The sequence below is a fragment of the Mustela putorius genome, unplaced genomic scaffold (genome assembly GCF_011764305.1).
Source record: "Mustela putorius furo isolate JIRA1106 unplaced genomic scaffold, ASM1176430v1.1 tig00003972_pilon_pilon_pilon, whole genome shotgun sequence".
NCBI lineage: Eukaryota > Metazoa > Chordata > Mammalia > Carnivora > Mustelidae > Mustela > Mustela putorius.
In genome coordinates, this window is record NW_025422115.1 from 18,657,715 (window position 1) to 18,870,514 (window position 212,800).

The following is a 212,800-nucleotide window of genomic DNA, read 5'->3' on the forward strand; positions in this document are numbered from 1 at the left end:
TGCATATAATGGAAAATTATTCAGCCTTAAAAAGTAAGGAAATTCTGACACATGGTATGCCATGGATGAATCTCAAGGACATGATGCTAAGTGAACTAAGCCAGTCCCAAAAAGACAAGTACTGTATGATTCCATTTACAGAAGGTCCCCAGAGCAGTCAAATTCCTAGCGACAGAGAGGAGAAGTGTGGTTGCCAGGACCTGGAGGAGGAGGGGATGGGGTGGGGGTTGCTGTTAAGTGGATATGGAGTTTGTTTCATGAGATGGGAAGAGTTCTGGAGATGGGTTACACAACAGTCTGAATGTACGGAACGCTACTGAACTGTGCCCTTAGAAATGGCTAAGATGGTAAATTCTATTGTGTCTATATTTTATCACAATTAAACATTTTTTAGAGTAACAATAAGGAGCGGGCCTAGCTGGCATGTGCCTTCGCCTTTTGCTCTTCTTTTTCTTTGTGCCAGAAGTGCAGATACACAACAGGTTGTACAGCAGTCATCCTGCAGCTCTGGGGACAAAAGCTAAGGGTCGCTGAGGAGAAAGTCAGAAGCAGTCTGGTTCCAAAGGCATCATGCAGCTGCCTCCAGGACCCAGGATTGCTTCCAGCCCTTGGCCTCACCCCCAGAGCTGCCATTGCTCATTCAGGATTGATGAGAGATTGAACAGTGACCCTTGAGAGTCTCATCCTCCCCAGGCTCGCTGTAATATCAGACGCGATAGCATCAGACCATCATTCCAGCAAAGGGAGGCCATGTGCTGACCCTCCTATTACTTTTCCTGGAACAGAATCTCTGAGATGCCGATAAAATTCAAAGACATCTTTCTTTAGCCTCCTTAACATACAAAAGGACAAGTATTTTCCTCATCTATTTGAATACCCTTAAATCAAGCAAACTGAATTCCTTAACCTAGCTTTAAGGTGAGTGCGGGGGTGTGAGGTTGGGCTCCTTAGAGCAGCTAAGCAGCCCATCTTTCAGAAAGCAGCTCCAAGACGTTGGCAGGCCTCACCTAAGAACAATACCCAGAACTCTTCACTTCCCTAAGAAAGAAAAATCAAGTATTGGCTGTGCTGGGGGCCAAAGGCCCCTTTGCGTCATTTTTTCCAAGTTCCCTGTGACACCAGAATCTTGACCTTGGCCTCCCCTTACACAGGCTGCACTTTACCTCCAAACTTGTTTGCACTTTCAGGTCTGAAACTATAGTTTCAGTCCTGGATATTTTCGCAAAGGCCACCACCCCACCCAGCCCCACCCACTCAATTAGAGTGCAGAAGGCTGCCATTTGGGGCCGGCCAGCCAGCCCAGACTGTCTAAGGCAACCAAGTTTCCCTGAAATAACCGGATCCAGTGTAGGGTTGAATATAGAGCATAGTGACCAGGGCATGTTCCTGCTTTCTGCTTTCTTATTCCTGACACTTGAGTGTTAGACTTCAGGTGTCTAGATCCAAATACTTCCAGCTGGAAGCTTCTGGCAGGCAAAAGAGCAGGAGCAGCCTGGAAAAAAGAGCAGAACTGATCCGACAAGAACATCTTAACACCCCCACCCCATCCAACACATACACTGAAAAATAACAAAACATCTTCTAACAAGAAGACAAGCCTTCTAACAAGGCTTGTATGGCCAGCTGTCCCCATCTGGCCCACTGTCCCCTCTTCTTCCCTGGCCACCCTCTCCAGCGTCTGTCGTCCCCTGTCCCGGGTGGTAGCTTGCACCCTCCTCCTGCTGCTCTCCTCTTCCTTCTCCAGCCCACGCTTCCAGCGCTCGGGATACCAGGAAGCCATCTTGGAATCTGTCCTTCTGCTGGAGGGGCAGGGTGGTTCTCCAAACCGGAGGGCCTGGATGGAGTTAAGAAAGAAAACAACAAAAGTAAAAGAGCACTGTGGTGCCAGGAGACGTTTTTCCTTCATACTGGGAGTTGGTTTGGGTTTTCTGGGCTTTTTTTTTTTTTTTTTTTTTTTCTGATGACTTCTAGTCACGTGCTAATAACCCAGTTACCAGCACTTGCACAACCCCGAGAATGAGGGCCTCCTTCAGTATTGCATCACAGAGGCCTCATTTATGTCCCCTTGCCCTGGTCCTGCTCCTAGGTTTGGCCTATGACAGGCTCAGAGAAAAGAGCACAGAACAGAACAAGTTAAGGGTTCCAGAGAGAGGGATAAGACCAAGAGCCCCAGGCTTGGAGAACAAAGGGGCCAGGAGAAGCCAGCAGAGGAGACCTTCCTAGGGAAGACAGTGGATAAACCATTTGAAATCCAGAAATCCTAGTCTCAATCCAGGTGCTAAATCTCAAATCCTAGTATTGCTTTTTGAGTTACGGGGACACGTGATGGTCATGTGGTTTTAGCTGGGCTTGAGGTACGTGCTTGGACATCTTCAGGACATCCGACCATGGTTCCAGCCCTGGCGCTGGCACAAGGGAAAGCTAAGCTGTCCCAGTAGTGAGAATGGTTTATTATTCACCTGCCAGTTTTTTTTTTTTTTGTTTTGTTTTTTTCTTGAGAGAGCAAGAGAGAAAGCATGCAAGCAGGAGGTGGGGGGCAGAGGGAATGGGAGAGAGAGAGTCTTATTTTTTTTTTTTAAGATTCTATTTATTTATTTGAGAACAAATGAGCATATGAGTGGAGGGAGGGGCAGAGGGACAAGCGGATTCCTGGCTCAGTGGGAACCCTGATGCCAGGCTGCACCCCAGGACCTGAGATCACAACCTGAGCAGAAGGCAGACGCTTAACCAACTGACTGACCCACCCAGGCGCCCCAAGGGAGAGAGGATCTTAAGCAGGCTCCAGGCCCTGTGTAGAGCCTAAAACACACCTCGATCTCATGACACTGAGATCATGACCTGAGCCGAAACCAAGATTCAGACACTTAACCAACTCAAGCACCCCGGCCAAATCCTCATTTCCGAGGCGGGATGACTGAAGGCCAATCCCAGGCCCTTTCTCTTGCTGGCTTCCCTCAGCCCACTCTGCCTCTCATGTGGAGACATGCGGGGTGTGATGGAAGTTGTCCCTCCCGGACCATGCCTTGTGTGTGGATCGGTGACCCCTCAGGTCACTGACCCTGGAGAGAAACCCAGTCTGAGGTAGGCAGGCTATACGAGCTCCAGCGTCCGGTCAGCCCTCTGATCGTTTCCCTCCCACCCTGCTTCTGTCACCAGAAGTGGGCTCTCTCCCCACTGGCTCCATCCCCAAGGACACGCACTCTGTCCGACGTGAGGATTATTTCTTATTGGCATAACTGTTTTTTCACTTTTGTGGTTAGCAGTTGCTAATGAATACAATCTTGCAATTGTTTTCTTAAAACAGGATTTTCAGCACAATAACATATTTGGCATCTCTTCTTCTTTCCTCGTTTCCCATGATGAGATCATCGCAAATACAACTTCTAAAGAAATCTCTACAACCAGGCTTTCCGAGGAAACCCGACACCCCCACAGACAAACCCGTGATGGGCCTTGGGTTTCCAACCAGGGCCTTGAGCAGCGTCAGACTTTATCCACTCAGGGAGGCATGGCCACCTCTGAGGAATGATCCCAGCCACCCCTGGGGTGTTTCCACTCACCCTAGAAATCCCCTGTTCCATTCTGTTGGAGTCGGTATTGCTGTCAAAATGTCCTCCCACTTCATCAATCTTCACACCCTCCACACGTCTGTAAATATTCACACAGCTCAGTTCCCTCCCCTCAGGGACAGGGAGTCGACCAGATGTTGGCCTCTCAAACTGGACAAATCGGCTTACTTCCCGTCTCTTTCAAGAAACACGGGCCAACTTCAACTGTGGTTGGTTTTGACATGTGCTGCCCAGTGTTCTCTGCTAGTCCCAAGTAATTTCAAGAGTTCCTCAGGGCAGACCCCCAGCTTGATCTCCTCAGGTTCCTCAGCCAGGTTCCCCTCCCCCACCCCTATACCTCCTAATATTGTAGCTGGCAGAAATTTTGAACTCTGGAGTGAATGCCTCAACCCAGACCAGAGGGAGTGAGGTGTAGACGGGACAGTGGGCTGGAAACTAGGACATCAGGGCTCTCCCCCCAGCCCTGCCAAGGATGGCGCATGGGAGGAGGAGAATGGTTTAGCTGTTCTGGAAAAGGAGCTGCCTCCTTTACTTCTGAAAGAGTCCTGCCCTATGTCTCCAAGGACCTACTGAGTCAGCGACTGTTTCTTCCAGAGAGCACCTGAAGGATTTTCCCCTGGGGCCCTGAAGGAGGCAGGACTAATGAAGCAGGCTAGCACAGGCTAAGTTGGGAAGGAACTAACAGATTGCCTCCAACCTCCCGACCCTTTTGCAAGTTGTCCCTACTGTGGTTGACAGATGCACTTGCTACCCTGAGCCCCCTCCTGGTGATGTGTCAAAATGCAGCTGGAGAGGGCCTCGGTCCTCACTCCAACCTGGCTCTCCAAGGGTGATGCCCTTTAATGCCAGTCTCAGGGTTGGAGGAGGAAGTGGGAGGGCAGGGAAGGAGAAAGCACTGTGGGCTGGGGCTGTGGAGGTTTAGGAAGGGTGCCCAGAGGAGATGAGCTTCTAGATGACCTCGAAGAATGGGAAAAATTTTATAAGTGAATAGCATCAGAGTCCTGCCTGGGTCTGGCACTTGTCTAAGACATTCCAGGAGTTGGGAAGACTCTGATCTGATTATCCCGGTGGAGCCCCTCGTGGGTCTGAGACCAGAAAGGGGTCAGGTGGTGGTGGCAGAAGAGCAGAGCTGTAAGGGGAGAAAGAGCAAGTGGCCCACGTGCTCTGCCTGCCCCTGATGCTGTGGGTGAGATGGGGTGCTCCTATGGAGGCCGCCCCCCTCTTGCATACTCTCCTCTCCTTGAGGACATCACCAGTCACTTTCTTTCTCTTGCGTCATGAATCCTTTCACTCTCTCCTGATACCTTCTGCTTCTTTCTTGAAACACTTTCAACTTCTAGAACGTTCCCCTCTTTTTCTTTTCTTCTCCCTTCACTGGTTGCTCCTTCTAATCTCCCCGGCTGGTCCTTCTCTTGTGGCCAACCCCTTCATATTGGGGAACAACAGGACTGAGTATTCAGAACTCTTTTCTTCTGGCTCAGTGCCCACTCCCTTGGTCATCTCATCCTCCAATGGCTTTAAATATTATCTGTGTGTTGACAACTCTCAAATTTAAATCTCCAGCTTGGAATGTGTCCCTGAATTCTGTATATCTGACTACCTACTCAGCATCTCCACTTGTCTCCAATCGAACTTATAACTTCCACCCCCCATTATGGAAATAAAACCAGAAAAAAAAAAAACCCTTTTCTCCTACAGCCTTTTCATCTCAGGTAATGACAACTCTATTCTTCAATTGCTGGGGCCAAAAACCTGGCAGTCATCCTTGACTTTCCTCTTTCTTGCAAACCCTACATTGGCAATCCTACTATAACTACTTTCAAAATATATTCAGAACCAGATGACCTCGTCCCACCTCCACGGGTCCAAGCCATCTTTGTCACATTCCCGTATTTCAATAGCATCCTAGTCTGTCTCTTTGCTTCCTTTTCCGTCTATAGTTTATTGTCTACACAACAGCTAGAGTGATCCTTTTACATATAAGCAAACTTTCAGATTTCTTTCCAAACTTTCAAACTTTCCAGATTTCTCCAAGGTAAAAATGAGTCCTTAAATTGGCTTACAAAGCCCTGTATGACCTGGACCCTTGCTATTTCTATGATCTCATCTGCCACTCTTCTCCTTCCTTCCTCTTCGTGCTCCCTTCCTTGTTCTTTGAGTACACCAGGCCCATTTACTTCAGGACCTCTGCATGTGCTATTCCCCTTGACTAGGACACTCTTCCTCAAGGTGTCCATACAGCTCATTCTCTTACTTTTTTTAGGTCTCTGTTCAGATGTTACCTTATTGTGGAAGGCTTCCCTGACCAACCTATATAAAGTGATACTCACCTAGTGTCCATCCCCAGTCATCTCCAATTCCTTCATTCTGCTTCATTCCCCGCCCCCCCTTAGAATTTATTAACCTTCTGATTATATTACTTGCTTATGTGTTTATTTTCTGTATCCCTCCATAGAATATAATTTCCATAAGAGTCAAGGCTTTGTTTTTGTTCAGGATGTATTCCACCTAGAATTCTGCCTGGCACATTGTAGGTGTTCAACTTGCTCGTTGAATAAGTTGTTCCATCCAGGTAAATGGAAGGACCAGTAGTTCAAGAACACAAGGATGAAAAAAGGTTGCAATGCTTTCTTCAAGATATGAGAGACCTTGGGGCGCCTGGGTGGCTCACTGGGTTAAAGCCTCTGCCCTCCGCTCAGGTCATGATCTCAGGGTCCTGGGATCGAGCTCCACGTCGGGCTCTCTGCTCAGTGGGGAGCCTGTTTCCCCCTCTCTCTGCCTGCCTCTCTGCCTACTTATGATCTCTCTCTTTCTGTCAAATAAATAAATAAATAAAATCTTAAAAAAAAAAAAAGATATGAGAGACCTGAACTTATGTGCTTATGGGAAGGTACCAAGAGAGGAAGAAGACAAATTGCATGGGAGAGAAGGGGTATGATATATTCTACATAAAGATCTCTAAGAAAGCAGAAAGGGACAGGATTCAAAGCCTGGGCAGCCACTCCTTCCTTGGGCTGAAAGGAAGGACCCTGGAAGAATAAGGATGAGAGATGGGAAATCCATGATGGCACTCAGCTTTCTCCCATGGAACCTTTGCTGAGTGCTTGAGGGGCACAGGAAGGTGGGGGCAGATGAGGAGGATGCAGAATAACAGTGAGATTTCCCCCACAGACTCACAGTGCTTAGGAGACAAAAGTCCTGCTAGAGGAAGGGGGGTTTTGTCATATATATAGCTCTCTTAGTGATTTGCAAAATGTTGGTGCTGTGTTGATTGAGAGGCTAAGGAGCTCATTTCAAGCCTCTGAAAGGCATAAATGAATTTCCCAGGGTGTCTCATGGCCAAGGAGGTAGGGACTAGCAAAACTACAACCCCACCCCAATGCAGTTCATTTTCTAATCATATTGTTATGATGGATCCCTTATCTTATTGCCCAATAAAGAAAGATATTTTCCCCTACCTGGGGAAAATATCATCATCTTCAGTCTCAGTTCATGTATATACAGTCTCTGGCTTACAATAAATAATTATAAGGCATGTGAAAGGGCATGAAAATGTGATCACACATTCTCAGGAGAAAAAAATCAATATTAAAAGAAGACCCACAGATGCCCCAGATTTTGTGGTTAGCAGATAAGACATTGTATCTTATTTTGCAGACAAGACACTTCAATAACTATTACAAATATGTCAAAGAGAAAAATGTGAAGTATGACAAAATTGTTAAAGAGAAAACTTCAACAGAGAATCGTAACCTATAAAAATATCAAACAAACCTTCTGGAACTACAAAATGCAGTATCTGTAATTAAAAACTCACTGGATGGGTTTAAGAGCAACAAACAGCATTAGTGAATTCAAATATCAATATAAATGATCCAAACTGAAGGCCACAGAGAAAAAAGAATGGACAGAGCACAAGAGACATGTTAGGACACAATCAAAGCTTAAATGTATGTGCAACTGGAGTCTCAGAGGAGAGGAGAGAGAGAATAAAACAGAAGTAAAATTGGAAAAGAAAAACCAAAAACTTTCCAAAACTGATCAGAGATATCAATGTAAAGATTCAAGATGTTTGTTGAAACCCAAGCAAAATAAATACAAAGGAAGCTCCATCTAGGTACTTAATAGTCAAATAGCTGAAAACCAAAGCTAAGTAGCAAACCTTAAAAGTAACCAGAGAATGAAAACACATTACTTTCAAAGCAGCAACAGTAAGATTTGATGATTTTGTACCCAAACTATAAAACCAAAAGGAAATGGAACAACTTTAAGGTGCTGAAGAAAACCTGCAAACATACAATTCTATCTCCAACAAAAATATCCTTCAAAATATGAAAGCAAAACAATGACATTTTCAGACCAAAAAAGAAGAAAAAAAAAAAAGAAAGAAAGAAAACCCCCAAACTGTAGCCAACATGATGTGCTGTTGGTGGAAAGATGGTCAAATCGATGGAATCAGACACAGAGTCCAGAAATAGACTCACAGATATACAGTCAGATGACTTTTGATAAAAAGGTCAAAATAACTCATCAGGGAAAGAAAAATGTCCCCTAGAATGGTGCTAGAAAAACTGGGTATCCATATGGGAACTAAAAGACCTCAACCCCTACATTATTCTGTATGCAAAAACCTAGATTTGAGATGGATCATAAACAGGAACATAAGGGCTACAATAATAAAGCTACTGAAAGCTGTAGGAGAATATCTTTGTGACTACTGAAAAAGCAAAGATTTCCTATGAGGCTCCAGAAAGTATAAACCATAAAAGAAAAGATTGATAAATGGGACCTTATCAAAATGTAGAACTTCTGTTCATCAGAAAACACCATTGAGAAAACAAATAGGCAAGCTACAGATTGAGAGTAAATATTTACAACACACATATCTGATGAAGGGCTTGTATCCACAACATATAAAGAACTCTTGCGACTCAATGATAAAAATACAAACAACACAGTTATTTTCAATGGGCAAAAACCAGACATTTCACAAAGGAAGGTATACCAAGGACCACTAGCTTTATGACAAAAGTGTTTGAAATCATTAGTCATTGGAGAAATGCTAATTAAAACAACAATTAAGTGCCAGTCCAGTAAAAGGATAGCAAGGAAATACATCCCTGATATAACGGCTAAAATGAAAAATATTTACAACACTGTATGTTTTATTTTTTTAAAGATTTTTAATTTCTTTATTTAACAAAGAGAGAGATCACAAGTAGGCAGAGAGGCAGCAGAGAGAGAGGGGGAAGCAGGCTCCCTGCTGAGCAGAGAGCCCAATGTGGGGCTTGATCCCAGGACCCTGAGATCATGACCTGAGCCGAAGGCAGAGGCTTAACCCACTGAGCCATCCAGGCATCCCTACAACACTTTATAATATGAAGTGTTGTAGAAGATATAGAGGAACTAGAACTCTCATAGAGTTCTGGTATAAAGAAGAAAGCATACGATTAAACTGCCACCGTGGGAACCTGGTGGTTTCTTAAAAGTTAAACATACATATATTTTATGACCAAACAATTCCATTCCTAGATGAATAAAAACATATGTCCACAAAAATCCTTGTATGGGGCACCTGGATGGCTGTCACCTAGCCTAATTTAATCTATCCTAACTGATACAAGAAAGGGGTCCCAACATAACAGTATAATCTAAAATATATGGCAATGGCTTAGGAGCTGGTCACCAGGGAGCAAGGAAACTCTGAGCAGATGTTGGAGGGATAGCATTTTCTGTTATGTAGTGGAAAATATTGAATAAAACTGTCATCTGCAATAACCCGGAAGGCATGTCTTATACCTAATAAACTTTTAACCCTAGAGGAAAGGAAGATAATAGTGAGCATGAATTTCTTATTTGAAATAAATTTCTTATTTGAAGGTAGCATTAAGTAATTGGCATATTTCCAAGCAGGAATGGAAAGGGATTGAGAGGGACCAGAAAACAGAGGTCTTGCACAGTTGGAAGTGACAGCTGTTTCTCAACCCTCACAAGTAAAAGGAAAAATGAGGAGGGCTTGGAAGGACAATGCTCCTTAAAATCTCAGACTTTTTTTTTTTTAAAGATTTTATTTATTTCTTTGGCAGAGACAGATCACAAGTAGGCAGAGAGGCAGGCAGAGAGAGGGGAAGAAGCAGGTTCCCTGCCGAGCAGAGAGCCTGATGCGATGCAGGGCAAGATCCCAGGACCCTGAGATCATGACCTGAGGCTTTAACCCACTGAGCCACCCAGGTGCCCCAAATCTCAGACTTTTGACAAGGATCAATTCAAGTTTATGTCTGTTTCATCCATTGATGAAAACCTTTGCATGGTTAAAGATGGCTCAAGCGAGGGTTCAACTAAAGGTGAAGTATCAGTAATCCCTTTTAATTCGACAAAATGGCCCTAAGAGACTAAGTGTGCAGCTCTTCCACAACAGCCGGATAAACCTGACACCTTACCTGCAATTTGCAAAAAAGAAAGGGTGGGGAAGAGGGTTAGCAAGAAATCTAGGAAATCCAAGAAATACACCTGGAAAATAGCAGATGAGTCCTATCAAACAACTGTGTTGTTTGTATTTTTATCATTGAGAACTTAGGAGAATGAAATAAAAAGTAGGCTACTGAGGTTTTAGAAAGTATCCACATGGCCAAAGAAATTGTGAGCCTAAAGTTCATGACCCTGTGAGCCTTAAAATGACTCTAGAGCCCCCAGCCATCAATGCGCAGGAAATGTGCTGTTGTTTATGGCCAAAGAGGATGACGGAAAGCAAAGAATCTTCCAGAAGGTACAGCCAAGGGTTATGGAGAGCAAAGGACAGGCAGCTACTTCCAGAGCAGGCAGTCAGTGCAGAAGCAAGGAACTATACATTCTTGGGACAGGGAGTGTGGGTGACAGGATGGAATGTGAAAGGAACCAGAATATGTCACCCCAAAATATGCCACTTTAGCATAAGGATTATTTTGAGCTGAAGGCAATTGAGAAAAAGCAAATACAAGAAAATCGACCTATCTTCTCCTATTTGCCTAAAAGCAGGACATAAATTCTCAAAGGTGTCCCTCCCTCCCTCTCTGTCAGGGAAAGTGAAAGTTAATCACCAAAGGTAACTTTAGACCCTATCAGCTTGGAGTCACTATAAGAATCTGCATGCAAATTTTACTATTAAACTAACCACTAGTTGCCCATATATATATTTTTTAAAGATTTAATTTATTTATTTGACAGACAGAGATCACAAGTAGGCAGAGCAGCAGGCAGAAAGAGAGAGAGAGGAGGAAGCAGGCTCCCTGCCAAGCAGAGAGCCCGATGCAGGGCTCCATCTCAGGACGCTGGGATCATGACACAAGCTGAAGGCAGAGGCTTCAACCTACTGAGCCACCCAGGCGCCCCAAGTTACCCATATATTTAACATTAACTATTAAACTAACCATTAGTTTCCCACATATTTACCTTCCCATATTTGCCACCCTTGGAAGCCTAAAAATGTTTTTTTTTTTCTTTGTCCTGTCATTTCTCTAAAAATGCATTGTGCTTTGTTGAAGATGCTGTTTAAACCTGCATTCTAACCCATCTCTTTGCATCACTCTTCCCTAAGATTCTCCCATGCATATAGGAAATATACATATTAATAACCTTTTGTTTATTTTGCTCTTGTGAATCTGTCTTTTGTTATGGGGTCCCTCAAAGGGTAGAAAGAAAAAAATTTTCCTTCCCTTCAAATGTTTAGACAACTACCTTATGTAGGGAGGGAGTGTAGTTTTTATGAATGGAAAAAAACCAAATTGGCTGGTTTTTGACCAGAAGGACAGATAATGGTTGTCATTAGTGATGTTCATTAAATATTTTCCATTCTCCTCTTTCTGGACACATAGTAGGATTGTACTGTACCATACCCTCTGAACGTTAACTATGGCCAGGGAACTAGCTATGGCAATGAAATGTGAGTGGAAATAATATGTGTCATTTCAGGATGGAAGCTCTGGAGCCAATACACGGTTCACCATGTGTCCCAAGAAATAAACATGTCTTCTTTTAAGGCAGTAAGAGTTTTTGGTTGGTTGGTAGAGCAGCTGCATCTCATATACCCTGGCTAATAGAATAGGCCAATTGAAAGGTCAATAATAGCCTTTCAGTAGGCCAATAGAAAACCCCAAAGGTGGGTTTCTGCAAAACCCACTATTTGCAGAAGGGGAGATCCGAGGTGTTCATGTGTAAATACGAAGAGATCCTCGAGAAATACACATTCAAGCAGCAATGAAATACTACGTCGTGGGCAAACGAGCAAGCAGAGAAATAGCAAGTGCTGAAATGCACGGGCAGATAGAAATCCCTGTCAAGTGTTTGTGGGGGTGGAGAGTTGGAGGTAACCGAGGTTTCCGACACAAGAGAATAAATAAATAAATGTAGTGCAGGACTAGAAAGGAACAGCAGCTGCATCCTAAAGCATTAGCTGGATATTTATAGACTATTAGAGATACATATTTGAAACACAACACCGAAGAAGACAAATCTTTTAGTACCATTCATATCCATTAAAAATGCAAACATATGTGATGCAAAAATACATTCATCCTATAATGAAGGAGTCGAGTTGGTTTATGATGTAATAAGTAATAGTAATAACTAGTAATAGTAATATTAATAAGTAATAGAAATAAGTAATAGTAATAACAACAATGATGTTAATGATGATGGAGCAGTGCTGATTACTATAAACTGAGGACTAACATGATCTAGTATGCCAGAGATCCACAAAGGCAAAGATCAATTAGTGAACGTGGGTGATGGCGTGCAGTTGATGGAGACAGCACAGCAGAGAAACTCACATCCTAAATGAACGAAAGCAGAAATCTGAAACATAGGCTAGAGATGAATTTTCTCAAAGAGCTTCAAATAGTCAGCAAGGGCAAGGAGCACAAGTGGACCGTGGAGTAACTAATTAAAGGTCTGCCCTGAAACAACGGAGCCCCCCTTTCTATAGAGAGCAGCTGGCTGCAGTGTTTGGCCCCAGGATAGAGCCATGATTTCCACTCTCTAATCAAATTGGAGAACCTGCCTGAGGGGAACTCCTAGTCAGTTCTTGAGACCAGAGAATCAAATTAGGCCCAAGATAATTCTGTACGTTCATAATATAAATGGAGGAAAAGAAGAAAAGAATAAGGGAATGCAGCCCACCCATGGTTCAAATGAAATGCTCGCCTCTAGAGTAAAGCCTTCCCTTTGTTTTAACAACTGTGGTAGCTTATCTGACTGTTCCCAGCCCAGAGCCTTCCATGAATCCTGCAGTTAAGGAGTGATCCCCGCTGTGGACATGACCTTCAGTTGTTAAGATAATAAATATGAGCTATATGTCAACCTCCTCTTACGTTCAGAAAATATAAATAGACAATTAAGAATCATTAGATATTAGGAAAGTCAATAGCACAGAAGAGAGGAACCAAGATGAACAAATAGGACATTTGACCCTGGAGGAAACAAAGCTAATTGAGGAGACAGAGAACCTAAAACAAAATTTTTAAGTGAATTAGTGTCCTTATGGTTAATCAAAAGCAAACTGCATCTCTAAGAATATATTCCCATGAAAAGGTAGCAGTAGAAGAACAAAAGAAATATTGACATTTATAAAGCTAACTGTCAAATAAGATTTAAAATTAAGTATTAGGGTCATTAATGTAACTGGGCATGACTGAAGACCAATGAATGATGAAGTCGAGGACATCTCTCAAAGACCATAAAAGACCATAAAAATAGAGATGCAGAATGTTAGAGAAAAAATACGAGATGTGGAAAGTAGATCTAGCACAATGTTGTCTAATAAAACTTTTCATGATGAGAAAAATGTTCATTCTCTGCTGTCCAATATTGTAGCCACTAGCCACAGGTGACTATTGACAAGTCAAAATGCCCCCGAAGAATCGAATTTTAAATTGTATTTAATTTTAATCAACTAAAGTTTAAATTTCAATAGTCACCTGTGGCTAATGGCTACCACATGGGACAGCACAAATCGAGAAGATCCACTGTATGCCTCTTAGGAATTCAGGAGAGACAGAATAATAAATCAGATCAATAAACAATGGAAAAACTCTTATAACTGAACCAAAAACCAAAACCCACTTCAAAAATGGGCAAAAGACTTGAATAGAACTTTCTGCAAAGAAGATAAATAAATGACTAATAAGCCCAGGAAAAGATACTAAAAATCACTAGCCATTAGGGAAATGCAAATCAAAACACAATGATGAAAGATCCTAGAGGACCCGCACCCAAGGATGCACTCACAGACCACTGGATGCAATAAGCAAGAGGATTTTATTCGGGCATGCTCGGACTCCCAGGGACACTTGACCATGAAATCCGTGAGGGATGGGTCAGTGTCTGAGAGCCCCGATCTGTTTTGGGAGTCCCTTAATATAGAATTTTACAGTCCATTACATCAGAGCCCTCACTTTTCTAGCCAGTAATTTCAAAGCATTACAGTAAGGCCTACACATAGGTAGCCAATCCTTTAAAACCAACCATACATTCTGGCCAGTCACCGTTCAGGTAGTGTACAGTAGAGGGTACGTGTTGAATTGCACGTTTCTAACCTTTATCTGTATACGTGCTGAACCGCACGTCTCCAGCTAGCGTACGTGCTGAACCGTACATCTCCGGCCTTGGTACGGGAGGCAACCCTTATCAATTTTACTTAGTAGTAGGGGAAATTCTTAACAGGGGAAGGGTATAACTTTATTTGATTACACAGCGAACGAGGGTTTAAGCAATTTTTCATTTCTTAGCAAAGCATTAGAAGCATTATTATACAGAAGCCAGACACAGCCGGGTTAAACACAGATTTTTGCTATTCGTTATCCTGTTATGCTGCTTGCTGACTCCCTTATCTATGGTCAGCTGGCCACAGTTTCTTAGTTAGCATAAGCTGGTTATAAAAAGAATGTTAAAACTTATAGGCTATACTATAGTTCTGACCTGGGGTCCTTCAATGAGATACTACCTCACACCCATTAGGATGGCTACAGTTAAAAACAAACGAAGACATCCAGAAAATAACTAGTGTTGGTGAGGGTGTGGAGAAATTGGAACTGTGCATTCCTGATAGGAATGCAAATGGTACACCTGGTGTAGAAATGGTCTGTCAGTTTCTCGAAAAACCAAACATAAAATTACCAGAGGGTTCAGGAATTCTACTTCTGGGCACATACCCCCAAAAATTGAAAGCAAGGACTGAAATCAATACTTGTACACTATTCCTCATAGTAACAGTATTGACAAGAGCCAAAAGATAGAAATAACCCAAATGCCCATCAACAGAGGAATGGATAAACAAAATGTGGTATATACATACAGTGGAGTATTATTCAGCATTAGAAAAGAATGAAGTTCGGATGCAATGTGTATGAACCTTGAAAACATTATGCTAAATAAAATAAGCCAGACGCAAAAGGACAAATATTGAATGGTCCCACTTACATGCCGGTCCCAGAATAGGCAAATTCATAGAGGCAGAAAGTATTTTAGAGGTTACCAAGGGCTTGGGGTTAGGAAAGAATGAAAAGTTAATGTTCAATGGGCACTGTGAAAATTGGTAACTGGACACTTCACTAAAATGGAATCGGGAGGCTGGCAGTGGGAGCTCTTACGCTCTACCATTCATCATCAATTGCAAATCTAAGGAGGAGATGGACCTTGTGTCTCCATACTACTTTACTATCATGGCAGGAGGGAAAAAGACTACCCTCCTCCCCTCAGCAACAGCCTAGCCAATGAGAAGCCACAATGGTTCCCAACCCTAGTTTATTTTAGTGGGCTTTTTGTTTATGACACCTTTCCCAACTTCCCACTTTCCTCTATAAAAGAGTGTTCCTCTCCTCTGTTCTCTGGACTTGCCTATGGTTTTTGCTGTCGCTTGCTTGTCCCAGATTGCAATTCTCTGCTATTCCTGAATAAACCCATTTTTGCTGGTAAAAACGAACTGGCAGTTTTATTTTTAAGGTTAACAGTACACAGTTTATGTTCAGGATGATGAAGAATTCCAGAAATAGATGGTGGTGATGGTTGCACAACATTGCGAATGTTCTTAAATGCCACTGAATTGCAAACTTAAAAATGGTTAAAATGGCAAATTTTACATTATGTATATTTTACCACAATAGAAATGTTTTAATGGAAAAACCACACAGAAGAGTAAGAATGGGGTTAAAATGAACGACAAAGGTTGGAGGGCACAGAAGGAGGCGGAGCTCAGAGCCCTTGGGCCCTGCAGAGCCAGGTGCAGGTGGCCCTGGGGAAGCATCGCTCCCCGTGACAATGGCAGCCTCTCCTTCCAGGACAACCCCCACAACCTCAAGGAGCTCCTGAAGGGGCTGTGGCACTTCCAGGCCAACAGGGTCTGGTACAACGTGTTCCAAGAGGCGGCGGCCATCTTGCTAGATGCACAGGACAAGTGAGTGCTATAGGAAGTTTCTACTGACAGGCCAGTGTGCCTTTGGCTCCAACTGCAGATTTTCCCATATGTCAGAGACAGACCTGCAGGAGCTGAGTATCCAGGTGGAGGAGAGGCAAACCGGGGAGTGGCCACCAGATGTCCCCAAGTTCCCTGAGAGCCGTCTAGAAGACCAGTTGGAAAAGAGAGCCAAAGGTTTTGAGTCAGTCACAATAAAGAAAAGGGATCATGGCTGGGGATGCCAAGGCCTCCTCCTGCTGCACCCTATGGGGCCTCTGAAAACCATCAGATTGGCCTGGCCTGACTGAGGCCCCAAAGCCTCCCTACCATGTGCAGCCCTGGTCCAAGCTCTGCTTGAGGAAGCTCCACCCTCTCTCCCTCATAGGACATCTGGAAAAGATGGATGAGAAAACTTTCTTCTAGATGATTATAAAAGAAGCCTATGGAGGTGCCTGGGCGGCTCAGTCCCTTAAGCATAGGACTCTTGGTTTCATCTCAGGCTATGATCTTGGATTGTGAGATCAAGCCCCATGTAGGGCTCTGCACTGAGCCTGGAGCCTGCTTAGGATTCTCTCTCTCCCTCTTCCCCTGCCCCTCTCAAGCTCATATTTCCTTGTGTTCTCTCTCTCTCAAAAAAAAAAAAAAAGAAGAAGAAGAAGAAGAAAAAAGAAAAGATGATTATTGTAAGGGTAATAAAAATTAGTAGATATAATTTCTCATGAATAGAATTATTTTTGGGGGGCACCTGGGTGGCTCAGTGGGTTAAAGCCTCTGCCTTCGGCTCAGGTCGTGATCCCAGGGTCCTGGGATCAAGCCCCACATCAGGCTCTCTGCTCAGCAGGGAGCCTGTTTCCCTTCCTTTCTCTCTGCCTGCCTCTCTGCCTACCTGTGATCTCTGTCTGTCAAATAAATAAATAAAATCTTTTTAAAAAATTATTTTTTTAAAGATTTTATTTATTTAAATAAGAGGGAGAGAGAGAGAAAACACAAGCAGGGGGAGGGACATGGGGAGAGGGAGAAGCAGACTCCCTTACTGAGCAGGGAGCCTGCTTCCCTCTCTCTCTACCTGCCTAACTCACAGGGGCCCTGGTTCCCTCTCTCTCTGCCTGCCTCTCTGCCTACTTGTGATCTCTGTCTGTCAAATAAATAAATAAAATCTTTAAAAAAAAGTTGTGTATAGTGGTTGTAAAAAAGAATCCAACAATAAAGACACACATAAAATAAAAATTACGTCTCCCTATTTCTCCCCCTCTCCTTCTGAGTTAATAAATGTTATCAACTTATGTATATTATTTCATATTTTTCTTGTATTGGTACAGAAATAAATGGAATCTGTACTTAAATCATAGTCCCAGGTCACGGTGAGGTAAAAATCCTTGGACCAATGTTTGGACGAATTTAAACTATCCCAAAGTGTGGAAACACCTGGAATGTGAGCCAACCACTTTTTAAAGTTACTGTAGGCCTGAACCCAAAACCAAAGAAAGGTCCCATAGAGAAAAGAAGAACAACTATCAGAACAATTTCATTTAGGAAGACAAATGGAAAATCAAAATAAAATTCTAGCAAAGATGGTGGATTAAGCACACATATTTGTCTTCTCTCCCTCCTAAAATACCATTGAAATGATAGTAAAAGTAAAATAACCTAATACAGCAAAGAGAACAAGAGTGGGCCATCACCAAGCAGGAGCCTTTCTAAGATTTCTGGATAACAGTAAGTAGAGGGAAGCTATTGATAGATGGGACAGAGAATGAGTCCACTGTTCAGAGTAAGTTAAGAAAGGCCTGGAGCTGAGGAGGGAGTTGGTACACTCAGCAGAGCCCAAGAGTTGGCAGGGGAGGACAGACGGATACAAGAAAAGTTAGAAGTTAAGCTTCCCAAGAGGCCAGACTTGGACCACGCCCCCTGCTATCAACCCTCCTGCAGAACTCACCAGATAGGGCTAACTACAGAGAACAAAGGTTGCTACATGGGTAACAAGCTCAGAATAAGGTCTTCTCCTTTTGAGGTGTCTCTTCCGTTCCCTCTCTCCAGTTTTAAAGTTGGCTCCAAGGCTCATCTTGGAAACTCTGATCAGCTTTTCCCTTCAGAAAGACACTGAATGGGGAAACAGATCTAGACTCATACACCACACAGGAAACTCATACCAGCTACACAGAAATACCAACATGGTTTTTTCTCTCTTAAATATAGAAAAGCGAATATAGATTACCACACATACAAATAGAAGAAAAAGATCAGGATAAAAAAAAAATCTGTCTTAAGAGAAATAAGGAATTCAGAGAACAGAAAACCTTTAAAAGCTACCTATTCAAAGAGATTTTTAAAAGATAATATATCCATGAAATGCAGATTGTTATGATAAAGGAACAATCACAGAATAAGAAATTGCTCTTAGAATTTTAAATATAATGGCTGAAGTCAGGAATGTAATAGAAGAATTGGCAGATAAAGAAAATATGTTAGAGCACTGAGGAAAAGCAAAAGGTATGGAAAATATGAGAGGAAAAGGTAAGAGAAAGAGAAGCGATTCAGAAAGTCAAACATTCAGAAATAGAGGAAGAACCATGAAGGGTCAGAATTTATCCCAAGGGGTGAAAAGACAGTAGTTTTCTGGTTAACAGATCCCAGCAAGTATTAAACATAATAAATGGAAAAGACTCGCTCCTGAATATACCTTTATGGATTTCAGAACACTAAAAATAAGTGCAGTTTCTAAAACTTTCAAAAAAAAACTTTTATGAAAGTATAATTAGCATAAATGTTATATCCATTTCAAGTGCACATTATAATGATTCAATAATTCTCCATATTACTCAGTGCTCACTACGGTAAGTGTAGTCACCATCTGTCACCAAACAATATTATTACCATCTTATTGACTATATTCCCTATGCTGTGCTTTTCATCTCTGTAAGTTATTTATTTTGTAGCTGGAAGTTTATGCCTCTTAATACCCTTTTTCTACTCAACCCATCCCCTCACTCACCTCTTCTCTGGCACCAACCATTTGTTCTCTGTATTTAGGAATCTGTTTTTTTTTTTTTTAATTTGTCCCTTCTTTTCTTTGTTCATTTATTCTGTTTCTTAATTCCGCATATGAATGAAACCATATGGTATTTGTCTTTCTCTGACTTCTTTCCTTTTTAAAAAAATTTTTATTTAAATTCAGTTTAATTAACTTGTAATGTATTGTTAGTTTCAGAGGTTAGTTTCAGAGATTCATCGGTGGCATATATAACACCCAGTACTGGTTACATCACATGCCCTCCTGAATTCCCATCACCCAGTTACTCCACCCTCCTATCCATCTCCCCTCCAACAACCCTCATTTGTTTCCTATAGTTAAAACTCTTTTACTGTTTGTCTTCCTCTCTGTTTTCACCTTATTTTATTTTTCCTTCCCTTCCCATGTGTTCATCTGTTTTGTTTCTTAAATTCCACATATGACTGAAATCATATGGTGTCTGTCTTTCTCTGACTTATATCGCTTACCATAATACCCTCTAGTTCCATCCACATTGTTGCAGATGGTAAGACTTTGTCTTTTTTGATGGCTGGGTACTATTCCTCTGTGTGTGTGTGTGTGTGTGTGTGTGTGTGTCTAATCTTCTTTACCCATTCATCTGCTGATGGACATCTGGGCTCTTTCCATAATTTGGCTATAGTGAACATTGCTGCTATAAACATTGGTGTGCACGTGCCCCTTCGAATCTCTATGTTTGTATCTTTGGGGTAAATACCTAGCTGTGCATAGGTAGCTATATTTTTAATTTTTTGAGGAACCTCCATACTGTTTTCCAGAGTGGTTGCACCAGTTTGCATTCCCACCAACAGTGTAAGAGGGTGCCCCTTTCTCCACTTCCTCGCCAACATCTGTTGTTTCCCGAGTTGTTTTAGCTGTTCTGACCAGTGTGAGATGGTATCTCATTGATTTGTATTTCCCTGATGCGGAGTGTTGTTGAGCATTTTTTCATGTGTCTGTTGGCCATTTGTATGTCTTTTTTGGAGAAATGTCTGTTCACGTCTTCTGACCATTTCTTGACTAGATTTTTTTGATTTTTGGATGTTGAGTTTGATAAATTCTTTATAGACTTCAATACTAGCCCTTTATCTGATAAGACTTTTGCAAATATCTTCTCCCATTCTGTCAGTTGCCTTTTAGTTTTGTTGACTGTTCCTTTTGCTGTGCAAAAGTTTTTTGTCCTGATGAAGTCCCAATAGTTCATTTTTGCTTTTGTTGCCCTTGCCTTTGAAGACATGTCTAGCAAGAAGTTGCTGCAGCTGAGGTCAATGAGGTTGCTGCCTGTGTTCTCTTCTAGGATTTTGCACTCCACTGCTTATAATGTTTCGCAGTAGCATCCTTAAGTAAACTCCCTCCCTTCTACTGTATCCTCTTATATATTGCCCTGATTCACATCTCCACATCTCCTATCTTCCAAAAAGTGGTTGCTTTTCTATTTGTAGAATTGCAACATTTCTTTCCTCAGATCTCTGATTGATTTTGCAGGTGTTCAGAATGATTTGATAACTCTCTAGCTGAATTCCAGGGACCAGATGGACTTAGGATCCCCTACTCTCCTGCCAACTTAACTCACCCCCTCTCTTTTGTTTAAAGTTTTTACTTATAAGTAATCTCTACACCCAACATGGGGCTTGATCTCATGACCCTGAGATCATGACCTGAGCTGAAGGCAGAGGCTTTAACCCACTGAGCCACCCAGGCGCCCCAAATAAGGACTTTTTAGATATGCAAAGACTAAGAACATTAGCCTCCTATATACTTTTTATAAGGTAGAATCTTGAGGATATAATGAAGCAAAATGTAGGGGAAAACCATGGAAGAGGAAAATGTTATATTCTCAATGTATTCTCTAAAAATAACACTTAATGGCAGCTTAAATAATTTTTTTTTCACATAACAAAAAGTTTTGTGGAGGCATTTAATGGCTGGTTTAACAGCTCAGTGGTGTCATGAAGGTTCTAGGCACCTTCTTTTTCTGTTCTACCCACTCTAGCATTTGATTTTCATCCTCCCTGTCACAAGATGGCTGCAGTAACTCCAAACATTTTATCTCCATTTCCAGGGAGAAGAAGGAAGGAGCAAGTGTGAAAACTAAATCTATTCCCATTAAAAAGATTTTCCTGAGGACCCAATCATAAATCTTAATCTATATTTCATTAGCTAGTATTAAATGGATCATATGGCCCCCATAGCTTGCTGAAAAAGAACCTGAAGAGAAAGGCATGTTTCAGGCTAGCTTAGAAAACCATTTTTAGGGCATAGTGCTATTCTTATCCTGAAAGGGGGGAAAAAGGGAAGTTTCTCTTAGTAATAAAAAAAAAGAAGAAGAAGAAGAGGGGTGCATGGGTGGCTCAGTGGGTTAAGCCTCAGCCTTTGGCTCAGGTCATGATCCCAGGGTCCCGGGATCAAGCCCCACATCAGGCTCTTTGCTCAGCAGGGAGCCTGCTTCCCCCTCTCTGCCTCTCTGCCTACTTGTGATCTCTGTCTGTCAAATAAATAAATAAATAAATAAAATTAAAAAAAAAAAAAGAAAAAGAAAAGAAAAAATATTGGGCAGGTAGCCAGCAGTGTTTACCACATAAAAAACCACGTTGACTCTACAAAACAACAAGTGACTTAGGCTGTAAGGAAACAGAAATTCCAGATGTAGTGATTCCAGAAAATAGTTGATTCATTAACTCTATGATATCAGCTGGAGGCTGGGTTCTTTTCATATGTCTGCTCTGCCATTTCTTAGTGTTGGCTTTAGCCTCAAGCTGACAGCAAGATGGCGGCCACAATTTCAGATATAAAATCTACATATGACATGTCCAGAGGAAGAAAAAGGATGTGTTTCCTGTATTTTTTTCCCCAAAAAAGGAATAAGAAACTTTTCCCAGAAGCCCTTTGCTAATTTATCCTCATGTCTCATTAACCAGATAGAGTTAAATTTCTGAGTCAATAACTAGCAAAGTGCATGGGGTCATCATTATTGACCCAGGCTAATCATGAGTCAGTGTGAATTGAGAAATCAACCAGTGTTCACTACAATACTTTCTGTTGTGGTTGCAAAGGGAAAGAGGTCTCACTAAGACCCTGTTGTGACAGATCTACAAGCCAGTCATTTTGTATTAGAATAACATACCAGAATGATCCAACAAGAATATCTTTTAGATGAAGGGTAGAATAGATTCCAAATGAAAAATTGTAGGAAAGGAGCTGGAAGGGCTTGGTGATATGGTCATATTAGTTTTTTCAACAAAAAGAGAAAAGTAATTAGAAATTCTAGGGAAGAATATGTATAAGAAAATCATGGTCCAAACAGGAAGCAAAAGAGAAGCCATTAGACCTCGTCTCCTTCAAGTATCACAGATTCATATCGGGAATCTTGTAAAGAAGGAAATATAAGTTGATAACACAGCAAAGAACTGTAATCATTGAAAGAAGTGAAACAAACATGTGAGTCCTAAAAGTGAACCAACTTGCTGTCCTGGGGCAGTTCTCTGGCTTCTGTGCAAGGAGGAGGAACTCAAACAGAATCAATCTAGCTAAGCTGAGGAGGCAGAGATTGGAATTTGGAGAGACAGAGGTGGCTAGAATTTGTGGGACACCATCCTGGAAGGGAAGTATTTACACACACAGAAAGCTCTGGAGATCTGCAGAAGGATCCTTGAGATTAATCTTTGGCTGAATGCTGATCTGCATGTTTGGAGTGAAACTCTAGGAGGCTGCGGAAGGAACCATTGGAAATCAAAAATTCCTGGAGCTCACACACAGCCAGGACAGGCCTATTTTCCCAAAACAGCCAGGGTGAAGAGACTTTGTAATATATGAGGCATCCTCAGAAGGGAGCCCCTCAACACAGGGCCTAACAAAACCAAGAGAAATGGCTTCTTTGATGCCATAAAAACATGAAAAAATAAGCTTCAAAATTATCAAACTGATCGATAATAACTTAACTGGATGCCAGAACAGAGCCCAACACTCTTTAAACAAGTACAACAATATGCAACGTAAGGGGCATCTGGGTGACTCAGTTGTTAAACGTCTGAGATCTAATGTCTAAAAGATCCCATTGTTCTGGGATGAAGCCCTGTGTCAGTCTCCCTCTCCCACTCTCTCTGCTTGTGTTTCCTCTCTGGCTCTCTCTCTCTCTGTGTCAAATAAATAAATAAGTAAATAAATCTATCTTTTAAAAAGATGCAACAATAAAATAAAATAATGCAACATGAAATAAGGTAAATCTTACCATACAGAGCATGCATAAAATAAGCATGCAAATAAGCAAGGAAACTATGACACATAACTAAGAGAAAAATTGATCAATAGAAAACAAACACAGAAGCAACAAAGATATTGGAATTCAAAATGGAAAGGAAAATATAAAAATGAGGAGAGAGATGAAAGATATAAAAAGGCCCAAATGACACTTTAAGAGATAAAAAACACAACGATCTGATGTGAAATTTGTACAGGATTGGATTAAGAGTAGATTAAACCCTGCAGTAAAAAAGAGACCAGTGAATTGCAAAGACATAGCAACCCAAAGCTATCCAAATTGAAGCACACAGAGAGGGAGAAAAAGACCAAAAAGAATGAACAGAATCTTGCGATCCTATGAGACACTCCTAAGTGATCTAAAATAGGTGTATTTTGAAAAATAAAATAGGTGCAATTTGAGTTGCAGAGAGGAAGAGAACAGAAACATATTAAAAGAAATAATGGTTAAAAGTTTTCCAATTTGATGAAAGCTATGAATCTACAGATCCAAGAAGCTCTGTGAATGCCAAGTAAATGAAACAGAAAGCAATATACATCAACACACACTATTTTTTTTAAAAAAGATTTTATTTATTCACTTGAAAGAGAGAGAGAGAGACAGAGACCCAGAGAGCACCAGCAGGGGGAGAGGCAGAGGGAGAAGCAGAGGGAGAAACAGACTCCTTGCTGAGCTGGGAGCCAGACACGGACCTGGAGATCATGACCTGAGCCGAGGGCAGACGCTCAGCCATCTGAACCACCCAGGCACTGCCATCAAGACATATTATAATCAAATTGCTGGAAACCCAATGATAAAGAGAAAAATTTAATAGCAGCCAGGAAAAAAAAAAAAAGACACATGTGTTCAAAGGAAGAAAGGTAAGCACTACAGTAGACCTCTTATCAGACAATCTGCAAACCTGAACATATGCAGAGGCATCTTTGAAGAACTGGAAAAAAAAAATCTGTCAACTTGGAATCCTATGTTTGACAGAAATACCTGCAAAAGAGTAAGTGAAATAAAAACTTTGTCAGACAAAAGCTTAGAAAATCCATCATTAGCAAACCAGCACTATAACCTATGTTAAAGAAGCTTTTCAGGCAGAAAGAAAATGAAACCAGAAGGAAATTTGGATTTATAAATAAAAATAAAGAAGTTCTAGGAATGGTAAATATGGGAGTATAAATGTAATAAATACTTTTTTATTTTTAAATCTGTTTAAATTGTTATGGATTTCTGAAACATATTTTAAAATTTATATTATGATTTCTTCTTGTGTTATTTAGGAGTATAATGTTCAACTTGAAATTATTCGGAGGATTTTCCAGTTATCTTTCTCTCACTGATTTCTAGTCTATTTCTTGGTGGTCAGAGGATATACCTTGGATGATTTCAATGCCTCTGTTTGTTGAGACTTGTTTTATACACCAGAACATAGGTTATCTTAGTGAATATTCCATGTGCCCTTGGAGAGAATGCACATTTTGCCATCATTAGGTGTAGTGTTCTATGAATGCCATTTGGCTCAGTTGACAGATAGTGTTGTATGAGTCTTCTACATCCTTATAGATTTTTCTATTTGTTCTATTAATCGCTGAAAGAAAAGTGTTAAAATTTCTAACTATACTTGTGGACTGGCATACACACACACACACACACACACACACACAAGATACTTTATCTTTCGGTTTTATCAGATTTTGTTTTATCTGTTAGGAAGCTCTGTTTTCATATCCATACCATTTCAGATTGTTATGTGCTCTTGGTGTATGTGACTTGGTGAATTATCATTACGCAATGAATCCATTATTCCCAGATAACATGTCTCCTTTTGAAATCTACTTTGTCTGATATTAATATAACTATCCCAGTTTTCCTCTAATTCATGTTTGCATGGGATACTTTTTTTGATCCTTTTACTTTAAATCTTTGTGTGTCTTTATATTTGAAGTGGCCTGCTTATGGACAGCACAGATAGGTCTATGTTTTTATTTTATCCAATCTGATAATCTATGCCTTTTTGTTGGAATGCTTAAACAATTTGCATTTAATACAATGATTTGTTTGGGTACATTTTATTCTATCATATTATTGCTAGTTATCTATTTGACCCAATTTTTTTCTTTGCTAATTTTCTCTCTTTCCTGCCTCCTTTTGGATTAATTGGATGTTTTAATATTCTATTTCATTTTCACCATTGCTTATTAATTCTTTTTTTTTTAAGATTTTATTTATTTATTTGAGAGAAAGAGAGAAAGTGAGAGAGAGCAAGAGCACAAGTCAGTTGGGAGAGACAGAGGGAAAAGCAGACTCCCTATTGAACAGGGAGCCTGTTGTGGAACTCGATCCCAGGACACTGGGACATGACCTGAGCCAAAGACAGAGTCTGTCCAACCCTATCTCTTTTAGTTTTCAGTAGTTGCCCTACTAAATCTTTAACTGATAGTAGTTTACCTCCAAACAACATTATATCACTTTATGAACAAAGGGTAAGAAACTTGAAATGGTATACTCTCCTTTCTCCATTCTTGCCCTTTATATTTTGTTGTCATACATTTTACTTCTACATAATAAACCCCATAATACATTATTATCACTTTTGATTTAAAAAGTCAATTATCTTTTAAAATGTTTAAAAGTGTGGGGTTCCGGGACGCCTGGGTGGCTCAGTTGGTTAAGCAGCTGCCTTCGGCTCAGGTCATGATCCCAGAGTCCTGGGATCGAGTCCCACATCGGACTCCTTGCTCAGCAGGGAGCCTGCTTCTCCCTCTGCCTCTGCCTGCCATTCTGTCTGCCTGTGCTCGCTCTCTCCCCCTCTCTTTCTCTGATAAATAAATAAAATCTTTAAAAAAAAAAAAAAGTGTGGGGTTCCTGGGCTGTTGGTTGAAGTGTCCAACTCTTGATTTCCACTCCAACTCTTTTTTTTTTTTTTTAAAGATTTATTTATTTATTTATTTATTTGACAGAGAGAGATCACAAGTAGGCAGAGAGGCAGGCAGAGAGAGAGAGGAAGGGAAGAAGGGAAGCAGGCTCCCTGCTGAGCAGAGAGCCCGACACGGGACTCGATCCCAGGACCCTGAGATCATGACCTGAGCCGAAGGCAGCGGCTTAACCCACTCAGCCACCCAGGTGCCCCTCCACTCCAACTCTTGATCTCAGAGTCCTGAGACCAAGGCTCCTCACCTCACCATTCCGGGCTCTGGGCTCTGTGTAGAGTGCATGCACTCTCTCTCTCTCTCAAATAATTACATAAAATGTTCTAAATCTTCAAAAATGAACAAAAGTCTCTAATATTTACCTACATGTTTACTATTTCCAAAGGACCTTATCTAATTTTTTTCTATCTTATTTTAAGGCTTAGAATAAATTTGAAGTAGTTGAGGTGGTGTCAGAGACTGGACGTACATCTCAATGAAACAGAATAAAATCCAGAGATAGTCCACATGTGTATGGACAACTGATTTGTAACAAATGTTACAACAAATGACACTAAATTTTCAACAAATGACACTAAAATTTTTTTATCTTTACCTTATACTATATGAAAAAATTAACCCTGAATGAATCATAGACATAAATATGAGAGCTCAAACTTAAGGCTTCTGGAATAAAATATGGGAGAAAAATCTTTGTGCATAGGTAATGATTTCTTAGCGAGGGCCCACAAATATAAATATTAAAAAGAAAAAGTTGATAAATGTATTTGGTCAAAATTAAAACTTTTGATTTTCAAAAGATACTAGTATGAAAAGGAAAAAGCAGGGCATAGAATGAAAGAAAATACTTGCAAAACATATCTGATATTTATATTCAGAATATAGAAAAAACCCTTACAACTTACAACCCTTACAATCCTACAACTCTTTGGAGGACAAAAAACGCAGTCAAAAATGGGCAAAAGATGTTAAGAGACATTGCACCGAAGAAGACGTATGGGTTGTCAATAGGTTCATAAAATGGTGTACAACATCATTAATCATTAGGGAAATGCAAATTAAAATCACAATGATGTGCCACATACCTATTAGGATGACTGAAATTTTAAGAAGTGACCTTGCCAAGGGTTAGTGTGGAAGAACTAGAGGTCTCAAACACTGTCAGGAATGTAGTGGCATAACCAACTTTGGAAAAGAGTTTGGCGGTTTCTTAAAAGTTAATCATATATCTTCCATATGATCCACTCATTCCACACCTAGCTATTTACCCAGGAGAAATGAAAGCATATGTCCGTACTAAGTCGTATACGAGAATGTTCATGCAGCTTTATTTGTGACAGGCATGACCTGGAAACAACCCCAAAATCCATCAACAGGTGAATGGATAAACAGTTGTGATATATCCATCTGATGAAATACTACTCACAATAAAACGGAATGAACTATTGACACACACTGCATGAATGAATCAGAAAGAAGCTGTCAAAAATAATACATATTGTAGGATTCCATTTATATAAAACTCTAGAAGATACAAGCTTATAGTGAGTGACAGGGAGCAGATCAGTGGCTGCCAGGGGGTTAGGTGGGGAGAGGTAGGAGGAGGGACTATAAAGGAGCTCATGAAACTGCTGGGGGTGATGAATGGTGATGGTTTCACAGGTGTATAAATATGTCAAAACGTATCAAACCGTACCCTTTAAATATATGTAGTTCATTGTCTATTAATTATACCTCAGTGAAGCTGTTTATGATAATTATTGACCCTCTTCCTTTGTGTTATTAATGATGACAGACATCAGAGAATAGAACACTATGTAATGCCCCTCCTACAGGAGCACATAGCAGAGAGGGAACTTTGCTGCCTTTTTTTTTTTTTTTTTAAATCATCTTCATCCTCTCTCTGCAGACTGGCTTCTTGCAAATGGCAGAACTCCTGGCCATTGACACCTTGATTTTCATGTTTTTGAGCAGAGAGAGATCGGCTCTCTTAAATTGTAATCCAGAAATTTTCTAGGGCTTCTGGAGAGCCTGGCTGGAGCCTTGCCACCTCCCTTGAATCAAACAGGGGTCAAGGGTCTTGCAAGAATGGAATGGTCCCATTAGGCTCACGTGAATCAGAGCATTTCTCAGGAAAAAGGGACCATACCAAGAAGACACTGCTCTTACAGCTATAAGTAGTCATTAACATGGAAACAATACAAGTGAGTTTCTGAGCTGTGGGAAGATCAGTGACCTGGAGAACATCTTGAGCATTCTGGAACTAGCCACAGAATTATCCCTCTCTAAAACACCTTATGGGCTAATTGGACCGATTTTTTTGTGTGGGGGGGTACCGATAATTCTTTTAAGATTTTTTTTTTTTTTAATTTATAGGAGAGAGAGAGAGTGAGTGCACAAGCCAGAAGTGGGGAGAAAGGCAGAGGAAGAAGCAGACTCTCCATTGAGCAGGGAGCCCAACATGGGGCTCGATCCCAGGACTCTGGGATCATGAGTTAAACTGAAGGCAGACACTTAACCAACTGAGCCACCCAGACACCCCTTGAACTGATAATTATTTTTCCATGGACCTTTAGGGACAGAAGTTATCACACCGGACTTCCTTCATGGCTCTGTCCACTGCTGGAGGAAATACACTGCTATGTCCTGTGCAGGGACAGGTCTCAAAGTATGGTTTGCAAACCAAGAGTATCAGGATTACCTGGGAGCTTGTCAGAAATGCAAAGTCTCAGGCTCCACCCCGACCTACTGAATCAGAATTTCTAGAGGTAAATGTCAGAGAAAGAGAAAACAGCTCTTTTGAGTCTCATCTTGCAGTATACACCCTGCTCACACCAAGTCTGGACATTTAGATAAGGAAACAAAGTTAGGATCTCCACCACAAGTTCCTGCTTTGCTATTCCAGGGTACCTTTTACAATAACCCTTCAGAGTTGAGCCTGCAAAAAGTTAGCGACCTCCACCTTAGCCACCTGGTAAATAAAAGTATTTGCAGCCCTGCTCTCTTTTCTCCTGCATGCTCCTGACCTGGGAGAGAGGACGACCTTTGCCCACGCTCATCGCATACCTCCTCACTCCCATTGATGGGATCTGTAAGTAATAAATCTTGTATCTTTACTTTCTTTGTGTGAGTGTGTTGAAGTAGTGCCTTTGATCAAAATGACTCCTGGAGTTTTCACTTGCCCAAAGTGGGATCCCGGATGCTCAGGGAACTACTTTCCAGTCCTATGCAGGTGGCCTGTCCTCCTTCATTCAGCAGGTCATAATCTGCAGATTCTTAATTTAACACACCAGTTACAGGTCCACAGGAATACATTGGGGGCCAGAAATCTATTTTTTTTTTAATAGCCTTCTTTGTCATTCTGCTGCATACCCAGTTTTTAAGATTGCATTTGAGCACCTGTTCTCAATTTTGCTGCACATTGCAATCCCCTTGGAAGTCTTAAAAATATACAGATGCTTAGGTCCTTCCTCTAGAGAGTCTGGTTTAATTGTTGTGGTCTAGGCACTGGGATTTTTCTAAAGTTCCCAGGTGACCTAATGTTCATCCAAGTTTGAGAAGCAGTGCATTACAACACATTAGAGTGCATTACTTGGCCGCATATACGGGACCCCACCCTGCGCCAATCAAGTTCAAATCTCTGGGGCTGGGACCTGAAGATGAGTGCGTATATTTTGGTGTTGGTGCTGTTTCAGACTCCCCAGATGCTTCTAATATGTGGTCAGGATAGAGAACTACTTCATTATTTTAACACTCCTTACCTCCTCTTACTGGCTTTTCCCCATGGGCTCAGGAGTGAGTTTTCTGGTAGGCGAGAAAGATATCAGCAAGCTTGGGACCCGCCACTTACAGAGAGCAAGCCTTTGTCTATATCTCCATGGTGCTTACGTTTTCCAGCGGCAGTGGGGGAAATTAATGATCTTCTTGCACTTTGGGCATCCCTGACTAGATAGTCTGCCAAATTTAGGGGCAAAGCACTAGCAGCTGTATTTGGCTCGCAGATTAATCCATGTTCTCCAGCATCACTTTGGAGGTCAAAATATCCCCGTTATAAAGGTGATGTTGGAGAACATGGATAAGTCGGCTAGCCAAATATGGTTGCTAACATTGTGCCCCTAAATTTGGCAGACTTATCCAGTCGCATCATTGATGCCTATGTCTGTCTTTCAGTTGTTTCCAAATTTGAGCAGGGATTCAAAGAGGGCTGTGGATCAGTCCCTAAAACCCCAATTCTAACTCCAGGGAGAAGCCAACTTGGCTGTTGAGTTGCCCTGCCCCTTCCCTCCACTGGTCATCAGGGTAGATACTGCACCCAAAGTACTTCCGGAAGAAATGGTGAGCGCCCCAAACTCCTGACCAGGAGATGAGCTGATCTTCTAGTGACCCCAGCAGATCTTGCCCAAAGACTTTGCTTCATCATCAGAAAAGACCCATGCTGTTGGGAGAGGATCATTTTAGGAGGTTGAAATTGTCTTCCTCCAGTTAGTGACTCGGTGACCCTCAACACCCCTTTGAGTCCAAAGGACTTGGGTTCAAATTCTATTTGGCTTTATTACTCACCAGCTGGGGGCGTTGAGCAAGTTACTCTCCTTTTTGAGCCCCAGTTATCTTATTTATGTAATAGAGTTTTTTTTCTTTAAAGATTTTATTTATTCATTTGAGAGAGAAAGAGAGAGACAGAGCATAAGCAGAGGGAGAGGCAGAGGGAGAAGCAGAATCCCCACTGAGCTGGGAGCCCAATGTGGGGCTCGATCCCAGGACCAGAGATCATGACCTGAGCTGAAGGCAGATGCTTAACCATCTAAGCCACCCAGGCGACCCCTATGCAATAGAGTTTTGATAACCAAGTGAACTATGGGATAATGAATGTGAAAATATTTTGTAATCTGTGAAAAGCTGTGAAATACAAGATAGAGGTATTTTTTTCTAAGATTTTATTTATTTGATAGTGAGAGAGGGGAGGGAAGCGGCTGGCCGAGGGAGAGGGAGAAGCAGCCCCGCTGAGTAGGGAGCCTGACATGGGGCTCAATCCCAGGACTCCAGGATCATGACCTGAGCTGAAGACAGCCCCATAACCAACGGAGCCACCCAGGCACCCCTAGATAGAGGTAGTTATAATGAGTTAATATTCTAGATGGGAGATATATGACATTATATATATGACATGATATATGACAGAGATATATGGCATGATATATGACATTAACCCATCATGCAAGACTAGACAACAGTTTTCGATGGTACAGATACATTGTAGGTGTCTGGAGGAAGAAATATTGAGGGCTGGTCATCCAGCCTCTAGAATCACTAGACTCTGCTTATGTCAAGAGAGGACTGGACCCACCACACTGATCACTGGCCTCTATGCTTCATTCACTTTCCCCTTAGGGACAGGGTATGAGGGCTTAGGGGAGGGCTCTTGCCTGTTTATGTTCTAACCCAAGGAAAGAATGGCCCTTCCCTTAATTCCCTGCAGCACAGTTGAACCTGGAGGGGACAGCTAAGCAAGATGTTGTTAATAGAAGGAAATTGTGATAGAGAGTAGCACCTGGTTAGGCATATACAGAGCACAGCTTCGGGGCACCTGGGTGGTTCAGATGGTTGAGTGTCTGCCTTAGACTCAGGTCATGATCTCCAGGTCCTGGGATTGAGCCTCCCATCAGGCTCCCAGCTCAGCGGGGAGTCTGCTTCTCCCTTCTCCCCCTGCCTCTCCCCTCTGTGTGTGTTCTTTCTCTCTAATGAATAAATAAAATAAATAAATAAATAAATACAATCTTTTAAAAAGAGAGAGAGAGAGCACAGCTTCACTATTCACTCTGCTTCAATACATGGTCCCTATTGAGAGATTCGCTTTACTTCCAAATAAAGAGGTTCTGGACTAGGCTTCTATTAAAGGAACCAACCTACAGCTTTACTCATAGGTGACCAAAATCTTAAATCCTTCACATGGTCCTTGAGGCATTGCTGATCCGACCCCAATCCCCCTCTTTCAACTTCAGCCTCCTTTTACATATCTTCTCCCTTGTTCCCTGAGTTCCAGGCACACAGGTCCTCTCTGTAGCCCTTGACAAGCTCTCTCCCACTTCAGACACTTCACACTTTGAAGTGCTACCCTTGGAACAGAATTCTTACGCCTATATCTGCCCCATCTTTGCTTGGCTAACTCTCTCTCTCTCTTTTTAAATTTTATTTTATTTTATTTTTATTTTTTATAAACATATAATATATTTTTATCCCCAGGGGTACAGGTCTGTGAATCGCCAGGTTTACACACTTCACAGCACTCACCAAAGCACATACCCTCCCCAATGTCCATAACCCCATTTCTCTTTTTTTTAAGACTTTATTTATTTATTTGACAGACAGAGATCACAAGTAGGCAGAGGGTCAGGCAGGGGTGGGGGAGCAGGCTTCCTGCTGAGCAGAGAGCCTGTTGCAGGGCTCAATCCCAGGACCCTGTGATCATGATCCGAGCCAAAGGCAGAGGCCTAACCCACTGAGCCACCCAGGAGCCCCATGGTCTCACTACTTTTGCTCAGTATTATGCATCAGAGATTCTTTCATATTATTGCATGTATCAGTAGTTCATTCCTTTTTTTTTAAATTGCTGAATAGAATGTACTATATGACAATACCACAGTTTGCTCATCCGTTCACCTCTTGATGAATATTTGGGTTGTTTCCCATTATGTGTATTATGGATAAAGCTGCTAGGAACATTCTTATTCAAATTGTTTCATGGACATATATTTTCATTTCTCTTGGGCACTGGTAATACAAGAGTAGAATTATTGGTCACAGATTAGATGTATATGTAACTTTTAAGAAACTGCCAAATAGTTTCCCAAAGTAGTTCTACCATTTAAAAATATTAAAGTATGGTTCTGCCATTTTTGTATGCATTCCAGCAGTGTATGGGGAGTTCTCCTTGCTCCACATACCCACCAACATTTAGTATTGTCAGGTGTTTTTGTTTTAAAGATTTTTAAACATTTACTTATTTGAGAGAGAGAGGAGGAGATAATGAAAATGGGGGGTGGGGGAAAGGGGAGAGGGAGGAAATCTCAAGCAGACTCTGGGCTGAACTCAATGCCAGAACCCCAAGACTGTGACCCGAGCCAAACTAAGAGTTGGACAGATGCTCAACCTACTGAGCCACCCACCATATTGCTGGTTTTTTTATTTTTATTTTTTATTTTTTTTAAAGATTTTATTTATTTATTTGACAGAGAGAGAGATCACAAGCAGGCAGAGAGGCAGGCAGAGAGAGAGAGAGAAGGAAGCAGGCTCCCGGCTGAGCAGAGAGCCCGACGCGGGGCTCGATCCCAGGACCCTGCGATCATGACCTGAGCCGAAGGCAGCGGCTTAACCCACTGAGCCACCCAGGCGCCCCTGTTGGTTTTTTTAAATGATTAAATGTGTGCATGAAAAGTAGTATCTCATATGGTTTTAATTTTCACATTAAGGAGGGATGATGTGAAGTTGACGTCTGAAGGATGAGAAGCAGATGAGGTGAAGAGGATGGGTGATACCATGCTGGGCAAAGGGCAAGGAATGTGAAAAATGACCCCAAGGTGGGAAGGAGCAGAGCAATCACAAAGAACTGAAAAGGGAGCTTGGGTTAGGGTGAGGCTAGCAAGGTAAGGGGTGGGAAGTGCTGAGCCATTCATCTTCAAGGGGCCATGAGGGTCTGGGAAGTGCACCTATCAGCAATGACCAGACTGAACGCAACGAAGGAAAAAAACAAAACAAGACCCAGCAATGTCCTGGACTGCATTAAGCCCCAGGGAGTTCATATTTACCCCGGGAAGTAGGGATGGAAGCTCATAATGAGCAAAATGGAGTTTCTTGTCATCTTAGCAGAAAGGTGCTCAGAATCGGAACACCTGGATGGTTCTGTAGGTTAAGTGGCTGACTCTTGATTTCAGCTCAGGTCATGATCTCAAGTTCTGGAATAGATCCCCATGGCAGGGGAGATGGGAGGACAAACATGAGGTCTCTTGTCCTCCTTCTTCTGCTTCTCCCCCACTCTCTTTCTCTAGCTCTGTTAAATACATAAATAAATAAAATTTTTTTTTTAAAAAAGAGATAGGTGCTCACAATGGATTAAATTTGATTTAGAGAAATGAAAGAAATGTGCATTTCCTGCATGGGACCAGTTGATTGTAAATTCATCTGTGCCACATAAGGAAGAGTAGGACTGCTCGGTGGTAACAAGGACCCATTTAAAGTTTGAGACCAAGAATTTAAAATGAAGTCATTCAGCCTGTTGGTGTGATTTTTCTCTGACAATATTCAGCTGCTTGGGTGCAGGCATGAAACCTCATCTCAGACTGTAGTGCTTAGCCAGTTTGCTGTTTTTTTCCAGCAAAGTATGTTAGAGGTTGAGGTGGGTAAGGAAATGATTATAATGGTGAATCATGGAATTCAATCATGGAATGGTGAATCATGGACTAGACAAGGAGGGAAACGAAGAATGGACAAGGAATTGGTGGGATTAATGCATTAGAGGTCTTAGTGAGGTTGAAGACTTAGTAAATAGGGTCCTAGCACACAGAATTGAAAGGATTGGAGATGGTAAATGGAGATAGTGAGTTATTATACTTTCATATTTCAAATATGGGGCCCTTTTTGGGGTGATTAAAGTGTTGAGGCTGTGAATGTGGAAGGGTAGCTAAGTGAAGAGAGTTGTTGGAGGTGAAAAGATCAAAGGACTGAGAAGCCCATTTATTGAACAGATCATCAAAGTGGATGTTGAACTCACCCATGGTGTTCAAGCATGGTGCTAGTGGAAGGGACATGGAAAGATTATGTGGGGGGTCAGAAGATGACAGCCATGAGGGTGGTCAGGGTAATAAATCTGAATAGAAAGAACTTCAAATTAGCAGAGATATTTGCAGGAGGTGAGTGGGGGGAACCATTAGGAAGGTCAAAGTCAACTGTAATATCACTATTACATTTTATTGACATCCTTCCTATGTCTAATGAATAATATCAAATAAAACCACCAAAAACCTTTCAACTGGGAATGGTTTATTATAGATCTTGCCACCAGGAAGCGCTGTCAATAGTGGAAAGCGGATCTCTAAGCAGTCCCTGGAGGCCAAGAAGTGTGTTTCAGCCTGAGCACTGAGGACCTCTAGGGCTCTTGTGAGATATTGCAAGGAGCTCGGCCATCCTTCCACACACCTAACACTTGTAGGGAGATTCTAAGCGTCTGTAAATCTAAAAAGAGGAAGAAGAAGAAGAACAACAACAACAACAATAACAATAACAACAAGACACAAACTCCTAAATTCCTTTAAAGAGGTCACTCAGCTGTTGAAAGGTTTTAGTTATCATATATTTTTTTCAACAAAAGAGGACTAAAAGTACAGCTACTATTGTGTAGAGTTTTATATTTTCTCCAGGGTAAAAGAAGTTCTTATAACTGAAGGTTTTGAGAGTTGATGGTAACACAATACTTAAATTTTCTTTTTCCCAAGGGCACCTGTGTGGCTCAGTTGGTTAGGTGTCTGCCTTCAGTTCGTCATGATCCCAGGGTCCTAGAGTCGAGCCTCCTGTCATCTCCCTGCTTAGCAAGGGAGTCGGCTTCTCCTCTCCCTCTGCCCCTCCCCCTGCTTGTGCTTGCTCGCTTGTGTGTGCACTCTCTCTCTCTCTCTCCACCTCTCATATAAATAAATAAAATCTTAAGAAAACTTTTGTTGTAAGTAGCATGACATAGTGGGAAGAACATAGGGCTGGAGTTAGAATTGTAGCAGCAGCAGCAGCAGCAATAAGATTTATTATCATTATAATCAACATTTGAGTATTCACATGCACCAGAAACTGATGGGAACATTGTGCATAAATGGATCATTTATTCCTCCTATAATTTTATGAGGTAGATACTACCATTAGCCCCATTTGACAGATACATAGGGAGAGATTTGGTCACTTACCCAATGTCACACAGCTAATAGGGGTCGTGGGGGTTATGGGATAGACTTAAATTTCATTTTCCCCCTAAGCAGAATACTTAGGAGACAATGCCTCTGAATCTCAGTAGTTTAACTCAACAGACATTATCTGCTTTACACTGGTTGGTAGGAGGCTTGGGCTTTTTGGGCTGAGGGACCCAGGCTGACCTATTTCATTTTGATACATGCTTTCACATCACCATTGAGGATCTTCTCCCAAGAAGAGCATCCTCTAATGTCTGCAACAGTAATGAAATGCTTTTGCTTGAAAATGGTGTGTGTCATCTTCTATTTCACCAGTCAAAGCAAGTCATATGCCACTCCCAACTTCGAGGGGGGACAAGGAAATGCACTCCTGCCATGAGCCCAGAAGGTGTCAAACCAGACTGTTTGGTACTAATGATTACCAGAAACACTCAGGCCCTGGGCAGGTCACGCCTTTCTTGGCCTCAGTTTCTCTACCCACAAAATGAGCATAATCGTTTTGCAAGGATCCCTTGTTTTGAGGCTCCCTAATTAAATGGGGATGTTGATTAGGGTTATAGTTGCATCTCACCAAATTTCCACTAGCTGAAAACCCGCCTCACCACAGGCAGCCCTGCAGCCCTGCATATACAGCTGTCTGCAGAATGGCCTATTTATTCTAGGACACCTGCCAATCCCTTGGTCACACACACACCTAAAGTCTCAGAAGATATTGGTTTCCGTTCCATCCGCAACATGCCACAGCTGTAGTCCCAGTGTTTGCTTGAAAGCTCAGTCTGGAACCACCAGCTGTCCAGTTCATGCTGAAACCTTGAGACTACTTTGACTTGAGCCTGTGAAGGTCTTGGTGAGTGTTCCTTCCTTCTGGTTCCCCAAGCTCTATCTTTGAATTGACTCAGATCACCAGGACTGTTTACTTGTCTTCTCACAATTTCACTCCACAGACACTCCCCAGGATGTCTGGTCTGACTCAGAGATGAGCTAAGCTACGGAAACTCCTTTGATGGCCAAGGATCGACGGTGCTGATAGAAGTTCAAAAAGATACCCTTAAAAAGTGCATTTCTCAATTCCATACAAACAGTAGCGACCACATAGCAGAACTCTTCTCTGACTCCTTTCCTATGGGTCGTTTTGCTATGCCGTCATTCGTCCTCTTCCTTGTTCCTCTGACAGATTAGGTTGTGAACTTTATGAAAATGGGGACAGTCTTTACATCTGGGTTTCACAGCAGATGTGAAAACTTGGTACCTAGCAGGTACTCAATAAATGTTCACTGCATAATAATGCTTCCGAAGATTCTTCATGTAAGTTAGCACATGATGACTTTCTTGTAGCATTTAGTGTCTATGGATGCGCAATTAGGCTAGCTGAACTTCAGGCCGTGAGATTCTGTGAAATTAAAATAAGGTCAGAATGGGGGAGGAGGAGGAGAAGCGCGCGGAAAAGGAGGACATCTCAAGGGGCGGGAGCAAATGCAGAAAGCACAGGGTAATATCGAACACGTGGAGGACGTCACTATGCCTGGAGGATTAAAACAGGTGGAAGTAGAAGGTTGGAGCGGGATGCCTGTAGGGTCTGAGGTCAAAGTCCAGAAGGAAGACCGACAAGGACTTTGGAGACAATGAGAGCAGCCTAGAGCTCCAACAAATGAAAAGCAGGATGAGAGAAGGAAACATATTGTGTCCCCAAAGCTTCCTCTTGTTTATGGGCGCTCCCGTCTCACAGAGGGTAAGCAAAAAGCACAGCCTACGGTTCCACCAGGGCCAAAGGAGTGGAGGAGCCCCGCCCCGCCCCGTCACGTGGCCAGAAGTGCCCTTGGCACGTGATCCATCTAGCTCTAGGCCAATCAGCCTCTGCAGGGGCGGGACACCGGTCTGATGGGCGGGAGCATCAGTCGAGGCCGCTTCTTCTCGCGAGCTTTGCCGCCGTCTCTCCTTAACCGCCCACGGCCCCGGAGCGTAGATCTCGCGAGGCTTGGGCGCTGCGGCGGTAGGAGGAGGACGGAGAAGGACGGAGCCTAGCTGTTGCTGCCTCCCTCGCTCACTCCCTCGCGCACTCGCCCGCCCCCTCCCTCCCTCCCCTCCCTTCCCCGGCCCCGGCCCCGGCCCCGGCCCCGGCTCTGGCCCCGGCCCATTCGCTGTTCGGTCTTCCGCAGGGAGGATGTCGGGCTCGTCGCTTCCCAGCGCCTTGGCCCTCTCGCTGTTGCTGGTCTCTGGCTCCCTCCTCCCAGGGCCAGGCGCCGCTCAGAACGGTAAGCGGGGTGCCGGGGGCGGGCCGGGCGGGGGCCGAGGGACGCCGGCGACCGGAGGAGGCCGTCCCGGGCCCGCGGAGGTGCCGGAGCAAGGGGAAGAGGGCCGGTCGAGAGTATGAAGGGCTGCGCACCCGAGGGGAGATGCGGGTCGGGAGTTCGAAGAGGCGCGGGTGTGAGAACCGAGGCGCCGGTCCGAGAGGTGGGGGCGTCCGTTAGGAGCCTGTGGTGTTGCGGACTTAGAGGCTTCACATCGTGGGGCTCGTCGCTGCGAGCCGGGGAGGGGACACTGAGAAGCCGACGTGAGGAGCTGGAGTAGCGGGGGCGGATGAGGAGGGGGCGCAGCATTTAAAGAAGGCGGTAGAATCCAGGTATTTATGTTTAAGGCGACGGGAGTGGTGTCACTAAGGCTCCCCAAGAGGACGGGGGTCCCGGGCACTGGGACCCATCTAGGATTCTACGGGGGCCCCGTGAGACAGCTGACATCCCTAAAAAAAAAAAAAAAGAAAAAAAAAAAAGAAAAGGAGACACTGGGGGGAGGGGAGTCCTGAAGAAGACTGAGCAGAGTACTAGAGCCCCGAGGAGGGGTAAAGGCTCGCGGAACCTTAGATATGGAGGTGGAGGGAAGGTAGGTGGAAAGCTAAGGTAGTGGGTTGACTGCAGTAAGGGATCTGAAAAGAGAAACAGCTGTGGCTCTCAACGAGATGGGGGAAGAGGGCTGGGTTTGCTAAGGAGGGTGGAGTGTTGGGCATTCTAGGGTAGTGGTTGGGAGAGCAAAAAGGAGTTTCTAAATAAGGAGAGGAAAAACGAGCAGAGGATGGGGAGAAAGGGTTGAAACTGAGGTAGGGGGAATATTTATTAGAGCAATAAGTGTGTCTGGGTACAGAGATGGGGGTGGGGGAAAGACAAAATAAGGAAAGGGAGTAAAATACAGGAAGCCGGGGGTGTAATGTTGGTTTGCAGTGTGGAGAATATGTTAGGGTCGGGAGGAGCTGAGTTGTGGCGAGTGTTGTATGATACTGTTTAGGGCTTTGGGAAGGCAGAGACACATAACTGGAACTGCAGGGGTGGGACTGAATCTGAAGACAGGGAGATGGAGGCAGTGGGGTTTAAAGATCTAAAAGTTTCAGAGCAGAACAGACATTATTTCTGAGGAACGTGAAAGTAGTTCCTGAGATGTGTACCGTCTGTAGTGGAAACAATTAGGTTTTGAACGGAAGCTCTTTAAGAGAAGATGGAGAAATAGAGAAAATCATGGTGATGGGGGATCAAGACAAAAAAGATTCTGACTGGTGATGCCGTGTTACAACTCAGCTGCTGAATTGATCTTTCAGAGGTGAAAAATACTGAGAACTAGTTTCTGCTTTTGTGGAAACAGCTTTTAAGAGGTTTAAACATATTTTGTAGGAAAGAATTTAACAGAAGTCCCTGCTAGAGAGTGAACTAGAAATTATTATTGCTGATTCTTCAGTGTCTCGTTATACTAGAACAATTTATAATTACTCTTGTTGGAATAGTTGGAATTTAATGCTTTCATTTAAAAAAAAATCACTGATAAGAGTCTTTGAAGTTAAGCCTTCTGTGGAGAGTCTGGGCTTAAAATGCTGAGGATTACAGTGAAAATATATCAATAAAGGATTGAAAATCACCATAAGTTAAATATAGGTTTTTGCTATACCAGATTGCACTAATCAAATCTTGTGTATGCTTCATGGCCTTGAATGATCACTGCAGGGGTCAGGAAGGAAATATATTTCTGTCGCATTGAATATGTGAAGTCGGTTGGGTATTTTTCAGTTTCTTCCAAAGCATGAGGCCACTGTGGAAGGCTGGGTAGAGTTAGTTTGATTTGTCTCATCAGTTTTTAGTCTGTATTAACAATATGATTTAAAGGAGCCTAATACTAATTTCAGCTTTTCGATTTGTGGAAATAGCATGGTTTCTTTTGGCATGATAGGTGAGAGATTTTTTATCTTAACATGTTTAATCTCTGTGCTGTGGCTTAGCTTCTTTCAATGATTTATAATACGGGGAAATTGTAGTTTCTTAGCAACTAAAGCAATGTTTTTGGATAGGCCTACCAAAGACTCAACTGGCTATTCTCAGTGATATGTGTTCTAAATACGGCATAGTGCAGCTTTTCCTTGAAATGAGCTTGAATTCAGTCATCTGACCTGACTGGTGAAGTGCAGCTGAGCCCTGTAGTTGACCCAAATGAATGTAAATTTTATTTAAGGAAGAAATGGCTGTTTTTTGGTGTGTTTGAGTCCATATAGGTAAGACTGCCATTTTATAGCTTTCTATAACATGTTTTATGATACGATTCATGCTTTCAATTGATAATAGCCCTACAAGAGTCTGACTTCTTGTCATGGAGTTTGTATTTTCTTATAGTGCATCAGAAATGGATACCATTATTTGTACGATATCAAAATGTTAGATTTATTTACTTAAAATGGTGACTTAGGGGAAAAAAAACCCAAACCTAAGTGTTTTTGGATTAGGTATGTGGTAGTTTAGACTGATAATACATGTTTTTCAAAAGGTCTCTCATTTTCCTAAAATGAGGAGTTTGGACTGATGACCCTCAAGGCCTCTTGCTTCTCAGCTGTGACCCAAGAGACTCAAGGCTTTCATTCAGATAGACTTTCTCATCCAAATTTTAGACTTGTAGGACCACAGTTCAAAGTAAAATCCTTAGTTAAGGTGTTGGTTTTTGTATAGATCAAGAAAGATGTAACTCATTTTAGAGGAAGAAATTTGTCTTAAAAAGTAACGTTTCTGATATGACATTCAAAATCTTTAGACTTTAAAATTGAATGAGTGTAAACCAAGCGATATTATATGGTGATCAAGAGCAGCCTCTGGATCCCGATAGACCTGGGTTTGAGTCGCAGCTCTTCTAGCTAAGTTATTTTATATTAAGTGTGTAATACTGCCAAGCCTCGGTTTAATCATCTGTAAAAGGAAGTTTATAATAATGCCAGTCTCCTAGGGATGATGGGACGATTAAATGATATAATGGTATAATGCACTGAGATTTCTGCTTGGCATATATAGTGAGTTTCAGTAGGGAGTGAATTTTTACTATATGTAACACTTGTTACTATATGTAACATATGTTACTATATGTTACTATATGTGCCATATGCTACATTATGTAGCATAACAGTAATTATATGTACTAAATGTTTGCTCACTATAGTGTTTGCTGTTACTGTTGTTATCCCTTAAAAGGTAACATTATTAATTACTTGTTTTTATCATTTGTATGTTGAGCGCTTAATTGTTAATGCTGCTCACTATCTTGAATAAAATTAAGTAGGCCATTTTGAAGGCCCTGAACAGAGATTTGTGCTTTTGCTTATGTAACTTTAAATGACCAGCTGCACTGTGTCTGCAGTTGCAAATTCAGATGAGGAAGTTCATATTTTCATTGTTCGGGAGATTTCATGGTCTTTTTTTTTTTTTTTTTTTTTTTTCAGTGAACTAAGTATCTTTCATATGGTTTAGGTATCATCCTTTCATAGAATCCCATTTTTGTGAAGAAGAGAAGCAGAGTGTAGTGCCTGGCACACAGTGGGAGTGCTGGAGATGTTAACTAATGAATGAATGTGGAGTGGAGAGTAAAAATGCAATACATTCATACTGAAAATATAAAATTGGGTAATTAACAGGGCTCAGTGGGAGAAAATAAGGAGTCTAATGAACTTTATTATTAATGAGTGAAATTTTAAGAGACAGTTTTGCTAGGTGATACTAGATAGTTGTGAACATTGTCTTTTGTAATAATGCCAGTATTAGCAATAGATGATTCACAAATCTTTTTCTTTTCTGTCGAGTGCTGTTTGCTTTAGTTGTTTGGCAGTTTTCTCTCCCTGAATATGTTTTTAGGCATGTATTTGCTGTTGATTGTTCATCTCTTCGGGTGAACTGAAATGAGTGACAGAAGACAGATGTTACCTACAGCATCTGTGGTGCAAATGACATGCTAGATGTCAAGCAAGAGATCTTAACGTAATTAATCCCAATAAGATTTTAAATGACCAGAAGAAATAGTTTGCCTTGGAATAAAGCATTTCCTCAGGAGATTATAAGCCTCTAGTCTCTCAGGGAATTGACAAGTATCACTACTGATAGGATGGAGCACCTAGGCATGAAAAATTGGTCCTGGGTCTCAGGTGGAAAGGTCATGGTTCTAAGTCAGGATCCTTCCTGAGCTCTTAGTCTCTGTTTTTCAAGGTTACTGGTTTCAAATTAGAGATGCAGATGGGGTTTTTGTGTTGTCAGACTTAATAAAGCTGACCTATTAATACACCAAGGTTTAAAACAATGAAAGGAAATAAAAGCCCTTAGATATAAATGTGCTCCACAGTCCAAACATTTGCCAGAAATTAAGAGTGAAGATCAATGCAGGTCTGACTTTAAGTTAGTTATATAAATCCTTATGAGGAAATTAGACTATTTTGTCTTGAAAGAATCCCTTTCTTTTTCTCAATACAGTTTTGATGTGAAATATTTTCTCTGGAGGATATCTGTAGACATAAGTAAAAGGCAAAATGTTACTGTATTGTCTTTATTATTTTTTTAAACAAAAGTGATTTTTAAACTGGGTTTGCAGAGATGAGCTGATATGACCAGATAAGTGTTCGAACGATTTGGACATGTTTTCATTTACTTAGTTTGAGGTACTTTTTCAAAATAAGATGAATGTAAAATCTTTACATTTTGTAAAATCCATACTTTGTTTGATCCATGTAAAAGTTTTTGATTACAAGACAGTTTGGGAAGGTAACAAGTAGCTAGCATCTGTACAAATGAAGTGTAGGAAAACAGTGTTGGCTATTTTGCAGGAGATGTTCAATAAAAGTTTCTGTAAAATTATGCACATAAGTTTTGGAAAAAGTGAATTCTGTGAAGAATTTTCTGCATCTGTTCCTTTTTTGTTTACAGTGAGCACAATCTGGACAGGATCAGAGGTAGAGAATGAAGTTACAAGAGAAAGGGAAAGATGAGAAAGGCTTCAGTAGTACAAGGAGAAAAGTGGGATGTAAGACTGAGGAATAAGTCTTCATTTGAGGACCATCTGGAAAAATAGAATCTGTCAGAAAATAGAGCTGGGACCTCTAAAGTAAATTCACACATCAATGTTAAAAAAAAAAATGGTATTAAATCACCTGTGAACAATTGACTTGCCTTTAAGTGTGTCTCTTTAAACAATACATCATTTTATATGAATTTTTTTAAATGCCATTGATGACATGGAGTTTAATTTTAAGCACCTTAGATAATCCATTTTTAAACTTCTTTGTGACGTTTTTGTAGATTTTTTTTTTCAGAATTCCTAATTTTAGTTAGTAAGGATTAGCTTTGGGGAAGTAGCTCCAGTAAAAATTAGCTGATTTATGAACTGTTAGATTTTATAGGGGTGTGTGTGTGTACATATATAAAATATAGACTTCTCACTGAGTTTAAAGTGAAATATTTCAGTGATCTTATGTAAAAACATTATTTCTATATAGAATGTTATCTGTTTTTCAAAAATTTATTCAATTTAGGAGAGGGAGTAAAGATTTGCACCTAATTCCAGTTACTGTGTTATCTAAAACTGAGAGTAGGCCTTTTTGTTTGTTTTTATGTAAATACAAAGATACACATTTATTAAACCTAATTAATGAGGTTATTTTGACCCGATTGCTCAGAACTTTTAATTGGTCTGTGTAGAAATGGGGTTAAAAGAATATCATAAGTATCAACATTTATTTGCATATAGTAAGTTAGTGGGAAATGTGTTCAGGGTTCCTCACCCACCTGCTGGTTTTCTGTTTCTTGTTTTTGTTGTTTCAGGTTTAAAAAACCCAGTCCTATCTCTTCATTAAAACAGATTGTGGTCAGCTTTGATGGAAACATCTTGTGTTAAGTTCCTTGTACTAAAACTAGTGAATGGTATTCTTTTGCATTTCTGAAAACAGTTATGGGATGTTTTAAGACTGGCTTGTCTTCCAAATAATCCTAATTACTATAAGTTTGTGGTGTATTTTATGGTATTTTCCAGAAATATGTCAGTTTTGATAGGTTTTGTTTCCCTTTGCTTTATCTTTGTTTTTATCATTACAACCAAGAATTGCTTCAAATTGACTAGACAGTGAAATATAAATGAGATTATGTGAAATCATTTTGAAAGTGTCAGGGTTCTATATATTATGTAAGTTTATATTATCAGAAAACATTAAGTTACAGATTGTACCAATAGTTTTAATTCTATCCAGGTGTATACTCACATTCTAAAAGTGATTAAATGTAAAATACTGTACAAAACAAAGTGTCATGTCCTTTTCTGATAGAATACTAACAAGGCAAAATAAAATGTTCCATATGCAGTATGATACAGTAAAAAAGTAAGTGTGCCTGGGTATATAAATTGTTATGCCACTGATTCTTCTTTTCTTCCTGATACAGTATTTGAAAAACCACTTTGATGTCTAAATTCCCTTCCAGTTCTAAAATTACACAATTGACCTTATAGTTTAAGGTAGTTCTAATGCATAAAGGGCCTAGGGAGAGAATGTTTTATGTTTTAATAAGTGTTTAGAAACTTACTTTTTGGAAATAAGAAAAACTGATTTTTGAGCTATGCACTGTTTTTTAATCCAACTGCCTGTAAGCCTACTTCAGACAACATTTGTAATTTCTGTTTCAAGGAAGGCAGAATGTTGTGTTACAGAGCTCTTATATTAAACTCACTGGGAAAATTGCCAGTGTGAATTAAACATTTTAAGAAATGAAAAGCACTGCCAGGTAGGTAGATATTTTGTGTTCTTTCTATTGGTTGAAAAGTAGTTGACTATTGTAGAGGCAATGAAGAGACAATGAGGCACACTTAAATAATTGTATTATCCATTGAGGAGGTTTTCTCTTTATGGCTTTGTTTCTCCTGTCTCTTATGTATTTTTTTAGATCTCTAAACCTTTCCATTATAGTTGAACAAGGCAATCTAAGTATTACCAGAATTAAATCTGAGGAAGTTCCTGGGTTTTTTGTCCTTAGAAATAGTGTGTTTAAGTCTCAGTTTATAAGTTTATTTCTTATACGTCTTTGTATTTATTTGTTAAGTAGATCCATTTCCTTGTTTTCTTTTTTTACATTTTTGTTAGAATTTCAAACATATAAAAAGTAGACTCAATAATGTAATAAACTCCCATATACTCATCATCTAGTTTGAAGAGTTATAAATACATCCTTGCTGCTTATTAATTTAAAAATAACATGAAAAGTAAACATTACAAACTAAAATTTTTTAGATACTGAAATGCATTTAGTAGGGATTAGCTCATTAATAAAATGGTAATAATTTCATTCACAATTATGTTGAAATGATTCTAAAAATATAAAAGCTGTTTAGAAAAAGACTTTCACACTTTTGTTTGTGATCCAGAAGTACAGATTTTGTGACAAAGTATATGCATAAGTATGTAACATTTTGTACAATATCTGCATTCTCATGCATATGAAGAAAACTATTGTGACCTACCTCGATTTCATAATTCATTAATGGATAGTGAGACTCAACAGCATTTTCTCATATGGAGTAGTTTTGGGTTGTTATTTTATTTTTTTATGTGCTGTGGTTGTCTAGAATAATATGATTATAAACACAATAAGGATTTTCATGAGGCATTTGCCTCATGAATAATGATGACTTTTTTTCCCTATCTGAACTTGGGACATAGGGGAAGCTATAGTACTTTGAATATTATAATCAAAGCATAAGTTTTCTAGTATGTTTAATCCTTTTATTTACTTTTTTTTTTTTTTTTTGGAGATTTATTTTAGAGAGATAGAGTGCATGGTGGAGCAGGGTGGAGAGAAAGATGGGGAGAGAGAATAGAATCTCAAGCAGACTCCCTGATGAAGCCAGGGCCCAACGCAGGGCTTGGGTCTCAGGACTCTGAGATTATGACCTGAGCCACTCAGGTGCCCCTTTAGTTGTCCTTTTAAATGAGAACTTCTGTTGCTTATTATAGCCTGTGCCTTTGAGTTATGGTTTGAGTACAGGACTGGGAGCACTGCCTGTTTATTCAGAACTGAATGCTTCCTTTCATGCCATTGTCTGAGGAACTTTGCTGGTGAATACAGAATGACTTGAGTACTGGCCACAGGGAAGGAGGGAAAAATAAAACAGAAGCATCACTGAAGCATCATTAGGCTTTCATGTTTAAGATGCTAGAGTAGCAGGTTTACTCATTTTTAGACACTGTGTGGAGTTTTGGACATTGTGGAACAACTGGAAAAATAACATAGCTGCTCCAGCATTGAAATTATATTAGTTAGTACTGAATATCAAATCATTCACCAAAGAAGATGAAATAAATGGCCTTAATGCAAACCAGGAAACTGCTACCTAGAGAAGAGCAACTATAACGAGGTTTCAAATAACTTCCAGGGAACTGTCACTGAATTACCCCTAGACAAATAACCTAGTGATCTGGTACTGCTAACAGTGTTACTGTTTTCTTACTAGGCTAAAACTCCAAATAATTATGAACACTTTTCAACCACATTTAAGATAACATGCAGATAATTCTACATTCATGGTAGCGTAAGCCTTAGGAGAAAAGCCTGAAGGAGCTAAATTTAGGAAAAGGGAGCACTAGGGGGATATGATTATCTATTAATACCTTCAAACTAGCAGTGTAAATGAAGTAAGGGAATTAGGCAGTCTCCAAAGATGGATGGGCTGTATCATAGAGCAGTGGCCTAGAGCACGAGGAGGAAAAGTATAGATTTAGTATTAAGAAAATGATATTAATGAAACTAGCAGAGGAATAGTTATTTGCACTCTCTCATTGTCAGAGCTGTTTATAAGTAGGGCAAGAGGTTGAGAGGAGAGAGGGGCCTCATAAAACAAAAGGGAGGCTCTGTTATATCTAGTACTTAAGAGCTCAGTAATAGAAAAAAAAACTTTTATGGAAATGAATATGAAGTGAAGTGGGACTTCCTGAAGTTTCTAAAGGGTCAGAAATTAGTTTCCAACACCAAAGTTCTATGATTATGAATTTAAAAAAAAAATGGCAGATGAACTTTGGAATCCATTAAAGTAGCTTTTAGTATCTGCTTGTAATGCTGAGAATAGGATTCTGCTTATTATAGTCTTTATGAACAACTTTTTTTAGTTACAAAAAACCTACATTACGAATCTTTTCAGATTTGGGTTTTACACATAGAAATATTAAACTCCTTAAGAGTTCATATTGCGTGGAACCTAGTAAAAGTTTAAACTTTGGCTCTTAGGAAACAGGCATTGTTTTTTATATGGTAAATGTCAGCTCTTAAAGAAAGCCTTATCAACTACCAGACTAACTCTTTAAGAGTTCATTAGTCAAAATTCTTCTGTGATAGAAGCCTAGCTTGTTCTTTGAGTGGGAGCTGATGCTGTAATACTTTGGGAAAGGTAAGAGCTCACTTTATTCAGTTCAGAGTATAGGGTTGCCAGATAAAATGTTGGATGCTCAGTTATATTTGCACTTCAGATAAACAACAAAGTTTTTTTTTTTTTTGCTGAATCTGGCAACATTAATGTCTTTTTTTTTTTTTTCTATTTTTCTATTTTGGTTTTCCATTTAGAACTTAAGTGACAAAGAATCTTGTAATTTGGTGAGTTTTGTGTGTTAAAAGAAATCTTTTAAAAGTAGATTTAATATGACCAAAATTGTCATATTTGCATATTGTCATATTGCAAATTTTGTATGAGAAAATATAGTTTAGGGTAGTTTTTAAATTTTGGTTACATCATGTTTCTATATATCTTTTCTTCAATTCTGTTATATTTGACAGAATAGGTTTTTTATTCTTTAAAAATTGAAGCTATTTTCGGGAAGGATGTCTGCACAAGCTCTTAGGTGGTTATTTTATCAACTCCACTCTTTTCTACTTTCCTGAAATATTTTAAAATTTAGGTCACTATTGCCTGAGCATATATGATAAAGATAATTCTGTGTTCCTTCATTCAAGGATTGTTATTTTTCAGATTTTTACTCTGGGGCTTGGAATATATTTGCATTCTTAGCATGGAAGAAGAGAAATGTATGAATGAAGATGTGACTGGCCACACACCCTCACTTGCTGAATTATAACCCCCTGATTTAGAGAGTCAGAAAGTAGATGTTAGCTCTGTAGTTGAGGGATGTGATTTCTTTACAGGTAAGTTTTAATACTAAGAAAAATCATGGTTCCATGAGCTTTAGTTTTAAGGTCTTTGACCAGAGTTGTGTCACTTTGTATTAGTAATTCAGTGTAAGAGATTTTACCTTCTGTCCTTGTGGTGTGGGCCAGGGTGAGACAGCTAAAAGAATAACAAGAATTGAACAATGTGCAGGTTTCAGGGTGGGGACACCTGGGTAGCACAGTTAGTTAAGCATCTGACTCTTGGTTTTCAGCTCAGGTCATGATCTTGGGGTCTGGGATCTAGCCCCCATTGAGCTCCATGCTTAGCAGCGAGTTGCTTGAGATTCTATTCTCCTTCTTCCTCTGCCCCTCCTGCTTGTGATATCTCTCTTTCTCTCAGATAAAGAAATTTTTTAAAAAGTAGGTTCCAGGATGAATGATATTAAGTAGCATAAAGCGTGATCATGCATATTTATTTGAAATATATTTAAGGCAGTTTTAAGAGGTGTTCAAAATAATTCATGGTTTTTATGAAACTAGAAAATTAGTGTAGTTTAAATTTGATGTCTAAACTCAGTTGGAGACCATATTACAGATAAACTGATACTCTTTTCCCACTGTGAATGTAAAATATAAATAAAAACTGTGTTAAAGATGTTATTTTGTGGGGCAGTGTAGTTGAATAGAGAAAGCACTGGATTTGGGAGTAGTCTTGAATTCCTATTTCCATTTTAGTTGCTATACTTTCCATTTTTAAGATTAGGTTAGTACTTAATCCATAGGGTTCTCATTAAATTAAATGATAATGTGTGGGAAAGTGCTTTATAAACCATATTGTAAAGTGGCATGTATGCATAGCTTTGAGTTATAGGGTTTTGTACTTTATAAAGTATTTACGCTTACTGCAGCTCTGGTGATTCATAGGAAATTGAAGAGGAAAATGAAATGCTAATGAGAAGAACAATTATTTCAAGGTTGTTTTTTCTGACAAATGATGAGTGTATCTTAGAATGTGCATTTTTGTTTTATTTATTTTATTTTATTCTTTTTAGAGGGCGGGGCAGAGAGAGAGGGAGAGAGAGAATCTGAAGCAGGGCTCCACACCCAGAATGGAGCCTGATGTGGGATTTATCTCACAACCCTGAGATCATGATCTGAGCTGACGCTTAACTGACTGAGCCACCCAGGTGCCATTATGATGAAGATGATGATGATAATGATGATGTGTTTCACTGAATTATCCTCCCTCTCCTGGGGGAGGCTGATACTGAATTTCTGTAATCTTTGAAATGTGCTTCCCAGTCCTGCTGTCATTTCAGGTTAAATCTGGTTGTAGGGACATCCTGTTACCTCCCTATCCCCATTCCCTCCTTGCCCTAGATAGATGACAAAAAGTAAAGTCAAGAGTATTTTGTGTCCTCTTTCTTAACACATTTTTGTAACTCTCCTGGATGAGATTCCTAGATGTTTTATCCTCCCTACACATTAAGAAAAAAAAAAAATGTAATGCCCTAAATGTAATATAAAGGAGAACATAACTAATAATAAAATAGTTTGGTCCAGATGTTCAGGCATGGCTGCACAGGAAGGCAATGAGGCAGTCTACTGTTTATATCCATATGTAGAAAAACCAAGAATATGACAGTTACAAAGGCAGACTGATGTAGTCTTGCTGTAAAGGTGACTCAGATACCACAGGTGGCACTGCTGTTGACAGTGTCATTTTCTGAGAAGTTGAGCAACTTTTGGTAAAGTTCCAAATGAAACCAAATCCAGTCTGTTCTCACTCTAGATGGTAATTACATTCCTGGAAAATTGAGTGATGATACAAATCATGTAAGAATGCTTTATGTGTTATATTTAAAAAAGAGTTAGGTTCTAGGCCCAGAACAAGTTTTTCATATTGAATGCCATTTGAAAGTTGTGTAGGAAGAGGGACAATTCTTTGTTGTTTAAGATGTTTCCTGTTTTGTGGGATGTTGAGAATCCCTGGACCTGGCTCACTAGAGGCCTGTTTTGCATGCTCTTTACCAAAAGAGACTATATTATGAATTTTGAAAGACATTTGGAGTCCTGATTTTTGGCAATTCTCTTTCTCTCTTTTTTAAGATGTACTTCTTTGAGAGAGAGAGCGTGCAGGAGCAGGGAGAGAGGCAGAGGGAGAAAAAAAGGGAGAAGCAGACTCTCTACCTAGCAGGGAGCCCAATGTGGGACTTGATCCTAGGCCCTTGGGATCATGATTTCCCATGTGCCCCTTGGCAGTTCTCTTAATCCCTGTTTCCTTATCTGTGAATTAGGTGAATACACACCTCATAGAGTAGTGTTAGAATGGGATTGCAAATGTAAATCACCTAGCGTTGTACCAGACACACCTGTTTCTTTCACTATTACCCTTTCAGTTATCTTGGTTTACTTTTTAATCTGAAAGGAAGCTGTGTGTTTCTATCGTGAAATGATTATGAAATTTGAAATCCAATATGGGAGATATTGGTCCCTTTCTATTTTTAATAGAAGCAAGGACGTAATTAAAATGAATTTTTTTGGTTAACGCACAATCCATCAATCATTTAAGGTCTTTGGAGTGTGATGCTAACACTAAACATGCTAATTCCAAATGATCAACCTCCTTAGTCTTTCAGGTTGTTTTTCAACTTTAGCATAGCGAGGATATTTTTAGCAATGCTGTCTATCTATCTATTTATTTATTTATTTGCAAGAGTGCATGGGATGGGGAGGAGCAGAAGGAGAGGGAAAAAGAAACCCAAGCACACACCTTACTGAGCACAGACCCCAATTTCGGTCCTGATTCCACAACTCTGAAATCATGACTATGTGAAAACCAAGAGTTGGATACTTAACTGACTTTGCCACCCCGATGCCCTGCAGTGCTATTTATTTTTGAAGTAACGGTAGAGTGGGTAATATTGGTAGTACTACAGTACTTTATTGCACCTTCAAAATTAGATTATGCCATAGTAGTGACATATTTTTAGAGTTGTTGCTTGAGCTAGAAATTTAGCAACATGATTGTTACCAGTAAACTCACGTGTGTGCTTTTCTTCCAGTTCAGTGAAGGTTTTAAAAGTTCCACGTTTTCTTGGTTCTTATAAAATGCTTTAAAGGCATATATGTCTTGCTGTACATCTTGTCTTCATACGTTAGCAGCAGAAAATTCTTTTCTTTTTAACTTTAGGCATTAAGACAGGGACCTAAATGATTAAGGCAATACAAGAAAGCATGTGCTTTATTCCTTTATTCCTGTCCTCAGAATTCTGTTGTTTGTCTCTTTTCCTCCACAGTATGATTTTGAGTCCTTTTTAACAGCTTTATGGTTTAATTGTGTAGTACCGTGTATATATGGTATATATTTAATTTTTTTAAGTCCTTCTCCCCCCCCCTATTTTTTTGGTCTTAAATTTTTTTTTTAAAGATTTTATTTATTTATTTATTTATTTGACAGAGAGAGAGATCACAAGTAGGCAGAGAGGCAGGCAGAGAGGAAGAGAGGAGGAAACAGGCTCCCCGCTGAGCAGAGAGCCCGGTGCAGGACTCGATCCCAGGACCCTGAGATCATGACCTGAGCCGAAGGCAGCGGCTCAACCCACTGAGCCACCCAGGCGCCCTCTTTTTTTTTGGTCTTAATTTTGGTCTTATCTGTACCTACTTGGCCTGTCCTTTCAGGTATCTTCCATTGTTTCTAGATAAACTTTTGATACTTCTAAATTGTTTGTCCTGTTTTACTTGGACCTTTTTGAGGCAGAGGGGTAGCAAATTCTATTTTGCCTGTCATATGCAAAGTTTAGTTGACTCATGTTTTTGAGCTGGAGTGTTTGCATATTGTGTCTTCTGGGTGTTTTTGCTCTTCCTAAAAGCTGTTTAATGATTTTTATTGTATGATGGAGGTTTTCCTAACATGTTCTTAAAATGTTTTAAGGTCATAATGTCCGTATTTTTCAGAAACAGCACAGATAGTCTTTGAGGTCTAGTCACAAAGAAAATTAATTCCTTATATAACTGAGGACATCAAGGCAGAAAGAATTCTAGGCAGGTGGCTAGTAATGAATATTGATTATGAACTATAAGGTACTTGCTGTGGACTGGTAAATTTTAGTGCTTCCCTGCAAAGCTACCACTTACTGTGGAGTGTATATGGAACATTCTGAAATGTCTGCCTATGGAGCATATAATTTGCTACCCAGGGGCAGGTAGACATTAAAATTCAATTATGGGGTGGGGGTGGTGCTAGCGGTAATCAGATTTTTCAGCTGTAGGATGAAAGGGTAAATTTTGATGTGTATTAAAGAAAAAAAATAACACTAGAGTATACAGAGTAATAGTTTTTACTTTAGGAACAACATTAAACTATAGTGAAAATTGCTGAGAAATTACCATTAGAAGTATGAGATGGCTAGCACGTGTATCTCAGTAACAGGTATGTGTGTTTTAGTAGCTTTAAAGTCAGAATGGGAAAGAATTTGAGTGGAATGTGTTTAAGACACATGTAGTGTCTTAGTGTCACCTTACCGTTATGAAACACTATCATTTCTGATGTAGCAAAGACGATGTTAGGGTTCGAAGCTGACAGGCAAGAAAGAATTCTTTTTTTTTTTTTTTAATTATTTTTTGAAGATTTTATTTATTTATTTGACAGACGAAGATCACAAGTAGTCAGAGAAGCAGGCAGAGAGAGAGGAAGGGAAGCAGGCCCCCCCCCCCCCCCGCTGAGCAGAGAACCCCATGGGGGGCTTGATCCCAGGACCCTGGGATAATAACCTGAGCCGAAGGCAGAGGCTTTAACCCACTGAGCCACCCAGGCTCCCTAAGAAAGAATTCTTGAGACGTCTTTGGTGCAAAAAGGTGATTTTATTAAAGCACGGGGACAGGACCCATGGGCAGAAAGACCTTCACCGAGGTCATGAGGAATAGTCCATTATACACTTTCAAGTTGTGGGGGGGTGGTGGTTAGAGATAGCATAGGTCTCTAAGGAATTTTGGAAGCAAGGTTTCCAGGACCTTGAGACAGCTAGCTGTTTTTGGGAAAAGGTAATTTATTACCGTCCAGTAAAACCTTAATCATGAGACCCTTCAGATATATATCGGTGGGCCACATGCTTGGGGGATGATTGCCAAAACCTGTCTTGGGGGGTTTAGAGATAAAGGACGTTTCCAAAGGAATTTTTATACAATGAAGTAGACTTAGAGGATCCTGGTGGGCGTGGGGGTTGGGCTAGGATTGCCTTTTGCCTTTAGCAAAGTATTAACTTTGAGGCAGTTGAGTCTCTAGAGGGCTGTCACTCTGTCTGTTTCAAGGACTTGTCAATGGGCTATAGATAGTAAGGAAATTGGTCATTTTTCTTCTGCCTTTGCTTTCCACTTCACTTTTGTCACTGAAACAGCTCAAGAATTGCATCAAGTCTTAAATTCTCAAAATACACCATTGGAAAAACTTTGGCAGGCCCAGTAGTACCAGGTGAGCCTGAAGTAACCAGATACATAAACTTGTCAGCCATATAATGAAGCCATAAAATGAAGTTTTCATCAGGTTGAATTTTCAAAGGATAGATATAACTTTATATAGGAGGGAATATTAGCAGACAGGATAAATCTTCCTGCCTGGGATAGTTTGTTAACCATTTTGACATGGAATTATTTAAGTTTTTGGAAAAAGGGGAAGTTACTGGATTAAAAAAATTATGAAAGGACTTGCTTACATGGTAGTTTCGAATAATACCTGGGTGTAAAAGGTAAAATGTTAAAGTTCCTCCTTTTATGCCATGATTCCCACTCCCCAGAAACAAGCACCGTTAGTAGTATGTTGTATACCCTTTCAAAGCTTGTTTTATGTAGACATAATTTATAAACTGTAAAGCTCTAGTAGTATTAATTATGATGTAATTTATCTTGGTATTTATAGCTTTCCTTTTTTGAATATGGCAATTGGAGTGACAGATATTCTCATTTATTCAAGTATATATGGAGTCTTTAGAATACATATGTTGTTACTCAGTGTCACTGAAGGGAATTATTCTGATAATGACTGAATTCTTTATATTGAACCTGGTCCGCTTAGAGAGCCTTTCTCATTCCAAACAGGGAAAAAACCTTTGTTAAATGAAAAGGAATGATATATTACTCTATTTTTATCCTGAGACATATTTTTGTCAGAAACCTTGAATGTTCATACATGTAATATTGTAGCCATGTGGATAATTCCTGGGACAACTCTGCTAATTTTTAATGGAAGCATTCTGGATTTAATTTTGCTGTCCTTTTCAAGAGAAGCAGCAATATTTTGCTGGTGTTTGGGAGACTAGGTAAGTAAATAACCTGATCTTCCACCTCATTATGGAGGTGGGGGTACTAGGTAATCATGGACTTAGGAGGTACTGAAGACCTGAAACAAGATGATCAGAGTACAAATAAGTAATTGTGAAAGGAGGAAAAAAAACCAGATTTGGATTGTCAGCTGGATTTTGGGATTTCCTGAGCAATCAAATAGAGAGCAGATTTTATTGGATAGAATTTTAGTGAACAGGATTCAGAATATTTGGATTGTAGTAGGGGCACTGCAACTGAAGTAGAACCTCTTTGGACCATGGTATATGTTAAGTGTCAGTCTGGGGCAAGAATTAGATTTTTCGACTCTTAGCAGCTGAAAAAATTTTTTCTTTTTATTTAAAAATAAATTTGTTAATGAGATAAAAGTAGAGATGTTTAGGAGGGGAGGGAATCTCCTCTAATTATTTCAAAAACTCCTTAGGGTTGGAGGAGTACAATTTTAAAATTGATTGATATGGGTGACCTGTTTTGTGGACCCACTACTGAAACAAAAAAAAATTTTTTTTTTTTTTCCACAAAGTATCTTACCTTTGGTTCACGATCTTCTTGCTTAGTCTTGATAGTTGCCTGGGAGCAGTCCTGTGGATACTTTACAGTCAGTGATTACTAATAGATTTGTCCATAGTTGACAGAAGACCAGAAGAAATGATCTCTTTAAGGTAGAATCTATAAAATAGGGCAAAGATAATCATCCTATCACTTGGTAAAATAATTTTTATTGCAATATTTGTCAGACTCTTCATGAGAAAGACCTGCTTGTCACTTGCCTTGAGTTTTGAAATCTGAGAATATGCACAAGAATAGGAGTGCAGAGGTATGCTGTTAAGTCCCTGCCTGGTAAAGGACTGAAAGTGCTGTTAGTTTTCATCCTTCTGTGGGAGGAAGATCTTCAGGATGTGTGGTTTTAGCAACCACCTTGGGGATCCGCCAGTAGGAACTAGAAATCTACTAAGTTCCAGTTTACTAGTTAGGAACACCAACTTAAAACAATAGGCTACAGTTAGTAATGCCGAATACTTTTTAAATTTATAGACCCATATAGAATTTCCATATAGTTAACTTTGATAATTGGAGATGGTTGTAAATTGATAAAGGCCTGAACTGGGAACATTGACAAGGGAGAAGTAGAATACACTGTGTGGTAGTCATTCTAAGGTAAAATGTTTTTGGATTATGTAATGTATATAGAAAAATATATGTAGAAAAATAGTGTAGTGTTTTGAACTCTGGAATCTTAACTGCCAAGGTATGCATCCTGCTTCTGCATATCTGTAGAATGGCAACAAGGACCTTAAGCAGTAGACTGTATTTTAATGAAGTGAGTTAGATTATATAATATACTTTGCACCATGCTTGACACATATAAATGATCAGTAAAGGTTAGGTGCTGTTATAATGAATATGTTTTCAGAGACATTTATCTGTTAGTAATCTTCTCGGATTTTTTTTTATTTTTATTTTTTTAAAGAATAGTTAGAAAATGTCCTACTTTCTGCCCTTCCCACACAAAGGATTTTCTTAAAGGTTATCTTTTCAAAGAAGAAATTTCTAGTCTGTTTGTTTTTGATTCAGGGAGGTTTACAGGGAAATCTGAATTTCCTTCTCTTTTGGAATGGATGAAGGGCGGCCTCATTACCTAATTTGGAAAAGAATGGGAAAGTTGCATTCCCATTGTAAAGTAAAATCTTAAATCAAAATGTTTTTTATTTTTTCAAATAAAAAAATCTATTTAAATTCAATTTTTATTCCTTGTTTGTTAGTATTAATGAATACACTGGCAAGAAAACAGACTGACATTAGGGATTTGATTTTTTTAAATAAAAGTAGCTTCTAGGGCATCTACGGTAAATTCAAATATACCATAGTCTAGTTTTCTAGAATTTTTGATTCTGTCGATATTCAGAAAGATAACACTGGTATTCTGAAAAACCACTCATCTAAGAGATATGGTCTCTTTTGTTATGCTGTTCATTATCAGACTAATTACTAGCACATTTTAAGTTGTTAATAGGTTGAAATTAATGACAGGATTTGATCCTTAATCCTCAGTTAATGAGAATTTTATTTCTTAACATTCTTTTAACAAATATTATTGACTATTATATGTGCAGCAAGGCATTATGGGAATACAAAATTAGAGGCCTGTTCTGGTTTCCAAACAGGTCACAATCTAGGGGTGCCTGGGTGGCTCAGTTGGTAAAGCATCTGCCTTCGGCTCAGGTCGTGATCCCACGGTCCTGGGATTGAGCCCCTCATCAGGCTCCCTGCGCAGCAGAGAGTCTGCCCCTCCCCCTGCTTGAGTTCCCTTTTTTGCTGCCTCTCTCCCTGTCAAATAAAATCTTTAAAAAAAATCGCAATCTATTAAAATATACTGTATATCACAAGCACAGTACTGCCTTATGCATCTTCATGGATTCATAGAATACTGCATTTCAGTTTATTATATGTAAATTTATGGAATATTAGCTGTTATATCACAAAAGGCCATAGAAATCCTCTATTCCAGTTATGATTGTACACACAAGGAAACTGAGGTTTCAGATTAAACCTATATATTATTAAATGGAAAAATTTCTGTACATTATTATACTTTCCTTAAAAATTACAATTTAAATTGGTATGTCTAGTGGTTTATTACCATGAAGTTTGGTATTCATTTCTGAAACACCATCAGAAAGTACCTGATAATACATTTTAGAGAATTAATTCTAGCCTATATAATCTTGGCCTGTTTTGTACCAGAGTTGATAATTTTACTAGATATGATAATACTTTCAGACTACCAAGTAGGGAATTACCTTTTGCAAATATTAGGGTTCACTGATCTTTGTATACTGTCATTTGAAACCAAGGCAGTAGGGCTTGAATATGGATGCATACTTTATAGTAAGGCAAGAGATTCTGGTTAGTGGGAAATTTATCTTAGCCAAGGGTAGTATAGATACCAAATACTATTGAATATAGGAGAGTAGGTTTGAGGACTTACCAGTTTTGATAGAAGAGAAAAAAAACCTAGAAATTTGGAGGTGCTTTGTAGGACTGGACATACTTGATTCTGAGACGGTGTTTTAAAGTGTTTGGAAAATTATTGCTCAAGGTTCTTGGGAAAAGTTTGTGAATCACAAATATACTGTATATAATGGATTGAAAGTGAATTGACCTGGAGTTTTATTGTGGGATAGCTCCATTATAAGTGCTTGATTTTACACTGTGCAACTTCAAGGTTCCCCATTAGTGGTGCCTATTGTCCTCTTATGATTATTCACAGCATCCCTTTCACTCTTAAAAGTGTTCTGGTTTACTTGATGATTTTTTCTTTTCTTTCTTTCTTTCTTTTTTTTTTTTTTTTTGAGTAGACTCCACACCCAGCATTGAGTCCAACGCAGGGCTTGAACTCAACGACCCTGAGATCAAGACCTGAGCTGAGATCAAGAGTCAGATGCTCTACTGACTAAGCCACCGGTCACCCCCAAAGTGTCCTGATTTACATAATAAATTATAAGTGTTACCCATAAGTGTAGTATCTGCCTTTGGGTACTTAATATGATGAAGGGGTATATGAAATGTCTTCCTATGTTGGATAATGTGTTTTTCCTTCAGCTGAGAGATTTATGTTTAGTGGAGTTATGAGGGCATTGGTAAAAAGAGTCTCGTGGGAAGTGTGGGTGATCTCAAGGTTTAAGATGATTTGTAGGCTAGAAAAGAGCTCTATGTTTTCTGTTCCTGCATCATAAACACAAGATGGGTGGATATGACTTTGCTTGTCTGGGTTAACCTAAATTCTCATTGCTGAAGGAGTTTTGCATTAATGTGTCATTAAAAAAAATATCTGCAGTCGGGCATGTGGGTGGCTCAGTAAGTTGAACATCCAACTCTTGGTTTCGACTCAGGTCATGATCTCATCATGGGTTGTGGGATTGATCCCCGCATCAGGCTCCACACTCAGTGGGGAGTCTGCTTGAAGAGTGTCTTTGCTTCTTCCCCTATTTGAGCGTGTGTGTGTGTGTGTGTGTGTTCACGTGTGCTTGCTCTCTCTCTCAAATCTTTAAAAAAAAATATGTCTGCAGTCAGGTACTAAATGCAAAGAGCAAGTAAATCTTAGTACATGATTGTTAAGTATTTTTCAGTTGGTATATTTAATTATTTTTAATGGACTTCTTTTTTTTTAATTTTTTATTTTTTATAAACATATATTTTTATCCCCAGGGGTACAGGTCTGTGAATCGCCAGGTTTACACACTTCACAGCACTCACCAAAGCACATACCCTCCCCAATGTCCATAACCCCACCCCCCTTCTCCCAACCCCCCTCCCCCCAGCAACCCTCAGTTTGTTTTGTGAGATTAAGAGTCACTTATGGTTTGTCTCCCTCCCAATCCCATCTTGTTTCATTGATTCTTCTCCTACCCACTTAAGCCCCCATGTTGCATCACCACTTCCTCATATCAGGGAGATCATATGATAGTTGTCTTTCTCTGCTTTGACTTATTTCACTAAGCATGATACACTCTAGTTCCATCCATGTTGTCGCAAATGGCAAGATTTCATTTCTTTTGATGGCTGCATAGTATTCCATTGTGTATATATACCACATCTTCTTGATCCATTCATCTGTTGATGGACATCTAGGTTCTTTCCATAGTTTGGCTATTGTGAACATTGCTGCTATAAACATTCGGGTGCACGTGCCCCTTCGGATCACTACGTTTGTATCTTTAGGGTAAATACCCAGTAGTGCAATTGCTGGGTCATAGGGCAGTTCTATTTTCAACATTTTGAGGAACCTCCATGCTGTTTTCCAGAGTGGTTGCACCAGCTTGCATTCCCACGAACAGTGTAGTAGGGTTCCCCTTTCTCCTCATCCTCACCAGCATCTGTCATTTCCTTACTTGTTGACTTTAGCCATTCTGACTGGTGTGAGGTGATATCGCATTGTGGTTTTGATTTGTATTTCCCTGATACCGAGTGATATGGAGCACTTTTTCATGTGTCTGTTGGCCATCTAGATGTCTTCTTTGCAGAAATGTCTGTTCATGTCCTCTGCCTAATGGACTTCTTTTTTAGGGCAGTTTGGGTTCATAGCATAGCTAAGAAAAAGTACTGAGAATTAACTGTATATCCCCTGTCCCACCCACACATACAGTCTTCTCTAGAACACCATTCCTATTGGAGTGGTACATTTGTTACAATTAGTGAACTCACAGTGATACCACATTATCACCCAAAGTCTATAGTTTGCATTAGAGTTCCTTCTCAGTGTTGTACATTCTAAGAGTCTGGGCACATGTAAATGATCTGTATCCACCATTATAGTGTCATAGAGAATAGTTTCACAGCCTTAAAAATCCTGTGTTCCACCTATTCATTCTTTCTTTCCCTTCCCCTTAGCTCCTGTCAGCTACTTTATACTATCTCCATAGCTTAGCCTTTGCTAGAATGTCATGTAGTTGGATCACATAATATGTAAGCTTTTCAGATTGGCTTTTTTATTTAGTAATATACATTTAAGTTTCCTCTGTGTCTTTTTATGGCTTGATTGCTTATTTCTTTTTAACACTGAATAATATTTCATTGTCTGGAGTGTATTTAATTTTAAGAAAGTATTCTTGATAGTCTCTTTCTGAATAGGCTTAGTAAGTTCCACAGGTAGGATCTTCATTCTTCTAACAGCAGATTGAATGTATGTTAAATTCCCATTTAATGGAGGTGAAATTGTGTGTTGCTTTCAGAATCATTTGCCCTCTGGCTCCCCCTTTACCATTTAAACATAATATATTGCCTCTTTTGGAGATGCAACTGAAATTCCAGGAATGAACAGTAACTATGTAAATTGTTGAGAATTTGGAGAGAAATACAGATCTCCATGAAGTATGTAATACCAAATATTCCTTAGATCCTGTTGTTTAATCCCACCATATAAACAATTATGCCATCATTATGACTTAAGTAGTGGGGAAGCTTGCAACTCCAGTACATGGTCAATATGGTTAATAGGTAGAGTCAAATTTATCTCCTTTCATAACTCATTTTAAAAATTCAGAATAAGGCTCATAGTTTTATTGAACATCCTCAGTTTTTAAATTGAGAGACTGTTGAAGCCTAGATGGAGGAAGGAAATTCCCCATTCCATGCATTTGTCAAAGTGGAGACTCTTTTAGTCATTTGCTTATGTATTACTGTCCTTATTTTCCAAATTCATATCTGGTTAATCTTTATAGAAAGATTGAAGAGATCCGTAAGGTGAGAAAAAGAACATAAAGTTTGCAGTATGTCATGGAAACAGGAGCTGCATTCCTGTTGATTTTCTACCCCCCCCCCCACATTTACTTGTTCTGTGGTGTACTGGTTTTGTTTGTTTCTAGTACTTTGCTGCAGAATTGGAGGGTGAGAGTTGGTTCAGTCTTGGGCATTAGGCTGAGATTCCATACGTTTTTCCTTTTCAAAAATTGAGAAAATTTGGTTGGGATTAAGTATAAGCTTCTTCGCAAGAAAAAAATGTTTCCCAAAATAATCTTTGGAACCAAATGGGTGCTGTTTTTATGAAAGGTTAAGGATTTGTTGTAAAGATGAATAGTATTAGGCACTGTACTCAAAGTCTGATGCTGCTTTGGGAGCTTCTAGTATGGATTCTGGGCCTTGTATCTCAGTCATTAACAGCAAGAACATGAGAAGACCCTTCTTTTAAATCTTCTAAAGCAGAATAATAAATTATTTACCTGACCTTATTGGAAGTGTTGTCCAGATAAAGGAAGGGAATTAATTCCTGTTTTGGTGTATTTTGTCCTACCAAAAGTGCATTGCATTCAGTGGTGAATCATTTGGAAAAAAGTGTAATTATGTAGAAAGTTCCATTCTCAGTTCCTTTTTCATCCTCCCTGAGTGATCTCATCTCCTCCCTTGGCTTCAACTTCCATCTAAGCTGATAATTCCCAAGTGCATATTTCCAGCCTCCACCTCTCTCCTGAATAACAGATCCATATTTTTAACTACCTCTGAACATATTACCAGCATAGCTTATCCTGTATGTGCCTTCAAAGCCAACTCTCAGTTCACCTTCCTTTATTCCACTTACAGTATCCCTCTTCATCTGTGGTCAACAATTTAAGTTGATTAATTCCCCTAAACATTTCTCAAATCCATCACCTTTTCATCATTTCTGCATCTACAATTACTTATTTCAGACTCATTTTTAATTTGGACTATCAGAGGAGTTTTTTAGCTCCTTTCTTCTGATCTGTCCTTCGTACTGCCACCAGTCAGATCGGTCACACTGCTTGTTCTATAGAAAGAAGCCCAGGCTGCTTAGCCTGCAGGATGCTTGTCATTCTCCTTAAATTGTGAGGTCTTGAGTTTATAAAGTGTCTTCTTTTTCTGAGTAACATGAGTACTTAGAAGGTGTTTGGTATATAAAAACACTAAAAAAATGTGGATTTTTTTTTCCAGCTGTATCTAGAATCATTCTGCCATTTCTCAACCCTGTGCTCATAACTGTTTACTCTGGCCTAGAGCAAGACCGTCTCCTCTCTCCCCACCATTGACAAGGCTAAACTTAGAATTCATGCATAAGTTTTTTATGCATCTATCAGCTACAGCAAAATTAGCTATTTCTTACATGTTCCTGTTGTCTTTTGTATACATCTGTTGTGGAAGTAGCCATTGTCACTCATATTGTATTTTGATTATTTTTCTGTGTCGTCTTCAAGGTTGAGCTCTCTTTTGGAACAAAGTTTATTTTAATTATCCCTGTGTACAGTTTTTAGTAAATAGGCCCTCAAAAAATGGTAAATTGAATTAAAAGCATGCTTACAACTTATAGATTGAGAACTAGAACAAAGACCAGATAAAAGCCATTATTACGAAGTCATAGTTTATGTGCTGCTGAAGGGAGCATAAATCCTAGTGAGTGATACAGTTTTTTAGAAACCATTTTTGTCACATTTGCTCTTTTGATTATGAATCTGACTCAACTTGTAGAGAGTATTACTTGGTTTCAGAAACATCTGTGTGGCCCATATTTCCCTTCTATTTGAAAAAGCCAAAAAATTGATCAGTTTCACACTGACATTGTCAAAGTGTTGTCTGTGATCCAGCAATACCAGTATCATCTGAGAACTTGTTAGAAATGCACATTCCCAGGCCCTGCTTCAGACCTATTGAATCAGAATCTTGGGATGGGGCCTAGCAGTCTGTGTTTTAACAGATGATTCTGATGCATAATAAGATTTAAGAATAGCTGCTCTAGGATTCTGCCATCTAAGAAAAGTTTTGCTTTTGACATATAATAACAAAGTTTCTAGTGTGGTTTCCACTATAAGCTATTTATGCTTTGGAAATAATTCCTCAGAAGAGAAGACTGGGACTATATTACCTAACATTCTGGGATGTGATTCAAAGATTGAATATCCCTATGTGCAGACTATTTGACTCTGGTTTCTGGGAATGGCTGTTTAAAACGGGGCGGGTTTCCTACCTCTTTCAGTTAAAATCTCTTCTAGATTTTATTCAGACTGTCAGCTTGCACTGGTTATGTTAATGGTCATTCTTATGGGGGATATATGATGATGAAGGAATGAGATGAGGTCAACCCTCTTGGGTCCCCTCCCTCTTTGGGAGCTTTGTAGTGTAGCTCAATGAACCTTGCTTTGCTGCCCACCACCAAAAGAGAGAGAGAGAGAGATATGAATTGTATCATCTTCTAAAGAATGAGCTGAAATATGTTATGTTTAATGTTTAAATCCTGATTGGATTATTGTCAAGGACAGAAAGTGAGTTTGTTATCAAAAGTTATACTGAATCTAGGGGTGCCTAGATTCACGTGGCTCAGTCATTGAGTGTCTCTGACTCTTGGTTTCAGCTCAGGTCATGATCTTAGGGCCCTGAGATCCAGCCCTATGTTGGACCCTGTGTTGGACTATGTACTTGATGGGGAGTCTCCTTGAGATTCTGTCTCACCTTCCTCCTGCTTGTGTGCTTGTTCTCTCTCTCTCTCTAGAATAAATTTTTTTTAAATGTTATATTGAATCTATAGGCAAATGAATTTCAAAGAAAAAGTAATTAGTGAAGGTCAGCTTTTCATTAGTAATTATCCATGGCTGTGAGATTGGTTTCTTTAATTGGAGTATTCAGCCTTTCTAGCATATTGATTTCATTTTGCCTTTTGTTGTTGTCATTGTTTTTGAAGATTTTATTTATTTATTTGACAGAAAGAGACACAGTGAGAGAGGGAACACAAGCACGGGGAGTGGAGAAGGGAGAAGCTGGCTTCCTGCCCAGCAGGAAGCAGCATGCAGGGCCTGATCCCAGGACTCTGGGATCATGACCTGAGCCAAAGGCAGACGCTTAACAACTGAGCACCCAGGTGCCCCTATTTTGCTTTTAATAAATCCTAACTGGAGGGTCAACTGCGGCATGCTCTGTAACTGTTTCCCTCCCAACACACACAAAAAAGTTGGTTTTGGCCTCACAATTCCATTTGGGTGTAGTTCTAGACTGGCCCATAGCTATTTTTGACCGTCTACTGGAATAGCAGAATTTGTTTTAAATTTTATTTATTTATTTGACAGAGATAACAAATAGGCAGAGAAGAGGAAGCAGGCTCCCTGCTGAGCAGAGAGCCCAATTTGGAGCTCCATCCCAGGATCCTGGGATCATGACCTGAGCTGAAGGCAGAAGCTTTAACCCACTAAGCCACCCAGGCGCCCCAGAATAGCAGAGTTTTTATGAGCATTAAATGTATAAGGGTTTTACTCTTTGAAACCAGACCTTTTATTAAGAACACCATTTGAGATATAGCTGATTTTGTATGCGTTTGTCTATTTCCTTTGGATGAGACATCCTTGGTTTTTAATGGCTAGCAAAATTTGCACTTTTCCTTTGTGTACTAGCAGCTTGAGTACTATTTGTGGAGTTATGTAGATTTCCTAAAGCTTCCTAAAAAACTAGCTTGATAGCTGTTTGTGGCTATTTCGTTTTTTCCCCTTGGACACATCTTAGTTTTTAAATCTAAGGTTCTAGTCATTTTGATATCACAGTCAGAATGAGACCTGATCAGTTATATTCAGCCTCACATTCTTTGTTCAAGATTAAATTAAAATGCCTCTTACCTTCTTGGAGTGAGGAGGAAGGAAATGTTGTTCGTCTCAAGGAGTGTCTTTAATAATGAAGCTATTTGATGTCTGTAAAAGACTTAAGTGGCCAGGATTTTCTAATAAATAACATGTAAGCAGAGACTTCAATCTGTTAGAACCCTTTTGAGGACATTCAGGGTCCTAGGCTGGTGTTACTGAGCCCCCTGGAGCATGTTACATATACATGAAATATAAGAGGGGACCAGAATTCTAAATTTTATTAATTGCTGGCAACTCTACCTGATTTAAGGTCACTTTCTATTTGAAACATTCTTAAATTCTTTGAGGCAGTGGTTTTCAGTGCTTTTATTCCTTTGGAAAATTGAAAAATGAAGAAAAAGTGCAGTAGACAACCCCTCCCCCCATGGGTGAGTCTTAGAACACCCAGAGCTGATTTAAGTCATCCTTTGTTACAGACTAGAACGCGTGCACAAAATGACCACCTATATTATTACATTTATAGCCGTATAAGTTGCAAAGTAATTTTCTTTACCATTGTTTATGTGAATTTCACCATGACCTTATGAAGGAGTTAGGGATTATTATCCCCAGTTTTCAGATGAGATTGAGTTGAAGTTGAAGAATTCAGCCTAGATGTAAACTGTGCCTCATTTCCCTGAAAGCTGGTCAGCTCTCAGCTTACTAGAAAGATCCTTATTTGTTGACTCATTCAGTAGCAATACAATTGAGACACAGATGTCTAACTTGGAGGCCTGGGACACCCCTGTATTGTATGCAAAATTTTGTTTGTATTTTCTGGGATGAGAGAAGCCCATGGTTTCTTTTTATCATACTTCTTTCTTTCTTTCTTTCTTTCTTTTTTTTTTTTTGGTCACTGACTTTTAGACCCATGGATCTAGGTAGATGATTATTTAGCCTGTCAATGGTAATTGATAACAGGACTGAATGGAAATCCTTGTTGAAGATTAGTCACATCTGATGTATCCCTTCTCTGTCCTAAAATAACATTTGCATAGAGCTTTATAGTTTGCAGAGCTTTCCCACATAAACCATGTGACCAACAACTATCCCATAAAGAAGATAGCATCTTTCCTGTTTGAAGAAACTGCTCAGTGTTAAAAGAATTTAAGGTGTGGAGGTACTGACTCAAAATCTAACACTGTTAGGAAATTAAGCTTAATCTGGCATGGTCCAAAATCCTGTAACTACCATTTTATCTTACATTTTGTGAATTTGTAGTTTGGCCTGGCCAGTGTTCAGTATCTTCCCATATTTCATTGGTAAATAACTTGATTTGTAATCTGTGGGGTTATTCTTTTTTTTTTTTTTTTTTTTTTTTAAGGAGAATCTTATACTGCCTCTTTTGTATTCTCATTACTCTTGGGCTTTCTACAGTGTTCATAATTATCTGATTCGATGGTTTATAACTCTAGTAACATTTCAAATTCCTTGAGTCCACACTGCTACTATCATTCTCCCCATTCTAGTTTCCCTTCTTTTTCATTGTGTTCTACAGTCTACTTCCATTCTGGTTCTAAATTTATTTTAGAGGTTAATTTTTTGTTGTTTCTTGAAGTTGGATTCTAATTTAGAACTCATTTTGATGTAACATTTCTGCTTCCCAGCCTGTTGTGGGGCAGTGCTGAAGGCTTCTGCATGTGGCCTGTTCAGCATTACTTCTATGGAGACATGTAATGATAGGTAACATTATTGAGTGCTTACTATGTGCCAGGCACACTGTTCTAAGCTGTATTATTTCATTTAATCCTTGCAATAACACTCTGAGGTTGCTACTACTATTAGCCTTTTTCTACAGATTAGGAGAAGCTCAGAGAGGTTAGGTCACTTGCCTGAGGTCACATAGTGATTGCACCTCCAGACAATCTGATTTTAGAGTTTGCTGCTTTTAATCACTAAACTACATAGTCTCCTTCAAACTGGATTGTCCTGTTTCTCCAAAACAGAAGGCGGGCTAAAATGCTGAACAGATATCTTTAGCCATTTGAATGGTACACTTTCTAAATAGAGGGTGGGCCCTGGCATAGAAACTAGTGATGGGGACAGTCCTAAACCTTTGTCATGTCTGCCTGATTGAGGTAACTGTGGAAGGAATGGGTTTAATTTGGGTTTGTAATTGCTGCCATTTCTTCCTACAGATCAGACTAATCTGTGAGTGAGATCAGACCCAGATACTTCCTGCTGCAGAAAATGAGGTTATCCCATTTTCATCCACTCCCAGGGCCTCAGGCCTGCCTTACCCTTGATGGTTACACACAGAATAAGTGCATATGGATTTATGACCTAGCTTTGTTGTTAAGGAATAACGATAATAATTCTTAAGTTAACAGTAAGGATAGGCAAGATGTGGGGCGACTGGGTGGCTCCATCAGTTAAGCATCGGCCTTCAGCTCAGGTCATGATCCCAGGGGTCTGGGATTGAATCCTGAGTTGGGCTCCCTGCTCAGCAGAGAATCTGCTTCTCCTTTTCTCTTTCCCTCTGTCTCTCCCCAGCTCGTGCTCACTCTCTGTCAAATAAATAAACAAAAATCTTTTTAAAAAAAGGAAAGAAAAAAGGGTAGGCAAGATGTGTACATACAACTTGTATATACAGCCTTATAGCAGTTCATAGTTGTTTAAACAGATTTGAAATACTATGCCGATAACCACAGTTAGAGATCAGCTTGTCTTGCTCAGTCTTTCTTCTTTTTGATGTGTATGATATGAGAGTGTGTTTGAGGGTAAGATGGGGGAGAGAAATGCTCTTTTCTCCTTGGCTGTCATTTTCTCTTTATTATGTGGCATAAAGGAGTCAGCAGCATGAGCCACTCACAGGGAATTAGTAGTAAACAAGGGCTTGAAGGGAACAACTGTTTATTTTTTTCATTTTTTTTTTTTTAAAGATTTTATTTATTTATTTGACAGAGATCACAAGTAGACGGAGAGAGAGGCAGGCAGGCAGAGAGAGAGAGGGAAGGGAACAACTGTTTAAAAAAAATAAATAAAAGTTGACAAAAGCAGGTTAGATTTAAAAGCCTGGCCTTGGCAGTAGTCAGCTGAGAGAGAGAGAGGGAGAGAAGTTAGTCTTATTACCTGTTCAGAGATTGCCCTGGAGGTAAGTGAGAATTTTAGCTGTAAAAATCAGTGGTGGTCTCAGGTCCTATGTGGGACTAGGTTAGCTTTTTTGCTTCCTTAGGGCATACGTAAAAGCAGTTTTCTTGGGATTGGGCTCAACTTGCTCTTCTGTGTTCCCTTTTTCTTCTCACCCGCTGCTACATATCTACACATCCAGTTTTTCTGCCAGAGAGCTCCTCCTTTTCTCCGGCTGCTAGCCCCAGCTGTCATCTTCGCTTCCCATCCCCCATCCCCAGTTATGCAATTTTACATTACTGCTTTCCTGGTTTTACTGTCTTCATTTTTTTATACTGTGCTTGCTGTCCTCCTCCAACCCCAGCTTCTAGTCTCTCCCTTCCCCCAAACCTGTGACCACCTCTCAGCTTCCTTTATCAGTGTTGAACTGAATAAGCTTTGTTAGTCCTTCCTCAAACTTGTTTGAGATCTGAGCCCCATTATATGTTACAGTGGGAAGAGATGATGGTGGGTAAGGGGTTTTTCAGAAATTTTGGCTTTTTCCAAAATACTGGATGGGCTTTGACTTGGAGATCAAACGGATGGTTCTGCTGCCCTCCTAACTTCAGGCAGTTGTGTCCTTTAATGTTGAGCGCACATACTAGATTGAAAGCCCTTGGTGGTGAAAGGCAGGGCAGAGTGAGTCAGGCTCTGAGCTGTCTGCCTCTTCCTGCTGCTGCTGCTGCAAGCTGGTTCTTCTCTTCTCCTGAATTGGAGCTAATTTGGGATGGATAATGAGGTAGATGGTTGCTAATAACTTTCCTTTGCTAATTGTGATTTCATGATACTGTGTAGAGGTTTTTGTTTTTTTCTTTTCCCTGCTGCTAGGAGGGGAAATAGATCTGTTTTCATGGATTTTTGATGGATGTTCAGCTATCAAGGAATCCTGTGCTTGGTTTCGTTAGAGGCAGGACAGCTTAATGGAAAGAACAGCAGACTAAGTGCTGAAGACCTGCATTCTGGTCTCATCTCTGCTCAGGATTAGCTACCTAAGCAGTCATGAAATTCTCCCTGCACCTGCCATATAGACCTTGTGAAACTATGTGAATGAAATGGCGATATGATGCATGTGGAAGCACTTTGTAAACTTTCAGTTCTTATAAAAACTTTAGGTACTTCCCTTTATTAATTTTCCCACTGACCACAGTATCAGAGAAATGCATCTAATGTCTTTAAACTCTTCCCTTCTATGCAGCCAGCCTTCTCAAGAGCAGGTGATGAAATCATCCGAACTAGGGGGCGGTCTTGCTTCTGAACCATCTTTTCTTTTTTTTTCTCACTTTCCCCCTCTGTACCCCACTCCCACACTTGCTTGGGGAACTCTGATCCTGTGCTTCTCTGTCTCCATTCTTTACTAGAATTATAATTTTAAGCAGTTAGTGATCACACTGTGCTGTACGTTCCAATGGACAGGTCCTTGCTTTTTGTAGTCTGCAATTATTGTAATTATGTAAATTATGTAAAATTAATTATTAATTACATTTAAGTGGTGACAAAAAATATCTTTAACTTTTAAATAACTACAAAAACCTTTTTCTATTTTAGTAAGGGATATTGACCACACTTGTGGGAAGTATTAGGAGACCATGCTTTGGCTTTGGACACTCTGGATTTCAGGCCAGAGTCTTTCACTGTTAGCTTGTGACTGTGGGCAAATTACTTAACTTTTTAGGGCCTTAGTTTCCATCTTTAAGGGTGTTATGTTGGCACCTATCTTATAGGACTGTTGTGAGGATTAAATGAGGTAATATAAAGTGCTTATCACATTGTCTAACACATAACTTGTACTTAGAAAATGTTACCTGTTGGTGCACATGGCTAATAATAAATAATAACAGCTTTCAAAGAGTACATGGATAGACATCTGTTGTTAGTGTTTTAAGGGATTTTAAATCTTGTTTTCATATAAGTTTGTTTAAATATACATCATATAGTTTACTAATTCAGAAAGTATTTTTTTTACTTAGTCCCATTTTCCTATATGCAGGTAGAAAATTAAACTCAATCAGATTAGCATTCCTTCCTCCTTAGTAGTGAGTCTTGCCCAGGGGTGGCAGTGTCAGGTTGGGTGACTTGCTTGGTTCTGTGCAGTGGGAATTGTGGTCAGGCTGTTTCTCAGCTACCTTTGAATTGTGTAGTGTTGGGATTAGAGATTATACTGGAATTGGATGGGTTTTTGGGGTTCTGGACATACTTGCAGGCATTCCTTTTATATTAGCATAATCAGTAGATTGATGAAGAGGCTTAAATGTCACCCTGCGTTTCAGAAGGGGGAAAAGTACAAGCCCACCAACAGATTTCTAGAGCATGATCAAGTAGATGGTCTCTGACTCACTGTGGTTCAACTTAAAACTTTTCAACTTTTTGATGGTGCAAAAGTGATACCTATTCAATATACACCATATTTTGAATTTTGATCTTTTCCCAGGCTAGCAGTCTGCAGTCCCTGCCTCCCTCATGGTGGTGGACAGCAGCGGTGAACTGCAGCTCCCAGTCAGCCATGTTGTCACGAGGGTAAACAATTGATACACTTAAAACCATTCTGGACTCATACAGCTATTCTGTTTTTCATTCTCCATGCAGCATTCAATAAATTATGAGATATTCAACACTTACAAAGTGTAGATGTTTTGTTACATGATTTGCCCAACTGTAGGCCTGTGTTGTGTAAGTGTTCTGAGCACAGTTAAGGTAGTATAGACTAAGCTGTGATCTTCTGTAGGTTAGGTGTATTAAATGCATTTTTGACTTTAGAAAATTTCAACATACAGTGGCTTTATCAGGATGTAACCCCATAAGTCAAGGACAGTCTGTGCATAATCACTGTGTTTGAGAAGACATAAACTCCCCCAGCTCACAGAAAATGTGAGAATAAGAGCACTTGTAATTTACACTTAATGGTTGAGAGTGTGATTAAAACAGAGTACTACTCTTTACTGCTTCCTAGGGATTTATTGATAACCAGTTTTCCATGATGATTAAGCCAGTGGTAAAATGAATGACCAGCTTCCTTTACCTGTCCTTCTGTGTTAGTTGGCTTTGACTTTAATGAGTGGGTGGGTGGCAGTTTGTGAAATTAAGACATGGTTCCTTTAGTACCACTTTACTTGGTATTGAGATCGCCTTTTCATTGCTGGGGATTGGTGTCTCCTTTCTAAAATTCTGGAACTTCCCCTGCATCTGAGAGTGACATCTTGTTGCCTTCTTGGGGTCTCTGATAGATGGTTCCTTACAAGGAACTGACCCGATCTGAAGAAGTAGTTTAGAATAGCATTTTCAAGGCAAAACTTTAATCTAAGGTTGTTAATTATAATATTCCTATCCTCCCCAGATACTCAGTGTTTTATGAGTTGAAAGATTAGTATGAATTTGGAGGTTTTGGCGTCTACTTAAGTAAGTATAGTACCTCTCTTAGAGTTCATAGGTCTGTGGGATGGAATTTATTTCCAAAGGCAATTACTTCTGTGGATATAAACAGAAAATTTTCCACTGAGTAACCTCCATTTTCAGCCAGCTCCTTTACATCCTTGGCTTCTGGACTGTAGGAAAACTGTTCCATTTAATTTATACATTTCCTTTGGAATATTTTTAATCTGATGTTGATAGATTCTGGCCCCACTCTGCTCACTACAGAGAGGCCAGCTAGGTCCCCAGGGAAACTGACCAGCCCCTCTTACCTTGTACCTTGGGATACTGCCTGAATTGGTAGAGATGCTGATGAACCTTAGGTGGAATAAATGGGTGAGAGAGAGTATGCTTGCACTGTGATTTAGTTTATTATGGACCCTACTCCCAAGTTCTTCAATTAAGTCTGGATTTTCTACTCTCTTTTCTGCCATTGCCACTTTGTCTTATGGGAGTGTATGCTAAAGGTTACATAAACTTTAATTCCTGAATAATGCCTGGCAATGTTGTTGAGGCCTAGCCTTCACCACAGAATTTAATTCATCATTACATATTTCTTATTCTTTATGAGCTGGCCTCTGGGAGCTAGGCAAGTAAACTATGTAGACAGAGCCTGTCAAGTACCATGGTTATTTTTAAGACTGACTTTTCAAGAGAGTTCTCCAGTTGTATGAACTTCAGGAATTGTGGAAGACATAGTCCCTCTATTGGCAATTAGGTGGATTGCTGTTACTGTTGGTTCCACTGCTGAGCTGACATCCTTAGTAATTCGCACTCTGAAGTACAGACTGTCTTGTTTTCCTGGGCCTGAAGGTCTGCGTTCAGGTAGAGGTTACCTAGTCACAGCTAGCTGGGCCCTTTGTTTGCCAGAGACCCAGGGAAGAATAGGATGTGGGGGGAAGGCCATCCTGAACTCAGCATGGAGTCCTGCACAAGAGAGAAATATGCTACCTTTTCAGTTGAAATTTGGACTTTGATTCCCAGGAGAAGGTGTCATTAGGTCAGTTGGTATTTCTTGTTGAGGCCCACTAAAGACATTCCATCTCTAACAAAGTGTTCCCCCATCCAAAAGAGAGATCCTGACTTGGCATATTGAACTACTGCTGCTTGTGATTATCTTTCATCACTTGCCTGAATTTGGAAAGGTAATGGTTTGTGCTCTAAGGAAAAAGACTCTTCCCTGAGACCTGAGGCTTTCTCATTCCTACCAAATGGGCCCATTGCTAAAACGCTTTCCAGTGGGCTTGCTTCTGCCTGGCTAGCACCTGGGCCGCCCCAGCTTGTAATTAGCCTGCCTTTGCTTCATAAGCTTCCCAGGGTGGTTCTTCTTCTAAAAGCTTGTATGAAATGCTATTTACTGTCTCTTTATAGTTTAAAAATGAATCCTTTTTGTTCTTTGCAACTCATTTGCTTTTTTCTTTTCTTTTCTTTAAATTACTATTAACACCTGTTGATTCTTTTTTTTTTTCTGATTGGCCTGTCACTGCATTCCTGCTCCCCCTCCCTCTAGCTGGGTTTGTCAAGTCGCCCATGTCAGAAACTAAGCTCACTGGGGACGCCTTTGAGCTGTACTGTGACGTGGTCGGGAGCCCCACGCCAGAGATCCAGTGGTGGTACGCAGAAGTCAACCGGGCAGAGTCTTTCAGACAGCTGTGGGACGGTGCTCGGAAGCGCCGTGTCACCGTAAACACCGCCTACGGGTCAAACGGCGTAAGTGTGCTGAGAATAACCCGGCTCACCTTGGAGGACTCTGGGACTTACGAGTGCAGGGCCAGCAACGACCCCAAGAGGAATGACTTGAGGCAAAACCCCTCCATAACATGGATTCGAGCCCAGGCCACCATAAGCGTCCTTCAGAGTGAGTCCAGCACCCTACAGTAGTAGTACTGTAGTCATTAGAGGTGGCCCGATGACCCTTCCCTTCTGCTTCCCTTCCCTCTTCCCCAGTATGATCGCTCACCCCACCCCTTGTCTTCGTTTTTTCAAACCCATGACCCTTCTGGTTGTAGTGTATGAAAACATCTGTGGCAACATTTTTTTTTTTTTTCCCCTTTGCCATTCTCTCTACCTCCCTCATCCCCCATCCCTTCTCTGTGTCTTTCTCCTCAGGAACAAAGAACTTGGGGAAATCCGTGCCTGTCCAAAATCATCTGCAATGGGAAGAGGTGGGGAGGGAGAACTGGGGGGCTCCAGAACCACTTAAACTCACAAAACCAGGCAGTTAAACCAGGGTAGTGTTGAATTGTTTCTTTCCCTCCCCTTTAATTTTGTAGTAGGTTTCCTGCTATCCTTTTGCTGATTTGTTCTCTGGTGCCTTTTTATTTTTGTTTCTCTCCCCAATCTAACTACTTTTTATTTTTTCTGTTCATCTGTTTGAAGCTCTCTGAGTAGCTGCCTTCACCTCTATGGTTTTAAGTTTGTGTCTGCCCAGCTTCTTCCCTCACTGTGACTTGGTGTCATCCTGTTCTGTGATGGGAATGTCGCCATGGGTGCGGTGTGGTGGTGTGTTTTGGTTGTTGGGTGGCATGTAAGCTTGGATATTTCCATAGTTCCAGCTCTTTTTCTTTTCTAAAACAGTGGCATGTGCTTCTCTGATAACAGCCCTCCACTACAGCAGTACACTCCTTACTGGTCCTGCCCATCCAGTCTCCTGCTCTCTTAAAAGCAGCAGCCTGATATTTTTTCCATATGTCTTGCTGGTAGGCACCAGGTGACACTAAACTGCAAAGTATTTTTTTTTAAACCCCATCTTGCTTGTTTCAAAGTCAGATTTGCATCTGCTTCCTGTTCACAGATAGTTTGACTCTGATGACTGACTGTTGGCATGGTGCTCCTATCCCAGAGATTGGCAACCCCAGAACTAGTTTGGAAGCCATTCACACTGGCCTTCTCTTGTGTTTTGAAAAAAGGAGAAATTAAATTGCAACTAAGTGAGGAGGGGGAGCTAAGTGGCTGGCTCAGAGTTCTTCTCTTCCTCTGTTATAGCAGGTACAAGTAAGACATTAGACACAGGAGCTCTTGTGGCCACCTCTCTTTTGGAAAAGTGTCTTGCTACTTGTACAGTGGGAAGAAGAGAGGGGGAGAAATCTCCAGTGAGCTAGTGCTCCTGGCTGGGAAGAGTTAGTTCTAGCCCCACATCTGACCTGATTATAACTGAGGGAGCATACTTTACTTAATGGAAAGATCCTTTGGGTTTCGCCTTCTCTTCAAGAACTCAGACTTAAAGCCAGTACTGGCTTAAGGAGCTGATTGATTTAGAAGGAGTAAGTAAAAATAGTAAAAACACATTTATGAGGAATTTAGTAATAACACAGGAAATAATAGGACATGGGCCCTGAATCTATATACTTTATGGAAGCCAGCAGGTTAGTTGTTTGTTTTATATAGTATCTTAGAAGATGCTTATGAAGAGGAGAGAGGAGAGGCTGCTGCAGCTGGCACTGTTCAATCAGAGAACCTGCTTCTGGAAAGGGGAAAAGAAAACCTGTCTATGTGAAAATGGGGAATATTAACCCAGCAATTTTCCTTTTATTTAACAGTTTTTCCCTTGCACGCTTCCTTCTCCTGCCCCCCTGCTCCTTTCCTTATAAAAGCAGAAATACCCAAATGGCCACAAAGATCTACAGAAGTTTGTAGGCATGGACTGGGCTGGGCATATGGTACTTGTACTTCCAGGAGCTTGACTCAAATAGACTCAGAGTTCAACGGTCATGCCTTGGGGCCAGAAGAAGAGGAGTCTTTGGGGGTACTTACCTACCAATCCTGAGAATACATAACATTTCCCCAGTTTACTTGGAAATAAACTTCCTAACTTAGAAGTGTCTAAGGTGGTTAAACCAAACCCTGGCCAGTTCACTCTCATCCCAGACTTCCCCGTCAATTAGTTAACCCTCATTAACTTTTAGAGAGTCAAGCTGCTGCTGCTACCTCTAAAAAAACACCCTGAATTCACTCTAATTGGATTGTTTTGTGGTTTTAACATCCCAGGGACAGACATCTGCCTCCAGGAGGAGGTTGAAGTCTTCTAAGGATAACATTTAAAAAATTTTGAGACAGACCAGGGTGGGGGGGTGGGGGGCCCACAAGTGGGGAGGCAGGTTGGAGAGAGAGGGAGAAGCAGACTCCCTGCTGAGCAGGGAGCCCAAGGTGGGGCTCGATCCCAGGACCCTGAGATCATGACCTGAGCTGAAGGCAGACACTAATCGACTGAGCCATCCAGGCGCCCCTAACGATGACTTCTTGACAGTACTTCCCCCAAAGCTCCTTGAGTAAGGTAAGGCAGGCAGAGAAATATGCCCAGTTTTTAGGGAATCTCCCTAGCCATAGTATGTTGTTTTATACACGAGTGATGGTGAGGGTAAGGGTCTCCCACCCACTGCTTCTAAATAGGAGTCAGTGGCAGGTAAATGTTTTTGGGCTTCTCCTAAATGTACTTCTCTCCTGGACTTTCATGTGCAATGCTAAGCCACAGGAAGAAAAGCGTCACCTTCATCCTGGTGCTGAATGCAGATGTGGCACCCTGGCCAAGGAGCTTGGTTTAGTACTGGTTTCCATATGCCGCAGTTATCAGAGGGAGGCTACCCTACTCCACAGCCCTCCTATGATGCAGAATCCTGTGTAAACCTATTTAAATTATCCACTTGCTCCCAGCTGACTCTCTCCTGGATCTTTAACACATAATGGGAAAAATGCTTTCCTTTGCCTTCCAAGAATTCTTGGCAGAAAGTCTGCAGGTTGCTCTCATCACCTTCTTGATCTCCCTGAGCTGCAGTGGGCATTTGCATCATCAAAGGTAAGAGTAGCACTTACTTTGGCCTCCTTGTGTTGAAACATCTAGAAGCTCTTGGCCTCATCCTCCGAGTTTTACCCTTTCTCAGTGCAGTCTGAGAAGAACCAGAAGGAGAATCCCGTATGGGTCAGAAAAGAAAATTGGATAATAAAAATTTAGTAAAAACCTATAAGTATGTTTGGGTTTTAATGTTGCCTTTATATTTTTAATTTCTGTGGAGTACTGGTTCTCTCTTTTGTTTTTGCTTGGTTTTGATTTTTCTTGGAATTGTGGTGCTTTCTGCTGATGGTGTGTGTGCGCCTTCCATTGCAGGGTTCGCAGCCGTTCCACTCGACTTAAGGCCCAGGGATTTGGCTTCTGTCCAGTGTGTTTTGGAAACCTTGGGACACCACTGCTCTAACGTGTTTACATGCATCTGCTTCTGTCTTAGTGGCTGCTATGCCTCCATTATCTGTACATAGAGACCCTGTTTGATGTTACCAGTAAGGACCAGTGCTGAATGGAAGATAACCACTATCCCTTTGCCAGAGTTGGAAAATAGTGAGAACCCATTTAATTAACAGACTTGAGGATTTGCTTTATTTGTCAGTTTCCTTTGATATGAGCTCTATAGTCAGAAATGTTGCATTGATTAGGAGGTCCTTGGGCATTCTATTTTTCAAGTGTCCCATGACTTCACCATTCTGTCCACCTCCCTGCACAGGAACAAAGCTTAGCTCCAGTGGAGGGAGAGACCTCTGTCCTCAAGAGTTGAGTCAGAACTATATTGTATGGTGTCAGATTGCTGCTACAGAGTTGCCAGGTACAGGGAGATGGGAAGTTAGTTAAGAATTTCTGAAAAACAATTGGAAAAAGAGTAAGAGAGGAAATACCTCGAATTGTGGTTGGGAAAAGTTTAGACTTGACCCGAAAATGTCCGACCAAAAGTAGAATAGCAGCTAAGCTTGGGAAAAGGTTAGAGAGAAGTAACAATAACAAAAAGACGACAAACATCTTAACTTTAATATAATGGTGGAATTCAAAGGGTTTAAGGATGAACCTTCCAGGAATGATAGTGTGTTTTTGCTCAATGTGTTCTAATATTTGATTCAAGTAGGTTTTAGAATAATGACCCCAGGTTATCAGCCCAGGAGATGAAGTATATAACTTGCCATAGGGCGGAAAGTGTGTTTGGGGTGGGTTGGGGTTTGGAAGTGGGGGAGGAAACAGAGATAGAGAATTCAGTCAGATGTGTGTTCTAGGCCCCGCATTGCTACTAATAATAATTATGGCCTTGCACAAGTCATTTTCCATTTCTGGCTCTTAAAGAGTGGGGATTCAGTGAACTCTAAGGGCATTTTAGTTCTAAAATGCTAGGAAGCCATGATACCAACACATATCGCATTCTAGTTACATTATCTGCACAGTGGAATGTGTTTTACTTAGCAATTCTGAAAAAGTTTTATTTTGGGAATAAATATGGGCTGGAGAGAAGAAATATGATGGTTCCTTAAGAATTTTCCCTTGGCAAAAATTTGGAAAAATGCAACAGACTTCTGGCAGGAAATTTGCTGTTAGGATTGACACTGTCTTTTTCTGCATAATTAATGACCATGGCTGGTTTGCCATAGGTTTATAAGAATTTAATGTGGGAAAAGCCATACATGTATTATCTAATTATAGCTTTTACTGTTCCAAGGCCTAGTAACTCCATAGGGAGTTTATTAGTTACATAAATGATACTGCCTTTGTCTTCAGAACTGCAAGGTGGAGCCTGGTTTTCTAATTGAAGCTGAATTGGTTGGCGGTTCTTAAATCATAAAACGGTGGTGTTAAAAGTGTAAGTGGATTATTCCCAGTACAAGTATCCATAATACTCCCATTCTTTTCACGTCTAGGCCAACTGGTCTTCAGGCTGTTGTCTGCGCTAGTGGTCATTTGCTTATAATCATTGTTTTTCCTTTTTTGACTTCCTCCAAAGTGGTAAAGTGAAACTCCTCATGTGGTCCTGTCTGCCCTCCCTCTTCTTCTAGTCTCCCCATCCTACCCCATCTGATTCTCAGGTCAGGGCTACAGAGAATGGAAGGCTATGGCGCCCTATCACTGTGCACTCTTATTACAGAGCCAAGGATTGTCACCAGTGAAGAGGTCATTCTTCGAGACAGCCCTGTTCTCCCTGTCACCCTGCAGTGTAACCTCACCTCCAACTCTCACACCCTTACATACAGCTACTGGACAAAAAATGGGGTTGAACTGACTGCCACTCGCAAGAATGCCAGCAACATGGAATACAGGTGAGAGGGACTAGCAGCTCCTCAGAAGATGGGAGGGAGCACTGCTGAACTTACTATGGACATGCATAATGCACAGTTATGTTATGTGGGAGACATGTAAGAGTCTAACCCAGTATATCTGGGGTGAGACCCAGGGATCTATTAAAGATTTCCAGAGGATTCTGATGAATAGCTAGGTTTGAGAGTCATAGATGTTCCCCTCACTGTGATAATAGAGAAACAGCGTAGGGAGCGCTTTGCCTCAGAGGAAGGTGCTAGTCAGTAGGAAAGTCACAATTAGAATGCAGATCTCTTGACTTAATCCTGTGGTTTGAGGAATTAGATTGAAATCTACTTTAGGACTCTTAAAGCAAGAGCACCCTAAGTGATTTTTCCACTGAGTAGATTTCCTAGTGAGTTACCTTTTAGGAGTAGTTAAATAGGACCAGAACCTGATCAAGACCAGTAGATACAGGGCTCTTTAATGATCTGGAATAAGGTAATTCCAGTAACCAGGAAATATCATTTGATGAAAGGGATATATTTGCTGGCTGAAGCTACCCTGGCACGCAAAGATTTGGTGCTTTTTTGGAATAGCTAGAGCACATGGCACCTCACCTTTCAGAATAGTTTATGGTTGAAAACTAATCTGGAAAAGGATCAGCTAATCCTGTTTGTCAGCTTGATGCAGTGCAAAGAAAGAGTGCAGTGGAGTGAAACCAGGAAAACCTGCGTGCCCAGGAGTAGCGAGGACATTCTGCAGTATTTTGCAAGATTGAGATCTTTTCATACTTCTTATTTTATTGACTCACATTAAGGATCCTCCTCCTTTTTTCAAGTAAAGAAACTGAAACTCAAGGAGTAATGACTCTTCACTGTTTTCAAGGCCAAGTATTACAGCTAGTAAATTTCAGAAGCAAGGCTAGGTTTGGGCTCTTCTGACTTTTATAGAACCTAGGTCTCCCCCCCGCCATTTTAACATACCATTTTTAGTGGCAAGTTAATCTGTCTCTACTGTAGTTTCTTCTGATATTAAGTTGGAAATACAGCCTCAGCTATATTCTCATAGTTCAGAAAAGGTTAATCACATAGAACTATTGGGTGGAATGAAAGGCATATATTCTTGATCAGTTTGTTAGTTTTACAAGTTTGTATTTTTATAATAACTCTTTGAAGGTACCAGACATCCAGTTGTGTTTCTCCTAGGTCTTGTACTATGTCACCTATAGGGCTCTGAACTGTCACTTTATAAATTTGAGCTTGACTTTATAAAATAACAGCCTCTGCCTCCTCTTCTTCCTTCTTTCTTCCTTTTTTCTGGTCAGCTTATTTGCAGCTCTTCAGGGTGTTCTGCGTTATCAGAGTTTTTCAGTGTTCTCCCACATTTTGTGAAGTAACAGCTATGAGTCCCCTTGAACCACCTATTAAGTCAGCTATGGAGCTGGTCTTAGACCCTGCACCTGCTCACTTGAGGGGATGTTTTCCATTTGCTTCAGTTGCTTCCCAATAGCTAGTTGAAGGGAATGTTATGTAGGCGATTTTGAGCCCTAGGCATGGGCTCAAGCTTGGGAGTCATCTTTCTAAGTCTTTTCAAGACTGAAGTTAGTCTGAGCCCTAAGGGTACAGCTGCCTTTCCTCCTTGAAACTCTGGAACATTTGTTAAAAGCAGCTGACTTGTCTGTTTTCCCTATTGGGAGCATATTGATTTAAGAAGAGCTACTTGTATCAAATTTAGAAGACTCTTGGCTGTTCCTCTTAGAATATTATGCTGCAGTGGGTATGCTGAGACAGTCCTAGGGAGAGGCTGTGTCTCTCCTCCTCCATATTCTGTTAACCCCGTTTCTTTTTTGGGATGAACAGTAAGATGGATACTTATATTAGGCTAGTCAGTGGTCAAGGTTAGGGGTTTATCTCAGACGTTAACTAGTGCGGTAGAGATTTGACCATCACAAGTGTCATGTTTCAACCACTGAGTCAAGAGAGGAGAAGCTATATAATGGCTATCCTCTGATGTCGATTTCTCTCTCTTTGGTAATTACGCACTAGCCTGTCTGCATATGTTTTGGGGTGTGTGTCCAGGCTATAGTGTACTGAGCTGGTGTGAAGCTGGTTGTTAGGGGCAAGAAAGCTTGTTTAGGATCACCCTGTGGAATTCAGAGGAGTGCTGTTCTAGCCGTACACACTTCCTACAGTCCTTCTTGTCACTATGATGTACTTGATCAGGATCTCTGCATAGCTGTTTACTCTCTGTTTATATTCATTCAGTCATTTACTCCTTTATTCCTTCCCTCTGCTGTATTCCGGGTCAGATCATATGCAGCGTATAGAATTGTACACCGAATAAACAGTGCCTGTCCACATAGCCCTTGGTCTTTTGGGAAACGGGACATTCATCAAGCAATCACATAAATATATAATATATATTACATATTTATATAATATATATTTATAAAATATAAAAATATGTAATATATTATATATTTATGATACATATATAATAAGTATATAATCACATATGATGAATGCTTATGAAGAATCTGAGTGTATAATGAGCATGTCAGGGAGAGGGATGTCACTTAGATTGAGGATAGGAGGAAGTGATGTGAGCCAAGACTGATGCAGAAAGACTTAGGTTAGGGTAATGGGAAGAGCATTCTCTAAAGGAATATCTCACGTCGAGGTTTTGAGGGAGGAACAAGTGGGGCACGTTGAAAAAGTGGAAGGAGCCCAGCATGGCTAAAAAGTGGCTGAGATGATGGTAGGGAGCAGATTTGTGCCGGTCCTTAGAGTTCTAGCTGTGCTTAAAAGTCTTTTCTTTTCTTTCTTTCTTTCTTTCTTTTTTTAAAGATTTTATTATTTGTCAGAGAGAGTGAGCATGCACACAAATGCGGGGAGCGGCAGGCAGAGGGGGAAGCAGACTCCTCACTGAGCAAGGAGCCCGATGCCCAGCTGCATCCCAGGATCCTGGGATCGTGACCTGAGCCAAAGGCAGACACCCCACCAACTGAGCCATCAAGGCATCCCTGTACTTAAAAGTCTTAAAAGTTTAGTTGCATCTTTGTGGCTGGTGCTCTGTCAGAGATTTTTTTTTCTCCCTAATGTCCCCTGGGTCCTGTTAGTGAGTAGACTTATTGAAAGGCATACTACTGAAATACAGTGTGGGAAGAACAAGCCCACAACAGGGTCTTTAGGGAAGCACAGAAGATTTGCTTTTTTTCCTGCTCTTACTTATTTGACTAGAACCACCAGGTGAGCAAGAAGTTTTTATTGATGGCTCCATCCTCTGTATCTAAATAGAGTCTGTTTTGTACAGCCCTCTTATTTTGATTGCTTGTTTAAGGTTAGAGAGCATATATCATTCTATATTTGTATTCCAGGCACCCAGGAAGGAGTGAAGCATTAATGTTTTGTAATACATGGAGGGAGGTTTTGCTTTTAGTTAGGAGGAGGAGAGTTGCATTCAGGGACACAGTTTGGAGAGCAGGGGCCCTGGTTGCCCTTTTGATTCTTTTGTTGTGTATTTTGTTGTATATTTGTTCCCAGCTTCCTCACTTGATTTTTTTTTTCTCATCTCTGCAGGATCAATAAGCCGAGAGCTGAGGATTCAGGCGAATACCACTGTGTATATCACTTTGTCAGTGCTCCTAAAGCAAATGCCACCATTGAAGTGAAAGGTACAACCCAACAGAGGCTGCAGTGTGAGCCTCTCGCTCTCTTTCTGAGACACTACTTGGTCTGGACTTCCAGTCTTCAAGCTGTTCTTGTTCCCATTATGGGAGGCAGTATAACATTATGATAGGACCACAAGCTCAGAGCTCAGGCGCCCAGGTTTAACTCCAAGACCTATCATCTCTTAGCTATGTATATGACTGGCAAGTTATTAACTTCTGTGTGCTCCTGTGTCCTCGTTTGTAAAACCTACCTCATGGGGATTGTAAGGAGGAATGAATAAGCTGATACGGTAGTTTGAGGCATAGGAGATTGCTGTTTCTGTGTGGTAAAAATGAATGTTGGCAGCTTCGTTATGGTTCAATCTATGTAAATCCCTTAGAACGAAGTACCTTACAAATATTATTACATAGGTCTCTCCAACAGGCCAGGAGGATTTGGAAAAATAAGATGTGCATGGTGAACATAAACTATTTGTGGGTAATTCATTGGAATTTTAATAGGAACTGGGTGCGTGGCAACTTCAACAGCTGTGTCTTGAACATGTAGCTGAAAGTTCGAGAAAGGAAAGGAACTCTAAGAGAAGGGACAAGTGAATTTTACAAGATTGGAGCTACCCTAACATTGTGAATCCAGCTTTCCTATGTTATTTCAAAGAAGCAGCTGAGACCCAGAAGAGTGCAGCCATGAGCTCTGGGTCACAGAGTGGTTTGTGGCAGAGCTAGGGTTAGAACCCAGGTCTTGACTCTCAGTCCCCTGTTTTTCCATTTTATGAAATGTCCAGGGGGAAGGTGGGGCTACTGTTTGAGGTTAGACTAAAGAGATGAGGGGTTGTTTGTTTGTTTTTCCAGTCTTCTTCATTTTGCTTAGGAAAGAGACAGACTTGTTCTTTAAATCCATAGGTGATCTTTAGTAGCTGAAAGGACAAATTTAGGAAATGGAAGATCCCATAATAGCAGATACTCAGATCTTTCTTTAAACAATTAGAAGACTAGAGGTTCAGATTAAAGAAAGGCTGAGACAGATTCTAAGTTTCAGTTATATGTTGTTATTAAATGAAAGCATTGTCTTGCTGACACAGCCCTGACTTATAAGTGGACATAAGGGTAGCCAGTGTCTCTTCTAGCTGCCAGATTGAATTCAAAATGCCTGAAGGGGTTGAGTCACAGTGGCATGGTTACAGTCCACACAGGACAGAGAACCTGGGATTTGATTCCTTCAGGGCTTTTCTTGGAGAGGTCTGGGTTTATCTCTGTTTCTGAAGGATGACGCATTTGTTCAGCATGGGGAGGGAGGCATGAGAAGGCCTTTTCTCTAAGTCAGCTGAGTGTCTTTCCTTGGCTGGGTGAGCAGGACTACCTGGAGAGATGTTTTACTCTCCCAGGAGAGACTGGAGGCCCTGTAGTCTTCCAGGCTGAGCCTTTGGCACAGGATGTAACAGGATGGGTGAGGAGGGAGAGTGGTGTGTGTAGTTAGCTGTCCTCCGCAAGTCTGAAACATAATTCCAAGCAACTGGAAGTCCTGGCTTCACTGTGATCCTGCTGACTTGGCTCTCCTGATTTCTAGCAGCGCTTTCAGGAGTGGAGATGGAGGTTTCCCAGTGGTTGGCTGCTCATGAGCTGTGCTTTTGTGACCCCCCCCCCCCCCCCCCCCCCCGCAAGACATCTTTTCCTCACATTCCCTTTAGCAGATAGGAGGTAGTGGTCTGGAGCGGCAGAGAATAGGAGGCTGCAGGCAGGAGCATTTTCAGAGGAGGTTAAAACTTCCATGACAGCTTGTCGCTGTGACTGTGTGTGTTGTGCACTGCTGCCTTTTGCTGCCCAGGAGCTCTGTGAGGAAGATTGGGCAGGTGGTGAATTCTGCTTTTAAAAGAGTAGACCTTAAGGGAATTCTCTTTCATAGAATTCTGAAGCATATTCTGTGATTAGCTTGGACTGATGGGTTAGTCTCTCAAGAAAATTTACAGTGAATTCCAGTCTCTCTCTTCCCTAACACCTGGATAGAAAACAGTTGAACATTTAATGTCTTTTAGGGGATAATTAGTTTAGTCTGATAAAGACTGAACATTTGACTTTTTTTTGTTTAACTTCAAAAAAGATTTGCCATGGCGGGGGAGAAAAGAAAAAAAAATGATTTGCCATAAGCCCAGGATCATATTCTAAGCTAGGTGGTTGGGGTTGCAAACTGCCTTCCACAGAGAGAGAGAGGGGCTGATTCCCAGAAATTCATATAATTCCCAGAAATTCTATGAATTTCATATAAATTCTGGTTTTGTTTTCTCAGAGTCCAATATGGCAAGGTAAAAGACCGTTATCTTTGTATAGTTACAAAGATTTGAAAAATATGCTGAGTACTTGAGAGAGATTCAAGAAACATTAAGTGACCTCTGCTGAAAGGAGTCTCTGAGAATCTTCCTTTGTGGTTCAAGTATAAATTGGCATTTCAGGGCTGGCTCACTTATAGCACACAGATAGATCGCCTTAGCACCAATTCTGCAGGCTACAGCCCTTTTCTCCCCTCTTTGGCTTGTACTGCATGCATTCTGCTCCTCCTCACCGAGGTGTTGCTGGGACTTAGCACTGTGGGGAGCAAAGGGCCTAGACTAGATCAGAACTGGGCACTGGAAGAGCAGATCATCATATCTTGCACTGCTTACCGTGTGCAAGGGAAAAGAAGACTGAAGGAGTCAGAGGGACACGTGGCCAGGAGCAGGCCTGAGGTGGCAGTGTTTTTCCACTCTAGCCTGTAGAGCCCCTGTCAAGAAAGGAATTTTGAGGATGGCAATGTCCACATGTAGTAGGGAAGGCCTTGCATCTGAAGTAGGGTTTTTTTCTTGTACTTTTTTTAAAGGCCAAAAATGTGGCACAGTGTAAACAGGAAGATACTATTACTGTGTAAGGATTACATTTCTTAAGTATTTGCCAGGTGACCTGAGCAGATGCTGGGGGTGAAAGATGGAGCACGGCTGGCCAGGGGAGAGGAAATCTCCATGACTAGATCTTAGTGGGATCTTGGCCGCAAAGCCCAGCCTGTCTTGGGATCCACTTAGGTAACTGTGGGGAAGCATCTCTTTCCCCAGCATTTTGACTCTTCAGAGGTTATGTCTTCTAGACACTCCATAGCTTGCTATAGAGCATTCGTGAATGGATAGGTACTGAATTTTCTGTTTCTGTAATTCTTCAACCTTTCTAACTCTTACTGTCATTCCTCTTTCCCTTTCTTCCTTTTCTGAAACTAGAAAACAAAATGTGCTCATAACAAAGCACATTAAAAATGTCTGTAATTTACAAAAAAAAGAAAACCCCTCTCCTGACTTCCAAACCCTATCCTCATCACTCCGTTATTTTGATTAGTCCAAGAAATAAGGAATTTGAATTTTGTTCTGTTTTTAGAAAAGGATTCTGGTGGTCACCAAATCCTCTGTAACAAACATGCTATCGCCTCTTGGGAAAGGTACATCCCAGACCCAGGAAGGTCTGCATTGAGGGTCTAACTCATTTTTTTTTTTTTAAGATTTTATTTATTTATTTGACAGAGAGAAATTACAAGTACACTGAGAGGCAGGCAGAGAGAGAAGGAAGCAGGCTCCCTGCTGAGCAGAGAGCCCGATGCGGGACTGGATCCCAGGACCCTGAGATCATGACCTGAGCCGAAGGCAGCGCTTAACCCACTGAGCCGCCCAGGCGCCCCGAGGGTCTAACTCATTTTATTAAGCTCACCATTATCTCTCTCTGCTCACTGGGCATATCAAGTGACTTTCAGTCTTGTGGGGGCTACCAGAGATGAGACCGATCTTGTTTTTCCCTCCATATTTCTCAGCTTTCTTTGTATTTTAATTTTATGGCTAAATGTTAGGATTTTTAAATGTTATAGCCTTATCCTGAATCCTTGTTTCCTACTCTGTAATATGGCCTTACAGTCGATACATTAAAAGTTCAGACTGGCTGAGATGGAGTGATGACAGTATCATTAAGAGTAATAATACACATCTCTTCATTTGTCTGGCACTTTCAGCAAACAGAGCATTTCCATGGTTATTTATTTGATAGGTAGCTACTTTGATTGGCAAGGATGCTTAGAGGTTCTGACATCCTTTAGGTCAGAACTTCTGTCAAAGCTGAATTGCCCATACTTGAGAAGTCTTTGAAAGCAAAATAATACCTTGAAGTTGCTAGAACATTGTGAGCATCAACCTCAGCCCAAATAACCATACCTGTTCGTTCTTTTCCTCTCTTCAGGGTGCTACCCTGACCTTCCTTAATAAGAATGGCTAACATTGCACACTAACTGTGCCAGGCTCCGTGCTAGGTGCATTACAATTCTGTCCTCCCTTAGAGTCTTCACAGCTCTTGGGTGGAAATGCCATTATTATTTCCACTTTTCAGGGGAGAACATGGAGGATCCAGGGAATCAGATGACTGGCCCAGTGTGACAGGTAACCCATGGAACAAGGGTTCTCATCCAGGCACTCCTGTGCCAGAACCTGTGCTCCTAGGCCCTAAGCCATGTTGCTGTGTTCATCATATAATAGCTAGAATGTCTTGGACTGAGAGTCAGAAGTGGGTTCTAATCCTGCCTTGCCATTAAACTTTCAGTGGCCCTAACCATTCACTGTCGTTCTCTCCTTTCCTCGGGCCTCAGCTTCCACAAGTGTGTGATGAAGCAGGGTGAGATAGATGCTCTTAAGAGTTCCTGTAAGGCTCTAGTAGGCTCTAGTTCCCTTAAATGGAAGGGGGAGAACCCAAAGGTGAGGCTGGGTTATTGAAGAAAAGGATCTCTAAGCTTCTTTTCTTCATGGTAGTTGGCTGTGTCAGCTTCTCAGCTTTGGGAGTGTCCCCTCAGTGCTCCACATACCTCCACTCACTCATCTCCCTGTCTTAAGGGACAGTACCTCCTTCTACTGCCTGGATCTCGAACTGGTGCCAGGAAAGATACGAGAACAATGGTTCTCAAACTTGACTGAATGTGTGGGCACTGTGGCTGGATATCAGGCTTACGAAGAGCACTCTGGGTGATAAGAGTGGCCCAGGCTAGAATCACTGTCTTCAAGGAGACTTCAGATGCCACCCACTCAGTGCTCTCACACACAGAAGGGGAAGAGTCTCATCTGCAGAAGGCAGCACAAGTCCCGGGCTGCTCTAGTCGTCAGATGAGTGATGCATCTACCGTGTGTGGAGGCGGCTTATTGAGCCACAAAGCCAACATCCCTTTTGTTTCCATTGTGACCAGTCTCATATTGCTTCTTGGGCTAGCTCTTGGCTTAATAGTAAATCTTAACTCTCTCTCTCTCTGCCTTCAGCCAAGCCTTTAAGTTTGCTTACAGCAAAGACGAAAAATGAGTTGTGAGGTTATGAATTTGCCTTGAAAAGTATGAAACCCCACCCTATGACTCCATTCTTAGCTCTGTTGTGTTTAACTTTATTTAATGTCAGATTCAGCTGAACATGACTCCATTGCCCAAGTGGACACTTTCTGCAGCCGCCAGTGTGACAGAGAAGCTGGATGCTTTGCTCTTAAGTGTAGGCTGGACAGGCAACAGAGGGTGCTGAGAAACATGTGTTCGTCCTCAGCTATGGGCCCAGATAATGAAATTGGGTCAGATGTTTTTGGGTAACTAAGATTCTTTTCGAACCCCTGTGTTGCCATTCATCAGGATACTGGAAGGATATCCATTAACTGATGTCTAACAAGGCCAGAGAGCAAGTTAATTCCTGAGTAGATCTCTGATCTCTTTTAAAGGTCCCTCTGTTGCCATTCATCAGGATACTGGAAGGATATCCATTAACTGATGTCTAACAAGGCCAGAGAGCAAGTTAATTCCTGAGTAGATCTCTGATCTCTTTTAAAGGTCCCTCTGTTACTCTCTGCCTCTCTGAGAGGGTAGGGGAAGTAAGGAGTATTTGGCTCTGTCAGATGCCACAGACCTACCTACCTTTAGACCAGCTGACCCTGGTTAAGTAGTTCCTTATTAATTGGCAAGCCCATAGAAGGTGAGACACCTTAATCAATATAAATAGGCCATTAATCAAAATTTGTGAGTATCTGACCCGATTAAACCTTATTAGAGTTACAAACAAAAGTCCTGTTTATATCAGTAGGGAGAGAACACGTTAATCAGCATCTCTTTGACTTCTTAGAACTTCTAATGCCAGAGTCTGAGTCTAGCCTTTCCTTTCCCTGATTAATAACTAAATTTAAATGTTTTTGACCCTGAGCTCCAATCATGTGCTAGATTGGTACAGAGATGTAAGTTAATCCTCATAAGACCTCTGTGAATTATGTGAGTATTACTCCTGTTTTACAAAAGTGAGTAGTGAAACTCAAAGGATTTTAAATGACCCACCTTAGGTTACTCAGTTGGTGAGTCATAGTCTCAATGGAGCCTAAATTTCTTTGACTTAAAGTCCAAAGCTCCTTTTATTTATGTTATGGTATACAGAGTAAAGTCCGAGGGCTAAATCAGTCCACCTCAGGTCTAGAGTGTTCTGTTACATCTACAAGCAAAGATAACCTTTAGGCAGTTTTCTATGCAGTTGTAATGCATATTGCATATTTTTATTTTTTATGGACTCCATTCTAGTTTGGTTTATTTTCTCTTCTATGTGATAAAGTACAAAAAAGCATGACCTCTGGAATCAGTCCTGAATTTGGTCTCTAGCTTTACCATTTATTGGCAATGTATTTTTAGAAGTTCAATAACTTCCAAACTTGAGTTTTCCAGTCTATGTAAATGGGGTAATGTCTTCTTCATTGGGTGGTTAAATTAGCACCAAACTTAGAGACTTAAAAGCAAAACAAAATAAACCCCCCCTTATTACCTTGTAGGTTCTGTGGGTCAGGAATTAGGGAGCTGGTTAGTGGGGTGGCTCAGGGTCTCTCAGGCTGCATGCAGTCTTCTGAAAGCTTCATGGAGGCTGGAGGATCTGTTTGCTAGGTGGCTGCCTCACATGGCTGCTGTTGACAGAAGGCCTTAGTTCCTCACTACGTGGGCCTTTTCCATAGGCTGTTTCAGTGTCCTCCAGGTATGACAGCTAACCTTCCCCAGAACATGTGATCCGAAAGAGAGCAAGGAGAAAGACACATGGTCATTTGTGAACTATCCCAAGTCACATACCTTTACTTCTGCTTTATTTCATTCATTCATTCATTCATTGGATTACTGTCACTAGGCCACACTCGGGGAGGGAGTAGTTATGCTTCACTTCTTGAAGGGAAAAATATCAAAGACTTTGGTGACTATTTAAAAACCACCATGAGGGCACCTGGGTGGCTCAGTGGGTTAAGCCGCTGCCTTCGGCTCAGGTCATGATCTCAGGGTCCTGGGATGGAGTCCCGCATCGGGCTCTTTGCTCAGCAGGGAGCCTGCTTCCCTCTACCTCTCTCTCTGCCTGCCTCGCTGTCTACTTGTGATCTCTCTCTGTCAAATAAATAAGTAAAATCTTAAAAAAAAATAAAAAATAAAAAATAAAAACCACCTTGAGAGGACTCTGAGCCCTAAGGAACCCCCCTTGCTCTCTTCCCAGTGCTTACATGTGCTCTGAGAGTCTAGTGATCTTTCTTGCTGTGGATCCACTGTCCTCAGCTTTTCTTTCTCCACCTCCCCCACTTTTCTTTCTTTTTTTTCCCCCACTATTTGTGTATGGTTGACTCACAGTATTACATTAGTTTCAGGTATATAGCTCTGTCATTTGGTAAGTTTATGCATTATGCGATGTTCACACAGATGTGGCTGCCATCCGAAGTGCAGGCTTTCTGATTGAGCAGCTACCATAAAGGATAGAGAGAAGTGAAAAAGATTTTTCTTTGACTCAAAGGCTAAGGTAATAGTTGTTATAATCCTTCCCTTAGGGATAGAGTGATGTGGCTTGGGTTAATTTTCTCTCTGCCCACAACACTAGTGACACTTCCACCATCCCAAGGGTGACTAATCAGAGCGTCACTTGGTATTCTTTGCTAAGCTGAGGAGAAAGCAGTAACAGATCTAACCACTGAAGTCTCTTGCCTATAGGTTTACACTATGTAAGTATGGCCAACAAAGTGTGATGAGGGTGGCTAAGTTCCTAGATAGTCTTTGTGTATAGTAGGCTTTAAGGCCGTGTTCACATGGGTAAATAGACGCCTCTGTAGAATACCAGAATCAGTGAAAAGGGGAAGTGGTGGTTCCCTAAACACCACGGTAGGAGTGAAGATCATCCCCATCCTTCTCAGGTCTTGGCCTTCTGGTCTGCCTCCTTTCAGAATAGCTACTTCTTAGAGGCCGTGGCATCATAAGCCAACTCACCTTTTAGCCTTCTAGGTGGTTCTGATGTGCAATATTGGGATGAGTCCCCAAGGTAAAAGCTGATGGTATTAGTTAGATAACTGGGCCAGAGTGGGTATTCTCTGTGGGGCAGAGGAGAATGAAAATGGAAAAATCTGCCACACATACGCTGATTTCTAAAGTTTCCATCTCCATCCTAGACTACTGTCCTGAGCTTCAGACTGGACATCTCAGCTGTCTACTTGACAACTTCACTCAGATATTAAAAAAGTATCTTAAGCTTAACACGTCCTAAACTTTGAACTCCTGGTTTTTACTACCACCATTGCTCTATCCCTAAACAAAACAAAATAAAAACAACCCAACAACAACAACAAAACACAGCTTGAGTCTTCTATAGTTTTCCTTATCGTAGTAACTGGCAACTCCCTTTTAAAATTATTCGAGCCAGAAACTTTGGAGTCATCCTGGCTCTTTTCTCTTGCATCCCACATCCATCCAGTCCATTGATAAACACATGAACTCAGCCTAAAAAATATATCAGAATCTCCCCAACTTTTACTGCTACTACTGTCATCCAAATCACCTTCTCCCTTGCCTGGATTACTCTTAACAGCTTCCTAAATGGTCTTGCTTCCACTGATGTCGCTCAACACAGTTGTCTACATAGGAACCAGAGGGAGCCTGTTAAACAGGCAGATCTTTCCATACCCCTGCTTGGTATTTACCAGTGGCTTCCTAGGTGACTCAGAGTAAATGTCAAAGTCACTGCAGTGGCCTGCAAAGTCCTCTTTGATCTGGGCTCCATTCACTCTGATGTCCTCTTCTACCATTGGCTTTGCTTACTGAGCTCCAACCAAACTCCTCCATGCTGTTCCTTGTCCATAACAAGTGCATCTCTGCCTTAAGGCTTTTTTGTCTTTTATTTGGAGTGTTCTTCCCATGGATATAGAAGTGCTCTACTCCCTTATTTTCTTCATGACTGTGCTAAAATTCACCTCAACAGAAAGGCCTTCCCCCCACCACTCTGATGGATTTGGCACATGGTAGGTGCTCAGCCAATGTTGATCAAACACATGAAACAGCTAGAAGCAAAATGGTAGCTCCTCTGTTTGTTGTGTCTTCTCCAATGGTGTTTTTGTTAGTGTATCGTCGTGGAGCTTGCTTCTTGTAGTACTTAAGATGGTCTTTACTATTTATTGACTGAAGAAAGCTCTGAGGAGGGGTGAGCAGGTGGAACAGTAGGTCTGAGCAGTGATCAAGTGGCTTTGGGGGAAATCTGGTATGGTGGCAACAAGATTGACCCCGCTGGTCCACTCCCTTCTGCAGTGAGGAAGTTTGCTTGGGGGGAGAAACGATGTTTCCTTTTATAACATCGTTTTTAGAAAAGACCTCACACTGACTAGTACCGAGCCGGCCTCAGTTGGGCAGGCAGTGGCTATAGAGACATCTTGGGACCTTGTTCATTCCCTTTCTGTCCAGGTGCCTCTAGAAGTGGGCTGGGAAGCACAGTCTGAGATCCTTTTTTTTGGATCCTTTTTTTTTTTTTAAAGATTTATTTATTTATTTGACAGAGAGAGATTACAAGTAGGCAGAGAGGCAGGCAGAGAGAGAGAGGAGGAAGCAGGCTTCCTGCTGAGCAGAGAGCCCGACGCGGGACTCAATCCCAGGACCCTGAGATCATGACCTGAGCCGAAGGCAGCGGCTTAACCCACTAAGCCACCCAGGCGCCCTGGATCCTTTTTTTAAGCCAAGAAAAACCAAGCTATTTAGAAGGGGAACATGGGACGAGCCCATAACATAATATAATGGTACAGGCTTTTATAGTCTCAGGGTGAATGTTTTAAATCTTACTTATCCAAGGACACTGGATGTAGATGGGGGCTAGAATTACCTCCATTTGATAGTGGATGTAGAACTGAAGCACAGAATAATTAAAGAACAAGCAAAACTGGAATTTGGACCAGGCTTATTGATTCTCTTTCCTATCTTGGCCAACAAAGTGATATCTGGCCTACTTTGAGTTTTATTGCTTTCACATTACTGTAACTGATGAGGAGGAGGTATGGTGGAAAATTTAGTTAAGATCAAAGGAGACTAATTTCAAAGAATTAGCCCCCATCTCTGACTTCTTAGATCCTTGAAACTTATTTAATTTTTTAAAAGATATTATTTATTTATTTGACAGCGATCACAAGTAGGCAGAGAGGCAGGCAGAGAGAGAGAGGAAAAAGCAGGCTCCCTGCAGAGCAGAGAGTCCAATGCGGGGCTTGATCCCAGGACCCTGGGATCATGACCTGAGAGCTGAAGGCAGAGACTTTAACCCACTGAGCCACCCAGGTGCCCCGAAACTTACCTGATTTTTAAACCACAAGTTCTATTTCTTTGTAAGTGATCCCTTAAAACAGAGAATACTAGCAATGTCTAATGTATCTAGAAATTCCAAGTTTGGGTTTATTGAGATTACTGCAAATCAAGTGTACAGGTCAGATTCTGAAACTGTTGAAGTCTCTTGGGACATTGGTTGAATTTCATGTTTATTCCTTTCTTACCCTTTGTGAAGACCAGTTTGCTGGATTCCTTCTTTCCTAGGAGAACCTTGCCCATTGATGTTCATCAGATTGCTTCTCTGGGCATTCATTGTTTTCACGTATCTTGCAGTAGGACTTGATTTTAAGTGTTTGATCTTAGGGTTCTCTCATTTCCTTAAAGGAGTGTATGACATTTGATGTAATCTGTAATTGTTAATAGTGCACACATTTTAAGAAAAAAAAACCATAACCAGAAGAGGAGATAATAGTCCCTGTGTGCATTTTTTTTAAAGGATGTTTCATTTAGGGTAGTTGAGCCTGTGTCCACTCTTCTAGGAGGTTAGAGAACCACCTGCATTGTTAGCAGAACTTCATGTATAGTAATCCTGGTATCTGCGTGATTGCTTCAGTGGGTGAGAGGTAGGGGATGGATTGGTTCCATTGCTTTGTTCTGACCTGAAATGCCTGTTATCAAAGATGACTATGAGGACAGGCCTAGAGACTGGCTGTATTAGAAGCAGAACTCCGAGTCCATAGGTAAGGCCTTTGTATCCTGTAGGCTCCTGTGGTAACTGCTGAACACTCTCTCACAGCTGCTCCTGACATCACTGGCCATAAACGGAGTGAGAATAAGAATGAAGGGCAAGATGCCATGATGTATTGCAAGTCAGTTGGCTACCCGCATCCCGACTGGATATGGCGCAAGAAGAAGAATGGTATGCCAATGGTGAGTAGGAGGCAGCCTTGATTCTCTCTGCCTGGGTTTCTGTGCTAGAGTTTCTCCTGGGAGATCCAGACATGTGGAGTAGTTGCTGTAACCTGCCATACTGCCATGGCTTAGGTCACCCGTTCTAGTCACAGACGGTTACATTTTGAATTTGAAGGTCACTGACAGTCTCTGTCCAGCATGGAATCCCTACAAGATTCGTTAAAGGTGGCTGTCTACGAAGGGATTTGACTGGTTTGCCTTTAAGATGGGAAATTGAAATAGTTAACCCCAACTGTTGCTTTTTTTCTTTTTTTTTTTTTTAAAGATTTTGTTAATTTTGTTTATTTGACAAGGAGACAGCAAGAGAGGGAACACAAGCAGGGTGAGTGGAAGAGGGAGAAGCAGGCTTCCCACTGAGCAGAGAGCAGGGACTCCAACATGGGGCTCAATTCCAGGACCCGGGGATCGTGACCTGGGCCAAAGGCAAACACTTAACAACTGAGCCACCCAGGCACTCAAGATAACCCCAATCTTAAACTTTTATTATTTTTCTAGTCCATTTGTCCAAAAGAAAACACTGCTCTTGAAGTAGTCTCAGTACACCTTTCTGGTTTTGGGGGAAGACATGGCAGCCAGGGCAATTACTAGTGTATTCCAGAACACAGGGAGTATTGATTAGGGATTGAAGCAACATGGTGAGGTACAAGGGCAGCATTGGACATTGGAAATATGACCGTATCTGCTCTCAAAAAGATCAAAGAAAACATCTTTTTTCCAGTCTGTGGGGATGATTCTTGGTAGTGCTGCGGAGGGAGTCCAAGTTTTAGACTCTTACTCACTCTCTGATTCATGATGTTTGGCCAGTCTCTCTTTCTGTCAGAGAGGGTGTCATCCATTCCTCCTATCCCCAGGCCTTGCATGCCCAGCACTGTACTTCTCAGTCATCCTCTTTGATTGTCAATAGTCAGAATCAGAAGGGACCAAGGAGATAATCTAGTCTGCTTCTTCAGAAAGATTACATATTAACCAAAGTGAATTAGTTACAGAACCAAGGAAGGGTCAAGTCCAGTTTTTTATTTCAAGTCCATGGTTCTTCCCACTCCATGACCTCTCAATAATGATATGTCAAATGGTGAAAAGGACTCTAACATTAACTACAATGGCTAGATTTCAGAAACCCATTAATAAGGGGGATGATGAGGAAGGGAGAGGTTGAGTATTTTTAGAGCAGGCCCTGAAAAGTCAATAAAATACTTAGTTGTGATGGCAAACAAATGCCCATTTCTCTCTCCTGGTCTCTGAGTAGAAGAGCCCTTGATTCTTCAATGGCCCTTTCCTTTTCCCTTTCCCTTCCTTTCCTGGTACCTGGGTGGCTTAGTTGTTAAGCGTCTGCCTTTGGCTCAGGTTATGTTCTTGGGGTCCTTGTGTTCTCTCTCTCGCTGTCTCTCTTTTTGTCAAATAAATAAAGTCTTAAAAAAAAAAAAAAAGATTTTATTTGACAGAGCCAGAGAGCACAAGCAGGGGGAGTAGCAGAGGGAGAAGAAGCAGGCTCCCCACTGGGCAGGGAGCCCCATGCAAGCCCCAGGACTGAAGCCACCCAGGCTCCCCATCAGTGGATATTTTGATATTGATCTCCTATTCTCATGCTCATGAACTCTTAATTACCTGTTATATTGTGAAAAACCTTTAAAGTCAAGTAGTATTTCCTCTTGCTTTTAAGCTGTGAATCAATTGGGAAACAAAAGTTTAATGAAAGAAGGATAGGGAAAAGAAAAGAAATTTCTAGGTTGATGCCTTTGAAAACCAGTTTGCTGAACAGCCTAAACTTGGTTAAGGGTGAAGATAAAATGCTTTCAGTTTTTTTCTAGACATTAATTTTACAGATCCCTTTTCTAGGCAGATCCCATAGGTTTCTTAGACCTCTTTTTTGTTAAAGAGTGGAGTCCAGTCCAATCCCAAATTCCCAGTTTTACCTCCTGTCCCCTCTCCCTAGCCTGAGGGGAGTAGAGGATTGTCCTCACTCTGTCTTCTGGGTTTTTCTTTCTTCTGTATGAGGCAGGAAGGGAAACAAATCCCACTCATCTGACTTTTGCTATAGTCAAGAGTCTACTGTTGGTTTTTGCTGCTTCTGGGGCCTCTGTGTGGCAGGTATCCAGATCCTGGATCTTGTAAGAATTTGTGTAAGTTCTTTACGGGACCAGTTCTTAGATATGAGAGATCTCCTCTTACTGAACCTTTCTGTTTCTTATTTAGCTCCAGCCACAGATGCTGGGGTCTGCTCACCCAGAAGGCAAACCTCTTAGGTACAGGAAACTTGAACTTCATGACTCTTCAAATGGTGGGAGTATAGGTTCTTCTGCCTTCTCATCTCCAAATAGCCTTTATCCAAGGTTGAGAGGTATATAGCTTACCAGCCAGTCTCCTGCCTAAATGGATAACCACTGGAAAAAGATACTTTCTTCTTGCCACCCCCAATCTTTGAGTGATTTTCTTGGTGCCTGTTCCACTTAGCTGCAGGGTAGAAGGCTGTGTGCAATGCCAGGTCTCAACCTGTCTTCTCTTTTGTAGACTGGCAAGGGGTAATCTGGTAATGACTTGAGCATAAGAGAGCTTGATGGGGCTCCCTTTTAATAAACCCTGGAAGGACTGTCTGCCCCTGATTTGTATGAACTTTATTTTTTTTAAAAAGAATTCTGAGGTACTTTTTTTTAAAGTAAGCCATAATCTATGACAATAAACATAAAAATTATAGTAGTAGTAAATGCAAAGTTTTAAATATCCTCACTGAAAGGCAGAGATCTAAGAAACAATGTAACAATATATTGCTTAAAGATGATCTGCATACAAAAAAATAGTTCAGAAGTGTTGAAACAAAAATGAATAAAGATATATATGGTGAAGTTATATAAATAGAACAATGGAAATATTAACATTATAGAAAGGTTCAAATAGAAAACATGAAACCAGAAGAGTTCCTTTTTATCATGATAAGAGGTATAATCCACATTAAAGACAAAGCTGTCATGGTCTATTATGCTACATAGTAGTTTCAAAATGAATGAAGCAAAAACTGGAAAAATAAGGAAATATAGCCAGATGCACAGTTATATGGTGGCAGACTTACATATATTATTTTTAGCCTTTGACAGATGAGATGGAGGGAAAATCAACAACAATGTGGAAGATTTGAACATATAACACAGTGTTAATACTGAAACCTAAATATCAATCACTGTTAGTTATAAATATATGTGAACACTTCCTCAGTACAAGTTAGATTAAAGGTGTTTGAAAAGTTGTCCTTCAAAAAAATGTATGTATATATTTAAAAATTTTACTGAAGTATAGTTGACATATAACGTATTCGTTTCCGGTGGATAGCACAGTGATTGGACAGTTCTGCGCATAGTGCAGTGCTTACCATGATCAAGTGTAGTCCCATCTGTTACTCTACAACGTTATTACAATATTATCGACCCTGTTCCCTATGCTGTACTTCCATCCACGGGTATGGGGTACTTTTGATGCTTCTCCCTAGTCATCAATTCTGTAGCAGTAGGACAAGTCCCACTCAGTATCTTCTTATGCATTGATTGAAAAGGTTAAAGTTTCTTGCATATCATGGTATTAAAAAAAAAAACCCGTGTTGAAGGTTTGTGGATCAAAGAAGACATCACTTCTGATCATAAGTGGAAAACATGGACTGAGTGAACCAGGAGAGTAGGGGGTTAGAGAAGTTGGCAGCGTTCCAAGTCCTCAACGTGAAGCTTCATAACTTACTCTGAAGGCTGTGTTTGCCATTTTAACCTTACCCACACTAAGTTGTGTGTGCCACTCTGTGCAGATAGACCTCAGTCCAGGGCTATCTTCCCCTTTCTTTACTATTTCTGATTATGCTTTAGTTGCTGCCGCCTGCTGACACAAGTCCATTTTTGCCCTGCCGTCACCCCAGTGCTGTAAGCCTGTCCCAGCTCCACCTAGACCCCTGCTTGTGGACTCTTGGCTCTGCCTTCTCACATGGACCCGGAGCGCTCCTATCTGCTCCATCCCCTCTCCTCCCCCCCACCATCTAGTGCAAAAGCTGGCTCTTCTCCCAAGCTTTATCCGACTCTTTCTGGCACTGGCCACTCACACTGTCTCCCCCCAGTACTCAGCACATGCTGTGTGTTGGGGCTTCTTGCCACGTTCCTGTAACCATCCTTTTGGAGGTCTGGTTCCCTCTAAAGGCCAGCCTCCTTGTTCGCTTGTGTCTCGCCTTCCCCTTGGTAGGTTGTGAGACATATAACATACATTAGTAAACAGCTGTTGATTGACTGAATAAACTTTCCTTTAACCGTCTAATTCTTAAAGGAAAGGGAAGTTAATGAACTTCTCCATTCTGACTAGGAGCAAGTTCTTAGCATGGTTTCTAGAGGAAGTTTAAGGAGACTTCAGAACTCACCAAGTGTGAAGTAGATGTGCAGATTCTGAAGTCCTCAGACAGGCCTGAAGTTAGCATATTTGTCTGACCATAGAGGGCACACCCCTCTTTCTTCATCTTCTTCCTGTTACAGTTTCTTATCTATATTTAAAGTAGCATTTTCTAGATTGAGTTGGTCTTTTCTGAGCTTACAGGGTAGGACTTCTTCCATTCACTTCAGAGAAGTTGGAGAAGTCTAGAGGACCGTTGGGCAGGGGAGACCTTAACCTGGCTCTGCCAGAAGCTTGCTGATCTGTTACTGATATTGAAAGGAAGCAAGTAATGAGCTGCTCATGAGTTACCTGGACAAAGAGGGTCCGAGACACTGCTCCCTCATCCTAGCCAGGAGTCCTACTAAGAAGGGAGAACTTTGCTGCCTTGTCTTGGACACGAATTCACCTCCACTGACCTCTGTGTGTTCTTACTTTCTCTGCCTCTGAGCAGGACATTGTCAATACCTCCGGCCGCTTCTTCATTATCAACAAGGAGAATTACACTGAGCTGAGCATCGTGGGTCTCCAGATCACAGAAGACCCTGGCGAGTATGAATGTAATGCTACCAACTCCATCGGTTCCGCCTCCGTTGTCACCATCCTCAGGGTACGGAGCCACCTGGCCCCTCTCTGGCCTTTTTTGGGAATTCTGGCTGAAATCATCATCCTTGTGGTGATCATTGTTGTGTATGAGAAGAGGAAGAGGCCAGATGAAGTTCCTGACGGTAAGAGCATCCTTACAAAATAGCTGTAATGTTGGGATTGGATCCTTGAGATGGTTTCCAAGCACCCAAAAAGGACTATAAGGATGTTGGGGTTCAGTCCCAAAAGGAGAGAAGGAGAATTCCCATACTGGTTCCTCACACCCTGCTCTTAAGATTAGCCACCTTCGAGCTATAATTAGCTCCATCCCTGCATTTGGCTGTTCTCCAAGCCCCAGTCCCATCTGCCCTTCAGGCCCCATGTGGGGAACAGGCAGCTGTCAGTCTCTTTGTTCAGCTCTGTCCTCCTCCAATACAGATCATCAGGCAGACTGAGCTTGAGGGGAATCCAGGTCAAGCCTAGAAGCCACCCAAGATCGCAGGCCACCTGGCCTTTCAGGCAGATTTAAGGTATCTCATTGGTTGTCATGTGGTTGCCTGGTATAGCCCTGCAGGTGCCGCCCCAGCCCAATCAGACTGATCTTGAGAATAAGATCAGCCTTTGGCTCCCTTGCTAGATTCCTTTGGCAGGTTTCAAGGTTCTTGGTGAGGCAGCCACCAAGCATTTGGCTTTTCTGTCTCACAGACAAGGATGGTGTAGTCTGATGTATCCATCGCCCCTGGTTTTAAGACTGAGCTACTAAGCAGTAACACCTGGAGCCCAGGCCCTGAGGTGACACCCTTAGGCTGGCTTAGGCCAGAGGTAGGACTGGATAGTGGCATCAGGACAACAGTGAATTAGTAAGCATTGGAAAGAACAAGGAACTTAGATTTTTGGACATGCTTACAGTGAGGAAAGTCCTAGGGGATCTTTAGGGTTTTTTCCTTTTGTTTTGTTTTTTTTCGGTCGTGGATATTCCATTTCTAACCCCACGATTATAGTCAGGGGGCAGCTGCTGCTGGAGATGTGTATCAGTAGTACTTTTGGCTTCCTGACTAGCTCCCACCCTTCTGCCCTGTAACATCACCGTCAAAGTCATTGGCCAGCCAGCGATTACCACCACTTGCCTGTCACTGACTAGACAAGAAGGGTGTGGGTCTAAGTTCAGTGGAGGCTGGACTCAGGTGACGGTGAGGATGCCAGCTCTGCTGCGACAGTCCTGGGCCTGTGCTCATGCACCGCAGTTCTGTGCTCACCCCGCAGAGTCGTCTGTGTCCCTGTGGCTGCTGCTCCCTCAGAAGGTATGCAGCCCTGAAGGTAGGCCTGGGGGCTTTGGATTCTCTGGAAGGCCACGTTTGAGAGGCCTTCCCCTTCTTTTCCTTCTCAGCACCTCCAAAATCTCTCTGGTTGCCCTAAGCAGAAGAGAGTATTACAGTGAGGCTGCCGGAAAGGCTCATTGTTGAACCTAACTACGCCTGTGGGAGGCGGGAAGCCCCTGGACCTGTGGGAATAAATGAGCCAGTTCCTGCAGGGGGAACGCGCCCCAGGATTTTTACATTCCTTCTCCTAAGTCCACAGAACTGCTGTTCTATGATGTGAGCTGCCTTCTTGGGATTTTCACACATGCATACTATCTTTCCTATAATTTTGTCTCTTTCCTGCCACAAATTAGGATTCCAAGGCAGAGTACTTATATTTAGGCCTGAGAGTCAAGGGACGCTGTATTTCCAGCGTTGGCTCCCTAGGAGCACTTACGCCTCGGTTCTGCAAAGGCTTTTCATCCCCTCAGAATGCTCTTTGCCTTGCAGAATATCACCTTGCTCAGCCTTCTGTTCAGAAAGGTAGAGAAGCAAAGAGGTAGGAGAAGGCAAAGATGGGCTTCAGATCCTGATTTTTTAAGACAAGGCTGGCTGCCACTCTCTTGGCAGAGTGACACATTGGCTTAGCACATCCCCATCTGAGTCTTCCTGTTAGGAAGCCACTTTATTACCAGGTTTATTACCAGGCTGCCCCCCACCCCACCCCGCATGTGTGGAAGACATTTGGGTTAGATTTGAGAAATGGTTAGTATTGGTTTTGACAAGCACAGACAACTACATGGGGAGCAGCTATTGTAAAAACCACCACCACCACCTAGAGCTCCATGGCTCTTGAGTGCAAGTGGTGGCCAGTTGGGTGGAGGAGCCGTGTGTGGTCAGCAGATCTGAGTGGCTTCCGAAGGGAAGGTCCCTCTTTTAAGTGAAATTATTATAGATAGTGGATGAATCCTACATGAAAGACATGGGTAAGTGCAAATTAAAATCTTGCTCTGGTCTCTTAGAGGAACTATAATGTAAGCAGCATTTACTTTTCTCTTGTTGAAATTGGGGTGACAGACCTGGGGTGCTGGGATTATCGCAGTGTTTGCCTCCTCTCCACTCCCTTCCCGACAGCCAGCGCGGTCCAGGCTCCATTCTCCACATCCCTGCCTTGCTCCAGCATTTCCGCACCAGAGTTTTCTCCTTTGTCTGCTGCCTCCTCTCCAACTCCTCCCTGCTCCTATGCCCCTTCATTTCTTGTCCCCCTGGAATTAATCATTAAAGAAAAAAAAAAGTCGATTGTTCTTCAGTGAGTTTTCCTTGTGCTGTAGCTTTTTTCCAGCTAGTTTCCCCTCAACTCCTGCGCAGTCCCATGTACGGGCCGCCCCCTTATATGCTTTCTCCCCACACAGCCCTCCCTAAGCCTACACGTAGACAGATGCATGCACCCCTGTGTGGAATGAAGGAAGCGGGACTGCCTATCTGATACAAACTGGAGTTGTAGAGGTGATGAGTTTGTGTCAGATAACCGTCTGTGGAGCTGTTGACTTATTTATGACATAGTGAAAATGGATTTTTTTTTTAATATGCCTGACATGCTTTCTCTGCCAAAATAGGTACTTTACTATCAGAGTAGATGTATGATTTCTGAGTCACTGAACTTTTTTTGGTATGAGACAATTTCATGTAAAACTCACAATATTCCTATTTGGGCAGTCTGAGCTCTTAAGACACTCAGCCTCTTACCAGAAAAGCACTAAGGGAACAATTTAAACAATTTAAAACTGTACACATGCACAAATTCGAACTTAGAGAGTTTCGTCTGAGTATATTTCCCCAGAAAAGTAAATACTGTTTCAGATTTCTCACATAGGAAATGCTTAGAGTTAAGGTTTAGTGGTTTTCAGCAGAAGAAAACCAAAAGATCTCTGTCTTTGTCTCGAGTAGACTCTGTCTACTAGAGTCTACCCAGGACACTTTATTTTTAAAGATTTTATCTATTTGTCAGAGAGTGTGTACAAGCAGGGGGAGCGGCAGGCAGAGAGAGAAGCAAAACTCCCCACTGGCAGGAGCCCAATGCAGGGACTTGATCCCAGGACCCTGGGTTCATGACCTGAGCCAAAGGCAGGTGCTTACCTGACTGAGCCACCCAGGCGCCTCTACTCAGGGCATTTTACAAGCAAAATGCACGCTAAGTCCCTTTAAGCCCCTGCTGTGGTGTGTTTGAGGATCGATGCCCAATAGGTTGTCTTACAGGTAGATTATCTGCATATCGCCTTTTACCTTCAGTGTTTTCAGTTAACAGATGAATCATGGGGTCAAATCAGAGTTTTCGTTTTTTCACTTTACTCACTTCTTGACTACATTCTCTGAAAATGTTAAATAGTAATTATCTAAAAAGAGTAGGTCGAGCCGGCATCCTCTTAGCCTTCTATCCGTCCTACAGCTCACATGCTTGGAGCACACCTTCCGTGTCGGTTCTCTGCTGACGGAACCCAGGGAGGGATTAGTGTGCGCGCGAATATGCTTCAAGTCTGTCTTCCCCAGTCACCTGGGGAGATGTGGTGCGAGCCTGCCTCATTGTTGGGGCCTTCAGTTCTACTGGACATTTAGTGACCTCGAATGAAAACAAGAAGAGCTGATTTAAGAGAAGTGGCAGCATCAGAGAGTTTTCTGTTTTCACATTCAGGGGACAATTTTTATTAGCAGTTCAAAGGGACTCCTCCTTAAGTTACTGGTGGAGAAGATAGTTGGGGGCTTAGGGGGACCATTTTTAGTGGCTATGATACATTCAAAATCTTTTAGACACTTTACAAATAAGAGCTTTTCTTATGTTTGAAAAATCTGTTAGTTGGGAACATCTGAAGCTTTTCAGCTGGCTGGGAATGCTGGAAAAGAAATGTGATTTTTTAAAATCGTCTCCTATCTAGGGGTCATCTGAGTCAGTAACAAGTTACCTTGTGGAGAGAATACAGTAGGACTAAATATGAAAGGCAACTGGATGTGACCGTTAATCTCTCTGGTTTAATGCTGCTCAATGGAGATGAGGCAAGATTTAAGCAGGTTTAGGAACTAGAAAAATCCATCCTCAGTGAGAGGAAGGCAGTGAAAAAGCTTTGACTAGATATCAACTCTTGGTCACTTTGACTGAAAAGCCATCTTTTTCGAGGTGGTGCCCTATCAGGTAACGCGTTGTGTACTGGGCATCGCAGAGCACCTTCCAGACGGTGAGGCGATGGGATCTGGCGGAGTGAGCGCCATAGCACAACTAGTTGGGAAGATGGCAGTTCCACCAGGAACTTCACTCTCCTCAGACGGATTCCAGAAGCATCTTGTTCCCTTTCTCCCCAGTCCTCTTCCTCCCATCTAGCCAGTGGCTGTGAGTAATCCCAGGCGAAGAGGAGAGCCAGTTTAAGCCGCTATCTTTTGGCCTGAGGGTTTGGGGGTATGTTGATATTTGTCGGTTACTATGACTTCTTTTTTTTCCCCCCTCAATTGCATCAAACCCTTAAAACATGGTGGTAAGTGAGCGATATGCATGCTTTTGGAGTTTGTTTAATCTCCGCTTCAGTCTATACGATGCACAGTTCATAATGTTAACACTTTACTTCAAGTTTACTTCATTCACTTTCACAACTAATTTGGATTTCAGTTTGCTGTTTAATCCTCATTTACTTTTTGATTTTCGTACCTTTTCTTCTGTAGTTCTGTGCTTTCCTCTCTCCTGACTTCCCTGTTAGGGTCAGGTTGTTTTTTTTTGTTTTGTTTTGTTTTGTTTTTTGTTTTGTTTTGTTTTGTTTTGTCTGACCCGTGAAGGGAGAGTTGTGCTGCAGACAGTGATTCAGTCCAGGACAGTAAGAGACATGAGACTGTTTTCTGGGTTCCTTGTAAATGTGCATTGGGGGGAGAGACGATGCGAGATCCAGACACTAGTGTGAGCAGCACCTGCTCCCACCTGCAGGCATGGCAGCTGCACCAGAGCCGCTGTTGCTAAAACCTCTACATGCAGCCCTTTGCACGGTACCAGCTTGTTGGGCTGGAAGATGACGTCACTGGGCAGACAGCAGGGCCTCCCCCTCTGCCACCAAAGGAAAGCAAAGCTTGCGTGTAAAGTGCCTGGGTCAGTGTGGACAGTGTCATGCTTTGAGGAGATTAGCTTGGCTATCGCGAGTCTCCCTTCCCTGCTTTTTCTTTTCATGCCGGGTGTAGATTGGTGATATTCTAGTCAGTTATCTTGCTCTAGAATTTTCTGTTTTCCGGTGCACAGCTAAAGCACTGAAACTATTCTAAGTTTGCTCCTGGGTCTTTTCCTTTAAGTTCCTGAAGTGCTTAGTTCCTGGCATGTAGCTGAGCTGGCTTGGCCTGGATGCTGAGCGCGTAGGGCATTGTGGTGCCAGTGGACGTAGGCTGGGCTTGTGTCTCAGTCTTGGTTTGTCCCGTATATCTCCACTGCGTACACGGCACACAGCTGTCTTGGGTGTCCTTGAGTCTTAGTTTGTTCTCTGTACCTGGTCGAGAGTATACTGTTGCTTGTAGTAGAGCCTTGTGGACACTGGTGTGTCGCTAGCCTGTTGTTCTGGCTGACAAGTCACTGGTTTGTGGTTAGTTTGTTTTCGTTTTTGTTTTTGTTTTTCAATCTTTTTTTGCTCCAGTCACTGTGTGTGCTGGCAGTGGCTTTGCCTCTCCGTTGCCTCAAAGGAACAGGTGGAGCAATGTCTCCCTGTGACAGACATTACTCCTGACGTGTGCTCCTGCAGATGCCTACACGGAGACTGTGACCTCCATAACTGCTTCATGTGCACCAAGCCCCCTTGTGGAATCCTGCTGAGAGTTTTTCTGGAAGCCTTCAGTGAAATCAAACTGTTCTGAATCATTTAGTCTACCTGACTTACATAAAACAGAAAGAAACTGAGAGCACTTACTGTTCCCTCCCGTTTGTGGGCCTCTTTAAAACAAACATTCCATGTATGTACATCTCTGCCTAAAGGGGACCAAGTTGCCCTCAGTCCACAAACAGGAAAGAAAAACTTAAAAATCACAATCGTGAAATACCAATTTAAGAAGGCTTCTAAACTCAGAGAATCTAAGCTTTTTGGTTAAAAAAAAAAAAAAAAAAAGAAAAAGAAAAATCTCATGGCTCATCTGGATTTCGGTTCTGGTTTTGACCAGGGCTCAAGAGTTGAGCCTGTCTTTCTGTCTGAAGTCTTTTCTAGAGGGATGTCACCACTATTCAGCTCTCCCTGGTGTGTCATGGAACATCTGGTACCCATACACTTGTTGCGGGCATAGCCCAGCCGGGCTAACCCAGTATTAGGTTGAACTATTGTGGCTTCCTCTTCCTCAGTCTTTTCTCCAGATGAAAGACTCTCCTAAAGATTACAGAAGAGCAAGAGCAGTGTCCTTTGGGGAAGTGAGGATGTGTGGCTAATGTATAGAACATACACATCCATCTACCTTGCAGGATTGAGCCAAAACTGTGCACGCATTCACCCCAAGAAAACAAACAGCAGGATTTTACAACTGAAATGTTGGTTTGTCTTCTCATCTATTTAAGAGTGAACCACTGGAACTTGGGGACAAGATGAGTATAATAATATTGCAGCCTATCTGTCCGCTACAGTTGCAGTTTTTCATGACAAGCATTCAAAGTGTTAACTAAAACCATTGAAACAACATACCTGTCATTAAAAACTTGAATCTAGAAGTAATAACTCCATGAGTGTTTTTGCACCTCCAGATGGAATGGCCTTGAATAAATGCTATGAATAGCCATGTTTGCCACTTGCCATTTGCTGTTCTGTTAGTTCTTATGTAGAGTCTCACGATTTTCTCCTTTCTTCTCCTGTCTCTCAATGGATTATTAAAAATCTGAATACCTCACAGATGATGAACCAGCTGGACCAATGTAAGTAATTTATTGGACATTGATTCAGTAGTTTATTTTATATTTGCAGTGTAATCCAATGGAGTAGCAAAGGTTGTGAACAACCAGTGAGTGGAAGTGAGTGTTGTAGTGTAGACCTCGCTAGCCGCACAGTTGGGGCTGACCGACCATTTTATTCCCAGGACAGGCAGAATAATTTTGTTTTTTTCTAACAATATAAAGTGGAATGCCATGCAGGAATAAAGGTTTGCGCATCCTGTATGCTCAAATTGAGAATGCGGGGGGGCAATCACCAGTATGTATCAGAGACTTCCAGTCTTGTTCATCTCAAGTGGAACTATAGCACAGGTAAGCTGCCAGGCTCCCTCAACAGTTGCGTGTGTCCGAGGGAGACGATACTGCGGGCTCTGAATCTGTCCGAGATAAGCAGAACCTCCTAGAGTTGCAGACTAAGGAGTGACAGGCAAACTGCCCAAATTGGTTAAGTGCCAGAGAGCACAGCACTGCCCATATGTGATCATCTTTTATTTGAGGAGAGACTGTGGTGTTCAGTAGAGAAGAAACTACAGTTTTTACCTTTATAGTAATTATAGTCCATAAATCAGAGGGAAAGGTACCTGAAAATTGTATTGTGGGAGTCAAAAGGATTACTCGAAGATCTGTAGGCACTTTATGGAGTGTTCTTATGCATTAGTGTGCAGTAAAATTTCTTCTTACACCAGGGATGGTAGTAAGTGAAAGAATCCCTGTATTTCCATGTGTTATAATTTCAAGAGTTGCTACTTTGAGTTTAACTTTTGTAATGCAATTTTTCCTCCAAAGGAAAACCAACTCTACCAACAATCACAAAGATAAAAACTTGCGCCAGAGAAACACAAATTAAATACTGCTTATAATGTAAGTATGGCCTTCTTTAGAAGTTTTAAAAATTATATTCCAATGAGTATGCCTCTGTTGACCTTGCTACAGATTCTTCAGTAGTTGGCATCACGTTGTGGGATCTTGGTAGTTCATTTCCGAGCAGCCAATACTGATGGAACAAGTTCTTTCTCTGTCCTTCGTCCAGTGCAGCCACTGGAAAGGAACATTTTCAGCTGTGTTGTTCCACACATCTCTATAAGTGCCATTTCAGAGTATATGTGGTGTTTTAAAAAGACAGTGCACCACTATTTAACCATATCTTTAAAAAGAGGTAAAACTTGTCCCCTTGTGTGGATTATTCCCAGAGGCCAGTTAATTCCACTTTGCTTGTGAGGGCCAGGCAGGAACAGTGGCCGGCACAGCTGGGCTGCAGTGCCTTCCACGTAGGCACATGGAGATCAGAATTTCACACCCCATCCCTGAGCATGTGTCTGAACCAAAGCTTTGTTTGAAGTGGCACTTGGTGTAGTCTTCAGTGATGGTGCATATTCCCTTTTAATTTCCACATACTGTCTCTTTACAGATCTTTAGGTTCCTGAAACTGGTGGCAACATGACCTGCTAAATTTTCTGCTTGGACCTCTTTGGTTCTCTCCCCTTTCAAGTGAGCAACACCACAACGACTGTCTAAAGCATGCCTTATTTAGCCTTTCCTGTAAGGGTGAACTAGTCAGGTTCATTTTAAACAATGCTTCAGTGTAGAAGGTGTAAACTATTTTGGGCTTGATGTGCTGTGAATGTTGCTTTTTCCCCCCTTTGTTAAAATATTTAAGTAGAAGTGAAAAGGTCCTCAGGATCGGATCGTGCATGCGCCATTTTTTACTTAATGCAGCTGTTAAATTGGCAAAGCTCTAAATTGCACTGCTGCCATCTAGTGAAAACATTTTTGTAAAGTACAGCAAAACCTACAGATATATACAGTATATAAATATATATATATATATATTTATATTTTTGGGGGTGGGAGAAATCCAAAATAAAATAAATGCTTGTTTCATTTTTTAGCTGCTGATATTCATTCCTTATTGTATGTTGTCAGATGAGGAAATTGTGCAGTTCTGGTACATAAAGATGAGTAATATAAACTGAAATCTGTAGTTCTAAGGGCTTAACCTGTGACTTTGGTAAGAAGCTGGAACGCTCCACTGATTGGATAAATTGAATTGCAGTATATATGTATGATTGCTTTTTAAGTGATTCTTTTTTGTTAAACCATGTAAATTCTTAAATCCTTTTGCACTGATGTGTTGAACCTTATTGTACATTCAATTAAGGCAAACTTTTATAATTTACCTTTTGTTTTCAATGACCTTGAAATGTTCTCGCATGGTATTCTATGCAACTCGTTCTCCTCCGGGGTTGACACTGTATTTTTCACATTGCTTTAACGGTTGAGTGTAGATTTTCTCGCCCGGCAGGGTTCTCATGCGGTGTGTAACCATAGATGCATGTACTTGTGTTTTGTGTTGAAGTGCAATGATGTATAAAAAAGTGGATTCACCTGTTTTTAAAAATAAAACATTGATAAAAGGTGTTCGGAATAATATTCTTTTTTTTTTAATATTTTATTTATTTATTTGACAGAGAGAGAGATCACAAGCAGGCAGAGAGGCAGGCAGAGAGAGAGAGAGGAGGAAGCAGGCTCCCTGCTGAGCAGAGAGCCTGATGCGGGACTCGATCCCAGGACCCTGAGATCATGACCTGAGCCGAAGGCAGAGGCTTTAACCCACTGAGCCACCCAGGTGCCCCCGGAATAATATTCTTTATTCTTGTATCTAATCTTAGGAGGAAGCACTTTTTCAGTGCTTTCAGCTTCCTTTGTTGGAGTGTTAATTTCTCAACCCTGTCAGCTTTTTGAGTTCCTTTTCCACCTCTTCCACAAACGCGGGAAAATTCTGATCCATGAGGCACAAGCGTAGAAAGGGGCCTAACTCTTCTGCGTCCCACGCAGATTGTTCGCAGACCGGGAGCCGCTCCCCTGACACCAGGAGAGACTGTGGGGATTTCAGAAGAGTAGTTTATTAGAGAGTATAGCCAAAAGCAACAGCCTGAATAGAACACAGAAAAACTTTGCTTTAAGGAAGTATTAGGGAAACATACACCAAAAATTAGTGTTTTCTAGTTTTATAGGGTTCCTTTATATGATGTTTCTAAATATACATAGGAAGTGATATCGACTTGTATCCCTATTTCAAATGTATTAATGAAATGATTTACAAAGTTAAGATCCTGTTTCAGTCCACAAAATGTGCTGACATTTTGTGGACTGATAAAGTTGTCAGTGAATGAAATGCATGAGCTTTGTTCAGCTTTCCCAGACCTCATAGATGAATGGGTGTGAGCAGTTCACCGTGTGGGAAGTGGGTTTTGAATGTAATTAAAGTCACAAACTGACCATCCAAAGGACATAATTAACTCTCATGTCTCTTTCCAGTCTTACTCGTGAAGTTGGACAGGGAGAGGAACATGAAACTGTCACCACAATCAAGAAACAGGACCTTTCCATACCACTCCCCGGCCCAGAAAATGTCTTCGTACCACCTCCACTCTCGTAGTCAACCATTTAACCCCTGGCAAACCACTCATCTCTTTTCCATACCTTGTAGCTTTGCCTTTTCCAAAATGTCACAGATGAGGTCCTACAGTGTCAAGCAAGTTTGTCACTTGATGGATTACCATCTGTGTGTCTTTGGTAACTTGCAGTGTTTTAAAACCAGGTGAGTAAGTTGCCACTATTTTGATATGAGAGTTCAAATTAAAGTCTACTGGACCTGGCAGTCTGGATGGTGCGGTGACATTGGAGTCCATAGCATCACGCGAGACTGTGGGCTCTAGCTCTGTGGTGTTCCCTCTGCGCTTGCTGCTTTGACTCCTAACACTCCTAGGTGAGTGGTTTTATCACTACTAACTCAGTCATAGAACTATGAAGACTTATTTATCCCTTTCTATGGATGGCATGGTTTGGTGTATGTGGATACAACTGATGTCTCCCTAGACACGATCTGTAATAGACATTTACTTTTCTAAATTCAAACTAACTTCTCAGACTCTGCTTCAGGAGAGAACGTGAAAGTAACACGGAGCCCTGCTCTCCAGTGAGAGCCACTGTTAAGAGGTTAGTGTATCTCCTTCCAACTTTTGTTTGTATTCAGGACAAGAAAATCAACCATGCTGCTTTGTAGCCTTTTAAAAAGACTTACTGTACTGCTAATATTGTTCCATGGCAAGAGACAGGGATATGTGTCACTTTTATCGGCTGCATTTTTATCCCATTTATGGTTATGCCACACTTAAAACCACTTAGTGTCCTATTAGTCAACATTTATGTTGTTTCTGATCTTCTATCTGTGCTCAACACTGTGAAGGGCATCCTTATATGCATGTTTATGTAGTTGAAATGGAATTACAGGTAACAAGACAGAACATAAAATTTGATCTATATGGCTACAACGATTTCTAAAAGTGTTACCCACTTAGACCTTCATGGAATGACTTGTCTAGAAGTTTAGAGCAAACGAATAACCTGTCTGAGCGACCAGCCTGGTGCTCTCTCTTTGTACCTGCTTCCATAATATGTAAATATGCAAATACTTACATATGTATAGTTACTATGTAAATAAATTGGGCTAAGATACACCTTTTATAGCAACTGACATTTCCTGAAGAAGGGTATCACACCTGCCGTTTCCATGGTTTTTTTGGTGTGGCTCTCCTGTCCTCAGCCTCTCATTCAGTTACCCTCTAGCCACAATGCAAATAGGAGGCTATATACTGGGGCACTATGTAGCCTGATCTGCCGCTGGACAGAGGCATTTAGGTTTGTGTTTGGTTTTGATTTTGGTTCTGTGATAGTTGCTTGAGTTATTAAAAGGAATAGACATGAATTCTTAGTCTTCTTTCCTCTTAAGTTTTTTAGTTCTATGACTGTCCAGGTTAGTTCTATGACTGAGTTAGTAGTGATAAGCCAGACGGAGAAAACACCAGTGTTTTCTGTTTCATACCACTGTTAGCACAGTTCAATAAATACATTTAAAAAGAAAGACGGGCGCCTGGGTGGCTCAGTCAGGAAATGTCCGACTCTTGGTTTTGGCTCAGGTCATGATGTCAGGGTCCTGGGATCCAGCCTGACACTGCTCTGCGCTTAGCGTGGAGTCTGCTTGAGATTCATTCTCTCCCTCTTCCCATCCCCTACCTCATACGTGCTCTAAAATAAATTAAAAAAAAAATTATCCTTGCATACTGATGATTTCCATGCAGAATTGTATGAAAGTCAGAAGCTGTTAGCCTGACCGTGTGCTGTCCAGCACAGCAGGGAAACACAGTGGGGAGATAGGTCTCCAGGAGCTTCCAGCTGAGTAGGCATCAAGTGACCCCGAATTTGAATGAACAGATTTTGTGGAATTCTTTGGTAATAGCAAACTGCAAGGGGAGGGAGGAATGTCTGAAAGCTAGTCTGTGCGAACAAGGTTGAATCCTCCTGGGTTTCCACACATCCTTAGCTGAGATCGCAGCACCGGAAGTTTGTCCCTACAGAAACCACCATCTGATTCCAAATTCATATTGATATTTGTCTTAGACTAGTCTCAAATTTCATGTCCAAAATTAAGTGGAAGCACTTCCCTCTACTCTTCCTTTTGGGGAGGTGGTAATTAAATCTGTTATCTCCCACACTGAACCGCTAAGGCCACAGGCACAGCCCACCCTGCCGGCCTTTCCCCAGAGACCGCTCTTCCATCGGCCCAAGAGCCCCCGCTCAGCACCAGCTTCCACACTGGCATCTTAGCTTACTCTTCCACAAGGGGTAACCGCTGGGAAGCAGATTCCTCAGGATCACTGTTTTCATGACCAAGGGAAACAACAGGAAAATAGGCTCTACCTGAGCTAACCGACTCACTGAGATCCTTCCTCCGGAAACACTCGTGCTGGCCGGTCCACATGGCTGCGGCTTCTCTGGCTTCTGGGGTGGCTGCAAGGACATGGCTGCAGTTAGGGGACGAGCTGAATGTAATCACAAATGCCACTGGCCATCACAGGAGTGGCAGCATGTCTGCTTGTGTAAAAATAGTGTCAGTAAAGGGCGTAAAGTCATGACGCATGGAGTCTGCCTGGTTCAAGCTAGGCGAGGGAGTACAGAGTACAGTTTCAGTCTGAGGCTCCCTGCCTTGTGCCTGGTATGTGTTCCTCAGTGTCTGCTACTAGGCTTTTAGGACTTCCCACTGTCCAGCACCACCGTGCGCTCCAGGCTTTGGAGGCCTAGCTCATGCCCACAAGCTCGTCCCATAGGGCAGGCGACCTGCCCAGCTTCTGGTAATGATTTGTTCCTTTCTGAGAGTTATGACTCAAGCAATACATCATCACAGCAGAAGAGCAAACCGGGCAGGGAGGGGGGGCAGCGCGTGTGGGGAGGGGACACCGTGTAATTTCAAGATAACCATATGCTTTTAATAAGACTTAAAATCTTTTTAGATATTCTAAGAGAATGCGTTCTTCTGAGTAAAATAACAAGGTATCTTCATTCAACAATGTCTGTCCTACTAGACACTGGGGTGAGAAAGGGAAAGGGCCACAGAGAACAGGGCAGAGGTCCAGCCCTCAAGAACCTACAGCCCAGTGAGAACCCAACAAGTGAAACAGTGATTACAATGCAACCCAAGCGGTGTTGGAATGGAAGCAGGTCTAAGATTTCAGGCTCTTGGTGGGGGGTGAGCTAAAGGGAGGCTCTATGCTAGGTAGGAAGTAGGAGATGCTCCAGAATCTGTGCATTTCACAAGAATCTACAATGTGAGGAGACTGTTCGGGTAGAATACGGGATGTGTTCCAGGCAAATAAAATCCACACAGGGTAGGAGACGGCCCGAGGCCCGAAAGGCTTGGAAGGCTGCTTCTACTTAAAAGCCCTGTTTCCAATGCCCTGCCCCCTCCTTCCTAGTCATACACCTGCAGGTCCACCTAGGCTCAGGCCACCTGTGGCTATTGCACACAGGCGTGCCCACCTGAGGTGTGAGCTGGTGGTGCCTCTGTCATGCTATATCAGTATGTTCTGGCCGCCAGAAGTCGGGGGTGCCAGATTTTGTCTCCTCCTATGTGGTAGCTGACCATCACTGGTCAGTATGTATTCAGAAAAAAAGTACAGCTGGAAGCATCAAAATGGAAGGTAGGGTGACAGGACGTAAGGAACAAAGAGAAAACTAGTCAAGAATACTAAAAATGACAAAAAGGTTAAGGGACTCAAATGAATCAGAAGTCCATAGGTAAAGCCCCTTTCTCTATTCAGTTTTCTCATGTGTGAAAATAAAAGACTCTCATGCCTGGCATGGCACGCCTGGCTGTGGTATGTGATGCTTTCCTAGGATATGTACCAGCTCAGCTCACATCATGTTCCTCAGACAGCTGGGACAGACATCAACCAAATGTGGTGTCGCATAAACACTGAACAGTAGCCAAGTGTGAGGGTAGCACCTGAGGCAAGTAGGGTGGCTCGGGTTTAGACTGTCCTCCACTCAAGTGTGTAGACTTAGAAGATTCTGCGCACACAGTAACTTGCTGTTTGCTTCTTCCAGACTTGTTTTTTTTTTTGTTGTTTTTTTTTTTTTTTTTTAAAGATTTTATTTATTTATCAGAGAGAGATAGGGGGAGAGAGCAAGCACAGGCAGACAGAATGGCAGGCAGAGGCAGAGGGAGAAGCAGGCTCCCTGCTGAGCAAGGAGCCCGATGTGGGACTCGATCCCAGGACGCTGGGATCATGACCTGAGCCGAAGGCAGCTGCTTAACCAACTGAGCCACCCAGGCGTCCCTCCAGACTTGTTTTGACAAAGGAGAGTTCACCAGCAACTACCATGCTCTTTCCTGTGCCCCTCTCTTCGGGGTGGGCTGGGTTGGCTTAGAAACTCTCAGGTTGAGAAACAGTTAAGCCACAGTTAGCAAAATTACAAGGCTGAGGTAAAGTAAAAACAAAATTCTCTGGGAAATGGACTCAGGAGCTTGAAGTAGAAAGACATGTAATTAATCTCTATCTGCAAAGAAGATAACTATTTCAGACCCCCCCAAATATATATATATGTATATGCATGTGCATATATATATATGTGTATATACACATACACATATACATACATATACATGTGTGTATGTAGTTCTTAGGAAGATGACACACCTGAATACAAGAGAGCAGCATGATGACTAGAACTTGGCCACAGCTTGCAACTCTTTAAGATGGATTCTGAGAACGGGAACATGGTACCACATTTGCACAGCAGCAGCTATGGGCAAACGGAATGTTTTGCCATAAGGAAGACTAGAATGTTCTAGACAGTGCTTCACGATATCTACACTGTGGCAAATTAACCCAGTGGTTTTATCTTGTCTTCTGCTCTGCAGCTTCAGACACTGCATTTTATTATGGCCCCTTTGGAGTTGTGATCCTGGCTAACTAACTGGCACCTGAACTTGTCCATCTGCAAGGGAACGATCTGGGTGGGTAACAGTACTGACAGTGAAGGTCATGAGTAACATTGTTTAGATGTTTGCCAGGTGTTCTACTACATCTGTGTGTGTATATATACATATACATACATAAACACAGACCATTTCCATCTTGCCGTGTTACAGATGAGGTTCAGGGACTCCTACGAGATCACACAGCCACTAATAGGGTCAAGATTCCAGTTCCATTTTGATGCCACAGCCTGTGGTCTTTGCACAACATCACATATAACACCAAACTACAGTTTGGAAAAGTACCTGAAGACAGAATCAAGAAAAGAGATGAAAAATTTCTAGCCACTTTGCGGATACTTCTACCTAGATACTTGGGACTAGCCTTCAAAATCGGAGCGGTAGAGCCTCCATCTGCATCTGTAGTTCACAACCCTCTGCCTGTGTTTGCTATTCCATGCTATAGCCTCAGTTTATCTTCTTCTATTCAGATAATTGTGTAGCCTGATTAATTTCTAGCCTGATGCATCTTCGTTGCCCTTTATAAGGCATTCTAGACTACCCAAATTCTAGGAGCCTATCTGCTTCCTGTCCCATCCCATGCCCTGGGTACCATAATCTGAACTGCATAATGGATCAATGAAATTTACAAAAGAAGATGTTCTATTTAGGGGGCAAAGGATCATGAGCAATAAAGTACTAAATAATAGACCACTCCATCCCATTTAGAGGGAAAGGATTCTTAATACAGTGGGAGCTGATGTGGCAAAATGCCTGAAACTAGATCCAGGGTTTGTAAGAAATGGAGCTTTAGCATGAAGACATCTTCTCAAAGAAGGTCAGACAGAAACAAACGAAGGGAAAGAATTCTAATACAAAATCTTACTTGGCAAACTAAGCACATTCAAGAGGAAGTCAGCACTTGTTCAAAGAAAAAGACCTTACGAAAAATAATGTAAATTTATGTTCACCTTACATAAATTCTGAACCAGAAACTTGGTGGCAAAACAGCAACCACAGGGGCGCCTGGGTGGCTCAGTGAGTTAAGCCACTGCCTTCAGCTCAGGTCATGATCTCAGGGTCCTGGGATGGAGTCCCACATCGGGCTCTCTGCTCAGCGGGGAGCCTGCTTCCCTCTCTCTCTCTCTGCCTGCCTCTCTGCCTACTTGTGATCTATCTCTGTCAAATGAATAAATAAAATCTTTAAAAAAAAAAAAAAAAACAGCAACAACAAACCATCTCAGTCCAGTGGTTTAAGGGCTCCTACAGGATGAAGGAAAGAAAGTCAGGTTTGGAAAATAATTTCTCAAAGCAGAAAATTAAAAACTCAGCTTGAAACTGGAATTTCATCTCAAGAGCACAGGTAGATGCTTATGCTAACAACATTTGGGATCAGGCCAATGAAATGCTAGAAAATGTCTTTTTTCCAGGCGAAATTCTGAAACAGTGATCCTCCAACTTACGATTCCAAGACCCCTTTACACACAGATAAATTATTGAGGCCTTCAGACAGCCTCTGTTTTGGTTATATATTTCTGATCTGTTAAAAATGGAAATAATAATTAAAAATACTGAGTCATTTTAAAAAATAAACCCATTATATGTTCTTAGAAATGTCTTTATGAAAAAAAAAAAACTATTTCCTAAAACAAAAATGTCATGATTTTGCAAATCTCTGGAATGTCTTGCTTAATGGAAGACAGCTGGACTCTCCTATCTCATTCAATCTGTTGCTCTGGAGAGGTACATGAGGAAACTCTGGCTTCACACAGCTATTTAGGTGGAAAAGGCAGAAGTATCCTAAAACACCCTTTTCAGATAATGGTGGATATTCTTTGATAGAACATTAAAACTCAACAAAAGATAGGTTCTTAAAAGTCCGTTGTAACAGAGAGTCTGAAATCATAGCAATGAACTTGTTACACTTTCTGTTATTAAAACCACGGGACTATTGTGTACACGTTGACCAGATCTCTATCCATGCATGATTTTGGAGCATCGTGGCTTGGTCGCTTGGAAAATACTGGTTCACCGGACTATACAGGTCTTCCAAAATGTTGAAACTTTTTGTCATATAATTATAGCTAAAAAAAAGAAACACACCCATGTTCACAAGTAGCACTATCAGAGAAGTTGGCTGGGTCGGGAACTGTGACAGTCCAGCAGCAGATACAAGTTTTTCCAAGATTCCAGTCTTCGCTTGAGAAGCTTATTTCATCACTGTCGATAAATACTATTAGTCTTTTTCCTATAATGACAGACTCACTTCATTTGAGAAAATGCCCACCAAATACCAGGTTCACTTGGGTGGTGAACCTGGGCTGTGGCAGTCTGTCCGCTGTTTCCAGCGCTAACAGCGCTCCAGAGGCGCTCTGGAAGTGGGGCTGGTTCAGGGCGCAGAGGGGCAGCTCAGGACTGTGCTGACTCCCTGCACGGTCTGATGTCACTGCCTTGATCTGTGCTAAGGTGACAGTAGCTTTGCTCCATTCTTTTGTCAGGTAATGCAGATACAACAATGAAAAGGGCAAATGATGTCATATTATTATAAAAACAAGGATGACTTTATAGGCCCCTGAAAAGGGTCTCAGGGAAGAGTCCAGGGACCATACGTTGAGGACCACGTCTACAGTGACACCTAGAACACAGCCGGGACTCCTGGCTGCTCTAATTTCTAGGATGTGAGGTAGCTACAGTGACGATCAACCTTCAATTTAAGTAAGTCACTTAACCTTAGGTACCTTTTAACCTACAAACCAGACAGACTCAACAAATTCCACTGTGATTTTGCCCCCACTCCTCAAAAGAATACCTTGTCAGGTTTCTCCCAAAGCCAACACACTTGCCTACTTACCCCCTGCTGCAGGGGCACATGCTGCACACAGTCCCCTCGGCTTTCACCCGCCGTCAGTGGGCCGGGACTCGGTGGGAGCTCCTGGCCCACTGGGTCGGGCACCTGCACCGGCACGTACTGGGCCAGCTTCTGCACACAGCTGCAGCAGTGTTCCAGCGCCTGCTCCTTGGACCCTCCACTAAACTGCACCCGGAACATCCGGCTCTTGTTCTGTGGGACAAATCCAAAGTTAGCCTTAGTCACCCTTGTCATACACTTCCTTACTGTGCCGTCTTCTAGGGAGTGCTGCCCTTTGCTTGCAGGGGACAGGTGTGGACAAAGGATTAATTACTCTAGATTGTTCTTGTGGGTAGAGAAAAGCCAGTAATTTCCTTTCTTCCCCCTTTGGGGAGCCACTCCTACTAAATTCATCTCCTTCAGGGAACGGACACCAGCAGGAATGGAAACGCCCATATCATGAAGACCAGGAAAGTCACAACTGACTGCAGTAAAAGATCAGTGTTTTGTCTTACTTTGGAATAAAGATTTCATAGCTTCTTATTTCTTAGGTGGAAAATCAGTGATGGCTCAACAAAATTTTTCTAAACCTAAGTATATAAAAGAGCAAACCAGGGAGATGGCACATTCAACCAGTGAAGCTGACCAACAAGACAGGGGAACAGGAGACAGGCAGATGCGAAGAGTGAGTGCATTGCACAGTTGTAATCTGCAGGGCTCTAGATCCAGAATGAAGCTAGACTACACACAGATCCCGTGTTGCCTCTCATCGGCTGTATGAGTTCTTCCATTCCTTGGCAGATCAGCTAATGTGGGAGAGATGCAGTTAATGTTGTAAAAGTTTGACAACTACATCAAACTTATTTGATTGTAAGTTTAAAAATAGAACTGTATTGTAATAGTAACAACAAAAATAAACCCATTATTTTAGTAGAAGTAGCTTCCTGTTTTGGTAGTCTAGTATTCTGCCTAGTTTAGAGGGGCTGATACGTACCAGACAGGGGTATGTATGGTGTGCCTTTGTTCAGGTCCTTCTTTAAAGTTATCCAGATGCTAACTTAGCAGAGTGACAGTACTTTCTATTTATTAAATACATGAATCACTGCTAATGGGAGAATGTTTCCAACCACAGCTAACAAAATCCTTTTGAGTTCCTACAGGCAAAAATCCCTTGGTTTGTCTGTTCCCAATTGGTATAATTTAAATTTTTTAGATAAAGCCATTAGGCAAAACCACATGATTACATTACAGAAAAGTCTGGGCATGTCTAAGTGATGAGGAGGTATTGTGTTTAGAAGAATGGATACTGCTCGGGATGCCTGGGTGGCTCAGTTGGTTAAGCAGCTGCCTTCGGTTCAGGTCATGATCCTGGCGACGTGGGATTGAATCCCACATCGTGCTCCTTGCTCGGCAGGGAGCCTGCTTCGCCCTCTGCCTCTGCCTGCCACTCTGTCTGCCTGTGCTTGCTCTCTCTCTCTCTGATTAATAAATAAATAAAATCTTAAAAAAAAAAAAAAAAAGAATGGACACTGCTTCCACTTGACTGCCACTGTTGGGTTCTCTTCATTTTGTAATTCATTTAATCTTTTTCCTAAGTGTAAAATAATCCATTATCACTACCCTTACAACAATGAAAAAATACGAAAAGGGAATACTCTAATATATACTTATCTTAGAACATATACACGCACTTATCCATCGTGGGTTATGTATTACAGGGATATGTTGGACTATACTACTGTATAATAATAAAGAACATAAATCTAGAAGTTTAGGGGCACCTGGGTGGCTCAGTGGGTTAAGCCTCTGCCTTCAGCTCAGGTCATGATCCCAGGGTCCTGGGATCGAGCCCCACATCAGGCTCTCTGCTGAGCAGGGAGCCTGCACCCCCCACCCCCGCCTGCCTCTCTTCCTGCTTGTGATTTCTAATAAATAAATAAAATCTTAAAAAAAAAAAAAAGTTCATTGTTCTTAATAACTGAAGAGTAGTCCTTTATTTATCTGGCCCCCTAATGACAAACATTTAAGTTATTTACAGCCTTTTGTCCTATTATAAACAACAGAGCTGTGGTAGGCATTCTTCTACAAATTCGCCTGGTCAAAAGGTCTTGGTATTTTGGTACCATGCCTAACTGCTCCAAACAAGATACTATCAGTTTATGCCCACTGTGCCCTCCACACTGGAGATTCTTACTCTTTTAAACTTTTTTTACTCTACTAGGTTAAGACAGACTTTTTATTGTAGAATTTCATTTCTTTGATTACAAATAAGGTCGAATACTTCTACTTATTAGTCCCCTGTATTTTTCTTTTCTGGATTGCATATTCATTTCCTTAGATATTTTTCTCTCGGATGAATAATCCCCAAATTGTCAAGAGAAAATAAAAGCTGATTTTCCCTGAGGAAGGAGAAAGACCTGATAAGAGACCTATACATTCCATTTTCGGTAATTCTAGGAGTCTTTTTTGTGAAATTGAGCTGCTTTCCTGTTTACTATTAATAAGCCGTTTCTAGCTTACCCTAAACTCTATATGAAGACCTCTGTATTAGCTATTCCCATTCCGACTCTGTAATTATCAAATCTTTGACAAGCAATCACATTAAAAATTGTACCTCGGGGCTGGACAAAAGGCTATGTACAGAAACAGACAATTATTAAGTGCATCAGCAGGGCAACGATCTCATACCAATTATGTAGGTTTAGAGCTATCTGTATGTGAGTGTGCATAAGGAGGAGTCTGGACAGTTAGGGTTTCTTTAGAATGCAGTTCCAAGAATGATGGGGTAAGCTGTATGGGTGACAGCCTAACTGAAGCCTTGCTCCAAGTTTGTTTCTGTAAAATTCTCAGAGAGAATTTGAGCTTATCATCTGAAGCCAGAAATATCACCTCAGTGCATGCAGACCCAAGATAAAACTGAGGTGCATCAGGAAAAAATGTGACAATGAGCTACATCGCCATCCTATGTCCTCAATGCCATGGGGTGCCACGAAGGAAAAGCTGCCACCAGGTTAACAAAAAGGACTCCTGGGTTGAAAATCTTGATAAGACTTATTCTTATGCCATAATTAAAAGTGAGAAAGGGCTCCTTGTGGTGAAATGAAAAGTTTTCAAGTATATGCCAACAGCCATGAGCTGGCCTAAATATACAGTCTATCATCTAAGAAGATTAGCGCAAAATGACTATGTTTTAAGTGATGGTTTACATGTTGGGTTGTTCTCCCCTACTTCAGAACGCTTAATTTCAAGTTATTACAATAAGCAGAAAACTCCCTTCACACAGACGCCTTAAGGAAACAAAAGTAAAGGCTAAGGGCTTGTCTCTGGACACTGATCATGTACTCACAAGAAAATCAGGCTCTACCTTCTGGGAGGCATTGTGCTCAGTAAATTCTGACTCACAGGTATGAAGAGCATCTGCGTTTGGCGATTGTCATACAAGCTCTCTGGCTGATGTCATACAGTACCAGCACACATGTAAGACGTGGGTCTGGTTAGCGCTACATGGGAGGAGAGCCAAGGAGACACAAGGCCTCATCAACCTGCTGGGTTTTCCTGCTGGTTTTAGATTCCTTGCCCAGACCTGTTTGTATAAAGTTTCTCATCACCACTAGGACCCCCAACCAAAGCAGTTTTCCCCACCACTGGTAGAGAATTCCTCTGCCATAGAAAAGGAAGGAGAGGGGAGTACACAAGAAAGGACTGAATGAGTGAAGGGGCTTCAACACGTTCTTTGATTTTTTACTTTGCAACCAAGATGCAATACTCCAAAATCATGAAAACAGGATTCAGTGAGTTCCTGGGGGTAAAGAGGAGAGTGGTTTGTTCATTCCTTTAAACCAAACTCCCTGCAGATAGGTAACTAAATGTTGACTGCTAGCCGATTAACCTGGAGCATTTATATCAGAATTACTGGAAAAAAAAAAAAAAAAGAAGAAGAAGAAGCAGCCCAATTTGCAAATAAGCAGAACTTAATCTGCTTATTTCATCCAGAGAGAAAAGAAATACAATCTTTTATTTACCCACAGGATTTAAGCTATATTTAATTGCTGTTAACAGAATGAAAACTTTATTTTCAAAACACTTCTTCCATTTGCTAACTTAATGGTGTTTGTTACACAACACTTGGTTAACTAAAAGTTATCCAAGGCAAGAAACACCAGAGATACCCTTTTCTAGATAAGGCCAAAAAAAGAATCTGTTGGTTCAGTATTATTATACCAAGCCAACAGATCACAAAAAGGGGGTCAGGCGGGGGGGGGGGGGGAGACATGATCTTGAAAAGGTATCAAAAATATTTTGATAAATCAATTTAATATGTAATCCTGATAAAAGTATTAGTAAATAAAATTTAACTGAAAGACTATCTCCCTTACATGGTAAAGAATATCTGATCAACAGCTAGAAATGTTCTTAACGTCTAAACACAACTGTCCATTCAAGTCAACAAGAGGTCAAGGATGATGGTATAACCACAGAATTTGTGTTCTGAAAGGTCTAGGTAATTCAGTAAGATGAGAAAAGTATAAGTATATATATAAGTGTAAACTATTGGGAAAAATAAAATTGTCATTGTAGATTATAAATCACTTTCCTAGAAATTAAAAAATTAACAAATCAGAGTTAATAAAAGTTTGGTTGAAAGCCAAATTTCAACTAATTCAGAAAAAGTCTAATAATAAGCAGCTAGAAATCTCTTTGGGATAAAGAATACCATTCACAGTAACAGTGGGCAAAAGGATCTTAACCTTAAATATTTCTAAAATCTACATCTATATGACTTATATACATATATATAAATCACATAAATATATATATGTGTGTATATACATATATATATATAGGGAGGTGATTCACAGAACAAATACAGATGGCTAACAAATACACAAAAAGGTTCATTCCCATTAGTTACTGAAGAAATGCAAATTAAAGGAAGATGTTCCTTTCTGCCAATCAGACTGGAAGCTAGCTTTAAAATTTAAATTATATCCACCTATTGGAAAGAATTTGGATAAATGAGCATTCTTAAATTCACTAGTGCTGTAGAAATGGGGTGACTTATAGAGAGGGCACTTTGACAAAATAAATACACATCCTTCCAGGACTCCTATCTCAAGAACCCTGTAAATAAATCCTTATGAAAATCAAAACATTTTTATAATAGTTGAAAACTTGGGAATTAGGTGAATCATGTTGAATGCAAACAATAAAATGCTATGTAGCCCTGAAGAATCACATTTTCAAAGACTAAACCCAAAGGTATAAATTATCTGTGCGACAGACACTGTTCACTGCCATGAGCAGACATATATGAGAGACTGAGAAAGCTAAATGCTCATTTTGCTAATGTCAGCAAATTGAGACAGGCCACATTACACTGTTCTGGTCCATGAGACTTAAGAAGACCTATTCTTTTGTGGGAAGTGGAAAGAAGCTGTACAGGAAAGTTTTGCTTTCCTTATGAAAGGGACAGAAGAAGAAGAAGCTGGTTTTCTTGAATAGAAATTCGGTCGAGCTACAGCAGCCATTCTGTAAATGCGAGGGAGAGGCCAGGGGAATTGCAAAGATGTTGACCTTGGAACTGTGAAATTGCTGAGCCGATGCTAGCAACTGCCTGTTTCTGGATTTGTCATCTAGTAAAAAAAAAATAAAATAAACCCTTCATTTTGGGGGCCATTATGCCTGGATTTTCTGTCACATGCATTTGAATGCTATCCTAACTGAAAGAATATATCATGTAAGAACTTCAAAATGTTAGTAATAATTATTTTGGAATGGTCAAGTTGCTTGGTTTTTATGTTGTTCTTCATAGTTCAAATTTTTAACAGTAATATATATCAGGAAAAAACTTAAAAACTTGGTGTAACTTTTTTTTTTTTTAAGATTTTATTTATTTATTTGACAGAGAGAGATCACAAGTAGGCAGAGAGGCAGGCAGAGAGAGAGAGAGGAGGAAGCAGGCTCCCTGCTGAGCAGAGAGTCCGATGCGGGACTTGATCCCAGGACCTTGAGATCATGACCCGAGCCGAAGGCAGCGACTTAACCCACTGAGCCACCCAGGCGCCATTGGTGTAACTTTTAAAAGACATATATAGTTGACTGCAGAATGAGAGGTGAGGGGTGCTGACCCCTGCACAGTTGAAAGCCCAAGTAAGACTTAATGACTCCCCCAAAACTTAGCTACTTGTAGCCTACTGTTGACAGGAAGCCTTATTGGTAACACGAACAGTCGATCAACCCACTTTGTATGTTACATCTATTATATACTGTATTCTTTTTTTTTTTTTTTAAGATTTAGTTTATTTATTTGACAGAGAGATCACAAATAGGCAGAGAGGCAGGCAGAGAGAGGAGGAAGCAGGCTCCCTACCGAGCAGAGAGCCTGATGGTGGGGCTCAATCCCAGGCCCCTGGCATCATGACCTGAGCCGAAGGCAGAGGCTTTAACCCACTGAGCCACCCAGGCGCACCTATATACTGTATTCTTAAAATGAAGTAAACTAGAGAAAAGAGAATGTTAAGAAAATCAGTAGGAAGAGCAAATACATTTACAGTGTTGTACAGTATTTATTGGAAAAAAAAAATTCTGTGTATCTGCAGACCTGCGAGTTCCCTTTGGCAGTCTGGTGAAACCAGTGGACCACTTCTCAAAACATTTACAATCACATAAAATATATTAGATTATAAAGGAAACCAATTATCCTGAAGTAGGCTACTATAATATTAAAACACTAATTTGTGAACTAACAGTATATATGCTCATTAACATAGGCAATAAAAAGATCTAACAGCAGGCCTAATTACCACCATAATTCTGCGGCAGTGCTGAGCACGGCTGACATTGAAGCTCCCAGAAACAACCACGATGTGGTGAAATTAGCTGATTTCTATTGATGCAAAGATCTAATACGACTGTGTCTGATGCCAACATTCATAATGGAAGGAAATTATAAATTCCAATTAGAGGTCAGTGAAAATGCATGGTCTCCTGAATTCTTGAGGTACCCTTTGGAGGGTCTGTGGATCCCAGGCTAAGCCTTTTCCCTTAGATGCTCTGTTAGGTGCTCTTCCAATTCTCAGTCTATGAGCCCATGAAAAATTAGGATCTTTCACCTAAATTCCAATATTACCTACTTGGTGAATGTTAACAGATTGGTTTTTTTTATAGTTATTTCTGAAAGAAAATAATCCAGGTGATTAGACTGTATGTGTCTTTGATGAGAATCATTCTTGATGTTTAATGCAGTCAGAAAGCAAATAAAAGGGATTTTTTTTACTATTAAAGAGGGAAAACGAAAAGACATTCTCAGTAAAGCATTCGAAAATAGTGAGACAAACAATGACATGTCCCGCGTCCCCCCAGCGTGTGCCTGGGGAATGGGGCACGGCTGGGCCGCCGCTGTGTCAGATGGGCACTGACAGATCAGTCAAAGCCCTGGGTCCTCAGCAACATCCTCTGACTGACGGGCTGCTGCCTTTCTGCAGCCCGGGGTTCACATTCTGCTCAGAGGGCAAGTCTTTCAACATACGTGATCTTCCCAGTTCCATTTCACCTGCAAAGAGAAGCTCCCACACTCACCCTCCCTGTGCACACTTAGATGAGAAGGGTATGATCGTTCGCTTAAAACAGTTGGCCACGGGGCCTCTTGCCTTTATTGTTGTTCCAAATAACAGACAATCCATGCGTCTCACAATCTTCAACCAGTTCTTGCTACCAACGAGTGAAAACCCTTCCTGAAACAAAACAATTAAGCACAATTAGCTATAGAAGCAAAAAGGGACAGGAAGAACAGCTCTGGAGCAGCTGCCTCCTATTAGAAAGTTGTACATTCATTCCAAAAGTAAGCACAATATAGAAACGGCTCAATTTCACCCACTGCCAAGGATGACCCTTCCAGTAAGTCCCTGAGCCCAGTGCTCTGCCTGCCTGACCCACAGTGAGAGTCTCAGCTTTCACGGCTTCACCTTTTCATATTGAAAATCAATGAAATACTAAAGGAAATGTCCACAGTCATAGCTGTTGTAAAATACATCTCTGGATTTGCCAAAATACAAGCTTATGTTCCTGAAAGCTAAGGGTTTCCAATATACTATTAGCTTGTCTGACAGATCTCAAACTACACAGTGAGAGTTCTCTTCGTGAGAATCTTATTTTGAGATTCCTATGAATGGAAAAATTGAAGCAACTTGTTTTTGGATGCTGAATGTCTCGTTCTTCACTTCAGTCTGGGGAAAAAAAAAAAAAGGGAGAGAGGGCAGTAGAGGGCACACTAGCCTCAAAAGAGAGACAGCAGTTAGAGCCTAATGGTAGAAAGATGAACTGTCTGCAGCTTATTAATAATCAAGTAAACAGAATTGGCTGTTGAACCACTGTGTACACTCATAAGCTCCAATTATGTTGTCAGTGGATTTCCTGGTTTAGGAAGCCCGTGAAGTGAGAATGTGTTCAGTACTCAGTAAAACTGATCCTGGGAACCAAACCAAACTAAAGAGATGGAAAGGCTGCATGTACGGGAATCCTGCTTGCCTCCTGCCCACCTCCCTTGTCTCCCTTATACTGTTCATGCGCTGCAGCCAGGGGAGGCTGCTGAAGGGATCTGAGGAGGAATTGGAAAAAAAACTCCAATAATTAGAAAACAGAAGAAAATGTCATCCCTTATAAATACAAACCCTCCTGGCCTCTCTCTTCCTAAGTCTGTATACAGAGAAACCACAACTTCCAAAGAAATTTAGAGCCTGGGAAAACTGGATGTTAATTCCTCCGCATTTTCATTTAAAAAAGAAAAAGAGTCACTTCTAAAATGTTCATTGTAAGAGTTTTGTCATTAATACTGTTTTTTTTTTTAAATGAAAAAAGAAGTTAGGCAAACCATCTGTGATTTCTTCTTAAAACTCTCAGAATTGGCAAAAAAGAAATGCATTCACTATTAGATCTTCCAAACGTGTGTAGCGTAAAATGTCAGTATGCAAGGACCCTGGCACTTCACACACATTACTGGCAGAAGCACACTGCTACAACTCTTTTTTTTTTTTTTAACTTTTCAGACTATTTACTGTTTTATTTTTACCTTTAACCTTAAGGCAAAGACTAATGGGATATTTCAGTTTTCATATAATGCCAGGTAAGGTTTTTCCCATTTTTTAAATTTCAAAATACATTTAAGTTATTTAAAAATAATTTTCAAAATGACAGAATGGGCTGGAAAGAAGAAAATAAGGATTACAGCATGGAAAATATGGCCACCAAGACATGAAAGTCCCCAAGAAGATGACCAGATAAGAGCAACTGATCTTCACATACATCAAAAGATACAAAGTCCTGATGTTGATGTTTAAGCCATTTTAGTGGTAAACCTGTCTTCACAACAAAGCTATTTAAAAGGGTACAACTCTTTTTTTTAAGTCGGCTCCCTGCTGGGCATGAACTCACACCCAGTGCAGGGCTTGAACCCACAATCCTGAGATCAAGACCTGAGTAGAGTCAGATGCTTAACCAATTGAGCCACCCAGGTGTCCCCAAACTGGTGCAATTCCTATAAAGGGTAATTTGTCAGGATCAACATTACAAGTTTAATACTCTTTAACCCGGCAACTCCCATCCTGGGAATTCATTTCACAGATCCACCTGCGCGTGTGTGAAGTGATGCAAGGCCAGGCTATGGATTTCCGCATTTTTAACAGTAAAAGACTAGAAACAAGTCAAGTATACATCAACAGTGGACTGGTTAAATAAAATATGGTACTCTTTACAGCAGTATCCAACTGTAAGAAATAATAAATGCTCTATATCAGTGCTATTTAGTAGAAATATAATTTGAGCCACATATAATTTTTAATTAATAGCCATATTTTAAAAATAAAAGTTGGTAAAATTTAAATATTTTGTTTAACTTCTATGTCAGAAATGTTATTTCTACATGTAACTGTTATTTCAAATTTAACACTGTAAAACATTAAGGTAGTATCAAAATAGAGAATGTAAACTAAGTCTGTGACCCCCATGTTATTGTACGCCAATACCGCATCTCAATTTGGAAACTATTTTTGATGGTTAAAGTGGAATGTCATTCCACCAAAATAACATTTAATGGGAACATAAGTTACACTGCTTCCATTTTAAATTTCAACTTTAAACTAAATTTAAACTTCTGGCTTTCATCCCCCAGCCACATTTTGAGCGCCCAGTAGCCCTGCACGGCCAGCCTGTTGCTACCTTCTCAGGGCAGTTCTGTGTTGATCTCCATAGTATACTGTTCAGCCAAAAGCAAGCTACACAGCAATGCCCATAAGATGCCACCTTCTGTATAAGAAAGGGAGGACACATGCAATGTATATTCTTATTATTTGCTTGCATTTACGTTAAAGAGAAACTGGAATGATTAGTACACATGAGACTAATAAAAATAGCTATCTGTAGGGAGTGGGAGGAACAGTGCAAATGAGGGCAGGGGTTAGAGGAAGATCTTTTATTTTGTCTTTATGTTGCTTTGAGTTCTGAACCACATAAGCCTATCCCGCATATATATGGGAATCTCTGTGAAAACAAGATACCCATTCCACCATGGCAAAAACTCAAGGGAGAGGTGGAAGTGGGACCTAAAGAGATGGTAAGTCCATGGGAACTCTGTACTATCTTTACAACCCTTCCGCAAATCAAAAACTATTCTAGAATAAACAGCTGATTAAAAAAGAAAAGAAATGAATGGCTTTTGGCCCTGGTCAGATCTCACGTCTTCCTGTCTCTGGTCCAGTTAGAGCTCTCTAGGACATCTCCACTGGACAGCGCAACAGATCTCACCATGTGAGCATGCCCGGCTGCATCCAGACAACTGTTCTCCAAACGCTGTCACTCCTGCGTGGTGCTGCCTTGGTGAATGGTGTCACACATCCTCCCCTGACACCCAGCCTATCACCAGGCATCATGCTCACCTCCTCCTTTCCTCACTCCTCCCTCAACACCATGAAATCTTCAAGTCTCAGAGATACCATCCCCAAAGAGCTTCTCCACCTGACCATTCCCCCCATGTTCACGGCCACTGCTCCATTAGACCCCCGCCAGTTGTCCCCAGAATCCCCGCACTATCCTTAGAACTAGTGCCCCTTCCTCCAGGCCTAATTTCTCCATCCATCTGTGCTACCACCAGAGCAGCCTTTATAAAACAAAAATCGGATGAAGTCACTCCCTTTCGATGCCACCATCTCATCTCTCCCTCACCCCTTGCAAGAAACACCTGCAGGATAGAGTTCAAATTCCTTGCTGCATATAAATATCTAACATTTGGCTTCTCTGCTTTTTATGCCTGATTATTTCCTTCGACGCTCATATAAACGCTGTATCAGAGCCATGTGAAACTCCCTGCAGTTCTGCAAATGTGCCATGCTCCGCACACCTGCATTTTCTTCTGCAGCTCATTCCTGAAATGGCTTCCTTTTTCACTGATTTTTGAAAACCCAGTTTATCCCAAACATCCCCCACAAGACAAAGTTGGCTGACCTCTCAGAATCTATGCTCTCACAGGATCTTGTACTTACCTCCTAACTGACTATATTTCACAGAGTGAGGAAGAACCCCTGGGCAGGCAAGGCAGGTTCTTGAATGTGTCTTATTACTCACCCAGCAACTAGCACAATGTTTAGCAAATGCTACTGGCTCTGCTCCAGCGGCCATTCCATTTAGGACTCTGTGCAGTGGCCACCTGGAGAAAGGTGTGGTCTCCTTCTTGGCAACATTTTTTTTTTTAAGATTTTATTTATTTGACAGAAAGCAAGAGAGTACAAGCAGGGGGAGCAGCAGAGGGAGAAGGAGGCTCCCTGCTCAGCAGGGAGCCCAGTGAAGGAACTCGAGGCAGGCTCCATCCCAGGCCCCTGCGATCACGACCCCAGCCAAAGGCAAATGCTTCACCAACTGAACCCCCCAGGCACACTTGACAGCATCTTATTTGAGACATGTTAGGGCTCTCTTCATCAATTTGTCCAAACCATTTTGCCTTCAAACTCTGTGTATCTTTTCTCTCTGTTTGCCTAATTAACCTCTGATCACTGTTCATTTCATCCCTTAGGTGATTTCATCACTTAGGTGAGCCTATTAGACCTCCCCACCAGCATCCTTCACAGTCGTCGTGCATCCGCAAGGCTTGTTTGCTTTAAGTCTGTTTTCCCCTTGACTGGAAGCCCCATGCAGGCAGGGGCTCTGATCATTTTGCTCCCTACTGAACATATACCACCTATTACAGCGTTTGACCCTAGCAGCTGCTTCAATAAGTCGTCAGTGAATGCAAGAATGAAGCTCTTTATTAAAATTAACAGAGTATTTCAAGGCGGTACTTCTTGGGAACAATGAGGCCCATGCATTTATTACCTGTCCAACGATACAGAACATCTAACTTTTATTTGACTTATTTCAATCTTGTTGAAGATTCAAGAAGAGCTTTTTCATCCTAATACTTTGGGATTTAGTAAAGAAGTCTCTGTACCTAACCACTTGCCATTAATATATTCCGAGATTTTAATAATTCATCGCCCAGTCTCTGAAAATCCACCTCTTTGAATCTCCTCTAAGGCTTATCCATCTGGCAAATTCAGTTTAGCTCAGCTGATGGCTCCTCTCAGCAGCCTCTCCTGACTTGCTCAGAGAGACAAGCAGCCCTGTTCTGTGCACCTACATCAACTGTACCAGCTGCTACTGAAGACTCACTCACCATCCCTGGGCTCCTACTATGGATGAGCACTGTGCTACGGGTTAAAAAAAGACACAGAAGCCACCCAAGGGCAGGAAGAATTTAGTAGAGACACCCAAGGGCTCTCCCCCTCAGGACACTGTTCCCTCACCTGGTCAAAGTCATTGCTGCTGCTGAGAGTCTGCCATATCTCTTCAAAGTGATGGGATGGAAAATGGCTGGGAATTAACAGTACAAGGTAGAAAGAGAAAGAGAGTGGAATACTCTGGAAAATACCAAATTTACCATCAACGAAAAGGACAGGAGCCAAAAAGTTATGTCTGAGAGAGAGGCATGTGGAAGCTAAGGAGAATGAGACTTTCAAGTAGTAAACAGTTGAGGGTCTTAGGTAATGGACAGGGATGGAGTGAAAATAAGACCTATAAGATGCCCAGAATTCAGCAGGTGGGAGGTGCTACATGCTACTATGTCTGTGTACACGTCTGTCATTCTAACTCACTCTCCCTTCTAGATCCCACTTCACTGCAAACTCCATGAGAGCAAGAACTGTGGTGTACCCATCTTTGTATTTTGCATGTCTCTTGAATAAGAAAAGGAGTGCCATGGCTAAAGACAAGGGCAACAACAGCAAAAAGGAACTTCTGGGACTTCATCAAGAGAAAGCGCTTTTGCACAGCAAAGGAAATAGTCAACAAAACCAAGAGGCAATTCACAGAATGGGACAAGATATATATCCAAGATCTATATAGAACTCATCCAACTCAACACACAAAAAACAAATAATCCAGTCAAGAAATGGGCAGATGACTTGGACAGACACTTCTCCAAAGAAGACATATGAATAGCTAAAAGACACATGAAAAAATGTTCAACATCACTAGCCATTAGGGAAAATCAAATCAAGACCACACTGATATACCACTTTACACCAGTAAGAATGGCCAAAATTAACAAGACAGGAAACCATAAGTATTTGCAAAGATGAGGAGAAAGGGGACCCCTCTTACACTGTTGGTGGGAATGCAAGCTGGTACAGTCACTCTGGAAAACAGTATGGAGGTTCCTCAAGACATTAAAAACAGAGCTACCCTAGACCCAGCACTATTAAGTATTCACTGCAAAGATATAGATGTGAAAAGAAGGGGCAAGGGCACCCCATATTCAGAGCAGCAATGTCTATAACAGACAAACTGTGGAAGGAGCTAAGATGCCCTTCAACAGATGAATGGATAAAGATGTGGTTCATATATACACGGAATATTACTCAGCCATCAGAAAGGATGAATACCCACCATTTGCCTCGACCTGGATGGAACTGGAGGTGATTATGCTAAGTGAAATAAGTCAAGCAGAGAAAGACAATTATCATATGGTTTCACTCATATGTGGAACATAAGGCGTAGTGCAGAAGACCACAGGGGAAGGGAGGGAAAACTGCATGGGAAGAAATCAGAGAGGGAGAAAAATCACGAGACACTCTGGACTCTGGGAAACAAACTGAGGGTTACAGAAGGAAGGGGGATAAGGGAAGGGGGTAACTGGGTGATGGGTATTCAGGAGGGCACATGTTGTGGGAAGTGCTGGATGTTATAAGCAACTAATGAATCACTGAACACTACATCAAAACTAATGATGTATTATATGCTGGTTAACTGAAATAGAGTGCCAATTTCTGACCACCCCCACCCCCTGCCATGTCCTCTGATCACCCTGTGGCCCATCCCTTCCTGCTGTCCAGCTCCAGTCTCCCTGAGGTGCAGTGGCACAAATGCCATACACACAAACACACAGCCACAGGCTTTGGTTTTCAAGTAATATAAATTACAAAGTTCATTTCTAGATTTTAGTTATCCACATTCTCCATGTCCTTTGTTATTATAAATAATTAACAGTTACCAGAAAGAAAGCCATCAAAAGAAGGAGGAAAGGGACCTAAATAAATGGATGCAGAGATTAGAGGTAGACAATTTGGTATCTAAGAGTGGTGGGGGGAAAAATGTCTTATGCCCTTCTCCAAACCAAGCCATTTCCCTTGCTGCTGATTTGATCACTGAACTAGTTTCTTTAGTGCTTCGGACACCTCTCAGGTGTGAGCAGGCAAGCTAGGAGGCCATCACAGAGGTTGTTGGCATTTAGCTAGGTAAATTAGCTTTCAAACCATGCCAGATATGATCATAAGAGAAGAAAACACAGCATTTTGCTTTTATGGAAATAACAATTAAAAAATGCTCACACCTGCTACAAACACCCTGATTCAGAGAAAAACAGCAGAGGAGAATATGGTTACAAAAATAACTCAGTGACTTACCTTTACACAACCTTCCCAGTCCCCAAGCCCAGACCATTCAAAGGGCTTCCTGATGAACGTGAGGTATTCAGGTGCCAGTAATTTATTTAAAAAACTAGATCCTATCTTAAGTTTCAGCGTTGTGTGTGTGTGTTTTTAAAGATCTTATTTATTTGACAGGGAGAGAGATCACAAGTAGGCAGAGAGTCAGGAAGAGAGGGGGAAGCAGGCTCCCTGCTGAGCAGAGAGCCTGATGCGGGCCCAGGACCCTGAGATCATGACCTGAGCTGAAGGCAGAGGCTTAACCCACTGAGCCACCCAGGCGCCCCAGCATTGTGTTTTTGACTCACTTTCCCTGGAGCTCAGAGTTCATGAGGTTCAAATTATACTGAAAATAAGGAAAAAATATCCATGATAAAAGGGTTGCTACAGACTATGAAGATAACAATGTGCACAGAAAAGAAAGCAAGCAAAAGAACTGGAATTTTTAAAAATTAACTTTTTAATAATCATAATCAATTGTTATTTATTAAGCTAATAAAAGGGAACAAAAAGATAAAAAAACATAGCTGGTTTGAGGTGCCTGGGTGATTCAGTTGGTTAAGCATATGACTTCAGCTCAGGTCATGATCTCAGGGTCCTGGGACTGAACCTCGAGTCAAGCCCCGGGGCAAGCCACCCCCTCATTTGGGCTCCTCGCTCAGTGGCTTGTCTGCTTTTCTCTCTCCCTCAGCCATTCCCCCCGCTTGTGCTCTTGCTCTCTCTCTTTCATATAAATAATTAACAATCTTTTTTTTTTAAAGCGCTGGTTTGAGGATTACATTTTTTAAAAAAAACTTTTTTTTTTAAAAGAGTTTATATATTAATTTGACACAGAGAGAAAGAGCTCAAGCAGGCAGAGGGGCAGACAGAGGGAGAGAGAGAGAGGCAGGCTCTCAGCTGAGCAAGGAGCCCGACGTGGGGCTTGATCACAGGACCCTGAAATCATAATCTGAGCTGAAGGCAGAGGCTTAACTGACTGAGCCACCCAGGTGCCCCAAGGATTACATTTTAAAAATTATTTTTAAATTCAAATATAATTAACACAACAGTGTTACATTAGTTTCAGGTATGCAATAAGATTCAGCATTTCTAGACATTACTCAGTGCTCATCAAGATAAAGCGTACTCAATCCCCTTAACCTATTTCACCCATCTTCCACTCACCTCTGCTCTGGTGACCTTCAGTTTCTGCTCCATACTTAAGAGTATTTTTGTCTTTTCTTTGTTTTGTTTCTTAGTTTCCACATATGAATGAAAGCATATGGTATTTGTCTTTCTCTGACTTACTTATTTCACTTAGCATTATACCCTGCAGGTCCATCCATGTTGCAAATGGCAATATCTCATTCTTTTTTATGGCTGAATAATATTCCATTGTATATATACACCCATCTTCTTTCTCCACTCATTATTCAACCGGCATTTGGGCTTTCGTAATTTGACTACTGTAAATCATGTTGCAATAAGCATAACATGCATTTATCTTTTCAAATTACTGTTTTCATTTCTTTCAGTAAATACCCAGTAGAGGACTTAGTGGGTTTTATATTAATTCTATTTTTAATTTTTGATAAATTTCCATACTGTTTTCCACAATGGCTGCACTAGTTTGCATTCCCACCAACAGTGCACAAGGGCTCCTTTTTCTCCACATCCTCACCAACATTCGCTGTTTCTTGTGTTTTTTATTTTAGCCATTCTGTTAAGTGTAAGGTGATATCTCATTGTGGTTTTCATTTGCCTTTCCCTCATGATGAATGATGTTGGGCATCTTTTCATGTGCCCTTTGGCCATCTGTATGTCTTCTTTGGAGAAATGTTTGTTCATGTCTTCTACCCATTTTTAATTGGCTTATTTGGTTTTTTTGGTGTTGAGTTATATAAGTGCCCTCAATATTTTGCATACTAACCCCTTATCATGTTATCATTGCAAATATCTTCTCCCATTCTGTAGGTTGTCTTTTAGTTTTGTTGGTTGTTTCCTTCACTATGCAGAAGCTTTTTATTTTGATGTAGTCCCAATAGTTTAATTTTGTTCTGTTTATGGCCAAAGGAGACATATGCAGAAAAACACTGTTATGGCCAATGTCCGAGAAATTACTGCCTTTGTTATCTTTTAGGATTTTTATGGTTTCAGGTCTCACATTCAGGCCTTTAATCCATTTCAAGTTTATTGCATGTATTGGTTCAGTTTCATACTTTTGCACATAGCTCTCCAGTTTTCCTAACACCATTTGTTAGACAGATGGTCTTTTTCCCAACGCATATTCTTGCCTTTGTCCTAGATTAACTGACCATAAAAGCATGAGTTTATTTCTGGGCTCTCTATTCTATTCCTTTGATCTATATGTCTATTTCTGTGCCAGTATCACACTGTTTTGATTACTATAGCTTTTGTAGTGTATCTTGAAATCTGAAATTGTGATACCTCCAGCTTTGTTCTTTTTCAAGACTGCTTTGGCCCTCTGGGGCCTTTTGTGGTTCCATACAAATCAGGATCATTTGTTCTAGCTCTGTGAAAAATGCTGTTGGTATTTTGATAGGGATTACATTAAAGGTGTATATTGTTTGCAGTAGTATAGACATTTTAACAATATTTTTTTTTCCCAATCCAAGCACATGAAATATCTTCCCATTTGTCTGTGTCATCTTCATCGATGTTCTATAGTTTTCAGAGTACAGGTCTCTCACCTCGTTGGTTAATTTTATTCCTAGGGAGTTTTTTATTTTTGGTGCGATTGTAAATGAAGTTGTTTTCTTAATTTTTTTTTCTTTCTCCTTTCTGCTGATTCATTATTAGTGTATAGAAATGATGAATTTCTGTATATTGATTTTTGTATCCTGCAACCTCACTGAGTTCACTCATAAGTTCTAGTAGTTTTTTGGTGGAGTCCTTAGGGTTATCCATAGTGTCAAGTCATCTGTAAATAGTGATAGTTTTACTTCATACTTAGCACTGTGGATGCTTTTTATTCCTTCTTCTTCTCTGATTATTGTGGCCAGGACTTCCAGTACTGTGTTGAATAAAAATGGTGAGAGTGGACATCCCTGACTTGTTCCTGACCTTGTGGGAACAGCTGCTTTTCACCACTGAGTATGATGTTAGCTGTGGGTTTTTCATAGATGGCCTTTATATGTTGAGGTATGTTCCCTCTAAAAGTACTTTGTTGAGAACTTTTGCCATAATGGATGTTGTACTTTGTCAAATGCCTTTATCTTGTCTTTAGAAATGATCATATGGTTTTTCTCCTTTCTCTTGCTGATATTTCCCTTGCATTCTAGGAATAAATCCCACTTTCACTTTCAATCTGGAGTTATCTTTAAAGATTTCAGCCTTAAGGCTGAAATAAGTCTTTTTTTTTTTTAAGATTTTATTTATTTATTTGACACAGAGAGAGAGAGACCACAAGTAGGCAGAGAGGCAGGCAGAGAGAGAGGAGGAAGCAGGTTCCTGCTGAGCAGAGCGCCTGATCCCAGGACCCTGAGATCATGACCTGAGCTGAAGGCAGAGGCTTAACCCACTGAGCCACCCAGGCACCCTGAAATAAGGTTTTTACAGATAGCGTATAGATAGGCCGTGCTTTTTCATTTGTTCTGTTACCCTATATCTTTTGATTGAAGCATTGAATTCATTTACATTCAAAGTAATTATTGATAGGTATATATTTATTGTAATTCTGTTACTTGTTTTGTATTTGTTTTTGTAATTTTTCTGTTCCTTTCTTCTTTTGCTCTCTTCTCTCACAGGTCATTGCTTTTCTTTAGTGATATATTTATATTCCTTTCTCTGTATTTTTTGCCTATTACCAGCTTTTGATTTTTGGTTACCGTTAGATTTAGACATAACATCTTATGCATACAGCAGACTATATTAAATTGGTGGTTAAGTTTGAACCCATTCTAAAAGCACTAAATTTTCATTCCTCTCCCTCCAACCCCAACATTGTAAGTATATGGTGTCACACTTTATGTCTTTTTATTTTGTGAATTCCCTAACTTTTATTGACATACTTAATTTTACTGCTTTTGTGCATCCTAATTTTCTTACTCCTGCTTATGGTCTTTCCTTTCCACGCAAAGAATCCCTGTACCATATTTTATAAGGCTAATTTAGTGGTGATGAAGTCCTCTAACTTTTATTCATCTGGGAAACTCCTGATATCTCCTATTCTAAATGACAGCATTACTGGATAGAGATTCTTGGTTGCATGTTTGTTTTTGTTTTTTTTTTCTTTCAGCACTTTGAATCAATCATACCACTCCCTTCCCACCTGCAAATTTGCTGCTAAAAAATCAGCTGGTAGCTTTATGGAGTTAGCCCCTATATGTAACTATCTTCTTTTCTCTTGCTGCTTTTAAAATTCTCTATCACTGGGCGCCTGGGTGGCTCAGTGGGTCAAAGCCTCTGCCTTTGGCTCAGGCCATGATCCCGGGGTCCTGGGATCAAGTCCCGCATCAAGCTCTCTGCTCAGCGGGGAGCCTGCTTCCCACCCCCCCTCGTCTGCCTCTCTGCCTACTTGTGATCTCTGTCAAATAAATAAAAAAATAAAAATCTTAAAAAATAATACCTCTTTAAAAAAATAGATAAAATTCTCTATCACTACTTGTTGCCATTTTAATTATTGTATGTCTTAGTGCAGACCTCCCTCCATTGATTTTGTGCTTTCTATGTCTCTTGGATCTGGAATTCTGTTTCCTTCTCCAGATTTGAGATGTTTTCAGCTACTATTTCTTCAAATAAATTTTCTGCCCCATTTTCTCTCTCTTCTCCTTATGGGATCCCTATAATGTAAATGTTCTTATGCTTGATGGTGTCACTGAGTTCTCTTAATCTCTTCTTTTTTTTTTAAAAGATTTTCTTTATTTATTTGACAGGCAGAGATCACAAGTAGGCAGAGAGGCAGGCAGAGAGAGAGGGGAAGCAGGCTCCCTGCTGAGCAGAGAGCCCAATGCAGGGCTCGATCCCAGGACCCTGAGATCATGACCTGAGCCGAAGGCAGCAGCTTAACCCACTGAGCCACCCAGGTACCCAATCTCTTCTTATTTTTAAATTATTTTACTTATTATATATAAATGTACACTATATAAAAATAACAATTATATTATTTTTTCTTTCTCTTGTTCAACTTCACTGCTTTCCATTACTCTATCCTGACCCATTCTGTTTCCCCTATTTATTTCCATCTGTGTAGTTTTAATTTCAGTTATTGAGTTCTTCATCTCTGATTGGTTCTTTTTTATGTTTTCTATCTCTTTGTTGTGAATCTCACTGAGGTCCTCCACTCTTTTCTCAAAGTCCAGTGAGTATGGCCATTAAATTCTCTATCAGGCATACTACTTATCTCCATTTTGTTTAGCTCTCTTGCTGTGATTTTGTCCTATTCTTTCATTTGGGACATATTCCTTTGTCTCCTCAATTTGCATAATTCTGTTTCTACGTGTTAGGAAAGTCAACTATGTTTTCTGCTCTTGAAAGTAGTGGCCCTGGGGACCTGGCTGCCTCAGTCAGTGTAGTGTGCATCCCTTAATCTTGGGGTTATGAGTTTGAGCCCCATGCTGGGTGTGGATATTACTTAAAAATAAAAAAAAAAAAGAAAGAAAGAAAAAAGTAGTGGACTTAGGAAGAAGAGATCCTATAGTGCCCTGCAGTGCCATGTTCCCTGTTTACCAGAACCTGACACTTCAGGGATTTCTCCTACGTGTACTGCATATGCCCTACTGTAATGGCTGAGCTGCCACTTTTGACTTCAGTCCAATCATCTGCAATGGCCCTCTTTGCCTGTGTTGTTAGTGCACCAGTCTGGAGATGTCTTGGGCTTGAGTTAGGTCAAACATTTTTCAGAGCTGTGGTTACTCCAAACTGCAGGGCGCTCTCCGTATGTTGTCCCCTAGAAGCTTTCATTGTGGGCAGAGCCTGTAGTCAGACTGCATGTCTGCCCCCAGCACATTGCTTGAGCCAGAGTTAAATGGGTGTGTGTGGTTATCTCCCTCTCTCCCCAAGGCAGGATTCACTTTGGAGAGGTGTTAGCCCCTGTCAGGGCTGCTTGCACACTGCCCTGTTTGTGGTACCACTCTGGATGGACTTCTGCCTAGGACGGGTTGGAGGAGGCAGGCCTGCAAAAGAGCAAGGTAGCAAACTACATGGACAGTGTTCATGCTGCACTGGTTTCCCACATACATCCAGGTATCTAGACTGAGGTACACAGAGAGAAATAGCACCACCAGCTCTTTTGTTCTTAGAGAAGTCTCCTAAAGATCCTGTCCCTCCAGCACAGTTCTGAGATAAGTAAATAAATCTCTCTTCCCTACACCCCAGGTGTTTTTCAAACTGCTGCTTCTATGCTATATCTCAGCAGAGCTGTTTGTTGTGCTTTCCTTTTAATGGTGGTGATTTGGTTTCTTTTTGCCCTTGGGTTCTCCAAGAGCCAATCCCGCTGATTTTTAAAGTTCCAGGTGTTAAGCCCCACCTATAGTCAGAACTCACAAAGTTAAGCCCCTCTGGATTTCAAAGCCAAATGTTATGGGAATTCATCTTCCCAGTTAAGGTCCTTATGCCTAGGGTGCCTGATCTGGGGTCCTCCTCTCCTCTCTCTGTGCCAGCGGCATTCCTTCCTCCTACAGACAGTCTTACAGGTCAGTTTTGTTTCCAACTGCATCTCCACCCTTCCTACCCTTTTCAATGTGGCCTCTTTCTCTACATTTAGTTGTGGAGAGTCTATTCTACCAATCTTTGGGTTACTTTCTGGATTATTTACATGATATGGGTGTTATGTAAGTACAGTCATGGAATGAGGTAAGCTTAGGATCCTCCTACTCTGCCCTACACATCCTACTCCTGGAAATCCCTCTATCTTCAATTGTTTGAGGAACCTCATACTCTTTTTCATAGTGACTGCACCGATTCATATTCCATTATGATTAGCATTTTTATCTTAGATTTTGGGGATATTTCCCCTACATTCAGAAATACACAATATTGTGCCTGCAGAATAAATAATGGTCTTATTTGGAAGGAACTACTCCACATTTAGCATGAAGATAAACAAACCACATGAAGATAAACAAACAACTCAAACATGCCCATTCTATAATTTACTTTAGAGTTATATTTTTCCTGATTTATAAGAGATATAAACAGTTTCCTTTCATGCTGAAACACAGGCTGTTTGGAAGGCATATGTTAAAAATTAATGAATAATGTCAATAAAATAGGGATTACTATAGCTTGAAATCCTTAATGTCTACAAATCGGATATGCTATGAGAGTCACAATTTGTTCCAAACAAATTTATGAAAGAGCTATTACGTACCAGGTTATGTGCCAGGTCCTATGATTATTAGTATTAGGGACCAAAGTCAAATAATACATGGTCTTAGCCCTCAGGGGCTCACAGTTGAGGGGAAATCAAACAATCATTTAGCAGTAACAACCAATGTAGTAAATCCCATGTTTCTGCACAAGCACAGAAAAGAGGCATAAGATTACAAGGCTCAGAGGACATGGCCCTTGAATCAATTTTTAAAAAACTGAACACTGCATCAAAAGTTATGATATACCATATGTTGGCTAGCTAAACATAATAAAAATAAATAATTTTTAAAATAAATACTTTTATTTTTAAATCGCTGATTTAAGTCTATAAATGTAGATTTTCAGACATTCACAAAAGAGGAAGAAACAGTAAAATAGTATGATGAATCATATGTACCCATCTTCCAGTTACAATTTTCATAACATGGCCATCTTATTATTTTTTATACCCACACCCAATAACCACCACTCCTCAGATTATTGAGACAACTCTGGACATTGTAAATATTTCAGAATGTATCTCTAAAAGCTAAGGACTCTTCTGAAAACATAACCACAAAACCATTATCATGCCTTTTAAAATGAAAATTCTTTAATACCAAATATCTTTGTCAATGTTCACATTTCTCTATTTTTTTACATTTTTCATTTTTTAAAATATGTTATTTTTAAGTAATCTCTATACCCAACATGGGGCTGAAACTCACAATTCCGAGATAAAGAGTTGCATGCTCTGCCAACTGAGCCATCCAGGTGCTCCCCATTTTTTTTGAACAGGGATTCCAATAAGATTCATATTTACTGTGATAACTGCTATGTTTAAGTCACTTTCAAACTATTGGTTCTTCCTTTCATCTCTTTTCCCTTACATTTTTTTGTTGAGGAAACTAGGTCATTAGTCTTTTAGGTCAGGGATCAGCAGATTTTTTTCTGTGAAGGGCCACTGAGTAAATATTTTAGGCTTTGCAGATTTTATAGTCTCTGTTACAACTATTCTAGTCTGCTACTGTAGCATGAAAGCAGCCGCAGACAACATATAAAGAACATAGCTGTTTTCCAACAAAACTTCAATTGTGGACACTTAAATTTGTTTACTTATTTTTTATTTTTAAAAAAGATTTTAATTTATTTATTTGTTAGAGACAGAGAAAAAGAGCACAAACAGAGAGCAGCAAGCAGAAGCAGCAGCAGCCTCCCTGCTGAGCAAGGAGCCTGTTGGGAGACTCCTGGGATCATGACCAGAGCTGAAAGCAAAGGTTTATTAACTGACTGAGGCACACAGATGTCCCTGAAATTTGAATTTTATGTAATTTTCACATTTCATGATTTTTTTCAACCATTTAAAAATGTAAAACCTGCTCATACTTTGTAAGCCATGGAAAAACAGGCAATGGGCCAAATCTGTCCCATGGGCCAGTTTGCCAATCCCTATTCTAGAGTAATCCTCACTAAATTTTGTTATTATATCCCCATGGTGTCTTTTATTATGTACTCTCATAATTGGTAGAATGATAGATTAATATGCTTGATCAGATTCATGTTGTCACACTTTGTGAGGCTACTTCCTAAATGGGAGTATGTGATTTTATATGAGTATCTTTTCCAAAGTGAAGTTAGCAGCCACTGACCATCACTGCCCAGACCCATTAATAGCTGCAAAGCGATGTGTTAGTGTTTCATTCATTCTTTATTCATTTATGAGCTGAAACCCACAGAGAAACTTTGCCTCATCAACTACTTTGTTACTCTAGATTAAAAACAGAAAAGGAAGGATAAATGCTTGCTTCTTTTATTTGCCAGCTTTCAAAATAATGACTGTTTCCTTCATTTAATCCAATAGTAACAATGAGAGGGTTTTTTAAAGTATTCTTTGAAACTTAAAAATTTAAATATATTTTCTATTGAAATTAATTGTAGTTCTTAATTCCCAAACTATCTCTCTTTGGCTAGTGAGAACCTTTTCAAGTTGATTCCTGAATCCTGACATACACTTAGTTCTCAAGGTATCATAAGCTAGGCTGCCTCCCTGTTTCCTCCTCCCTAGATGATGATGTCACACAGACCATCTCTAAGTGATTTAGCCTCCCCAACTCATATCTGGAGGGTCACAGAAACATCTAGTCACCTAGATTTGTTGTAGCTGTTAACCATGGGTCTTTGGCTTTGGAGTCCTATTCGATCTAATTTTATGGGGTGATTTGAGGAGATTCAAAGGCTAAGATGCCATTTCTGACCAAGAAGGTATAAGAGGATCAAGACTTATACTCCTGTCATAAACAACTAGAAAACTGGACAAACTATTAGCAATAGCTATTTTTAGACAATGGGAAGCAGATAGTATAAGTACTGTGATACCTAGGTAAAAGGGTAACAATGAACTGAACCCTAAATAAATGGCAGGACATACATGTTCATAGATTGTATTATGATATTGTTAAGATTCAATTCAAACCTGATCTGTAGATATAATGAAATCCCAATTAAAATTTTGCAGAAATTTTTAGAAATGAGCAAGCTGATTCTACAATTCATATAGAAATGCAAAGGATCTAGCTTAGCTAAAATAAGCTTGTAAACAGATACAGTTTGAAGATTTGTATCACCAGTTTCAATAAAAGTGCCACAATAACTCAATGAAGAACATACTGGGACAACAAAATTATCTATTTGGGGGAAAAAAAAATAAACCCTGACCCTTACCCTCATTCAACACACAAAAATTAATTGAAAATAAATCAGAAGGGGCACCTGGGTGGTTCAGTGGGTTAAGCCTCTGCTTTCGGCCAGGCCATGATCCCAGGATCCTGGGATCGAGCCCCACATCAGGCTCTCCGCTCAGCAGGGAGCCTGCTTCCCTCTCTCTGCCTACTTGTGATATCTATCAAATAAATAAATAAAATCTTGTATAAAAAAAAAAGAAAGAAAATAAAACAGAAGCCTAAATAGACTAGCTGAAACTACAAAACTTCCAAAATAAAACACAGTAGAGAATCTTTTGCAAGCTTGGGGTAAGCAAAGATTTCTTAGAAAGGACACAGAAAGTATAAATCATAGAAGAATCAACAGTTCATAAATCAGACTTTTGAAAATTTTAAATCTTTAGCTCTTTGAAGACAATGTTAAGAATGTGAAAAAGGAAGACCCATACTGGGAGAAAATATTCACAACACACGCATCTGACAAAAGAGTTAAATCCAGAATATATATACATTATATATATATATATATATTTACATATAAACATATATGGCAGCTTTCACATATAAATCTATATATATACATATAACAACCTCTTACAGACAACTCAATAAGCAAAAGATTTGAACACATAGATTTGAACAGACACTTAGCAAAGGAAGATATAGTAATGACCAACAAATACATTAAAAGATACTCGACATCATTATCAGAGAAATGTAAATTAAAATCACAAGATACCAGTACATACCCATTAGTTTGGCTAAAGTTAAAAAGGCTGGCAAATACCGAGTGTTGCCAAGGATACGGAGCAACTGTAATACTCATGCCCTGCTGGTCAATGTAAATAGTACAACTCTGCTGGCAATAGTTTGGCAGTGTCTTATCAAGTTTTTGTATACCACTTAGCACACTACCTGGCAATTTCACTATCAGGAATTTACCCAAGGGAAATGAAAATACATCTCTACAAAAACCCATACACTAATGTTCATAACAGCCTTAATCACAATAACCTCAAACTACAAATAACTCCCACGTCCATGAACATGTAATTGGATGAACAATTCGTGGAATTTTCATGCACTGGAATACAACTCAGAAACAAGAGAGAATGAGCTACAGGTGCAAGCAATAACATGGGTGAATCTCAAAAGCATACTGAGTGAAAAAACTAATCATGTAAGACTTCATACTGTATGATTCCGATTATATGAAAATCTGGAAAATACAAATGTAATCTATACTAACAGAAAGCAGATAGCTGGAGCTATCTAGGGGGGGATATTTATAGGGAAGCAGCATCATTTTGAGAGTAATAAATAGAGTTTACATATTGACTGTAGTGGGGTAAGTTATCCAAATGCCTTTTACTGTATATGAGGGGTGGGGAGACTGTGCTGCCAAAACCTTCCGAGAATCCTAGACAGACTTCTAAGGAACAAGTTTAAATTATTGGGGAAAGAACCAGGTGGTACAACACATATGAAGGCAGAGAAGCAAGAAATAACAGGACATGATCCAGGAAGTGCAAACTATTCCATATATGGTGGAAGAAAGTTGTGCATATATGGCAGTGCAAGAGAAGAGACTGGAGAGGGAGATTCTTTGAAAAGGTCCTCTTCTGATAAGCTAAAACGTCTGTATCTATCAAAACAGTCATATAATTTTTCAATATTCTGTCAACATGGTGAAATATGCTGATTTTTAAATATTAAGCTACCTTTCCATACTTGAAATAAATCTAATTTATTGTAACATACTGCCTTTTTATGCATATAATTTGCTAATATTGTGTTAAGGACTTTTGTATCCATAAATATGATCATTAAGAGAGACTAGCCTGCAATTTCTTTTCTTGCAAATTATTCTATAACTCCTTTCTTGTAAGAAGAGGTAGGGACTATAACCCTCTTTCTCTGTTGTCTGGAGAAGTTTATTCAAGATTGGTGTTTTTCTTCCTTAAACATCTGCAAGAATTCACCAGATAAGTTCTAAAACTTGAGGTTTTCTTTGTGGGAAGGTTTTAAATAATGGAATCCATTTCCTTAATAGACAATGTATTATGTAAATTTTCTATTCCTTCTTCTGTTAGCTTTGGTAAGTTGTATTTTCTCAAGGAATTTGTGCATTTTATCCAAACAATCAAATGGCATGAAATAAAGATGTTTAAAAATATCCTTGGGTGCCTGGGTGGCTCAGTGGGTTAAGCCTCTGCCTTTGGCTCAGGTCATGATCTCAGGGTCCTGGGATCAGGCCCCGCATCGGGCTCTTTGCTTGGCGGGGAGCCTGCTTCCCCCTTCTCTCTCTGCCTGCCTCTCTGTCTACTTGTGATGTCTCTCTGTCAAATAAATAAATAAAATCTAAAAATAAAATAAAATATCCTCTTTTATCTCTTTAATGTCTGTAGGCTCTACAGTAACATCCCTCTTTTCATTCATAATATTATGTTTGCTCTATTTTAAAAAATCTGAATATAGTCGACATAAAATGTTACATTAATTTTAGGTGTTCAACATAGTGATTCAACATCTCTCTGTTATGCTTTCCTCAGTACAAGTATAGCTACTATCTGTCACCATACAACACTACTACAATATCATTCACTACATTCCTTATGCTGTGCCTTTTATTCCTGTGTCTTATTTATTCCATAACTAGTAACCTGTATCTCAAACTCCCCTCCACCCATTTTACCCATCCCCCCCACCACCTCCCCTCTGGCAACAATCAGTTTACACTCTTTATTTATAGGTCTAATTCTAATTTTTGTTTGTTTATTCATTTATTCTACATTTTTAAATTCCACATATAAGTGAAATCATGGTATTTGTCTTTCTCTCTCTGAACTATTTCACTTAGCATAATAAGCTCTAGGTCAATATGTGTTGTTGCAAAGGCAGCTTTTCATCCTTTTTTTTTTTTTTAAAGATTTTATTCATTTATTTGACAGAGAGAAATCACAAGTAGATGGAGAGGCAGGCAGAGAGAGAGAGGGAAGCAGGCTCTCTGCTGAGCAGAGAGCCTGATGCGGGACTCGATCCCAGGACTCTGATATCATGACCTGAGCCGAAGGCAGTGGCTTAACCCACTGAGCCACCCAGGCGCCCCAGCTTTTCATCCTTTTTTATGGCTGAGTAATAAAAGGTGACAAACAAATGGAAAGATATCCCATGCTCATGGATTGGAAGAATAATGTTAAAATGTTCATAATATTCAAAGCAATCTATAGATTCAATGCAATCCCTATAAAAAACTAATAGCATTTTTCATAAAACTATAAAAAATAATACTTATATTTGTATGAAACCACAGAAGACTGAATGGCCAAATAAATCTTGAGAATGAAGAACACAGCTGGTGGTATCACAATCTCAGATTTCAAGATATACTACAAAGCTATAATAAATCAAAACAGTGTGGTACTGGCACAAAAATAGATATATAGATCAATGGAACAGAACAGAGAGCCCCCAAATAAACTCATGCTTATATGGTCAATGAATCCAATAAAAAGTAGGGAAGAATAAAAATGGGGAAAAGACAGTCTCTTCAATAAATGCTGTTGGAAAAACTGGACATCCACATACAAAAGAATTCAACTAGAGGTTTTGGTCAAGGATGAGAACATAAGGAAACCCCTAAACTCACCTCCTCCACAGACACACCAAATCTATACCTATTTATAGAGCAATTAATTCCTCCTAAGGAACTGAGAGCTGACTGAACAGCTTCTGAGATAGATCACAAGGAAAAGAGCAAGAGAGATGGAGAAGTGGTAACAAAGGGGAACATACATCCCCCCCCCCCGCCTGCCTCCTCCAGTGCTAAAAAACTACAGTGGGAATGGACAGTATTGAGGAGCCATAAGCAGATATGTTTGCCCTGGGGCAGAGAAAAAGAGCCACAGTTTAAAAGAACAAATAGATATAAAAGATCCAGCCCCAGGACTCTGCCAAACAGCAGAAGAGCTGCTGGAACACTCTCTGAGTCAGAGGGGCTGGTGAGCACTATGGTTTATGCTCCCTCGTCCACCCTGAGAGCATGGACAAGAGCAAGGTCCAGGCCTAATACCTCAGTGAGACCCAGGCTCCTAGCCCACACCAGCCCCAGCTGTTCCACAAAGGTGGCCCCACTGTAGCACACACCAGGACACACCCCTGGTCAGCACTCACTACATTTCCAGCTGATGTGCCAAGGCAACACAGGCACACACTCCAAAACACACCAGTCCACACCATGCCAGCTCCAGACAGCTTGCTAAAGCATCCTTGGAGCAAAGCACTCTGTGACCTCCTGGTTCACACCTAGTTTTGCTACATCCACCCTGGAAGGGTGCCCTAAGAACATTCAGCCTGTGCCTGCATTGGTTTTGGCTACTCCACCCGGGCAGCCCCTGTGCGGAGGGCTCTGGGACCCCTGGCCTGCTTCCCCATCAGGGCACGCCCTGCACTCCAGGATACCTCAACTTGTACCCACTTCACCTACAGCTGTCCTGTGAAGATACTCCTTGTGTGGAACACCCTGGGATCCTCTGAACCATCCTGCCCTGTCTCTAGCTGTCTTTTCAAGAAACCCTCTTATGTGGAGAACCCCAGGACACTCTAGCTTATCTACTTCAGCTTCAGCTGTGCTGCCAGGGTGACCTCTGCTCAAAGAACCCTAAGACCACCCCAGCCCACACCCACTTCACTTCTGGCCATCTCACCAGGGTGGCCCAACATGGAGAGCCTTAGAAGCCCAGCCCACACCAGACACAGTCCTAGCCAACCAGCCAGAGTTACCAGGCACACACAGTCTACCTGGGGGTTGACCATACAGAAGACTGTTTCTTCAAGTTTAGAAGAAATAGCTGTTTTACCTCCTTCAGAGAGAAACAAACACAGAAAGCTAAACAAAATGGGGAGACAGAGGAATATGCCCCATGTGAAAGAATGAGACAAAACCACAGAAAAATAAATGAAAGAGAGTGAATATGCCTGATTAAGAGTTTAATGATCATAAAGATGCTCATAACACTGGAGAGAAGAGTGGAAGAACTTGGTGAGAACTTCAACAAAGAGAAAATATTTAAAAGAACCAATCAGTTGTAGAACACAAAAACAGAAATGAAAAATATACTAGAGGGAATCAACAGATTAAAGGATACCGAAGAATGGATCAGCAATCCAGAAGGGCAACAGAAAGAATCTAAGCTAAACAGAAAAAACAAACAAACAAACAAAAAGATAATTTTTTAAAATGAGGATAGGCTAAGGGATCTCTTGTATAACATCAAGTGAATAAACATTTGCATTATAGGGGTCCCAGAAGGAGAAGAAAGAGAGAAAAGGGGGCAAAAAACTTATTTGAAGAAATGATAGTGAAAATGTCCCTAACTAAAGGAAGAAATCAGATCTAGGTTCAGGACACACAGAGAGTTCCAAGCAAGATGAACTCAAGGAGGTCCCCACCATGACACATAAAAATCAAGAGTGTTAAAGTTTAAAGATAGAGAATTTTAAGCAAGAAACAAAAAATTAAGTAGAAGGGAAACACTATAATGTTATCACTTGATTTTTCAACAGAAATATACCAGGCCAGAAGGTAGCTGGTGTATTTATTTTTTTTTTAATTTTTGAAAATTACCATATAATGTATTATTTGTTTTAGGAGTACAGACCTGTGATTTATCAGTCTTATATAACACCCAGTGCAACCCTCTCCATCCTCCCCATGTCCATACCCTCCCCAATGTCCACCACCAAGTTACCCTATCCTCCCAACCCCTCCCCTCCAGCAACCCTCAGTTTGTTTCCTAAGATTAAGAATATCTTATGGTTTATCTCCCTCCCTGGTTTCATCTTGTTTCATTTTTTCCTCTCTTCTCCTATGATCCTTTACCTTGTTTCTTAAATTCTACATTTCAGTGAGCTGATATAATTGTCTTTATCTGACTGACTTATATTGCTTAGCATAGTATTTAAAGAGCTGAAAGGAAAAAACCCTACAACCAAGAATAGTCTACTTGGTGAGGTTATCATTCAGAATGAAAGGAGAGATATAGAGTTTCCCAGACAAGAGTAAGAGGAATTTGTTACTATTAAACTGGCCTTACCAGAAATGCTAAAGGGACTTTACTTAAATGGAAAAGAAAAGGCCATAATTAGAAGTAAGAAAATTATGAATTAAAAGATGCAAATATAACAACACAAATATAAAATGTGAAGGAGAGAGTAAAGAAGTTCTTTCAGAAAATCTTCAAACTTAAATGACTGTCAACTTAATATAAATTGCTATATACTTAGGATCCTATACTTGAAACTCATGGTAACCACAAACCCAAACCTAATAGATACACAAAAGAATAAAAAGCTAAGCAGAACACTACAGAAAGCCATCAATTACAAGGCAAGAGAGCAACAGAAGAAAGGAACAGAGAAGAACTACAAAAGCAACCAGAAAACAATAAAATAGCAATAAGTACATACTTAGCAGTAAGTACTTTTTTCTTCTAAGATTTTATTTATTTGAGAGAGAGAAAGCAAGAAAGATCAGAGGAAGAGGATGAAGCAGACTCCCTGTTGACTGAACGGAGAGCCCAGGGCTAGATCCCAGGACCTTGAGATCATGACCTGAGCTGAAGGTAGCCCCTTACCTGACTAAGCCACCCAGGCACCCCCACTAGCAGTAATTACTTTAAATGTAAATGGTCTAAATACTCTAATCAAAAGGGTAACTAAACGGCTTAAAACAAAACAAAACAAAACAAGACATCTACATGCTGCACCTAAGAGACTCACTTCAGACCTAAAGACACAGAAGAGGGGCTCCAGGCTGGCTCAGTTTGTAGAGAATGCAACTTTAAAAAAACTTTTTAAAAAATATTTTTATTTATTTATTTGACACAGAGAGAGAGAGAAACAAACACGCACATAAGCAAGGGGAGAGGGAGGCAAGGAGAGGGATCCCTGCTGAGCAAGGAGCCCAATGTGGGGCTCAATCCGAGGACCCCAAGATCATGACCTGAGCTGAAGGCATTTAACTGAATGAGCCACCTACACGTCCCAAGAATGCAAATCTTGATCTCAGGGTTGTAAGTTCAAGTCTCATGTTGGGCATGGAGCCAAAAATTTTAAAATAAATAAATAAAGACATAAACTCCAAGTGAAAGGATGGAAAAAAGATACACCATCCAAACAATAGAAGCAAAACAAAACCCAAAACACTACTGGCCAACATCCTTAATGAACAGAGATGCAAAAATCCTTAACAAAATATTAGCAAACTACACTAAAAGGATTATTCACCACAATCAAGTGGGAATTATTCTGGGGATGCAAGGATGGTTCAGTCAGTCAAGATGACACACCACATCAAAATAAAAAATATTATGATCATCTCAACAGATGCGGAAAAACCATTTCACAAAATTCAACAACCATTCATGACAAAAACTCTCAGTAACGTGGTTTAATGGGGACACACCTCAACATGACAAAGGCTGTATATGACAAACCCATGGCTAATATAACATTCAATGGTGAAAACTGAAAATTTTTCCTCTAAGATTAGAAATAAGACAAGGAGGCCCACTCTTGCCACTTTTATTTAACACAGTGCTGGAAGTCCTAGCCACATCAATCAGACAAGAAAAAAAAAAGTCATCCAAATTGGTCAGAAAGAAGTAAACTGCTACTATTTACAGATAGTATGATACTGTATGTAGAAAACCCTAAAGACTCTACCAAAAAACTACTGGAAGTAATAAATGAATTCAGTAAAATTAGTACAAAGAAATAAGTTGCACTTCTATACACTAAAAATGAAGTAGTAGAAAGAGAAATTAAGAAAACAATCCCCTCTATAGTTGTACCAAAGCCAATAAAATACCTAGCAATAAACTTAACCAAGGAGGTGAAAGACCTATATGCTGAAAACTATAGAACACCAATTAAAAAAATTAAAGATGATACAAACAAATAGAATGATATCTCATGTTCATGGACTGGAAAAAAAATATTGTTAAAATGTTTATGCTACCTAGAGCAATCTACACATTCAATGCAATCCGTATCAAAATATCACAGCATTTTTCACAGAACTAGAGCAAATAACCATAAAATTTGTATGTAATGACAAAAAACCTTCAAGAGGCAAAGCAATCTTCAGAAAGTAGAACAAAAGCTGGAGGTAATACAATCCCAGATTTCAAGATATACTACAAAGCTGTGGTAATCTAAACAGTATGAAATGGGCACAAAAACAGACACACAGATAAATGGAATGGGAAAGCCCAAAAATAAACTCACGTTTTTATAGTCAATTAATCTATGATCAAAGGAGGCAAGAATATGCAATGGGAAAGGAGAGTCTCTTCAATAAATGGTGCTGGAAAAACTGGACAGCAACATGAACAAGAATGAAGCTGGACTACTTTCTTATGCCATATACAAAAATAAATTCAGGGACGCTCAGTGGGTTAAGCCACTGCCTTCGGCTTGGGTCATGATCCCAGAGTCCTGGGATCGAGTCCCACATGGGCTCCTTGCTCGGCAGGAGCCTGCTTCTTTCTCTGCCTCTGCCAGCCTCTCTGCCTGCTTGTGTGCTCTCTCTCTCTCCCTCTCTCTGACAAATAAATAAATATTTTTTTTAAAAAGTCATTAAAAAAATAATAAATTCAAAATGGATTAAAGACCTAAAAGTGAGACCAGAATCCACAAAACTCCTAAAATAAAACATAGGTAGTAATATTCTGGACAATAGACTTAGAAATATTTTTCTGACTGTATCTCTGCAAGCAAGGGAAACACATGCAAAAATAAATAATTGAGACTACATCAAACTAAAATGCTTTTGTCATAAAAAAAAATTAAATGGCAACATACCAAATGAAGGAAGATACTTGCAAATGGTATATCCAATAAGGGACTAATATCCAAAATATATAAAGAACTTATATAACTCAACACCAAAAATACAAATAACCCAATTAAAAAATGGCAGAGGAACTGAGTAGACATTTTTCTAAAGAAGATGGCCAATGGACACATGAGAAGATGTTCAACATCATTCGCTATTAGGAATGCAAATCAAAACCACAATGAGATATCACCTCACATCTGTTAGAATGGCTAGAACACAAAATACAAGAAATAACAAGTGTTGGTAAGGATATGGAGAAAAAGGAACCCTTGTACATGGTTGGTGGGATTGTAAACTGATGTAGCAACTGTGGATAACAGTAGGGAGGTTTCTTAAAAAATTAAACATAGACATGCCATATGATCCAGTAATTTTTCTACTGGTTATTTACCTAAAGAATATAAAAATACTAATTCAAAAAGATATAATCACTTCAATGTTTAGTGCAGTATTATTTACAATAGCCAAGATGGGGAAGTAACCTAAGTATCCATCAATAGATGAATAGAGAAAGATGTGGTACATACATATGATGGACTATTACTCAGCCATAAAAAAGAATAAGATCTTGCCATTTGTGACAACATGGATAGACCTAGAGGGTATTATGTCAAGTGAAATTAGTCAATACAGAAAAATGCATACTGTATGATTTTGCTTATATGGGGACTCTAAACCAAGAAAACACAGAAACAACCCTATAGGTACAGAGAAGAAATTGGCTGCCACAGGAGAGGAGTTTTGGGGGGTATAAACAAAATAGGTAAAGAGGATTAAGAGGTACAAACTTCCAGTTATAAAATAAATAAGTCATAGGGATGGTAAGTACAACACAGGAAACATAGTCAATATCACTGTAATCACTTTGTATGGTGACAGATGGTAACTGCACTAACTGTGGTGAGTATTTCATAATGTTGAATCACTATGTTGTATATCTGATATTAACATAAGATTGTGTGCCAACTTTAATTTTAAAAAGTGATATTCAATGGAGTACGTGTTTGTTGAGTGAATGAATGAAAAAATGTCCACTGGCATAAAAAAGTGTGGGTTTGTTTCTCATCAACAAATATAATGATGAATTACAAATTTCTAAAAACTAGATTAAAAGTACTCTTTTTTAAAAAATTTCATTTATTCATGAGAGAGAGAGAGAGCGCATGCCAGTGAGTGTACGTGCACAAGCAGGGAGGAGAGGCAGAGGGAAAAGCAGGCTCCCTGATAAGCAGGGAGCCTGGTGGGGGGACTTGATTCCAGGACCCTGGGATCATGACCTGAGCCAGAGGCAGATGCTTAACCGACTGAGCCACCCAGGTGCCCCTAAAAGTACTTTTTAAAGAGTTAGGTACTGGGACACCTGGGTGGCTCAGTTGGTTGGGCAGCTGCCTTCGGCTCAGGTCATGATCCCAGTGTCCTGGGATCGAGTCCCACATCGGGCTCCTTGCTCAGCAGGGAGCCTGCTTCTCCCTCTGCCTCTGCCTGCCATTCTGTCTGCCTGTGCTCACTCCCTCTCTCTCTCTCTGATAAATAAATAAAATCTTAAAAAAAAAAAAAGAGTTAGGTACTGATAACACAAAACACAGGTGGATTATTTGAAAGGAGACTGGGGAAAAGAACATTAATGGATCCTACAAATCTATTAATGCCACTGCCAGTAACACAGATTTCAAAGGCATATCCAGGCAGAATGAAGCAGGAGTGGTGGTAATGGTGGTGCTAGGGACAGTTTTTGTAAATTCAACCCCTAAAATCCCTTTGCCTTTGGTTCAGGTGCATCAGTCTTTATTACAAAATGTAATACAAGTTACTCCTTAAGGAACATTTATAATTTGTTCATTAGTCAATGTGTCTTTTAAGAATTTTTGAAATTATAATAAAAATATTAACATAAATTTACCATCTTAACAATTTCTAAATGTACAGTTCAGTGGTTTGAATACATTCACGTTGTTGTGCAGCAGATCTCCCAGAACTTTAACATCTTGCAAAACTGAAACTCTGCAGGCATTAAACAACAATTCCTCATTCCCTGCATCCCCACCCAGCCCCTGGCAACCACCATTCTCCTTTCTGTCTCTTATCATTTTGACTGTTCTACATACCTTGTAACTGGAATCATGCAGTATTGATCTTTTTCTGACTGGCTTATCTTGTTTAACATAATATCCTCAAGGTTCATCCATGCTGTCATTTACATGAGAATTTCTTCCTTTATAGGGATGGATAATATTCTATTGTATGTGTATACCATATTTTATTTATCCATCCATCAGTGATACATTAGTTCTTCCACCTTTTGCCCATTGGGAATAATAGTGCTATGAACATGACGTATAAATATCTCTTTGAGATCTTGCTTTCAATTCCTTTGGATATATACCCAGAAGTGGGATTGCTCAATCATACGATAGTTCTACACTTTAATTTTTTAAGGAGTCATATTGTTTTCCATAGCAGTTAACATCATTTTATAAATCAATGCACCAATAAGACACATGGGTTCCAATTTCTCCACATCCTCATTAAAATCTGTTATTTTCTGTTTGTGGTGGTGGTATTTTATAGTAGCCATCCTGATGAGGTGATAGCTCATTGTGGTTTGATCTGCATTTCTCTAGTAATTAGTGATGTTGAGCATCTTTTCATGTGTTTGTTGGTCCCAGTGTGTCTTCAAGATTAGTTATTCAAGCTCCCCAAACCAACAGTAGCACATACAGCAAGAATAATTCCAACCTTCCTCTAGCCATAAAAGCCAGGCCCAGGGACTCCTTCTAGAAGTTACACTAACATATAGACTCAATCATCCTTTAAGTCAAAAGATTACCTACAAAGTATATGACAAAAGCAGGTGTTCAAATATATTGGGCCAAAGGCTTCTTTTACAGTTGAAATAGATGTCTGCTCTTTCTGCCTGCCTAGCATACATTTGTCCTTATTCTGGGAACACATCTTGATTTTCCTTTGGGAAATCATTCCTCCCTTATTCACAGCCCATGTGATTCAGATTAGACTACTTCTTTACCTGGCACAGATCCAGGGCTGAGCAGGTGACTCAGGCCTGGCTTGGCAGCATTTCTAATTGCTTTGACCAAAGTGATTTGTTTATGCACAAGCATGTGATACAAACTGGTAAAATCCAAGTAAGTCCTGAGATTTTTGCTAAAAATGGGAAGTAAGAACACTCTTTTCATTAGGATTGTAAGGATAAGAAAAGCCTAGGGACCAGGAGAGATCCTGTTGGGTCCCCCGTATTGGGTCCCCCAGTAATGGGTCTGTGATTAAAGGAGCAAGAATGATACAAACAAAAGTCAAGCAAAGCTTTATCTTGCACCAAGCATCAAGAATCAAACTGACTGTCAAACAGACTGGTCAGGGCGCCCCTTACAGAGAGGATGACCCCTCTCTGTTTCACAGCCTTACTTTTATAGAGCAAAGGCATGTGGTTGGGCCTGGCCATGCACAGGTGTGGCCAATGAAACTGTAACACATAGAGAAAGCTGCACAGTCATGCTAGGTGACCAACTGAATTATAATTTACCCTAGTGACATCTGAACCAGCCTATCACCTTGGTCAGAATTGGCACCCAAAATGTGCCCAAAGGGCGGGGTCCATACTCCTTGGTAGCTAGGAGACAGTATGCGCCCCTTAGTGATTGAATGTCTCCACCTGACCTGACCCACCCTTGTATTTGGGCTTTTTTACCTGCTACTGGTTCCTGGGACTTGATTTTAAGTAAGTTCCCCTGAGGGGCGGGCAGAGTCCATTTAAGTTTTACAACAAAATGGCCGTTCAACCAGAGTGGGGCCGCTCTGGCTGAATAGGCCCTTACAATCCTTCCTCAGAGGAAAGCAGATCTGAAAGAGATGATAAAGACATAGCTAATGATATTGTTTGAGTACCTGATTGACTTGTGCCAGAGGCCACTCCTATATGGACATTTTATGAGACTGACACGCTACCTACTGCGCTAACGAGGCACCTTTTCTGGACATTTTAATTCTCTATGGCAATAAGTTATTTATTTTGTTTAAAGGAAATTGAATTGGGGTGCTGTTATTTCCAATCCAAAGAATTTTTTTTAAGATTTTATTTATTTATTTGATAGAGAGAGAGAGATCACAAGTAGGCAGAGAGGCAGGCAGAGACAGAGGGGGAAGCAGGCTCCCTGACGCGAGCAAAACCCCTGCATGCCGCCAGGAGGTCGCGACGTGTAAAGAGACAGAGAGATGGATATGATGTTACTCACTTGATCTTTATTGGGACGAGGTCCGCACCACTATTGTGGCCCGGTCACGGTCTGCTGACGTTGTCACGAAGAAGGAGACGTCGCCTCACAATCTAGACAGAGAGGTCACCGCAGAAGTTGAGACTGAGAACCAGCGAGTGGTCGGCAACGAAACTGTCGGGGGCGTCGGTAGCACCAGGGATGATGTTCTCCCGACAGGGAACTCGCTTCACCTCAGTCCAACGCGATGCCTCTTTATATACTGTGCTAAGTCTCCTTCATAAACATATTATATCACTTATTTTTCTTAGGCTTACACACCAAAAACATACACACATCGTAAACATGTTTTAGTTTACGATATTTCACACAAGTTAAAATATTTACAACTTGTTACTCCGCGCTAATCTTATCACTACACGCATATGGTCTAGGCTTATTTGCTATGTGGTATTTGCTATGTGGTTAGTTTGTTATCACTACACGCATATGGTCTAGGCTTATTTGCTATGTGGTTTGTATTTTGTTCCTGTTTTTCATTTAGTAGGGGGTTTGCACTTACTACATATTATTTATTTATTTATTCATTTATTTATTACACTTTATTTATTAAAGGTTCGTACTCACTACCCTCCCCCAATCCAAAAAATTTAATTAACATACAACTTAATGCAAACATAACTCACTTTTTAGCACTTCAATTATATATCCAAATTTCCCTGTCCAACTGCCATACCATTTTCAAAACCCCACATCTTCTCATTTAACAATATACTAATTAACACATTAATTTTATCTTCCTCTTGCTCAGTGTCTTATCAGTATCCACCACCGCCTACCACTTTTTCCTTCATAAAACATGTCTGCCCTGGCTGCTATGACCCCAACACTCCTACCGTTTTCTTCCTACCCGACAGCTCCTTCCCTGCCTCCTTTGCTAGTTTATTCTCCTCAACGTTCTCTTCTCTTGTTCATTTTGCTACCCTCTTCCCAGGCAATCTTCACCACATTCACAGTCTCAATTACTGTTTAAATACCTATGACTCCTGAATCATATCACTAGTGCAGGCCTCTATCCCACCTTCAAAGAACAAGGAGGTTAATTGTTAAACAGTAAACAAGGATGTGTGGAACTGTCGTCTCTGCTAGAGTATCTCGAAGACACCTCAAATTCAAACTGTCCAAAACCAAGGCCACAGCCATCTCACCCACTCTCTCTCTCTGTTTCTCTCTCTCTCTCTCTCTCTCTCACACACACACACCCCTCTTCTCTGAGTTCCCTAACCACAATGAGTGAGGACACCTTCAGTTGAGCTACATAAGCTAGAAACAGGGAAGTTTTCTTTCACATGTCTCTCTCCCCTACTGCCATTTCCAAATCACCACTAGTCATTGATTTTTTTCACTTTCAAGTATCTCTTCTATCAATCCATTCCTGTCTGTCCTAGTTTAAGCTGCCCTCTTCCTTCTTGATTTACTAAATAGCTTCCTAAAGTAGGCTTCCTGTAACCTCTAGCCCACCCTCTTCTCTGCACCACTGTGAGAGATGTCATTTTTATCTAAAAACACCACTGGTTCTGTCACTCCCCTATTTAGAATCCTTCAATAGCATCCTATTTCTCTAAGGATAAAAAACCAAATCTTTTATATGGCCTGCAAAGGAGTAAATGGGAAGGGTGTTGTATGTAAACATCTGCATATCTACTTTGTAAATAGAAGTCTATCTAAAAAACTACAGAAATTGGTCTTTATATTCAGTTCCTTGTGAATAAAATAGATTGTAAACAAAATTAAAAGGTAGCTATTATATGCCTTTGACAGTTACCATATTCACAAAGTGTTAGCCTATGTCTTAGTTCAGTTTGCTACAACAAAATACCACAGACTGAGTGGCTTAAACAAGACATTTATTTCTCCTAGCTCTGGAGACTAGAAAGCTTAAGATCAAGATACTGGCAGGTTCAGTGTCTGGTGAGAAACTGCTTCCTGGACTGTAGATAGCCACCTTTTTGCAGTGTGCTCACATCGCCTCTTCTCATCCAGAGAGAAGGAAAGAGTATATGCTCTCTTTTTCTTGTAAAGATACTAATCCCATCATGAGCCGTCCATCCTCAGGAGCTAACCTAAATCTAATTACATCCCCAAGGCCCCACTCCAAATACCATTATACTGGGTTATAATGACTTTAGAATTATGAATTTAGAAGGGAAAGAACTGAGTCAATAACAGCCCATGTCAGTCATGGCAAAATACCCTCAGAATTCGTAAACAACATCACTATGACAGTATTAATAACTACAGCAACTGGGTAAAAACACAGATCTACGGGGCACCTGGGTGGCTCAGTTAGGCCATCTGACTCTTGGTTTCTGCTCCAGTCTTGATCTCCGGATGGAGCCCTAAGACCGGCTCAGTGCTCAGCACAGACTCTCTTTGAGATTCTCCTTGAGATTCTGTATCTCTCTCCCTCTGCCCCTCCCCCACCCAAGTGCACGCACTCTCTAAAATAAGTAAAATCTTTAAAGAAACAGGAATATAGATCTTATTATATTTGCTAAGATATAACATTTTCAAATTTAAAAATCACATAATCAGGGGCTCCTGGGTGGCTCAGTGGGTTAAAGCCTCTGCCTTCAGCTCTGGTCATGATCCCAGGATCCTGGAATCTAGCCCCACATCTGGCTCTCTGCTCAGCAGGGAGCCTGCTTCCTCCTCTCTTTGTCTGCCTCTCTGCCTACTTGTGATCTCTGTCAAATAAATAAATAAAATCTTTTAAAAAAAACCTTTAAAAATCACATAATCATACTATAGATCTGTTGCAAAAGAAATCTCCCAGACTCACTGACTTATTATACCAAATCTCATAACTCCTAGACTTATTATACCAAAAATAATAGAATATAATAAAATAAGTTGTTTGAATATATTAATGTATCTAAAGGATACAGAGTGTCAGAGGCAAATATTTATAGTTCCCATCCAACATTTTCAAGAAAGGGAGTTTTAGCCACAGTACTTAAAATTATTCTAATTACAACAAAGGTTTTCTCATTGTAAAGTATCTCCTTCTAATCTTCATATTTGGCATTATTAAGATATACTCTGAATTCTGCCTTCGTCACTTAACATTATTATATCACAAGCATTTTTCATGCTGTTATATTTTGTAAGGATAATTTTTACTGCCTACCATATAGATTCAACAATTTTTCTAAAATCGCTATTCAGTGTTGGCTATTATGGATACTTCTATTGTAGCCCTATTATGAATCACACCATGATGAACATCTTTGGATGCATATTTTTAAAATATATTAGATTATTAGCCTAGTACAGATTCTGAAAATGTGACTGGATTAAAGGTTAACAACTGTGCCCTATAAGGGGTGTGTTTGTGGAAGGGCGGTGTCTTGATAATATTGGCAAATGATGAAAATATTTTAGAAAAACAATGTGCTATGTCACCAGGAGTATGAGGAGCATAATAGTTTCATCTTCTTTGTTGTTTGTTTGTTTGTTTTAAAGATTTTATTTATTTATTTGACAGACAGAGATCGCAAGTAGCCAGAGAGGCAGGCAGAGAGAGACAGAGGAGGAAGCAGGCTCCCTGCTGAGCAGAGAGCCCAATGCAGGGCTCGATCCCAGGACCCTGAGATCACGACCCGGGCCAAAGGCAGAGGCTTTAACCCACTGAGCCACCCAGGTGCCCCTAGTTTCATCTTCTTAATAACACACTGTATATTAAAATTTAATTTTTCCTTATTAAAGAAACGTAAACATTGTTTCAGTATCTTTATCTCTGATTACTAGCTATTTACTCAGTTCATTAATTCATTCAAGAAATAGTCCTCTGTGCTAGACACTGGCATACTCAAGGGGAAATGACAAAAAACACAATCTCTAACCTCAAAGAGCTTGCAGAAGTAGAGACAGAAAACATCATCAACACATCCATCACCTAGTAATTTCATGGATAAGAACCATGAGGCCAAGTGCCAGAAACACACAGAAATGGTGCTTACCTTAATTTTAGGGGCTTGGGAATGACTTACTGAGAGGTTATAACTAAGTTCCATTCTGATTACTGAGGTTGAACATATTTCTACATGTTTATCTATTCATTCTGTTTTCCTTTTTTGTGAACTGTTTGCTTACTTAATTTGATAACAGTCTTGTTTTTGTTAACATGTGTGAGCTCTTTGTTACAATAAAAATATTGTCATTTTGTGCTTTAAATATTCTTTTTAGGCTTTTAACAAAAAAATTACACATGTGTGTTTATCCATATATGGTATCTATTTAATACGTAATAGAAAAATACCAAAAGATAAAGATTCGAAGGTAAGGAGTAATTCCTCTTCCCATCTCTGTCCTTCAGCCACCCAGTTTCCCTCCCTGTCGCAAACACTGAAACCAAGTTCTTATAAAGCCTCTTGATATACTCGATGCACATACAAGCAAATATATATATGATCATTTTTGTCCAAGTTACATACATAAACCATTTCTATTTCTGCAGATATAAATACTCTGTGGATACTTCTCTTTATGTTCTTTGTCTATTTTTAATTGAGTTACAGTTTTATTAATTATATTCTTCATATATCCCAGAAATGAATACTTTGTCTTGAAATGAAATTTCATCATTTTTTTTAACTTTATGGTATTTTCTCCATGTAGAAGCACTGATTTCTTTTTTATTAGCAAACTTTATCGACTTTTTTTTTTTTTAAGATTTTATTTATTTATTTGACCGACAAAGATCACAAGTAGGCAGAGACGCAGGCAGAGACAGAGGAGGAAGCAGGCTCCCTGCTGAGCAGAGAGCCTGATGCGGGGTTCCATCCCAAGACTCTGGGATCATGACCTGAGCCGAAGGCAGAGGCTTTAACCCACTGAGCCACCCAGGTGCCCCACTTTATCAACTTTTATAGATTCTGGGTTTCCACATCTTTAAGATGGCCTTCCTCACTCCACTTTAACATTTCTCTAGTTTGGTTATGGATTTTATTGAACATAGCAAAGTTTTCCAGTTTTATGTAGTTAGTATCTTTTGATCTTTTCCTTGGTGATTTAGAAAATCCTTTCTAAGGTCACAGAGTAATGGAATTAGTACACAAATTATTGTAACCACCTTCTTTCAGACCTATATTTCTTTTGATCTTTCAGGGGCACTCTAAGCTTGATGTGGTCATTGGCTTCTCAGGCATGTAAGACAGGATTTATAAAACCCTTTCATTCGTTTACATTTATCCCCCCCAAATTTATAATTGTAACAATGATTCTACATTGCTTGAATTCAGTTTTGATAAAGAAATATGTATAGTTAAATTAAACTGTAATCTTTATCAAACCAAGCATATATACATTGTTCACAGTTATCACTTTCTGATCTAATTCCTGAGATACTAAATACAGCACTTCTGCTTGCATTCATTTCTAGTGGCACTTCAGCCATATTGTATCAGCACCACAGGCATCTTTTTAAACTTTTAATTTTTAGATTTCACAAGTAGTAGTAATTATAACAGTGCAGTGAACCAGCTGAGCCTAGGCATAATACCACCTCTTGCTATTTCAGTACAACTCAAACAATACTAAGTGACATTAAAAGTACAACCAAGACAACCTGGCAAAGCTTTTTTAAAATGAGATGGGTCATAATTCAGAGTCCTATTTCTCAGCTCCCATTATCTTCCATTATTAGAAAATATGTGTGACAAAAGACCAAATGCAAAAAGCGAAGCTTTTAGCTTCTAAGAAATACCAAAGCTTTCCTTACCTTTAATTTGTGGAGCCTACTATAAGTTTTCTGCATAAGATGACCAAATCAATATGAAAACATGCATTTACAAAAAGAAAAAAGAAAGTAATGGAATGTTAATTCTCTGTCAAATTCAGAAAGGATGTGCTCCAAATCACTTTTCTCAGCCATACTCTCTCTCCTCAAATGTTTCATCCATAGGAATTAAAAAAAAAAAAATCTGAGGGTTTTGAAGGGGTCGGGGGTGGGAGGTTGGGGGGGGGAACCAGGTGGTGGGTATTAGAGAGGGCACGGATGGCATGGAGCACTGGGTGTGGTACAAAAACAATGAATACTGTTACACTGAAAATTAAAAAAATTTAAAAAGCAAGCCATTTTAAATTAAAATGGATAATGGGTATTAGGAGGGCACTTGTGATGAGCACTAGATATAAGTGATGAATCACTAAATTCTACTCCTGAAATCAGTATTACCTTGTATGGTAATTAACTAGAATTGAAATAAAGAATTGAAACAACAAACAAAAAGTACAATGTTACCGAACAACAACAAGCAGATTTTCTATGAACAATAACCAGGTTAAGAAGGACTGGAGCTGAATGTTGGATAAGAATAGGTCCTATTTAGTACAAAGGGTGTTGTTTTTAAAAGTACTACTAATAAAAGGTGCCTAATTTGCTTGCACCAAACAGATGGTCAGAAAATTTAATTACATAGCAATGAACAGAAAACTATTTTCATAAGCATCTTTGCGGATCTAGCAAATTTGAGACAAACGGGTTGAGAACACATGACCAATAGCAACACATATATTTAACTGATAAACTTACAACTTACCCTGACCAAATATCCAACTAAATTATAGAGAAGTTTACACACTTTGACACATGAAGAATACCACAAACATGCTGAATGTAAGCACATGAACATTTATAGGGCTCCTATTACACTGTAGAAGCTATGCAAGGTACAAGGGTTTAAAAGATAAATAGGGGCACCTGGGTGGCTCAGTGGGTTAAAGCCTCTGCCTTCGGCTCAAGTCATGATCTCAGGGTCCTGGGATCGAGCCCCGCATCGGGCTTTCTGCTCAGCAAGGAGCCTGCTTCCCTTCCTCTCTCTCTGCCTGCCTCTCTGCTTACTTGTGATCTCTGTCTGTCAAATAAATAAATAAAAATTAAAAAAAAAAGATAAATAGAACATAGTGACAGTCACAGGTTAGTGAGGAATATAAACATGTAGAAGTGTTCCAGGCACAAAAAGAAAAAAAAAAAAGTAATTCTAGGAAGTGAGGAGAGCAAATACAAACAGAGGAGTAGAGGAAAATGATATGAGCAAGGAATAGAATGTAATGTGGTTTGGTTAGAGAACAGGATGCAATTTTATTGTTGTAGAAATGTAGGCAACCCAAGTCCAGGGTTTTGTAATCCAAATTAAAATGGAATCCATTAGAGTCTATATTCTCTAATCCATTAAAACAAAACTCAAGAGTTCCCATGCAGCATATAATATGTATGTAACCAATGTCTTAATAAATAACAAAAAAATGCTTTAATAAATAAACAAAATTAGAAAGCTCAGCCAAACTTATAAAATCAGTTGACTGTTCCTCCCTGTTCTCCTCCCCCAAGTATATTCCTGAGGAAAAAATTAAAGATGATTCATACTAAACCTGGAGGGGAGGCAAAGCCCAAGAGCATAAATCTCAAGTATCTGAAGAAACTCAAGAGGAGGGGAAACAAATGCTGGTTGTGGGCAGGAAGGAAGGGCTAGGATTCTTTTTGCCAAACAGGACCAGAGCCCAGGATGGGCAGGCAGCCCAGCGACAAACTAACTGCAGGTTCCATTCCAAATCAGTAGAGAAAGGACAGTGTTAGAATAATTGGGTATCCACATGGGAAAAAACTAATATTGATCACACTAAACACAAAGATAAATTCTAGGAGGATTGCAGACATAAATGCAAAAAACAAAGAAATATGAAAATATTTCTATGGAAGAATTTTTTTAAAGATTTATTTCTTTGTTTGAGAGAGAGTGAGAGCATGCGAGGGCATGTGACTGGGGGGAAAGGTAGAGAGGGAGAGAGAGAATCCCAAGCAGGCTCTTCACTGGGCATGGAGCCTGATGTGGGCTTGACCTCATGACCCTACGATCACAACCTGGACTGAAGCCAAGAGTTGGACACTCTGACTGAGCCACTCAGGCCCCTCTATAGAACAATTTATTAAACAAGATATAAATAAGGCACAAAACACAAAAAAATAGATTGATAAACCCATCTACGTAAAAATTAGAAACCTATGTACTGTAAAAGTCACTACAAACTCACCAGAAAAAGCCAATGACAGACTGGGAAAAAATATCTGCAACTTAGATACTAGTCCATGGCAAAGGACTAGCATCCAGAATATATAAAGTTCTAAAGTTGATAAGTAAGAGATAGACAAACTAATAGGAAAACAGGCATGGGGGGAAAAAAAAATTCATGCATAAGGAAATCTGAGTAACCAATAGGAAATAATGCAAAAGTTCATTAAAATCAGGAAAAACAAAATTTAAAAACATGAAATCCTATTTCATATCCACCAGATTAACATTAGAAAATTTTTATTATAATAGGCTATTTCAAGCATATATGAAAATAGATAACAGTAAAATGACATCCATGTACCCACCTCCCAATCCAACAACCATTCATTCATAGTCGATCTTAGTTCCTCTATACCTCAACTGCAAGATAATTTCAAAGCAAATTCTAGGTGTCATAGCATTTTTTTTTTCTGTAAACATTTTAGCTATAGCCTTAAAAGAACTAGGAAAATTTTTAGTCAGGTTTATTGAGGTATAATTTACACACAGTAAAATCCACTCTTCTGGGTATAGAGTTCTATGGATTTAATAACCACAGTTGTGTACCCACCATGATCCAGATAAATAATATTTTCATCAACCCAAAAAACAGTCTCCTGTCTGTAGTCAAACCCAATTCCTATACCCAGCCTTTGGCAATCACTGATTTTTTTTTCCTGTATTTTCCAGAATATCAGGTAAATGGAATGATAAGACATATACTCTTCTGAGTAAACTTCTTTCACTTGGAAAATGCATTTAAGATTCATCCATGTTGCTGTGTGCCAGCAGTCAGGAATTTGTATTGCTGAGGCATGTTACACTGATACACCATAGTTCTGTTTATACATTCACCAACTGAAAGACACTGGGCTGTCTCCAGTTTGGAGTGATAATGAATAAAGTTGCTATAAGCATTTGTGAACCAATTTTTATGTGAAAATAGGTTTTCATTTCATCGTTATTACTGGATCATATGATAAGCTTGTATTTATACAAGAAACTGCCAAACTCTTTCTCCATGTGATTGTATGTATCATTTTGCATTTCCAACAGCAAAGTGTGAGAGCTCCATTTACTCTGCATCCTTGCAAAAAACATTGTAGTTCTTGTTGTTAAGTCTTGGCCATTCTAATAATATGTAGTGGTATCTCCTTGGGGTTTTAATTTGCATTTCTTTAACCAATGCAATCAACTCAGTAAGAATTGATACAAAGATATAAAAGACTGGCTAAAGCTGAGTGGTAGAAGCAATGGTGATTTTTTAAAAAATTTTTTAATATATATTTTTAATTTTTTTAATAAACATATATTTTTATCCCCAGGGGTACAGGTCTGTGAATCACCAGGTTTACACACTTCACAGCACTCATCAAAGCACATACCCTCCCCAATGTCCATAACCCCACCCCCCTTCTTCCAACCCCTCTCCCCCCAGCAACCCTCAGTTTGTTTTGTGAGATTAAGAGTCACTTATGGTTTGTCTCCTTCCCAATCCCATCTTGTTCCATTGATTCTTCTCCTACCCACTTAAGCCCCCATGTTCCATCACCACTTCCTCATATCAGGGAGATCATATGATAGTTGTCTTTCTCTGCTTGACTTATTTCACTAAGCATGATACACTCTAGTTCCATCCATGTTGTCGCAAATGGCAAGATTTCATTTCTTTTGATGGCTGCATAGTATTCCATTGTGTATATATACCACATCTTCTTGATCCATTCATCTGTTGATGGACATCTAGGTTCTTTCCATAGTTTGGCTATTGTGGACATTGCTGCTATAAACATTCGGGTGCATGTGCCCCTTTGGATCACTACGCTTGTATCTTTAGGGTAAATACCCACTAGTGCAATTGCTGGGTCATAGGGCAGTTCTATTTTCAACATTTTGAGGAACCTCCATGCTGTTTTCCAGAGTGGCTGCACCAGCTTGCATTCCCACCAACAGTGTAGGAGGGTTCCCCTTTCTCCGCATCCTCGCCAGCATCTGTCATTTCCTGACATGTTGATTTTAGCCATTCTGACTGGTGTGAGGTGATATCTCATTGTGGTTTTGATTTGTATTTCCCTGATGCCGAGTGATATGGAGCACTTTTTCATGTGTCTGTTGGCCATCTGGATGTCTTCTTTGCAGAAATGTCTGTTCATGTCCTCTGCCCATTTCTTGATTGGATTATTTGTTCTTTGGGTGTTGAGTTTGCTAAGTTCTTTATAGATTTTGGACACTAGTCCTTTATCTGATATGTCATTTGCAAATATCTTCTCCCATTCTGTCAGTTGTCTTTTGATTTTGTTAACTTTTTCCTTTGCTGTGCAAAAGCTTTTGATCTTGATGAAATACCAATAGTTCATTTTTGCCCTTGCTTCCCTTGCCTTTGGCGATGTTCCTAGGAAGATATTGCTGCAGCTGAGGTTGAAGAGGTTGCTGCCTGTGTTCTCCTCAAGGATTTTGATGGATTCCTTTCTCACATTAAGGTCTTTCATCCATTTTGAGTCTATTTTTGTGTGTGGAGTAAGGAAATGGTCCAATTTCATTTTTCTGCATGTGGCTGTCCAATTTTCCCAACACCATTTATTGAAGAGGCTGTCTTTTTTCCATTGGACATTCTTTCCTGCTTTGTCGAAGATTAGTTGACCATAGAGTTGAGGGTCTATTTCTGGGCTCTCTATTCTGTTCCATTGGTCTATGTGTCTGTTTTTGTGCCAGTACCATGCTGTCTTGATGATGACAGCTTTGTAATAGAGCGTGAAGTCCGGAATTGTGATGCCACCAACTTTGGCTTTCTTTTTCAATATTGCTTTGGCTATTCGAGGTCTTTTCTGGTTCCATATAAATTTTAGAATTATCTGTTCCATTTCTTTGAAAAAGATGGATGGTACTTTGATAGGAATTGCATTAAATGTGTAGATTGCTTTCGGTAGCATAGACATTTTCACAATATTTATTCTTCCAATCCAGGAGCATGGAACATTTTTCCATTTCTTTGTGTCTTCCTCAATTCTTTTATGAGTACTTTATAGTTTCCTGAGTATAGATTCTTTGCCTCTTTGGCTAGGTTTATTCCTAGGTATCTTATGGTTTTGGATGCAATTGAAAATGGGATTGACTCCTTAATTTCTCTTTCTTCTGTCTCGTTGTGGGTGTAGAGAGATGCAACTGATTTCTGTGCATTGATTTTATATCCTGACACTTTACTGAATTCCTGTACAAGTTCTAGCAGTTTTGGAGTGGAGTCTTTTGGGTTTTCCACATATAGTGCAATGGTGATTTTTAAATTCTGTTTGAAATATTTTATAAGAAAGTATCTTTAAATATCCTACACATCTTCATGATTTCTTATAAATGGCCCAAACAAAATTATTTAACTTTAGTATCACTACATACCTTGAAGAGATCATCCTTTTTGCAAATAATAGCCTACAAGTAGCTTTTGGGGGGAGGTAATCTAAAGAATGGGCTAGAATTTCATTTTAAAAATCAACACAAAGGGCACCTAGGTGACTCAGTTGGTTAAGCATCTGCCTTCGGCTCAGGTCAAGATCTCAGGGTCCTTGGATGGAGCCTGCATGAGGATTCCTGCTCAGTGGAGAGCCTGCTACTCCTTCTCCCTCTCTCTCTGCCCTTCCCCCATCCACACTCATGCCCTCTCACTCTTCATTCACTAACTCAAATAAATAAAATCTTTAAAATAAAAACACAAAACTTAATCTTTTATACCCTAACATATGTTTAGTACCAAAATGTCCTTAAATTCAATCTAATCTTTCTCACTTAGTGTGATAGATAATGTTACCATGGAAGTTTCAGTCTTCAGCTTGATATTTTATTTTCATTATTTTTTCCTAAGATTTATTATTTAATAGATATGGAGAACATAAATTATACAAGTGTCACATTCTGTAGAAACCAAAATTACTTTCTCTCCTTACTAAGATCCTTTTTGGAATTGTACCTTTCACAACAGAACTCTCTTAAATCTTGAACATAAAAAATATGATCTTAATAAAACTCATTTCACAAGAAAATGACTTCTATTCCTGAGCTGTATATATTTAAGTATTTACTGCAATGATGATTGCACTGCATCCCTTGCACCTGCTGATGATCTGATAAAACATTATTCTCAAAAATAAAACATAAAATCATCATGCTTTAAAAGTGAATCAATTCTGGCGGCAACTGGGTGGCTCAGTGGGTTAAAGCCTCTGCCTTCAGCTCTGGTCATAATTCCAGGGTCCTGGGATCAAGCCCTGCATTGGGCTCTCTGCTCAGTGGGGAGCCTGTTTCCTCCTCTCTGCCTACTTGTGATCACTGTCTGTCAAATAAATAAATAAAATCTTTTTAAAAAGTGAATCAATTCTGTCCTTCCTCAAGAATAACTGGCAAAAACCCACAGAATAAAAACTCTCATCATTTATTCTGAACCCTCTTACAGATTTTTACTTTTTTTAAAAAAAGATTTTATTTATTTATTTATTTGACACAGAGAGAGAGAGAGAGAGATACAGTGAGAGAAGGAACACAAGCAGGGAGAAGCAGGCTCCCTGCTGAGCAGGGAGCCCAATGCAGGGCTCAATCCCAGGACCTAGGGATCATGACCTGAGCCACCCAGGAGCGTCCAGATTTTTACTTTTACTACCCTTCCATTAAGAAAGAAAAATGATAAGCAATACTTGCATAAAATGCATCTTTCCTTAAAATCTCCTATAAACTACATGTAATAAAAAGTTGTTTCTTTCAATCATTACTTAACATTTATTCAACTAGACTGAATGTTATACTCTCATGGATGTGCAATAAGAAATATTCTTAGTAAAAGCAGTGTTTTGGCATCTCTTTTTTACTCCAAATATCATACCTAGGTACTGCAAATGGCTTCATGAACATGCCTTAAATTCTCATGTAATCTGTGTTGGTGAGTGAATCACTGCCTCCCCAAACTACAACTCTGGTTAAATGCATAGTTAAATCCAATGGCTCCATCCCTCAACCCAAGGCTTGGAGGGAGAACCTGACATAGACTGGGCTCATCTACAGCCTGGTCTGCATTCTATGAACAGAGGTGCTGAGGCTGAACAGGAGGGAAGGAGTCAAGAGTTATTATTCAGAAGAAGAAGGAGGTAGTCTAGAGAAACTACCAGTTTTCCAATCAGATTAATCAAGAAAATGGTGGTAGCATTTGGAGGAGGAGGAGTCAAATAAATGAATAAAATCTTTAAAAAAAAAAAGATAAAAAGTAGAACAATAATGAACAATAATGAAACTGAGATAATGGTAATAAAGACGAAGAGAACATGACTGTTAAGGATATTTTGTTTTTAATATGATTAATTAAAAATTAGTATGTTGTAGTAAAAAGGAAAAATAAAAAATGAGAATAGAGAATAGCTTAATGGAACTGAGCAACATCAAGTATAACAGTCACATTAGAGGAATCCCTAATGGAGAAGAGAGAGGGAAAGGGACAGAAGTCTTATCTGAAGAATAGCTGAAAACTTCCTTAATCTCGGGAAGGAAACAGATATCAAGGTCCAGGAAGCACAGACAGCTCCCAGCAAAATTAACTCAAGGAGATCCATACCAAGACACGTAATTAATATGGCATGAATAAAGAGAGAATTCTAAAAGCAGCAAACGAAAACAGTTACAGACAAGGGAAACCCCAAAAGGCTATCAGCTGATTTTTCAGCAGAAACTTTGCAGAGTGACACGATATATTCCAAAATGTTGAAAGGAAAACACCTATAGCCAAGAATATTCTACCTGGCAATCATTCAGAACTGAAGGAGAGACTGTTTCCCAAAAAAAAAGTTAAAGGAATTCATCACCATTAAGCCAATACTCTACAAGAAATGTTAAAGAGAGGGGTGCCTGGGTGGCTCAGTGGGTTAAAGTCCCTGCCTTTGGTTCAGGTCATGATCCCAGAGTACTGGGATCAAGTCCTGCATCAGGCTCTCTGCTCGGCAGGGAGCCTGCTTCCTCCTCTTTCTCTCTGCCTGCCTCTCTGCCTTCTTGTGATCTCTGTCAAATAAATAAATAAAATCTTAAAAAAAAAAAAAGAAATGTTAAAGAGACTTTTTTAAAAAGATTTTATTTATTTATTTGAGAGAACAATAGAGAGAGAAAGCATGAGTAGGCAAAGCAGCAGGCGGAAGGAGAGGGAGAAGCAGGCTCTCTGCTGAGCCGGGGGCCTGACATGGGGTTCAATCCCACGTTCTCAGGATCACAACCTGAGCGAAATGCAGCCACTTAACTGACTGAGCCACACAGCAGGCACCCCAAAGAGACTTTTTAAATGGGAAAGAAAATGCCATAACTAAAATTATAAAAAGACAGAATTTCACAGATGAAAGCAAATAGTAAAGGAAGTCTATTATTAATTAAAAATTAAAAATTTAATTTTTAAAATTAAAAATTTAATTTAATTGTTAAAATTAAAATTTAAATTTAAAAATTTTAAAATTATTTAATTAAAAATTAAGTTAATTAATTTAAAAATCCAGTAGTACGGTGGTTAAACATAGACATAGTAAAATACACTAAATCTACAAAAATTAGTCAAGGATATGCAAAATAAAAAGACACAAGGATACACAAAATAAAAAGACAAAGTATGACATCATATATATCAAATGTGGAGAGGAGAGTAAAAATTTGGTGCTTTTAGAATGTGTTTGAACTTAAGTGACAATCAACTGAAATATAAACTGCTATACATATAAGGTGTTATTTATGAACCCAATGGTAACTACAAAACAAAAACCTATAATAGATGCACAAAAAATAAAAAGAAAGGAATCCAATGATGACACTAAAGAAAGCCAACAAAGCACAAGGGAAGAGAGGAAGAGAGAAATAAAAGAACAAAGAAAAACTAAAAAAACAACCAGAAAACAATTACCAAATGGCAACAAGTACATACATATTAATAATAACTTTAAATGGCCTAAACATTCAAACACTCAAAATACACAGGGTGACTGAATGAATAAAGAAATAGGACTCATCTATATGCTGCCCGTAAGAGGTTCACTTCAGACCTAAAGATGCTTATAGACTGAAAGTAAAGGAATGGAAAAACATACCATGCAAATAGAAGGACAGAAAAAGTAGACTTTAACACAAAGACTGTAGCAAGAGAAAAGAAGAGCACTATGTAACATAATGATCAATCCAACAAGAGGACATGACAATTGTAAATATCTATGCACCCAACACAAAAGCACCTATATATCTAAAGCAAACATTAGCAGAAAAAAGGGAGAAACTGGACAGTAATACAATAATAGTAAGGGATTTTAACACCTCACATCAATGGATAGCATCCAGAGAGAAAATCGCTAAGCAAATGGTGGCTTTGAACAACACATGAGACCAGATGTACCTAACAAATATATACAGAATTGTCCACCCCAAAACAGCCAAAGACACATTCTTTACAAGTACATATGGTAGGTTCTCCAGGACAGAGCACATGTTAGGCCATTGACAGATGAACGGAGAAAGATGTGGTAATATATATGATGGAATATTACTCAGCTATAAAAAAATATGTCAGTGATGGGAGGATGGGAGAAATAGATAAAGGGGATGAAGAGGTTATCAACTTCCAGTTATAAATAAGTCATAAAGATGAAAACTACAGCACAAGGAATAGTCAAAGGTATTGTAATAACATTGTATGATGACAGGCGGTGGCAACATTTATTGCTGTGAACATACTATAATATATGGGTGTCTGCCTGGCTCAGTTGGAGGAGTGTACAACCCTTGATCTCAGGTTCATGGGTTTTGGTTCCACATTGGATGTGGAGATTAAATAAATAAATAATAGTAATAATAAAAGAATTGTAGAATCTATACCTACAACTAACATAATATTGTATGTTAATTATACTTCCATAAAAAAATTTTTTTTCATTATCCTTTTGTTCTTTCTGTACCAATCTGAAATATTTAAGCACAAAAGGCTGCATTAGATAGCAAATGGTCAAAATGAGTTCTGGTGAATACTTAATTTTTCTTTAAAAATTCTCCACACAGCCTTGCAGCAATTAAACATTCTTCCATAATACTTTCCCCCTTCAAAATGGGTTTCACTTCAACTAAATAAAGGAATCATACTGAGTTATAAGTACTAATACCTGGCAGGTGTTCCTTGGGAGTGCCCAATGTCCTCCCTTTGTCAGTTGGAAATTTTTAATTACTTGATAGACCAAGCCAGAGTAGCAGTGACAAGGGGGAAAATTCAGCTGAGTGTCGTTGTGCACACAAGTCAAGAGCCAAAAACCAACAAAGAAGGGTGAAATTCTAAGCTGAAATCAAAAGCTACGTTAAACCCAAAGTTTGAGGTTCAATGCATTTACTGTTGATTTTGAGGTCTCTGAATTTTATAAAACATCCATCTCCAAAATAACTGGCACAAAACATCAACCTTTGATAGCTTCAATGCCTCATGTGAGCTTTTATAAACATATACAACAATGAGGCAAGTCTATTTCTAATCTTTCACTGTATAAGAGAACACAGAAGATGCCCACTGAAATACCCCACATCCATTAATACAATCACTTACTCTGATCTCTTTTTTATTTCATTCTGATTTCATGCCCTTATTTGGCCATATCCTTTAACATGAAATAGAAAAAAATGTGCTGTAGTGTGAAGTCTTCTGTTTCCTCAGTTACAAATGTTGAACAAAGTGGAAACTCATTTATTCTTCTTTGACTATTTGCAGTTCAAGTATTGCTATTTCCACTTGCTGTTCCCAGCACTAGTAACTGCTGAAGTCAGGAAGTCTCATTAGAATTCGCCACCTCACCATGCTCAGGCAGGTCGACCTACTTAGCAGTTTAGTCTACTATTTTTTGCCTGATTGTGATGACATGAAGAAATAAAACCTTCATCCCCAAAGACCAAAAAAAAAAAAAAAAAAAAGGAAAAAGACAAAATATTAAGTCATAAATTGAACATTCCCTGTATCTTCTAAATATCCAGAGAAAACAGGATGAAGGTACAGATCCTGGGCAGGATATATACGTATTGATTCAGAAATGTAATAAGAGGAAGTCATATCAAGGACTTCCATGCACAGTATTATCATAGGTACCAAAAAAGACTCACAAAGCAAACTGGAAAGAAAGCCAAGAGCAGTAACATTCACAACACCTTATAGTTTTGTGTGTTTCACACACCCTTAATAAAGTACACCAGAGATAATGTTTCCAAACCAAACAACAGAAAAAATTAAGTTAATGTTGTTTTTATAAGCCACATTTAATTTGGCAACATATTTTTGTTACATGAAACAAGGTAGTTTTCAGAACTAACAGTCAAATACATTTACTACTGCATAATATTCTAGGGAATTCAAGAAGTATTTATTGTAGGCAGCAGAATGTGAGAATGTGTACTGCTCTGTATTTATATGATTTACTTTTGTCTTTCTTTTGCCTCTAATCTCATCAGCCATTTCTCTCCACATTCATTCTTGGTCCTCCCTACTGAAATAAGTGAACAGTCTATAAGAATTAACTCTCAAGTCTACTTCTAAAAATAGCTTTTGTTCTCTGAACAACCACAGACATTTAAAACAAAATAACAACAATGTTACAATTTGTATCACATTTTAGAGTTTGCAAATCTATTTTATATATAGCAGAGCAGATATTCTTTCCATTTTACACTGAGCACACTGAAGGTGAAAATAGCTGAATATTTTGCCCAACATCAAATTTCATGGCAAATGAAATGAAATGAAATGAAAGTTTAAGAATCATGATATTCAGGGGTGCCTGGGAAGCTCAATGGGTTAAAGCCTCTGCCTTCAGCTCAGGTCATGATCCCAGGGTTCTGGGATCGAGCCCTGCATTGGGCTCTCTGCTCAGCATGGAGCCTGCTTCCTCCTCTCTCTGCCTGCCTCTGCCTACTTGTGATCTCTGTTTGTCAAATAAATAAATAAAATCTTAAAAAAAAAAAAGAACGATGATATTCTAACATAAAAATGGTGCTAGTACCAACATAAATAATAGAGTTGTGGATAGTGATCTATGGAATAAAGTAAATATCCATGATTCTATACCTATATAATCAAATAATTGAATAAATAAATAAACACGGGGAAAGAGACAACCCTTCCAATTAATAAATGTGCAAAGAATCATTGAAATAGAAAATCACCATTTGGCAAACACTAGAGCAATAATTGTTGCTGGCAAGAACCATCGATGGATGCTAAAATTAGTGTACAAGAGTATAATGAGAAACAGAAACTTGCATACGTCAGAATATCTCCCCAATTATAAAAAGAAAAACTACAATGGAGAAAGCTGGCAGATACCACCTTAGGCGAGTGATCAAGATAATCATCACCAATAATGAGACATAGCAGCACAGCATACCTCCGGAGATGATGAACTGAGAAAGGCGGAATATCTTTCTCTTCTAGGACATTCTACAAAATAATTGGCCAATACTCTTAATGCATCAAAGACGCACATGAAAAACAAAAACTGAGGAGGTGTCCCAGATTGAAGAAGCTCAAGGAGACATGACAAGTAAACGCAATGTGGGATCCTAAATTAGATTCTGGCCAGCAAAAGGACAGTGAACAACTGGTGAAATAAGAATAAAATGTGCAGATAAGTCGATGGTATTGTGTCAGACCAGAATTCCCGGTTTTGGTCATTGCAGAAAGTGGGTGAAATATATGTGGTAAAATGTATTCCTGTGTTATTTTTGCAAACTTTTTGGTTAAGTCTGATATTATTTCCAAATAACAAGTTTAAAAGAAATAATGGTGTTAGTGCTTATAATCTAAACCATATCACTTGGAATTGCACTTTGTTACAAGTATATAAATTTTGTCTCCTCATTTAGCTCCACTGAAGAACTAAATATTCACAAGAATTAAATTACTTTAAAGGTTTAAAAAGAAGAGTTTAAGTAGTAAAAATCAAAGCAAAATTGCTCATTTCCTCTTTGCTAATGATTAGTGATATAAAAAAAGGGCTTTTCTCTAATAATAATAAAAGATTTACTATTTTAAAACAACCCAAGTAAAGCTGATCCAATCAAAATTCATGCAGGCTTGAATACTGCAGGGGAAAAAATCTTATACCAACAATGTGTTTTTAGAAAGACTCTAAATTCTGTAACCTTGTAACCAGAGAAGGAATCTAGAAGCCTGGTTGAGTGCCATGTGACTGAACTCATGCCATATCATTTGATAAGACAGTAAAGAGGAATGTAAATTAAACCAAAAATTAATTTGTTGCGGTCAAAAATAGGAAGAGATGATTTTTTTTATATTTGCTCTTTTTAAGATTTTATTTATCTATTAGAGAGAGAGAGCACAAGTAGGCACAGAGGCAGGCAGAGAGAGCAGGGGAAGCAGGCTCCCCGCCGGGCAGAGAGCTGATGCAGGGCTCTATCCCAGGACCCTGAGACCATAAGCTGAGCTGAAGGCAGAGGCTTCAACCCACTCAGCCACCCAGGTGCCCCTATTTGCTCTTTAAAAACATTTTAAGACTAGGGTATTCACAATGTTTTTGAGTCATGACATTGATGATAAAACATATCATCATGACATTGTGATAAGACATATCACAGATAACTGGTGAGATAACTTTCACTATACGAAATAAGAATATAAGAATCAGAATTCAGCCCCCAAGAGGCACTTCGTCTTCCAAACTACAAGTCTGATAAATTAAATGGGAACTTTAAGAATAAAGACACCATCTATAAAATCTGGCAAATATATTTGACTCCGAGATGTTTAAAAATGAAGTTGGGGGGAGGCATTTGGGTTTCCAATGTCAAGTTACTCTTTGTGAGTAGCTACTATCTCTTTTCAAAATCATTATTCCAAAGTGATGACTCACTTTAAAGGGAAAAAAAAGATAAAAGACAAAAAGGAAATGATCAGTATTATTGGCTTCATATGCCTAAGATTTTTTCAGACTAAACACAAAATAGAAGCTTTCTTACAAATTACTGTCAAGAACTGGTCCCTAAAGAAAGGACAAGAAATACATACAAAGACCCCACTGAAGTCCAACAGAACAAAAGTATAATTATAGTCTTAAAAGCAAAGCAGGCTAAATAAGCCCTTACATTCCCTATCAGAGCCATTACCTTATCATAAAGCTAGATATATACACTCACTCATCACAAAACACTTACCATAACAAAGTAGCACAGCCCTAGGTCAACAATCACCCATTTAGAGGGCCTCATTTGTCTGATCCACTATAGTCAGTGAAGTATTTTCGGGTACAAAAATGTTCTTGACTTATACTTGGATATTCCAGTCCACTGATAGACTATCACCCAATTAATTGCTAACATAACTTCATCTGAGATACCATGAACAACCAAACCTAACAGAAAGCAGCAAGACTTTAACTCTATGTTGTTACTCTAAGGTGAAAAAATATACATTTTGGTAGAACAAGGTATTTTAGTGGGAAAAAATTAAAAATTATCTAAAAGGTTTTTATACTTATAGATGATAACATCTTGAATAGAGACATTAAACTCAACACCTTCATGCCATCACAATTAAAATTCCAAAACAAATCTAAAATAAGACACAACTACACCAATCCTAGAAACTAGGAATGGATGCCATTCCTATGTCAAAACTGTTGAAGACTTTCTGAAAGACATGGAAAGATAAATCTGGGGTGGAAGAAAGATGTCAAGAGCCAACTAGTGACTTATCTTCCTGAGAACAAGGAGTGCTGTGAGCTGGAGAGAACACAGAGGAGATACTGGCAAAAATAGCCATTAATAAGAAGGGCAAATCTCCAACTACAGGGATGGAACTAGCAGGTGTTATGCTAAGCAAAGTAAGTCAATCATTAGCATATGATCTCTCTGATATGAGGAATCTGGGGGGTTGTGGGGGGAGGGAGGGAAACATGAAACAAGATGGGACTGGGGAGAGACACAGACCAGAAGAGACCTTTAATCTCAAGAAACAAACTGAGGGCTGCAGGAGGGGTTTGGGGTGGGAGGGATAGGGTGGATGGGTGATGGACACTGGGGAGGGTATGTGTGATGGTGAGTGCTGTTGTAAGACTGATGATTCACAGACCTGTACCCCTGAAACAAATAATAAATTATATTTAATTTAAAAAAAAAGAAGAAGAAGGGCAAGAGCTAGGGGAAGATTGCACCATAGGAAAAAAATAAGAAATCTTTCATGTGAAATCTAGGAATCAAGAGCACTGGAAACAGCTGTACTGCAGGATATGCACTGAAATGTACGAAATGATGGTCTAGAAAATCTAGCAATTTCACCCAGAAACAGTGGACAGAGGTACTAGGAAGGTGGATGAATAACTATAGTATATAACTGGCCTTGTGGCTACCAAAAGCTAGCCTCATAGCTCTGAAAGAGTCTCATTCCTCATAGAAGAAATTAGACAGAGACATCACTCCCTGCTGGGACAGGCTCCCAAGCCACTCCTCTCAGGCTTCCAGGTATATGAACAGAAATGTAAATTTCTATCAACCAGGTCACTTCTGTAATATTTGAAAGGAAAATCTATTAGTGTCCAAGGACAGTAAGGTTATTGCAAATGAATCCACACACAGGCCCTGGATGAGACTTCTCCCAGCATAAGGATGAATAAAATAGCAAAAAGGAGGAGAAAGAGGTAGAGAAGGAGGAAGAGAAAGAAGAAGAGAAAAAGAATGGGAAGAGGGGAAGAGGAGGAAAAAAAACATGTACGGGGCCTATGAAACCATTCTGCAGCAAAAAAGGAAAAGGAAAAAAACAACACTCAAGATACAGAAAAGGGCATACAGTTTTGAAAAAACCCTGGAAACAGAAGTAAATTTTAATTAAAATTGCTTTGTATAAAATCTAATAAAATTTAAAAAAACACACATTCTTTGAAACCGAGATGACAGATCAGATATTGTGTAGCAGACTGAAGTTTGGCTAAGAGTAAGGTAGAAATAAAACAATCTGAGGGGTTTGAAGTGGTGGGGGGAGGTTGGAGGAACCAGGTGGTGGGTATTAGAGAGGGCACAGATTGCATGGAGCACTGGGTGTGGTGCAAAAACAATGAATACTGTTATGCTGAAAATAAAAAAAAAAAACAAAAAACAAAACAAAATAAAGGAGTAAGGTAGAAATAAGTAGGGAGTTCAATGAAAAAAAAATTAAGAATAAGGAGATGAACAGATGTAATAGAATAAGAACTGTAATAGCATAAGGAAAAACAACATCAATGAAAACCCAGTAAAAAAATGAGATTTCAACATACAATTCACAAAAGAGGATATCCAGACCACCAATAAATATAAGGAAAAGTACATAATTTCATTACTAAGTAGAAAAATAGAAATTAAAACCACAATAAGACATTACTACGTACCTACCGAAACTGCCAAAATAAAGAGAAGATTCCAAGTATTGTCAAGAATGTGGAGCACTCTCATACATTATTAACAAGAATATAAAATGGGCATAATCACTCTGGAAAACTCTTCGGCAGTATCTACCAAAACTGAACACAGGCATGTCTCTCAGAGTGTGTCCAGGGATCAGTAACAACAGCATCATCAGTTGCAACAGCAAACCTAGGAGTTTGTTAGAAACATAAAATCTCAGACCACATCCAAAATCTGCTGATTCACAATCAGCAATTTACTAAGAGCCAAGGTTATAGGTACATTGGTACATATATGGTACATATAATGTAGCATAGGTACACTAATGTTTGAGAAGTGCTATCTTATAACTCACATATTCCACTCCTACCTATATGCTCAACAAAATATATTTACAAATGTTCACCCAAAAATATGTACTAGAATGTTCACAGCAGCACTATTTGTAATAGCTAAAATTTGGAAATTACCCAAATATCAAACAATACAGTAAATTAAGTAAATTGTCATATATTCACAAAACAAGAATGGATAATCTGTAATTTCACACAACATGGTCAAGCCTCATAATTATATAAATATAAATATAATTATGAGTGAAAGAAGCCAGGCACAGAAGAGTCTTGTATTTATTCATTTTATATAAAGTGTAAAAACAAGCAAAATTAATCTATACTTTTAGGAGTCAGGATGGTGGCTAACTTTCAGGAGGGAGGTGATACATAATAGTGACTGGAGGGGAACATGAGAGGTTTGGGGGGCTTCAAAATGTTCTATTTCTTAGGCACAAATTTTCAGTTATAAAATAAGTTAATCTCAGGGATGAAAGGTACAGCATGGGAACTACAGTTAATAATACAGTATTGCATATTTGAAAGTTGCTTAAAGAGTAGATCTTAAGTTCTTATCACAAGAGAAAAAAATCTTTGTAATTCCGCATAGTAATGAATGTCAACCATACTAATCTGGGGATTATATATTGTACAATACGTACAAATATTGAATCATTTTATTCTATACCTGAAACTAATATAGAATATATGTCAATTATACTTCAGAAATGTTTTCCTTTTTAAAAAAATATTTATTATTTTTATTTATATATATCTTATATTTATTATATTGTATATAATAGATTTATATATTTATATATAAATTTAAATAGATTTTACATAAATTTAAAGTTTATATATAAATTTAAATATATTTTATTTATATTTTTATTTTTAAAGATTTTATTTATTTATTTGGCACAGAGAGAGAGAGAATGAGCAGGCAGGAGGGAGAAGCAGAGGGAGAAGTAGACTCCTTGCCAAGCAGGGAGCCTGATGTGAGACCTAATCCCAGGACCCCAGGATCACAACCTGAGCTGAAGGCAGACACTTAATGACTGAGCCACCCAGGTGCCTCTATCTACCTATCTATCTATCTACTTACTTATTTTAATCTCTACACCCAACATGGGACTCAAACTCACAACCCCAAGATCAAGAGTCCTGTGCTCTTCTGACTAAGCCATCCAGGTGCTCCAAAATGTTCTGTTTCTTAACCTGGACAACAAGCATATGTGTTTTATTAGAAATTTAGGAATGAGAAGTGAACTACAATGACATACCATTACACAGACACTAAAATACCTAAAATTATTAAAAAGGCACAATACCAATGTTAGCAAGAATGTAGAGCAACATGGACTATCAAACAGAGCTGGCAGGAAAGCAAAATCATATGACTACTTTGAAAAACAGTGTAATTAATAGTTTCTTATAATCCTAAGTATTCATTTACCATGCAACCCAGCAATTCTACTCCTAGGTATCACCCAAGAAATATTAAAACATAAACAAGTGTTTACATTACATTCACATAAACACCTGTATACAAATGTTCATAGCAGCTTCAGTTATAATGGACCTAGAGTAGAAATAATCCAAATATCCATCAACAGATGAATGGATAAGCAAATTGAGGCACATTCATAAAATGAAATTCTAATCATCAATAAAAGAGAACATGACACACACAACAACAGGGACAAGTCTTGAAAACATTAAGCTGTGTAAAAGAAATCAGACAAGAAAAGAGTGCAAACTATAGAATTCCATTTATATCAGTGGTTAGCAAAGGCAAAACTAATCTGCAGTGACAGAAAGCAGAGAGGAAGAGTGGTTGCCTGGGGATGGGTGGGCATGGGGAAATTTGGAGGGGTAAAAGTTCCATATCGTGATTGTGATGGTGCTTTATACAGTTGTATATATTTATCAAAACTCCATGAATTAGTGAGTACATTTTATTGTAAGTTATACACCAATTAAAATTACTTTCAAAAAAGCCAATGACAAATCAAGAAAAAAAAGATTTCAAAATGTATTCAAAGATTCAATATTCTTACTCTAGAAAGATAATGCCATTACTACCAACAACAAAACACCAGTCTCCCAACAGAAAATGTGAAAGACACTGTTCTAGAATTCTGAAAAGCCTGCAGAAATACCTGAGCTATGACAGCTTTCAATCATAGAAAAGATGGAGAGGTGAATCCAATGCTTGTTAACATTCCCTTAATTAGAAACTGATACATTCTGGATACCTGGAATGATAAGGTTAAGTCTCACATATAAAAGGCTGTGGCTTAGCAAAAAGTGACCTTTTTTTAGAGCCTGGAAAAAACCAGTGTCATCAGACAAGAGAGAGAGGGAGGCACTACTGAGACTCACTGTATCCACTGCAGTCATGTGTGGCCACCTCACTTCTAATAAGATTCTATTCCGTTGCTAATTAAGCAAGAACTGTAACTCCACTGTGTATGAGTATGCGTTCTCCTTCCACCCACCTGAAATGCATCCGTTGGCATAAGAAGTGAGATTGGCACAGACTCACCACTACCCTTGTTAAACGAGTTTGGAACTGGAAGGAGTGTTGGGAAGGCAAGTGAGGGAATGCTGCCTGAGGAAGTCTGGGAGGAGATGACACTGCAGCTGCTGTGTGAGTTGTTTTTTCTGGAGTATTCATAAGAATGGAGTCCACAGACTGTTCTCTTACCTACTGACAAGTTGAGTCCAATGGATAATTTAAGAGAAGAAAGGCAAGCGAGTCCAATGTGTAAGTCATGAATGTCTCACTAATGAAGGTGGGGATAGTCATAGGTTCCTAAAGGCAGCACAGGGAGATAGGGAAGGTATGGTGGAGTATGGCCTTCACATGACTTTTAGATGGGTAGTCAGCAACTTTTCAAGCCAGTACTGCATAGGTGCTGAAGTTTACTTAGATATGGGAGAGTATAAAAATAAAGCAGGGAAATGCTTTAACTCTTGCTAACCCAATTCTCTCCGGAGGGGAGATACAAGATCAAAAAAGTGAGAGAATTGATCATAAGGTTTTTAATGTGGGAAGGGGGTGATAATACACTTATGAAGAATTCTGTCTTCCTTGCCTCTTCTTGAAAAGGTAGCCAAAGAAAAAGACTGGTTCTAATTTAAAGAATTTAACTGGGTGAATAACTTGATTTTAAAACTCTGTGCTAAGACTTTCCTCTCAGAAGATTCTTAAGCTGAGACTGTGATTTGAACAAATATTTCTTAAACTAACAAGGTTAAAGTTAGTGTTTGCAATTTCCAGAGTTCACTTAAATAGGAATATATTTCCACTGGTAAATAGTAAGACAATTTCTTTTTGAAGAATATTTGGGCTGGGCATGAAAAGTTAAAAGCAAAACAAAACAAAATGAACTTCATTATTTCCAGGATGTTTCCTAAGAAGACAGAATTAAAATGGTCTCAAGACCATTTAGCTCCTATGTTTCAGATATAGTTTTATTTAGGTGAAGACCCTCATGCTGGATCAGAACTAAGTGAGATAAAAAGGAGAGGCTAAAGTCTTAGGAAATAATTTCCCCCATTTGGATATCTTTAGCATTTTGGTTTCTGCAACTTCTAGCTTGAGAAGGGAGATGCTGATAAAAGGTGGATTTTTATACATTTACAATTACATATAGAATTTTTTTAACTTCAGAGATAATATCTCAAAAGGAGTTATGAACTTTACATTTTAAAATGGGTTTAAGAAAGAGAAAGCAGACAATGTCTCAGTGAAGGATAAATGCACTCTGATCAGGAGCTCCAGCACCAGGAGGGGAGGAGACAAATAGGGCTGAGCAGAGGCAGGAGCGATCTTACACTTAATGGTGACTGGGTGAGGGTACAGCAAGGTGCAGAATGCTGTCCCCCACAGAAGCCATTCTTCCATGTTCCCACTCTAAAAAGGGCTGACAGTGCTCAGTCTGTATCAGCCTATACCTACTCATGCTGAAAGAAACAAGAGAGAAAAAGGAAATCACATGAGACTTAATATAAAAGAAGCTGAATTCATCAGCTGCTGTGTGTGTGTTACATGTTTGGAGAAATGTTTTACTTCAGTAACAACAACAAGCTCTCAATCTTACAACTCAACAACAAGAAAATCTAATCAGAAAATATGCAAAGACTTGAATAGATATTTTTCTAAGATAATTTGTCAAAAAGCACATGAAAAAATGTTCAACATCCCTAATAATTAGTGAATGCAAATTAACCCACACTGAGATACAACCTCAAAACCATTGTGATGGCTACTATGAAAAAAAAAAAAAAAAAAACAGAGGGTAAAATAACAGAAAAGATCAATGAAACTAAGAGCTGGTTCTTTGAAAAGTTGTACAAAATTGACAAACATTTACCTAGATTCACAAAGAAAAAAGAGAGGACTCAAATAAATAAAATCAGAAATAATAAAGGAGACTTTATGACTGAAGCCAGAGAAATACAAAATCACAAGCCTGCTATGAACAATTATATGTCACCAAATTTGACAACCTAGAAGAAATGGATATATTTTTAGAAACATGCAACCTACTAAGACTGAATCATGAAGAAAGAGAAAATCTGAACAGATCAACTACTAGTAAAGAAATTGAATCAATACACAAAATCACCCCAAAGAGGTAAGTCCAGGAGCAGTCACCTTCCCTGGTGAATTCTACCAAACATTCGAAGAATAATTACTACCAATCCTTCTCAAGTTCTTCCAAAAAACAAAACCAAAAAACAGAAGAAGAGGGAATGCTTCTAAACTCATTTTATGAGGCCAGCATTACCCTGATACCAAAATCAGACAAGGATGCCACAAGAAAATTATCAGCCAATAACACATCTATGATAAAAACACATGCAAAAATCTTCAACAAAATATTAGCAAACCAAATTCAACAACACATTAAAAAGATCCTATACCATGCAAATGAAAACCACAGTGAAATATCACCTTATACCTGTTAAAATGGCAATTAACAAAAAGACAAGAGATTATCAGTGTTGGCAATCATATGAAGAAATGGGAACCTTTGTGCACTACTGGTGGGAATGTAAACTGACATAGTCTCCATGGAAAACACTGTGGAGGATCCTCAAAAAATTAAAACTAGACCTACCATGTGATCCAGCAATTCTACTTCTGGCTATTTGATCTGAGGAAAATGAAAAGATACATGCACTCATATTTACTGCATCATTATTTATAATAGCCAACATATGGAAACAACCTTAAGTGTCTATTCAGTAGATGAATGAAATCTAAAAACCAAAACCAAAAAAACAAGCTCATTTGACACAGAGAACAGACTGGTGGTTGCCAGAAGTAGATACTGTTGGGAGTGGCCAGGGTGAGGGAGGAGGAGATATGAAGACCGTAAAAGGTACAAAATTCTAGTTGCAAAATAAATAAGTCCTGGAGGGGCACCTGGGTAGCTCAGTGGGTTAAGACTCTGCCTTTGGCTCAGGTCATGATCTCAGGATCCTGGGATCAAGGCCAGCATCAGGCTCTCTGCTCAGCAGGGAGCCTGCTTCCCCCTCTCTCTGCCTACCTCTCGGCCTACTTGTGATAGCGCACTCATGCTCCCTCGCTCTCTCTCTCTCTCTCTCTCTGTCAAATAAATAAATAAATATTTTTAAAATGAATGCACAAATAAGTCAGAGATGTATACCATGGTAACTACAGTTAATAATACTGTATTGCATATCTGATAGTGCTAAGAGAGTAAATCTTGTTTCTCATCACAAGAAAAAGGGTTTTATGCAACATATATATAAGGTGACATATTAAGTAGATGGTTGTGATGATCATTTAGCGATATATACAAATATCAAATGATTATGTTCTACACCTAAAACTAATATAATGTTATGTCCGTGATACCTTAACTAAAGAAACAACAACAAAATAACAAGTGTTAGTGGAGAAATTGGAACCCTTGTGCAGTGTTAGTAGTGGGAGTATAAAATAGTGCATCTACTGTGGAGAAAAGTACAGCAGTTCCTCAAAAAATTGAGATAGAAGTATAGGATCCAATAATCCCACTTCTGGGATTATTGAAAGCAGGGTCATGTTCATAAGCACTATTACTCACAGTGAGCAAAAATTGGAAAAAACCTTTGTCTAGTGACAGATAAATGAATAAACAAAATGTGGTAAATACAAACAATGGACTATTATTCAGTTTAAAAAGGAAGGAAATTCTGATACCTGTTTCAATGGATAAACCTTAGGACAAATACTGTATGATTCTGCTTGAATGCAGTGCCTACAGTAGTTACATTCACAGAGACAGAAGGTAGAATTGTTGTTGCCAGGTGCTGGGCTGGAAGTGGGGATCTACTGTTTAATGAGTATAATGGGTATAGAGTTTCAGTTTTGCAAGTGAAAAGACTCTGGAGATGGATAGTAGCGTAGGCTGCACAATAAGATGAATGTACTTAATATCAGTAGACTATACACTTAAAAAGAGATAAAACGGTAAGTCTTATGGCATTTATGGCAATTAAAAACAAATTTTAAAAGCCCAAAACAAAACAAAAAAGTAAAAATTAAAAATTAAAATAAAAAAATAAAATAAAAGACCAAATAGACAAGGGAGACTCTGCTTAAAATGCCAAGTCCAGAAAGGGGAAACCAGCTGCACTCAAGTACAAGGTAGACTGAGGATGGAGCAAAAGTCTCCCCGCCTTCTTGCCATACTAACCCTCCACAGGAAATAGCAAGAGAATGGCCCAGTGGTGCGTACGTGTGGAACCCTCTGGCAGTGATACCATCACATGAGTGCACGTGCTAACTGAACAAGCGAAATGGAAACCCATGGTATTACTGGACACCAAGCTAAATTTAATCTGAAACATTAAGTTCCCATGGGCCTCAACAGGAGAAGACAATCAGAGAAATATGAGGTTTAAGAGGAATTATGTTGAAATAGCTGCGAGGTTCAAGCAAAAAGCCCAAAGCCTTGTTGACCTGTTTGGATTTCTACAAAAACATATCACAGAGGGAACTGTTACTAGGCCCTAGCCATCAGTTTCTCTGAAATAAATGACTTTTTTAGGGGTTTGTATAGCTTCCACAAAGATAGTACAAATATAGCACATTTTAATCCATGCCAACAATTGGATTCTCTTACAAAAACGGAAGTGGCTAAAACTTTCCATAGCTGTCCTTTCCCTACCTTTTATGGGAAAAATTCTAAAAATATATCACAACCCAGATTAACATGAGAGGGGAGGGTGTGTAAATGTAATATCAACATAAAATTGTAATTAAAATGTGTTATGATTCCAAATGTATTTTGCTCTTCTGTATGTTGGTTCTTGTGGAACCTAGAAAATACTGTGAATAAACTGTATGAACTGAAAAAAATTATTCTTTAAGTTAGGGGGTACATTTTTTAATATGCATTCTTATTTTTAATCATTTTTAATCACATGTACATCATTTTAAAAATCAAATACTCCTGCAATAAAGGTAGATTCAATAAGAACTGAATATCTTAAAATATGTATTACATCAACATAACTGGAAATAAAAAAGGAAATTCATCTCAGTAGATGCAGAAAAAGCATTCAACAAAATTCAACTCCTATTCATGATTAAAATTCTCAGCAAACTAGAATAGAAGGGAACTTCCTCAGTCTTGTAAAGGGTATCTACAAAAACCTCAGTGCTAACATTATACTTTTTGGTGAAGAGACTGCTTTTCCCTAAGATCAGGATCGGGCAACGATATCAGCTTTCACCATTCTTATTCAACATTGTAAAGGATGTCCTAGCCAGTGTCATCTGGGGGAAAAGAAGGAAGGGAGACAGGGGAGAATAGATAGATTGAAAAGAATGTAAAACTCTATTCACAGACAACAGATCATCTATATGTAAAATTCCATAAAAACATCTAAAAAAACTATAGAACTAAAGAGTGCAGCAACATCACAGGATATAATGTGAATGTGAGAAAAAGTCAGTTGTGTTTGTTTCTACACACTAGCAACAAACTATTAGATATTGAGATTTATAAAATTCTTTTTACAATAACGTAAGAATTATGAAGTATTTGTGAATAAATTTAGTTAAATATGTGCCAGGTCTATTGTGGAAACCGCAAAACATTGCTGAGGAAAAGTATATAAGCAAATGGAATGATGAATATAATTATAACATGGTCACAGGTCAGAAGACTCAATATTAAAATGTCAATTTTTACCCAAATGATTTATAGATTTGAAGAAATCATAGTCAAAACCCCAGCAGGGTATTTTTGGGTAGGAAAACTGATTCTAACATATATATGGAAATGCAAATAACCTAAAACAGCCAGAACATCGTTGAGAAAACAAATTTGGAGGAATTATATTACCTACTTCAAAAATTACAACATAGCTGAAGTAATCATGACGGTCTCTTCCTGGAGTAAGGACAGATGTATAGGTCAATAGAACAGAAGAGAGAGTACAGAAATATACCCACACATACATACCAAATTGATTTTCCCAAAGGTACCAAGGTAAATCAATGAAAAAAGGCTAGAGTTTTTAACAAATGGTGCTGGATCATTCTATCTGAAAAAAAATTAACCCTGACCCTTCACTCTCACCATACATTAAAAACTAACTCAGTGGTTCCAGAAGTAGATTCCTTAAGATCCATGATATTTCATAATATAGTCATTTTTCTCAATACCACATTGCCTTAATCAAAGGGAGGAAGGGATTCTATGCAAAATAATAAATATTAGTGTTATTAAATAATACTAAAAATTCATAATGGACCATAGGCCTACATATAAGAGCTAAAACTTCAAAATTTCCAGAAGAAAACAGAAAAAATATTTTTGCAATCTTGGAGTTGACAATAATTTCTAAAACAGGATAAAAAAGCATGAATCATAAAGGAAAAAAAGGTACTTCATCAAAATTTTAGGCTTCTGCTCTTCAAAAGACTGATAAGAAATAAAAAGGTAAGCCACAGACTGAGAGATAAATTTGCAGAAAATACTACTGATAAGAGAGTTGTAATCAGAAGAACTCTTAAAGATCAAATATAAAAAGACAACTCCAATTAAAAACGATTAAAAAACATAAACAGGCACTACACTAGTAAGACATATGAAGAGTTGGGGTGCCTGGGTGGCTCAGTGGGTTAAAGCCTCTGCATTCGGCTCAGGTCATGATCTCAAGGTCCTGGGATGGAGCCCCGCATCGGGCTCTCTGCTCAGCGGGGAGCCTGCTTCCTCCTCTCTCTCTCTGCCTACTTGTAATCTCAATCAAATAAGTAAATAAAATCTTAAAAAAAAAAAAAGACATATGAAGAGCAAATACAGGAAAACACAAGAATGTCATTTTATTGCACTTTGTTTTGTGCAATACTTAGCTTTTGTGTTTCTCATATGCTGTTGTTTTTACAAATATAAGTTTTGTGACAATCCTGTACAAAGCAAATCTACTGGTGCCACTTTTCCAATAGCATTTGCTTACTTCATGTCTTCGTGTCATGTTTTGGTAATTCTCACAATATTTCAAATTATTTCATTATTACTGTATTTGTTAGGGTGATCTGTGATCAGTCATCTTTGATACTACTACTCTAATTGCTCTGGGGAGTCAGGAACCACACCTACCCAGCTGAGACAGCAAACTAATAAATGTTGTGTGGTCTGACTACTCTGCTGACCAGCAGTTCCCCCAGCTCTCTCCCTCTCCTTGCGTCTCCCTATTCCCTGACACATAACAATATCAAAATTAGGCCAAGTAATAACCCCACAGTGAAATGGCCTCTAAGGACACCTGGGTGGCTCAGTCAGTTAAGCATCTGCCTTCGGCTCCAGTCATGAACCCAGGTCATGGATTGAGTTCCTCAGCAGGGAGCCTGCTTCTGCCTCTGCCTGCTGCTCCTCCCCCCCCCCCCCCCCGCTTGTGTGTGTTGCCGGTGCTCACTCTGTTTCTCTCTCTCTCTGACAAATAAATAAAATCTGAAAGAAAGAAAGATAGAAAGAAATTGCCTGCAAGTGTTCAACGTGAAAGAGTCACGTCTCTCACTCTGAATGAAAAGCTAGAACTGATTAAGCTTAGTGAGGAAGGCACCTTGAAAGCTGGGATAGGCTGAAAGCTAGGTCTCTTGCACCAAACAAGTCAGCCAGGTGGTGAATGCAAAGGAAAAGTTCTTGAAAGAAATTAACAGTGTTATTCCTACTCCAGTGAACACATGAATGATTCAAAAGCAAGTCTTCTTGTTGATATGGAGAAAGTTTTAGCACTCTGGATAGAAGATCAAACCAACCATGACATTCCCTTTAGCCAAAGCCTAATCCAGAGCAAGGCCCTAACTCTCTCCAATTCTGTGAAGGCTGTGAGGTGAGGAAGCTGCTGAAGAAAAGTCTGAAGCCAGCACAGCGTAGCTCAGGAGGGGTAAGGGAAGAAGCCATCTCCATAACATGAAAATGCAAGGTGAAGCAGCAGGTTATAACAGACAATAATGAAGCAGATCATAATGAAGGTGGCTACATTAAACAGCAGATTTTCAGGGTAGATGAAACAGCCTTATATTGATGCCATGTCAGACTTCCACAGGTAGAGAGGAAAAGTCCACACCTGGCCTCAAAGCTTCGAAGGACAGGCTGGCTCTCCTGTTAGAGGCTAATGCACCTGATGAGTTGAAGCTGAAGTCAATGCTCATTTACCATTCCAAAAATCCTAGGGCCCTTCAGAATTCTGGTAAAGCTACTTTGCCTGGTTCTATAAATGGAACAACAAAGTCTGGATGACAGCACATCTTTTTACAACATGGTTTGCTAAATATTTTAAGCTCATTATTGAGACCTACTGCTCTGAGAGATTCCTTTCAAAATATTACTTCTCACTGACAACGCACCTGGTCACTCAAGATCTCTGATGGAAACGTATAACGAGATGAACATTGCTTTCATGCCTGCAAACACAACAGCCATTCTGTAGCCCATGGATCAGGAAGTCATTCTGAGTTTCAAGTTTTGTTTAAGAAATACACTGCATAAGGCCATAGCTCCCTTAGCTAGAGATTCTTCTGATGGATCTGGGCAAAGTAAATTAAAAACCTTCTGGAAAGAATTAACCATTCTAGGTACCATTCCGATGTTTCTGTTTCAGGGGAAGAGATAAAACATCAGCATTAACAGGAGTTTGGAAGAAGTGGATTCCAGTCAACATGGAGGACTTTGAGGGGTTCCAGACTTGAGTGGAGGAAGTAACTGTAGCTGTGGTGGAAACAGCAAGAAAACTAGAATTAAAAGTGGAGCCTGAGGGACGCCTGGGTGGCTCAGTTGGTTGAGCAGCTGCCTTCGGCTCAGGTCATGATCCCAGCATCCTGGGATCGAGTCCCACATCGGGCTCCTTGTTCGGTGGGGAGCCTGCTTCTCCCTCTGCCTCTGCCTGCCATTCTGTCTGCCTGTGCTTGCTCTCTCCCCTCCCCTCTCTGATAAATAAAATCTTTAAAAAAAAAAAAAGAGAAGTGGAGCCTGAAGATGGGACTGAATTGCGACAATCTTGACAGCATTACATGCTGCAGAGAAGTTGTTGGTAAAAGGAAGAGTCCATCAATGCAGCTAAGTTCACTGCTGTCTTTTTTTTTTTTTAGACTTTATTTATTTATTTGACAGAGAGAGAAAGAGCACAAGTAGGCAGAGCGGCAGGCAGGGGGAGAGGGAGAAGCAGGCTCTCCACTGAGCAGGGAGCCTGATGTGGGACTCGAACCCAGGATCCTGGGATCATGACCTGAGCTGAAGGCAGCCACTTAACCGACTGAACCACCCAGGTGCCCCTCACTACTGTCTTATTTTAAGAAATTGCCACAGCCAGGGGCGCCTGGGTGGCTCAGTGGGTTAAGCCACTGCCTTCGGCTCAGGTCATGATCTCAGAGTCCTGGGATCGAGTCCCACATCAGGCTCTCTGCTCAGCAGGGAGCCTGCTTCCTGCTCTCTTTCTGCCTGCCTCTCTGCCTAACTTGTGATCTCTCTCTCTGTCAAATAAATAAATCTTTAAAAAAAAAAAAAAAGAAATTGCCACAGCAATCCCAAGCTTCAGCAATTACCACCCGGATATGTCAGCAGGCAGCATCGTCGAGGCAAGGACCAATCCCCCTACCCCGCCCCCAACTAGCAAAAAGATGATGACTCACTGAAGACTCAGATGGTGGTAAACATTTTTTAGACATAGAGTACTACTTCATTAAGGTATGTACACTTTTTTTTTAAACATAACGCTATGGCACACTTGATAGACTACAGTGTAGGGTAAACTTAACTTATACATACACTGGGAACCAAAACATGCATTTGATTCACCATACTGTGATATTCATTTTATTATATGGCCTAATAACATATTGCAGGTTTTAACCTGTAATACCTCTAAGGTATACCTGTCAACACACAGAAAGTTGTTCAATGTCACTAATCACTATGGGAATGCAAGTTACCATGAGATATCACTAGACATCCATTAGGAGAGTTAAACTTAAGAAGAAGGACAATACCAAGTGTTAGTAAGGACATGGAACAACTGGATCCCTCACACCCACTGTTGGAATGCCACTTTGAAAACCAGCTGTGGGGGCGCCTGGGTGGCTCAGTGGGTTAAAGCCTCTGCCTTCGGCTCAGGTCATGATCCCAGGGTCATGGGATCGAGCCCCGCATCGGGCTCTCTGCTCAGCGGGTAGCCTGCTTCCTCATCTCTCTCTGCCTGCTTCTCTGCCTACTTGTGATCTCTGTCTGTCTAATAAATAAATAAATAAATCTTTAAAAAAAAAAAAAAGAAAAAGAAAACCAGCTGTGTAGTTTCTTATAACACAGATGTACCACGTGACTCAGTGACAGTTCCTCTCTGGGAATTTATCAAAGAAAAATGAAAACATACATTCATACAAAGGCTTTATACAAATGGTTATCCCAGCATCACTCATAGTAACAACAACAACAAAAAAGGAAAAACCCAAATGTCTATCAAAAGGTGAATGGATAAGCTAATGTGGTTTACACAGATAAGTGAATACTATTCAGTAATAAAAAGGAACAAATATGGATGAATTCAAAAGCATTTTGCTAAGTGGAAAAGCCAGATACAAAAGACTACATATCCTAGGATTTCATTTACATGAAATTTTAGATAAGGAAAACAATAGCAAGAAAAAGCAGATCTCCAAGAGTAGACAGAGGAGACTGCCTACAGAGTGGTACAAGGAAACTATCAGGGTTAGTTGGAATGTTCTACATCATGATTTTAGCAATGGTTACACAACTATATTCATTTATCAAAACACACCAGGGGTGCCTGGGTAGCTAGCTCAGTTGGTTAAGCATCAAACTCTTGATTCTAGCTCAGGTCATGACCTCAGGATTGTGAGACTGAGCCCTGCATCAGACTCCGTCCGTGCTGGTCGTGGAGCCTGCTTAAGATTCTCTCTCTCTCCCTCTGCCCCTCCCCTCCCCGCTTGAGTGCATGTGGGCACTCTCTCTCTCAAAAACAAAACACATCAAATTGAACACTAAAAATTACTGAGTTTATGTAAATTACACCTCAATAAAACTGAGTTTTAAAAAGAGCTTAATAAAGATTTTTTTTTTAAGTAATATCCAGTAGGGGCGCCTTGCTGGTTCAGTCAGTACAACACAAGACTCCTGATCTCAGGGTCATGAGTTTAAGCCCCATACTGGGTATGGACCCTACTTAGAATTTTTTTAATGTATTATCCAATATATAAGGTATATATGTATATGCAACAGGCAACAAATTGTAAAGTTACCTTTGTATTTCTCAGTAGTGGGTGTGGAATTTGATAAACTTAGTTTTGTAACTGCATTGCAAAAATCATTTCATGTATGATACAAAGAAACCTCTATCAGTTTGTAACAACATTTACCACTGGTACAAACAGATGAAACAGACAAAGCACAAGGTGGCCCCTTGTGTAAGGAAGCCAAATTGCCTTAATGTCATCATTCAGCAAAGACTCACAATACTGACAGAGGAGAACTAGCTGTGGGTTAGGCAGCCCCAGTCCACCGTCTGGAATATTCTTCATTTGAAGCTGAAGAATATATCTTATCCTCTGCAACTAATACAAGCCCTAACTGGGCAAATAAAGCAAAAATGATACAACCATTGCTGCAGTTTTAAAAATCACAAGGAAAACAAAGAGGACCTTGAAGACACTCCATGGAGAGATGAATCATTGCAATGTACAACTATGGGATGCTGCCATCCTAACAGAATGTGTAAGGGATTCACCAAAAATTCATATCTTTTAAATATATTTGACCTATTTGTTCATGATGTCTTTCCCCACAAGAATGACATTCCACAATGATAGATTTATATCTCTGCTGTTTACTGCTATATCCCTAGCATCTAGGATGCCTAGCACATAATAATTGTTCAATAAATATCTGTTATGTGAATAAATTATGCCTCTGTTGATATTCAGTAAATATTTGTATGAATTTGTATACAGATATCACTCACAGGCAAAGGATATAATACTCTTCCCTTCTATTTCTTTCTTTTACAATTCTTTGACTGTAAGTTGCATTGTTTTTTTCATTTTGTTTCTAAATACCAATTCAAACCCAAACTTTCAAGCAAAATGACTATTATTTTCTCCTTTATTTACTTCTTCATTTCAAAAATTTCCTACAATATGTGTGTGTATATGCTCAGATTAAAGGACAAATGGACCTTTATAAAATTAGTTTTATAGAGGGCTATGGAAGTTAATAATAGCACGCTTCAAGTTTTCTTCTAGCTACTTCTTCAGATCTATCCCTCTGCTTATGTTCTTTACCTTCTCTGAAAAACCCTCCACACATTTCTTCATAAATTTAGCCTGTCTCAACCCAATTTCCCCAGTTAAGAATCCTTTCTAATACTGGTTAATCTCAATCCTTTGATCCACTTTGGCTCCCAAAACAGAACCATAAACCCCTTTCGGCCAGGCAATATTCAGTATATTTTTGTATTTCCCTCGGCTACAGAACATTGATAAATGCTTACTTTGTTGAACATGATGAATTTCTGCAGCCCTGAAGAAGCTTGAGGGTACAAATATTAATGTAAAGCTACAAAGATAAAGAAATATATTTGCATATAAAACTGTATGCATAAAACCTACCAGCAGTGTCTGTCCTTGGGAAATGAAGAAATGACCTGATATAACGATGGTGAGAACAAGATACCCAGATTCTTCACTGGAGTCAAAAACCTTGGAAAAGAAGAGAGTGAGAGAAATTTGGGTAAAACAATACATTTCTGTAATAGTAGTAAATGTATATCTTTTCACACTGATCTTCCTACTCAGAATGTTCCCTTTCCTTCCATTTAATCTGTAACCATCCACTTATACTTTCAAGTTTCTCCTTTATAGGGGCTAACAGCCAGCTTTTTAAAAATATTACTAAATTAAGTATTTTGAAATGAAGAGGATACTAATTTAAAAATAAAGAATTGTGGGCCCTGAGCTAACCACTTTTCAGTAACATATTAATAAGTTATTAGTTATCTGAGCCTGTTTCCTTTCTTAAAATAGGGATAATGCCTTACAGGGTTGCTGTGAGACTTCAGAGTACTAGTTTCTTCAGTCATATAAATCCATTTTTACAACATCTCAAAACCCGGTGCTTTCCTTTGGATGAGCTTTAATTTGTCAATGCCACTTTTTTTTTTTTAAGATTTTATTTATTTATTTGACAGAGATCACAACCAGGCAGAGAGGCAGGCAGAGAGGGAAAGAGGAGGAAGCAGGCTCGCCACTGAGGGGCTCGATCCCAGGACCCTGAGATCATGACATGACATGACTGAAGGCAGAGGCTTTAACCCACTGAGCCACCCAGGCGCCCCTCAATGTCACTCTTAAAATATGGTGCCCCAAACTGACCGAAATGTGCTGGGTGTGGTCTATCTCCAATTATGCAGTACAGCCTACAACGACATTAACCTTTTGAGGGGGTAGTCGCATTTGAAGAATGATCTGGTATCAGTAAAACCTCTTGAAACTTTATCACTTATGTTGGTAAATCATTCCTTCACATTCTTAATCCAAACCTAAATGTAAGATCTTGCATTTATTCTCATTATATTTTTCTCGCTAGATTTGGCCTATAGTTTCAGAGGGGAGTTGAGGCAATGAAATCAAAATATCAAAGAGGACATGATTCATAGGTATAGAAAACTGGGATTGGGTCTTAAGTGACTACCTTGTATATATAGGTAGCTTTAATATACTGAAAGATAAACATCCTTGTATAAATATTAAAATGAAATTATGGATTTACCTCAATGCTCAAAGCTCAAAACAATGAATACATACCTAACTGAAATCTATCTTTATAAGGTTACTACATTCTTTTGCGAAATAATGTTTTCATAGTTTCATCTGTGGGGAATACCGCTTTAATGCTATATTTAAACTTAAGGAGTTCCTACTGAGATTTCTCTAATTCACTTTAAATTCCAACCTTTAAAAAAAAAAACAAATGGTATTTAAAAAAATTTTTTTAGGGGCGCCTGGGTGGCTCAGTAGGTTAGGCCTCTGCTTTCGGCTCGGGTCATGATCCCAGGGTTCTGGGATCGAGCCCCGCATCGGGCTCTTTGTTCAGCAGGAGCCTGCTTTCCTTCCTCTCTCTCTGCCTGCCTCTCTGCCTACTTGTGATCTCTGTCTGTCAAGTAAATTTAAAAAAAAAAAAAAATTTTTTTAATTTTTTTTAGAAGATTCTATTAACCTATTTGACAGACAGAGATCGCAAGTAGGCAGAGAGGCAGGCAGAGAGAGAGGAGGAAACAGACTCCCCGCTGAGCAGAGAGCCTGACGTGGGGGCTCTATCCCAGGACCCTGGGATCATGACCCGAGCCAAAGGCAGAGGCTTTAACCCACTGAGCCACACAAATGGTATTTTAGATGTCAAGGAAGGTATGCTAAACTCTGCACTTTGGTGGTTATTGCTCCGTCTCTTTTCCAGGATTAGGAACTCAGTTATTTGTATGATACTCTTCCAGCCACAGTTTAAATGGTTTATCTTGAATGCCTCATGACCACTTAAAATCACAAAGACAGCTAGGAGTCAAGTACAGCTTTCAAAACTAGAGCCTGGTCAACAAATTCTTTGAGAGGCAATTTTTCAACATGACAGCTTACTTTTTACAAATGTACTATATATGCCAAAAATATCCCCCAAAGTATCCAACAGTTAAATGTATAAATGAATGATGATAAAACAAACGTATAATAATCACCACGCAGGTGAAGAAAAAGAAAACACTGCCAGCCTTCCAGAAGGTACCCTAGTGCTGTCTCCCAACCACTACCTGCTCCCTCCTCCCCCTAAGGTAGCCATATTTCTAACACCATAGTTTAGCCCTATTTGTATGAATGGAATCATATAGAAAGAATTATTTTCCATCAGTCTTCATCAGTGTTGTTGCACATACTTAAGTTCATTTGTTTTCAGTACTACAGAATACCACTCTACAATGATACCACAATTTATTATTTCATTCTTTTGTTGATGAGTATCGTTTTCCAGTTTAGGTTGAGCACAAATAATGCTGTTATGAGACACCAACTCTTTCCAAATTATTTTGTAATTTTTTCAAGTGGTAACTAATGACTTCCATGAGAATCCCAGGAGACTTCTCCCCTGCTCTCCAAACTGCTACTTCTAATTGCCTACTTGTGATCTTCACTTAAAGGCCCAACAGTCATTTCAAAATCAACAGCCCCTAACTTGAAGTCCAAACCTTCCCATTCATACATTTATTCATTCAATATTTACAAAGTCTTGAGCAAGTGACATCTGTTGCCTATCACCAGGAGTAGAAATCCAAGCATTCCTGCCCACTGTATTTTGGTATTGGAGTCACTGTGGAAAACACAACAGTCAAGCACTGAATGGAACAGCACTCTACTCACATAGGGAAGAAACAGAGCAAGATTAATATCTGAGCCGAAGGCAGAGGCTTTAACCCACTGAGCCACCGAGGCACCCCAAGAAATGCATTTTATTTATTTTTTTTAAAAAGATTTTATTTATTTATTTGACAGTTAGAGATCACAAGCAGGCAGAGAGGCAGGCAGAGAGAGAAAGAGAGGAGGAAGCAGGCTCCCTGCTGAGCAGAGAGCCTGATGTGGGGCTCGATCCCAGGACCCTGGGATCATGACCTGAGCTGAAGACAGAGGCTTTAACCCACTGACCACCCAGGTGCCCCAAGAAATGCATTTTAAATATAAAAATATAAACAGGTTAAAAACAAGGTGGGAAAAACATATACCATGAGAATACTAGTCAAAGAATGTTGGAGTATGTATATTAACATTAAGCAAAAATATCAAAAAGATATAAAGATGGTCATTTCATAGTGATAAAGGGGTAGGTTAATCAAGAGACATAACTATCCTAAACATTTATGTCCCCAACGACAGAACTTAAAAATACATGAAGCAATAACTGATAGAACAGCAGGAGGAAATATATAAATCCACAATTATAGTCAGAGCTGTCAATACCCCTCTCTCAATAACTGACAGAACAAGTACATGGAAAATCAGTAAATAATAGTAGATTTGAAGAACAGTATCAACCAACATAATCTCATGGATGTTTATAAAACACTTTAACCAATACCAGCAAAATACACATTCTCCTCTAGTATATACAGAGCATTTACCAAGACAGACAAAATTCTGGGCCATAAAACAAGGCTTAGTACATGTTAAGTATGTTCTATCAAAACTAACATTAAATTAGAAATCAGTAACAGATCTCTGAAAAAAAAACTCCCCAAATATTCTGAAACTAAGTAACACACTTCGAAATAACCTATGGGTAAATAAGGTAAATAAGATAAAAGAGAAATTAGAAGTATTTTGAACTGACTATAATTCACTATCTTAATAAACTAAAAAGAAAAACCATATAATCACCTCAATAGTGAGAAATATATAGAAAAAGACTTTGACACAAACCAACATCCACTCCTTATTTACAAACTCAGCAAACCAGGAATAGAAGGAACTTCCTTGAGCTGATGAAGGGCATCTATGAAAAACCTACAGTGAGCAGGAAAGATGGAAAGCTTTCTAAGATAAAGAATAAGACAATAATGTTAGCTCTTACCACTCCTATCAACATTATCCTGGAGGTTCTAACTTTTGTAATCAGGCAAGAAGAAGAAATAAAAGAATGAATTAAAACAGGCTTAAATTCAGACAACATGATCATTTATGTAGAAAATCTAATTGATTTTCTTAGAATAAAACTAAATTTATACAAACTAGAAAAAAACAATTAGAGTTTGAAATTTTAAAAATATCAACATTTATAACAGCATCAAAAATATGAAATATTTAGGGATTGACAAAAAAGTGAAAAAGATCTGCACACTGAAAATTGACAGAAATTTAAAAACACATAAATATATGGAGAAAGATATTTTGTTCATGGATAGGAACATTTAGTATTGGCAAGATAGTGAGGCAGGCAGAATAATGGTCCCTCAAAGATTTCCATGTCCTAATCCCTGGAACACGTGGATATATCTTACATGACAAAGGAAACTTTGCAGAGGTAATTCAGGTTAAAGATCTGGAGATGGGAGAGTAGCCTGGATTATCCAGGTAAGCCCAGTATAATCACAAGGTTCTTACAAGGGAAAGAGGGAAGCAGAAGAATCAGAGTAGGAAATCTGACTGCTTTGAAGATGGATGGTATTAGTACAAGGCTAGGAATTCAAGCAGCCTCTAGAGGTTGGAACAGGCAGAAACATACTCTCCTAGAGCCTCCAGAAGGAAAGAATCCCTACTGACACCTTGATTTTAGCCTTACTAAGATGTATTTCAGGCTTCTGACTGCAGAACTATAAGCTATAAGTCTGAGTTGTTTTAAGCCACTAAGTTTGTAGCAATTTGTTAACAGCAGCAACAATCAAAATTCTAAATTCTTCTGTAGAGATTAAAGACACCACATATCAAGCATTTCAGTCAGCTAACATTAATAAAGAACCCACTATATAGTGATTTATTTTATAAATATTTGAGAAAGGAGAAAAATAAAACATAGAAAGGAATGTCCCTGACCTTGAGCTTCATTCATTCAACAAATATTTATTAAGCACCTACTAGACTCCAAGCATTTTTTAGATGGGAAACATAACTGAACAAAATTATTAGCTGCCCTCATGGAACTAATGGGGGATGGGATGCAGGGCAAGCGTACAGTAAAGACTACAGTAAACAAATATAATTAGTGGCATTCTAAGGGTGGGATGTTGAGAGCAGTGAACCCTGGTTCAGGCAATAAGGGAATGCTGTGTCAAGAATTTATATACAATAGTCAAACAGACTAACAAACAATCTGATTTTTACTACCACCATGTGCCCACAATTTTAACCAATGTCACTGATGAACTACCCCTCCCTGAAAAAGTCTTTTTTTGGTCTTAGTTCTAAACAACCACTATAGTTACTAAGTTTGAATAAAACATATATAAGCTTCAAATTATCGGACTTTTAGTATTTATTCTTTAATAAACTTTGCTTTTCACACATTCGTTTGGGAAATTCCTAATTATAATGTTGGCCCACATATATTGCACACTTAACGACATACATCTTTTTCAAGAATAGCTCACAAAGATTTGACATACTTCAAGTTTGCTCAATGCAAAATTCTTGTCTCCAACCCCTTCTTAGGACAAAGTTCACTTCAAGCCTGCAGTACTACATTCTACATTTCAACTAGATTCAAAACAAACAATGATAGCATAGGGATTATAAACGCAAACAGATTGGAGTTACTCCAATGCTGTCATTTGTCCAATGCTGGGACCTGTTGGTATTTATATTTGAGTTCAAAATTTTATTTATTTTTAAAAAGATTTTATTTATTTATTTGAGAGACAGAGAAAGCATAAGAGGGAGGTCAGAGGGCGAAGCAGACTCCCCTTGGAGCTGGAATCCCAATTTGAGACTTGACTCTGTGACTCTGGGATCATGACCTAAGCCGAAGGCAGTTGCTTAACCAACTGAGCCACCCAGGTGGCCTGTGTTTAAAATTTTAAATTTTAATTTTAATTTTAAAATTTAAACTTAAATGAGACAAGAGTGCAAGCACAAGATGGAACATTTTTGTTTAAGTGCAAATTTTAGTTCACACTCAAAATATTTTGCTAAACTTGAACAGTATTATTAACATTATTTTAAAATTATTTAATGTTTCAAACTAAAGAACAAAAAAAGGAAATAAAACAGTAATTTTATCATTAGTTGCCTAAACTGTACCGTTGAGAGATTCAGGTTTTTTAATCACTTGTTAGTTTGTGGGTGATAAATTACATAAAATATCAGCCTCTAAGCAAAGAATCAAGGTTCAGAAGTTAACAAGATGTAAAAACAATTAGCTAAAGAGTTGTGCTTTTTTCCTGTCTTGTAGTGTGTATTTCCCTTTTCTTATTTATTTTACTGCCATGATTATAATAATGAAGCTCAATAAAAGAGTTTACTATCTATATAATAAATGAACGATTTCATTTGTGGAAATTTTATGAAAATAATGTCATCATTTAGGCAGTAGAGTGCTAAAAAGTTATCCATTCTGGATGTCAAATGCTCTAGGCACACCATTTAACATAATAAGTAAATAAGTAATAAGTAAACATAATTAGTAAATTATCTAGTATATAGGAAAGTACAGAAGGTAGGGAAACAATAAAGCAGGGTAAGGGGAACAGGAGTATAAAGACAAGGCATGAAAATTACAATATAAATAGGGTGGTCAGGGTAGACATACTGAGAAGGTGAGGCTTGAGCAAAGACTTGAAGGCATTAGAGAGTTAACCAGATATCTGGGAATTCAATACTTTCTATTTTTCAGGTATTTGTTGCAATCCTTTACCTAAAAGATTTTTATAGTATATTCATACACTCTGAAAATACCTAATTAGAGATTTCCAAGGAGGTTAGGAAAAATGGTAGTTTGTATCCTTGCAGTCTTCCCTTCCCAAATCCAAACCAAATACCAACTACCTCTCCTTGAGAAGTTACTAAAAATCAGCATCCAAATGGGCCAGAAGGAGGGGTTGAGGTCTTAGAATTCAGATATAAAGAGGTGGCATACTTTCGCCACCCCCAAGAGTAAGGAGGCCCTCCTCTGAGCAAAGAACCCTAGGACAAAGATAGGAATGTCCCAGTTCTTGGGAAAGAATCTTACCAGTAGAAACTGTAGACAACCTCCCCCCGCCGGCCAACCAAGAAAAAGAGCAGTACCAGCCTGTGTATTCTGAAATTCCTACTGGTCTCCCAGCCTCTAAGAAGTCACAATGGAGATGGACAACTTACTGAGCTGAGTCCCTCCTACCCCTTTAAGAAGGCCCAGAAGCTAAGACTCATATACTTCCCAACATTTACCAGTTAAGATATATATTCACTGTTGAACTTGAGCCACAAGGGTAAAAAGAAGTGTAAGTTAGACAAAGGAAAATAACAATATACCTAGTAGGCTAAAGTAATGAAGAACAAACAGAAAACCCAGAATAGGTGGCTCCTGGTGGAACAAAACTGTCAAAGGAGATGGACAACAACCTCAACTACAACACATACACATATAAATATAAATATCACACATACATACATATATATACACATACATAATTACAATAATATATATAATTAAGAACATTTAAGCAGAGTCTTAGAGCTAAATTATGCCTCATAAAAACTAAGGAAAAAACTCAATAGCTTAACTGAAGAATTGGATGGACACTGTTGAAACCAAATTAATGGTCTGAAAAAGCAAGTAGAAGATTTAGAAACACAGAGCAAAACTACAAAGAGGAAGAACTCATGTGCGTAAGATAAGGTAATGTGGAACAAAGGATCAAATGCAGAACAAGTGTTAATGATAACAGCTAAAGTGGAGGGGTAGAAAGAGACGGAGGAGACACAATGATTCAACAGGAATTATCCCATGATTGCAGAAAGGCATGAGATACAAGGGATTCAAGTTCCAGGCACTGATGGTGGGGGTAGGGAAACACACTAGATACAACCCAATAAAAATTTTGAATTGAAAGGATAGAAGAAGACCTTAAAAGCTACCAGTCTTAAAAATAAAAAAGTCACTCTCCAGCACAAGAGGATTCTAAAAAAAAACTTTTTCAGTGGTAAATGAAGGAAAATAATTAAACATATATCATACCTCTCCTATACAAACCAATGACCATGTAAACACTAGCCGACATGAAGAACTTTTTCTTCTATAAAGAATATGAAATATTTTTATGTTCCAAATAATAAATGAAGAAAAAAATGATAAAATTAGGATATCACCTTTTGCAACTCCTAATTAATGGCTCTAGAGCTCTAGGCTCTAGCTGCAACATCACGAAGAGAAATAAACAGGTACTACATACTTCCAACAGGAAGAAAACCAACCCCCTTTAAGTACCTTTGCCATAAAAAACAAAATTTAAAAAACCCAACCTGAACATGACCTCACTTCTAGCTTCAACTAGCAATTCACAAGAATTAGGGAGGCCCAAGGATCAGATCAACTGTACCACAAAGAAGCAGTCAGCAAAATCCACAGTCAGAAACTGTAGAACCTGTTTGTTTGTTTGTTTGTTTGTTTCAACAAATTGCAAGGAAGGGAGAAAGGTGAGTCAGGGAAACAGATCAAAGAAAACGTAAAGACTAAGAGATATATCAATCATAATGGATGAAAGAGAATGATTGAAAGAGAATTATGACACTTAAGAAGTGAACACTGAATATTTGATAATATTAAGGAACTTTTTAGGACAAAAGTGGTATTATGATTTCTTTTAAAGTCCCTACCTTTTAGAGATAACTGAAATCATTGATAAAATGATATGATATCAGAGATTTCCTTCAAAATAACACAATGGATGTGGATAGGATACAGATGAAACCAGACTAGTCATGAGCTGATGACTGTTGAAGCTGATGACACATACATCTGGACTTACTGCATTATTTTATGCATCTTTGATTATGTTTTAATTTCTTTAAAACAAAAAGTTTTACAAGAGGCTTCCATTTTCTTTGTTGACTAGGTCTAAGCTTGATTAAGTGAAGGTATTCAGCTTACTGCAAAGGACAAGGATACTACACGCACTGCCCTAACTCTACAAATTCCAAATGTCATAATGCCTAATATAATCTAGGCATTTGAGAAAAAAAAAAATCACTGACTTCCGGTTCTTGGGAAATATTTTTAGAGTGATGATTTAGCATTTTACTGGAATGTTCACATTGGCACAATATGGAAAGCTCAAAGAAAAATGTTATCTCTAATGACCAAGTCATCACAGAAAAAGATACTAATTTTAAAGTGTCAGAGAAAACATTTATCATATTTGTATCTTCTCTTCTTTTCAGTTCCTAACCTAAATGTGGCTTAAGATTTAGGTCATAAAATAAAGTATGTATGGTATTGGCATAAAAACAGACACACAGACCAATGGAACAGAATAGAGAACCCAGAAATAAACCCATGCATATCTAGTCAACTAATTGACATGGGAGCCAAGAATACTCAATGGAAAAAAGTCTCTTCAATACACAGTGTTGGGAAAACTGGATATTCACATGCAAAAAAAATGAAACTAGTGCCCCATCTTACATTACTCACAAGAATTAACTCAAAAGGATTGAAGAAAAATGCAGGACCTGAAACTATAAAACTTCTAGAGGAAAACACAGGGGAAAAGCTCTTTGATACTAGTCTAGGTAATGATTTTTTTGGATATGACACTTAAGGTACAAGCAACAAAAGCAAAAATAAATAAGTGGACTCTATCAAACTAACAAGCTCCTGCACAGCAAAAGAAAGGATTAATAAAATGACAGGACAACCACAGAATGGGAGAAAATATTTGCAAACCACATATCTAACAAGGGATTAACAACCAAAATATATAAGCAACTCATATAACTCAATAGCAAAAAAAGCAAATAATCCAATTTTTTAATGGACAAAGGACCTGAAAAGACATTTTCCCAAAGATGTTCAAAAGGTACATGTTATGGTACTCAATATCACTAATCCTCAAGGAAATATAAATGAAAATCACGAGCTATTACCTCACATGTGATAGAATGGCTGTTATCAAAAAGACAAGAGGTAACACATTTTGGCAAGGATATGAAGAAAAAGGAACACTTGTATGCTGTTGGTGAGAACATAAATTGGTCCAACCACAAAGAAAAACATCATAGGCATTCCTCGAAAAACAAAAATTAAAGAAATACCACATGATCCAGCAAATCCACTTCTAGGGATAGATCTGAAGGAAATGAAATCGCTATCTTGAAGAGATACATGAACCTCCTTGTTCACTGCCACACTGTTTGTAATAGCCAAGACTTGGAAATGAAAGACTAAAGATAATTTGAGATATATATACACATGATAGAGTATTATTTATCCATAAAAAGAAGGAAATCCTGCCATTTGTGACAATGTAGATGGATCTTGAAGGCATTATACTAAGTGAAATAAGCCAGACACAGAAAGACAAATACTGGATGATCTTACCTACATGTAAAACCTAAAAAAACCCCAAAGTCACAGAAACAGAGAATGGATTGGTGGAGAACAGAGGTGGGCGGGCAAAATACCTGAACTTGATCAAAAGGTACAAGATTCCACTTATAAGGTCTGGGGATGTTATATACAATATAATGACCATAGCTAACGATACTATATTGAATATTTGGAAATTGCTGAGGATAGTTCTTTAAAGTTCTTATCACTAGAGCACCTGGATGGTTCAGTCCACTCAGGTCTTGATCTCAGGGTCTTGGGATCCAACCTCCCCTTGCCTCTATGAAGAGCTCCATTTTCAGAGGGTGGTCTGCTTGTCCCTCCCCCTCTGCCCCTCCCCCTGCTCATGTTCTCTCTCTCAAATAAATACATAAAATGTTTTTTAAAAAAAGTTCTTACCACAAGGAAAAAAATTTGTGACTATGTAAGGTTATGGATATTAACTAAACTTACTGTGGTAATCATTTCACAAATATACATATTTGAAATCATTATGTCATACAACTAAAACTTAATCTTGTAGGTCAATTATATCGCAATAAAATGGGGTGAAAAAGATTTAAATCAACCTGACCTCTATTGTGGTATTTCAACATCAATATGATAGGACACACTGAAATACAGAACTTGCCTATATTACAACTTGGCTTTTCAGGCACAGCTTATACATGATTAAATCAGAGTCTCCTAATATTTTACCTGCATATATTTGGGCAAGACTGTACTATAACACTAATCTAAAGTTTAAAAAAAAAAAAAAAGAAAAGGGGGTGACTGTGTGGCTCAGTCAATTAAGTGACTGATTCTTGATTTCAGCTCAGGTTATAATCTCATGGGCTGCTGTACAGAGCCCCATATTGGGCTCTTTGCTGGGGATGGAGACTGCTTAAGATTCTCTCTCTCCCCAACTCCCTCTGTCCCATCCTCCCGTCTCCCTTTGTCCCACACTCCCATCTCCCTGTCTAAAAAACTAAAATAAAAAATAAAGTTAAACAGAAAAAAGTTAAATATATGAAAATACAGAAAAGTATTTCAAATGTATTTCTATCTTAGATGAAAGGTTAAAATAGTGTTACTCTTCAGATGTGACAGATTATGTACTCAATTAAGGCCCCCCCCCCCGCTTTTAAGACCCCTCAGAAAGTATCACAGCTCTCTATATATATTGGCCCTAAGGGATTTATGCATCACAAAATATGAAAAACATGGAAGACTGTTAAGTAGGCTATCAGCTGTTTCCCTCTTGGTAACTAAAGTGACTCATAAATTATTTCAACAAACTAGTAGAAGATATATGCTAATGAAAGTGATTCTGCTATATACCCATTACCAAACTGTAAAATTCATTATTTTGTTTCTGTTGTTTCATAGAAAGGCTAAGTGTTAACAGCAACAAGAATAAACAATTACAAGAGCATAATACTCAGACAAAAAAAAAAAGCAAAAATAAAAACCCCACAAGTAATGTATACATCTATGGCCATATTGTAGTTATGCACTAAATAACAGGATATTTTGGTTATTAGTATTATTAGAAAATGCCCTTGAGGGTGCCTGGGTGGCTCAGTTGGTTAAACATCTGCTTTCAGCTCAGGTCATGATCCCAAGGCCCTGGGATGGACCCCTGCATCAGGCTCCCTGCTCAGAAGGGAGTCTGCTTCTCCCTCTCCCCATTCCCCTCCCCCTGCTTATGTTCTCTCACTCACTCACTCTCTCTCAAATAAATAAATGAAATCTAAAAAAAAAAAAAGAAAAGAAAAGAAAGAAAGTGCCCTTGAGTTCTAGCCAGCGACCCCAGAATAAGCCTTCATTTCTTGGCAGTCTCCAGAGTCAGAAGAGAAAAGTATGTGGCAGACTTCTAGCTGTTCTCCAATGCTGGGTTTTAGCTGGACACATGATCTTGAGGAATAGAGACTACATATGCCAGCTGTTTATGAAGTTAGGATGGGGCCACAGCTCTAAGTTCTGGCCACTGTGCTGTAAGGGGTACATCATGTGGCAGCTTATGGGGAATCTTCCGTAAGAGACAGCAGGTATATATCCTTTTGTTACTTCTTGATCCCTTCCTCCACCAGGCTGTCTAGATATCATTTCTGTCTTGGACTATTAGACCATGGCCAGGCGTGGCAGAGAAAAAAACGGAAAGCTCCTCAATTCCTGACACTGTGGAGTGTCATACCAGCCCTGCACTTTTATATGGAGAATATTAAACTTTCACCTTATATAATCCGCTGTTATTTTATATTTTCTGTTACTCAGAGTCATTATCAATTGTAATTAATACATAATATAACCTACTAACTCTTCAGAAAAAATAAGCTGCATGAAAAATAACTCTCAAGGAGACTACTACATCTACAAAAGAGAAAATACCACTGTAGGAAGCGTACAGCACAGTGAGGACTGGCTTGAGGAAAACAGGGTTTTAGAATTAGTTCTACTTCCTATGTAAACCTTTGGCAAGCCAGTTAGCCTAGGCAGGCCTCAGCTTCTATAAAATGGTAGTAAGACAGATCTAAAGAGTAGTGACAATTAAACTGGAAGAGGCTGACAAAAATACAAATTGTAAGAGTATCAGTATTACTTTGTCAATTATTCCCTCTTCCCCACCTTCCCTTCAGAATTGGGGCGTGAGGATGGCACGCAGTACATAAATTAGTTATAACTAGAGTATCACCCCCAGAGATTCTAATTCAATAGGTCCAGTACAGGAACCATGAAACTGCATTTTCAACAGGCACCCCAGGAGACTGTTGAAAGCAATCAGCCCATTACACCTTGAGAAACACTGCTCTATGATCAGGCCCTCTACATGTTCTTACAGGGTCCTTGTGAAAGCACAAGAACAGTTCCATAGCCTCTCCAGTGCCTAACTATATGCTAAGTAGCCAGTAGACAATTTAATAACATTTTGTTGAACTGATGAACTGACATGGAAAATGACAAAATAGAACTCAACCAAATGATCCACTAGGGACTTCCATTTCTGGCCAACAAAGTAATAGGGACCAAATATACCCTCCTGCCTCAACAACTAAAAAACAGAACAAATTAGAAGAAACAACAGTTTTCAAGACACTGAATACCAGGTAATGAAAACCATGATTCCTGAGCTATAATGGAAAACAAAGGAGGTGAGTCTTACAACTGCCCTAGATTACTTCTTGGAGAAAGTCTCCAGGCCAAAGCACTGAGAGGAGGAGCCCAGGCAGAACAGGGTGAGGCTTCCCTGAGTTAAGGGGCTAGAGATGTGAGTCCAGGGAGGACATTGTGGCTACAGTTCACAGGACAGAATACCAGAGAGAAAACTCCCAAGCCTGCAGAGATTCCTCAGCTCTTCTACATATACATATGTGAGGCAGGGCAAAGAACCACTTGGAAAGCTTTAAGGGAACAATCCCAAGACCTCACATAGGGCAGGGAATAGTGCCTGTTCTCATCAGCTAGGGTGAAAACCCTCATAATTTACAGAGCATTGGGTAGAACAACCTGAAGAGTTTTGCCTCAGGAGTGAGAAAAAAATTAGCCCTAGGTCAAATGCTGCTCTGGTCCCACCTGACAAAGCTTAAAAGCAAGACTTGAAAGGATCAAACTGTTTCCAGATAACTTATCCCAGAAAATTCAAGAATATTTATAGGAATACAAAAATATCCTGCATCCAACAGGGCAAAATTCACATCAGTCACCAATTAAAAATTACCAGACATGTAAAGAAGAACTACTATTTCACTATTTTAAAAATCATTTTCTTGGGGTTTTACTGAATCTTAAATTTTCCTTAAAAACAAACAAACAAACAACCTGTCATTTTTATCATTTGCACTCTGTGTTAATCTCAAAATCCCTCATCTACATAACTGAAATGCTATTCTGTATATGAAATGTTAACGCTTCAGAGGCAAACAGCATAGTGGTTAAAAGCACACCATTTAGAGGCAGTTAAACCAGACTCTGCTCGGCAGGGAGCCTGCTTCCTTCTCTCTCTCTCTCTCTCTCTGCCTGCCTCTCAGTGTACTTGTAATTTCTCTCTGTCAAATAAATAAATAAAATCTTTAAAGAAAAAAAAAAGCACACCATTTAGAGGCAGTTAAACCAGACTCTGAATAAATTCTTTATTCTTAACTTATCCCAGTGTTCCTGGGCAAGCCACTGCACCCGAGTGTTAGTTTACCTATCTATAAAATGGTATGATATTTGCTCCATAGGACTTCTGTCAGAAATAAATCAAAGTGGGGCACCTGGGTGGCTCAGTGGGTTAAAGCCTCTGCCTTTGGCTCAGGTCATGATCCCAGAGTCCTGGGATAGAGCCCCGCATCGGGCTCTCTGCTCCGTTGGGAGCCTGCTTCCTCCCGTGTCTCTCTCTCACTCTGTCTGCCTCTCTGCCTATCTGTGATCTCTGTCTGTTGAATAAATAAATAAAATCTTTAAAAAAAATAAAGAAAGAAATCAAAGTAAACACCTTAATAAATAGTAACTATCATGCCATAATTATCACATTATCATGAGGAAAGTTTAGAAAAGTTAGTACACACTCAAACATTCACTGAGGAACAAGCAATCATATGCTACATATTAAGTATTAATATGCAGGCACTAAGAATACAAGGAAGAAAAGGACACTGTTGAGAGGACCTGAAGTATATCTTATGTTGAATCTGCCTTTAGAAGTTCACCTCCTTCATATTCTATTTCTTAATTTCTAAGTAGGGCAATTATTTTAAGTTCCTCCTATAAAAATTAAAGGTTGATTTTTTTTTCCCTTTGAAAGGAAAAAATAAGAAATTGTCAGGTTCAACCAATTAGGGCATGTCTAAGAAATCCTGGAATCTGAAAAACATGGTAAAACTTTAAGAGCAACCTACAATTTAACATCACCTTTCAAAATTATTCTCAAATTAGTAAGCTAAATTATATTCAGATGTAAAATACACAAAATGGACCAATCTGTTATTATGATAATCTTTTCAGAAAGGCTTGGGCGAAGAGCAGATGTAAGGAATTAAAACCAAGTTCAAGTTTGTATTTCATTTGCTCATTCCACTTAAATGACAGATGGCTTAAATATTAACCCTATTAACAAGACATTTGCATATTCATTATGAATCTGATTGCCTTACTTCATAACTCCATGAATTCATTTTATTAATTTTACTGTATGGCTGCCCATTTCATGCGAGGTCTTCTAAACCCTTGCCTCTCCAGTGTGGTCCTAGAACCAGCAGCATCAGCATCACCTGGGAACTTGCTGGAACTAAAGAATTTTATTCCTCATACTCGACCTACTGAGTCAGAATTTGCATTAAAAAAGAATCCCCATGTGATTTCTGTGCACAATGAAGTCTGAGTAGCATAGTTCTAAATGTTGATTTTTTTTCACACTTTTTTTTACAGTATTATAAAAAGCTTATTTGCTTCCAAACTGTTGATTAACTTATCTCCAGAGAGTTACTTTTCATAATAATTCAATTCAGACAAATAAATCAAATAGATATACATATATTAGATGTTCTGTATATAATATTTGTCTCGGATTTGACCTCCCCTCTCAACCAGGATTTCAAGTCTTAGAAGACTTGTTGTACTATCCATATTTTCTCTTGAGTCAACATTTTTGTGGCCCCTAGCATGCGACCATTGTGACAAATCTCTGCAATTAAATAACTATACAGAAAAATACCAGATCAGTTCTTGCTATACCTTCAGAAAAAAATAAAAATAAAAAAACTCAAAGTAGTTTAAACCAAGGTTCAACTTGAAAGTTCCCTAGGAAAAAAACGACCAGAATGACTCAATCCTCCACAATAATATATTTTTATGCTTTACCTAACACATTTTTTACTGCAGGTACCACATATTTTTAAAATCAGAAATTCACATGGGACTTAGTACAGTTCTTTAGATGGCTCATCTTTTATTATTACTATTGCACAATAGTCACAGTGCACATAAAATAGAACAAATCTTGTTTTCTCTTTCGTTTTTCCAAAAAGAAAAATGACAGACCTAGGCTGAAACTGATCACAGCAGGTAGGATGCTTCAGCACAGATTCAAAGGAAGGTACAAATGTTCCGTTTTCAAAAGCACTGCAAAAGCCAACTTCATCTCTTGTCACTGTAGCTGTGGCTTTATGCCAAACATTTGAAAACTGTTGAAAAGTGCCATTCCTCATAAGCAATTATGAAAAGCTTTGCAAAAAGAAGGGAAAAATAACTGTAATAACAATGAACTCCTTACAACAGCCAAATGTCCATGGCCTCTGGTTGCAGGATAAGAATCCAAGAGTTACCTATAGGCATATGAGCCAATGCACACAATACAGAAGCCTTAGGAGAAAGGGTTTGAAGGGGTGTTAAGAGAAGGTGTGAAGGAAAGTGTTGGGCAGTCTCCGAATTTACATATTCTTCAAACTTCCCTGGCTGGTTTTTTTTTTTATAAAACACAATAATAGATCAGTCATCTTTCAATTTAACTTTATTCATCCTTTTTTGTGTTTGCAGCCTATATAATTTCTCTGGATATAACATTCTATAAGAACATAAAGAGGCACTGAATGCTTTTTTTTATGATTCTAGATATACTGATTTCAAGCTTTAAGTGGTGCCCTACATCTAATATTTGAGGATTTGGTGAACAGTTCATTATGCCCCATATCTACTCTCATCCACAGCCAAGCCTCTCAGAAGAATTGTCTAGGCATGGTGACTCTGCTCACTCACCTACCAGTCACCCAACAGCCCATCTCATCTGGCTTCCACCATTTCACTCCACTGAAAATTCCCTTGGTAAATATTGTAAGGATCTTCATGTTGCCAAATCCAATGGACACCCCTTAGCCATCATTTTTTTCTCCACTCTGCAGCATCGTTCAACAAAGTTCACTGTTCTCTCCCTCTTAAAATAACTTTCTGTAGCTTTGATACTTTCTCCCGGACCCCCCCCCCCCCAATCCCTGTCCCCTGTCAATCTTCTTTAGGGACTCTGTCCCCTCTACCTAACCTTCAAATGTTGGGCCATCTTGGGACTCGGTCCTGAAATCTCATGTAATCTCATAACTATAAATTCCACCTTCATGCTGATGACACATTCATCTCCAGCCCATATCTTTCTTCTACACCAGTATACCCAACTACCTCAACATCTCTACTTGAATGCTTCAAACACATTTAAACTCAATACATCCAAAACTGAAGGCTTGGATCTTTCTTTCAGTGTTCCTCCTCCAGGGCTTTCCATTCCTCAACTATCCACCCAGTTGCTCCTGCTAGAAACTCAGAAGTCCTTTACTCCCACCACCTATATCCTATCAACCTCCATGTGCTGTCATTTTGGCCTCCAAAATATAGTTTTAATATGTCCCATTTCTCTATCCCTACTGCCATCCTCTCCAAAGCAGTCCCACTCTAGTCAAAGCCATTATCATCATTTGCCTGCAACAACAGCATTCTAAGGGATCTTCCTGAATCTTCTCATATTCCCCTTCAACTCTGTCTTCAGACTTCAGCCAGAGTGATCTTTCCGATACAAAAATTCTTCTACTTAAAACCTTCAGTGGCTTCCAACTAGCTTTAGGATAATGTTCACAAGGCACCTGTCTCTCTACCTTGTGCTCTCACTCTATTTGTTCTCTAAGTACCAGCCTTATTCTTTTCCTCTATACATTACACGTGCTGAGGTTTTCCAGGTGTAAGACCTTTGCATATGCTGCAAAGGCTATCTGAAGTATTTGTTCTAATTTACTCTTCTACCCAAATCACACTAACATATGCATGCACAGGCATAATCCAAAACTTCAGGGTCCACAACCAACAGTGAAAGCTGACCAAAAGGAACTGAATGACTAGCAACTCCTGGCATTAAAACATACCACCACTACAACAACAAAATAGTCACAGCAAACGCTTCTATAATTTTACCAGGACTGTTTGAAGTAATTTACATATATTAACTTATTCACGGCTCACAAGGATGCTATGAAGGGGATACTATTATTATCTCCATTTTGAGGTAAGTTAAATAAGGTAAAAAGAGGATCGACAACTCAACCAAGGTCAGAGAAACTCAGCAGCAAAGCAAGGATTCAAATTTAGTAGTTTTTCTGTGGGGTGCTTGACCGCCCCTGGCATAACTTGGTCATGGGCTACTCAACCCTTCCTTCCACATAAGGGTATGGAACTGGTTTAAATAATTAGGAAGTTATTTGGATAATACCGTGTCCCCCACTAGGCTGAAAACAAAATTGAGGGTAGGGACCATTACTATCTTGTGCACTGACATATCGCCAGCCCCTGAATCAAGTCTCTCACACACAACTACCGCTCGTTCATCTGTTTAACATAGGACTACTGCCTTGCGTAATTATCTTGAGAATGTACTGGTTCCAATTATGAGATTACATACAGACGTTTCCCGTTAGCTCCTGGCTAGCCAGTCGTGCCAGTCCCGCGGTGTCCCCTCCTCCTGCCTGGGCGGCAGACTAGGCCCAGTGTGGCTACTGGCCCCGGTCTTCCCTCTCTTCCCAGGAGTGGAGCACGCGCGGCCTCTCCTGCCCACAGGCCTCACCTTCCATGTGGGGGAAGACGCTGCCCCAACGTCCTGACCAAGCCCAGGCGGCTCTCCGGTACCCGAGGGCATGAAGCGGCCATAGCGCTGCAGAGGCCACTGGGTTGCACCTCCTCCTGGGAACGCTAGGCCTGCGGGCTCTTTTCTCGCCTCCGCCATGTCCGGCTTCGGGACGTGCTCAGCGAGCGGGCCCATGCCAATCCGCACAGCCAACCAATCAGGAAGCGAGATGGCCCAAGGCCCACCTTCCTCGCAAGTGGAAGCCAATGGGCAGGCCCCAAGACACGTGCAGGGGGCTGCTGGGATTGTGGACGTCACTTGGGACCTCGTGCGCCTTCTCCTGCTGGTGGGAAAAGTGGAGATAGTAACTTCCACCTGGAAGTGAGGCTGTGACGCTTGTAGATAGATGGTGGTAGGCCTCGCCTCTGCTATCCTGAGGCCCTCGGGAGCTCAAGTCACGGTCCAGCCGGTCCAAACGCTCTGACTGGGACATTTC

The 212,800-nt window shown here is 39.8% G+C and overlaps 2 protein-coding genes and 1 long non-coding RNA gene across 6 annotated transcripts; 1 reads left to right on the forward strand and 2 right to left on the reverse strand.

Annotated features, from left to right (window-relative positions):
• Positions 1-38,101: 38,101 nt before the first annotated feature.
• Positions 38,102-108,391, forward strand: NPTN (neuroplastin). 3 transcript variants are annotated; one of them, XM_013059368.2, is made up of 9 exons: positions 38,104-38,393; positions 73,023-73,370; positions 78,403-78,574; positions 82,133-82,227; positions 93,607-93,740; positions 98,626-98,899; positions 105,950-105,959; positions 106,761-106,835; positions 107,383-108,391. In XM_013059368.2, exons 1-8 carry the CDS (start codon positions 38,303-38,305, stop codon positions 106,819-106,821), a joined length of 1,185 nt encoding a protein of 394 aa, XP_012914822.1. In that variant the 5' UTR covers positions 38,104-38,302; the 3' UTR covers positions 106,822-106,835; positions 107,383-108,391. The 3 variants fall into 3 exon arrangements, with proteins under 3 accessions (XP_004758426.1, XP_012914822.1, XP_004758428.1); XM_004758371.3 differs by having other exon boundaries at positions 38,105-38,393; positions 105,938-105,959; XM_004758369.3 differs by lacking the exons at positions 105,950-105,959; positions 106,761-106,835; positions 107,383-108,391 and adding an exon at positions 101,189-102,102 and having other exon boundaries at positions 38,102-38,393.
• LOC106006457 lies at positions 51,492-65,366 on the reverse strand. The gene is made up of 3 exons (XR_001180498.2): positions 64,997-65,366; positions 55,422-55,559; positions 51,492-51,763 (listed from the first exon to the last, which is right to left on the reverse strand). It is a non-coding gene; the product is annotated as an uncharacterized LOC106006457 (long non-coding RNA).
• Positions 108,392-108,534: 143 nt separating the features above from the next.
• REC114 (REC114 meiotic recombination protein) lies at positions 108,535-212,494 on the reverse strand. Of its 2 annotated transcripts, none has more exons than XM_004758368.3 (6): positions 212,305-212,494; positions 193,301-193,390; positions 124,789-124,872; positions 117,143-117,352; positions 111,753-111,824; positions 108,535-108,852 (listed from the first exon to the last, which is right to left on the reverse strand). In XM_004758368.3, the coding sequence occupies exons 1-6, from the start codon at positions 212,461-212,463 to the stop codon at positions 108,688-108,690; spliced, it is 780 nt and encodes a 259-aa protein (XP_004758425.2). In that variant the 5' UTR covers positions 212,464-212,494; the 3' UTR covers positions 108,535-108,687. The 2 variants fall into 2 exon arrangements, with proteins under 2 accessions (XP_004758425.2, XP_004758424.2); XM_004758367.3 differs by having other exon boundaries at positions 108,536-108,852; positions 111,735-111,824.
• Positions 212,495-212,800: the final 306 nt, after the last annotated feature.

What these genes read in the sequence shown, in the direction of transcription:
- NPTN (XM_004758369.3), top strand. Translation starts at nt 38,303, where the DNA reads ATGTCGGGCTCGTCGCTTCCCAGCGCCTTGGCCCTCTCGCTGTTGCTG. An exon ending in TGCCACCATTGAAGTGAAAG is followed by an intron (nt 82,228 to 93,606) that starts GTACAACCCAAC and finishes ACTCTCTCACAG; the next exon opens with CTGCTCCTGACATCACTGGC. An exon ending in GCCAGATGAAGTTCCTGACG is followed by an intron (nt 98,900 to 101,188) that starts GTAAGAGCATCC and finishes CCTTCCCGACAG; the next exon opens with CCAGCGCGGTCCAGGCTCCA.
- REC114 (XM_004758367.3), bottom strand. Translation starts at nt 212,463, where the DNA reads ATGGCGGAGGCGAGAAAAGAGCCCGCAGGCCTAGCGTTCCCAGGAGGA. An exon ending in CCCAAGGACAGACACTGCTG is followed by an intron (nt 124,873 to 193,300) that starts GTAGGTTTTATG and finishes GTTTTGTTTCAG; the next exon opens with GAAGGGTTTTCACTCGTTGG. An exon ending in CAGTGAGTCGGTTAGCTCAG is followed by an intron (nt 108,853 to 111,734) that starts GTAGAGCCTATT and finishes AAATCCCCACAG; the next exon opens with TCTCTCCTGGTGTCAGGGGA.